This window comes from Lepisosteus platostomus, chromosome 7 (assembly GCF_059453375.1).
Source record: "Lepisosteus platostomus isolate fLepPlt1 chromosome 7, fLepPlt1.hap1, whole genome shotgun sequence".
NCBI lineage: Eukaryota > Metazoa > Chordata > Actinopteri > Semionotiformes > Lepisosteidae > Lepisosteus > Lepisosteus platostomus.
This window is the reverse complement of record NC_142617.1, coordinates 33373213-33654510: the sequence shown is the minus strand read 5'-3', so window position 1 is coordinate 33654510 and position 281298 is coordinate 33373213. Positions and strand designations below refer to the sequence as shown.

The 281298-nt window shown below is 44.1% G+C and overlaps 16 protein-coding genes, 1 long non-coding RNA gene and 1 other non-coding gene across 29 annotated transcripts; 12 read left to right on the top strand and 6 right to left on the bottom strand.

Annotated features, from left to right (window-relative positions):
• Positions 1–2072: 2072 nt before the first annotated feature.
• Positions 2073–3104, bottom strand: LOC148658579 (galanin receptor 2a-like). The gene has a single exon (XM_088641844.1). It carries the CDS (start codon positions 3102–3104, stop codon positions 2073–2075), a length of 1032 nt encoding a protein of 343 aa, XP_088497970.1.
• A 3746-nt stretch (positions 3105–6850) lies between these two features.
• Positions 6851–11501, top strand: tmem167b (transmembrane protein 167B). The gene is made up of 3 exons (XM_088639942.1): positions 6851–7004; positions 8043–8174; positions 9219–11501. The coding sequence occupies exons 1-3, from the start codon at positions 6995–6997 to the stop codon at positions 9299–9301; spliced, it is 225 nt and encodes a 74-aa protein (XP_088496068.1). The 5' UTR covers positions 6851–6994; the 3' UTR covers positions 9302–11501.
• A 2781-nt stretch (positions 11502–14282) lies between these two features.
• Positions 14283–14674, top strand: LOC148658577 (small Cajal body-specific RNA 2). The gene has a single exon (XR_015940666.1).
• Positions 14675–15729: 1055 nt separating this feature from the next.
• On the bottom strand, positions 15730–20387 carry cfap276 (cilia and flagella associated protein 276). 2 transcript variants are annotated; one of them, XM_088639939.1, is made up of 5 exons: positions 20235–20387; positions 19818–19934; positions 19139–19254; positions 17061–17179; positions 15910–16056 (listed from the first exon to the last, which is right to left on the bottom strand). In XM_088639939.1, the coding sequence occupies exons 1-5, from the start codon at positions 20313–20315 to the stop codon at positions 15986–15988; spliced, it is 504 nt and encodes a 167-aa protein (XP_088496065.1). In that variant the 5' UTR covers positions 20316–20387; the 3' UTR covers positions 15910–15985. The 2 variants fall into 2 exon arrangements, with proteins under 2 accessions (XP_088496066.1, XP_088496065.1); XM_088639940.1 differs by lacking the exon at positions 17061–17179 and having other exon boundaries at positions 15730–16056.
• A 2015-nt stretch (positions 20388–22402) lies between these two features.
• On the top strand, positions 22403–66944 carry elapor1 (endosome-lysosome associated apoptosis and autophagy regulator 1). The gene is made up of 22 exons (XM_088639938.1): positions 22403–22691; positions 40658–40778; positions 43692–43878; positions 44701–44848; positions 46329–46409; positions 47328–47433; positions 47689–47838; positions 48737–48825; positions 49607–49784; positions 50848–50976; positions 51772–51862; positions 54878–54983; positions 55580–55717; positions 56509–56772; positions 58234–58407; positions 58651–58804; positions 59914–60007; positions 60121–60222; positions 61087–61213; positions 62153–62331; positions 62942–63107; positions 64183–66944. The coding sequence occupies exons 1-22, from the start codon at positions 22557–22559 to the stop codon at positions 64252–64254; spliced, it is 2991 nt and encodes a 996-aa protein (XP_088496064.1). The 5' UTR covers positions 22403–22556; the 3' UTR covers positions 64255–66944.
• Positions 66945–80880: 13936 nt separating this feature from the next.
• LOC148658574 (CMRF35-like molecule 5) lies at positions 80881–94996 on the bottom strand. Of its 3 annotated transcripts, none has more exons than XM_088639934.1 (7): positions 94691–94996; positions 91797–92147; positions 90834–90932; positions 89101–89154; positions 86513–86599; positions 85960–86003; positions 80881–82072 (listed from the first exon to the last, which is right to left on the bottom strand). In XM_088639934.1, the coding sequence occupies exons 1-7, from the start codon at positions 94737–94739 to the stop codon at positions 81938–81940; spliced, it is 819 nt and encodes a 272-aa protein (XP_088496060.1). In that variant the 5' UTR covers positions 94740–94996; the 3' UTR covers positions 80881–81937. The 3 variants fall into 3 exon arrangements, with proteins under 3 accessions (XP_088496060.1, XP_088496058.1, XP_088496059.1); XM_088639932.1 differs by lacking the exon at positions 80881–82072 and adding an exon at positions 83934–85271; XM_088639933.1 differs by lacking the exon at positions 80881–82072 and adding an exon at positions 83934–84649.
• On the top strand, positions 94231–97686 carry LOC148658573 (uncharacterized). Its single transcript, XR_015940103.1, has 2 exons — positions 94231–94514; positions 96269–97686. It is a non-coding gene; the product is annotated as an uncharacterized LOC148658573 (long non-coding RNA).
• Positions 97687–97829: 143 nt separating this feature from the next.
• Positions 97830–112132, bottom strand: LOC148658572 (CMRF35-like molecule 8). 3 transcript variants are annotated; one of them, XM_088639930.1, is made up of 7 exons: positions 112003–112132; positions 107562–107912; positions 106580–106678; positions 105417–105470; positions 102494–102577; positions 100931–100974; positions 97830–100109 (listed from the first exon to the last, which is right to left on the bottom strand). In XM_088639930.1, exons 1-7 carry the CDS (start codon positions 112085–112087, stop codon positions 100047–100049), a joined length of 780 nt encoding a protein of 259 aa, XP_088496056.1. In that variant the 5' UTR covers positions 112088–112132; the 3' UTR covers positions 97830–100046. The 3 variants fall into 3 exon arrangements, with proteins under 3 accessions (XP_088496056.1, XP_088496055.1, XP_088496057.1); XM_088639929.1 differs by lacking the exon at positions 100931–100974 and having other exon boundaries at positions 97830–100871; XM_088639931.1 differs by lacking the exon at positions 112003–112132 and adding an exon at positions 109343–109398 and having other exon boundaries at positions 97830–100974.
• LOC148658571 (CMRF35-like molecule 8) lies at positions 111138–127604 on the bottom strand. Of its 2 annotated transcripts, XM_088639927.1 has the most exons (8): positions 122291–127603; positions 120482–120811; positions 118007–118117; positions 116697–116765; positions 115728–115835; positions 114692–114735; positions 113031–113250; positions 111138–112615 (listed from the first exon to the last, which is right to left on the bottom strand). In XM_088639927.1, the coding sequence occupies exons 1-7, from the start codon at positions 122325–122327 to the stop codon at positions 113065–113067; spliced, it is 885 nt and encodes a 294-aa protein (XP_088496053.1). In that variant the 5' UTR covers positions 122328–127603; the 3' UTR covers positions 111138–112615; positions 113031–113064. The 2 variants fall into 2 exon arrangements, with proteins under 2 accessions (XP_088496053.1, XP_088496054.1); XM_088639928.1 differs by lacking the exon at positions 116697–116765 and having other exon boundaries at positions 122291–127604.
• Positions 127605–145084: 17480 nt separating this feature from the next.
• On the bottom strand, positions 145085–151051 carry LOC148658570 (uncharacterized). Of its 2 annotated transcripts, XM_088639936.1 has the most exons (5): positions 150941–151051; positions 148376–148486; positions 148109–148177; positions 146404–146512; positions 145085–145486 (listed from the first exon to the last, which is right to left on the bottom strand). In XM_088639936.1, the coding sequence occupies exons 1-5, from the start codon at positions 150975–150977 to the stop codon at positions 145387–145389; spliced, it is 426 nt and encodes a 141-aa protein (XP_088496062.1). In that variant the 5' UTR covers positions 150978–151051; the 3' UTR covers positions 145085–145386. The 2 variants fall into 2 exon arrangements, with proteins under 2 accessions (XP_088496062.1, XP_088496063.1); XM_088639937.1 differs by lacking the exon at positions 148109–148177.
• A 9715-nt stretch (positions 151052–160766) lies between these two features.
• Positions 160767–171265, top strand: LOC148658569 (uncharacterized). The gene is made up of 6 exons (XM_088639926.1): positions 160767–160888; positions 162531–162599; positions 165188–165292; positions 166660–166703; positions 168912–169034; positions 170057–171265. Exons 1-5 carry the CDS (start codon positions 160777–160779, stop codon positions 169014–169016), a joined length of 435 nt encoding a protein of 144 aa, XP_088496052.1. The 5' UTR covers positions 160767–160776; the 3' UTR covers positions 169017–169034; positions 170057–171265.
• A 7329-nt stretch (positions 171266–178594) lies between these two features.
• Positions 178595–190858, top strand: LOC148658568 (uncharacterized). 2 transcript variants are annotated; one of them, XM_088639923.1, is made up of 6 exons: positions 178595–178707; positions 180857–181186; positions 182579–182638; positions 183717–183818; positions 184347–184390; positions 188127–190858. In XM_088639923.1, the coding sequence occupies exons 1-6, from the start codon at positions 178659–178661 to the stop codon at positions 188313–188315; spliced, it is 774 nt and encodes a 257-aa protein (XP_088496049.1). In that variant the 5' UTR covers positions 178595–178658; the 3' UTR covers positions 188316–190858. The 2 variants fall into 2 exon arrangements, with proteins under 2 accessions (XP_088496049.1, XP_088496050.1); XM_088639924.1 differs by having other exon boundaries at positions 178597–178707; positions 182582–182638.
• A 711-nt stretch (positions 190859–191569) lies between these two features.
• LOC148658567 (CMRF35-like molecule 1) lies at positions 191570–204567 on the top strand. Of its 2 annotated transcripts, XM_088639922.1 has the most exons (6): positions 191570–192122; positions 196030–196362; positions 198455–198565; positions 201066–201170; positions 203309–203352; positions 203472–204567. In XM_088639922.1, exons 1-6 carry the CDS (start codon positions 192086–192088, stop codon positions 203643–203645), a joined length of 804 nt encoding a protein of 267 aa, XP_088496048.1. In that variant the 5' UTR covers positions 191570–192085; the 3' UTR covers positions 203646–204567. The 2 variants fall into 2 exon arrangements, 1 of the variants encoding a protein (XP_088496048.1); XR_015940102.1 differs by lacking the exons at positions 191570–192122; positions 196030–196362; positions 198455–198565; positions 201066–201170 and adding an exon at positions 201632–202125 and having other exon boundaries at positions 203472–203565.
• Positions 204568–205937: 1370 nt separating this feature from the next.
• Positions 205938–218977, top strand: cyb5r1 (cytochrome b5 reductase 1). Its single transcript, XM_088639921.1, has 9 exons — positions 205938–206102; positions 211244–211393; positions 211870–211942; positions 212362–212468; positions 212617–212746; positions 213950–214033; positions 215019–215104; positions 215804–215903; positions 217138–218977. The coding sequence occupies exons 1-9, from the start codon at positions 206088–206090 to the stop codon at positions 217308–217310; spliced, it is 918 nt and encodes a 305-aa protein (XP_088496047.1). The 5' UTR covers positions 205938–206087; the 3' UTR covers positions 217311–218977.
• A 4676-nt stretch (positions 218978–223653) lies between these two features.
• Positions 223654–240200, top strand: LOC148658565 (adiponectin receptor protein 1-like). Its single transcript, XM_088639920.1, has 8 exons — positions 223654–224460; positions 227309–227517; positions 229733–229861; positions 231429–231600; positions 231805–231991; positions 233312–233499; positions 235890–236083; positions 237451–240200. Exons 2-8 carry the CDS (start codon positions 227371–227373, stop codon positions 237577–237579), a joined length of 1146 nt encoding a protein of 381 aa, XP_088496046.1. The 5' UTR covers positions 223654–224460; positions 227309–227370; the 3' UTR covers positions 237580–240200.
• A 1583-nt stretch (positions 240201–241783) lies between these two features.
• On the top strand, positions 241784–259645 carry klhl12 (kelch-like family member 12). Of its 2 annotated transcripts, XM_088639918.1 has the most exons (13): positions 241784–242109; positions 243349–243468; positions 245936–246142; positions 248487–248640; positions 249890–250107; positions 252349–252498; positions 253548–253662; positions 254270–254376; positions 255259–255454; positions 256264–256422; positions 256800–256898; positions 257211–257397; positions 258866–259645. In XM_088639918.1, the coding sequence occupies exons 2-13, from the start codon at positions 243388–243390 to the stop codon at positions 258990–258992; spliced, it is 1800 nt and encodes a 599-aa protein (XP_088496044.1). In that variant the 5' UTR covers positions 241784–242109; positions 243349–243387; the 3' UTR covers positions 258993–259645. The 2 variants fall into 2 exon arrangements, with proteins under 2 accessions (XP_088496044.1, XP_088496045.1); XM_088639919.1 differs by lacking the exon at positions 243349–243468 and having other exon boundaries at positions 241785–242109.
• A 2338-nt stretch (positions 259646–261983) lies between these two features.
• Positions 261984–265338, top strand: rabif (RAB interacting factor). The gene is made up of 2 exons (XM_088639916.1): positions 261984–262454; positions 263620–265338. Exons 1-2 carry the CDS (start codon positions 262317–262319, stop codon positions 263875–263877), a joined length of 396 nt encoding a protein of 131 aa, XP_088496042.1. The 5' UTR covers positions 261984–262316; the 3' UTR covers positions 263878–265338.
• A 6547-nt stretch (positions 265339–271885) lies between these two features.
• Positions 271886–280070, top strand: tuba5 (tubulin alpha 5). Of its 2 annotated transcripts, none has more exons than XM_088639914.1 (5): positions 271886–272073; positions 275465–275690; positions 277710–277858; positions 278380–279060; positions 279606–280070. In XM_088639914.1, the coding sequence occupies exons 1-5, from the start codon at positions 272071–272073 to the stop codon at positions 279897–279899; spliced, it is 1353 nt and encodes a 450-aa protein (XP_088496040.1). In that variant the 5' UTR covers positions 271886–272070; the 3' UTR covers positions 279900–280070. The 2 variants fall into 2 exon arrangements, with proteins under 2 accessions (XP_088496040.1, XP_088496041.1); XM_088639915.1 differs by lacking the exon at positions 275465–275690 and adding an exon at positions 275759–275981 and having other exon boundaries at positions 271887–272073.
• Positions 280071–281298: the final 1228 nt, after the last annotated feature.

Genomic DNA, 281298 nt, shown 5'->3' with positions numbered 1-281298 from the left:
TGTGTGTCAAATGAAAAGCCAGCTTTTAAAAGGAGTTGCAGTATATATTGTGAGTATAAGGAGATTCAACGTTCGCAAAGGGATTGACAAAATAAAGTCAGTGGACCTCTTTGGAATAAAAAGTGAAACACAGAACCAGAGGATACAAATGGAAACTTTGTGGAAATGCACTTGAAACCTAGGACGGGAAGAACATCTTTACCCAAAGGATGGTGGGAGTGTGGAACAAGCTGCCCGGTCATGTTGTTGAAGCTGATACCCTGAAACAACTGAGAGACATTTTTGGATCAATTGACTGTCAGCTACCAAATGGTCTCCTCTCATTCATAATCTTAAATTATCTATAAATGTTTTAAACTCCCACAAACAAAGCCCATTGGTTAGGGAAGTTACCGGATTTCTTCAATATTTTGTTTCCTGGTGGAGATGACAGCAGGTGTCAATGTGAAGCTGCTGAGTGGCCTCTTTCTTTTCTAGGAGACATATTTATTTGAAAAGTAATCCAAATAAACTATTTACAGATATTTCATAAATAAAGTCATCAGAAATCATTTAATAAACAATAGTTTAGACCAGGAGGCTTTGGGTCTCATCTTAATATACCAGTGTGACTTCTAGTTTTACAGTTCACACTATTGCGTCACATCCTTTGGGACCGACAGTAGGCTTGATTCTGAACTGGGAAGTCATCTGTGTGGAGTTTGCATGTTCTCCTCATGTTTGTGTGAGTTTTGCTGGTTGCTCCAGTTTTGCTTTCCTTCCAAAGCTATGCTGTTCTCTGAGTTGTAGCTCTTGTGCTTGTCTATGTGTATGTGCACATGGCCCGTGATGGACTGGTGTCCTGTGCAGGGGGTTGTCCTGCTTTGTGCCTCATGTTTCTGGAACATGATACTTACCAGAGATAAGCAATTCTCCGACAACAGATAATGTTTAATAGGCATCCAATTCATTAACTCTGGTCTTAGCTGTAATTAAAACTAGTTTGCACAATGCTACTCTGGCACTTGAGAGACAGCTAACCCATCTAGCCTACAAATGTCCAGTCAATACCCTAGCTAAAGTAGTAAAGTGTTTAATACTTAATTATTATAATTATTAATTAATTATAATACTTAATTATATGCCACCACCCTTAGGACAAAAAAACTAAAAAATAAGAAATTACACCACTACCTTTTCATTCAGTTTATTTTTTCACCTTTTTTTCATTTAAACATAATATTGATTAAACATGTGCCCTTTTAAACTAATTTGAAAAATAGGGGCAGAAAACAGTTGAAAAACAGTACTTTAATCTGCCCTTACCAGCTTGGTGTCACCTTACTGTTTAACACCCCAAGAAGATCTCACAATCTCACCAGGAAAATCCACTGTTAGCCCTGCGTGTGTCTGCTTGATGCTCAGAATATCTGGTCGGCCCTTGCTTTGTACAAAACTAGAAGCACAGTAAGGCGAATCGTTTCAAAGACGAGTAACCTGCTGTCACAAAACTAGGCTCCACACGGCTGTTAGATTCCTTTCATTCTTTCTATGATTTGCTTTTTGTATCTTTGACTGAGTAAGTCCATATCTGAGGCCTGTATCATCCATTTTGTAACCACTTCATCCAATACAGGGTCACAGGGGAGCCAGAGTCTGTCGGCAAGCAACTGGCACAAGGCTGGCTACACCCTGGATGGGATGCCAGTCCATCACAGGGCACACACAGACACAATCACACAAAAAAAACACACACTCGCACCAGGGTCAGTTTTCCCAAATGCTAACTAGCCAACCAGTATGCCTTTGGTCTGCGGGAGGAAAACCACCCAAACACAAGGAGAACATAAACGCCACACGGATGTCACCCCAGGACTACAAAGCAGCAGCACTGACCACTGTGCCACCGTGCCACCCAGGCCTGTTTCATGAATGGCTAAAAACAGCTGCCGAACGTGAGAATTAAGCTCAAACTGAGAGGTTTTGTGAAAGTGTGTTACGGATTTACTGTAAGTAATCCAGCAGTGAGACAAAGGTGCAAGACACAGAAGTGAGAACGAGGGGCGCGACAGTGGGAGGCACGTGGGCAGCTGTCAGGTGGTAGCCCCGGTGTCGGGGTTTGTCTCCAGCTGCGTGGTGGCGCCCAGCCTGTCTGCGAGCCGCCCGCAGCCGAACATGCGCGCCAGCCTCCTCCTGTAGTGCGGAGACAGGATGAGGTAGATGAGGGGGTTAACGAAGCAGTTGGAGGAAGCCAGCAGCGCGAGCACCCCCAAGGCGAAGATCAGGGTGGGGGAGCTCTGCAGCTCTTGGGCCGCCGCCACCACGAAAATGAGCACCCAGAAGGGGATCCACATGACGATGAAGGCCAGCAGCGCGGTGAGGATCATCACCGTGGCCCTCTTGTTCTGCCGCACGTTGCCACCCCCGCCCTTCCGGCTCCAGAGGATGTGGATCATCTTGCTGTACAGGGCCACCATGAGCAGGACAGCGGGGCAGAAAGCCACAGCTCCCAGGAGAATGGTGTAGAGAATGGCCTGAGCCTTGGTCATGACCTGCACGCAGCTTATCGTCCCGTTCACATCCGCCACACGGATATAGAAGCACACAGGCAGGGAGGTCAGGATGCTGGCCAGCCAGACGACCCCTAAACTGAGGCCCATGTGCCACCTGCGGAGCCCCCGGGAGCTCGTGGGGTGCGCCACGCCCAAGAAGCGGAACACGCAGTTGGCCACCATGCTGTAGAAGCTGACAAAGATCACCAGGCTGGTGACGGGTTGGCTGGAGATGCAGGCGGCCGTAATGAACCGCGGGTCCCTCCAGATGTTCTGGGCAAAGCTGAGAGGCACGTTGTAGAGCACAAAGATGGTGTCGGCCAGGACGCTGTTGAGGATGAGCAAGCTGGTCATGCTGTGCAGGGGGCTGGCGCCTCCCTCGCGCAGGCTGTGCAGCAGAGCCAGCAGGAGCAGCAGGTTGCTGGCCACCCCCAGCACGAAAATGACAACGTACCAAGTGGCCCTCACCACCTGACTCACGACCGCATAGGAGCTGGTCAAGCTGGGGCCGGGCGTGCTGTTCGATACCTGCAGAGTCTGGAGCAGCCCGGGGTTGAATGTGACATTCTCCATCTGGGAAACAAGGCACAGTAGTAAATTGGGGTACAGTACCTTAAAGTTATTAAAGGCTATTTTAAGCCTGCCTGCCTTTTAGGTTGGAGCTCGCCAATAATCTCAGTCCTCACTAACGGTGGTGTGCTTCCCTCTTGTGGTCTCACTGTTCAGCCCTGCAAGGCAGAGAACAAGTGAAGAGACAATTCATTCTGTTCTACCTAACACCTGTAAAACACCGCAGTGTCAGCTTTATTGCAGACATTACCTCCTGCACCCAATGACAGTCAAGATATAAAATTATACACAGTAGGGAGATAGCGTTGCCACAAATCTAAACAAATTAAACAAAAGTATTTTAAAATGCAGCAAAGCCAATGGACAAGCTCTGTTCTGACAGCAAAGAAAAAAAAGTTACTTATCCTCTTTAATTCTAGAACTATGTCGAAATGCGCGATACCACATAGGCACTCAAATAAGCTTAGTTTCACAAACCCTTAAACTGTGTCACTTCCAAAAGCTACTGCTACCAAATACTACAAATAATGTGCCATGCGCTGTACATCTTCAAGGCAGGTGAACAATGCTGCGTTCCTCACTGTAAATGCCAAAAAAAAAATGCTTTCATCCGACAACAAAGGGAAAGGTGAGACATTTCTGTTTGTCGAAAAAGGTTTTCATATGCACTAGCTCAAGCTGATTTCACAACCAAGATAAATACCCTGCTCTGTCATACAACGTTCAAAGTTAAGGCAAAGAAGACTCATTATAATGATGATGGAAGATGTGTTCTACAACAGTAAAGAAAACAGGTATTTAAATTAATTGATCTATTTAGCTATTTGCCTTTTTCCAACTAGTCATTTACCCCTGCAGGTGACACTACAGGAATATATCATGCAGCCCTCCCCCATTGCCCGGCACAGACTTACCGCTCACACACTGCTCTGCACCAGCTGCTCCTCTGTCAGTGTCTGCACTGCCTTATATATGACACCTGGCCAGCGGTGGCGCTCCTGGCAGGGAGGGGCACCCCGTTGCCCCCACCAGAGTCACACCAGGGTCTGTCCAGTACCAAGACTCCGCCACATCAGAACATTTATCTCTTTTTTAGCTTTTCCATTTCGTATATTGCCCAAACACTTTGGCCTCTTTCGGCGCAAGCACATATCCAATGGTTTAAGCAAATATCTTGGTTCTGTGGAACAGCTGAATGTTCATTCCCTGCTGAAGGGAAAGGTAAAGAGGCGCAATGTTTCGGCTGTGGAGCCTCCTGCGGGTGTGGACAATTCTATGTGTGCTAAAGGCAACGCTGGGAGGTCAGAGAGATGTTCTGAGAAGGGTCGTGACCAGGATAATGAAACAATCCCATTCATTAACTCTTCAACTGAACACTCAATTAAGCAATAAACATGACTAATTTCTTAATTTGGCAGTTGATTGTTTAAACTCAACTTTAATTCATTACTTATAGGTGCTTATAAAATACCTTGGCGCCTGGCTAGAAGTCTTACGAATATGCAGCTAATTAAATAGTCAGACCGACTAAATGATGAGAGCTCTGCTGAAATAAGTACCCGAAGGTTCTAGAAATTAAGTTTGAGAGCTCTGGGTTAAAGTCAGTTGCTGGCTAATGGCTTAGATCATCCTTTTTTTGATCATCTTCTATCATTTTTACCCATTACAAACTAACACATGCCAGGAGGTCTGCACAGCTCTGTTTTGGTCATTCTGCTTTGCCTCACATGGGACCTTTTGAAGATGAAACGTAACCTGACCCCACTGCTGTTGTTGCTGATGTTATTGTTGCTCTTACTCCATCTCACTTATCGATTCAGACAAGCCACTGTGGCCTTCAACTGGTTGGTCACTTTAAACAGTCAACTTCTGAATTCCCCTTTCGGCTCATTAGTGACCAAAGGTGTTATAACTATGGCTAATTACTAATTGTCTCAGGCTGCTGACTGATGAGAAACATGTACAGTCCTGCTGAGCTGAGCACAAAACAACCCTATCAAACTTTCTAATTAGCACCAAAGGACAACAAAATGGCTTATTGTTTATACACTTCCCTAGGCAGGCTTGCATGAAACTCGCCTGGGATATCAGGTTTATTTTGTCAGGAAGCCTATCGAAATTAACAAGGAAGGCTTTGGAGAGGAGAGCAGTGGAGTGCAGAATTTAAATGATTTTATAAACTGTTTTTTTTTGTGCCCAGTAAAGGGTTTTAACATAGCCCCAACTTGAGATAGTGGCCTCTGCGGTTCTGCTCTGCTTGGCTCTGATTTGTTGCACTTCTTTGGCACTGTGGTTAACAACCCTGCTCTTGAAAAAGAGCCGTAGTGATCTCTTAGGCCTGCCGCAAGAGGAAGGGGGATGGTTCAGGAGTACATGTGAAAAACGATACTGCCTCCAACAGGGGTTCTCAGTCTGCTGTCCCTCCAGTCCACTCCTTTTCAAAATTTTGCGATAACCAAGTCTTATTTATTGAACACATAATAGAATAATATTGTACTATTACTCGGGGTTCAGGCGGGCACCCTTGCCGTTGCCGCTTAAGTCGGCCCCCCACCGTCGGGGACTCGAACCCACGACCGCTAGCGTACCTCAACAGGGACCCAGCCGCTTGAGCTAAAGGAAGATCTCCCGTCAGCCCAGGGGCTGTGGGCCCTGCTATCACAGGGGAGGGCGGTGACATCACCGCTCTGGTAAGCCGGCTCTTACACACTCAATGGTGGCCGTATGCGTTACAATATTAACACCTGAGGTCTGATTACATTAAAATACTGAAGGGGAGCAGATTGAAAAGGGCCTCATATTGGTTAGTCCCACAATTCAGGTCTAGCGAAAAGATCACCACCTACAGGTCATCAACCACTTCTACCAGCAGCAACCTTGTTTTCTTCAACTGCCTTCCAGCCTTGTACTATCTAGGATTGTTTTTACAGAGATCCAGGTTTCCGAGAGATGGGTTTTATAACTAGGACTCCTGGACAGTCTACACATCTCATCGCAGAACTGCTTATTCCCCTGACTTAAAGAGCACAGCCCACAATTCCTAGATCATTCTTTTCTTGTTTGGTGTACTTTATTCTGTTAGATCACACTTCAAAACAATGCAAGATTCATGCTTTGCGGATTATTAATCTGGGACTTGAATTGGTTATTATCTGATCTGAGGAAGTGCCTGGGATATTCAGGTGTTTGATTTTGTGATGTTCATTGTGATCCAGCAGTCAAAACAAAGAGTCTCGACTTTACTCTGTGCAACTTTCTTCTTAGAAAGTCATGAGTGGGTTGCAGAACTTCGAGGTTCTGTGTCTGAATGCTGAATTTTAAAACTTGCTCAGATCATGCATGTGACATCACACTGGCAGTTGCAGATGAAGATTGTTTCCATCATGTTTTGTCTCACAAATGCATTCAGGGTGCATCTGCTACTTGTCTGGGGCGTTAACTGTGACAGAGTGCTCTGAGGTTGCATATGAGTGATACTCTTTAAATTAAAATTAAAAGTGTGACCGTGCTTCTGTTCTTATTCTTGCTCTTACAGGGATTCAACAATCAATAAAATACAGCTATTAATTACAACAAAAATAAACACAATTTATTGATGCAAAACAACGCAAACAATATGCAATAGTAAATATTAACAGCACACACACAGAGGCAAATTAACATCAGTCCTTTACTGCCGGCTTGACGATTACGTCATCCGAACTCAATCAATTTCTCTGTCCTACATTACTCCTCCCTGGCGTGGTGATTTAGTTCGGCTTTCGGCTGCTCCTTCCTGACTCTGTGTGTTTACTGGTCGAGACTGCGGGCGGAAAATGAAGAGATAGGAAAGAGCTGGGAATTGAACAGCTTCGGCAATATTGTATCTGAAGTCTCGGTAATACACGACCACCATGACGAACGGTAGGTTCGGCCCTTTCGCGTTTAAGACTAGGCAAAGTCACATAATGTTTGTTTACGTTGTTAGTTTTTGTGAAGCAGGAAGTAATTTAGGATATTTTGAGGACGTGGCTCCTGTGACAGCAGCGCCAGGCCTTGTCGATGTGTTCGGAGTTCAGAAATACTTTTTCTTGTCTTTCGAATGCTTCTCAGAACAATATCCATCCCGTCTCCGGGTTTTAAAACGATGCAGAGTCTCGTTTGTTGCTAGCTTGTGTCCATGTTTTAGGTTAGCAATATCCTTTAATTTCCCCGAGCAAGATTCCTTAGTTCTTACGCGATACACGCTGTGTTTAGGTGAGGATCATAAAACGTGTATTAATGGTAGTTGCACACAAAGTATATTGGTGTATATACAAAGTATATCCCTGTGTATACAAAGTACAGGTGTATAAAATGTGTGTTTAGTTATTGATACTAAATGATGTGCAGTTTAAGTTATGTAGTGTAAATTCTGCGTACACAACCTATTGCCTTTAATAGGTTAAATTGTCCTATTTGTGCTGTCTAGGTCGCTTTCTGTATCTTATAAGAATTAGGGCTCACGTCTAAATTGAATTGTCACATACGAGAAAAGCAGGATCCTCGCCCGGATCTTGCATAAAAACAATCCCAACTCTTAAAACCTTTAAGATGTCGACCCGCTGCGTCTGTCTCATCGCCTGAAATTCTAATATTTTCACTAGGAAACTGCTCTGAAAAATTCTGGATCGAGTGAGTGCCTCCGGTTTTCATCACATTTCAACAGAAAAACCTCTGCGTGGAATCTGACCTGTCTGAGTTTTACGCTGTAGGTTTTGTTATGTCAAAGATAGAGCTCATTCAGTGAATGAAGTACAACACTGTTGGATCAATGAAAAGAGTGTTACAAGCTTGCAAAGGCTTTGTCTCCATGAATTTAAACAGTGAGATGGTTGTGGTGTATCGTGGTGACATGCAGACCAGTCTTTCCTGGAATGCAACGCCAGTCTGAGTGTGTTTGTCTTGTCTCTGTCTGGGCAGTGTACTCATTCGATGGCATCCTGGTTTTCGGCCTGCTGTTCGTCTGCACGTGTGCGTACTTCAAGAAAGTGCCCAGGCTAAAGAACTGGCTGCTGTCGGAGAAGAGAGGCATCTGGGGCGTCTTCTACAAAGGTGGGTCTCAGCAGAGTTTCAACTGCACTCCAGTGTTGTACTGGGGGGTGCACAGAAAGAAAGGTCACACACCAACCCCCCTGGACACATTTCACAGGCAACGTGCTGTACTGATGCATTTTGACTAGCCGAATCCCTCTAGGTTAATTGTTTTAATGTTGCTTAGAGGCTGGAGGACAGAAATCTGCTTAAAAACTGTGCACAGTTACACGTCCATGATCACAGTGATCACAAAAGTGCAGTAACCCCAGAAATGCTAAAAGGGTTAGATTGGTGTTATTGGGGTGACTGCTGAAGAAAAGGACTTGATGAAAGTGTGAAGTATATGTCCTATGATCTGATGGAGGCAGCAAACAGTCTTCCGAGCCCTGCTGAGGAGCCAGCTAGGGTATGAGACATAAGGAGCATGTTGGGTTAGAGCTGGATAACTTACAGAGTGCTCCCCTGTATCCTTAGACTACCCCAGAAGAGGATGAGTTATAAAGCTCTATGATACTGGAGTGGATCAGAATAATAGCAGGGAAGAATGTTTAGGAATGCCTCGTAAAAAGAAAAAAAATGACATGAATGTTTTATACTACTGCCTGTGAGCAATCTGCTTTGTGTGTTGTTATTGTGTTTTGAGATGCATAACACCTCTCACAGCTCTTACACCAAGCAATAAGTGTTAGCCATTTCAGATTACAGCTTTCTGCCTCGGCCTGATCCAAGTTCTCTTGATGGGGTTTAACACGTACTTTATTCTGTTAGATCACATTTCACAACAGTCGGGTCATTTGTTACCCGACAGAGCCTGTCTTAGTCTTTGTTGAGTTATAAGAATACAAGTCAAAACTACTCAACATTCCAACAATGTAATGGATTTTGATATAGCCCTGCATTATTAAAGTTCCTGCACTGTTAGTAGCCCAGAGTCCTAACCTTTACTCTACACCGCCGCCCAGGGTAACTTTGTGACCCAGTTTCACACTTCGTTGTCTTCGTAGTTTGCATCCCCCGCCCGACTGCCAGCTCACAGTGCCTTCTTCTCTTCTCCTTCTCCAGCGGCAGTGATCGGGACGCGTCTGCACATCGCGGTGGCGCTCTCCTGTGTGGCCATGGCCTTCTACGTCTTGTTTATAAAGTGACACGGCTCGGCCTGCGCTCATGGACACGGGACAATCAGTGTGCTCATACCTCCTGGACCCCCCCACCCACCCTCCTCCTGCAGGGCGGGTGTGGCGTTCGGTTCATCGGGAGTCCCAGATGGGGCTCCGTCACCTGGTGCCGATCCTTTCAGCATCCACCAGCCACCCCCGGCATTTCCTGAACAGAAGGGCAACTTGGGTGTGCGTTTATTTCTCGGGTTCCTTTCTTCATTGTCTTTTTTGATTCTTCATCCGGGGGGGGGGCCACAATAGGAGAGCCTGTTTAGCATACATTGGGGCTGCAAGAGAAGAAAACATTGTTAGAAGAAAGAACTTTCTTTTTTTTTCCGGCCACGGGCCAAATGAAAGCTACGACTCCTCCGGGATTTTTTGGTAAATTTGCATCTGTGGGTCTGTATTAGATAGGGGGAAGCTCATTTTGCCTGGAGACTAAAGAAGCAAAATCTCATGGTACAGTAGTCACGTAGAAGCCACTTTCCTCTGTGTCGGCTGGGCTTTCTTGTGCGGAATCTGTGTGTGATACCGATCTCAATGCAGTGGAAATGGAATGTACATTTTAAAATGCTGGGGCAGAGATGGATAAAGAAGTGCAAGATTTCAGATTTGTTTATGAAATCCCCCTCTGATCCTTGCAAGTAGTAGTATGATGAATAGAAAACCATTTTCACTAAAAGATTTTAATATTCAAAACCCAGAGGTAGGGTGATGGTTTGCACAGTGTTTCTTCAGATGTTAAAAGGTTTGTTACTTATTGCCTTTCTTGCTCATTTTAGATTTTATGTTTTGTTTGTTACATGGAGCATTCAGATTCCAGGGAGATTTCATGCGTTGATGAAGTACTGTATGTAGCTCTGATCAGGTTGAGTACCCGGCCCCAGTAATTCTTATTCCAGATTTTTCAAGCTGTAAAAATGTAAACTTCCGGTTATTTTGCATGAACTGCATTTATGCTTGATCTTTTCAAATACAGCTGTCTATATGATTTGTGGAGAAGAGATTTTTGGAAATGCAGGACCTGAAGAATTAACACTTGTGTGGATTTTGAAAATGTGTTTTTTGCCAGTCAACGCTCAAGACACTAGACAGAAGTGATGGTTCACCTGCACCCTTCCCTGTTACTGTGTATATATATTTAACTGGTATTGTTAAGAGTCTTTTTTCGGGGGTGGAAAATGGTGATCTTTCGCGAGATAATTGCATTCACTTTGTTAGTGCACTACACAACCTTACTAAACAAATCAAGGCACAAAAAAAAGTGAATTATGTGGTGTAGGAGCCCAAAGCTACTACTGCAAAAACATTCTGTTCCTGTTGGCTTCATGTAGTGATGAGTCTCGAGGACAGACCCAGCAAGGATTTAATCATGTTAAGTGAGCAAATAGGCCAAAGTTTCATTTGATGTTTGGTTTATTAAATGACAAATTACAGCAAGATTTGGGAAGTTAGTCCCTTGAATCGTTTGCATTTACAAGTAGTGTGCCAGGTGTTCATGAGTTAGATCCTGGAAAAACTATCTATAAAAGGCTTTGCATTTTTCTGTGTCCTGTATTCCAGGTTCTTCATTTGTCCTCTCTTCTGACATTTAATTACAGTTTTTTTTTTAAATTAAACCAAACATGTTTCTTTGTCAAGGCAATTGAAATGAGAGACAGTATTGTCTTTATTACATTTGATTTTGAAGCAGCTATGCTCTGCTCTTCGGTCTTGCAGCAGGATGTGTGCACTCAAATTCCATCACTCATTATCCTGTGTTAAAGTGGAGAGGGAGTCCAGTGAAAATCGTGAGCCTTCGTTGTGCAGGCCAGACTACCTTCACCCTGTCCAAGTCGGTAAGCAGCAAGAAATTACAATAGAGATCTGCCAGGTTAATTAAAGGTTGTGGTAGCACACAGCTTTACATTTTTGCTTTGCACTGCAAATATTTTCCAAGGAACATCAAACAAAAACCGAAGAACCTGAAGACAATAGCCAGGGTAGGCTGGAGCCAATACTGTGTGTGTAAAAGTACAACAGTAATTCAGATCAAAAGTCTGTATGCTACACCTTCACACTTATTCCCACGGGGCTTAGACATTGTCGCTGGACAGCGTAGGACTTCTAGCTTGTAAATGTCTGTGTACTAAAAGGGAGGGGGCAGGTGTTTTCCATTTTATTAAACTTGAGAGAAACCATCATTAAAGCTGTGTTCTGGGCTCTTTTTTTCCACGCTTGCAGTATTCCTGAACGGGAGTTGTCTTGATCTTTTTGTTTTCCTCTGGGACAAAATCCAAAAATCATTTAAAATCTCTAGTGGTTTTCATCCTTCAGTTGCAACACTGGAGACCCTTACTGACCTCAGGAGTGTGACACACCCAGCTAGGATGGCAGTGTTGCCACTGTGTTCTTATGGACTTTATAGAAGAACAAGGTCTTTTTCTCATTTTGCACTCTGGGCAAAGTTGTGCCTTGGCAGGGCTCACTTATTGCTTTTGACTGCATATTTCCTTTATTTTCACTAGCCTCTATGCAACAGTTGACACATTAATATCGCACTTCATCAAAAGCCATGTTTGTAGTTTTTACAGTTTAACTGCTAGCGTTAAAATTGTACCTTTGGTATGAATTATTTGTATGTTTATAACTTATTGGTGTCTGTGAGACCCACCTCTTGTGAGATGTCAACAGGTTAGTTACACTACAATAAGAGAAGGGTTTGTGAAATGGATCTGCAGATATTAGCATTGACTAGTATTTGAACTTCAAAATGCCGGGCTTTGGGACTGGATTTCAAACCCATCCAAGCAAATAAAACGCTCACCTTGTGCCTACCATGAGTAAATCCATGTAAAACAACCTTCATTCGAATGCAAAAAGAGTATCCAAATTCTTTTAAATTGCCTTCATTTGCTGGGCACACCCATGTCTCGGTTTTGTAAGCCTGGATTTGTCATTTCTACGTTTCTAAATAAGTGAATTTCTAATCCTTTAGAAATTCATAACATCCCCAAATTAACATTACTTGCCTGCAATTATCAATGTGTTTTCTGAGCTGCTGTGTCAATGTAACTGTTGCTACAGATGAGATTTGATCATCCAATATCTTCTACAGTAATGCTATAGCCATTGGCCTACAAAACAAAAGAGAAAACTGCTCATTGTGTGCTGTTAACTAATTGGTTTTAGCTAAGTTTTCTCGCAAATAATAGACCTCTCTGCTGACTCCCAGGATGTGATTAGTTTTCAACAGGAAATCCATTCTGATCAGCTTGACCAGTTAAAATTGGCTGTATTCCATTGCTTGGGTGTGACTGCTACTCTGGAAGCCTCTCTGCTCCCTCTTTGTATCCGATGCAGTGTGGCTACAGTACAGCTGGCAGAAATCAGCAGGATCTCTTTCACGCATCACTTTAACAATGAAACCGAGACAAAACATCAAAGGAGATGGGTTTGATAAATCTCTTCAAAAAGCCCCCCAACCCCCCATTGTTCACAGAATAGCAAATCTAGTGGAATGTGTGAAATTTGCCAATGATATAGAACTCAAGATCAATGTTAACAGTTGAGAGCTTTGACAGATTATTAAAATGAGCCTGCTTTTTTTCCTCCTGTGGCTTATTTATGTAATAAATATATTCCAGTTCTATGGCCGCTGGTATGTGTGTAGCCATTTCTCTATGAATTATCCAGCTCTGGTTTAAGAATCCTTTTTAACTCCAGCACAGGATTTGATCCATTCACCCACCTCTGGGTGGAAAAAATGACAGTTCCCTGCCATCCGTTTTCTTTGTTCATCCACTTGAAGGGCGAGTGGAGCTGGAGCCTGTGCTGGCAAGTAATGGGTGATACACTGTGGACAGCATGCCAGCCTGTTACAAGGCACACACAGACACATTAGATCACTTTATTAGCCATATACAATTTCTTGTATTAGGAATTTGTCTTCGTATACCCCAACTTGCTCTCCATGAGACCCACAGACAGGGAGAGAGAAGCTTATGGTCAGAGCACAGGGTCAACCATTTATATGGCACCCCTGGAACAGTTGGGGTTAAGGGTCTTGCTCAGGAGCCCAACGGAGAAAGATTCCTCTGCCGGCCGCGGGATATGAACCGGCAGCCTTCCAGCCACAGCCGCAGATCCTTAGCCACAGAGCCACCGCACTGCCTTGAAAGGCAAAATCTGTCTGCAAAAATCTATTTTGTACACTCTTAAAACTAGAGCCTGTTTTCTCAGAACCAATTAACCTAATAGTTTGTCTTTGGATTGCGAGAGGCAACAAGTTATCAGAGGAAACCCCTGTGAAAGCAGGGAGAACATACAAACTCCACACAGACTGGAATTGAACACAGTGCCCCAGTGCTACAAGACAGCAATGCTAACCCGTTTGTTTACTTTTTCACAGGTAATTACATGCTATAAAGAGAGATGTTGTATCGCGTATTTCTTCGTCATTATTTATATGGAAAGGCCTGTTCCCAACTCACACAGGCAGGTAGCAAAATCGTTGTAAGAAAAATAACAGCTGTTGCTGTGGTTTAATACCGAGGAATATCTGGAGACGTAAGAGAAAAGGGAGGATTTCATTCATGTATTCAAAACTAGTGTCGCACAAAGTTAAATACTTGAGGGCCATCAATGAAATAAAGACACTACCGGGAGGAATTATAACGAAGTGCGTTAGGAAATGGGTATCTGGATACAGCCATAACGCACACTCGCAACAGGGAACCTCAGGAACTAATCCTGAGGCTTAAATCGATTTTATTGTATTGGAAATCGTTTTGCTTAAAAATAGATGAAGCGCGAAAAAGCTTTGAAGTTAAAGGGTCTTGTTTTTTAAAAAGAAGCATCTGCAATTTACTACACCTATTCCAGTCACTAGAGGGCGCTCCTCGGTATTGTCTTCAGTAGTTTGAAGCGGATGCAGTACCATGATGCATCGCAGTACAGTTTAAAACTCGGCGTGTGGGGGGTGGATTCATCATTGGGTTGGAAGAGAGGGGGTGAGTGTGTTGTGGATCTGGTTGCGTGGGTGAGTCGGCGAGTGGGTGAGCGTTTCAAAGTGTGTGTGAATGTTTGATGGTTGTGAGTGCGACTGTTTGAATTGGAAAAAAATATAAAAACTACACCGTGATCTTATTTGATCGAGTCGGGGTTCCGGTCCTGCTCCGACTTGAGATGATAATACCCGACATGCGAGCCGGTTCCTCCGGCGATGTGCATGAGGCATGATCGTTGCTTGCAGGGCCTTCACCACTACTTGTGGTTCAGAAATGATGAATTGATCAGATATACTAGAGCTGGGGATGTCTCGGGGGGTTTACCCCTCGGGCTTTTCCTCGGCCTGTGAGTATAGAGGCGATTCTGATCTGACCATAACCGCTTTGTCCTGCACAACTTGATTGGAAGCACGTCCTCTTCGTACGGAGACTGCTCGAGAGGCGGCAATATTAACAATGCGAAACCCGTCTTCGTCTACGTGCGTGTTTGTACGGGAAAATGTTCATCGTGCTATGAAATTAGGTGTTCAAGGTACAGAACATAAATCCAATTCGTTACGTCTGTCGCCGAAAACGTGTTAGCAGGATCTTTTCGTTCTCCTCGGTTCTTGTGAATGTTAATAAAACCTCATCACGTGATTCGTGCAGTTTCGGAAAGTATTTTGTGCCCCTACATTGGTTTTTAAAGTCATTTAGAATTGTACGCCTCTGACGCTTTAAAACGGTGACGCGTGTTGAGCGGCGTTTGTGTGATGTATTCTTCGGGTTTGTTGTTTTGCTTTAACATATCGGAAAGTTTCTTCCTTAAAAGACGAAACCAAAATTCAGGTACACATTTTTATAAAATGTAAAAAGACTGTTTACAATGGGCTTCAAAAATATCTTTGTAAAAGATATAATGCTTTAAATGTATCCAGGACTTTTTAATAAACTGAGCCGCTTGAGCACCAATGGGTTGTAGTCTCATTTTTTTAGTGGGGGGTTGTTTCTTTTGTTTCTAAAGTTCTGTTTCTGGTTGAGGCTCTGATTGATGGAACACGAAGGGAGAGCAACAGCTGATAAGCCTGTTCTGCCAGTCTCAGTGCCCTGTTGATATTAAGTCCTGAAAGCCCAAAAGCTTATTAAATTGTAAACCAAGTATATTGGTAACATTAAGGATTTCCTATGCATGGGTCTGGATTTCATGGATTGTGTAGTGATAAGTCTTACTTCTCTAATGGGACTGGGGCTCAGAACATTTCCCATTAAAAGAGCCGTACATGTGCACAGATCTGCTTTTGAAATATTGATGAAGGTTGCTGTGCTGGGTTTTGGAAATAGACTTAATACTGGAGTATTTGGGATCTTCCTAAAAAAAAGTGTTTCCTGTATTAGGTGCATTTTCTTACTCTGGGGTAAAAAAAAATAAGCAGACAGATGAGACACTAATGATTTTAAACCAGTTTATACACCACTGACCAGCTGCTGCTGCAGCCTATAAGCTTTTCCGAACAAACTGGCTCGAAAGGTTTCTCTGCTGCAACCCCCACCAGGACTATGCAGTCTGCTGGTAGAGAGTGCGGCTTGTGAAAGACCTGCGTCTGTGTGGTCTGCCATGTTCAGAGAGCGTTAACAGTGAGAAGTTGCTCATCTGCAGAAGCACATGAAGAGGGTTTATTGCAAGGTAAAGAACTGTTCAGAAGCATTAGGTAGAGTAGAATCCTCCATCCTGTTTCCTGGAGTAGCCTCGGTTTGTGGATGCATTGTGATGGCTCTCTGGGAAGACAAAGGGAGAGTTGGGTGAACATCTCACCCCTGGGGTGACACTTATTCGCAGCAGCACCCTGTCATTGTTGTCTTTTGAATACATGTCAAAGAACCATGAAGGGCGTTAAGGGTGCAACCACACAAGCAACATGGGTCAAAGTGTAATGTAAATTTAAACTAATGTCCCTGCCTTCAAGGTGTTCTCAAAGTACAGAGAAAGGCCTCTTTGCTCTCTTAATAGGTTGAAGTTTCCTGCTGTTGGTATAAATGGAAACATTCCTTGCCACCTTGCAAATGCAATAATAGCACAATGGAGGCAGAATGATCTCCTTTCATCCTTGTGGACCACTTCAAAGTTAAGTGGCATGGTAAACATAGTAACTTGTGGGAAACATTTGTGGTTGGGCAGATACAGTAGATGTGCATACCTCAGAAAAGTGCCAGTCTATTGCATTTGAATTACCTGAATATAGTGTTTTTCAGCTACTTAATCTATGGGTTACCTTACTTTAAAAGGGCTTTATTTAACAGAGTACCTGCATGAAAACAAGGGGAAAATCAAGAGTTGATAAATGTGACCAGCCCAGCAGTCATCAATCCTAGAGAGATGCACCTGTGTAAACTAATGTCCATCTATGTGAATCGGATATCGCACACTGAGCAATAATGAGATGGACACCCTTCTGGGCTTAGTAAATGGAAAAGTGCAAATTGAAAGCTGCAGTGTAGGTGGGGAACCTTATCTGGTTGAATAATGACAGTGCAATCTTGTCTCTTTAAAAAGGCTTTATGAATTCAGCCTCTGAGCCTTGTCCTTTTACAACAAAGCAAGTGAGCTGAACGAGCCTTCTCCCTTAATGTGCTGAGCTAATTTTATGACTAGCAAAATGTTCAGAGTTGTTTCTCTGGTTCCTGGATGTAATTTGTATCTGTGGATGAATCTGTGTGTAAAATGGAATGTTGTTGGTCTATGACGTTATTGCCAGACTGTGGCCTGGAGCCTCACTGCTCACCTATGGTTCCCTCTATGCTGTAGATGGAGGCTTTCTGGGGGCTGACCCAAAATTTGATGGGCAGTTTCTGGAGCTCAGGCTGTGGAGGCTTTTCTTTCACACGGTTCTTGAGAATCCTCCTGAAAAGGTCCAAATGTTTCCATCAGAACCTCTGATATCAACCTTGATATAATTATGAATTGCTGTGTCACTAGGAAAAAAGAGACTTGATCTATCCTTCCGTTTTCTAACCATTTTGTCCCATTCAGGGGGAGCTGAAGCCTGTCCTGGCAGGTAAGTGGAGCAAGGCAGGATACATCCTGGACAGGACGCCAGTCCATCACAGGGTACACACACAAGGCCCAAACACACTCACACCAGGGCCAGTTTTTCCAGAAGCCCGTTAACTTACCCGTGCGTTTTGGGGGCTGTGGAAGGCAACTAAAGCACCCGGAGGAAACCCACATGAACACAGAGAGAACATACAAACTCCACACAGACAACATCTCAGTTCAGGAATTGAATTGCTAGGCAGCAATGCTAATCACTCTACCATCGTTCTGTCCTGCTTCTGAACTAATTTCTCTTAAATGAGTTTTTCTTCACCCAGGAGGAAAAGGAAACTTGTGTATCATTCTTAAAAAAACAGAGGGGCTTCATACTGAAACGAGGGCTATTTTCCAAATCCTTAAATAGAGGCTCACACCAGGCACAGGTTCAGCCTCAGCTAAGAGAGGGGGAGTGGGATAGGAGGCACTCCTTCACTGTGAAAGAGCAAAGTGTTCATACCAAATAAGACTGTCTGCCACATCAATCATCAACTCACTTGCATCTCTGAAGAGTAGTTGTACTAAGACTTAAATTTGCAGGTTTAGTGCTCTGAATGTTGCTTTTCTCCCTCAGCTTTGTTCTTCACAGAACTGGTACAGCAGAAATGCAGTCTCACCTAAGAAGAAGGATGAGCACCTCCAGTCCTCAAACGTAGTGTTTTGGTTTTTGTTCCACCTCTCATCGGATTGAATTTAATTAATTATTTTGATTAAAGTCATGCCTTTCCAAGGCCCTAAATAATACATTTCCAATTAATAAGGACCCATAAAAGCTGCAGGGATCCTGCCTTTGGGGAATGGAATTGCACATCCCTGTCTCAGTTTAACACTCCTGTTTGGCTTAACATCCCGATGGGCTCTCAGTTTAATCATTTGCTCCGTCAGCCTTCCTTAATCAGTTTCAGCTCTTATAAAACTTGAAAGCAAAGATCTCATGTTTCTAGTAAGATGGTGAGAGATTGCTTGAAGCCTTCCAACACTGAAGAGCTGAAAATGAAAAGGTCAGGTTATAGAATGCACTACATTTGATTAAGCGGACAAGAATTCAGCTAGAATAAAAACGGATCATTAGAAGCCAGATTGATCTGCCCTGCCTCACAGAAAGCTATCTTATAGCATTTTTCAGGGCTGCCACTATGGCTTTTGGCACTAGTCTTTGACTTTATTATACCAACATTATAATAATAATAATAGCTTACATTATATAGCACTTTTCATGGACACTCCACTCAAAGAGCTTTACAGGTGGAGGGCTCCCCTCCACCACCACCAGTATGCAGCCCCACCTGAATGATGAGACAGCATTTATAGTGTGCCAGTACCCTCCCCACACACCAGCTATCAGTGGGGAGGAGAACAGAGTGCTGAAGCCAATTCATAGATGGGGATTAATAGGAGGCCAGTGGAAAATTTGGCCAGGACACCGGGATAACACCCCTACACTTTTTGAGAAATGCCCTGGGATTTTTAATGACCACATAGAGTCAGGACCTCTGTATTACATCTCATCCAAAGGACAACACCCTTTTTACAGTATGGGGTCTCCATCACTATACTGGAGATATTAAGATTCACACAGACTGGAGGGTGAGCGCCTTCTGCTGGCCCCACTTTCACCTCTTCCTGTCTCCTAGCTATAATTTATGATTAGACTCTAGAGGAGATGCACACAAGCATGTAAAAAATATAGATTTTAGTTATGTGCCACTTTTCTCACTTAAAACCTCGCAGTCGGTGGCTGATTGGATCTCCTGGCCACTGTGATCTCACCCGTGGTCTTCAGTGAATGTCTCTCTCTGGTACAGGGTCTCGTTCTTGTCCTTCAGGAACTCCTCGTGGTGGTCGTACAAGGATTTCAGCTGGAAGTCCAGCCTGTCCTGCGGGACCTAGGGGGCAAAGACAGAAAATGTATTTTCAGAGAAGCTGATCGCTGTGCTTGTGCAGCCCCATGGTTGAGCATTTTAGTAACCATGATAACCATCCATGATCAGAAAGTCTTGTTTTTCACCCTAGACAGGACATCAGTGCATTGCACTGTACATACACACAATTTATAGAGCACTTAACTGAAGGATCCAGCAGATATTATAGCCTTTAAATCATAAATGGATGAAGACCGGGAGCAATTTATGATCAATTAAAAAAGCAGTCAGTCAGAGATCATCAGGAACAGAACAATATCTCCCAGCCCTTGAGGACCAGTGTTCACCTCAAGTAAAGTCTCACTTGTTTAGTTCATCAGTAGCTCAAACGAGTGTTCCTGCTCTGTACAGACCCAAGAGTTAGTCTAGCCCACATGTCTTTAAAAACTGTAGCACCTGGAGGAAACCGCCATAGACATGAACATGCAGACTCCACACAGAAGGGTACACTAATCCGAGATGAAATCCTCTGATGCAAAATGCATTCATGTGACTATATTTTCAGACTGCACGTGTGTGATTCTTACCTCTGGATCGAAATACAGGACCTCTCTTCTGGCGCTGGACAGTGTAGCTCTGGCGTTCAGACGATTCCAGGGGTCTTCGTTCTGTGCCAGGTGAGTGGGTTTCGAGTAGGGCACCTTCTGGAGGAACGAGGTAGAGAGACCCTGTCAATACTTTATCTCCCACTGTATAGATTAGTCCTTTGGTAAAACAAGTTCAAATTTCAGATCCTTCTATGATTTTTTTTTTGGAAATAAGCTTTTCTATTAAATATACTTGTTTTTGTAGACATTTGTTATGAAAATTAAATTAAAAATGGATCATGTTTAGTTATTTTGTCAACAAGTACACTATCTTAATACAACGCATTTCATTGTTGTGCAGAGAACATATGGTTTTTATTATTAAAAAGCGAAAAACGTTTGCACATTGTGTTTTACCTGACAGTTCTTCGGTTTACCGGTAAAGGTGTCGTCGTTTTCATATTTTGGGTACGGAAAGGGGTCTCGAGATCGTGGCATCTCTAGATGCGGCAGAACTTTCTGTACTTTTCCTACAGGACACTCAGACTGTTTACACTGGCCACTGGGGTTGCTAGGAGACCCACTGTGACGTGCCCTTTGTCACTTTCATACGTCACTTGACCCGTCGAACGTCATCTCTTCTCGATGCGGAGGGGATTAATAAGAACTTTTATTTATTAAGCGACTTTCCAAACCCAAGGACGCTGTACATAATGATAGAGATAAAAAGAGAAAACAATACAATAAGAAGTAAATACAATGAAGCAGGAACATACATTTTTTGGATAAACTGTAAACCAATCAGATTTAGGTCCTAGTAAAAAGGTGAGTTTTAAGTTTAGATTTGAGAAAGAGTCAATGAATTTGCCTCTCGAAGAGTCGGAGGAAGGGCATTCCATAACAATGGAGCAGTGACAGAAACATGAAGGAATTCAGAGAAGTGTGATGGAGCCAGACTGTTCAGAGCCTTATGAACAGTAACAGGAGTTTACATTGTATAACTGACTATATAGGCCCGGGAAGATAAAAATACACAAATGAGCAATTAAGAAATAAATGCGTTGATAACTAAGTATTGAGATACGTGTATGTCGGTTTAGACATGGATTTTGTAATATACCTTTCGATATGTAATTCTATACACAGCAATGTATTTATTTACACATTAACTAATTTCTACATCTAAACCAATTTAAACTAACCAACCAGTTACATTTAAACCAGTAGCAGGATTAATGATGCAGTTTCTTGCTTATTAACAGGAGACCATCATTAATAAACGAGTAGGTAGCTGCGTCAACATATGTAAAACGCAAAGGAACAGGTAAAAGTTTATTCCATGCTATATTTAACAGGTAAAATATTTATTCCACACACACAGGGTCCCATCTGGGAGCTCTTGTGCTAACGAACCCGCTGGTGGAGGATGTTACAAACCCTAACCTTAATCTGTAATCCTGTCGTATTTTTTTAGACCGTGGATTTAAGAAACTAAAACTAACTACAAAATAGGCTGTCTTGGGTGGAGAACCTGCTGTAAACCCCGGGTATTGTGAAACGTATTTGAGATCTACACCTGTCCTTGTTAACACAAACACGAGTTTTGAATTGCAGTTAGCACAGAGTCTTCGGTTTATTTTGAATAGAGCTATTGATTCCGACGGGTGTGTGCTGTTAGCTCAGACAGGTCCTCAGTGGAGAATTTGAAGAGTGGGCGCCTGGAAGTCTGAAGCGGTTTTAAGTAGGACTTTGAGAGCGACTGCTTAATTTCTGTGTTTCTGCCCTGGGAGACCCCGAGAGCCCTGGGTCTATACTGTCAGGTGGTCGCTGTGGTTTGTGTCCCCAGTACACTGTCAGGATGGGCAGAATTTCAGGTCAATGTCCAATAGCGCAACACTGACCCATTAATAGCACATCAGAATCTGCTTAGGCATCGAGGAAATTACACTTGGGATTCTGACAAGCGAATTCATCCGCTTTTAGCTGCGGAACTGTAGCGCAGTGGTTAGTGTTCCGGCTGCAGCGCTGGGGCCCGGGGTTCAGTTCAGAAGATGGGGTGGTTTCTGTGTGACTTTTGTATGTTTCCTCCGGTGCTCTGGTTTCCACCCACGGTCCATTAAATACTGGAAGGTTGATTGGCTTCTGGGAAACTGGCCCTGGTGTGAGTGTCTGTGTGCCCCGAGATGGGCTGGCGTCCTGTCCAGGTTCTACCTGGCTCTGGCTCCCCCGTGACCTTTAATCGGTTAGAAAATGGAGGGACGGAAATTTATTAATGGATCATTTTAGTTACTTCTTGATTCGTGAAAATAAGATTGGCATTTTTAGAAACATAGCAAGCAAATGTATTGTAAAGTACAGTGGCAGACTGTAGCAACAGTCAGTTGGTAAAATTAAGTCTTACCAATTAAAATATGAGAGATTGACTACAAGGCGGGTTGCCTATTGTTATGTGGTAAATCCGGGCACAGTAGGTGGCGCGCCACAAAAGGTGGAAACGCCTCATTCCCACCTGTGCTGCCTGCGGCTTCGGCACTTCCCGTGTCCGCCGAGTGGCGGCGGAGAGCCGCAGTGCCGAGGTGTGTATATAATGAGCCATGATGGCTATTAAACAGGCGCTCAGTCAGTAGGAAGAGCATCCGGGAGCGCTGGGACATCAGTATCTTCCCATCGCTTTCATCGGCTGTCACTCTCACTAGAATCCCAGGCACAGCGCCTAGTACCTCAGTGAAGACAGACAGGATGGGCTTAAACGGTCTATTTTCAAAGACGTGGAGTCTTCCGACCTGCCTCCTGGTCTCCAGCTACCTCTCTGTGTGGATTGTGTCTGTCCCAGGGGGGACAGCGCAGGAGAGACAGCTGCCCATGTGTAAGGAGGTAAGGACCCATCCGAGACGAACGCTCTGAAGTGGGTTAGATATATAAAAACCGGCTCTGAAAGACGGGGTCTTTCGGGCTCAAACACTACCCCAGCTTTTACAGGGCTGTCGTTTTGTACGTGGAAAAAAAAAAACACCTGTTGAAATAGTCATTTTCCATATTCGTTTACTCAAGTGCCTGAGGAAATTGATGAGACACCTGGACAGGTGTATGCAGAGCCATATGCTGTCGCTGTGGTTTTGCGTTTATTTTAATCAAGTATAATAAACAGGTATAATCTTTAGGCAGCATGGATGTGCATCCTAGGTCTGAAAACACTGGCGGTACAGTAGTCTGTTTAACGAGCCCATGGAGTGTCTCGAAAGGCAGGCTGTCGACAAAGTTTAAAGCCTTACCGCTTTCAAACCTCCTGAGAAAAATAGTTCTTGTTTCACAATAGATTTCTCTTTGTGAGAAATGCTTTAAAGAATCTCTATTTCTTATTCGAGAAAAGGGGTACCACGATCTCTATTAAACCTTTATTAACTATATATTATTCATGATTAATTTTAGTAACCCACACAAAATCGAGGATTACAGTGAAATTGCCTTTAATGAATGTGTTCTCCAAAGAAACAGATGGTGCGAGGCAGGTGTACGCGCGTTGTCAGATGGCCCTTCAGTTGGAGTGCAGTTTGACATTAACCAGAGTGAAGTTAAAGATGTTATATTTTCCTTCCTTATTCTCGCATATATCCCCCCACAGGCTACTGGCACAGACGACCATTCTTTCAAAAAATGGAACAAAACACGTTTTCTGCAAATGAAAATTCTAAATTCTAAATCCTAAAACTCAGAGCATCTTTTGTGCAAAGCGCCTTTTCGAATAGGGCTCCCTAAGGGAAACACAATACAGCAAACGATCGGTTTCTATTTCTTTATAAAGTACCTGTGTAGTAGGTACCATCTCAAATTAGTTTGTAATAAGTAATGTAACAGTGGGGCAATTTAAAACTACAGTGGGACTGACAGATCTATAAATACATACAGTACTGTAAATCGGTTTGCACGCAGGGTATGTGAAAAACCGATTAATCTGCAAGAGGATCTAAACTACCCTTAAAACAATCTGAGTCATTGGATACATGAATTGGAATAGGTATTTTTTAAGTCTTTATAATTTACATATGTTTGATTTAGGAATTACCTTATAACCTTGGTTTGGATGTAGGGTGCCACATCTGTAACTGAAATTCTGAAGAGGTTACAGTGGGGTTCTGAGTTACCCTACAGCCTGCAAAATAACCAGCAGAGGTCAATTCCATACTGAAAAGTAGAAATAAAGAACCCAGATTTTTTGGCTGTTGTGCCTTCTTCATTAGAAGGCTGAGGAGCCATAGTTTCTCTTTCTATGTTTGAGCTCATCTTGTATTAATGCTTATGTGATAATGGTACTGCTGGGCTCAGTGGTTAGCATTGCTACCTTGCACTGTGTTTGCCCTGGGTTCAGTTCCTGAGGTGCTGTCTGTGTGGAGTTTGCATGTTCACCCTGTGTTTGTGTGAGCTTCCCCTCATCAAACCTCATCAAGTTTAATTAGGGTCTCTAAATCCTGCTTGTGTGGATGCATGCTCTGTGCTGGACTGGTCCCATCCAAAGTGTATTCCTGCCTTTTATCCTACATTTGTTGGATAAGATCCAGGTGGCTGTGGCCCTTATTAGTAACTTCCATCAGTGCATTTTCTAACTTCTTCTCCCAGTTCATGGTCGCGGTGGAACCAGAGCGTATCCCGGCAGGCTATTAGTAACGCATTTCTGTTAGATGTGTGAATAGTAGGAGCCACAGTGATGTGTCATGACGTGCTGGTTTCAGTCCTGGACTTGAGGGTCTATCTGTGTGGAGTTTGTATGTTCTCCCCGTGTTTGTATGAGTGTCCTCCGGGTGCTCCGGTCCAAAGGCACACTGGGAGGTTAAAACTTCTTGGAAAACTGGCCCAGGCGTGAGTGTGTGCTTGTCTGTGTGTCTCTCTGCCCTGTGACGGACTAGCGTCCCATTCAGGGTGTATCCTGCCTTGCTCCTGCGACCCCACGGCCCTAAATTGGAAGAAGCACTTTGAAAATGGATGGATGTTTGGATGGTAACCTCCTCTTGAACAGCAGGTAGTTCTTGATTTTCTTGACACATACTGATAAAGTTGGTCATCCTGTTCCAAACGTGTTGCGTAACCGCCAGTTCAGCACAGTCGTCATCGTGCTGCTGCCTGCCGCTGCACAGTGTCCATCCGCGAATGGCGTTGTAACTGTGAGTCCAGCCTGCGCAATCGGTTGATCAAATTTGATCTTAGACAGTGCCCACGTGTGTGCTCCGGTCCTTTGTTTCTTTGTCAAGCCTGTTGGGTTGACTTTGTCAGTACCCTTCAGAGTTTTGAGCACCTGTACAGTGTCTGCCCATTATCCATCTCTGCTCAAGATCGAAGAGATTTGTCTCTTTATGACTTGATGACTGTTGGATTAGGACTGTTTCTAGCTGGTCATTGTTCAGGCATTCCCTGGGCACCGATGTCCTGTCTGTTTTAAAGTGACAAAGACTGTATTCTCTTGTAGTACGTCCCTCAGTTTAAATTTTGCTCTCTTCACTATTCCTTTGTGTTTTGTTGTCTTGTTTTAATTAGTGTAACAGGCTCATGCTCCCTAGGGTGGGATTCATCTTGGTTGGAAAGGGGTGGTATAAGCAGGGCTGTGAGATACGGCAAGTGCTTTCTTCTTAGAGAGAGATCACTTTATAAGCCACGTAGGAATTAGCATATTAGCCATTTGTCTTTTCGCATACCCCAGCTTGCTCTCCATGAGACACACGGACAGGGAGAGAAGCTTGGGGTCAGAGCAGAGGGTGAGCCATTTATACGGTGCCCCTGGAGCAACTGGTTAAAGGCCTTGCTCAGGGGCCCAACGGAATTTAATCCGGCAACTTTCCAGCCACAGGTGCAGATCCTTAGCCACGGTGACACCGCTCCGCTTCGTGTTGGGGTGCTACTGGTCACTCCAGGTCCTCTTATCTGTGACGAGATACAGGACTTCAAATTGAGGACTGTCAGAGACTTTTCTCAGGTGTTTATGTAAATATGCAACAGCTATGAAAAGTGCTCTGTCAATGCAAAAGATATGTGTCCTTAATATGCTAATGTTTTAGCCTGGAGCTGCCTTAAATGTCACAACCTGGCCTGCAATGGGAAGAACACAAAACTGCAGTGTTCCTAGTGTGCTTCACAACTGATATAACTGGAAACAGCTCTTATTTGCATTTAGACAGGGGTGATTCATACTGCTTAGTGTGTTGTCCTGAAGTTTTCTTTGTGTAGGATTTTCATGCTGTTTGTGTGATGAATTGGCAGTGCATGGTGTACTTAGACACATCTAAGTCTCTGCATCTATTAAACAAAAATAGTGTTAAAAATGACACCCAGCTACACTAACCCTTCATCTGTCACTGCTGAAAAGATGGATTTAGACAGAAAAAGAACTGCTGACTCCGTCAGCTGATACTTCTTTGAGCAAAACGTGTGAAGGTACAGAAATCATATTTTCATATACCAAAGGATGCATGTCTCAACTGCTTGGCAGAACAGACTGCCAAAAGGGTAGTCAAGGCGGAAGCTTTTGATATGGCAATACTTCTGTAGAAATCTCAAGACTGTTACACTGATGGGTTCAATTTATTTTGAATAAAGTAGCATTGTTTTCCCCATTTAAAAAAAAACACAGCGGTTTTTGTTGCTGAAAATCTGAGGATGGTCTCACTTTGCACTATAGTTTTTTATCTGTTCATTTCATTTCAACCATCGTAAAAAGGGTGCCGATGTTAATCGCACCTGGTTTTTGAACACTTGTGAGTGTTCAGATAAGAGTCTAAATGAGAGGCTCAAAGGGACTCAGTTCAGGTTTGTGTAGAAGTGTCTGTATGGTGCTGGAGTTATAGATTCTCCTACTGATCTTTGTAAACAGATTAATTAAAACACATGGGTGAAATCTCACACTACATGGTCCACAATTATCATAGAACATCAGAAATATAGAGTCATACATTGGCTCAGTGGTTAGCATTGCTGCCTTGCAGTGTGGGGCCCCTGCGTTCAGTTCCTGGGGTGCTGTCTGTGTGGACATTGCATGTTTTCCTACTTGAATTCATATGTTCTCCCCATGTTTGAGTGGGATTCCTCTGGGTACTCTGGTTTCCACCCACAGTCAAAAGACATGCAAGGAAAAGTGTCCCCAGTGTGAGTGTGTATGTGTCCATATCTGTGTGTGTCCTAAGATGGACAGGCGTCATGTCTAGGGTGTATGGCTTGCTGGGATAGGGTTCGGCTCTCCTGTGACCCTGATTTGGATAAAGTGGTTGGAAAATGGATTGATGGATACAAATTTAAAAATAATCTGTTGAGGTGTCTTTTATTTGTAATATCGTGTTTTTCTGAAGATGTTTCCTTATTTATTCGGAATTGTCCAAATTACATTGTTTCCCCCGCTGTTTATAAACTGTTGCAGACTGTTAGGAAAATGTCATTAACCTGTTTGTGTAAGACACTTAATCTCGTCAGTTTAGAGCAAAGACAACTGAAGAAACAATCCTGATGTGTTAATGTCAACACAGGTACTGACTTTTCAACCATTAGCATGGGGACATCTGAAAGCTAAAAGGGAATACATTCTCAGACAGAGAATAGGAAAAACTTGTTTACCCAAACAGTGGTGGATGTCTGGAACAGGCTCTGTCAAGATGTGGCAGGATGAAATTGTAGATCCGCTTAGCTGCTAAGTGAGCAGGATGAAATTGCACCTTTTTTAAATTGCAACTTTTTCTATGTTGTCAAACACAAAAACTACAAACAGTTTGGGGTGAAGTGGTACCATATGGCACAAATAAAGTAATGAAGTGTTTATAGGTTTTGGTGACCAAGACATACAGTAATGTTACAGAACTTCTCTCTTTCAAAAGCTAAATCAGCCTTCTTTCCTGCTAACACAAGAGATCAAGCCTTCAGCAGGAGAATGTGTCTACTGAGCTGCACATGTGTATTAAGAACTTAAATCATAAGAACGGATGTATATGATTGTAACACTGGAATGTTATTCTAAATATTTTTGTTTACCGTATAAGCTGGTGTTTTAAGTGGTTCAATACCAAAAAGATAGTTTGGGGGTTAAATAACACAAATAATCAAACTGGAACACAGAGTAATTGTAAATAATCCAAGTATTTGGTTCATTTTGAAAAGCCTCCTTATCATTTGTTCTTTTGTCCTATAGTGAGGTATGGGGTATATTAAGCATAAGACTAGAAGCTGTGAATATTCTGAGTGCCCAGGAAACCGACACAAATAAAACATCTAGCTGATTTATAGATGAACAAATACATCTTCTGCCAGAGAAGGCCCAGAGAAAGCATCAGTGCTATAAAGTGAAAAGCTCTTATGTTCCATAAATACATGAAATAAACATTGATTTGTTGCAGCTGATGCATACCTCATCGTCATTTGTATTGGCAGAATAAGTGCGTCTGTGAGGCACGACTAGACCTGCTTTGCGCCTCTGGGGGCCACTGTATTGATCACTATCAGTTTAGATATCAATACTTCACAGAGGGCGAGAGAGTGTAACATTGTTGCTTCTCATGCTTGACTGGTCCAGCTTATTTCAGAGGCGCTAGCTGCGAGGTCGCGGTGAGAGAGAGGTGATGTTGCCCTCCGCGCATTAATGTTTCCTCACGCTGCCTGGAAAAGACTAATCAGGCCGCGATCTTCAGCAGGCCTAACTGGCATGGAAATCAGATGCAAAGCAGTCTTAGAAGGAAATCATCTGAAACTGTGGAATGCAAATTGCGATTTCGGTGGTGGCAGGGGCTGACGGAGAACACGGTCTGTAAATTGTCAGTCAGGCTGTAGCTTCTGCCTGTTCGCCCGAGGTGTTTGCTAAAGGCTGGAACAACTGCGGACGGTGGTCCAGCTGCAGAGTTTTAAATTCTGACTCGGTTTACAGTCTTCTTCATCCTAGCGTTAATCCCGCATCGGCGGGGTCCGCTTCTCGGGCAGCCCGTCTCCATTTTTTAGCGCGGTCACAAGTGTCTTCCGGGGCGACGTTCACTTTCCGAATGTCTTCAGTGATCCAATCCGATCTAATCTGACTCGGCTTACGGTGACCGGTGGCAAAATCATTTAAGGAGGCACACTTTACGGGGGGAGTTTTGAGGGTCTGGAACAAGTTACCAGCTGTGTTGTCGAAGCCAATAACTGGGTTTCGATTCAGTTCAATTTAAGCATTGATAATAAAAGTTGCTTACACACTTAAATAGCACTTTTCTGGACACTCCACTCAAAGCGCTTTACAGGTAATGGGGACTCCCCTCCACCACCACCAGTGTGCAGCCCCACCTGGATGATGTGACAGCAGCCACAGTGCACCAGTACTCTCACCACACATCAGCTATCAGTGGGGAGGAGAGCAGAGTAATGAAGCCAATTCATAGACGGGGATTATTAGGAGGCCATGATTGGTAAGGGCCAATGGGAAATTTGGCCAGGAAGCTGGGGTTACACCCCTTCTCTTTTCGAGAAACGCCCTGGGATTTTTAATGAGCGCAGAGAGTCAGGACCTCAGTTTTACATCTCATCCGAAGGACGGTGCCTGTCCCCATCACTATACTGGGGCATTAAGTCCCTCATGAACCGCAGGGTGTGCGCCCCCTGCTGACCCCACTAACACCTCTTCCAGCAGCAACCTTAGTTTTTCCCAGGTCTCCCATCCAGGTACGGACCAGGCTCACACCTGCTGAGCTTCAGTGTGCTGCCAGTTGTGGGTTGCAGAGTGATATGGCTGCTGGCTTTATTGCTTTATTGTCCTCTGGGGGAAAAAGGTTTTAGGGCACAGTCCCACACAACATTACAACAAGGAAGACAAACATTGCCAACAGAGAAGACAGTACTGCAGTGTTACAGATATTATTTCAATAAACAACTGAATGTGATCTTCAGACCATTTAGGTACGAACGGCAAAATGATCTAAATGGGCCAAATAGCCACCTCTTGTTTGCAGACTTTGTTCAGCTCTTGTATAACCCAACAGGCTAGGTACAGTTCGGGAGTGATTTGAATGGGTTCCCGTTATCAGACAACAGAGCCTCCCCGCCAGTTATCACAGAAAAGGTTCATCTAAGCACACAGAAAGCACAGTGCCTCGTGGAGCATTAAGAGGCCAAGCAGAGGTCATCTAGGTAGAACTCCCCCTTTATCTCATCTGTCGCTTGGTAACAAGAGCAGAGTGACCTGCTCAGGTGTGATGATTACTTTAGTGTTATAGGACACTGTGATTAATATATTTATATTGCTCTGCACATTGACAGATTGGTCTTGTTTTTAGATGCAATTTTGTGCTCTTCTTTGTGTTTGAATCCTCTTGATGTATAGTGGCATTGCTGTTTTTCGTTGCTTTAACTGTTCATGCAATACAAAATTAAATAATAATGCATCAGTTTAATCCCTTTTTATGTTTCACAAGCTGCTGTCACTTATGTACTGTATGTGCAGAATGTTTGATTTGGTTTTTAACTTTACGGCCTTGTTTAGGGTCATTTTATACAGACCGAAGTGTTAAATGTAGATTACATGAAATTATATGAAATCATGTGGGTGCTTTGTTGGTAGAATTAGTTTTATTTGTGCCCTGCAGCTCATGTAATGGATCAGCCTGTTATGCAGAGTTAGTCCTACCTGTCTGCTGCACTTCTGGAGGTTTTTAAGGCTCTTTCCCATGCGAAAACACAGCATTCAATATGTAGTGTGTGAAGGCGGATTTGACAGGGTTGAATTGCAAGTTATAAAGTAATAAACTAATAAAGTAATAAAATAATAATACACCAGCTAGATTCAAGCTTCATAGTAGGTGGGTAACCCCTTGGCAGTATAATGGCATGGTACTGCTGTCTTACGGCACTGGTTTCAGTTCCAGCCTGTGGCACCTTCTGTGTGGTGTTTGCAAGTTCTCCCTACACCATATGGTTTTCTCTGGGTGATCCAGTTTTCTCCAGCAGAGACATGTTGACTAAATTCATCTCTACGTTATAGTAAGAGGTCTGGCACAGTGATGCAGTGATTAGCATTGCTAAATCTAGGCCCTGGGTTCAGTTCCTGGGGTGCTGTGTGTGTGGAGATTGTGTGTTCCCTGTGTGTTTGTGTGGGGTTCCTCCAAAAGTGCAAAGACATACAGGTCTGGGAAAATTGGCCTCGGTGTGAGTGAGTGTTTGTGTCTGCCCTGTGATGGACTGGCGTACCATCCAGGGTGTAGCCTGCCTTGTGCTTGTTTGCCAGGATAGGCTCCAGCTCCTCGGTATCCCTGATACCACTCAGTGCTTCTAGGCTCCAGGTTGCTGTCACCCTCCTCAGGAATAAGTATCCTAATGGATGGAGTGGAACTGTTTTACCCCAGTGACAATAACAGGGAAAGTAGGTCAGTAACCCTCTGAAAGAGGACATGGCGATGGACGGCTCAATCCCCGCTGTTGCAATTTGCACTTAGTTTCCTGTGTGCTCTAATACCAGGATTATTGAAAACTGGGAACAGCAACAGAGAGATACTGTATATCATGTCTTACTGGAGGGTCAATAACTCTCCCATATGTCTAATTAAATAATTAACTCCGGCTTGATCAATAATTTGCTTACTTATGTTAATTTACTTATGTAAATATTAATATAATAATACATATTTTTTTCCCACACAATAGATGCTATTATTATACATTATTCAAATCCGTTAATGTTCTCTTTGTATTATGTATATATGTATATATACTGATGGAAAAAAGAAACGCAACACCTCCTCCTCCACACCCTGGCCTTCCCGTGTGCGTGGAACAGGCTGAAGAGTGACTCATCTGTGAAGAGGACCTGATGCCACTGCTGACGAGTTCATCGCAGCCTCTGTCTGGCCCAAGCCAGTCGGGTGTAACGTCTAGGAGGTGTGAGCAGGGGGCCTCTGACAGGTCGCCTTGCTCTAAGGCCAGCAGCATGCAGCCTCACTGTCCTGTCACTGATGCGGGCATTGTGTCAGCTGGAATCTAAAATGATCTCTCAGATGGACCAGTCTGATGTGTTGGTCCTGCTCTGGTGTGGTCACGCGAGGGCAACCGGATCTTGGATGGTCACTGTCCTGCCGGTCTGCTGAAACCTTCTCTGCAGTTGGGACACAGTGGAGCGGCTTACTCCATAGTGTCTGGCAACGCTGGCACATGACATGCCTGCCTGCAGCATGCCAATGGCCCTCTCCCTTGCTTCTGGTAACATTCGAGGCATTATGGAATGCACAGAAAACTAAGTGTGGCCTTTTTCTTGCATTGACCTAAACTTTGAATTAAGGCCTTTTTAAAGGTGACCTGATCAGGCATTGTTCCACCTGGACCTCATTGCGTGAAAAAGCACCTAACGAGCTTTCGTGTGATTGGTAAGTTGCAATGCCTCACTGCACAAGCTGTATTGCTGGTCAGAGGGGTTAAAACAAATTGACAACTTGTTGTGAAAGTACATACAGTGCCTTGCGAAAGTATTCGGCCCCCTTGAACTTTTCAACCTTTTGCCACATTTCAGGCTTCAAACATAAAGATATAAATTTTTTATTTTATGTGAAGAATCACCAACAAGTGGGACATAATTGTGAAGTGGAACGAAATCTATTGGATTTTTGAAACTTTTTTAACTAATAAAAAAATGAAAAGCTATAACTATAGTATTCTCATTCCAGAAAATGTTGTTTTTCTTTTTTCCATCAGTATATATAGTACTTGTATACTATATATACTTGTATATTGATTAATGTAGTTTAGTGGGTACTGTCATGCTGCATACACCGCCCAACATGTTTTGGGGTCATTGCGTTACGGCACTTACAGTAGGTAAGCACTTTGAGACTTAGAGAGAGATTTTAAAAGTTTATACATGGATAAATCATATACGTGGATCCGTTTGACACACAGCGTAAAGTATTCACAACTTCCTTTTGAAATTTTGAAAGTCAGTTATCTTAAATAATAAATAATAATATATTGAAAGTATTTAATTATTCAACTGAGATGCCCATCTCTTCGCTTAAGATCTTGGAGAATATTGTTTTTAAAGGTGTCTACAACCCTGGTCCTGGAGAGTTTCCGTTAATTAGGCTTATTTGTCACATTTTGTCATTGGTGGGGACATTTGTCTACATTGCGACAGATTGGCAACTCCCATGCAATATTGATCAATTCAGCAAGTGATTTGATCAATTGAGAGAACAGTGAAGTCTTGAGGGCTGGAGAGTACTTAGGTCTTGGGCCTAAATTATCTTTTAAATAATTAGATTAACACATGCCTAATTGCATTTCACCCGTTGAATTGATCCCAGTCTTTAGATATTGGTGATTTGACGGAGAACTCTTGGAGTGGAGCCTTGGGTGGAGACCCTGCACAGTATGAAATAAATTCACCAGCTCCTATTGTTTGAGCTTTTCTTCTGTTCAAGCTTTTGTGTCTAGACTTGTTGATTCATAGAGAGTTAAAAGCTGCTCCCTTATCAGCTCAGTTAAAACACACTGGTCAGCTTCACACACCATTTCCCTGATAGCTGTGTGAAAACCACATGTGTTTAAACAAGCACAAAGGAGTGTGACCGATTACACAATTACCTAGAGCTGTATTAAGGTGACCTTGTTCAAAGGCAAATCCGATTCTTTTATTTTCTCGTTTATTTGTGCCCGTTTGTTGGACGGTCTGTGGATCTCCATATTTGTATCCATTCCGTCTTGATCTTGAAGAATATGGAAGCTTTTGCCCTTGACTGTGCAATTGTAGGATTCTAGAATAGAAAGACTGGATCACAAGCGCAGCATGAAAATCTAGTCACGTGCCTTTGTAATCTTAATTACATCATTTTAACACACAGTTTGTTCTCTTACGCCATTCCATAAACACTGGCAAACCATTTCAAAGAGGTTTTCCACATAATAAGCAATTATTCAGATCTGGAATCACAGGTAAAGTTTCTGAACCATATTTAAACACCCCCCCCCCGCCACTGCCAGGACTCCATTCAATGTCTTGACCCAGCTCTGCTCTGCTGACTTTTTTTCACTTTGAATTCTTGTAAAAGTTCAGAACGTGCCACTCCAGTGCACAGCAGCCTGTGAACATTTTCTTGTTTTCCTATTTATCTAGAGACCAACATTTCTTTCCTTCTACTCCTTCGAAGTCATTACTTTCCCTGATTAGCTCTACACCCTACCCAGCATCCTTCTCTTCATCACATACATGGATTTTGGGTTGTGTAAATAAAGATATGCACATTAAATTGCTAACCTAGAGAAGCCTTGATCCAAGGAAATAAATCATACTCATGTTTGGATTCCCGTATATGTTGGGATGTCGTGTTGACTAATTTTTTATTTGTGTTTACCATTTCATACTCTGGTAGAATAAAACTCCATATGCAGAACTCCCCCAGACGCTTTCATGAATGTCTGTGCTACTGCCTTATCTTACTTGAGCCTTAGTTAGTCTTTTGGAATCCAGTTCAGTATTTCATGTGTCCATTGATGATCTTTCCTGCTTTCTGTGTCCAGCCCATTGCCATTTCAATCTATCAGCTCAAATCATGATGTCACATGCTGGCACACTCTCCAGTCTGTTCTGGAGCCTTCTGGAGCAAAGCAGGATACGCCCTGGACAGAATGCCAGTTCATCACAGGGCACACACAAACACAGAAATACACATACTCACACCAAGTAAAGTCAATTTACCTACCAGTGTCTTTGGACTGTGGGAGGAAGCCAGAGCTTGGATTCAACATTTTTATTTTTAATTTCCGGCACCCTGGAGAGTCCAAAGGCAGCCAATAGCATGGGCTATACAGGAATAGGATGTCTGCAATACTGGCTGCTTCTAGCCAGCACTTTCAGCAAGTCTCTGTGTACTACATACAGTATATGTCCTGAGCTGTGATTTGACAAGTACCTTCAATATGAGCCACTGGTAGCACTGTGTCGGGAAACAGAGGCTTGTGATATCCTGATCAGTCCCACAGTACAGCTTTTGTAGTGACGCTGTGGAGACCAGTACCATGCCCCCTATAGGTATTGGAACAAAACAGTCAAAATTGCTGTTTTTGATGTATACTCAAGCGATTCAAATTTGACATGAAGAAATGACTATCAGGCCAAAGTATAGAGTATTTTGTCCCAAATCCTTTGCACGCAATATCTCCATCAAGTCTGCAACACGTTGACATGACCAAACTCTTGGTTTGCTCTTTTGAGATGCTTTGCCAAGCCTTTGCTGCAGCCATTTTCAGCTGTTGTTTGTGGGGGTTTCGGACTTCAGTCTCCTTTTCAGCAAGTGCAATTGATCCTCCACAGGATTCAGATCAGGACATTGACTTCCCCAGTCTGAGACTTTCCACTTTCTTCCCTCTGCTGAACTCCTTGGTTCGTTGGCAGTGTGTTGTGGGTCATTGCCTTGCTGCATAATGAGGCTGGGGGCATTTTCTTGTACATTGGCAGACAAGATGCGCCTTTACACTTCTAAAGTCTTCCTGCTGCCAAAATCATTAGTCACATCATGAACAAAGATGAGTGAGCTAGTTCCGAAGGTGGCCATGCTGCCCAGACTGAGACTACCTCCATGTTTCACAAATGAGGTGGTGCTTTGGGCTCTCTGCTGTTTGTTCCTTTCTCCACACTTTCACGTTGCCATCTCTTTGGTAAAGGTTTATCTTTGTCTCATCTGCCCATGACACTTTTTTCCAGACTTCTACTGGCTTATCTCTGTACATTTTAGCAAATTGTAATCTGGTCTTATAATGAAAAAGCATAGGGAGAGTGCTGGTAATTTCCAGGCAGTTGCTTAAATCCAGGCAAAGGCTATTGTGCAGAGAGTGAACAAAGATGGAGATCACACTTCAAAGCGCAAGGGGTTTCCAAAAACATAGATTCAGACAGGCTCACAGCTGGGGAATCTGAGTGTAGACAAAGCCAGGGAGAATCTGGAATCACAGTCGGGAGACAAGCAGGAGGTTGGTGTACAGCACTGCACAACACAGCACAACACAGCACAACACAGCACCACACAACACAGCACAACACCGCACCGCACAGAACCGCACAGCACAGCACAACACAACACAGCACAACACTGCACAACACAGCTCAACACCGCACTGCACCGCACAACACAGCTCAACACCGCACTGCACCACACAACACTGCACAACACAGCTCAACACCGCACTGCACCGCACAACACAGCTCAACACCGCACTGCACCACACAACACTGCACCGCACAGAACCGCACTGCACTGCACAGCACAACACAGCACAACACTGTACTGCACAGCACAACAAAGAACTGCGCCGCACAGCACTGCTGACAGGACTCTCAAGGGGATAACTCATGATGACAGAGTGCTAGAGCAGGAGGAGGCAGGACTTTAAATACTACAGATATTAGTGCCAACTGCCCATTCCGTGTGCAGACAGTGACTTTATCAGACTGTGTGAAGCTGAGGGGGTGTGAGCCAACATTCACACGGTTTCTCTATTTTTGATGACGATGAGAGATTTGCATCTTGCAGTGCAGCCTTTATAATTCTGCTGTCAAAGTCTTCAGCGAGCAGTAGATTGCGATGCCTTCGCTCCTGATCGTTTTTCTATAATGAACTGCAGTTTTGCTCGGCCAGCGTGGTTGTTGCCGATTGCTAAGTATACCAGTGGCTTTGTTCCCATTTTAAGATATTCCACATTGTTGAATTTGCTGGGCCCAGCTTCTGTGCTATGGTACTGATGGAATTCTTCTTTTCATTCTGCATCCAAATTGCATAGATATCCAAACCTCGTTGACAGGTCTCTAGTCCTCATGCTGGTTTAAGCCTACTGACTCCAAAGGCAGACACCAAACAGAAGAGCAAAGTTCCTCACATTCACAGCTCTTTTATGTTGCCCTATCAATGCAACAGGAAACACCAGACTAATACGAAACACCTGCCAGCCAACGGTCCCAAAAACGTCTATTAATTCAAAACTGCACAGTGTACAGTATAAGCACAGAAATACCCAGAAATAAAAGGAGAGATTCTGTACTTTTGCCTCAAAATCATCTTTTCATCTGAAATGTGACTTGCTTGAGTATACAGCAAAAATAGCAATTTTGACTTCATTGTTACCATTACCTGTGGTGGCAAGTGTATATTTGCATATCTGTGATGACACATTCAAAACTGAGCTGCAGAATGCAAATATTTTCACACAAAGAACAAACAACAATTATACAAACTGGCTGCCTGATAAATCGTTTTCTATTTTATTTCAAGATGACCACAAGACCTTGAATTAATACCAAATTCTATTTGAAACTATGGTCTATTACCTGAGTCTTCAAACAGATCATAGGAAAATTCACTGTGTAGATATGTGTTTTTGTAATTGTTCCAGGGGGATCATTAGCTTGGCTCACTGAGGTGGGGAGAAGGCCTGGTTTCTTGGAAATGAAAAAAGAACATTGTGTCTGCCTGACCTGTTGCCACGGTTTCACCTCATAAATACAGGGATCAGAGGACAGATGTGTTACAGAGTGTATTGTTTATGTACTATATCTCGTAAGCCTAGCAAGGCTGGGATGTTGTTGTCTACAGGTAAGCCCTGTACCAGGTTGAAGGATTATCTGACCTGCATGAAAACAAAATTAGAAGGTTGCGTCATCCAGCTTTTTCAGTAGAACAAAGCATGTTTCATCCCGTGGGATATTGCTTCTGATGGGATTTTCTCCGCAGTGATAAGGACCTTGATTAAATCCAACCTTCGACATTACTGCAAGCTGTGGCCCAGCAGCTGCTTGTGGCTTTTTCGATTTGCTGGAGCCTCTTGCTTCTCCCTGGTGGGAACCTGCATCAGGTCAATACTCTATAAACATATTCATTGGCCCAGATCAGCATTTCTTAAGCTTCTGAAGGTTTAATGTGATGATATAAAATAAATGGAGAAAATGAACATGTGCGCAGTATAGTCTGGTAAATGTGGGTACGGTACTGTGACGCAGACATGGCTGAGGAGATGTGTGGTGTAAAGACAATAGAGCTGTAAGACACAGTGCGGATCTCTCAGTGGTAAACGTTTATGGGTGTCAATTTGACGACATCCCTGGGACATACAGTTGCACACCAACCAGGAATCTGGGAAAGGTCTTGATGAATGCCCCACATGACTGCAGAGCTGGTGTGTCTCCAGCCTAAAGTCCCAAAAGCGTAGAGAGCAACTTAACCACTTTGATTCTAAAGTTACCTTAAAGTCACATTTTTGCAACGTGCCTTGCAGAACACTGTGACTGATTCCCATGAATGACTGGCGTTGAATAGAATTATGTTTGGCTTCTCGTTGGGATCATTTTATATGCATATTCGATTTCATTTTTAGAAATTGTTTTTCTCTTTCTAAGTTGCTGATTGGTTTTCATTTCTGTTGGGTGCATTGTGATGATTGCTCATGAAGAGAGTATCAGAATACAGACTGACTGACAGTTGCATGGAGATCTAACTGTGACTGCGGGTTACTGTACGCAGCACCTGGTGATGTACTGCGCATTCACACAGGACATCTTTGGAACTCAAGCCCTGAACCTCTACACAAAGCTCCAGTGATTGTGTGTCAACTCAATAAAAACTAATAGCAAGCCCTTAAAAAGTAATGTTTGCCAGTTACCTTTCTCAAAAAGGTCCTAGCCTACTGTCTTACATTGTGATATTTCTCAAATATTTGCTCTGCATTTCTTTTTAAATCGGTGCCAGTAAGTATGTGATTTTATTTCTTCATCATAGCATCTATATTTCTCTCTTGCTAAAACTAGAAATGCAGAATTTCAGGTGAATGTTTTTCAAAGGATTATATGACCCCATCATTTTGGTTACTACCTCCTGAAGTGACATCATAATAGGTTAAAGGGATTAGTCACTCTGAACACACAATGATCTCAAAGACTAGACTGCAATCAGAACTGTTTTTCTGTGTTTTTGAGCTAGGTCTTCCCCATTATTGAAGGTGCTAGAAATGAATTTTGCTGCAGGCATAGTTAAAGGACATCGGTTGTGTAAACAGTTACATTAACGTTACATGCTCAACAAACACACTGTGCCAAATGGCTCTTTTGGTCTACGTTTCTGTGGTAAAGTATTTCTAAGAATTACTACTCTGTTGTTTTTCTTCCAAAATAGCAGCAGTTTACTTCAGCTGTTTTAAGTAATGCATTTTTTTCAATACTTGCCACCCTTAGGTTGACACTGACCCTGGTGTGAGTGTGGGTATGAATATGTCTGCGATTTGGCTTTCTGTCTTGGCTGTGTTGGTGCTGTGATGGACTGGTATCCTGTCTAAGGTGTATCCTGCTGTGCGCCCATTGCTTGCTGTGATAGATTCTGGCTCCCCGAACGACCCTAGATTGTATGAAGTGGTTAGAAAATGGATGAATGGATGGAAAATTTGTGGCACTTAAAACAGTTTCAGAAAGGGACTTTGGCCTTTACCATCTTTAAGATACTGTACCTGCATTGGGAACAACAGTGGCTAACAAGCTGTTGTTTGTACCACAAACAGAAAACCCAAACCTGTGGAAAAACATGAAGAAGGGCAGCACTGTAAAGTCTGCAACAATATAACTCGTTCTTTAGAAATTATTGTCAGCTCTTGTATAGGTAAATTAGCCTTTCTGAGCCACTGCCTGTTCCTGAGAGAGCTTGGGTAACATACACAGCCCCTTTGCGGAGATTAGAGAGAAGGGTGAGGCAGGTTCCTGGACAAATATTTATTAAGTGCTTTATTTAAAGAGGGGGTTGGCCATTTTTACTAAGGGCAAACAGACATCTTCCCTGAGCAGGATCAGTGTTTGCAGGCAGATTTTTACTGGTGTAATAAAGTGTACAAGGAAATTGATTACATTCCCTTTAGTTTTCAATGCAGGATTTATACAGTCATACAGTTGTTCCACACTCTTTCCAAAATAAAATAAAAAGATGTCAGAACCTTGCCGCACAGTGTTGCCAAAATACCACAAAAGGTATGAGTAGAACAATATACAAAAGGCAATATACAGGCAATCCAGGCAACATTTCCAAACATATGAAATTTCCAAGTTAAACGTTTTTTCTAATATGACATAACATACAGTTTTTATTTTTTATTTTTCATTTCTAAGGTTCTTTTATTTTGAGGTTTCTTTTATTTCTAAGGTGAGCGAACATCTGTCAGTTTATGCTCTTTGTAATTATAGTCTAGTAATTTTGGCGAGGTTTCTAGCATAGCTTTCTGTAGAGTTGCATAGAAGGATTACTTAAGTAGAGTAAGAACTGTATTTGATTTGCACTTGATATTGGAGTAATGTGTATAAAACCTTTTGGAAACTTTCATGTTACAGATTGTTGGAGTATATTAGGAAAATTTAAAGATCTTTTTTATTGACAAACCGATCACTGGGTGAAGGTTAGCTCAGTTCCTTGTCCCTTGTGTTGCCGACTCTTGTCCGGTATTGTACAGCAGTATTATCAAACCTGCGGACGTTAGATTTTAATATTCTCTTCATTACTTTCTCTTTTAGTTAGTGCGCTTGTCTCTAATGGACGGTACAAAATGCAAATAGTTTTTTTGCTGTGCTGATGTCAGAAATGCATCATTTTGTGGAATATTGCCATTTATGATGAATCATCCCCACTAACACATGAACCAGACTCCTGTGGTGTTGTCTGTTTCAAGCAAGGACAGACTGCATGAGTTCTCACTAGTGTTTAAACCTGTGTTTAAAGTGAGTGACTTGGATTACACATTTATGGGGTTAAACTCCGTCAAATCCATTCTGACTGGGCTATGCTGGGATGGGTCACACAGTTGTGTTGTCATGCCATGCTGACAGTGTGTGCGTGTTGTGTGTCTTGCAGTCGGACTACCGCTTCGAGTACACGGAGTGCGACAGCCTGGGCTCGCGCTGGAGGGTGGCAGTGCCCCACACCCCTGGAATCTGCACCGGTCTTCCAGACCCCGTCAAGGGCACCCAGTGCTGTGAGTGACTGGCACCTGAGCACTGCCTTTCTCTGTGGCCGACAGGCAGGCTTCTGAGGTCACCCCAGAGCTTAGACGTCGCCAGATCATTTATTTTAAAGGCAATGTTTTATATAAAATATGTACACTCATTTCTTTCTGTAATAACCAAGGGCATATCTGTATAGTATCCCACAATGAGGGAAATGGAAGATGGAGGTTCCAACAGCAGAACACATGGCATCTCGGTCACGATGAGGATCGTTACTACAGGGGTGTGGTGTGGTAGATATCCAGGAAGAGCCATAGCAAATGGCCACTGCTGGGAATTCTGGGGCTTAAATAATAATAATAATAATAATTATAATAATTGCTTACACTTATATAGCGCTTTTCTGGACACTCCACTCAAAGCGCTTTACAGGTAATGGGGACTCCCCTCCACCACCACCAATGTGCAGCATCCACCTGGATGATGCGACGGCAGCCATAGTGCGCCAGAACGCTCACCACACATTAGCTATCAGTGGGGAGGAGAGCAGAGTAATGTAGCCAATTCATAGAGGGGGATTATTAGGAGGCCATGATTAGTAAGGGCCAATTGGAAATTTGGCCAGGACACCGGGGTTACACCCCTACTCTTTTCGAGAAGCACCCTGGGATTTTTAATGACCACAGAGAGTCAGGACCTCGGTTTTACGTCTCATCCGAAGGACGGCGCCTGTTTACAGTATAGTGTCCCCGTCACTATACTGGGGCATTAGGACCCACATGGACCGCAGGGTGAGCGCCCCCCGCTGGCCCCACTAACACCTCTTCCAGCAGCAACCTTAGTTTTTCCCAGGAGGTCTCCCATCCAGGTACTGACCAGGCTCACACCTGCTTAGCTTCAGTGGGTTGCCAGTTGTGAGTTGCAGGGTGATATGGCTGCTGGCTTAAATGAAACCTTATTGCCTGTATTACTGCTTTTGGCTAATAAGTCCATTTCCACGGTGCCACAGCACAGTGGTGGCACTGTTGTGAAAGCATGTCACATTGTTTCCTTGAATTTTTCTAAATGCTGTGCTCATGTTGACCTCTAATTTACTCTATGACATATCATGCTGTTGCACCTACTGTTGTATTTACCTCAGCACTGTATTCAGGTAAGATGATGACTTTACTCTATCACACCATGTGTACATCATAATGACTTCCTGTCATTTTTAGTGCTTTGAAAGTCTGCCCCAGCCCAGGGCTCACATTTTGGAACATCCTACAGCTTAAAATAACTCAATCTTTTTAGCTTTGAGCAAAGATGACTATAGGTACTGGCAATGTGCAAAATGTCAAACAGGAACTAAAGAACACAAGCAGAAACTATGGTGAAGCGTAATTAGACCTGAGAACAGAAGGCGTTACACAAAGGCTATGGGTGTCTGGAACAAGCTGCTCTGCAAAATGTTTTAGACCAATAATTTGGCTTCCTTTAAGAATACAGCTGAATTAGATCCTCTGATCAATTAGTTACTAGGAACCAAACTAGCTTAATGGTCTGAAGTGCCTCGTTTTGTTTGTAACCATTCTTATGTTCTTATGTACTTAATTAAGATTCTAAAAGGGTGGTGACACTGTTTCTTTATTTCACTCTATATGAGGGTGTTGCCTGCAGTCTGTTCGTGTTTATCTTGCAAACCTTTTCCTTTTTCTGCCAATGAGATTAAACAGGGATTTCCTCAGTTTTGGGTCCACCTAATCCCCATGAACAAAAAGCTTTGCTTTAATTCCAAATGTTAAAAAGAAAATGTTAAGCTCATTTTCCACAGCTACACCATGCTTTTCTTGTCTGGTACGATGAGCAAAGGTCACATGTTTATGTGTCTTTCAAATTTTACTCTCTAAACTTTTAGACTTTTTCACAACACTGTGTATCGTTGCTTTGATGAAAGTAGAAGCCTTCTTGAAACTTCTTGGTGTAGTGTATAATATTAACCGATTTGACTGTATATTAGCCATGTGAAAAGAAACAGGTAATTAATTCTGTCAAAAAGTACAAAGGAAGAATAAAAAAAAAACATTTTAGGTATGGAGCCCTCCTTTCTGCTTTTCAGTGTGGAATTAACCTCGACTTGTTCCTTTGCAACCCACAAGCTCAAACGTTTTTCAACAATATGGGCTATCAAGACTCCCCACTCAAACCTCTATTAACAATATGAGCTATTAGGGCTCCCCACTCGAACCTCTATTAACAATATGGGCTATCAGCACTCCCAACTCAAACCTCTATTAACAATATGAGCTATCAGGACTCCCCACTCGAACCTCTATTAACTATATGGACTATCAGGACTCTCCACTTGAAGCTCTTTCAACAATATGGGCTATCAGTGCTCTCAACTTGAATCTCTATTAACAATATGGGCTATCAGGGCTCCACACTCAAACCTCTATTAACAATAAGGGCTATCTAAAGAAAGAAGTATGTCGATTAAATAACACATTGATTAAGTACTTTTCATAAAGATGATTTTGTTAAAGCATTTTCAGTATCAAACATTTCCTGTTTAAGAATGAGGACAGAGTCAACTGAGTGCATAACTACTGTCCTGGAGCCCCTGCACTGGCTACCTGTAAAATTCTGCATTGACTATGACATTCTATTGTTGATGCACATTATTATATACAGTATATATTACCATACCTACAGTATGTCTTGTCTATCTGCCCAATTTAACCTCCCCAGATACCTGTCAATTTGGCTTAAAGCTCTTTGTTCAAGAGCCTTTAACTCTTCAGTGCAGTTACTGAAATACAGTTTGTGCAGAGGTGCTTTGTCATGTTAGAGATTTAGTTTGCTTGGTTTATGTGCAGCGCTTTGCAATGTGCAGACATACTGGGTGCTGAATAATTCGATAGACGCTGAATGAATGTGACTGCGTTTTCTGCTTGCCTCAGCATTCTCCTGCAAGGCGGGGGAGTTCCTGGAGATGAAGACCCAGTCGTGCGTGTCGTGTGCCGCTGGAACGTACTCCCTGGGGACGGGGGTCCGAGTGGACGAGTGGGATGCCGTGCCCCCGGGCTTCGTCACTCTGGGAAGCGACCTGGATGCAAACCCCTCCTCTTCCTACAGTAACTGCTCCCAGTGCGTGTTCTCCGGACTGGGGTTCAGAATTCCCCACCCTTTGTTTTTTTTTCAAATGATGAACTTGTGAACTTCTATTGTTCTGCTTCTGTTTGGAAATAACTTTCCAATACATTGATGAAGGTGTCTGACGAATTATCAAAGCGTATTGTATAATTTTATCATTATGTTGTGTTGTGCAAAATAGGACACATATGCAGCTCACTTAAGATCAAGATTGTATTCTCATGGTAGACTAGAGTGAGTGTCATCCTCACTGCCTACAAGTGGTAAGGGAGATGTTAATAGACTGATGCCTGGAACAAGTGCGTCTTCCCTGTGCGCCCCTGATCAGGTTATAAATAAACCGATACCGGAAGTCGGTCTCATCCTGCAAGGCTGTAACAAACAGATCCATGGAGCCAGTGTCATCCTCCCTGTGTTCCAGCGATCATGTAGATTGTAATAGACTGATTCCTGGAACCCGTGCATCCTCATTGTGTGCGCAAATCTGGCTTGGGAGACTATGAATGGACATCGCTGAAACCCATGTTGCATTTCAGCCTTTGTCAGTGGGCTTATAGAAAAAACACATTTTTTATGAAAGTCAAAACACTGAATAAGGTTCATTAAAGATTTCACATCAAAACATCATCATAGCCGGTACTCACCAGAACCCGACCTTGCCAAAAATGGTGTGCCAATTAGTCAAGGGGCACTGTAATAGATTGATTTGTGGAGCCTGTATTACATTTTAGGCATTGCAGGCTGGTACCTACCATGACATAACCTTGACAAAGGCTGCAACCAATAAATATCTGAAAAGAATGTGTGTGTTTACAGGTCAGCCTGGACTCCCAAGGGTGAATACATTGCATCCAACACGGACGAGTGCACGTCCACGCTGTCATACGCCGTCAACCTCAAACAGGCCGGCTTTGTCTCCTTCGAGTACCTCTACCCCGACAACAACATCCTGTTCGAGTTCTACGTATGCATTCTTATTGCGTTTTACCAGATATCCTTAATATTCCAGTAAAATGTTTAGACCCCATTTGCTGGATCGACCGGCTTGACTGACCTGTAAAAAATGTCTTGAAAGATCTAAAAGCTCACAGCACAGCTGAAGGCAACGATGAGACATGACAGCTACTGTATAATTTTTGCATAAAAAATGCATTATTATCAATAAAGCTATGCACTGTTTTGTCCAGTACAAATTTGGAGCAATTTGCTTGGTCCTGTTATGAGCTTGATTGGCAAATCGAGAATTTTTTTCTTTTACCTTATATCAGCAGCCTCAACAGCATGAAATACTAAGAACGTCTCTAAAGAATTTTACCTGTGAATGGAAGAAGCAGCTGTACAAATTATTTGTTTCTAAATTTTTTATTTTGTGTGTTACAATATAAGTTGTTCATCTGCGCTGGTTAGCTGCAGGAGTAAGGTTTTTGGGAGAGGGAACACAATCCTGCTTGAATAATTTAGAAAACAGGGGAGGAACAGAGGCAACTTGAGCACCGTCTTATTCAGTCTTGCATTTGCCCAAATGGTAAAGACGTCAGCCCTTACCTGCCTGCTGTTCTAGGAGCAAATATTGTGGTGATAACAAAAATCAGGGCTAGTTCCTAAAAGCTAAAACAACAATAGAAAGAACTGATCTCTGTTACTGGATTATACAGTGGGACCGGAAACATTAGGGTTAATTTGACCTTTTCTGATTGTTAAAAGCAGTACAGCTACAGTGCCAGATGCCGTTTTTTTAAATCAAGATTTCTGTAGCCTGACTATGAACATGAAACAGCACTACTGTTTCCTGAGCCCGGACAGCTACAGAGTCTTGTGGTTTAAAGGACACAATATTGAAACCCTTCAATCCTGATTGCTTCGTAAGTGTTATAGCACCTATACTGTCTATTTTAAATAGGGGCCCTAATTTCTTAACGGCTTCTTTGTTTCTATTAGTGATGTAGTTGGTCTGAATTCCCCTCTGTTTCCAGCGCTTAGGCCATTGGAAATTTTCAAAGAGAAAGTGTATGCGATCTGGAAAAATATTATGTGTTAGCACATGCTGCAGCAAATGCTTTAGAAACCTGTCTTTTTCTTCCAATTTTACTGTTTTTTAAACATGTACTTTAGGTGCCCTTGCTTTGAATCAGAGATGTGTCCTGAAGGGTTTGTCACTCACAGCTTAAGTCCTTTCGATGTCTCTGGGTCTGATGTTCTTGCATTTGTTGCAGACGCGTAATAGAATTTCCAAGGTTTAAAAAACGAAATAGCACATATTCCCCTCCAAGTCTCAAAAAGACTAGAGATGAACTCCAAGGCAATTTGCCCTGTTTAAAAAGAATTCATGAATTCTGAGTGGTAGTTATCATGTGAACATCCATATACTGTAGATACTAATCTCCAGCGATTCTGCAACAGCAGCAGAACAGAATCAGTAAATCTCTATGGTGTCTTTCTCCCAGGTTCAGAATGACCAATGTCAGGCCACTGAGACCCAGACCAGGTGGATGCAGACCACAGAAGGAGACTGGGATACACACAGTGTAGGTCTTCTCTTTATGTTTCTTCTATACTTCTCTTCAGTGTCTTTAACGTTCTTCTTTTGTAACTGCATTCTTAGGTAATCTCTTAAAAGGCAGGCAGATAAGAGAAAAAAATAAAGGGTCTTCCTTATAATCACAGATCTAAAACAAGACTCTTAAGAACAAAGAAAAGGGTTATGAATGCGAGGACAATCTAGAACAACAAATCAAGGAAGCTTGTTGCAGACTCCCACCACCCTTTGTGTAGGAGCTGGACCTTGGCCTTTTATATAGATTGCTTGTTTTGTACAGTGCATTTAATATTTATACATGTACACTAATATATTTATTTGCTATTGGTCTTGGATTTCACCATACTTCTATTTTTATGCCATTGTGTAGGTGGATAGATTTGCTCAAATACTGTCTGTGCCATTTGTTTAATTTAAATAAATGTCAAGATTAGAGTTCACCGAGAAGAAGGAGCCATGTTCCACTTTGGTTCCTAGTGGAACATGGCTTCCTTAGTGGAATCTACAAATCTTGCCCAGCTGTTTTTTTCACAGATCCCAATCATAAATGTTTTTTTTTTGCATGCACGAATACACCCATGAGCCTGCTATTTCCACCACCAAAATCCATCTTGCTGTCACTGCAGCAATTACTCCTGTGTTGTTGTTACGCTTCTAAGCTTCAGGAGTTTATAAGATATTGAAAAACCTATCTATGATATCTTAAAACTATTATATCTCCTCTAGATTTCTTCTTACTGTCTGTAGTGCTACTGTTTTTTTTTAAAAAAACTGCGTTTCCTGCAGTATATATCTGTCTGGTCTGTTGGTATGTTCCTGATTTAGAAATCATACCTCTTTTGCAAAGAAGGATGTATTTCTTCTTAAAATGGCAGATACTGACTTCTGGACCTTCCTGTCCCTGCAGGTTTCACTGAGTCGGGGTAATAATGTCCTGTACTGGAGAACTACTGGATTCTTAATATCTAAGACGGTGGCAAAGCCCGTGCTGGTCAGGAACGTCGCCATCACGGGTAATTCTTTCTCACACGTGTTCATAATGTCCTATGCTCAATTTAAACATTAATTCTCCTCCATAACCATTCTCCAGTCCAAAGGTCCTATCCAGAGCACCTTGTAATGTAAACACTTGCTTGGACTGTTAAAACACATGTTGGTAGCTATAGATCTGTGGTCAGGAATGAGCTACACATGCACATCTTTGAATTCGTCCTTGGTAGCACGAGGTGTCCTGTACACATGCACTTGACTTGTTTCCCTTTTCCAAGGGGTTGCCTACACCTCGGAGTGTTTTCTCTGCAAGCCTGGCACCTACAGCTCCAAACCAGGCTCTGCCCTCTGCGCTCCCTGCCCCATCAACACCTACTCCAATAAGGGTGCCACAGTGTGCCAGCAGTGCGACAGTGAGAAATATGCAGGTATGCATTGGGTTCTCTCGTGCTGATTGTGCTCAGGGGATGACAAGGACAGCTGCTCTTCATGACCCAGGATCACAGGACAGACACACAGACAGAAACACAGATGCCCTCACACCAGGGCCAATTTCCCAGAAGCCAATTAACCCACACAAACGCGGAGGGAACATACAAACTCCACACAGATAGCACCCCAGCTCCAAAATTGAACCCAGGCCCCCAGCACTGTGAGGCAGCTATGCTAAACCTCTGTACCACTGTGCTGCACTCATACAAAACCAATCAAAAGAAAGCAACAGATGAATAAACAATGAAAATGCAACTGATTACAGGGGGTTTACTGATCACAATGTAATTGAAGAAGTGGTGTCTGACCACACTGTCACAGTTGTTGAATCTCCAATTGCAACAGTTTGCACTTCCTTCCATGGGAATAATTTGGCAGAATAACAGCGACTGAGTGCAATGAGATGGTATCCCAGACTGCCCAACCTTGAAAGAATTGTAAGATGCTGTTTCAGCTGAAATTGTGCTGGAGGGTCAAGCCTCTGTGCCTGAAGATTAATGGTTACTGGGAAAGAGCCATTCCCCATTCAGTCCCACCTAAAGCACATCAGTCACAACTCAAAGCCCATTGATCACATTACCCAGAAGTGCTCAGGACACTCCCTGGACACCTTTGGTAGGTACCAGGTCCACCTCAAGCACTCTGTGTGTGGCTGCTGCGAATGTTTCTAGAGGGAGAGACACTCTTGTCCCAGGTCCCCCCCCCCAAGTCAGGACCCCCAGCTGGCTGGTCCAGCTCTTTCTCCCCTATAGAAGCCAGTGGGAAGTGTGGGATCTGCGCTCTCCTTTCCCTCCTGCGTGTTGACGTCTGCTGCACTTTGCCTCCGTGTCTCAGACATCGGGTCAGGGACCTGCAAGGAGCGGCCTGCGTGCACAGCCAGCGACTACTTCTACACACACACGCCCTGTGACTCCAGCGGGCAGGTGAGCACCCAGGACCCCGAGGCCAGAGGAATTCCACCGCGTGACGCAGTAGTCCGTTCGTTCTGGTTTATTCACCTGAGCAAAGGACACTCCTGCTAAGTCACATTTTCTAAGTGCGAAGCAGTTCAAATCAAATTTGTTTATTTATCAAAGTTTATTTATCAAATGCACAACAATACAGCATGCAGCAGTAGTTGCTGGCAATGAAATGTCTTATTTGCGAGCTCACAAAAATCACAAGAATCACAAAAATCACAAAATTAAGGTTACGAAAATAAGGTCACATAATAGTAGATGTAAGAGAAATGGAATAAAACTCAATATGAATAGAGTTGCGACAGCTAGCAGTGTCTCTCTGGTAGCTTGAGTTGATCGTATGTGTAAGTCATATAGAGGCTACCATCAGCTATAATGCTCTTCATATCTTTAGACTACTGTGTTAAGTGTTGCTTTTTATCATTTTAATAATATTTATTAACGAGAGTTACATTAACGAGAGACCCTCCTCTCATTTGTAGCTGTCGGCGTGGTCAGAAAACGCTGAAATGAAACAGAAATTTAATTACACCTAACAGTGCTTGACTCAATTTGTGATGTGACAAGAGGACACATCTGTTGTGCCCCATTTAGCTGCTATCGAAATACACAGGAAAATGCCAATGCGAATCTGTGTTACTTGAAAGGTAACAGTGTAGTCTGTACTCGGCATGCAATGTACTTTAAGTGTTACGTAAAAGGAGAGAGCGTAATCTGTGCTCGGCATGTGATGTCTATATTACAGACCCAGTTGATGTACAAGTGGATTGAGCCAAAGGTCTGCAGTGAGAATGCTGAAGGAGCGGTGAAGCTGCCTGCCTCTGGAGAAAAAATCAACTGCCCTCCCTGTAACCCGGGTTTCTTCAAGAACAACGCCTCTGCCTGCGAGCCCTGTCCTTATGGCTCCTATTCCAATGGCACAGGTACTGTCTCTATAGAGCATCCATCTTCTTGCCATAGACATACCTGGAATCCATGCATCTGGCAGGAAACACCATCAATACAATAACTGCTTTAGCAATGAGGGACAGTCACCTTGTCCGGTTTAGTTGATAGTTTCTTATCAGTCCCAGTATCACATCACCTGTGCCACAGACAGGAATCTACAACAGCAGATCCCTGTCAGCTTTTTCAAAGAATGTCTTCATGTCCTGTGATGGTCCTAAATGAATGGCTGTTATACAGTTAATAACACCGGTAGAATTTTCCATTAATCTCAAGTGCTATCAGAAAGATCTCTTTGCCATTCATTTGGATCTCCATGTAATTTCCAAAACTATATCCGAGAAGAAATAGTTGCAATGCAAATGCATCAATGAATTCTTGCAGGTTGCCATAATAGATTATCGTTTATTATTGACAACAATCTGCAGTCCCATTGAGATGCATTATTCCAGTATCACACTTTATATACCAATAATCTGAACACCTAGGATCATGTAAAACAGATTGAAAGAATCTCTGTGCATTGTTAACTAGAAGTGTTTTAAATGAAGCAGAACAATACCCCAGTTGCTGGCACTTTAAACTGCTTAACATATAAGAGTTTAATGCTGAATAGGTCACTGTTACCCAGCACGGGCTAACACAATTTCCTGAGCATTACATGTGAAAACCCTATTCATTTGCACTGCGATAGAGCTGGCTGTTTGGCAACATCACCTTCACAGCCCTACTTTAAAGGAAGGTATACCTGAGGCACACATCATGCACATCAGATCACACTGATATAAAGGGATGACTGTGAACTGGTAGTGCACATGCTTCTTGGATGTCTTAATATTATTACTTATATTACCCTGATTCTCAATTGAACAAAAAGCACTGCACTGTTTAAGAGCGCTGGGACTGTGTCACTTTAAAAAGCTATCTGAGCTTGGCAATGGGACAAGAGACCTCTGGCTTGCCTGACCCCTCTGTCCTGCAGAAAGACAGAGTCAAGCATGTGAAGTAAGAGTGACATGTCACGGTCCTGCCTGTCTGCAGAGTGTGTCCCGTGCCCAGCTGGAACAGAGCCGATGATGGCCTTTGAGTACAAGTGGTGGAACAGCCTGCCCAGCAACATGAAGACGTCGGTGTTCAGCAGAGAGTACAGCGACTCGGGCAGGCACACTGGTGAGAGAGACTCTTCTCTGCAGGCTGGAGGGAACCCTTCATGCACAAGTTTTTCTGTTGGAGTTTCCTGAGCTCTGCGCATCTGCTAGTACGAATTTGGAACATCTCCAGTGAGCTTTTTTCAAATAAGCCTTAGCTAATAGAAAAATACATTTTAAAAGGGTGAGGCTTTTTTTTACACATGGATTTCAATTACCCCTCAGAATAACCCTCCTTGAGGTGTATATGTTATGAGCAAAGCAGTCACGTCCACTTCAGTGCCCAATATTAACTGTCGTTGCTGCTCTGACTGGTTCAATAATACTGTTCTATTAAATCAGTAGAAACAGTGCCTGTGTGATGCAGAGTAGTGAGATCTGGGGTAGAGTCACGCAGGCTGTAGATCTTAATATACTGATACTGCTGTTAGCGGTTCAGTACTCATCCACATGGTTCTGGAGTGTGTTTTGTTGGGCTGAAACTGGGGTGCTGTTACCCATAACCCTGCCACATCAAGATCATCCAATAGGTATGAATTTATTTAAAATAGAAAGGAGGTTTGAAGCACAATGAAATCGATATTCCCAGGTTGTTATCCCGCGTGGAGTGATTGGATATTGGAAATATTAATTTAGATCGTATATTATAGTTAGATATTAATATGATTTTAGATTATTTTAGATATCTTTCATAATAGGACTGTGGCTGTTGAGTGTGCGTCTGGCCTGACTGGTCAACACAGAGAGCTCGGGGCCCTTGTCTGGCTCGCCCCTGCCTGTCCCGTGAGCTCAGCAGGCACTGTGACTCTCTCCACAGCCTGGGAGGTCGCTGGGGAGTACATTTACACCACGGCAGGCGACTCGGACACCGACTACCTGATGCTCATCCTGACCGTTCCAGGGTACAGGTGAGCCACTCATTTTACCATTATTCAGCATAACAAACCCAAGTCTCAATTGCTCTCCCCCCGGGGACGTGCTCAGTGTGTGCCCTCGGGTAATGTACCGGATGGAATAAAATAATATTGGTGCAGCATCCTTATTGGCTCTTTTTATAGTCTGCCCTGCTGTTTGGTCCAGTGTTATTGTACTGTTACACCACATCTTGCCATGAAAGGTCATGTACTACACCCAGGAAGGTTTGACACTTGGCCAAGCTAGGGGAATAGTTCAGGAACATTTCCAGACCTGAGAATTAGGTATTGCTCAGTACTCTCTCAGGTGCACAGCGATGTGTCAGAGATCTGTGATCTACGCTCCCCAGCTTACATTTTCTAACAGGCTGGGACAGTGCTAGTGTTCAACCTGGGGCAGGTTTTGAGCTGTCATTTATATTCCTGGTTGTATCAGATCTTCCTTAATTCACACTAACCTCCCAAGCTACAGGGAATCTTGGAGATGAAGCCGTGGCTGGCATCCCTAGGGAAGGAAAGGAAATCTCTGTCCCTCACTGATATAGTCTGAAAGGATTCCTTCAGCGTGATCCAGAGATGGAAGTCACTCACTCCTGTCAAAAGAGACTCCCATCTCCTTTCCCAACAGAGCAAACTGGCTTCTCAAAGAGTGAGCTCACCAGTGAAAGATAAACCTAAATTTGTTGGGAAACCAAACCATGTTTCTTCCTTCACTCATCTCCAAGTAACCTGTTCCCTAAGAGCTGGAAAATACTCTATACAGGCACTGTAAACCCTGAGTCAGTAGCACGCACTCAACTCTGGTGCTCATTTAAGTGCCAACTCTTTAAAACTATCCTAGCAAACAGACTCACAGTCTTTCACCATGACACTGGTCTGATCTTGCTGAGAGACTAGACACTTTGTCTTGTGTTCTATACCGCTTAACAGAGAACCCTAATGGAAACCAACTCTTGGTGGTGGAGGGGAGTCCCCATCACCTGTAAAGCGCTTTGAGTGGAGTGCCCAGAAAAGCGCTATATAAGTGTAAGCAATGATACATTATTAATTATTATTATTAATTATTATTATTATTATTAGACTTCTCTCTTGGAACCTGCTGCAAAAGCCTGCACTTCCTCTCTAGATTCTCCCTAGGTCGCCCTCTGGTGGCCTAAACCAACAGGTACAGCTTAGGAAGACGGCTGCTCTGATGTTTCAGTTGGAAAAGGCAGCACTTCCTTCTTAACCTTTTATATAGCCTGTCAGGCTATTTTTCAAAATGGAAAAAGGGAAGAATTTCAGTGAGCAATAACATTAGACTGCAGAACTGAGGTGGACGTTGGGCAGAGTTAGTCTCCCAAAGAGAATGAATGGTTATGAGTATAACCTACATAATACGAGCTCTTTAAGACAAGCTCTAATAAGACTTTTTTTAGATAAAACCAAAAATCCAGGACTTAAAGTGTTAAAGGCCATAATCTTGAAAAAGTTCCTCAGTTCCACACCTTGTGAAGGTTTGTGCTGGAGCTCAATTTATATCAGTGGATCTGAACCCAGCTGCTGGGGTCTTTGTGTGTTTGCACCAAATCAGCTGTTAATCAATTGATCTGTATTGATTAAGGCTTTTTTGGCTCCTCAGATGTTGGATAGAAACAATAATTAATAACTCTTGCTACCACGACTTATCAATCCTACCTGTGTCTGCACATCACCTATTGGTCACCTATTAAGAGCTGTTTAAAGGAAAATAAGGCAGCAACCACTTAATAGGCAAGCTGAGAAGAGAAAGAGCAGGATGTTGCTTCACAACAACACACCTGCAGCAGAGCTTTGACGAATCTAATGTCTGAGTAGAGAAACAAGTTATGAAGCATCTAATCATGCAAGAAGTTCAGTTAAGGGGATCAATTAGTTTCAATGTTAATAATAATAATTCCTTATACTTATATAGTGCTTTTCTGGACACTCCACTCAAAGCACTTTACAGATAATGGGGAGTCAGGACCTCAGTTTTACATCTCATCCAAAGGACAATGCCTCTCTACAGTACAGTGTCCCCATCACTATACTGGGGCATTAGGGGCCACATAGACCACAGAGTGAGCACCCCCTGCTAGCCCCACTAGCACCTCTTCCAGCAGCAACCTTAGTTTTTCCCAGGAGGTCTCCCATCCAGGTACAGACCAGGCTCACACCTGCTGAGCTTCAGTGGGCTGCCAGTTGTGAGTTGCAGGGTGGTATGGCTGCTGGCTTTGTTGAATATCTCAGCTGGAACAGAAACAGAGGTAAGAATACTCCAGGACCTGGACTAAGGACCACTGATTCAGAGGGATTTCTGAGTATTAATATATTATTACTGAGGCTGGTGCAGTTGTTAACATTCCTGCCACACAGCACTGGGGCCCTGGGTTCCATTCCAGACCTGGAGTGCTGTCTGTGTGGAGTCTGTGTGTTCTCCCCATGTTCATGTGGGTTTCCTCCCACAATCCAAAAACATACTGATAGGTTAATTGGCTTCTGGGAAAACTGGCTCTGGTGTGAATAGGCGTCTTGTCTGCCCTGCGATGGACTAGCATCCCATCCAGGGTGTATCCTGCCTTGTGCCTGTTGCTTGGTTGGATAGGCTCTGGCTCCCCTGCGACCCTGAATTGGAAGAAGTGGCCACAAAATGGGTGAATGGATGCTTTTGACTTAGTTTTATCAACTAAAATTAAAAAGTTATCAACAAACACTTAAAAAAAAGTGAATAGCCTTGAATCAGATCAAGGCTGGTCATATGTATGTTTGCAAACGGCACTTTTTGGGGTAACATAAACTAGTTTCTTTATAGGGGTTTCCCAATGGCTCCTAAGCTGAGATCATCCTAGTTTTGAGGCGTATTATTAGTCTGGCCGGATACCGAAACAACAGTGAAATCTGTCCAAGTTTGTTACGTGCTGAAGTTATTTCTGACCACTGAAACACATTTGGCATTCCCACCGATTCCCACGAATTTTCGAGTTTCCTGACCAAGCCTGTTTTCCCCAGAGAGCCGCAGTCGGTCGCCAAGGACTCGGGGAATAAGGAGCTGTCCCGGGTCACGTTCGTCTTCGAGACCAAGTGCACGGCTGACTGCACGCTGTATTTCATGGCGGTGAGATTCCTTCCCATGCTTCTCAGGGGAACAAGGAAGTGTTTTCAGAAACAGAAAAGCAGTGAATACACCAATTTGTTTGTGATTGGCTTCCAAACTCCTTCACACAGCCTTGTTCTTTCAAAAGCTCTAGTTGTGTGCGAATGCATGGGCTTTCAGTGGGAGGGCACTTATGGGAGTGGGAGGAATTATGAATGGATTTCGTAAATACTTTTTCTGGGGGTGGGGGGATCTCACCAGTGTCCCTTATCATAAGCAGCTCCCCCAATAAGAAAGAAAAGTGCTTTACAAATAAAAACGCATGCCCTTCAACTTGTGAGCTAATGCGCATTATCCTCCGTCCTCCATAACTTATTAGCACTGTACTGTAGTGAGAGTCTAATATTGTTGGGGAGGCGGGCTGAATCCAGACTAACTAAATGGGCTCATCAGCAGGCAATTGCTAAGTCAAGCCCCAGCTGGCCACTTTCTGGCTGAGCAATTTCTCAAAGCGTTCTGTGCTCTTTCCCATGCACAGTTGAAAGCACAGTAGAAAGCGTCTGCTCGGTGGCTCTAATAATGAGTGTTGTAAAGGAGCTGACGGACTTTCTCCGCAGGGCTACAACGAAAGGGCAAACACCATGGTGGAGCATTGGACCGGCTCCAAGGAGAGGCAGTCCTACTCTTACATCGTGAGCAGCAACTACACCGTCAGCTTCACCTGGGCCTTCCAGCGCACTGAGGACTACTCCACAGTACGAGCCTGGGCACCGCTCTCGGGGGGAGGGAGAAAAGGCTTTCAGCTCCCAGCGGTTACCTGGGTGTTCTGTTACTGTGGAGGCTCCCGTGTGAAAATGCTTTTTCCATCGCGAGCCCAGTGTATGCAGCCACTCTGCAGAATTAAAGACAAGCAGAGGCAGAGCACTAGGGGCACAGAGGACTCTATTAGCCTCACACAGGAGCAACCCTCCTGTTTTGTAGATTCAGCTTTTCAATAGTTAAAGAAGTTTTACAGGAGCAACACAGAATGCACCCATGGGAACTGTCATGTAAGAATTCATGTGCAGCAGCTGTCATTGGGCAGCCACCTGACCTTTAAGTGGAAAATGTAAATTGACACCAGGTGTCACTGCCTTTTGAGGGAGAAATCCAGCAGTGCAGGAAAAACAGACACGCCGATTATATCGCCGTAAGTGATTTAAATAACTTTTTCAACCTTCTTTTTTTCCCAGCTCAAATGTATGTGTGCATGCTGTTAGGTACAGGCTTATGGGGAGTTACAATGAAGAAAAATAAGAATGGGTGGTAAAAATAGATTATAAAGCATACAACGTATATAAATATATCAACAATAGTGATAAAAAATAAACCATAGAAGCTAGTGTCTATTCAAAGAAATGAAATTCAAAGACCCATTTCTGGATTCAGTTGTAGCAAACATGGATATTGGGAAGAGCTACGGTTTTTGAAAGCGAGTTTAAATGTGGAATTTGAGATTGCTTGCACAGAGTTATGACACAAAGCTGTCATCGCCTCCCTCTTGCAGGACAGACAATACAGCAGCGATTTTGCCAAGATCTTCTCCATCCGCATCACCAATGTCATCAGCGGGGTGGCCTCCCACTGTCGGCGCTGCGCCCTGGGCTCCTCGGAGCTCGGCTCCTCCTGCGTGCCCTGCCCCCCCGGGCACTACATCGAGAACGGGAGCAGCACGTGCCAGCCATGCCCACCAAATACATTCCTCAGGCCAGACCAGCCTGTTGGCAAGGGGGCGTGTGTTCCCTGTGGCCCCAACACCTACAGCAATGAGGTTCGACCAACACGAGTCTCTCACATTACGCTTCCTTCAGTAGTAGGAGACCCCCAGTTTTAGATCGAAGCCCAATGGAAGGGGAGCACCCAAATTCTGAGGTTTGTTTTAAGTTTCTCCTGAAGTGAGCAGCTATAGAAGGGAGATTAAAACATGAATAATAATAATTGCTTACACTTAAATAACACGTTTCTGGATACTCCACTCAAAGCGCTCTACAGGTAATAGGGACTCTCCTCCACCACCACCAATGTGCAGCATCCACCTGGATGATGCAACAGCAGCCACATTGCACCAGTACACTCACCACACATCAGCTATCAGTGGGGAGGAGAGCAGAGTGATGAAGCCAGTTCATAGATGGGGATTATAAGGAGGCCACGATTGGTAAGGGCCAATGGGAAATCTGGCCAGGACACTGGAGTAACACACCTACTCCTTTCGAGAAACGCTCTGGGATTTTTAATGACCACAGAAAGTTTTATGTCTCATCTGAAGGACTATACTGGGCACTATACTATACTGGGGCATTAGGACCCACAAAGACTGTAGGGTGAGAGCCCTCTACTGGCCCCACTAACCCCTCAATCAATAGATCTGGCTTCTCTGCATTTAAGCCCTTTTGCCTGTGTCTAGAAAGCAAAGCCACCTGCTCTGAAGTGTTCTGCTTTTTTCCAGGTATTTTGCAGATAATTGCCTTGTTGAGTCTCAACAAGTAGAGCTCAGGGTGGTTTGAATGATGTTTTGCATATTATTAGCCGAAATATTTCCACGGTTCCACCCCAGAAATCTTCTAAATGTCCGTCATTGCAAGAGGACTGGTTCCTCACATCGGCCTACAGCCAGATGCTTTAAATTGCAAAGCAGGGTGTCCAGAGAGCAGCACTGGCTGCAGCACAAAACAATCATAAAAAGTAATTTTCAATTTTTGCAAGCACATTTTAGTATAACTTTCCTTCCATTTTTAATGGACTCTATATATTCCCAATAGATGTGGTTTAATAATTATCGGTTCAAGGGGGCATGGTGGCACAGTGGTTAGCACTGCTGCCTCGCAGCACTGGGGCCCTGGGTTCAATTCCTGAGGTTCTATCTGTGTGGAGTTTGTATGTTCTCCTCATGTTCACATGGGTTTCCTGCAGGTGCCCTGGTTTCCTCCCACAGTCCAAAGGCATACTGGTAGGTTAATGAGCTTCTGGCAGAACTGGCCCTGGTGTGTGTGTCTGTGTGTGCCCTGTGATGGACTGGTGTCCTGTCCAAGGTGTACCCACCCTGCCTTGTGCCCATTGCTTGATGGGATTGGCTCTGGCTCTCCCACAGCCCTGAATTAGACGAAGCAGATACAAAGTGGATGGATGCATTGGAGTTATAGGTTCATTTCTATTTGCCTCCTGAACAGCATTGCTCCGAGACTCTGTTAGTGTGGACATATTTGGATAATCCATCTCTGCTTCCTTCCAGCTGAAGTCGACGTGCTTCAGTGACTGCAGGCTGACTCTGGCGCACAAGCAGGTGAAAGTGCAGTACGACTTCGGCCCTCTGTCCAACACCACCAGCTTCCAGAGTGGACCCCGTTTCACCCCCAAAGGGCTCAAGTACTTCCATCATTTCAGCATCAGCCTGTGTGGAAACGAGGTGACTGTCCGAGACGGGGTTGCTTGTATTCCCCCAAGCGGGTGCAGGAATTCCTTCCATGGCTCTGAAACCTCTTTGTATTGTGATGGAAATGCATGACTGTGAGTGCTACTGGGGTTCCCTATGTCCAGTCTTGCATGTGGCCATAACAATGAATGACCCCTAGTTTCTCAGATCATAAAATAGAAACTAGACTGTATTGGACTAAATACATGTTTAAGCTTTGCTTTTTTTTCCCCTCAGGGGCGGAAGCTGGCATCTTGTGTCGACAATATCACAGACCACAGACAAGAGCTCTCTGCATATGCCTGCCAGTCTACCCTCGTACCCTCAGATGTCAGGGCCCAGAAGACTGTGGTTTCCTCGCAGCCATTCAGCATTGCAGACAGATTAATAGGTAGAGACACTCCTGCCTGGGTGTGAGCAGACGAACGCATATTCCTCTCACACTGAATAACAGTGTGAATAACCTTGCTGCTTGTCAAACATCCTCATGTTGAACATAAGACTTCCCAGCAGATGTGTTTCAGCTGATTTCTTTCTGCTCCTCAAACAAGACAGTAGTTGACGACAGAAAGAACAAATTAATTTTATTTTCCATTTTTATCTTTCCTAAAGTCCCTTTTGGGGGGGCAGGAAAGCAGATGTTTTGTTAATTTTCCCCAATTTTCTTGAGTCGTATTAAACTGGAATTTGTTACAGACTTGGTTAGTGACCTTGAGCTACAGTTGGTGTTTAGCGTCACACAGATAGCAAAATCCATTGGAAGGAGGACAGCCACCTTCTGATCTCCCAACACTACCTTAAGAAGAAAAAAACGTTCCTTAGAGGTTCCCTGCGCCAGTACTGGTGACTGTCCGAGACGGGGTTGCTTGTATTCCCCCAAGCGGGTGCAGGAATTCCAGTACTGGCGCAGGGAAAATCAGCTTACAAAATCAGAGCTGCTAACTTTAACCTATTCCACATTAGTCCAGTATAAAGAAACACTGAGCAAATATAGAATGTTCAGAGAAAGCTGTCTTGCCATTTCCAGAATAATACACAGTGTAAACCTCAGCAGTCATGGTTTTGATGTTTCCCGTTGAGCAAGTAGCCCCCTTCCTTGATTTCAGGGCTGTCCAGTCCTGGTCCTGGATGGTTAGGGAAACCTATAGGTTATTTCAGCGACACATAGGAGAAGCTATTAATTTATTCAATTAAGCTAATAATGAGCTCATGTAAGAACTGAGCTTGAATGGTAACCCGCAGGCACGCTAGCACTCCTGGATCACGATTGGACACCCCTGCTTTGTATCACTTTTTAAAGCAAGCATTACTTTGCATAATATTTCTCATGACAGCAAAATTCATCTCAAGTCAAAGTGGTCTGCCCGCCAGGCCAGATGAATACTGAAGAGCTTTGTGCTCGCACAGATCAGGTTTTTGCAAAGTGGTGCCAGAGCTCGTTAGTGTACAATGACTCAGCTACCATGTGATGGCTGTTCCTCCTGTCTCTCTCGCTCTCAGGGGTTACTACTGACACCGAGCTCGATAACATCACCTCACCCGAGGAGCTGTTCCCTGGCAGAGGCAAATCGCCTGATGTCATCTTCTACTACAGGTGAGGACTGCCCCCTGCTGGACTCCAGTTGTACCGATAATGATGCACAAATCATTCATTCCTTGCCTTCAATGAAAAACTGCATTTGTGTATTTTGGTGATAATTCTTGCAGGTCAGTTGAAGTGACCAAGGCCTGTAAAAATGGGAGAGCCACCACAATCAGACTGAGGTGTGACCCAACCGAGTCCGAGACCAATGTGCTCACTCTGCCAAGGTATTGTAACAACACATGCATTCTTCCCTTCATCCACTTTATCCAGTTTAGAGTCACAGGGAGGCTGGAGACCATCCAGCAAGCAACAGGAGCAAAGATTGATACACTCTGGGCGGGATGCCAGTCCATTGCAGGGCACACACAAACGCCAACCGGCACACACTCACAACAAGGCCAATTTTCCCAGAAGCCAATTAACCTACCAGCATGCCTAAGAGCAGCTGCATTCATACCATCACCTCATATCATTCGCAAGACCAAAACCTGGAACTGAAGCACAAGCACGGTAAAGCTGTATCTACAAACAGTTTACAAAAATTGGTACCTGATAAATTTATGTTGCACATAAATACAGTGCCTTGCGAAAGCATTGCCCCCTTCCAATGATGTAGCATTTTGCAAAATTGTAAATGTATTTTTTAAAGAGAAAATATTTTTATCAAAACTTGAACGTTTGTTAAACTGCCCAAAAAATACAATATGTTGATAGTAAAGGAGGAATGCAGTGGAAAACCTAAATTAGTTCAGGTGTGCAAAAATTACTTGAATCAGTCACAAAATTTAGTTGAATTTGCAATAATAGGGGTCCCCATGATTTCGGAACAAACACACCCACATCTCTGGAAGATCCCTCAGTCAGGGGCTGAATTTCAAGATTTAATCATGAAGAGCCAGGTACTTTTGAAAGTAAATTAATGTCAAAGCTAAAGGAGGTTTATGAAAGGGGAGCATGTGTAGGCTCACTATAGAAAAATCTTTTGGTTCCACAGAGTTTCATTCGGTGCTATAAGATAACTAAGAATGCTTACTTATCTCATTTATCTTTATGAAGCTGACATCATCACTTTCTCCTGCTCTCTCCAGTAAATGCCCAGAGGGCACCTGCGATGGCTGCACATTCCACTTCCTGTGGCGATCAAGGCACGCTTGCCCGCTGTGCTCTGAGAACGACTACAAAGAGATCGTGAGTGCCTGTGTCAAGGGAATCCAGGTACGACCCGGCTGCCTCCTCGCTGTGCCCAAATCCAGTACAAGGATCTCCTATCTTTGAGTTTCCAACCCCTTGCACTTTCAGTGTTGGCCAGCAGGGGGCTAGCGCTCTGCTTGTCCATGAGATGAGATCTACAGGAAATGCAATCACTCCTCTTGTATCCCTTGTTGATCACATGGCAGCTTTCATTTCATTCCGCTTGGAATTGAACAGTTGCCTAGTTGTTGCTTCTCTTCCTTCCGGGTTTAGAGAAACATGTTTCTGGAAATACGGCGGTTTGACAACATATTCCTGCTCCCCTGGCTAAAACAATGAAAGAATCACACCAGACTTAGTGAAATAGCGTTGGTTATCCATCCATCCTGGATATGGATGCTGAAAATCCAGCATTTTCAAACCAGTGCTTCCAATTCAGGGTCTTGGAGGAGCTAGAACCCATCCGAGCAAGCAAGGGGGACATGGCACAGTACACCCTGGACGGGATGCCAGTCATATGTAGAGATATGCGGACAATAAAACAGAAACATTACAGATACTGTAGGAGCACATATAACAAGATATTTGAGAAGGATATTTTAGAAGCCAAGCTATGCCCTCTTCCTAACTGTCCATCTTTAAACTTCAATTCAATTCAATTTATTTTTATATAGCGCCTTTCACGGCAAGGTTGCCCCAAGGCCCTTAACAAAGCTGTGTGACAATACATGGCATTACCATACAGAAAGAGAAAAAGCCAGAAGACAACGGAGGAGAGGAACCAAAAAAAAACCTCTAGGGGTTCAAGGTCAACTGGCTGCCCAACCCCTCTGGTCGTGCTAACATTATACAATTCTAAACAAAAGTACTACAAACCTGGCTTCTTACATGTGAACAAAAGGAAGGTGTTTGGTACACGTGTTGCTGTGAACATCAGGTGACTCAGTGTGACTGTTTCTGTAGAAAACCACCTACGTGTGGCAGGAACCCAGGTTGTGCACTGGAGGGGTGACTGTGCCAGAGCAGAAGGTCAGCGTCTGCGTCACCCTGGACTTCTGGCTGAAGTTCGGAGTGTCCACCGGCACTGTGGCGGCCCTGCTGCTGGTGGCCGTCACCTGCTATTTCTGGAAGAGGACCCGCAGGTCAGTGTCTGGACCGTGCGCTGTCAGGAAAGGCAGGCGGGTTTTTTATTGTTGATGCAAGGGGATTTCCTGGGGGCTGCTGTCTGTTGGAATTCTGCAGTGTGAAGGAACAGCCCTCATCAGACACATGGCTTTGACAACAAGCCCCTGCTACACACATACAGGCTACGCTCTTTAAAGTAAAAGAAAGTAGCACAGATCGTCTTAGTTAAAATTTGTAAGGATTAATTTGTTCTAGGTTCTGATAGGAATAATAAAGGTAACATGTATTACGTTATGAATCAGAATTAGTACAGGGTCAAAGCTGTGTTGTGAAGTGAGTTTTGAGGAAGGTCATTTGTCTACAAGCTTTACAGATCTTTCTGCTACATTTCCAAACAGAATTCTCTGTGTGATCTACATGACCCCTGAAGAGAATTCAGAAATAACTGTGGGATCTTTGCAAAGCATGGTGTATGGGAATTTGCCCACCTTTTCACCCCAAATTACCCCCCAAATTATTCTCCCAGATGCGAGTTAAAAGAGATGGGTGCGACAGTGCCCCTTTGTGGCAGAGACTGGTAGGCTTGGCCATGGCGCACGTGTGCTGATGAAGGGGTTGGCTGTGCAGGTTGGAGTATAAGTACTCGAAGCTGGTGATGAACTCCAGCGCGAAGGATTGTGAGCTCCCTGCGGCGGACAGCTGCGCCATCATGGAAGGAGAAGATGCAGAGGACGACCTGATCTACCTCACCAAGAGGTCCATCTTTGGCAAGATCAAGTCCTTCACCTCCAAGGTGAGTGCTGTTCTGTGCAGTGGAGCCCTTGTTAAACTTGGCGGACCAGGATGGAAATACAGGCAAAGTTGTCAGATCGCAGTCTGAGAGCAAAACACGAACAAAGAAGTAGGCTCGTCTTAGCATGGCAGAAGGCACTGTTGGTAAGAGTGCCATGAGATCTTTTGCAATGATATCATTACACTGTATTGGCTACTAATACCCTGGTGTCCAGGAAAAATTCTACTCGTGTTTGCGCAGTCTGGCTTCCCTAAAATTCAGCTGGTTAAGCAATTTGTCACTTCTATACCTGATCTGTTTCATAGTGGGACCACAGGTGTAGAATGTCTGCTGTGTATTAGTCAGGTGGAACTACACTTCATTGGTAGGGGATGCGGGTTCCCTCCTACATGTGAATTGCTATGCAAAAAAGTTGTTTTACTGATGTGCAGGCAGCAGTTTGTCACCTTTGACTTTTTAATGACCTTTATGCGTCAGCTAAAATGGACACCATGGGGTTAAAATACAGACAGATTCTGCAGCTGCATAAGAATACTTTTTCAGTCATCATTTACCAACATAACATGCAAAAAAATCAAGACCCCCTTGAACCTAATAGCAAATACAGTACTTCAAAACTTTACTAAAGAGTACAACAATTGCTAGACAAGGAGAATCTTTGTCCCTGTCTCTAACTGTAGAGCTGGAATCAAGGAGGAATTACTGACAGACATGTACAGAGGTTGTGAGATGCTTTAGGTTTTGCCCTTTTCTCTCTTTTAAAAAGTGATGAGAAAGTGGTCTCACACAGATGCACCGACAAAAACAGGCAAAGTACAGGCATCAGTCCCTGGGTTCACATTTGGCTATTGAAAGGCAGAGAGATCCAAGTTTTCTTCCTCGAGAATGAAAAAATATGATCTTAAGCTTGGTAATTGTTATTTTGAAATGTAATCTTCAAGACATCTGAGCTTGCCTCCTCCATCCAGTGTTGGGGCCTAGCCCACACACTGAGACCCACTGCTCTGCCAGAGGAGCTCTACGGACTTTAAATACCAAGGTGACCAAATATTAATTGACACATCCCTCTCCGCAGAGAACATCTGATGGGTTTGATTCGGTTCCACTGAAGTCATCGTCGGGAATCAACGACGTGGAAATAAGCTAGAAACCAGCTCTGGGATCCATAGTGGCCTTTCTGCCACACTGTCTGTGACAGTGTCGCAGGTCAATCGTCATGTCTGTGTGAAGACACCACGTTCAGGAAACATTTGAAGGCTATATCAAGCCAACATAGGATGTACATTCCTCCCTCCTTGATTAATGTGAGATATAGTAATTCCAATATTTTTAGCAGAAACGCTTTTAATCTTTTTTTTGTACGTTTCTGGACTTTTTAAACAACCTGTTTTTCATGACGGCTACAGAATTTATCCAGTTTGCTAGCTTCTTTTTTTTTTCTTTACCGGCTAAATTTTATACTGTTGCCAAATGAAAACATCTTTTTTAAGTTTTATTTTTTATGTTAAAAGCAGCTCTAGCCCGTGTGGTCCTCATGCACTGAGGTCAGGAATGTAGAAAGGAAAGCCTTTTAACGTAGGACGGAAACAAATGTAAGGGAAAGAAACTCCCAGGACTCACTTGCCTGCGTTGCCTGCCTGTACAAACCGTGTTTCCCAGATCCTTGTTTGCTCAGCTCCTTTTCAACCATCTCTGCTCTTACAGCAGCTCATCGGTTCTTCCTTACGGTGAGAGAGGATTCTGACCACCTACTCCTCGTTGCCTTGCCCGCCCCCGTGTCCGAAAACAATCATTTTTAATGACTTGCTCTGCTGTGAGTGTGTCTGTGTTTGCCCTGTGATGGACTGGCAAGGCTGACACACACACATCATGCCTAGTGTGTAACCTGCCTTGTGTCCGTTGCTTATCAGGATAGGCCCTGCTGATTCCCTGCGATCCTCTACTGGAAGAAGTGTTTAGAAAACAGATGGATGGAAGGGAGCATCTGAAGTTCCAAACTTATAGACAAGGGAAGCAGAACTCTTTATAGCCTGAGCAATAGTGGCTTATTCACCAGTTTCTGTTTACTTTTTACCAAAGCTAACTGCATTTTGTCATTTTTATATGTTCCATAAGAACAATAAACAGAACATAGAAGTCCCAAAAACACAAGAAAGTGTGAACAGATAGAGATTTTTCACTTTGCTTACATTCTCATACTGGGGTGTGGGAAGACCGCCAAAATACACTGGTATGGAATTATGGGATTGTGCAAAATTGTGATATTTTACTGGGAACCAAGGTTCTTAATGAAGGAGTGAATTTTAAAAAATCAAAATACACAGTCTTTTCATAGGCAAAATGAATTTCTGAAAATGAAAAAATTGAATTTTGTGTTAAAATATTACAATATATGTTAAATAATGCCTTTGGGTGCCTTATTGTTTTTAAATGGTCTGGCTGTTGTATTTTTAAAACCTACAGTCAATATAAATATAAGCTCTTTGCAGTGTGTCCTTCATCTGGATGCCCTGCTGCCCATTCTGCAGTGCTCTGGCTTTCCTCCATATGAATTTAATGTATTTTCTGATATATGTTTAAGGATGCCCATATTTATGTCTGGTATATATTTCAGAACTGACTTCTGCTATCGGTGGAGTACAGTCATGGTGTAGAAACATGTGACAAGTATGGCTCTTTTGGCTCAAAAAGAGCCAGAACAGGGCTCAACAGAGCTGCCTGGAGAAGGTGCCTTCACAGATCAGTCAGACAGAACAGACCCATTTTGGTACTTTCCAAAGCCGAATTGTCCAGCTCCTGTATTCACAAAAACAGACTTTCTTTCACTGAGGGCTGAATCAACACATGCCTAGAGTCTGAAACAACTTGAAAGTTAGAGTTTGATTCTCACTAAATAGGATTCCCCAATAAACGCAGCACCCCTAGTGGATGGGCTGGGATATTTCAGCCAGGGCTCTCTTGGCTGCAGGTGAAGCACCAACGCCTGTGGCTTCCTGTGCACCATCAGACTGGCGGCGATGTCATTGAGGGATGCGTCTCTCCTCCAATCAGCACTGATTCACCTGCATGTGGCTGCAGAGCCCGTGGTGTGTAAAAAGCCAAATGGCTGGATAAATGGGCAAGCAGGAGGAGACTGTTTACCCTTCTTCATTCTCATCTGTGTGAGCTCAGAGCTGGCTGCTGTTTGCCACTTCCACATTGGCTGGGTATATAATAATTGGCAATTTTAAATTTTAGAAGAAGTAAAGAAATGTGACCATGAAGTGCTTGAAAGTGTTCTTAAAAACTTTTTGATGCAGATGCATGTCAAAAAATGAGAAATTGTTTGGCCTGCAAAACATGGTCTGGTTGTCACTGTGCTTGGTCCTCTCTCATTGAAAGAGATCACTGGAATTCTGTATGAAATTCCATGCTGCTGGAAATACATAAAGTCTGAGTGCCTTTACAAACGTATTTCTAGAACAAGAACAGCCATGAAGACAAGACCCTCTAATTAAAGAGGTTTAGTCAATATTTTAAAACATGATCAGTTTAATTTTATCTTATGACTTTAGTTATTTAGTCTAATTAATAAACTGTTACATTTTATGTTCTAGAATGTTCTTTTTACTTCAATTCATTATTCAAAACTATTTTCACACTTTGGCCTCTCCTGTCAGTAATGCAGGACAGATTCTGTAAAACACTACTGATTTTTAAGACTTATTTTTATTTTTGAGTTCTTTTTTTGTATGTTTTACTTACCCTGATAGTGCCAAACGATTTGTGTTATGAAGTCATAGCAAAGCTTACACAGAACCATCAGAAAATAAATAAAGAGTAATGTTTGTGCTTTTATTGAGTTTCTGTGATTTATTTTCCTAACTGTAGCTCAGTTGCTGAGCTCCTGGTGTGACCTCTTAGAGTATGAGCAGAAACAACCAAGAACCATATTGTAGTAACAGCTAAACCATGTGGTCGCAGCCATATCCCCCTGCAACTCACACCTGGCAGTCCACTGAAGCTAAACAGGTGTGACCTTGTTAGTATCTGGATGGGAGACCTCCTGGGAAAAACTGGTTGCTGCTGGAAGTGGTGTTACTGGGACCAGTAGGGGGCGCTCACCCTGCAATCTGTGTGGGTCCTTATCCCCAGTATAGTGACGGGGACACTATACTGTAAAAAGGCACCATCCTTCAGATGAGACATAAAACCGAGGCCCTGACTCTCTGTAGTCATTAAAAATTCCAGGGTGCTTCTTGAAAAGAGGTCAATCATGGCCTCCTAATAATCCCCATCTCTGAACTGGCTTCATCACTCTGTTCTCCTCCCCACTGATAGCTGGTGTGTGGTGAGTGTACTGTGGTTGCTGTCACATCATCCAGGTGGGGCTGCACACTGGTGGTGGTGGAGGAGAGTCCCCATTACCCGTAAAGCGCTTTGAGCGGAGTGTACATAAAAGCGCAATATAAGTGTAAAGAATTATTTTGTTTCATTTATTTTGAATGGGGAACAATGTACAGCCCCACACAGATCACAAGAAGAGCTCCCCCTACTGATCAAACTAACACCTCTTCCAAAGCAGGTCATCACACCTGTTTAGCTTGAAGGGGTTGCTAGTTGGGAGTTACAGGGTTATATAGCTGCTGAAGAAGTAGTAGCTCGTAGAAAGAAAATACGTTTTTTTTAATTGGGATCAGACAACTGACCAACTAAGAGAAAAGGGTGGGAGAAGCTTCTATTTTTGTGTATTTGTAGAAAAAGCCTGTGATCTGTAAGCCACTTAAACACCTCCTATAAGGAAAAAGATAAGATCCTCAAGTCAGGATATAGCAGTTGAAAGCCAGCTTGTCACAAACATGCACAGCACACCAGCAGGAGTAATAATGTGAATGAATGAGCCTTGACACACGACTGATGATTCACTTAGAGACTGCAAAGATATTAATAACATCAGGCTCAAATACATTAACTATAACACTGGTAATTTAAATAGGTCACCTACAGTTAAGAAACACCTGTATTCTTGAAGACAAATTAACATGGACTTAGGGTCATTAGCTGAACTTTATCAAATGTCAAATTTGAATAATGGTTAAATTCTTGAGATGTTTTAATGTGATTATTTAACTAATCCAAAGCAACATGCTGGCCAGCCTGTTCCATGGAGAGTTGATAGCCCCATGGAGACAGAGAGAGAGAGAGAGAGAAGAGCTGAGCCCAAAACAGAGCCCCCTGAGCCAGCTGGTCCTGAGGCTCACCGACCTGAGCCACACCAACACTAACCAGCCTCAGGACAGCACTGCTAGAGCACCACAACCCAGACTCAACCACATCACAGCACAGATCAAACAGCAATATCTCACACACTGGGACACACACACACAAACACAACATAAACTGGAATGCTACAGAACCTTAAACAGACAATACACACTAGCTGAATATTTGACCAAAATAAAAAATAACAAACAGAAACAGACCCTGACGAAGTACAGGCTCAGTGACCACAACCTGGCCATAGAAACTGGGCGACACAGGCAGACCTGGCTGCCCAGAGAGGACAGGCTGTGCTCCCACTGCCAGCAGGGAGAAATAGAGACAGAGGTGCACTTCCTACTGCACTGTGACAGATACTCTGGGATTAGAGAAACATTCTTCCCGAAATTCAGAAATCTAATCCCAGATTTCCCACACCTGCCAAAACCACAACAGGTCCCAATCCTACTGGGAGAGGGAGGAGGGAACTCAGTTGATCTGGCAGCCCAGTATGTGATCTCCTGTCACAGCCTGAGGAACAGTGAGTCCGTCTCCCAATAATGCTCCAGCTGCCTACAGTATGTCAATATTATATAATATGTCTTTGTTGTAAATGTCTGTAACATGTCTGTAGATTTTATTTTACTTCTATTTTTTGTTTTGTTCTATGTTAATTTTATTATTTTTATTTGCTTTGGCAACACTGATTGTACCCATCGGTCATGCTAATAAAGCACCTTGAATTGAATTGAATTGAGAGAGAGAGAGAGAGAGAGAGTCAGAGAGTCAGTGTCACAGTCAGAGTGTCAGAGAGTCACAGAGTCAGAGAGTCAGAGAGTCAGTGTCACAGTCAGAGTGTCAGAGAGTCAGAGAGTCAGAGTGTCAGAGAGTCAGAGAGTCAGTGTCACAGTCAGAGTGTCAGAGAGTCAGAGTGTCAGAGAGTCAGAGTGTCAGAGAGTCAGAGAGTCAGTGTCACAGTCAGAGTGTCAGAGAGTCAGAGAGTCAGTGTCACAGTCAGAGTGTCAGAGAGTCAGAGAGTCAGTGTCACTGTCTGAGTGTCAGAGAGTCAGAGAGTCAGAGAGTCAGTGTCACAGTCAGAGTGTCAGAGAGTCAGAGAGTCAGTGTCACAGTCAGAGTGTCAGAGAGTCAGAGTGTCAGAGAGTCAGAGATTCAGTGTCACAGTCAGAGTGTCAGAGAGTCAGAGAGTCTCTGACTGAGAATCGTATTGTCACCGATTATCGAGAGAGAGAATTGAATTGAATTGAGAGGCAACACAGAAGATGAGCTCCTAATTTCTTTGAGATTTTATTGTTTTCTGGAACTGAACAAATAGTCTAGGAATAAGGCAACATCTAACAAAACTAAAGAAAACTACAGAAGTAAAGAAATAATTTGCCATTGGAAAACAAAATCAACAAAGCAAACATCTAAAAAACTGAAGATCAACTATAAGACACAGCTACACCTGAGGATAAAGGACCTGAGGAAAAACTCCAAAAAGAAAAATCCCCAAGAGATGAAGAGGAACAAACAGAAAAGGAATCATTAAAACAAGGATATAAGAATAAGAAGACAAGAAAGAAAGAAAGAAAGAAAGAAAGAAAGAAAGAAAGAAAGAAAGAAAGAAAGAAAGAGAAAAAGTACACCAAAGGAAACAAGAAGGAAAGGGAAAATACAAGCAGCATCAAGAGAAGCCAAGAACTCAGCCATCAACACGAAAAACACCTGGTAAGCCCTGTTCTTTCTTCTCCTTTCTTGAAGAGGCCTCTAAAAAATTGAACTGCTTTGCTAGATAAAAGTTTAAAAAGTCTTTAGAAAAAGTTACCTTAAAGTTTAAATTAAACAAAATACCACTTGGGCCCACTACACTCAAAAGGCCAAAGTTGAAGAACCTGTTCCCAAGCAACAGGGGGCTGATTGTATTCAAAACGCCCGAGCCAGGCCGTCTGTTTGCTCTTCTCACCTGGGCCCATTGTATTTAAAAGAGCAAGATGAGTACAGAGCAGAACACAGCCCCACTGGACCAGCCCTGCCCCCTCAGCACAGTACTCCAGTACCCTGAGGACGTGAAAACCGTTAAGACCAGGAAACAGTACAAAGACTCCTGGATGAAAGAAAACCCAGAGACCCTCATTGCTGACTACTGCCAGGCAGGAGAAAAACACATAAAAACCAACCTGCTCTTTTTTACTGAGCATCCGAATGCCTGGCACACAGCTGTGTGTAAGAATTATACAAACACCACCAGAAGGGGCATCAGCAAAGGCAGGCAAATCTCCATAGGGGGCGACAGCGAGGTAGAAGACACTGTCCTGACTGTCAACACCTACCACAATGGTACAGTGATGATACAGGGCAGTGAGGCCGCTCTGGAGCTTTTCGAGGAAAAGTTCACAGACCTTAAAACACAGGCCGACCTGGAGAAACCTCCCCCAGAAACAGGAGAGAGACCCAACAGCCTGATGCCCGCCACACCGGAGAGTTCAGCTCCACCTGACTCGGAGCCCACAAACACAGCCTCAGCCACAGAACAGCCCAGCAAGAGTGTAGCCCTCGGCAACACGGAAACACACCACCTGGACACACACAGCCCACACCAACCCCCCTGTGACCACAGCACAGTGCGCCTCCTGAGAGAGAAACTCTCTGCTCTGGAGCTGGACTTCACTGAGTTCAAGGAGCTGATGCTGGGGAGACTCACAGAGGGGCAGACAGCACAACAGCTAAGAGACGAGGTTAACAAACACAGGAACGAATGTAAAACTCCAACAAACAGCTCAGGGCACAGATGGAAGAGCTGCTGCGGGACAACAGTAAGCTGCAGTCGGAAGTAGCAGAGCTGAGAGAGGAGCTGCAGCTCGCGGAGAGGACAAGCAAGACTCTCAAAGACCAGCTGAGGAAACTCACTACTTCCCACTGCAGCCCTGACTGCAACAGAACAGCCCTGAGACCCAGAACACACAACACACAACACCCACCACCAACCTGCAAAGACACACCCACCTCCACACAACCTGACACCCCTACAACCCCCACCACCAACTTCCACTTACCCAGTACCGCCACCGTAGCAAACACCATACCCACTGCACCCCCCGGCACCCCAAATCCCCTCACAACTCTACTGCCCAAAAGCACATCCACCTTGCCGAACACTCAGGGTGACCCACACACACACCCGGCCCCACCCAACTCCTCCACCTCACACACTGCACCCCCCCAAGCAGCCCCCCGCCCGGCAGCACAGCGCCCCTCCAGCAGACTGGACACCAGAGGCAGACGCATGGAAGTAGCCCTTCTCATCGACTCCAACGGGAGGTACATCGATGAGCACAGGCTCTTCCCGGGATTACAAACAGCAAAGCTCTGGTGTCCGACGACAGAGAAGGGCCTGCAGCTGCTGTCCAGGTTGGTACTGGGAGCCCCTCAGCACATCATCATCCACACCGGCACCAACGACTTGAGGACCCAGAGGGAGCAGGTGGCCCAGTCCATCAGGAGAGTGGCAGAGAGGGCCATACAGGAGTTCCCTCGCGCCCGAATTGTCATCTCCACCCTGCTGCCGAGACAGGACGAGCAGCACCACACCATCCAGAGAATCAATGCAGAGATCTCACGGTGCTGCACCCTGCTCCCAAACGTCTATCTGGCCCATCACTCACCCTTGGACCACAGCATCTACACGACCATAAACACCTCAAAAAACAGACCATTGGACTCTTCACAAAAACTCTGAAAGACACCACACTGGGCAGACACCCAAACAGCATCCCAGAGAGAAACAGGAGGACTACCAGAGGAACGCCCCAGCACCCACACCCCCAACCCAGACCAGCTCAACCCACAAAGAACAGAACCAGCACCACCCTACAGCCCTCCAACCCAGACCAACGACCGAACAGGACCAGAACCAGTGCCCCACCCAATGCCCCTCACCCAGACCAGCAGCTGAACCGGACCAGAACCACAACCCCTCCCCACCCAGCACAACAGCAGAGCCGGACCGAGCCCCTCCTGCACAGCTACGCCGCAGCCCTGGCCAGACCAGCAGTCCCGAGCGGTTTGGAGCTGGGAGAAATCCGACAGCTCCTGAACCTCATCTGCACCTGGCTTATGAGCTGAACTTCCATCACCCACAGCGACAGACAAAAACCCAGCACAATACTTGTTTCTGTTGATGATGTAAATGTCCGACACAAATTTGATACAGTTCCAGAAAACAATAACAAATTGCAAAGATAATTCAAATGATAACAATGAGATCTCTAAAGATAAGTATGTGGAACATTCAGGGTCTGGGCTCGTCAGCATTTGGGCTGAAGAGCACTGATCCTGAATTTATCAAGGATGTAAAGGAGACAGACATCATGATCCTACAGGAGACATGGTGTCGGGGAGACTTGGCTACCCACTGTCCCCCAGGCTACAAGGAGATCATGGTGCCCTCTGTCAAAAAAACCCAAATCACCCGGGGCAGAGACTCTGGGGGGATCATTGTGTGGTACAGAGCGGAGCTCAGTCACTCCATACAATTAGTAAAGAAAGAAGAGTCACGAGTTTGGCTTAAAATCAAAAGAAATACCATCTGTACAGAAAACGAGGTTTTCCTGTGTGCTGTCTACATCCCGCCCTCAGAATCCCCCTACTACAGTGAGGGAATTCTCCCCAGTCTCCACATGGAGATCGGTCACTTCCAGGGCCAGGGAAACGTGCTGCTCTGTGGTGACCTCAACGCACGAACAGGCACACTGGCAGACTTCACCAGCACACAGGGAAATACTCACATATTCGGACAATCCCCTCTGTACCACACACCGGTCACCTCACACAGGTGCAGCCATGACACCACGGTCAACAGCACCGGGCGTGAGCTGCTGCAGCTCTGTCAAGGGCTGGGCCTGTACATCATCAACGGCAGGACTAGAGGGGACTCTCTAGGCAGGTTCACCTACAGCTCAGCTCTGGGCAGCAGTGTGGTCGCCATCACCGACCTGGACCCCTCCTGTATCAGTGCCTTCACTGTCAGGCCACAAACTCCCCTCTCCGACCACAGCCAGATCACACTCTACATGAAGAGAGCACACCAGCACAGAGACACACTGACACAGCCCAGCCAGCTGTATGACCTCAACCAGGCATACAGATGGGACACAGACAGCCTAGACAGATACCAAACTGCACTGGGCCACGACGAAATTCAGACACTGATGGACACATTCCTAAACACTCCATATCAAACCAACAAATTAGGCATAAACTTGGCCACACAAAAACTAAATCACCTATTCCACAAACTAGCATCAAAATCGAAGCTAAAAACAACTAAATCAAAAAACTACCAAAAAACAAAAGCAAAAGAAAAGTGGTTTGATACGGAGTGCAAAAACATCAGAAATGCACTACGAAAAGTCTCAAATGAAAAACACAGACAACCACACAACACAGATCTGCGACTCAGGTACTGTGACATGGTAAAACTTTACAAACACACGCTGAAAAAGAAAAGAAACACATACATAGACAAACAACTTGCAGAAATTGAGGAGTCACTAAATCAGAACTGTTTCTGGGAGAAGTGGAACAACTTAAACAAATCAAAACCAGAAGAATTGGCCATCCAAAATGGAACAATCTGGCAAACATACTTTGAAAATCTCTATGAAAAGCTCCCAAATACAAATCAATCAGACCAAAACACCATTTATGAAAAACTCAAAATTTTGGAATTGGCTATCAAAGACAACCAAAACCCCTTAGACTCCCCAATCACTGAGCAGGAGCTACTGGACAAACTCCAGGCCCTCAGACCACGCAAAGCCTGTGGCCATGATGGTGTCATAAATGAGATGCTGAGACACAGCAGCCCAAAGTTGCAACAAGCCCTGCTCAAACTCCTCAATCTCATCATGACAGCTGGATGTTTCCCAGAGGCCTGGAACCAAGGACTGATCACGCCCATCTATAAGAGTGGAGATAAACTCGATCCCAACAACTACCGGGGCATCTGTGTGAACAGTAACCTGGGGAAGGTATTCTGCAGTATCCTAAATACACGAATACTGGCCTTCCTTACCGAACACAATGTCCTGAGTAAAAGTCAGATTGGCTTCTTGCCAGATCACCGCACATCTGATCACATTTACACCCTACACACACTGATAGACAAACACGTCCACCAAAAACACAAAGGAAAAATGTTTGCCTGCTTTGTCGATTTCAAAAAAGCATTTGACTCGATTTGGCATGAGAGATTGTTTTATAAACTACTCCAAAGTGGCATAGGGGGCAAAGTGTACGACATAATTAAATCAATGTATTCAGAGAGCAAATGTGCAGTGAAAATTGGAAACAAAAGGACTAAATTCTTCACCCAAGGCCGCGGGGTGAGACAGGGCTGCAGCCTGAGCCCAACACTGTTCAATATCTATATCAATGAATTAGCAGGAATGTTGGAGCAGTCTGCAGCTCCTGGTCTTACACTACACGACACAGAAATCAAGTTCCTGCTCTACGCAGATGACCTGGTCCTGCTGTCGCCCACAGAACAGGGGCTGCAGCAGAACCTGGCACTGCTGGAGCAGTACTGTCAGACCTGGGCACTGACAGTCAATCTGGACAAGACCAGAGTTATGGTTTTCCAGAAGAAAGCCAGACCTCAGGGAAACAGGTACAAATTCACACTGAACAACAACACATTGGAGCACACATCCAGCTACACATATCTCGGTCTCACCATCAGCTCTTCCGGGAGTTTTGACCTGGCAGTGAAGGCACTGAGGGAGAGGGCACTCAGGGCTTTCTACGCAATAAGAAGGAGGCTCTTCAACATCAACCCACCAACAAGAATCTGGCTCCAAATATTTGAAAGTGTAATCCAACCCATTGCCCTATACGGCAGTGAAGTGTGGGGTCCCCTCACAGACCAGGATTACACCCAATGGGACAAACACCCCACAGAAACTCTGCACATGGAGATCTGTAGAATCATCCTCCGTGTGCAGAGAAAAACTCCTAACAACGGGTGCAGGGCCGAATTAGGCCAGTACCCACTATTGATAAACATACAGAAAAGAATATTAAAGTATTGGCTACACCTAAAAAACAGTGACCAAAATTCCTACCACCACAAAGCCCTGCTGAGCCAAGAGCTGAGCCCAAAACAGAGCCCCCTGAGCCAGCTGGTACTGAGGCTCACCGACCTGAGCCACACCAACACTAACCAGCCTCAGGACAGCACTGCTAGAGCACCACAACCCAGACTCAACCACATCACAGCACAGATCAAACAGCAATATCTCACACACTGGGACACACACACACAAACACAACATAAACTGGAATGCTACAGAACCTTAAACAGACAATACACACTAGCTGAATATTTGACCAAAATAAAAAATAACAAACAGAAACAGACCCTGACGAAGTACAGGCTCAGTGACCACAACCTGGCCATAGAAACTGGGCGACACAGGCAGACCTGGCTGCCCAGAGAGGACAGGCTGTGCTCCCACTGCCAGCAGGGAGAAATAGAGACAGAGGTGCACTTCCTACTGCACTGTGACAGATACTCTGGGATTAGAGAAACATTCTTCCCGAAATTCAGAAATCTAATCCCAGAGTCCCCACACCTGCCAAAACCACAACAGGTCCCAATCCTACTGGGAGAGGGAGGAGGGAACTCATTTGATCTGGCAGCCCAGTATGTGATCTCCTGTCACAGCCTGAGGAACAGTGAGTCCGTCTCCCAATAATGCTCCAGCCGCCTACAGTATATGTCAATATTATATAATATGTCTTTGTTGTAAATGTCTGTAACATGTCTGTAGATTTTATTTTACTTCTATTTTTTGTTTTGTTCTATGTTAATTTTATTATTTTTATTTGCTTTGGCAACACTGATTGTACCCATCGGTCATGCTAATAAAGCACCTTGAATTGAATTGAATTGAGAGAGAGAGAGAGAGAATAGACTGACTGATCCTCTTCCACTGGCTTGGCACCAAAGGAAGTCCTGTCTGTGAGTGAGATGGATGTGGGGTTAATTTAGTTAACTCACCCTGAGTTTAGCTGCTGCTACTGAACAAACAAAAATCCAACTGTTGTGAGAGTACAGAATGAGACATCTTCGCATTTTCGAAACCTTGCACTCAAATGTTGCATTTTAAACAGTGCGTAAATTAGTATTATACTATTATTTTAAAAATAAAGGATCCTAACATGTTATGCAGACCCAGCCTGTATCAATCACAATGAGTATTTCTTTCTGTAATCAATTTGTTCACTATAAATGTCATACCTGTTTTTTGTATTAATACAGAAAGCACAGCACTGTGAATACTATTTAAAAATGAACCAATATAACGAATTTATTTTTTTAATTCTTAATTTTCATTTTTACACCATATTAGCTTTTTGAGAAACGGTGGTTAGTATTGGCAAAGTGGCACAGTGGTGGGACCCTGGGATCAGTTCCAGACCTGGGGTGCTATCTGTGTGGAGTTTGCATGTTCTCCTTGTGTTTGCTTGGTTCTGGTTTCCTCCCACAGTCCAAATACATGCTGGTAAGTTAATTGGCTTCTGGAAAAATTGGACCTGGTGTGTGTGTGTGTGCCTGTATCCAGTGTCCCATGTGTGTCCAGTGTCCAGTGTCTTTACCCAGCATCCCATCCAGTGTGTGTCCCACCTTGCTCCTGTTGCTTACCGGATAGGCTCTGGCCTGAACCCTGGACCCCCTGGACCCTGAACTGGTTAGAAGATGGATGGATATTTGTATCTAGGTTAAGGGTTAAATGAGTGATGCATGGCTTTTGAGCACCGACTCCGGGTCCTCAGTGCAGCGATGACTCCCAGGTAGATCAGAGAACTGAGCAGATGAACCCAGGTCACAGTGTGACGGGTGTGGTCCTGTACCTTTGCTGTCCTGGCTGATCTGGACCTCCGGTACAAGTGATGTGACATTAGAGCCTGCAATACAGGATGGAGAGTTTTACAATGTCAGAAATAAAACCGATGAACTGTTGTAAGCAGATCTGAAGCTCACATCAGGATGCACATCAGCACACATCCAATTCCTGTGGCTGCATTATTTAGAAAGCACTGAGTTCAATTTCTTCACACTCAAGAGGAACTAAGTAATATTTTAGGTTTCCAGAGTATTAATTTACATCTCGGAACCTGAATTATCATGTTGGATTATGCCTTGAAAATGTGTACACAACTATCATGAAAACCACAGAGCCAATATTGCTCTGAAACAAAAAAAAAAAGCTTTGAGAAATCACCCTGCTTGCGCACAACAATGGCTCTGAAGGAAGAATAACAAACAACTAATAATTAGGAACAAGTAAAGGTTTATTCCATGCTGAAAAGAGAAGAAAGTAAACACAACGTTTCGGTTGTGGAGCCTGCTTCGGGTGTGAGAAAGACAGGGCAGAAAGCAAAGATTAAATAGCAAAGGAGCTGAGGGATCTAATGAGGTTAGTTATGAAGGGAAGATGATGGGGAGCTGTTAGCTGTAAAAATTCCTTAGCTTTTTTAATCAGAAAGGATGATCTGTTGTTTGAGGGAGAAAATTGTAGAAAGCATTAGTTTCCACGAAAATTGTTGTAGAAGTCTCTGAGTGTTACTCTGGGTGGTGTCAGTCAAAGGAAAAAGTTGAATTTCAGGCAAAATCCTTTAGGAATTAAATTATAGCACTGGCTGGAAGGTTGCTGGTTCAAATCCCGTGGCTGGCAGAGAAATCCTACTCTGTTGGACCCCTGAGAAAGGTTGCTCAGCTGCCCCAGGGGTGCTGTATAAGTAGCTGACCCTGCGCTCTGACCCCAAGCTTCTCTCCCTGTCTGTGTGTCTCATGGAGAGCAAGTTGGGGTATGTGAAAAGACAAATTCAAGAAATTGTATATGGCCAATAAAGTGGTCTTATCTTATAAGGACAACATCTGTAAGGGAATAGGAAGTGGTTAGAAAGCCTGGTGTTGGAACAGATCGCTGTGAAGAGATGGAAGGCTGGTTTAGTGAGAGAAGGGGGCAAGTAGCCCAGGGAGGAAGAGAAGGAACGAAGAAGAGATCTAGTAATAGATTTAGAGGAAGGCATAGTGGGTCGCAGCAGGAGTAGGCTGAAGTAATTCAGGTGGGTAGCTGCATCATGACAGGAAAAGAAAAGGAATGCTGTTTGATCACCCTGATTTCCTGTTTGTGAAGGAGAAATGTTAATAAAGAAGAGTAAAGAACAGAATTTTCAATTTTTACGCCAATAGATGCAATATGTTGTTTCCATCTTCTCATAAGAGACGTTAATGTGTGTTGTCCAGAGCTGGAAATGTTACAGTACTAAAACCCTTCTGTTCATTTTCAGGAACAGCTGTATCCTTAGACAGCTGCAATGAGCTCAAGACTAATCCAGCGGTAACGAAGTACAGCTGCATACTGGAAAGAAAGAAAAAAAGGTTTTGTGGATGACAGAGAACTGTAGAGCTCCTGAGATGAGACCCCCTGCTATAAACCAGCAATGGGTTTTCAGAATCTGCAGCGACGTCGGCATCTGCACGCAGTCTGTCATGTGTTGTGAAAGGTTTAGGAGTAGATGTACTGTAGGTGGCAGTGTTACCCAGGAAATCTGCTTATTACGCCCCTGCTTAGCTCCTTCTGGATGGGGTTGGCTACAGCGTGAGGCAAACCCAGAAGCTGAGTCTTCCTTCTCACTGCAGCAGGCCCTAACCAAAGCGTTTTACAGAACTTCAGATACCTCCGCTTCTCCTTGCCATTTTCCTTCAACTGATTCGTGTCAACACGGAGTTTCTTAAAGATGTCCTCATGCACACCTATTCCGTCCCATCGTATACAGAGTACTGGTCCTTTTCCCTCTAGTGGATGGATTCTAGCATGACAGCTATCCTGAAATTTTGGACGTTCCGCTGATCGATGCAACGTTACGCACCGTGTAAAGAGAAATAGAAAAAAAAACTGAAGTTTTGAGTCACTTAGAAAACAGGTATAAAGTCTTAGAAATGTAATAACTTCAGCTTTGATATATTGCAGCAGTGTAATTTATTTTCTATCACCCGCTTGTGGTGGCCCAGAAGTGCAAAACACAAACAAATGAGTACGCAAACAAAAATCTGTTCAAAACGGTTCTGTCAACGGAGGTGACAACTGTTGTTAGGTGAGATGGTGGCGCTGAGTGGAATGCACGTGTTAAGTTCTTGATGAGAACTTTTCATTTTTTTTAAATGTTAAAAAAAAACACTACGACCGTAGGATGTTCTGTCCTATTTGCGAAGAACAGTTTGGTGGAAACCATTCATTTTACCCACATTGCAGCACTTCATGGAGCGGTTTCAGATCGTTGAGCAAGTGTGGTACTGTCTGGAGCGTTATCGATCGACATACCGTACACTAAGCAGTGTGGAAGAAGTGTTTCACAACCTTTCTTATTTATGCAAGGTGAAGGAAAAATCTTTGCACTTTCCCAGTTCATGCATTTCAGAGCACAAAGAGACGGAAAAAATGTCTGGCAAAATATTTTTCTACCATGTTTGCAATGCATACAGTGTATTTTTGCCGTGTGTATTATATAGCGCAGGTATTTAGAACCATGACGTGTTAGTTTTTGTTGCTGAATTTCAATTTCTTGCGTCCCAGTGAGCGACTCGAAATGAAGTAAAAAAATAAATGAAGTAATGGTATGTGTGTGTCTATAGTATTGTGAAACCGTTTGCATCATGTTGTATTTTTAATCGGGTGTTTTTATGCTTTTAATTTATGCGTATTTTATGCTTGTATTTTAGATGTAGATTAATGTCGCCATAATGAGAAACAGACGGGGCGTTTTAAACGGGAAGACTTCCCCGGTGGTTCTAAAACAATGTGCTGAGAACCTTCCACCGCATCCCCAACGTTATATACCGAACTATCTTTTACATCCCCATGGAATGATTGTTGATAAAATCCCTGGAACTGATAAAGACTTCACTCTATAAGCTTTTAAAGACGCAGTAATAAAAAGGTGTGGCCGACGACAGATAAAGGTTCTTTATCTGCTCAGAGGAATATTGCAATTCAGTTTGTAAGTACTTTTTGGCCTTTCTGTTTTTCAGGAACAAATGTTGATTTCCATTCTAAGTAGGTCAACAGTTCTGATAAACCCTTATCTTTTTCTTAGCTTACAGATAAAACAGTAGTATGACAATTTAAATACTGCAAAAGCTTTGGTTAAATTCAAAGAATTCTTAATTTGTACTGTTTGTACAATTAAGGATTAAAATGTGATATTTAATAACACACACTTTATGTTCTAAAACAAAAAGACACTTGTAAACATTTGTAGCCTTTTTTTGTCCACTTTCAAGGCAGTGAAGACAGTGACCACAAGGTTGTCCATTCAAGGAGTTATACAGAAGGAAACTTGGAGGACACTTTGATATTTACTATTGAATTACTTTCCTGAAGTATTCATATGAAAAATTAAAACAAATCAGACCACTATTATAATTAGTTCTAATTAATATGCCCAAAACATGAAATGAAACCTCCAACCAATATATGGCATCTAATTCTTTATTTATTCCTGAACATGGTTTTTGAAAAGCAGCAAAAACTATGTCATATTTACAATCTTTCCTTCCTGTTAGCTATTCTGAACAGTTGGGCCCTATGGATGAAATTCTTTCAAACCAGGCTCACAACCACAGGGTAACAAAGTGTCAAGGTTCAAAATTAACCTTGGAGACATCTGGGAAATAAACCTGGGACATCTACATGGTTATTTTAGGGATGCTCCAGTGACCCAGCTCACACTATGATGGCAAAATCTACGGATGAATCTGATAATACAGAAGATGGAATAGACACCGGAGGGTCAAAGAGGGATTTTTCTGCAGCTCCACTTAAGAAGACAGATTTGTTACCTGAGGTGTGATATTTGAGGTAAGTAAATTAAGTGTGAAAATTGATATTACAAACATTTTCAATTTATCAATAAAAGTTTGACATAATATTAAATGAGATCTCATTTACTATAGGTATGTTTAAACAGACATTTATTTTGTGAATATTATGTCTTACAATATTCTAAAACATACAAATATTGTCCTTGTACACTAGGTAATGTAGTGCCAGTTATTGTTGTTGTAATACCTCAAAATAAAGTGCTTAGGCCCATTGATTATTCGTGGAAGTGGTTCTCAAATATTACAGGTATGTCAAATTAATATCAGCTATAACGTTTTCAGCTACTGCCAAAACTTCACTGGCAGAATGATAGCCGTCTTCCTTGTGCACAGTGGTCCTGGCCTACAGCTCCTAAGAACCTCCTCCACTACATCATGGGACAAGATGTTTAACCAATAATAGAGGATGTCTCGGACCACGATATTTGGAAGATGCTCAGTGAAATGTAAAATTCCTGTAGAATCACTTATTTTCATTGGTGTTATGTATGTTTAACCACATTCATATTTCTAAATGTTTTTTTTTTTCGTTCTGTACAGAATGCAACAGACAGCAGAAATGACAGCAAAACATTGAGGCACAGATCAACAAAAAAATATTTAGCATGTCAATGAATGTCCAGAGCTCCAGTTGGAACATCACTTATGCCACTTCCTTGTCTCCCTCCTCCTCCTCCTCCTCAAACCCACCCTCCTCTTCCATGGTAGCATCCTGGTACTCGGACATCAGGTTGTTCATGTTGCTCTCTGCCAATGTTTTGTTTCCTCCAGTTTCTCCCTTCAGTCCAAAGACATACTGGTAGGTTAGATAAGATTACTTTATGGGCTATATACAACTTCTTGCATTAGGAATCCTTGAATGCAAAATTTGTATTTTCACATACCCCAGCTTGCTCTCCATGAGACACACAGGCAGGGAGAGAGAAGCTTGGAGTCTGAGCACAGCGCCCCTGGATAATGGGCCCAAGGGCATAGGATTCCTCTGCCAGCCATGGGATTTGAACCAGCAACCTTCCAGCTACACATCCTTAGCCACAGTGCCACTGAATTAGCTTATTTAGCACACCAATGTACACATGCTGACACAGCTATCTACTTGAACTACTTAAATACAAAATACTTTAATAAAACATTTTCACAATTAATATAACATTAACTATATTATTATTATTATATAATTAATATGTATATTTATTATTATAAATATAATAATTCCTTACACTTATATAGCACTTTTGTTGATTTTTCAGTATTGAATTCAGTATGAATATGAATACAGTACTGAACTGGAATTTTCAGTATTGACTTCTCCTATCGGTGGATTACTGTCCTGGTGTAGAAACATGTGACAAATATGGTTCGTTTGGCTCAAGACAGCCACTTCTCCAGAGCAGGGCTCCACAGAGCTGTTCAGAGAAGGTGCCTTCACAGATCAGTCAGACAGAACAGACCCATTCCGGTACTTTCTTAAGCCGTATTGTTCAGTTCTTTGTATTTAAAACAATGGGCATTCTTTTACTGAGGGCTGAATCAGCGCACTATGCAGGCCTGGAGTTTGAAATAGTTTGTAAGTTAGAGTTTGATTCTCTCTAATCGGGATTCCTATTACTATTAAATAAAAAAAACACTTCCCTAATTGACATAAGCTCTTCACTAAGAACCACTGAAATTCACGTTTAAACTTTACAGAACTCTTAAGTTGCAACAAAGGTGCAAATATTGTCAAAACATAATATAATATGAGAAAATGTTACTTTCTCCCTACTTCAAAGTGACATTGTTTGTTTCAAGTAACCAACACATAAAACAATGAAGACAATTGAAACTCTGACCAAAGCAAAACAATCAAGTTGCCTTTTCCTTAAACAATGCTGGGAATATTTGTTTGTCCATTGTCTCCACTGAGTAGGCTCTGTTCTAAAACACTGATTAACTTCAACATTACTGCTCTGTGTAAACAGTATATAATTCTAAAACAAAGACATTATAAACATAACATGTTTTAAAACTAAAATAAACTAGTAAGAAAAGCAAACAACCCTTAGCCATGGCCTTAACTAAAGATTAACAATAATGGGGCAACATAAACTATAGCTAAGGACATGAAGCAAGAAAACAAACGTCAAAAGGACATAAAAAGAAGAAAAAATCAAACAGTCCCAATATGTGTAAAATGAAACAAAACAACAATAACAAAACTGTAGTGCATCACACTACACCTCACACCTCACACCCTCACACCTGAAGAAGGCTCCGAAATGTTGTTTTCTTTCTTCTTTTTTTTCACCATGGAATAAACTTATTACTTGTTCCTTTACACTACAACAAATACGGCTAAATAACATAATAAAATAAGTGTTAAAACACCACCAAACTTAACTCACATTAGGAAATCAACAGAATCACCATTAAGCACAAATCAGAACCCATTTTCAGTGCAGTTTCTTTTCCTGAGGGTTCATCCCAGTCAATGGTTTTATGCTTAACCAGGCTCCATGAACAGTACCCTTGAGAAAGGCCCAATCACTGCTTTGGTCTGCCCAGCACAAGGGCAGGCCCATTTCTTTTCAGCAATGCTGAGTTACCAGGAATAATAATAATAATAATAATAATAATAATAATAATAATAATAATAATAATAATAATAATAAACTTTATTTTATATAGCCCCTTTAAAGGGTGGCTTCTCAAAGTGCTTTACAGAATGCAACAACAATAAATGAGAAGAATACACAAGATAAAACACAATTACCATACACAGAGGAGACCGTGGATGGTGGTACTTAGTATAGCAGGAGCAGAGGGGTAAAGAATGGAACCAGTTAAGTAAAGGCTCTTCTAAACAAGAAGGTTTTGAATTTGGATTTGAAGGAGGTTAGAGAAGGTGACTCTCTGATGTCCTTGGGAAGATGGTTCCAGAGAGTGGGGGCATAAGAGGAGAAGGCCCTGTCACCCATAGAATGTAGATGGGCTTGGGGGACAGTTAGGAGACCAGAATTAAAAGAGCGAAGGTTGCGAGGTGGGGAGTAGGGTGATAATAGTTCAGACAGGTACTGAGGTGCCAAGCCATGCAGAACCTTATAGGTGAGTAACACTGCCCCTGACCAAATCAGTGCCCACTGTGTTGGTACTGCAGTGTAAACTCCCAGACGAGTTCAAAATGGCGCCATCCAATCTTGTAGCCGGGAATGGGAGAAATGGCTGTCCGGCTGATATCGTCTGGAGACAAGATGGATTCAGTGTCTTGTCTGTGTTCCTGCTGCTGTGAGGGGGACGGTTCAGTGCTGACATCCTGGATCTCCGATACCTGTCCTTGTCCAGAGAAGCTGAATGACCCTCCATGCTACCTGTGGCGCTGATGCACACTGATGTATGGGGTGGAAAGACAGGTCGTCAGTGCTGACACAGGCCAGCAGCCGTATCACCTTGCCACTCAGTAGATGTGAGCCTGGTCAGTACCTGGATGGGAGACCTCCTGCCCAAAATTCCAATCTGCCTTTACCGATCATGGCTTCCTTATAATCCCCATCTATGAACTGGTTTCATCACTCTGTTCTGTGTATAGAGAATACTGTGAGCACTATGGCTACCATTACATCATCCAGGTGGGGCTGCATATTGGTGGTTGTGGAGGGGAGTCCCCATTACCTGTAAAGCACTTTGAGTGGAGTATGTCGGAGTCAGGACTTGCTGCTTATTAGAGAGGCCCATCACAGACACAGTTCTACAGGCTTGCATCCGCAGAGAGAGGCTGTGGCTTGGGTGACTGTCCATTCAAGGCAATAGTAAAAGCTTATCACTAAACACTAAACTCTAAGAGGAATAAAAAGCTTTGCTGCTACAGCTTATTTAGACTTCAACAGCTGCTGTGCGGAAGGACCCCAGTACACTGGTCAGTTTACATTGGTGTAAACTGCAAACAAAGAGCTGTGTGGATCCATGCTGGCAACTGCACTCCGAGCTCTGGGATCACCAACCTTATAAAAGAGAAAACCAGGGCTGAACCAAGCTGCAGAGCATACCCCCCCCCCCCCCCAACACACACACACACACACACACACACAACCTCTCACATTGCTGGGATTGCATGGGAGCACTGAAACCATGTCTAAACATGCAGTGAAAAAATCCGCATTTCTTCTGCTAAAAATTCACAACAGATATGATGAGTACATCTAAGATTCAAATTGAAGTCCATTATTGCAAACTTCATTGGCTTGCTTGTTTTCAAAATGGGTCTCTCCTCACTGAAATTCGCCTGGGGCTCTAGGATCGCTAAAAACACCCCTGTGTCAGGCTGACAGCAGCCTCAGGCATGCTCATCGCGTCCTCCACTGAGTGTAATGTAACAGCTTGAGTTATAGTGCTGTGGTTTCTACAAACTTGTCAGGCACATTGAAAATGAGATGCCTTCAATGCAAGATGTGGAAGTGGATAATGTTTCTGTAAGCCCTGCTACTGGCTTCAGCAGGGATAGCAAAAGTGAAGTTGCTGCTTTTCCAATTTGAACTTAAAATGTTGACCTTTAACCTGGACCAGAACCACTGTCAAATATCATCTGGAACACAGATTTGTTTCCTGGTCAGTAAAATATCTCAGCCCCACCGTTGTTGCTACAGCCCATGCGTTACAGTAAGAGTCTGGGTTAGCTGTTGCTTAGTTTACCTGTTTTCTGCTTCTGTTCTCAGCCAGAGGAGCCAACGTCTTTCCTAGAAAGCAAAGTGAAAGCCGGTATAATTTAGAATGATATATCGGTCAAAGGGTGTACAGTGTTTAACTGAACACGCAACATTCAAGATCATTCAAGATATTATCAAGGCTGTGTGTCTTCTATAGTGATCGAGGCCAGAAATTCCTCATTCCAGTTCTCAGGTTTGAGAATTCAGCTGGTTTTAAGTTCTCAGCAGTTGAAGGCTGAAGAAAATCTTTTTAATTTAACCCTTCTCACAGGTGAAGAACTGTTTCTAGTGTCACTATACTGGGACATTAGGACATTAGGTCCCACATGGACCACAGGGTGAGTGCCCCCTGTTGGCCCCACTAACACCTCTTCCAGCAGCAGTTTTTCAAACTCTGTCCTAATGTTTAAGAGGGAGACTCTTAGGGCACGACAGATGGAAGTCAGGCTGAAGGCAGGTTTGCATTCAATGAGATGGAGGTCAGCGTCTCTGAAGGATCTGGTCCATCTCCTGCTCTTTAGGTTTGTTAAGTTTCTTACCTGGCCTTCTGATGCAGAGAACAACAGCTGCCAGCACAAAGATGCACACAACCACCGCAAGGCTTACTCCCAACACAATAAACTGTCCTGTAATAGTACAAGAAAGGGATTTTGTTTATTTATTTGGTATTTTTAAATTGTTTGCTGCTGTTTCGAGAATCCTGGCACTGGTATAGCTTAAGCCACACCTGGACAACAGGACTGAAACCACTCACTGCGAGCGCTGCTACTGGCTGAGACACTGAGTCAGCAGCATTCCGTAAGGTTCGAATATATTTCACTCCTCGTACTGATGGGCAGCATTTCAACAACCCAGATTAGAGGAACTGAATCTCTTTAGTCATGGACAGAAGAGATCACAAGACAAAATATTTAAAAGTCCTAAAATATACTTGCAGGAGCATCTCAACAGATCCAATAGGAAACACAGACCTAATGATATATTGAGAGCAGGAGTATTTGTCTTTACACAAAGCATTGTGGGAGTATGGAACAAGACATTTATTTGCATTGAGTCATTTTCTAAACCTTGCATTCAAATACTGCATTTTAAAGAGTGCATGATTAAGAATTATGCTGTTGCCGTTATATTTCTCTGTCTCCAGGTGTCAGATTTACCACAGAAGTGTCACTCTTGGATGAGAGGATCTGAGAACGTTCACTGTGGGCATATTTAACCTGAATGGATTTTTTTTTATGGGTTACTGATTTTTTTTTGTTGTCTTTAGTCACACTGTTCCCATTGTGAGCCAATCCTAGCCTTAGGGTAATCACACAACGAGTAATAATAATATATTAAGTAATATAAATTATATATTCATTTATTATATAATATAACAATATAATACACACACACATATATATATATATAAGCACTTATACTGCTTACACTTATATTGCACTTTTCTGGGCAATTCACTCAAAGCGCTTTATAGGTAATGGGGACTCCCCTCCACCACCAGTGTGCAGCCCCACCTGGATGATGCAACGGCAGCCATGGTGCACCAGTACACTCACCACACATAAGCTATCAGTGGGGAGGAAAACAGAGTGATGAAGCCAGTTCAGAGATGGGGATTATTAGGCCATGACTGGTAAAGGCCAGGGGGAAATTTGGCCAGGACGCTGGGATTACACCCCTACTCTTTTCAAGAAACACCCTGGGATTTTTAATGACCACAGTGAGTCAGGACCTCAGTTTTACATCTCTTCCGAAGGACAACACCTCTCTACAGTACAGTGTCCCCGTCACTATACTGGGGCATTAGGACCCACATAGACCGCAGGGTGAGTGCCCCCCGCTGCCCCCACTAATGCCTCTTCCAGCAGCAACCTTAGTTTTTCCCAGGAGGTCTCCCATCCAGGTACTGGCCAGGCTCACACCTGCTGAGCTTCAGTGGGCTGCCAGTTGTGAGTTGCAGAGTGTTATGGCTGCTGGCTTGATGATACATGGAGAGATTGTTGGTGTTTCTGGCTGATACAGGTGGTACTGGCTGGAAGAAAAATTATTCATACCATCACTCTCAAGACACTGGAGATGCAGAACTAATGACACTGATTACTATTAAATATAGTGCCAGTCAGGTACCCTCAGCGATGTGGAATGATGCCTTGGGACCTGATGTAATTAACAGTTCCTCCTAACACTTCCTTTTTTCTGCTGTGTTTTTAATCTTTGCTCTGAAGGCTGCACTTGCCATGCTTCATTAGTTTCAGTGTGAGTTGCGTTGCAGGGTGATACGGCTGCTGAGTAGGTGGATGTATGAACTTTACTAACAGATACACCCAGGAGTGTTAAATGCAAGCTTTATTTCCGCTGTCAGAGGGACCCTTGAAAACAACTGAATACTCTGTTTCCAGGAAGTGGTAATCAAGTGTTTGTTGTAAGTGGCAGCATTTACCTTCAGCTGCTATTGTCCAAAAGATCTTTAACCTGATTCAACTATATGAGTAAGTATACTAGCTCTAAGTAAAAGTGAAGGATCCTTAGAAATTATGGTGACCCAGCCTGCCATTGATGAGTATGAGTAGTTCTTTCTTTAACCAATTGATATCTTCATTACAGATGTGATAATTGACCTGTAAATGCTATTTACGAAATGAGCCAAAGTCTATCTTCATTTGTTTTTCTGTTCTTAATTTTCATTTTTACACAATAAAAGCTTTTTGATATATAGAGCTTAGTGACCACTCAATAGCACATTGGTGGGACCCTGGGTTCAATTCCTGCTATCTGTGTGGAGTTTGTATGTTCTTCCCATATCTGCATAGGATTCCTCTGGATGCTCTAGTTTCCTCCCGCAATCCAAAGACATAATGGAAGGTTAACCGGCTTCTGGGAAAACTGGCCCTGGTGTGAGTTTGTCTGTGTGAGTCCTGTCCTGGGTGTACCCTGTCTTGTACCCATTGCTTGCCAGGATAGGCTCTTGCTCCCCTACAACACTGAATTGGATAGAAAATGGATGGATATTTGTAACTAGGAAAAGGGTTAAATGAGCGATGATTTATTGAGCACTGACTCCATGTCTCAGTGCAGCAATGACTCCCAGATGAACCCAGGTCACAGTGTGACAGGTGTGGTCCTGTACCTTTGCTGTCCTGGTTGATCTGGTCCCCCGGTACAAGTGATGTGGCATTAGAGCCTGCAATACAGGATGGAGAGTTGGACAATGTCAGAAATAAGACCCAGGAACTGTTGTAAGCAGAACTAAAACTCACATCCGGCTGCACATCAGCACACGTGTATTTCCTTTGGATGCATTATTCTGAAAAAGTGTTTCCATAGGTTACAGGAATTCCCTGTTCTTAGATTTCAGAAATAACCAAAATACACATGACTTCAAATATTGATCTACTTCATAGGGTACAATTGTGTTTTTCACCAAAGGGGCAAAAACATGGTATTACTCCTTCTGTTGGTATCACTCCTCTGTAGAACTGTTCTAGCAGGCTCATGATTGCAGATGTCAGATCAAATGACACATCACTAGCAAGATGTTAAGATGCCATAAGGCATCTGTGCTAACCAAGTCGTTGCACTAATTTAAATTAGATTAAGCCACTTGTTGAAGGCTCTCATGCTATGAAAGTTCACATTGTGATGCGAGAACCCTCATGTGAGTCTCAGCACGTGACAGGACAGATGTGACTATTCCAGGTTACTTTTGGGGTGAGAAAGTGTTCCTCAGGGTGAGCTGTAGGAGTCGAGCTGAGGTGTACAATCACACACTCCCTGTGTCCATTTCAGGCAGAAAACCCAGTGCTGTCACTCAAGATGGCAGAGAAGAAAAAAGAAAATCAGTATTTCTGTCCAGCTGGGATGAAACAGTTTTTGTCTACTTTTCCAGAGCAATCCTGCATTTTGTTGTAACAATATAGACAGAGTCTAGACATTAGGTGGAGCTGTGGTAGCTCAGACAGTAAGGGCGTCTAGCTCTTGGGTGAAAGGTCCCGCGTTCAATCCCAGGTAGGGGCAAGTGATGTAGCTTGCTCTAATTCCTTCCAGATGGCTCCCAGATCCACTCAACCTGCTTTCCAAATGAGTACCAGGGATTAATCCTTTTGGGGGTAACAGGCCAGCCGGAGCGTGATGCTAACCACATCACCTCCACCTCTAGTGTCAGATGGCCCATTCCCCCATGGGCCTTAATGGCCTGAAAAGGGACTTTCCTAGACATTAGGTAAGGGAGTGTAGTGAAGAAGTCTGGAGAGTTTAAGGTTCCCTGAAGGGGGTGAATTTACTGTTTGCCAGTTACAAATCAGTGTTAAAGGAACAGCTGTCAATTTTTGTCTTTTTGCTTCTACATAAGAATGTGCAACAAAATAAAAAATGCATAAAAATATTCATAGGAAGCAGAAGACACATTGATGTACACTTTGTAGAGCTGACAGAAATGTGGTTAGCAGTGTCTGCCTGCTTCCTTGTGCCTGGCAGAAAAGTTTTAAACATGACAGATATTCTCTCTCTCTTCCTTGTTTCCCCTTTGTGCTTTCGCTGATACCTCCCTGCAGCTGAAGTATTGTGCTTCTCAGACTGTTTGTTTTTCCCCAGAAAGAGCCCTGCCCTTGTGGAGTCTGTCAGTAAAGTCTTAAATCTGGATTCTCTCTCTTTCATTTCTGAGGCTGAATCTAGACTTTATCTTCTCTACTGGACTGGATCCAGACAGTAAGATCAACAGGAGTTTTATGAGAGTAAAGCTCCACAGTGTGTCTTGGGCTGGTGTACAATACACCCACAACACAGAGAAGGAACTGTGGGCCTGTACCTCTGACAAACTCCCCTCTCTTCTGCAGATCCTCACAGACGCCTCTTTCCACTCACCTCCAGCTGACTGGGTGGAACTGTCCATGGCTGCTGTCTTAGTAATGTCCATCAGTACAGTCACAGGCATGGAGGTGGACAAAGTGGATACGGTCATTGCTGGACAGACAAAGACACATCAGTATTGAGGTCTGAGCCGGGATGCAAGTCACAGAACAATTCAGTGACGTTTTGAATCAAGTTTATGACGAAAGGCCTTCCTGAGAAACATTAACATTGTCTCCTTCCCTGAGCTCTAAAACACAGGAAAGTCTCGAGTGCTGTTACACTCAGCAGTGTCATGTTAGGAAGAAGCACACACTGGAGTGAATGCATTTAAACTGCAACACAGAATGGAAATCCCACATTGACTGTCCCTGGTCAGCCTACATAAAGACTCTTCACTACCACAGAGCCACACAGTAGGCAGACTGTCTGCTTTCTGAAACATGAAAGGAAGCAAATTTATGCTGATCTACATCTCAACAAGAGCATCTGTTTCACTGCGGAAGTGTGTAACAACTACAGTAGCTTCTCTAAACTGTTGAAATCATTCTTATTGTTTCTTCCCGAATCAAAGTCCTACTTTAGAATGGATCCAAACATCTAATTAGGTGTCTTTGAAAAGAAAGGACTGCCTGCAGAAACCATGAGGCAGTGATGTCATCTGACTTGTTCCGCAAGACATTTTGACTGTGATATACTGTACTGTGATGCTGGAAGACAATTATATTTATATTAAAACTATGCACAACTAAGTTTCAAAAGCTAATAACATATACAATAAAGTTCTCAATATACTGCAGTAACTGATATGACATTTTGAATTTCTTGATCCCCTTAAATCCTGAGCCTGAGGACCAATAATTGCTGTGAATCACAGACAGCAGTGGGTCTGTGTATTCATATTCCTCATATGGTTTTACATTCAATCCACACATCAAATCACAAACTGGTCATTTAAAAGACAATGCAAAATCTTACATTGATTTATACCTTGTGTATGTTTCCTGACCCTCAGATGTATTTCTGAGAGTCTGTCAGTCCCCCATTGCTCCAGTCCACAGTAATACACCCCAGTGTCCTGCAGGGTCAGTCTGCTCATGGTCACAGTGAAGGTCCTGAATGAGACATTGTCATAGAGAGAGAATCTCCCCACAGAGACCACAGTGTCCGTCTTGCCAGTTTTAATGAGAACGTCCTTATTCCCACAGGGATGCCGACACCAGTACTTCTCCTTGTACTGATACCCATCTGGATAGTTGCACTCAATCTCTACACTTCCTCCTTCAGATCCACTCACTCTCCTCTCTGCTGACATCACACAGCCTAGAACTTCAGAGAAAGAAAGTGTCAGGAAAAGACAACAGCAGACCAGAGCCACAGTCTCCCAGGAGAGAGTCAGATTGTCTGAGTTCAACTCAGATTCAAAAGGACCAGGAGGACAGCAAGTAGCCGATATATAAAATATCCAGCCATCTTCGAACTGTTTCTTCCACTACAGGGTCGTGGGGCAGCCAGAGCGTATCCTGGCATTCAACAGGCGCAAGGCGGGATACACCCTGGACAGGATGCCAGTCCATCACATGGCCAACTTATACAAACACTGAAACGCACAACCCACACCTCGGCCACTTTTTCTCAAAATCCAATTCACCTACAAGAATGTTTTTGGACTGTAGGAGGAAACCGGAGCACTCAGAAACGCACACAAGTATTGGCAGAACATACAAACTCCACAGGGATAACACCCCAGCTCCAGAACTGAACCCAGGACAATGCTAACCACTGGGTGAACGTGCTGCCATCTACATACCGTAAAAATAAGAATATATACATTTCTCTAGTTTATTTCTTTTCCATTATGCTTCTTATAGAATCAACATTCATTCTAATATTCCCTTTAATATCTAATTTTAACTGTACCACTCTCTATGTTTAACTGTAGTTAAACGTTTTTAACTAAACGTTTTTGTCTCACGTTTCTAGACAATATACCCTTGTTAGACCCAAGCTGTTCAAGGCAGTGGCAGAGAAGACAAAGGCTGCTGATGATTTCATGCACTCAAGAACTGGAGATGCCCACCACTCATATACAGAAGTATGTGCACGTTTGAAATGAAAACTTGGTTTAGAAAAAAAGAATCATATTTCAGTATTAACGCTTTATTGAGTTCTTTCACGAGTTCATGTACTGTGTCATATTTTAATTATACAAAACTGAATTGTGGTTTATATTTTAGGATCCATCATCCACCCATGAGTGGGTTCTGAACTGCATTCAGAATATTACAGCTGGACCGCAGCTGCACTGTCCCGTCGAACCCACATCAGTTCAGTTCAGTTCATCGGTTCATTCTGCACTTATACAGTGTGCTGGCACTGTGGCTAAGGATCTGCGCCTGTGGCTGGAAGGTTGCCGGTTCAGATTCAATGACCGGCAGAGGAATCCTACTCCGCTGGGCCCCTGAGCAAGGCCCTTAACCCCAGCTTCTCAAGGGGTGCTGTGTAAATGGCTGACCCTGTGCTCTGACCCCAAGCTTCTCTCCCTGTCTGTGTGTCTCATGGAAAGCAAGCTGGGGTATGCGAAAAGACAAATTCCTAATACAAGAAATTGTATATGGCTAATAAAGAGAACTAAATATAGTTTCTCCTGGCCCAAGGTGCACAATACACTAGAAACAATGAGCATAATGTCACAGTACAACACAGAAGAACACACACGAGGGGGTATTGAGAATCATTAGCAGCTATTGAGGTAGTATTGGTATATAAGTAAAAATTAAACAATGTAAAGAGTAGATAAACAGATACAGTAAATAAATGGGTATTTAAAGTAGTGTAAGTAGTAATATGCAAATCAGGTTGAGAGGTTGGCTGTGAAAAGAGGCAGAAGAGATACAGAGCTCAGGAAATTCACTGCGCACACAGATCAGGCTAAAGGTCACCTAGCAGACATGGTTTTGAAGAGTACTTTCTGTAAAATAACCTCTAAGGGCTTTGGGTGGTCAGGTGCTCGATCTTCTTTTTCGCTTTCAGCCGAAATTGCTTGCGTCTTTATGAAGGTGTGAACAAGTAAAAAAACATTTCTCGCCACACCATGAAATGAGGATCTTTTTAGTTTTTAAATCTTTTAGTCTGTTGCACAAACTACTTGATTTCACAGTTAAACTCTTTCACCAGGTCTGGAGCAGGAGCTTCTTGAAGGAGCCCCATTAACAACCCCTGGACTGGGGCGCTGGGGCATCAGAGTGGAGGAACAGGGGCGCAGATCTACAGTGGCAGGAGAGAGCAGCACGTGGAACAAGGACACAGACATGGCACTTCTCTTCTTGACAATGAGTTAGAAGAGTTACAGTAGTTGTTCATTTGAAGCTCATCCTGTTTTTGAAGATCTTAAATTAACGTTTTGAGTTTTGCATTAAGTATTCAAGGTTATTACAGACTGAGGTCTGTAAAATAATTTTAGAAGGGTGTTGTTTTACAACAGAATGGCATTGAGACTGTACTAGCTAAAAAAAAGTTTACACTATTGTTTGTGTATTAAAATAGGAAAAGGATTGTTTTACAAATGTACTGTATATAAAATATGACACTCTTTGCACAATTGAAGAGCAGCGCCTACCTGGGTGACACACAGCAGATCAGGCAGAAGAGTAAGACACTCCTTCACCAACTGAAGCAAGACTGGAATTTAACCAGGTGAGCGCTCCAGCTCCTACTGACCTTGACCTTACCGATGCTCACATTAAGAAAGTGTTTTGGTGCCTCGGTTAGACACTTCTGCCATTTACTTTGAGCTCTTGCGGAGGGGTCGGTGACGATATAGCGGAAAAATAAACCTTAAAAAATAAAACCAAAGAAACAAACCCTCTCACCTGTCAGGAGACAGACCGTAGAAACCGTAGCCCTCATTTCCCACTGCATTTGAAATCTTACATTTCCACCGAGTCTCGTCCCAGTCAGACTTCTTCCTTTGTGAAAGCAAGTGACGCTGCAGCTTTTTATAAATTGAGCTGTGGCATAATTGCCGCACCGAGATGAATTAGAGAAACGAACATACTGTATGCAATCTGTACCTCGCCATGCTTAGATCAGCCCACCCAATAATGTTTTCACTTCTTTGAACTCAAGAGGAACTAAATCATGTTTTAGGTTTCAAGATTATTAATTTATGTCTCGTAACCCGTTTTGTTAGATTATGTCTTGAACAACCACCATTAAAAACACAGAGCCAATGTTCCTCTGAAACAAAAAAAAAAAAGTTTTGGAAAATTCTGCTTGTGCGCAGCAATGGGTCTGAAGGAAGAATAAATAATTATATTTATTGATAATTATATTTTTATACTCTAACCTTGTTTACGAAAACTGGGGGCATTGAGATTGCACATTTTTGCACACATACAGTTTATGTTGTACATTTCTAATGAGAATAAGAACTGGCGCACAGCATGCTGGCGCTTTGGGTGGTGTCTAGAAAATCGCTCTTCTAATTAAGGAAACGATGAAAACCGGACTGGAGATGAGAACCCCGGGTTTATAGGAATATTAAAATTCTCAGTGGTTAAAGTTGGATAATGTCTTTTTTACATTTCCACATCCAATGAGGAATGAGGGTGAGTGTATTACCATAGCTCTACTGTGTCGCCTACACGTCCCTGTTTTCTGACTCCTTCACCCTGACAATCACTGAAACCAATGGAGACCCCCAAACATATCGCCCGTAATTCAATTTACAATTATGTATGAGTCGAATCCTTTTCTGGCATTTTTACGTACTGTGTTTTCCCCTTTAGCAACCCTTTGTTCTTCTAATGCTGCCAATTGCAACGACTTTTACACAGATCGCTTGCTCGCCACAGTTCGATTTTCAACGTGGCGAAAGCCGAAACGGGTATCAGTTGTTTCCATTTCAAATATGGGTTAGGTTTTAACTTGAGGTAACTTGGAAAACCATTTTGTCGGAATGTGGTGACTTTAGTTTTCAAGTTATCGGCAATTTTAAAGATGCCTTAGCAAAAATACTCCGGTATTGTAGGTATAGGTTTTGTTTCTCGTAAGCACATTTCATTCACTCCTTCAATTCGTCTCCATGGGTGGCACCTGATCCGCATGTCCGTGGTGTTTAAGAGCCTTTCTTTCTTAATGTGTGCGGGATGGTATCAGGTGGACTGGCTGGTGATTCGAGCTGCCGAGTGCGAAACTGTGCCACCGGCTGGACTCCGCTCATGTGGTCACTGGAGACCCGGGGCAGCGCCGGCCGTCAGTCACTGATCTCAGTGGAGCGCTGTCGCCCCCTAGTGGTCATTGACCAGACTGAGGTCTTCCGCCTGTGGTGGCAGAGGGAGAGTTCAGTACAATTCTCTAGACACGACAGACTTTACAAGTAAAACTGATGCTTCTAATGGCAAGGACCATTGTAAAAGTATAATGAAATCTGTTTTTAAAACTTCAAGTGCATTGGGATTTTGGAAGTGGGCTAAGACAGGCAGGGACGAGATGGATGCTGGAGTTACCTCTGCTGGTAGGAAGAGGAACCGCACCTACGAGAACTGTAAAGCTGAATAAGCAAGACGCAACTTCTCAGTCACAACTGGCGAATTGTCACAAAAGGCTTTAATTGAAGACTACAGAGATCCATTCTCAAAGCCCTCATCTTAACCTTTAAAGCTGCTCAAGAGTTAACTCAAAAGTCTCTTTCACCTGTGGACTGTAGCAGTTGTCATTCTCTGTACTGTAAAATGGCAGAAATCCATGTCTTTGTGTTGTGATCCTATCCATCCTATCCCAGCACCTCCTCTGCCTCTACACCTGTGGGGCTCCTAGATGTAAATCAACATGTTGACTCACAGTTCTCAGCTCACCTGATCCCAGCAGGTGTCCTGTCAGTCCAGTAACAGCTTCACTGCAGCAGCTCACAGTCACAGAGGAGGGGTCAGTCACAGGCTACTGAGTCTGGAGAGAGCAGCTCTGCTGCAGCTCTGTCCAGCACAGGCCGGCCCTGGGCAGCAGTGCTCTGCTGAGCTTCACCGCTGGGCCAGCTGGAGGAGACTTACCCAGGGAACGTGTGGCATCCTCCGTCTCTGTCTCACAAGAATGAAAATGGCCACCAGGAGCAAAAGTCCCATTACTCCAAGTGTTGCTTCTAAAACAGCATGAGCAAACTGGGTTGCTGTCTTCCTGCTACAGATCATCCATTGTTTATGAACTTATTTTAAATATAAAGGAGGTTGAAACAAAACAAGGAAGAATTTGAGCATTTACCTTTTTTAAAGTGTATAAGATAGTGACAAGTTGGCTTTGAAAAATGCCTTTTACCTAGCAACAGTATGAAAGAACAATTGGAAGTATATTAGTTGATGTTTTGATGCTAATGCTAGGAATGCAGAATGTCTAGCTAAATTTCACAGCTTTTATTTATATACTTCCTTTTGTCTGTAGACAAGGTGAAATGGCTTCTTAAGAATATTGTGGTCAATTACAAAGAAATGTTTGTAGAGGGAAAAATAAGTCCTGATTTAGAATGAGCTTTCCTGTGTGAATTTGCTGTATAAACCTCTTTGCATTTTATGAAGAATGTGCATGTTCTCCCGTGGTCATGGGATTTTTCAGTGCTCAGGTCTTCTTCCACATCCAAAGTGAGGCAGGTTGAGGACTAACTTTGTGTGTCTGTCTGTGTGTGTGCGTGCGTGCACTCCCAGCAGTGAACTGGCATCTACCATGCAAAACACTACTAACTTAAAAAAATAAAAGCCTTTTTATTTATTTCTTTTTTAAATGTTATACTTATACTGATAGTGCCAAATCATTTATGTTATGAAGTCATGGCAAAGCCAATACCAGCAGAAAATAAAGAGTGATGTTTGTGCTTTCATTGAGTCTATGTTTTTTATTTTTCTATCTGCAGCCCAGTTAAGCTCCTGTAGATGGTTTCATTAGCATGAAGGAGCCAAATCCCTGGTGTGGCGCCTTAGAATATGAGCAGAAACTATCAAGAGATACAGTTACAGCAAAACATTGTTTCATTTTCTTTTATTTTGAAAAGGTATCAAACACAGTATTTTGACAGGTGTATTCAAATCCAACATGACAAAAACTTAATTAATCCATTTTCCACATTATACAAAAAGACACCTTATTCAAAACACTTAAGTGTGTTATTGATTCCTATAGGTATTTACTGTAAGTGCCCAACTGATATGAACAGATGGTCCAGTGGTTAATTATAAATGTAATGATGAAATGTATCATGTTAAATAGAAAGAGGATATGATGCCTCATACCTCTAACTATTTTGATTGTCTTTGCACCACACTGGTACTTTTTATTTTAATCACAGCATCACAATGCAAATGTAAAAATGGTGCAATATAAGAGATAAGATAAGATCAGATCACTTTATTGGCCATATACAATTTCTGGTATTAGGAATTTATCTTTTTCAAATACCCCAACTTGCTCTCCATGACACACACAGAAAGGGAGAGTAGCCTGGGGTCAGAGCGCAAGGTCAGCCATTTATACGGCACCCCAATATCATCTGGTTACAAAAAACACTTCTGTTCTGTAATCAGTCAAAAGAAAGGAGAGTGACAAGGTGTACTCTCAGGTTAAATTAGTGTCTCCTGCTGAGAAATAGGAAAAAAAACACATCTCATGAGAACAAAAAAAGAAAAGATTAGGAAAATCCCCAAAGGTATAGCCAAAGACAGCCCAGTGGGTCTCTTAGCGATGTGATGGTTTGGATTTATTAGAACAATCAGAACTCAGAACAGTGGAATGTGAGAGTATGTTTATTACTGATAGGACTCAATTAGAGAATTTAAAAACCAGCATCTGCACAGTGATTCAAAATAAACAATACACAACTTATTAACAGAACAATGTTGCGACGAGGTGGACCGCTACTTTCACCAGAAGCCACAAGAGAGAGCCCATGTCCTCTTAATTCCAACCTTAAATCCTTTACCTTTATAGAATCCGTGAGTGTTAGAGGGAAGGACTCACATGGATATTCTAAGCTGATCTCTATTTTCTAACGAACGAAAAAGGACAGCTGTAGAGCAGAAGGCGAGTTACTTTTGAGACTTTAGCAGAAGCAGTTGTATTGCTTAAAAACAGAGGAGAAGAGCATATAGAGTAAATCATTTCTGACTTGTTGTTTTGGATCAGGCATCTGAACAACCAAGAGAAAAGAGTGGGAGGGTGGGACCTTTTGTATGTTGTGGGTACAGTATGTGTGTAAGCCAGTTAAAAGGTCTTTCATAATGTCTTGTAAGATCCTCAAGTCAGGATATAGCAGCTGAGTGCCAGCTTGTTAAACATGCGCAGCAAAGCAGCAGGAGTAATAATGTGAGTGAATGAGCCTTGACACACATGACTGATGATTCACTTAGAGACTGCAAATATATTAATAACATCAGGCTCAAACACATTAACTGCAACACTTGTAATTTAAATAGATCTCCTATTATTAAGTAATATCAGTTACTGGTCTTCTTGAAAACTAGTAAATATGGACATATGGGCATGAGCTGAACTTTATCAATAATAGTTTATTAATTCTTGAGACTTCTAACATGAACAATGAATTAATCTAAAGCAACACACTGGCCAGGCTGTTCCATGGAGAGTTGATAACCCCATGGAGAGAGAGAGAGAATAGATCCTCAAGTCACACTCTCATCCTGGTGGTTCTTAAACTGACGTTTAAGAAGCTCAGACAGAGTGGCCGCAGTCAGGAGGTTGATTATCTCGTCCGAGTGCCAGGGTTCGACTGAGAGAGAGCAAGCCAGTTGTGCTTTACCTTTCAAGTCCAATAATCGCACTTAATTAATAATAATAATTGCTTACATTTATGTAGTGCTTTTTTTCTGGACACTCCACTCAAAGCGCTTTACAGGTAATGGGGACTCCCCTCCACCACCACCAATGTGCAGCCCCACCTGGATGATGTGACAGCAGCCATAGTGCGCCAGAACGCTCACCACACATCAGCTATTAGTGGGGAGGACTTGCTGCTTATTGGAGCGGCCCATCTCAATCACATTCCTCAGGCGAGTACAGCAGAAATAACCTGTACCAGGGTGATTGTCTATTCAAGGCAGCAGTAAGAGATTCCTGAAAAAGTATTTCACTAAACACTAAACTCTAAGAGGAATAATAGTTTTGCAGCTACAGCCTTTATGAACTACAGTACAACAGCTGCTGTGTGGAAGGACCCCAGTACACTGGTCAGTTTATATTGGCGTAAACTGCAAACAAGGAGCTGGGTGGATCCATGAAACTGTGTACTCTCTGTGGGGAAAAAAGTAATATTAATATTGGTCAACAGCACAACCTGCCACAGTACTCATGTTCTAGATTTCAGTTTGCACCTGCGCTGTGGAGAGTTTTTTTAAGGTCTCTGTCAGACTGACGCCACTGCCAGTTAGTTTGTGGGCAGCACTTCTCGCCAACAGGGCTGTGGTGCAGGTCACAGCTAGAGCTGATATCTTCACCACTGGGCAACCCAGGCACCGAGAAGTATTGATAACCTACTGATTGATCAGCTCATCACATTGCTGGGATTGCATGGAAGCACCAAAACAGTGTCTAAATATGCGGATAACCGATCCACATTTCCGATGCTAAAAAGTCACCACAATGAAGAGCGAAAGTCCTAGAAAGTCCTAGATTCCAATAGAGTCCACTGTTGTAATGTTCACTGGGGGGCTTGTTATCAATATGGCTGGCTTCTCGTGGAACTTCACCCGGGGCTCAAGGATCACTAAAAACACACCTGGGTCAGGTAGAGAGCAGCCTGAGACATGTCCAGTATGTCCTGCGCTGACTGCAAGCTGACTAGCTTGAGTTTGAGGGCTTTGGACTCTCCAGAAGTGTCAGGACATAAAATGAGATGCCTTCATTACAAGATGTGGACGTCGATATTCTGTTTCTGGAAACCACTACTACTGGCTCCAGCATGGATAACAAAAGTGAAATTGGTGCTTCCCCAAACAGAACTTTGAACTTGGACCTTTGACCTGTTCCAGAACTCCTTTCGAATGTCTTTGTAGTCTGAAACACAGATATTTTATTGACCACAAAACAATTTTTCCACAGTTGACATAGCTTACCTGTGCTGTGCCTGTGTTCCCAGCCAGAGAACTCAAATTCTTACCTAGGAATCAAAGTGAGTACTTGTATAATTCAGAAAGATATATTAGTCACAAGGGGTTAATTTCAATGGCCTTTTGGATTTAGCATGTACCTGCACACTAAGTTGTGGACTAGTTGATATGGTGCTATTTGGAGAGCATCTCCAGCTTTGAGCTCAATTGCAACAAAAAAAACATGCTGAACAAAGTTGGAGAACAGCTGAACTTGTGCTTAGTGCTCAGTTGAGCTCAGTGCTGAGGGCTCAGAAATGCTGTTGTTCTAATTAGAACAAACTGAAGGATCTCCCTCAATTTTAGAGGCCACATTTGCTGCAGCTGGTCTTCGGGTAGCGCCCTAGTTTAGCACAGGGCTGTGTGCTAACCATAGGTTGAGCTCCAGATAGTACCCTGCTTTCAGTTTGTTGCAATTGACTCAAGGTGTTCAGTTCAAAATCATACAAAATATAAGAAACACTGTTTCTTCTACAATGATCCAGACCAGGATTCCAGTTCTCAGTTTCTAGAACCCAGCTGGCTTTCTGGGCTTTTTAAGTCCTCAGCAGCTGAAGACTGTAGAGAATTAGTTCAGTTGAACCCTTCTCACAGGTGAAGAGTTGTTTGTAACTGAGGAGACACAGAAAGCCTGGCATCTGAATCGTGAGTACCGGTGCTGGGAACCTCCGCCACAAACACAAGACACCTTCTGTCTGAACAGAAATGCACTTCATATACAGAGTTGAAAGACTTGGGCTGTACTGACTGAGCACCTAACCTTGAACTTGCAGAAGCTCAGGACACTAACAAGCAAGGGACTGACTTACTAACAAGGAGCACATGAGATCCACAGGAAGGGAAAAACAAAGGAGTATAATCAGGAGGTAGAGTACAGAATGTAATTGACTAGGTTCCTGATATAAAGGATAGGAAACACATCTATTGGAATTAACAGTCTTTTGGAAAATGAAGAGCTTTGTGATGCACATAAGGTGTACATAAGCAGCTGTGTCTGCACCAGATTTTCGAGATTGTTCATATGATGGCGGACTTTGTCACTGTACAATCTCCCTTCCTGCAGATCCAATAAAGGCAGATCTATTGAACTCCTTCTCTCACGTTGCTGATTCTTAGTTTGGATTCAAACAGAGCAAATATATTTCAAATGAGCAACAACTATTTCTTATCTTGTACAGGTCTAAGGGTTACGGGTGCTGTACACCAAATGCATGAGCAAACGTAATTTTGGGGGAAAATGTAAATATGAAATACATAAATATAATATTTTATATTCAAATATTTTCATAATTATTCGGATATTTTCTACCACAACAGAATATTAAATATTCATTCAACTTTGAAATTACATTCTAATGTTTCATTTTTCCATCCTCCACAGTTCAAAATATTTTTTTTTTCAGTTTCTGTCCTAATGTTTAAGAGGGAAGAAGTCAGGCTGAAGGCAGGTTTGCATTCAATGAGAAGGAGGTCAGTGTCCCTGAAGGATCTGGTCCATCTCCTGCTCTTTAGGTTTGTTAAGTCTCTTACCTGGCCTTTTGATCCAAAGAATGACAGCTGCCAGCACAAAGACACACAAAACCACTGCAAGGCTTACTCCAAACACAACCTGTCCTGCAACAGAACAAGATATTATATAAGATATATTTTATATATAAGATATATAAAAAGAGATTATTTGTTTTTATTTATTTGGTATGGTTGCAGCTATGGTGACATTTGCAGTGTCTTGAGGAATCTAGACACAATGTGTAACACCTGGCCTGTGTAGACATTTCCAGTTCTCTGGAGCTTCAAAGTTTGCTGAGAATCAGTGATCAAAGATTACCCTTGGTTTACCCTTGGTAGTAGTTAATTAAGATCTAGGTAAATGATGAAGAGAGTCATCAACAGTCTAGGACGCTGCAAAAAATCTCTCCAAAGCAGGTAAAAGAAAAACAGACAGAAATGCACAGAGGAGATGGGAGGACACAGAAAATAAAACGTCTGCCAGGTAAGAGGTCCTTGTCACGTTCATCTAGAAAGACCAGAAAGGAGTTATATACAGTATTTGAACCTCATTGAGAGAGCTTGCCATTCATACGTTTTTATTAAACTCGGGTTCCTGTTTATACAATCTCTTGGTTAAAAATAGCCTCTCCTCTCTCCATCTTGATTTATAGAGAAATTTAAAAGTAGGTTTTTCTGTTGGTTTAGAAGGCAGCTTTACATTAATTTGGCCTTCGCAGGTGTAATGGAGCATTTGAACACTCGGGAGCAGTCTAGGGCTTTCCTAGGTGTGTTCAGGACATAGACCTCTGAGATGCCCTGTCTGTAGGTTTGTACATTGTGTAGCTTGTATGTTGTATGTTTATGTTATGTGTTGTTTAGTGTGTGCATTGTCATTATTAAAAAATATTTGTTTAACCCAGCGTGCCTAAATTATTCCTCTTTTCACCAAAGCTGTGCCAGAGAACAAAGAATTCAGGTGCCTCCAATTATACCAACCACTTGGGTACACTCATGACATACAGTATCTTTACATGGTTATTTAATTGACTTATTGACTAACCCACTTGGCCTACTGTATTTCTGATATTCTCTATTTTTGCAACTCTATCTGTAACTATTTTGAAATTGTGTGCTTTTGTTTGGAGAATCCTGGCCCGTCTATAGTTTAAGCCACACCTGGACAACAGGACTGAAATCATTCACTGTGAGAGCTGCTACTGGCTGCGACACTGAGCCAGAAGCCTTCCGTAACGTTCAAATATATTTCAATTATTGTGCTGCTGATCAGCATTTCAACAGCCCAGATTAGAGGAACTGAATCTCTTTAATAATGGATAGAAGAGATCACAAGACAACATATTTAAAAGAATTTGCAGGGGCATCCCAATAGATCTAATAGGAAACACAGACCTAAGGAACTGTTGAGACTGAGAGCAGGAGGATTTGTCTTAACCGAAGAACTGTATGAGTAGAGAAACAAGACTTTTCTTTGGATTGAGGCATTGAGTCAATTTCTAAACCTTGCATTCAATTATTGCACTTTAGAGAGTACATTAATAACTATTCATGGGGCAGAGCAGTGGCACTGTGGCTAAGGATCTGCGCCTGTGGCTGGAAGGTTGCCGGTACAAATCCTGTGGCCAGCAGAGGAATCCTACTCCGTTGGACGCCTGAGAAAGGCTCTTAACCCCAACTGCTGCAGGGGTGCCATATAAATGGCTGACCCTGTGCTCTGACCCCAAGCTTCTCTCCCTGTCTGTGTGTCTCATGGACAGCAAGCTGGGGTATGTGAAAAGACAAATTCCTAAGGAATGAAATTGTATATGGCCAATAAAGTAATCTTATTATGCTTTTGCTATTACTGTATGTCTGTCTCAAGGTGTCAGATTTGCCACAGAAGTGTCACACACTTGAGTGAGAGGATCTGAGAACATCTTCTGTAACCATCTTATTACACTTTAGATCAGTTACTAAAGGGAGTGTTTTTTGTGGTTATTGTTTTTGTGTTTAATTGCACTGTTTCCATTGTGTGCCAATCCTAGCCTTAGGGTAAGCACACGATGGGTAAGTGGATGTATGACCTTTACTAATACAAATATTCAGATACGCCCATGAGTGTTATACGCAAGCTTTATTTCCATTGTCAGAGGGACCCTTGAAAACAACTGAATACTCTGTAACCAGGATGTGGTTATTGAGTGTTTGTTGTAAATGGCACTGTCTTCTTTCAGCTTCTGTTTTACAAAAGATCTTTAACCTGATTAAACTACATGAGTAAGTCTTCTAGCTCTAAGTAAAAGTTAAGGATCCTTAAAAGTTATGGCGACCCAGCCTGCTATTGATGAGTATGAGTAGTTCTTTCTTTATTCAATTGATTTATTCACTATAGAAATATTAGTTGTTATTTTTTTATTAATACAGAAATCACAGTACTGTAAATGCAGTTCAAAAATGTTCCAAAATCAGAAATCATTTGTTTTCCTGTTCTTCATTTTCACACCATATTAGCTCTTTGATATTTAATGGTAGGTAGCAGAATGTTGGCACTGTGGTGGCACCCTGGGTTCAATGCCTGGGGTGCTGTCTGTGTGAGGTTTGTATGTTCTCCCCAAGTTCACATGGGTTTCCTCTGGGTGCTCTGATTTCCTCCCACAGTCCAAAGACATACTGGGAGGTTAATTGGCTTCTGGGAGAACTGGCCCTTATGGGAATGTGTGCTTAATTGTGTCTGCGTGTGCCCTGCCATGGACTAGTGCACCAGGATAGGCTCTGGGCCCCCTGAGACCTTGAACTGGTTAGAAGGTGGATGGATATTTGAAACTAGGTTAAGGGTTACAGTAAATGAGTGATGCATGGCTTTTGAGCACCGACTCCGGGTCCTCAGTGCAGCGATGACTCCCAGGTAGATCAGAGAACTGAGCAGATGAACCCAGGTCACAGTGTGACAGGTGTGGTCCTGTACCTTTGCTGTCCTGGTTGATCTGGTCCCCCGCTACAAGTGATGTGGCATTAGAGCCTGCAATACAGGATGAAGAGTTGGACAATGTCAGAAATAAAACCGATGAACTGCTGATGGCACAGCATGCACTGAATATACTGTTCTTAGATTTTAGTCTCACAAGACTGAAAACACCAAAATACACATGATTTCCCATAAGCGTCTCTCCATTTTATGGGGTATAATTGTGTTTATCACAAGGGGGCAAAAACAGCATAAATCACTCACAATGGCAGAGAAAAAAAACACGAAAATCCTTATTTCTTTCCAGCAAGGATGAAATAGTTTTTGTCTCCATTTCCAGATTCTAGTCATTAGGTTAATTTGGTAAAATAAGATGAGATGAGATCACTTTATTGGCCATATACAATTTCTTGCATTAGAAATTTGTCTTTTCACATACCCCAACTTGCTCTTCATGTGACACACAGACAGGGATAGAAGCTGGGGTCAGAGCGCAGGGTCAGCCATTTATAGGGCGCCCCTGGAGCAGTTGGGGTTAAGGGCCTTGCCCAGGGGCCCAACGGAGTATGTAAACCTATTCTTTAGTGAAGACGTCTGGAGAGTTTAAGGTTTCCTAAAGGGAATGAAATTGCAGTTTGCAAGCTGCAATATGTGAGAGCTGTTAAGGAAACAGCTGTCAAATTTTTCTGTCTCTTCTATGCATAAATGTGTACAGGAAGCAGAAGACACATTGAGATGGACTTTGATGAACTGTCAGTAATGTATTTAGAAGCAGTGTCTGCTTGCTGCCTTGTGGCTGATAAAACAATTTTAAAAATGACAGAGACTTTCTGTTCTTTTTATTCTTTTGTGCTTTCGCTGATACTTCCCTGCAGCTGAAGTATTGTGCTTCTCAGGTTGTTTGTTTTTCTGCCATCTGTTAGTAAAGTCTTAAATCTGGATTCTCTTTCTTTCATTTCTGAGGCTGAATCTAGACTTTATCTTCTCTACTGGGCTGGATCCAGACAGTAAGATCAACAGCAGTTTTATGAGAGTGAAGCCCCACAGCGTGTCTTGGGCTGGTGTACAATACACCCACAACACAGAGAAGGAACTGTGGGCCTGTACCTCTGACAAACTCCCCTCTCTTCTGCAGATCCTCACAGACGCCTCTTTCCACTCACCTCCAGCTGACTGGGTGGAACTGTCCATGGCTGCTGTCTTAGTAATGTCCATCAGTACAGTCACAGGCATGGAGGTGGACAAGATGGACACTGTCATTGCTGGACAGACAAAGACACATCAGTATTGAGGTCTGATCCGGGATGCAAGTCAGAGAACAATTCAGTGTAGTTTTGAATCAAGTTTATGATGAAAGGCCTTCCTGAGAGACCAGCATGCTCCCCTTCCCTGAACTCTAAACCACAGGAATGTCTGAGTGCTGTTACACCTCAGACACAGCCTGAAGAGCCTCCTGAGATGGCATGAGTGTCATGTTAGGTAGAAGAACACACTGGAGTGAATGTATTTAAACCTCAACACAGAGTGGAAATCCCACACAATGACTGTCCCTGGTAGCGTACATAAAGACTCTTCACTACCACAGAGCCACACAGTAGGCAGACTGTCTGCTTTCTGAAACATGAAAGGAAGCAAATTTATACTGATCTACATCTCAACAAGAGCATCTGTTTCACTGCTGAAGTGTGTAACAACTACAGTAGCTTCTCTAAACTGTTGAAATCATTCTTTTTGTTTCTGGCGGAATCAAAGTCCTACTTTAGAATGGATCCAAACATCTAATTAGGTGTCTTTGAAAAGAAAGGACTGCCTGCAGAAACCATGAGGCAGTGATGTCATCTGACTTGTTCCGCAAGACATTTTGATTGAATATGCTGAGAGTCTTATTTTCATCATGTTTAACTCTGCAGAACTGAGTATCAGAAAGCTAATAAAAATTACAATCAAGTTTTTAACATACTGCATTAACTGATATGACATGTCGAATGCCTTCTATGGCATGAGAAATCTACTGCATGAGGAGCCCTAATGGCTGGAAATCACAAACAGCAGTGTGTCAGTTTATCCAAATTCCTCATACGGCTTTTCCTTCAATCCAAGCATCAAATCACAAACTGGTATTTAAAATGCAAAGTGAAATCTTACATTGGTTTTTACCTTGTGTATGTTCTGTGACCCTCAGAAGTATTTCTTTGTATTTATCAGGTCCCCATTGCTCCAGTCCACAGTAATACACCCCAGTGTCCTGCAGGGTCAGTCTGCTCATGGTCACAGTGAAGGTCCTGACTGAAGTGTTGTCATAGAGAGAGAATCTCCCCACAGAGACCACAGTGTTCGTCTTCCCAGTTTTAATGAGAACATCCTTATTCCAACAGGGATCCCGACACCAGTACTTCTCCTTGTACAGATACCCATCTGGATAGTCGCACCGAATCTCTACACTTCCTCCTTCAGATCCACTCACTCTCCTCTCTGCTGACGTCACACAGCCTAGACCTTCAGAGAAAGAAAGTGTCAGGAAAAGACAGCAGCAGTCCAGGGCCCAAGACTGCAAGAAATTGTCAGTCATATAGTGCAGACTCAAAAGGACAATGAGGACAGCAACCTACGAAGGAAAACCTGTTGATTGTTTCTTTAACAATGCCACATTACAGGTAATAAGCTACTGCAATACTGTCATCATACTCCAAAGAGATGTGATCCCTTTTGACATGTCATAAACTGTATATGTATTACACTGTGAAAGGTCTTTGTCATATTTATTCCTGCTATATTTCTCTACTTTTCTGTATTTTGGTTCAGTGGAGCATTTCTTAGAGGCAAAAGTTGATTGGCTTCTGGGAAAAAACAATTATTTTTGCCTCTAGTCTTTGGAATATGGCAGGACACCGGAGCACCCACAGTAAACCCACATAAACACAGGGTGAACAGACAAACTCCACACAGATAGCATGCTAGGTCAGGAATTGAACCCAGGGCTCCAGCGGAATGTAACGCTAACCACTGCATCAACATATATGGAAATAAGAATACACAGTATATACTAAATGGATGGAAGTATATATACACATTTAATCTCTCATTTTTCTAACTGTATCTAAATATTCCCATGTCCTTTGACAGCCATTCAAGGCAGAGAGGACGAAGTGTGCTGATGATTCAAGCGCTCAATATATACAGAAATCTGTGCACATTTGAAGTGATAACTTAGTTTGGAAAAAGGAAGCACATTTCAATATGAATGCTCATTTCAGACGTTATGCTAATTGCTTTAGGAGAATTCATTTGACATGAAATGAGGAAATGGCTTTGAAACTCATCCTGCTTTTGAACATCTTAATGTTTTAAGGCGAAATAATCCGTAAATTATCTGCAGGAGAGTTGAGTCTTCTGGTTTTTAATCCCAGATCTAAATTACTTTATCATGAAGACGGTTTACCTTAATTGATCAAGGTTATTACGATCTGAGTGAGGTCTGTAAAACCATTTTAGAAGGAGACTTTTTCACGACAGAATGGTATCGAGCCTGTTTGTACACTATTGCTTGTGGATTCAAACCAGAACACAAAATATTTTGAGCGTGATCTCAGCGTTCAAAATCGGAATTTATCGCATACTCGTCGAAGAGCAGCGCCTACCTGGGTGACACACAGCAGACATTCAGCGCCAGCAGCCCCACTACCCAGCAGATCAGGCGGAAGAGTAAGACACTCCTTCACCAACTGAAGCAAGACTGGAATTTAACCAGGTGAGCGCTCCAGCTCCTACTGACCTTGACCTTACCGATGCTCACATTAAGAAAGTGTTTTGGTGCGTCGGCGGTAGACACTTCTACCATTTACTTTGAGCTCTTGCGGAGAGGAAGGTGAAAACATCGCAGACAAGTAAACGTTAAAAAATGAAACTAAAAAAACAAACTTCCTCACCTGCCAGGAGACAGACTGTGGGAAGCGCAGCTCTCATTTTGCGCTGCACTTGGGAATGTACATTTCCACCGAGACGTGTCCCGTCTTAGGCACAGTCTTGCTTTGTGATAGGAAATGACGCGGCAGCTTTTTATAAATTGATCCTCGGTCGAGTTGACTCATTGAGATAAATGAGAGAAACGAGCAGATGCAATCTGTACCTCACCGTGCTTAGTTCCGCGCACTTCACTCTTCGAACTCAAGATGAGCTAAATCGTATATTAGGTTTCCAGAGCATTAATTTGTCTCGTTACACGAGTTGTTTTTATCAGATTATGTCTTGAAAATGTGCACAGCTATCATTAAAACCACAGAGCCAATATTGCTCTTAAACAAAAAAAAAATCTTCGGGAACTCAGAAGGAAGAATAACATGCCACGTTTAACTATAATTGTATTTATTAATAATTATATTGTTATGATATGATCAATTGCTTCAGAAAAGAAGGACATTGGGGTTGTATCTTTTATACGCCTGTGCCTAAATTTCTAATTGGTCCTGCAATACTACTCAAGTTTAAATCACAAGAACATGCGATTTTATTTTAGAAGCAAAGCGTTTAGTAAGGTTTGGTGTTTCTCAGATGCCTTCTTCGGGGTGTACACCTCGAAAAGAAGAACTTAGCATGATTTACAACATCGTATAATCTATCCAAAAGCCTACGGCAGAGGGCGAGGAAAGCAATTGGCGCTTATCAGCCTGATTCCCAAGTTTGTGAAAGAGAAATGTTAATAAAAAAGAGTGAAGGAATGAATTTTCCAGTTTTCCATGCAACATGTCATTTCCGTCTCTTCATTGAGACATTAATGCGTATTGTCCAGAGCTGGAAGTTTTGCAGTCCATCCGTTTATTTTCAGAAATAGCTGTATCCGTAGACAGCTGCAATGAGCTCAAGACTACTCCAGCAACAACAAAAATAATAATTTTGTGAAGAACAGAGAACTCTCCGCCAGAGGAATCCAGACTGAGAAAGAAAGAGCACCAGATTTCAAGCCTCTAATTCTGTCAAATATGTACTGGCAACGGATGATAGAAAATAAATCATACTGTTGCACTATATACAAACTGAAATTGTTAAATGTCTAAGATTTTATACCCGTTTTCTAGATGACTCAAGATTTCAATATTTTTCTTTTCTCTTTACACGATGTGTTAGGTTAAACAGAGGGGCGGAGAGGTGGCTCTGTGGCTAAGGATCTGCGCCTGTGACTGGAAAGTTACCGGTTCAAATCCCGCGGCCGGCAGAGGAATCCTACTCCGTTGGGCCCCTGAGCAAGGCCCTTAACCCCAACTGCTCCAGGGGCGCTGTACAATGGCAGACCCTGCGCTCTGACCCCAAGCTTCTCTCCCTGTCTGTGTCTCCATGGAGAAAAGCTGGGGTATGCGAAAAGACGAATTCCTAATGCAAGAAATTGTAGAAGGCTAATAAAGAAATATTATTATTATTATTATTATTACAGATCGGGGAGGTTCCGGCATTTCAGGATAGCTGTCATGCTTGATTCCACCCACACGAGGGCGCCAGTAACCATGAAATGGGCAGGTAATTAGCGCACAGGAAGAAATCCCTGAGAAACTGCGTGCAGAAAGAGTAGGGAAGCAGAGTCTGTTGAGGGAGAAGGGCAAGAAGACGACGCCGAGGTGTCTGAAGTCCTGTAAACGGCCTCATTTAGGGCCTGCTGCAGAGAGAAGCAGGACTCTGAAGATCAGTTAGTATTAGGCTAACCCATCCAGAAGGAGCAAAACGGGGACGGAATTTGCACAGGAATTTCCCAGTTCCGTTCAGTTTATTGTCATATGCACAAGTGGAATGAACCTCTAATTTGCAGGTATGTTCCCATACAAAGACATCATAGGAAAAAACAAACACAGAACAGCAGCAACAACAACAAGTTAAATAACATACAACTTAGAAAAACAACATCAGTGTGAGTCAGTGGTAGGGGTTCAGTAATCTGCTTGTGGGGAGAAACTGTCTCTGAATCTGGACGTTCGTGCCTTTATGCTCCTGTAATGCTTACCAGAGGGAAACCAGGATGACTGGTAACCTTAGCGATACTTCCACCCTTCCTGAGGCAGCGAGTTATAAAAATGTCTGAAACAGGGGAGCTGTACTGCAGTGTTGGACTGGGCTGACCTGATCACCCCCTGTAACGCCTTCCGATCAGACAACGAGCTGCTGCCAAACCACACTCTCAATACCGCACCTGGAAAATGTGGTAAGGACAGTTGAAGAAAGACCAATTTTTTTCACCCGTCCTGTTGAGGCGTAATTGGATCCGTTTATTAACCCTCCTCCCAAATGAAGAGGTGTTTTCAATTAAAACGGACAATGGAATCCAGGTTCATGGATGGATGTCCATGGTTTTCATGGACGGGATTTTAGAATCCCGGGTTTATAGGAACATAAAAATCCTCAGTGGTTAAAGAGTTGGAAAATTTGAATGTCCAAAATAAATAAAATCCAGAAATGAGGATCGTTGTATTATCATATCATTACTCACTTGTTTCGCCTACACTTAACTTTTCGTTACATACTTAACCCTGACAATCACTAAAACCAATGGGCGAACCACACAAAAAAGTGAATTTACAAGTATACAAGAGCCGAATGCTTTTACCTAGTCTGATCCTCCTTTGATGATGGTTGGTTATTAAATAACGCATCGAAGCCACACTTGAGCAACCTTTTTCTTCACTCTTCATTGCTGTAAAAAGAATTGCAACGACTTTCACAGTTCCACAGTTCGCTGCAAGGATTGTGGCTTTGCCGAGCGCGTCGATTTTCGACCTGCCGAAAGTAGATACATTAGCAGTTTCCTTTTCAGCTGTGTGGTTAGATTTTTGACTTCAGGTAACTTGGTAACCCCTTTCATCTGAGAATGTGGTGACTTTAGTTTTCAAAACCGATCAGCAATGTTTAAAGATGCCTTAGCAAAAATACTCCGGTTTTGTTTCTCGTAAGCACATTTCATTCACTCCTTCAATTCGTCTCCATGTGTGGCACCTGATCCGCATGTCCGTGGTGTTTAAGAGCCTTTCTTTCGAAATGTGTGCGGGATGGTATCAAGTGGACTGGCTGATGATTCGAGCTGCCGAGTGCGAAACTGTGCCACCGGCTGGACTCCGCTCATGTGGTCACTGGAGACCCGGGGCAGCGCCGGCCGTCAGTCACTGATCTCAGTGGAGCGCTGTCGCCCCCTAGTGGTCATTGACCAGACTGAGGTCTTCCGCCTGTGGTGGCAGAGGGAGAGTTCAGTACAATTCTCTAGACACGACAGACTTTACAAGTAAAACTGATGCTTCTAATGGCAAGGACGCTTTTCTCTACATCCCAGTTTTATACTACATTATATATATGCCTTGCCAGTATTTTATGTGCAAATCAATATCTGTTCATTTTCAATAACTGCTTCGTCTGGGACCAGGTGGCTGTGAGCCAGGGTCGAACCCAGGCAGGGTACACTCTGGAGGAGACACCAGTCCTTCACAGGGCTCACACACACATACAGGAGATAATCTAGACATGTCACGTAACCAGCTAACACAGAAAGTGTCGTGTTTGTATTCCTGGAGGGAGACACGCGGAGAAAACCCACATGCCTGCATAGAGAAGACACCTAGGGGACCCGGGACAGAGAGTCCTCACCTGTAGGAGTGTGTGTCCACAGTGCAGGCCCAGTTTAGTGGGCTGTGATGAAGGAGTAAACCTCACTGTCCTCGGGTTTGTCCACAGGCAGCTGTGCGAGGGAGTAGAGTCCCTGGCTGTCTTCCTCCTGATGGTACGACACGCTGTAGTACACTGAGGACAGGGGCCTGGTGCCTCCTGCGTCGATCTCTTCATACACTCCCGGGGCCACGTCTTCACTCTGCGTCAGAGGGGCACACTGTTGGTTTCCAGTGAGCGAGCGGACCCATGGGCTGCAGCTGTTGGGCCTCTGCTGCTTGTTTTGTGTGCGATGCTCTGTCGCCAGCAAGGAGGCCTGCAGCTGTTCCTGCTTCTTTTTCATGAACACATACTGCTAAATCCAGGAACAGGTTAAGGGTTATTCCACGCTCAAGGGAAATGAAAATGTTTGGGCTGTGGCGCCTTCTTCAGGAGTCCACATTGGTGTCCGGCTGAAACATTGTGTTCCTTTTCTGCTCTTTTCAGCATGGAATAAACCTTCACCTGTTCCTTTGCAGCCTCTGCATGCTGACGCAGCTCCCTACTTGAACTTCTGACAAACCCAGGCTGATAAGAGCTCTGCAATTCTTGTTTTTCATCCTATTCTTGTATTTTATTGGTTATTTGCTTGGTTTTTCCTAGTCCCTGCAAGTGGTACAGTATGCGGCTACTGTAATTTCCTGTTTGAAAAAGAATGGCCCTTCCTGTCACTGGCTTTGTGTGATGTTTCGCTGGTCAGCTTGAGTAAGTGAGAATACCATTGTTTACCATCATAAAATCATAATGGAATCAGTTTTTAAAACTTCAAGTGCATTGGGATTTTGGAAGTGTATCACAAAGCCAGGGCAAATTTTCTGCACTGTAGCAGGTAAAGTCAATAAGCCGTCCAGAGCTGGGCTAAGCCAGGCAGGGACGAGATGGATGTTGGAGTGACCTCTGCTGGGAGGAAGAGGAACTGCACCTACGAGAACTGTAATGCTGTGCAAGATGCAACTTCTCAGTCACAACTGGCGAATTGTCACCCAAGGCTTTAATTGAAGACTACAGGGATCCGTTCTCCAAGCCCTCATCTTTACCTTTATAGCTGCTCAGGAGTTCACTCAAAAGTCTCTTTTACCTGCAGACTATAGCAGCTGTCATTTTTTTGTATGGTATAGTGGCAGAAATCCATGTCTTTGTGTTGTTTTCCTGTGCTGTCTGTCCCAGCACCTCCTCTGCCTCTACACCTGTGGGGCTCCTAGATGTAAATCAACAGGTTGGCTCACAGTTCTCTGATCACCTGATCCCAGCAGGTTTCCTGTCAGTCCAGTGACAGCTTCACTGCAGCAGCTCACAGCCACAGAGGAGGGGTCAGTCACAGGCTCTGCTGCAGCTCCCTATCTGAACTTCTGACAAACCCAGGCTGATTTCATTGTTCATTTCACTGCTTTTTCCTAATACCTTTGAGTGGCCCTTTGAAAGGTACAATATGCAGCTGCTGTAATTTCCTGCTTGAGAAAGAAAATCTCTTCCTGTCACTGGCTTTGTGTGATGTTTCACTGGTCAGCCTGTGAGAAAACAGGAGCTCAGCTGCTGTCCTCACACGTTACAGAGCACAAGGGCCTAGCTTTGTGTGAGACAGGTGGAGGCAAGATTCTGCTTACCTGCTCTGTACCTGTAGCTCCATTCCTGACAGTGGGTTTCTTATCTAGTGAGAAAGAGGAGGCTCGTCATCAATAGGATCAAAGGCAATTGAGAATAGCCTTGCTTATTATCATCATAGTACGGTGAAATTAGTTTTTTTAATTCTTAAAGTATTAAATAATTAAAGTATTTAGGGACTTCAAAAATGATTTTCTGCAAAAGGTCTGTAAATATCTACTGGAAGCATTTTGGAGAACTCCAACAATATCAGTGGGGATTATGAACTCCACTGTAGTGAGCAGAGGCAATGTGCTTTCCACAGCTGAGCTAAGCCCGGCAGAGACGAGATGGAGCGTTAGAGTGACCTCTGCTGGTAGGAAGAGGAAGCGCACCTATGAGTAATGCTGTATAAGCAAGACGGAGCTTCTCAGTCACAACTGGCGAATTACTGAAGAAGCTTACACCTGAAGAAGGCTCCACGGCCGAAACGTTGTGTTTTTTTAATTCTTTTTTTCAGCATGGAATAAACCTATTACTTGTTCCTTTGCAGCCTACGCATGCTGACGCAGCTAACCACCTGAACTACTGGCGAATTGTGTCACCCAAGACTTTAATTAAGGACTTCAGAGATCCATTCTCCAAGCCCTCACCTTTACCCTTTACACTGCTCAGGAGTTCCCCCAAAAGTATCTCTTTCACCCGCGGGCTGTAGCAGTTGTCATTCTCTGTACTGTATAATGGCAGAAATCCATGTCTTTGATTGTCTTGTGATCTTATCCTGCCTGTCCCAGCACCTCCTCTACCTCTACACCTGTGGGGCTCCTAGATTTAAATCAACATGTTGACTCACAGTTCCCTGATCACCTGATCCCAGCAGGTGTCCTGTCAGTCCAGTAACAGCTTCACTGCAGCAGCTCACAGTCACAGAGGAGGGGTCAGTCACAGGCTACTGAGTCTGGAGAGAGCAGCTCTGCTGCAGCTCTGTCCAGCACAGCCTGGCCCTGGGCAGCAGTGCTCTGCTGAGCTTCACTGATGGGCCAGCTGGAGGAGACTTACCCAGGGAGCGTGTGGCTCTCTTCTGTCTCTGTCTCACAAGAATGAAAACAGCCACCAGGAGCAAAAGTGCCATTACTCCAAGAGCTGCTCCAATCAGAGACTTTGCATCTAAAAATAAATAAACAGGCCTTTTAAAAACCAGAATATGCATTTGCTGATACTGAATGTGTCCAAAATTCACTCCAGGTCACTGTGCCTTCCATTCATTGAAGAATATGGGAATCATTTTTAGGTGGTGCAGTGATATAGCAGTTTGCTATTGGTTCACGTTTCTATGGTCCTGGGTTCGATTCTAGACAGGGGAGCCTTTTGTAGGGAGTTTGCATGTTCTCATCGTGTTAATATGGTTTTTTTCTGGGTGCTCTGGTCTCCTCCCACATTCCAAAGACATGCTGGTGAGGTTAACTGGTGTCTCTCAGTTGTTCCTGTGTGTGTGTGTGCTCCTTATAATGGACTGACATCGCAACAAATGTGCAGTATGGGGATCGGCTACAGATTGGCATGACCCTTACTGGGGCTAAGCAGCTTTCAGATGATGGGTGACCTAGTTTTAAAGGAGAGTAACACTTTCTTTTAAGAACTCGTGCTCTCTTGTGGTACTAAGGCAGCAAAATCCAAGGTAGGAACGTTTCAGTTAAACTCAGTTTTTCATAGCCATTCAGTCTTATTTTGCCATTTCTCCCCAGGGTTAAAAAGAAGAAGGAAGTGGTTTTGTGTTTAAGTCCACAGGGGACAAATGACATCATATAGGCTGGAAATAAGACCGTTACTCCTGACGAGCAACAGGAAGTTCAGCTGAGGTCAGCACAGCCACTGAAGTGCTTATTATTCATGAGGCTTCTTTCTGTCCTGTGTGTCTGTTCCTGTTTTAGTTCAGAATCGGATTAGGAATCCAGAATGCGCTTGCTTTCAAGTTCTTACCAGAGCTTACAAAAGAAAAACAAAGAATTTGTGGCTCCAAAATATTACCGTTGTGGTCTTGCTTCGAGATGTCCATGTGGTTTGTAGCTGCCGTACTGAGAGAGTCATTTTTGCCACCTTAGAGAAATATGAGGAAAAATAAAAATGTTGCCCCAGACCAGTCTTTCTCATTTTTTAAGATATGTATACCTCAATAGCCACCTCCCATTTTATACTGGATGATGGTGAAGGCATTAAAATCATACACTTGGTCTTCTTTTGTCTGTGGAGTTGTTGATAAATGGCAGCACTTTATAAGCCACCTCTTCAATTTTCTAATGAAGAAGCAGCGGACCTCAGTCTGTTAAACAGCAGGTTTGTCAATGACAATAAAACTGAAACCAATCTACTCTTGTGCAGCTGAACAGTGCTGGAATTCCGAAAACAGGACTGAGGAGATATTGTTTTTTCAGTGTTCAAACACAGATCACACTCCATCTAAATTAGCTAAACTGTATTCACTATCATACAGGTACAGTAGGACTATTCTGGTTTCTGTTATCAGTAAAAGGTCATATTGAGGCATCATCTTTAAAAATAGCCCCTTCCTGTGGATGTCCTGGCTCTTGAGCTGAGTGCTGTAAGCAAGTATTTGTAGAAGTCTAAGGGGGAAGCACTGATTTTGGGCTAGATAGTAGAGCTCTTGTTTCAGTGATTTTGGTTGTGGTTTTAATATAATTTCTTAGGTTTTCTTTTAGAGACATCCATCAATCAATTTTCTAACTGCTTTCTAACTTGCAGGGGAGCCAGAACCTATCCCAGCAAGCAGTGGGTGCAAGTCAGAGTACACTCTGGACAGGACACTAGTCCATCGCAGACATGAATACACTCACACCAGGTTTTCCCCAGAAGCCAATTAACCTAACGATATGTCTTTGGACTATGGGAGGAAACCCACGCAAAATGCCAAGCAATTCTAAACACTGTTCTACCAAGCTGCTCAATGATATATATAAAATATTTATAAAACATCTACTGTAGTCCATGTTGTGGCAAAACTGGAAAATACTCTTAAGGAATACTTGGGAACCCTCAGGAACCTGCACATGTGTAATGAAGGTACTTAACATGCAATAGGAAGAATTAAGAAAAATCTATTAGAGTTCAATCCTTTTGTAAGACTATTACATGCTGCAGGACTGGTATCTGTATTGTCAGGGAGAGTCTGGCTATAAATAGGTCATGAACAGGAAATGATGTTAAGAGACCTATAGTTTGTCTCTTTACCAGCAGTGTGCTGTTGTGGATCAGAAGTACCGACTAAACCACAGACCTCAAAACACAGTTTCACACCTCTGCTTCCTATGTGTCAGACAGACCTGTGGTGCTGCTGGCTGTGTCCTGGCTGGAGCTGGCTGTCAGCGCTGTGGCAGTGACCTCCTCTGTCACACTCCCTGGAGCTGAGGGGGTCACTGTGGGGACTGTAGGAGCTGAGGAGACAGACAGAGGCATCAGAGTGGGAGTCCAGACCAGGTTTTCCCAGTCCTGGTCCTGGAGGCCCAGACACCTTAAATAAGTTGATTTTACTGCAACATTTCCATGTTTTTTTTTTCTCCTAAAAAGTTTGGAATTTTATTTAAATGCAATAGTTGAAAGGCACCAATTCAAATTAATCATGTTATTAAATCAGTGAAGGATTCAATTGTTTAACTGAGAGCTGGGCAGGAACAAAACCCAGGAGATGTGGGCCAGCACTGGGACCCCTGGACCAGAGAGACTCAACGAGACAGAATCAGAGGACTCCAGGAGATATTTTTAATGTAATGCTGTGAAAAGGTGGTACTTGGCTTCCTGATGTTCCCCCAAAATGCAACTGGGAATGACCAGTTGTCCAGTCACATGATCATATGGTGGAAGACAATTGGTCAAGTGGCATTTAAAACCAGGAAGCAAAGCCTTCCAGGGGCTTAGTGACCTCTACTAGCGGGGATGTTAGCAGAGATTCTGTTATGTGTTGCACCTGGTATAGAAATGAGCAGAGAAGGATGAGCTAGTGAAGATTTTTTTTTGGGAAGAGACCCAGAGAAAGACGACAAAAGCAGTTTAGCTGTCCAGCTGTCCAGCTGTGTTTTAAAGGGAGACTGAAGCAGTACAGTTAGAGCTCAAAAGACTTTCTCTAGTGCTATCCTGTGTGCATCAGATCATGAGGCTCTCTGGCAGGCACTGTTCAACTAATCAGAAAGTACACACAGTTATCAAAGAATGTAGACATTAGTCCATAGTTTTGACCTTGACCTACATAAAATGTGCAGATTGACATTTAACACAACATGAGAAAGGCTCAATCAGGGGGTTTAAAATGCTGGTTCCAGAGAACTGCAACCCAGCAGGTATGTAGATCGCTATTAAATCTGATTTATGAAGATTTGGAATAATTACAACATATTGCAATCAAACAGGAGATTTTTTTCAAATTAAGTGAGGTCATGTAGATCTAAAATCAACACACTCTTTAGCCTTCAATGACAGAGTACTCTTTGAACAGATTAATTGCTTGATTTGTCAATAGCTTACATTATTAACAGTTCCCTTTCCTAATTCTTCAAATGATTGCATCAATCACTCCAATACCTGGCTTGGACTCTGATCTAATGATAAACTACTCATTTCTATCTAAGGTTTTAGAACATGTGGTACCATGTCAGTAATAGGTTCCAATGATAGCTAATGATCTGTTTGAACCTTTCCCCTCTGTTTTTCATTCTAATCATGGCACCAACACTGCTCTTGTCAGGGTTTTGAATGATTTGCTTGTTGCGCCTGACTTGAGGAGCTAAAAGTAATCTTATGCTCTGTGCTCTTAGTCCTGTTTTTTTTTCTACAGCAAATCTTTTTAGTGTTGCCCAAGTGCTTATAGACACTCTCTTCAATTGCACTGTTTTTAACTGCTCATGCTCATTCAGACTGGCAGGCAGCATTTTTAAATTCTGAAATCCCCCCTTGGCCCCAGTCAGTCATGGTGTGCTGCAGGGTTCAGTCTTTGGCCCATTGCTTTTTATTTGCATTCTATCTCTGGGTCAGATTATACACAAACACGGTTTTCAGTTTTACATTGTTTTACGGCTGATACTCAGATATATGTTAAAACCTCTTCCCACCTCTGTCACTTATCTCTAAATCTGTGAACTATCAAGCTCTGGTTGACATCAAGCTCTGTGAAGCTAAATGGTGACAAAACCATTATTGGTGGGCAGAAAAGGTCAATTGGAAAAACTGGAGAGTTTCACAGTAATGGTGGATGGCTTCCCCATTCAAGAGTCAGCCATAGTCGGGAATCTGGGAGTCACCCTTGATCCTCTCCTGTCTTTTGACAGGAGATTCCACATGGAATTGGACCTACAGGACCAACTCTAATTGTTTTGCTCTTGATAAAACTTTGTGAAGGAACAGGAGTCAAAAACTCTAGGAAGCTGACAGCATCTAATCCAAAGATGTAAAACAAGATTGGGTGAAATAATTGCAACCAAAGAAATATGAAGTATTAATCCAATGTTGTTGATTATTTTTGTGCAAGTCATTTTTCTCTTCTAGTGCAATTACTAAATATTGTTTGAATTTTAATATGTATTTATACTTTTTTGGTTTTGGTGCTATGGGATAATCTGATATACTGTAAGAATATTATTATTTTATTATTAGGTTAAGACTGAAAATGTCACAGCACAGTAGATCTTGGATTTTACCATAGCTTTAGTTTAGTAGGTTTATGTTTTATTCAAATAATTTGTGAATAAAAATTAGATATGATTTAATTTCTGTTTTTAAAGTGTAATAGGTTGCAAATGAGGACCTACCTTTCCTGACTCTCAGATGTATTTTTGAGAGTCTGTCAGTCCCCCATTGCTCCAGTCCACAGTAATACACCCCAGTGTCCTGCAGGGTCAGTCTGCTCATGGTCACAGTGAAGGTCCTGGATGAGACGTTGTCAAAGAGAGAGAATCTCCCCACAGAGACCACAGTGTCCGTCTTGCCAGTTTTAATGAGAACGTCCTTATTCCAACAGGGATCCCGACACCAGTACTTCTCCTTGTACAGATACCCATCTGGATAGTCGCACCGAATCTCTACACTTCCTCCTTCAGATCCATTCACTCTCCTCTCTGCTGACATCACACAGCCTAGAACTTCAGAGAAAGAAAGTGTCAGAAAAAAAACAGCAGACCAGAGTCACAGTCTCCCAGGAGGCTGTCAGATTGTCAGAATAACCTCTAGGAATCTCATCCAAACAGTCAGCTACTTGACCCTCCCAATAAAATGTTCTCTGGATAATAAAATGATGGGAGTGTATTTGGAATCATGGGAACTTAGAAAACTAAGGATGCCCATTCATTTTTATAATGACGATTCTACCAGATACCGCAGTGTATAGGGGAGGTCAAATCAGAATTCATTTTTTAATGTAGTTGTGCTCTTTAAAGCACACTAATATTGTGTAAAGAGACCCAAATTGGTGCAGTATGTTACCAAGGAGACGTGTCAGAGAAACAGAACTAAAAATATAATTTCACTGTGATAGGACTGGAGGTAGCGATTGTGGAAATCTGTAAAGTTTAAGTACACACGGTCTGCATATTTACTGTTCTGTAATTATGATAATCATAAGTATAATATTTTACAATGGGAGCTTCCAGTTCTCCACATCATTTGCTTTAAAAAGGCATACAGTGCCTTGCAGACCCTTCCTATGGTGCCTCTTTTTGTGAAATTACAAAATAATGCAACATCTCTTAATGCACAAACTGAAGACCTCTAGGGGTAAGATGAGATCACAGTTAATATAGGCAAAATATATATACAGTATATTAATATAAAGAAAAAAATAATACATATGAAATGTATACAAAACATGAACAAATCCTAATTTAAAGTGTCATGACTGCAAGCATTGAAGCTTCTTCAAGGAACTGTAAGTCACTTTAAAGCCAATTGACAAACTGTATAGATTCTGGCAAGTGACACTCAGATAGTTCCCTCCTTACTTTTCTATTTGTAAATGTATGTCATTTTAAAAGTGAAAATAAAATCCATTTCAGTAGGTACACAGCTTTTTAGATACACCTGACAATGAGACATGCCAGCCTCAGAAACCTAAAATTACATGTATTTGATACTATACACCTCTGACTGTTCTTCTCAGATTGCTTTCCTCCGTTTATATATGAATTAAGTATGCATTTGTCCTTACTTATATAAATCATTTTGATGTATAATTCAGTTGCTTAAAGCTTTAAACTGAAGATTTTAGTGTCCCTGAGATCATCCAGCACTTGCTTTGTTCTCCAGATTTCTGCAAACATAATCGTATACTTCTTCGACCTTTTTGTTAATACGATTTAAAAGGAGCACTGCACACCACACTGTGAGCTGCTGTTCTGATTAGTGTTGGATTTAGTGCTTATCAAAAAACCCCACAATATTTAACAAGCTACCACAGCAGGCTGCAGCTGCGATCAGAGCGTCGCATCCAGAAACTACAAGAGTTGCATCAGTAAGCCTCAGTTGCTATTTTCTACTTGTCCCTTTTTTCAATCAGTGGAAAAAAATGAGGTCAGTTAGCTATGGAAATCTGTGCTGATGTAGGAGGACAGTGAAGTTGGACTCACCAGTGACGAGAGTGAGAGTATGCACAGAAGATTTCATGTTCAGCTTTTCGGTAACAGAGTCTCCTCAGCTGTTCTCTGTCGGAGTGAAGCTTCCTTTCAGTTCAGACTAGGAAACGAGCTCACGCTTTTTTAAGAGACTCCGCACTGGTGTGTCTCACACTGTCTCACTCAGAGAAGCTGCTCAACGTAATGAACCAGCCACATGGAGGCGGAAAACACTCCAAATCTGACTCGATCTGCTGTTTGACCTGTACTGCCCTCAATACCATTAAACCACCCAAAACACTTTTTAAAATTTCTTCTGGGATAAACAATATCTTGCAAGATCTTTTCCCACCTCTTTTTCCAGTGATGCTCACAGCACAAGACTAAACTGTCCTTCTGATTGATTGAGTGTAAAGTGTTATTTTAAACATTTGACTGGCATTTCTCTTTCATTTTTAATTCTCTACCATCCTTTCATCTAGACATTTCAAAAACAATCTACATTTGAGCCCAAATTGCCCCTAGGTCTGCTAGCCTCATTCTGAAATGTCCCCTTGTTGAATTTCTTCAGTATAGATCCTCATGATAGAAACTCATCTACTGAACAGCCTTTGTTATTCCTCAGACTTTACCCTCTCGGTCTCCAGTATGCTGCCTCTGTTCACCACAAGAGAGATCCACTTCCTTTTTGCAAAAGGCTTGCAGAAGAAGCCAGCTCTCTTTCAGCATGCAGTGTAAGATGATATGCATGAATATAGTTCCTAAAACTTTAAATGAGGGAACATATTACATTGTGTAATTTTTTTAATAGATAGCTCTTGCCTTACTAATACGCACCATTTGTCACTATCATATTTTGCCCAATCATGAGCTTTTACAGTACTTACACCCAGTGCTGAGCACCAATCTACATGATTCTGGTGTTTGTGCCTCCTCTGTTGTATGCTTGGTGTTGTACAGTATGGCTTTTACTTTGCAGTGTCAAAGAGGTGCATTGCACTGAAGCTGGGTTCTGCATGTATAACCTACAGTACATAACAGAATAGACCACAGGAAAAAGTACAAGACTAAATCTCCTTTATTATGTATTTTATGTATTGATTACTTTTTTAGTGCTGAAGCATATTATATTCTCCCCGTGATTTTATATGTGGACAGCAGAAACTGCAGGGTGGCTTGAGTACAAAAAAAAGAGGGGGAAACTAAAACTCCGGTCGGGAATTCAAGGAAGGAAGGAAGGAAACTGATCAGACAATGGAGACACAGTCTGGAAACAGCCTTGCCCTCGAGATGAAGTGGAAGAAATCTAAATGCCACAGCCGCACAAAAGACAGACCATAGGCTCCGCATCAGCTCATCAATTAAGGTTGTAGGATTTTGACAGCCCAGACATCTTCTTTAAAATCAAATGTATAAAGATTCCTCTTGCTGGATGGTGCTTTTGTATGGGAGTGAGGATGCCATGGGCTTTGTTTTTTAGTCTTAGATCCTGGAAGCACATACTGTACATGTGAATATGAGAAGAATATGAGCGACAAAAGCTCTCCAGCTGTAGAACACTGACCATTTCTGAGGGGGTGGGGGAATTATTTCTGTGCCTTTGTATCTGGGTTTCCTTTTTGAATCTTCAAAGTTTATTTTGCTGGCTTTGGAAAACAGGAACAGGAAAAAAGCCCTGTAGGTTTTCTTCTGGTATTTTGGGGGGTTTGTACTCGGCAGAGGGGCAGGGCAGGGCTGGTTAGTCCTACTGCCTCACAGACCTGGGTACTCCACTTTCCCCCCTCCTATGAAAGACATGCTGGATATATTAACTGGTCTCTCTCCATTGACCCTGTGTGTGAGCTCTCTGCAGAGGAGCAGTATCCTGTACAGAGTCTAGTCCTGGCTTGCTGTAACCCTCAGCAGGAATAAACAAGAAAGAAAGAATATTTTTTTTAAACCCCAGCATGCTTTATCCAAGATGGACTTGCCATTTAACAGCGTGGGTGCAGGGACACTGCAGAATCTTGTTTTCTCAAAAGAAATGAAAAGAAGTCAGGAGATACATATTGTAATGCTCCAGGGTTCACATGGGTACAGTATGTACCATCGTCTCTGCCACCTCAGGTCGGCCCCCCACCGTCAGGCACTAGAACCCAGGACTCCGGCATCACTCAACAGGGACCCAGCCACTTAAGCCAAAGGGAAATCTCCCATCAGCCCAGCGGCTGTGGTCCCTGCTATTCACAGGGAAGGGCGGTGACGTCACCGCTCTGGTAAGCTGGCTCTCACAACCAATGGAGGCCTTATGCGTTACAATATGTAATGATTTCTACGGAATCACTGGGTTAAGGGGAATTGGCCAAATACCCTTTCGGGTATTTTGACAGTATCTTCGAGTATCTTTTTTCAAGTATCGTTTTGAGAATCATTCGAGGATACTAAGGTCAGGAAGTTCACAGGACAGATGAGCAGTTTATTGTCCTGCTGTCTATGTTAGCTTTCTCTTTTTTTTTAACAGACCTGAACTAATCTGTATTTGCAGGTACAGTATCATTATCCAGTGCACAGTGCGGCTCTGATTTACTCTCCACTTCCAGAGCAGCACAGATTGGAACAAGGATACATTTGGAACAAGGATTATTTGTTTGGACAAGGCATTGTAGGGCTGGGCAAAATTTTCATTGGTAATGGAAATTTACTCACAGATTTACCCACTTCTACTTTAAAACATTATTTTCTTGGAATTTTCAACAATCTTAGTTGTCTTGGAAACATTTTTGTATTTTGTTTTATTTATGTGCAGCTTTTTGTTTAGTTTAGAGGATCTAACTCTCCATTACTGAAGCAATACTCGTTTCTAAATACATTTCCTACCTCTTCCTTCTTTATCCACATTTCTACTTCTCAATTTCAGTTCGCCCTCTATAATTTTAGCTTTTGATTTTCCATCTCTTCCTACAAAAATCTATTTGAAAAAAAGATTAAAATCGAGAATCTCTGATCTTCCTGTCTTCCTGTGTGAGAAGAGGGAGAGGGCGTGCTGCTTTCATACAAGGAATAAATTGAGAATTATTTCAGGGACTGATGTTTGTTACAGTAGTGGGTAATGGAAATTCTGCCCTTTTAAGGGAGTCCCATTGCCCCACTTAACCCAAGGGTGCCCAGTTCTCGTCTTGGAGGGTCTGTGTATCTAACGGCTGTTAATCTGTTAACCATGTCGAATTAAGTCAATAGTGAGCTGATTCAGGTTATTAATTGCCTGCATGGACAGAAAACGTATAGACACAATGTCTCTCCTTGACCAGTTTTGGGGACTTTTGCTTGGTCCATTTAGTAATATAGCTTAGTTTGTAGTTTGTAGACTTACACGGATACAGCATTTTCAAAAAGAGTACATTTTTATCTTCCACCCTTTATCATGCTGGTTTAATCAAAGCTGTGACAAAATACTAAGATAAGTAAACCACGGGAACATTCTGAACATTCAGAATGCAATATGGCATATTTAATACACTCCAGCGATACGGTTGTATAAAAGAGAATGACGTGCAAAGACCTGGTAGTCTGGTCTACCCTGCCGATACTGTTACCACCACAACGCTCACCAGGAGTAAGCGGTTAGAAGATGATGATGGTGGTGTTGGTGGTGTGACGATGGAGGATGAGTCTTTCACATTGCACATAATTGTGTCATTTGTGGCTCTGAAATGAAGCGGCGAGGTGAAAAAGCTGCGTTTGACTGAGAGCTCACAAGCAGGTCTCGGGCAACAGCGACAACAAAAGGGGAGGGAAGGGAGCCAAAAAGAAAAAGAAAGATAAAAAATAACCCAACACTAAGGGCTGCAGAGCGGCAGTCACAAAGAACAAAGAAAGCGCTGAATATGATTAAGCGCAAAACTGTAGAGGAAAAAAGAGAAGTGGCGAAAAGAAGCTACAAAGTAGCAATGGCGCAGTGGCTCAGGTGAGGACAGGACCTGAGTGAACGGCGAGGGACGTATTTAAAGAAAATTGGAACTAATAAATAAGAAATTAATTAACTGCCTGCTGGGAAAGTCTGCCCCAGCGTGTTCTAACAGCGCCGGGGGGGGTCCTGCGTGTGTGTGCGGGACCGATCACCTGCGCTTGCTCCGGCATGTCAGGGTCTTGTTGCCTTGACATTGTGTGTCTGCCCAGAGAACACTATTACTTTTTAAAGGGGTCGTCAAACTGACATTCCAAAACTACATTTCATTTGAAAAACAATGTTTCCCTAATCGTTCCACTTTGTTTGGATTTGCAACTTAAAAATGAAATTCAAACACAGCATTTTGAAATCCAAATCCTGATCCAAATCCAAATCCAAATTTCAAGAAACAGCTGAATGAAATCCTGGGATCAATTAACTACTGTCTATCTAACTGGCTAGATGGGCCAAATGGGCTTTTCTCATCTGTAACCTTTTTTAGGTTCTTGAAGGTCCAGGGCACAGTTTGTCTGGACACAAATGCTGCTCTTAATTCTTTAAGATGAGATAAGAGCCATTTATTGGCCATATACAATTTCTTGTATTAGGAATTTGTCTTTTCACATACCCCAACTTGCACTCCATGAGACACACAGACAGGAGAGAGGAGAGAGGAGAGGAGAGAAGCTTGGGGTCAGAGCTCAGGGTCAGCCATTTACACAGCACCCCTGGAGCAGTTATTGTTAAGGGCCTTGCTCAGGGGCCCAACAGAGTAGGATTTCTCTGACGGCCACGGGATTTGAGCAAGCAACCCTCCAGCCACAGGCGCAGATCCTTAGCCACAGAGCCACCGCACCACCCCGGTAAAGATATGCTCTTCATTGTCCTATTGTATAATCTAATTCTGAGTTAACTCGTGTTTGATTAAATGATTAGGGACAACTACACTTAACAAGGGTGTTTTTTTTAAATATTTAAAACAGTTTTCAGCCTCTTTTTAAATTAAGTTACACCTCAGTTTTCGTTTTACCTTCTCTTGCAGTTATCAGACATGGGGGTCACCTCAACCGCCAAGCCTGAAAACATTGTGGTTGCTTGTGCTTTTAAGGTGTTCGCACGTTTGACGAAACACTTAAAAATTTGAACGTGTCTCACAAATGAGAGGAGGCCATTTGGCATTGAAAATGCAATAAAATGTGTCATTTACTGAGCCCAAACAGGTTTAATTACTGTACTTTGAACTTCCTGTAGGCCGAATGTGTGCTTTGAGGATATATGAAACACAAAACAGAGGACCGGAGGGGGGGGCTATGTGGAAGGCTGAGGACAGGAGACACTTGTTTGCACAAAAGAAAGATTGTGTGAGTCTGGAGCAAGCTACCCAGCCATGATTTTGAAGTCTATGCCATGAGTGTAACGATGCTCTGTAGAGGTGAAAAGGATCCGATGCAGATGCAGGAGTCGCAGGGAGGTAAGTAAACGTACCGAGCAAATCCAGGAGCTGAGCCGTAGTCCGAAGGCGAAGGTAAGTCGAGATCCGGTAAAGGCACTGGTGGCGAACAATCCAAAACGTGAGACAGAATCGTAGTCGAAAGGAGAGCTTCAGGGTCAAATCCAAAACAGGCAATGATAGCAAACAATCCAAAGGGCGAGACGAGATCCGAAGTCCGAAGGCAAAAGGTGCAGGCAGAATTCCAGGAAGGCAAAAGAGGGGTGAGAATGCTAGGCTGAGCAACAAGAAGAGAACTCAATACCGAGCAACGGGAATCAGGTGCGAATGGTATAAATAACCCGGCGTGCCGCACGGTAGAGCAATTGCAGGTGTGTTAACTCGTGCGGCGGCGCTTGTTAGTAGTAATCCGCTGCTGGTGCCGATTGGCTCGCTTACGTGTTGATCTCCGCTGGCTGGTGGTCGTGACAGTACCCCCCCCTTCACGGGCGGCTCCCGACGCCCGAGACGGCCGATTAGGATAGTCCCTGTGAAAGTCACTGATTAGTGTAGGGTCCAAAATATCCTTCTCTGGAACCCAAGATCTCTCCTCGGCACCAAAACCTTCCCAGTCGACAAAATACTGCAGGGTACCGCGGTTCCACCTGGAGTCAATGATCTTGTGGACCGTATAAGCCGGGCGCCCCTGAATGCGACGAGGAGGTGGCGGGCGATGTTGGGGAGCCGCAAGGGGCGAGCGGTAAACAGGTTTCAGGAGGGAGACATGAAATGAGGGGTGGATTCTGAGGGTAGGGGGGAGAGCAAGACGGAAGGTAACCGGGGTGATCCGGGAACGAATCCGGAAGGGACCAATATATCTAGGCCCAAGCTTTTTGGAAGGCTGATGTATAGGTAGGTTCCGTGTCGATAACCAAACAAACTGTCCTTTCCGAAAACGAGGGGCTGGTCTGCGGTGTCGGTTGGCGAATTTGGCGTGGCGCTGGGTTGACTTAATAAGAGCTGTCCTCGCCATTTTCCAGGTCCTTCGCAGTTTGGCAATATATTGTTGCACGGACGGCACTGCCGTGAGTGGAGGTGTGACAGGGATGAGAGTGGGCTGATAACCTAAAGAACAAAGGAAGGGAGAGAGACCTGTGGAGGAGGAGGTAAGAGAATTGTGGGCATATTCTGCCCAGGGAAGTAGTGATGACCAATCATCCTGTGAGCTGGAGGTGAAGGCTCTCAAAAAGGTCAGGAGGCTTTGATTGGTCCTTTCCACCTGACCATTGGCCTCAGGATGATAACCAGAAGTCAAAGATACATGAGTCCCTAGAGTTTGACAGAAAGCCTTCCAAAAGGCCGAGATAAATTGCGGTCCCCTGTCCGAGACAACGTCATCAGGCAAACCATGTATCCTAAAGACCTGTTGTACAAACAAAGATGCCATTTCCTGGGCTGTGGGCAATGCTGGGAGGGGGACAAAATGGGCTGCTTTGGAAAAACGATCGGAGACCACCATGATTACCGTATGACCCTGACTGTTAGGAAGGTCCGTAATGAAGTCAACAGCTATGTGGGACCAAGGGCGGTGTGGGATTGGAAGGGGGTGAAGGAGGCCAGCCTTCCTAGAGCGCGGAGTCTTGCTCCTGGCACAGACCGGGCAAGCCCGGACGTACTCTGCTGCATCAGATCGCATGGAAGGCCACCAAAAGTCCCTGGTGAGGAGGTCCAGGGTGCGTCTGCATCCCGGGTGGCCGGCAAACCGGGAATCATGTCCCCACTGCAAAACCGCAGAACGTAAGTTGTTCGGGACGAAAAGCTTATCCGGGGGGCAGCACAGAGGAACTGTAGTTCCGTTGAGGGCACGCCTGACCTGATCTTCAATGGAGCAATGAATCGCTGCCACGATTCTGTTAGGAGAGATGATTGGTTCAGGTGTGTCGTCCAGGTCTGGGGGGTCATGGAGCCGAGAGAGTGCATCAGCCCTCCCATTCTTCGAGCCAGGAGTGTAAGTGATAACAAAATTGAAACGAGAAAAGAAAAGTGACCAACGGGCCCGACGCGAGTTGAGGCGCTTGGCAGATTGAATATAGGACAGGTTCTTATGGTCCGTAATAATGACAAGGGGGTGCTGAGCCCCCTCCAGCCAGTGTCTCCATTCCTCGAGGGCCAGCTTGATAGCTAGGAGTTCCCGATTGCCCACATCATAGTTAACCTCAGCAGGAGAGAGCTTCTTGGAAAAGAAAGCACATGGATGAGGGAGGCGATCCTCTTCGAGGCGCTGGGAGAGGACTGCACCAACCCCATGGGCAGAGGCGTCAACTTCAACAATGAAAGGCCGGGAGGGATCCGGATGCCGTAGGAGAGGAGCGGAGCTGAAGAGACGTTTCAAGCGCAGGAATGCCTGGTTAGCCTCCGGATTCCATTTACCCCGACTAGGACGGTTGCGGGTCAGAGCCGTAATGGGCGCCACCACGGAGCTAAAGTTCCGGATGAATCGCCTGTAGAAGTTGGCAAAACCTAGAAAGCGTTGGATTTGCTTCAAATTACGTGGCACAGGCCAATCATTGATAGCTGCCACCTTGGCTGAGTCCATCTCGACTCCAAGAGGAGAAATAATGTAGCCCAGAAAGTGAATCTTAGAAGCATGAAAAATGCATTTCTCAAGCTTGGCGTAGAGCTGGTTGTCGATGAGTCTGGACAAGACCTCCTGGACGTGATGGACATGTTCCTGAGGGTCGGTGGAAAAAAATGAGGATGTCATCCAAGTATACCAAGACAAATTTTCCAATAATGTCCCTGAAGATGTCATTTATGAAGGATTGGAAGACTGCCGGGGCATTAGCGAGTCCAAAAGGCATCACCTGATATTCATAGTGGCCGTGCGTGGTCATAAAGGCTGTCTTCCACTCATCCCCTTCACGGATCCTGATTAAATTATAAGCCCCTCGTAGATCTAGTTTTGAGAAAATGGAGGCTCCACGTAGGGACTCCAGAGCGGCTGGGATTAAAGGCAAGGGGTAGGGATGTTTGACTGTAATGGAGTTCAGGCCTCTGTAATCAATACACGGCCTCAAGGAGCCGTCCTTCTTCCCTATGAAGAAGAACCCAGCACAGGCTGGGGACGAGGAGGGACGAATAAAACCAGAATTCAGGGCCTCCTTGATATAATCCTGCAGGGCTTCATTCTCCGTCTGAGTGAGCGGGTAGATCCGTCCTTTGGGTGGGAGTGCTCCTGGAAGCAAATCTATTGCACAGTCATAGGTGCGGTGAGGGGGGAGCGATAGAGCTTTCTGTTTGTCAAAGGCTTGCTTCAAATGTGCATATTGGGGGGGAATAATAGAGTGTTCTTCCAAGAGGTTTACTGAAGCAGCAACCTTGAGTGGAGGACGACAACAGTTGTCACGACAGGCCTGGCTCCAGGCAATGATCTCATTCTTGGCCCAGGAGATGTGGGGATCATGCTTTTTGAGCCAGGGAAGGCCCAGGATCACAGGGTAAGCAGGGGAGTCCAGGAGAAGGAGTGAAATGTCCTCCACGTGAGTGGCACCAACAGTAAGGGATAGGGGAATGGTCTGCCAGGAAATACGTCCAGGAGCGATCGGTGACCCATCCAACGTTTGAATGCAGATAGGGGGTGAAAGCGGAGCAAGAGGAATATCCCACTTCTTAGCAAAAGAGGCATCCATAAAATTCCCAGCTGCCCCTGAATCCACCAAAACCGAAAGGGGAAGGTGCGTGTCCATCCAGGAAATCTCAGCTGGGAATAAAGGCCCTGAAGAGGATTGTGAAAAAACAGCACTACTGACACTAACAGTAGGCAGTGGGGGAGCTCGAGGTGGATGTGGGGGTCTCAAAGGACAAGTAGCGAGCAGGTGACCCGACGCAGAGCAGTACAGACACAGCCCCTCCTGACGGCGCCTTTCCTTTTCCTCCAAGGACAGGGGTGCATGTGGCAGGGTGGGCGCCATGAGGGGAGGACCCATGGGCCGCACAGGTCTGCTTCCTGGGTGTCTCTCCGCTCTCCGCAGCCGAATGCGAGTGTCCAATTCAACTACCGCAGCGATAGCCGCCTCTAGAGACCAGGTTGGTAAGGACATGAGCACCAGGTGGTCCTTTAGATCCTCCGAGAGACCCTTAGCGAAGAGGCAAACCAAAGCTTCTGGGTTCCAGGCAGACTCCGTGGCGAGGGCTTGGAATTCAGCCACATAATCTTGCAGTGGTCTGTCGCCCTGGCGAAGAGAGGAAAGCCGAAGGCAAGTCAAATCCGGGTTGCTTTGAGAAAAACGCGCCTGGAGACGGTCAGCGAAAAGCTGAAAGTCAGAGAACAGCTGCTCTCCTCTAGCAAGCAATACTGCAGCCCAATCCAATGCTTTGCCTGTGAGCAAGGAAAGTGCGAATCCGATCCTCTGTCGAGAAGTAGAAAAACGCTCAGGCTGCAGCTGAAAAGCCAGGGAGCACTGGGCAATAAAGCCCCTGCAGCCTGCAGGATTGCCGTCATACTTCTCCAGGAGAACAAATGGTAAAGTTGAGGGAGTGGTGGGCGGGGCCGCGGTGGTTGGAGCAGGTGTTTGTAAAAAAGGCGTTGTAGGAATCGGTGCGGGAGCCGGCGAAACAGGGGAAGAAAAAAGCCAGGCGACTTGGTTAGTGAGCAGTTGGAGAGAAGATTGAAGCTGGGCGATGGTCTGGGATTGCTGCGGAAGAAGGGAACGAAGGGTCTGTGCGTCTGCGGGATCCATAATCTGGCTCGGTATTCTGTAACGATGCTCTGTAGAGGTGAAAAGGATCCGATGCAGATGCAGGAGTCGCAGGGAGGTAAGTAAACGTACCGAGCAAATCCAGGAGCTGAGCCGTAGTCCGAAGGCGAAGGTAAGTCGAGATCCGGTAAAGGCACTGGTGGCGAACAATCCAAAACGTGAGACAGAATCGTAGTCGAAAGGAGAGCTTCAGGGTCAAATCCAAAACAGGCAATGATAGCAAACAATCCAAAGGGCGAGACGAGATCCGAAGTCCGAAGGCAAAAGGTGCAGGCAGAATTCCAGGAAGGCAAAAGAGGGGTGAGAATGCTAGGCTGAGCAACAAGAAGAGAACTCAATACCGAGCAACGGGAATCAGGTGCGAATGGTATAAATAACCCGGCGTGCCGCACGGTAGAGCAATTGCAGGTGTGTTAACTCGTGCGGCGGCGCTTGTTAGTAGTAATCCGCTGCTGGTGCTGATTGGCTCGCTTACGTGTTGATCTCCGCTGGCTGGTGGTCGTGACAATGAGCTTCTTTCAAATGACTGGATGAGATCTAACAAACAAACAGGCTAGGTGGGCCCATTAGCTGCCTCTTGTTTGTAGCTTTATGTTGTTATTTTTACAATGTTGAGAACTAGCTCCTGTATTCCAGATGTGGTCTAACTGGGACATTGCAGTCTCAAGGGGATGTTTGTTGAAACAGTGTTCTTCCTGGATTAATGGCTGCCAGGTGTGTTTCCTCTTCATCAGGATCTTGACAGTGGGCAGCGACTGCATTGAGCACAACACAGTGCCTGAAGCGTTTTCCCCACCCCTTTACTGGAGATTTTAGAATTCGGTTAAAATGAAAATTATTTCAAGACGATAATCCTTTGGTAATTGTTTTAGTTTCAGGCACAAAGTTTTCCCTCTCATCCTGAATTATAAAAAAAGTGAAGAATTAGACAGGCAGCCTTCCTACGATTTAATCTGTTTTTGAACTGGTGCACCATTCCTGTCTTCCTTGAAAAATATTGGTAATGGTAACTCCTTCAGCAGCTGGAAAGAGGTAGAGATGTTCTACCTACTTCTGTGGCCTCTCACCTCATTCCTAGGTACTCCCTGTGAGCCCGAACATCCGAAAAACAAGCCCAGTGGATTCCAGCTGACTCTCACATGTCTATCTGAGCATATCACCCCAGTCCTTACACCCCTACAACCTGGGACATCTGTTGGGTAACTGGTTTCTAATAGGTTGCTTATGGCCAACCTGCAGTGTGTGTCTTTTGGTTTTGTGTTTTATGTATGCGCTTTAGGTATTGAGTGGACAGTGTTTAATGCTTTTAACCACTATAAAATAAAAAAGGAATTTAGTCATACTAGTGTCTGTTGCTCGTTTGTGCAGACACTGGTGTTCTGGGAGATAGAAAAAACAAGAATAAATGTTGTCTTAAGAGGTCACTGTAAAACACTGCAAAGCACATTACACTGCTTGCTTGGAAACAACATCTGTAGTACAACCCTACTGAACACTGGAACCCCCCAGGGCTGTGTACTCATCCGGCTCCTGTTCATGCTGATGAGTCAGGACTGCACAGCTAAGCACAGTGCAAATTACATCGTCAACTTTACTGATGACACAACAGTGGTGGGCCTCATTAGTAACAACGATGAGGCACCATTCAGAGCAGAGGTGGAGCAATTAGCGGATTGGTGCTTAAACAATAATCTGTCTCTGAATGTAGATAAGACAAAAGAGATGATAATTGACTTCAGGAGGGCCCATGCTGATCACTCCCCACTGCACATCATCAGCTCCCCTGTGGAGACAGTTAGAAATACTAAGTTTCTTGGTGTGGATATCACAGATGACCTCACTTGGACCATCAACACCACCTCCCTAGCTCAAAAAGCACAACAATGTCTCCACTTCCTTCGGTGACTGAGAGGGGCAAACCTCCCCCCCCCATACTATCCACATTCTATAGAGGCACCATCGAGAGCATCTTGACAAACTACATCATTTTTTGGTTTGGGAATTGTAAGGTCTCAGACCGCAAGTCCCTGCAACGAATTGTCAATCCAGCAGGAAACATCATTGGAGCCTCCCTTCCGTCCATTCAGGACATCTACCACAAACGCTGAACATACAAAGCCTCCAGTATTGTGGACAATCCCTCCCACCCCTCCTGCAACCTCTTTGCGCTCCTACCATCTGGTAAAAGGTATTGCAGTATATGGTCCAGCTCCACCAGACTCCGTATCAGCTTTTTTCCACAGGCTGTCAGGCTCCTCATCAAGCTCCTGGTAACTTCTGCACCTATTCCAAATCTAGAAATGTAGTTATTTTTTTGCCTAATGTCAGCCATACTCTCTGATGTATTCTTTGCAAAATCCTGTAAAGTAAATTGCACTGTGCACATTGCACATGTACCCTGTTCTCTGTCAGCAATGTCTGTGTCTGTATTGTCTATAGCATTGTCTTGTCAGTGTATGTCTGTATTCTCGCTGTAGACCTGGGGAACGACATCTTGGTCCTCTGTATACTTGAATATGACTGGAATGATAAATAAACTTGAACTTGAACTTATAATAGGCTGCTCCAGGCCAAAAAACATACAGCTGTAAGATTTAAACACCCTAGTGTATTTTATCTTTACAGTACATGGAACTCACAACACCACAACCATAACAAAAGCTTAAGGTCTCCTTTGAGCTTCTACCTGAACTTCTTCAGAAAAGTCCCTCTCTACAGCATCATGGCCCAGCAGATACCCTGTTTACTGGCCACCAAAAAAAAACAACAAAGACCCTGCCAGACTTTCCTCAAAACTCTTCACATTTCACAAAATGTTGCCAAACTCACAGTCCCTTATCCTCGGCCAGTCCTTCTCCCTCCAGTGGACAACACAGTAACCACTTGGCTTCCTGCAATTAGTCAGGTGACAGAGCAGCAGCTCGTTCACACTATTAACTTGAACTTCTATCTAAAAAAAGATTATTTATGCCGGCAGAATTTTGATTTCCCCTCTCTTTTAAACAGGTCTCACTGCACTGTTTTCTCCTAGCAAAAGTACACACACATACGCAGGTAAGGTTTGCTTTGATTTATTTTTCATTTGGCTTTATCTGAAGCCTTGTCTATGAGTGTCTCAATTCTTTTTTCAAATGTAGAATAAATTGACCTTTGTCCTGGTTTCTATTGAATTTCATTTTAAGTTAATTTGCTTTCAGTAGGTATTTAACCCAAATACAGTACACAACACTGTATAAAAAGGTCACATCTTGAGTATCTCTTCCCCCATTCCAAGACCAAGAACAGTCTTTGGATGGGACCAAACTGAACATGAGTGCATCATGGGACAGTGAAACTGTTATACCGTAGACCTGGGTTCCTGCTGCTCATTCTCTGAAAACATTTAGACTGTACTGTTTTGCTCATCTCCAGCATGCATCACTCATACCATGTCTTATCACAGTTTCCCTGTTATGCAGACGTAGGTTTATTTAAAATAGTTTAAATTAAGCAATGTCAAATCAAATTCCTGTACTGCAGTAATTACTGATCACATTTTCCTGTGCTGCACAGTGATGCGTAACTGAGGGATGACATATTGATCGGTGTTTAATCTGAGAACAGACCCTGGAGGGACAGTACAGGGCTGCCATGTCTTTGGGAGGTTGGAAGAAACCAGAGCAGCCAGAGAACAGTCACACAAACATAGACATTACATGCAGACTCCTCACAGAAGGTGCTCCAGAGCAGAATGGAACCCAGGACCCAAGAGTTGAGAGACACCAGTCATACCAACTGCATCATCCTGTCTGTTGCTGTGTCCTAAATTAGTCTACAGTTCTATTTTTATGTATTGTATTATATTTATTTGATTATGGTGTGACTTTCAGAAAAGCTGTAATCAGTGGTGAATTAGCCAGACATAATGTTTTGGGTTATTCTTTTCTAGCATTACCTTAATTCTGACTGTGTATAAAGTGCAAGACTGACCTGATGCCAATTGTCCACAGTGGACTTGAATAGATGCAGCATTGTCCTCAGACTGTCCATCGGGCTACCCTGTGTCTTCATTCTGACCTCCATTGTCATTGCTGTGGAAATCGTCTCAAGACTGGACAGGTCAGCTGAACATCACTGTTGCAGATCGATAGAGATCTAAGCCATCCGTGTGAAGTAGTCAGCCTAGGAATCCACCTATACCTAAGTAATTCAGGTGTTTTCCAATCTGCAGTTTGCCGATTGTTTTTGCAAAGAAAGTACAAAATTAATTCTTTGTAAATGCTAAAGTTTTTTTAGATTTTTTTCAAGAGTTTGATATAAATCAATACCGTAGTCATGACCATGGCAATCAGGTAGAAGGGTGATATTGCTCATTACAGTAATTTATTATCTACGCTAAAAGCTCGGCACATTGTTGTCATAGTCTGCTGAGATTTCTAAGCATGTTATATCAGCTTTGCACTGAAGTCTGTCAAAAAACTCTAAACCTGTGTCAGTGTGTCTGGGACTCCCATCCTCAGATCTCTGGATGTCAGTGCTCCTGTGTTCAATATTGGGCTCAGGGATGGAGAGAATCAGGGTTTATCAGCCTTGGTTGTAGTGTCTCAATGGGGTTGCAGTGAGACATTAGGAGCTGACTGTATCTGAAGCCTGTGTCTTCTCCCTGTAGCTGTAGAGGGAAGCGCTCTGCTGCACAGTCTGATGGCCAGAGAGAAGTTACTGGAGACACAGCCATGAAGATGGCAGAGGCTGCAGGCGGCAGGGCTTGAATATAATGGACCTCATCTTCAACCATCTGACCAGGGCTGTCCATTCCAGGTCCCGAAGTCTTCTTCTGTGTCTATCCATCCTTCATCCATTTTCTAATCGCTTTATCTGATACAGGGTCATGGGGGAACGAGATCCTATTCCAGCAAGCAACGGGCACAAGTCAGGATACACACTGGACGGGGCACCAGTCGATCACAGAGCAAGCAGACACACAGGTACACACTCACACCAGCAGGGCTGGCCCATACACTACTATTATCAGCTCCCACCCCAAACGTATTGTTTTGAACACTTAAATAAATGAATTATATAACTAGAAAACTTTGATTAAGCAAATTTAAAGAACGCATACTGTAATACATAACTTAAATACAAAAACAAGAAGTACCCATTTTACAAAGATAATATATATTTTAACATAGAAAGTAATAAAGTGAAATTTGAACTAGCTTCTAGCAAAACACCTGAAATAGTCTATGTGTCTAGCTAGAAAATGTGGCTTGTTTACCATTTGCTAGCTACAGTACATGGATCTGACAGACTCAAAACCAAATGAAATACAAGTGCATTATTACAGCGACTGGATTTGGTGAACCCCTGGTGTGAGATTGCTTATCCTGCTCTTCTTTATTGTGCTTTGTTTTCTCAGCACCTGATAGGTACGTCCTTTTGGAAGACAGTGTGTGTTTCTACCAGTTTGAACTACATGATTTCAATTTTATACAATTACAACATAGTTTGCAACGCAAGTAAAAGCTCACTTGTAATTATGCATTATTTGGTAGATGCAATGAAAGCAATGAAATTTCAACATCACAACATTTACTACTTTCTCAAATTAAACAGCATTTGGTGTAGCAGCAGCTAAAAAGTCTGCACTGGTATTCTCATCTCACAGTGATGATGAAAGTCATTTACTACATCAACAGTGAAATAAACCACTATACTTACTTTCACAACTAATAATATTATATTTTAGAACTAAACAACTTTTATAGCCTAGATTAGCACCGCGGCAACAGAAACAGCCACTAGAGGGAACCTTCACTCACATTTGTCGATTAAAAAATATGTTTCATTGCACATTGAGGGCATTGAGGGGTCCCCTGGTAGCCTCAGGGCCCTCAGAAGTCTCCTAGTTAGCCTAAACCAAGGACCGGCCCTGCACACCACGGCCAGTTTTCCCAGGAGCCAACTAACCTACCAGTAGGACTGTGGGAGGAAACCGAAGCACCTGGAGGAAACTGAACCCAGGGCCACAGTGCTGTGAGGCAGCATGATAATCATTGCATTGCTGTGTCTCTTTTAACCTAATAATTAGCTCATTTATACTGATAAGAGCTGAGTTAGCGTGGTAGACTGCTAATAATGATGTAGATAATGATTAATTGTTTTTGATTGTTTTTGTGTTATGTTGATTAATTGATCTTAGTGAACTCAAGTGATTTTGTTGCATAAATATTAAATGACCTTATTAAATAGCTGATTGTGTCCAAATGGTGAAGCAATTTAACCTTTTGAATGTAAATATCAAGGAAGAAAATCAACATGTACTGTATACATCTTCCTCACTGGCACCCTTCACCAAGACTGGTAAAAGCACCATCACAGTAACAGTGCAGTACATCTTGTGTTTATTAGATTGTGGTAATATACAGTACAATATGGTGGAAGGCTGGAAAATGTGTATCCACAAGACAGCATAAAATGCTGCCACAGCACAGGGCACTTCTGGCACGGCGGAGATATCTGCTGTCTAGGGAGTGGCGCTGTAAACTCTTTTAGCCCACAAGTAATTGGAATCGAATCCTGGCAGGAACAGTGAGAGCTGCACTTGTCACTAGTGCACACAAGGTACCAGACAGACCATTATACTGTCGAACAGGTAGCAATATTTATAGCATTCAATGAAAGGAGGGTGTGAGAGCACAGCCTTGGTAGGAAAGACTGTCCCCCAGATTCCTCTGGGGGAATGAGCTGCTGCTCAGTCACCTGACCAGCTACAGGAAGCCAATTGGTCAGGTGACTCTTTAAAAGAGCAGGAAGATGAAGCTTCCAGTGTCAGTGTGTGTGAGTGGATGGCTGCTGTCTGAGGAGATGAGTCCAGAACCCTCTGTTTTTACCACTGACCAGAGGTTGGACTGACCAGTGTTTTTTAATAAAAAAAAATCTTTTATTTATAATGTGCCTTTCAAAACCCAAGGACAATAAAAGTAAATGAGGAGGTTAAATACAGGTTGTTACAAATTGACTATAGGCAATCAAATGTAAACATTGGTAAAAAAGGTAAGTTTTAAGTTTAGATTTGAAGAGTGTTAAAGAAGGTCTCTCGTAAAGTCATCCCACAACACCGGAGCAGCGACGGAGGAGGCACGGTCACCAAAATCTGTGACTTTATCCTGGGAACGATGAGTAGAGAACTGGTGTCAACTGAATGGAGCTTACAGGACGGAGTGTAAACATGGAGGAGTCCAGAGATGTATGATGGAGCCAGGTTGTGCAGATATCAGCAACAAGATCTTGTATTGAATACATGACTTTATAAGAAACTGATGTAGAGACTTAAGTACAGGAGTGATATGTTGCCAGGGTCTGGTGTGAGTAAATACTCTAGCTGTGGAGTTTTTAACACATCGCATCTTGTTGAGAAGAGCGTTTGGGAGCCCATACAGTAAACAGTTGGAGAAATCAAGCCGTGATGTTATAAACGTATGAATCAGGCAGTTGGCATCGGACATTGATAAAACCTGCCAAATGAGGGCAAGATCTCTAAGGTGAAAGAAAGATGTCTTGATTAATTTTTCACATTGCTCAAAAGGCAGGAGAGGATCGGGGTGACTCCAAGATTCCTGATGATGGCTGACGTGTGAATGGGGAAGCCAACCACTGAAGTGAAACCCTTGAATTTATCCAGCTGAGATTTGCTGCCCACCGGTAAAATTCTGTTTTGTCACTATTTAGTTTCAGGGAATGTGACGACAACCAGAGTTTGATGTCACACAAGCAAGGGATAAGTGATGGACAGGGGAGACCTGATGGGGAATAGGTTTCAACATAAATCTCAGTATCCTCTGGATAGCAGTGTAACTGAAGACCATGTTTGCAGATAATTTCCCTGGGAGGTAGCATACAAATAATAAAAAGTAAAGGGCCCATGACTGAACCCTGAGGCACACCATGATTGACTGGGTCCATGGGGGATTTATGAGGACCAAAATGCTACCTACCAGTCAGATAAGAAGAAAACCAGTTATAGACAGTACAACTGATAGACAAGAATGTCTGCAAGTGACTGAGCAACACTGCAACTGAGCAATGATTTACGTATCACAAACAGCACTAAAATTGAGGAGTCAGAGGCAATAAGTAAATCATTCACAACCATGACAAGAGCAGTCTCAGTGTTACGATTTGAGTGGAAGCCAGACTGAAATGGCTCAAACAAGTCATTAACTGTCATATGTGCCTGTAAATGATGTGCAACTACACTTTCAATAGAAAGGTAAATTAGAGATTGGTATGTAGTTCATTATATCGGAGTCCAAGCCAGATTTCTTCAGTACAGGAGTGACAGATGCAGCTCTAAGGCAGACATGGGATGGGATCCAGGCAACAAGAAGCTGTTTTACAGGTGGTAATAATGTTTGTAAATTGATCGGAGTTAAGCTAAATTCAGAAAAATCTGGTACAATGGGAAGGTCAATGGAAAAACTAGGGCTAAAGTAGTTGAATTGTTGTCTGATTCATTGCAAGGCTGTAGCTTGATTCAGATAACTGCATTTGTATTAGTGTCAATCTTAGATTGAAAAATTGCAAATATTTAAGACCGAGGTCGGGGTGGCAGAGAGAGCAGAGTTGTCAGGGAGTTTAATGAGCTTGTAGATGACAGAGAAGAATTGTATCAGAGATATAGGAGGATCTGGCAGAAGCTACAGCAGTTCTGTAGACTTGTAGGTGTTCGTTATAAGCCAGAGTGTGAACCACTAGAATAGATTTTTTTGCTCAAGAATTCCAGGCACCATCCAGCTAGTTTCAGGTTCCGGAGTTCAGGTATGCACCATACAGAGGAGTGCGTGAAGGAAATCGAGTGATTTTTAAGAAGTGTGAGATTATCCAAAGTACTGGTAAACACAGTGCTTAGATTACAGACTAGGTCAGCTGTTGTAGATAACCAGTTTTGTAAAAGTGGAGAACAAAGAATTGGCATTGGAGAAATCAGAGTGGTTCAGAGATTTTGGATTTCTAGAAAAAACTGTTTACATCTCACTGAAGAAAGAGGGACGCCAACATCAAATAATTCAGCTTTGTATACAGTTAATGTCATGAATGTTGGACATTTTAGAGGCATTTGGGGCTTCTGGTGGGAAAATTCACCTACTGAGAGAGGTCAAAGCAGTCCAGGGTGGATAAAAAAAACCCTGAAGCAAATTTACAGTTTAAGGAGTCAACATGAACGTTAAAGTCGACAAGCTGAGACTGGACAGGTCATAGTGCTTAGTGCTGTCAGTGGTTCAGATAGTTCAGAGAGAAAGACTGGGCAGGACTTAGGAGGACGATAAACAAGTAGAATCAACAATGGAGTGGGGCCGCAGAGTTCAAGGGCAAGGTATTCAAAGGATGTGACAGAGTAAATAGAGAGCTCCTTGATAATTACATCTTGCCTCTAAGCCACCACGACCACCAGGGTGTGGTTTGCCTACATAATTAAATCATGGTGGGACAGTTTGATTTACTAAAAGAAACTAATTTGGATTCTGCCAGGTCTCAGTTATGCACAGAATGTCAACGCATCTATCAGTGATGAAATCATTTAGCGTTTCAGTCTTTCGATTTAGAGAGCGGGTGTTTACAAGTGCAAATTTGATGTCCCTTTGATTTACCGGAGCGAAGGAGGATTCCGAAGATGTAACAGCCATAGGTACTGGTGTTTATTCCGGGATGAAAGGGCAGCTTGTCATTTCTGTGGTTACGACAATCCAATCACATGCTATCTATGCGAGTAGCATGAAGTGAAGCTAGTGACATTGAACAACCCGCATGATCCGCAAGTGTTTAATAGCCGAATTTCTATCAAAGTAAAAGACCATCATCCACTACAGTAATGCATGAAGAGAGTATAGCAACATTATGCGAAATTACAAGAAACTAAAGCACCTCCTTTGGTTTCTTATTTCTTCATGGTAACTTGTAATTGCTTGAACATTCTGCTGTATTTTTTATTGGCATTTTTTTAATTGTAGATCACCACTCATTTTTATTAAATATTTATTAATTTTACAGCACATTTCCTCCATTGGTACTCCTGTAGATTATTATTCCTATAATTGTTTTCTTATAAATGTTTTTCCCATTCAATGAAAAGAAACATTCAATGAAACATTTTGAGATGGAAGCTTTTAAGGGGGCTGTATCAAATATTTGTTTATTGTAATTAAAAACAAATCATTTTTTGATTTGTACAAAAGTGGCATATGACATACTGTTGAGACACTAAGTCAATAGCAAATCACCTTTCTTCATTCACTTTTAAATCTTTACTAATATTGTTGGTCTGTGTGGATCACCTCTAGAAAAACTGCAGTGCAGAATTGGACAAGGAAAGGTCTAACTCCCAACCCAACCAAAATTTGTGCCTCTCCGAAAGTAGCTGAAATCTATCATACAGACCCACAGCTCATAGTAAATAACCATGATTTGGTCAGATAAGTGTATTTGCCAATGTTAGTGGGCTTTATAGAACACTTCTTTGGAGTAGGACAATGCAGTGCTGAACGGTCTTACAGTCTCACTCCTGACTAAACAATTTGTGCATCTCCAAAAGTAAATCTTTCATACAGACCCACAGCTAATAGAAAATCACCATGGTTTTGTCAGATAAGTGTCTTTGTCAATTTTGCTGGGGTTTAAAGACCATCCACTGAGTAAGCGTATGATGTACTCCCATATCCTAAGGCTTCCCTACCAACCTGTTTGCCTGAACAGTGTTAAATGCCGAAAAAAAAGTATGCATACAGTACATAGGCTGATGGAGTTTTAAGTGCTTGTTTACTGTACTATACTGCATTTAATTGTTCTAAGTAGCAAAATAAGGTTGCATTGGGAACTTACAATAGTCATATGTGCAAATCATGAGCTTGAGGGGTCCCTTTCCAAGATCTTGCATTGTGCCCTCTAAAAAGGTAGAGGGCTGGCCCTGTCTGCAGTCTTCCATAACTCACTCTCTTATACAGTGCCTTGCGAAAGTATTCGGCCCCCTTGAACTTTTCAACTTTTTGCCACATTTCAGGCTTCAAACATAAAGATATAAATTTTTTATTTTATGTGAAGAATCACCAACAAGTGGGACACAATTGTGAAGTGGAACGAAATCTATTGGATTTTTGAAACTTTTTTAACTAATAAAAAAATGAAAAGTGGGGCGTGCAAAATTTTTCGGCCCCTTTACTTTCAGTGCAGCAAACTCACTCCAGAAGTTCAGCGAGGATCTCTGAATGATCCAATGTTGTCCTAAATGACTGATGGTGATAAATAGAATCCACCTGTGTGTAATCAAGTCTCTGTATAAATGCACCTGCTCTGTGATAGTCTCAAGGTTCTGTTGAAAGCGCAGAGAGCATCATGAAGACCAAGGAACACACCAGGCAGGTCCGTAATACTGTTGTGGAGAAGTTTAAAGCCGGATTTGGATACAAAAAGATTTCCCAAGCTTCAAACATCCCAAGGAGCACTGTGCAAGCGATCATCTTGAAATGGAAGGAGTATCAGACCACTGTAAATCTACCAAGACCTGGCCGTCCCTCTAAACTTTCAGCTCAGACAAGGAGAAGACTGATCAGAGATGCAGCCAAGAGGCCCATGATCACTCTGGATGAACTGCAGAGAACTACAGCTGAGGTGGGAGAGTCTGTCCATAGGACAACAATCAGTCTTACACTGCACAAATCTGGCCTTTATGGAAGAGTGGCAAGAAGAAAGCCATTTCTCAAAGATATCCATAAAAAGTCTCGTCTAAAGTTTGCCACAAGCCACCTGGGAGACACCCCAAACATGTGGAAGAAGGTGCTCTGGTCAGATGAAACCAAAATCGAACTTTGTGGCCACAATGCAAAACGATATGTTTGGCGTAAAAGCAACACAGCTCATCACCCTCAACACACCATCCCCACTGTCAAACATGGTGGTGGCAGCATCATGGTTTGGGCCTGCTTTTCTTCAGCAGGGACAGGGAAGATGGTTAAAATTGAGGGGAAGATGGATGCAGCCAAATACAGGACCATTCTGGATGAAAACCTGTTGGAGTCTGCAAAAGACCTGAAACTGGGACGGAGATTTATCTTCCAACAAGACAATGATCCCAAACATACAGCAAAATCTACAAAGGAATGGTTCACAAATAAACGTATCCAGGTGTTTGAATGGCCAAGTCAAAGTCCAGACCTGAATCCAATCGAGAATCTGTGGAAAGAGCTGAAAACTGCTGTTCACAAACGCTCTCCATCCAACCTCACTGATCTCGAGCTGTTTTGCAAGGAAGAATGGGCAAGAATTTCAGTCTCTCGATGTGCAAAACTGATAGAGACATACCCCAAGCGACTTGCAGCTGTAATCGCAGCAAAAGGTGGCTCTACAAAGTATTAATGCAAGGGGGCCGAATAATTTTGCACGCCCCACTTTTCATTTTTTTATTAGTTAAAAAAGTTTCAAAAATCCAATAGATTTCGTTCCACTTCACAATTGTGTCCCACTTGTTGGTGATTCTTCACATAAAATAAAAAATTTATATCTTTATGTTTGAAGCCTGAAATGTGGCAAAAGGTTGAAAAGTTCAAGGGGGCCGAATACTTTCGCAAGGCACTGTAAATGAGCTAATTATTGTATTAATTGAGATGTACCCTGCAGGCATTCTGGCCAGGCAGCACATTTCCACAGTGCTTAGCTTTCCTGCCTCGTTGTGCTGCTATCATTGGATCAATGTGCACCGGTTTCCTCCCACAGTCCAAAGACATACTGTAGGTTAATAGACTTCTGGGGAGAATTGCCCTGGTGTGAGTATGTGTCCGTCTGGCCTGGGATGGACTGGTGTCCTGTCCGGGGTGTATCGTGTCTTGAGTCTGTTGGGAGAGCCTCCACTTCCCCTGTGATCTTGTACTGATAAAGCAATTGAAAAAAGGAAGAAGGATGGTCACAGTGGCCCTTCAGGACCTGGACTGGACAGCCCTGGTCAAGTGGTTGAAGATGAGGTCCATTATATTCAAGCCCTGCCGCCTGCAGCCTCTGCCATCTTCATGGCTGTGTCTCCAGTAACTTCTCTCTGGCCATCAGACTGTGCAGCAGAGCGCTTCCCTATACAGCTACAGGGAGAAGACACAGGCTTCAGATACAGTCAGCTCCTAATGTCTCACTGCAACCCCATTGAGACACTACAACCAAGGCTGATAAACCCTGATTCTCTCCATCCCTGAGCAAACAAACACAGGAGCACTGACACCCAGAGAGCTGAGGATGGGAGTCCCAGACACACCGACACAGGTTTAGACTTTCTTGACAGACCTCAGTGCAAAGCTGATATAACCTGCTCAGAAATATCAGCAGCCAATGACAATGTGCCGAACTTTTTGAGAAGATATAAGCAAATACCGAACATGTCTACCTGATGGCCATGGTCATGACCATGGTATTGACCTTTTCACAGATTGTAACAAAAGAGGTCGGTTGGGTGACCATAATGTGGGTTATTTTCATACACTGGACTCCCTTGTCTCACTTACAATTGAATTTAGCTTTGTATATGGTGAATATGGTGATTAATAACATTTTCACTTCATTCTTGCTTTAAGTGTTCTCCTTCTTCAGCATAGAATTTAATCACAAAACAATGTTGTAGCTCATTCACACCAATTGAATGAGCTCCAATACTTATACTGGTCATGGTATATACTGAACCATGACTGAGCATCATGGTGACACTCAAAGCTTGCAGTTGGCTGACAGATTACTGGATGTGAAGTCGGCTAAGATTTCTCAATATTCTAGATGAGCAGATTCATATTTCCTCTCCCTTATAACATGGTATGATGCAATGATACTTCAGTATCTTACATCCTCATAACTGATGCCAGAACAGATGAACCTTCTATCCAAAAATAATTGACAATCTACATTTGGAAGATGCCATTCAGGACTGAATTGCTTCGGCTTTATAGATGGACACCCAGTCTGAGTACTTCACATGAATGGCTTAGATCTGCAACAGTGATGTTCAGATGACCTGTTCAGTCTTGTGATGATTTCCACAGCGATGACAATGGAGGTCAGAATGAAGACACAGGGCAACCCAATGGACAGTCTGAAGACACTTCTCCATCTGTCCAAGTCCACTGTGGACAATTGACATCAGATCAGTGCTGCACTTTATACACAGTCAGAATTAAGGTAATGTTAGAAAAAAAAAATATATATATATTTGTGTTTTGCTAATCCACCACTGCTTACAGTTTTCCCCAAAGTCACACCACAGTCATTTTAATGGATGGTTCATGCATTCATGTGCTTCACGCATTCATATGCTTTATAAATAAAATACAAGATCTAAAAACAGAATTGGAGAGTAATGTTAAACACAGCAAGAGACAAGATGATATCACTTTCTGTGTGGAGTTTGCATGCAACGCCTATGTTCGTGCGGCTGTTCTGGTTTCTTCTAACCTAACAAAGACGTGACGACCCAGTCCTGTCCCTCTATTCTCAGATCTCCTTCAGCTGACCAAACACTGAAGGATATGCTTTCTCTTATTCATGCATCAGTGTACTGCATAAGAAAATGTGATAAATTATTACAGCCATACAAAAAGATTTGACAATGCTAACTTTAAACCATTTAAATTAATCAGTTTTGAAATGGCAAGGAAACTGTGCTAAGGCATGTTATGACTGGAGCACACTGGAGATAAGCAAAACAATGTGGAAATACTCAGAGGATGAGCACCAGGAACCCCGGTCTGTGATATTACGGTATATCTGTCCTATGATGCATTCTGCAGACACTCATGTTCAGTTTGGTCCTTTCCAAAGACCATTCTTATTGCAATTTGGAAACCCAGAGAAGCTTTCATGACCTTTCTATACCATGTTTTTGTGTTCTGGGTTGAATGAGCAGACACTTGAAATGGGATTTACAGAAACCAGGACAAGGGAAAAAATAATTTATATTGAAAGTTAGACAGAATTGAGACCCCCAGAGGAAAACTTTGTATAAAGTTAAATCAAGCTAAAAATACATTAAAGTGACACTTAGCTGCATTTGTGTGAAATTGTGCTGGGAGCTTCTGAATGCACATGAAGCTTTTCTCTAAAGAAAAGGTTGTTAAAATTGAATTTTTGAGCATGCAGTGTAATGTGAATTGTAGTATTTTTGCCCATCATGAGACTGAGTTCAAATTATTTTTTAAAGCTAAAATTATGCAATTTGTTTGAATAAGCAGTATGCTGTCATTTCTATGAAGTGTAACACAACAGGGGCTCAGGCAGGCACCCTTGCCGCATTAGGTCAGCCCCCCACCATCGGGGGCTTGAACCTGGGACTCCCGTGTCTCTCTGCAGCAACCCAGCCCGGTGAGCCAAAGAGAGATCCCTTTACAGCCCAGTAGCTGTAGTCCTGCTATCACAGGGAAGGGTGGTGACGTCACCTGCTCTGGTACGCCGGCTCTTACACAGTGCCTGTCGGCCGTAAGCGTTACAGAAGAAAACAGGACACTAAAGACTCTTTTCAGAGTATTTGTAGAGTAACTGAACTGCTTCAAAATAGTCAAATTTCAAAGTTTTTATTTATGCTGGAAATACATCACTCTCATGAGAGTATTACTCTCTGGATAAGTTTTGTGTGACAGAGCTTTAGCTCAGACATAAGCCAGCCAGTGTCATGAGGTTCCAGAACTAGGGAAATGGGAAATGAAAAACCCAGTTGAAAATTGTACCCTTGTGGTCTTGCATCAGCGTGGCTGTTTGGTCCGGTAGTGACCTGCTAAGGGACTCGTTTCCATCTCCTTAAAAATGATTAAAAACCAAGACTGAGCTTTCCTCGTTTGTGCGATTAACTCATTAACTCTAAAAAAAAAACATAATTGAACAGTAAACAAAATTATCTTCAACATGATTTGGACAATAGATTCCAGTATCTGATTACATACCCCCAGACTTTAAAGCAGAGAGCAGTGGGAAATGATCAGATGTGTCAGACAGACCTGTGGTGCTGCTGGCTGTGTCCTGGCTGGAGCTGGCTGTCAGCGCTGTGGCAGTGACCTCCTCTGTCACAGTCCCTGGAGCTGAGGGGGTCACTGTGGGGACTGTGGGGACTGTAGGAGCTGAGGAGACAGACAGAGGCATCAGAGTGGGAGTCAAGACCACGGTTTCCCAGTCTTGGTCCTGGAGGCCCAGATACCTTGAATAAGATTAATTACTTAATTGAAGCCTTGATTGAACTAACAAGTTACTTGATTAAAATATTTGCAAGTTCTTTTGAACTAAAAAGATTTGTTACTTGTGAAATACAACAGTTAAAAGTTAACCTTTAACATGTTAAAGGGCGGAAAACCGTTCAAATTAATCCTACATTCAGGTCAGTTGAAAGTTCAATTGTGTAACGGAGCTTTAGCTGGAGTAAAACACAGCTGATAGGTACAGGTAGGTGAGCATGAGAGCCTGAGTGCTCTAGAGATGAGAGCAGAGGTCCCATTGCTCCTGAACTCCCAATCGGCATAATGCTTCAGTTCCATAATTAATTGTACGTGCTTATGGCTCCATTCCAGAGCTCCTTAAGCAGAAGCATGCAGGGATATTTTAGTTTTGTACTTTTAATAGTAATAATTCTTTACATTTATATATAGCATCTTTCTGGACACTCAGTAAAGTGCTTTACAAGTAATGGGGGCTCCCCTCCACCACCACCAGTGTGCAGCCTCACCTGGATGATGCAACAGCAGTCAGTGCACCAGTACGCTCACCACACACCAGCTATTGGGCCCCACTAACACCTCTTCCAGCATCAACCTCAGATCCCCCAGGAGGTATCCCATCCAGGTACCAGCAAGGCTTACATCTGCTCAGTTTCAGTGGGTTGACAGGTGCGAATTGCAAAGTTCTCGCAGTTTGTGCTGATGTTTAAATCCTCCCTCAGTCATCAGTGTTCAGTCTTATGAAGTCTAACGTGTTATACTGTGATGCACTCCGAGTCCTTCACTTTCAGATCAATGACCAACTGGCAACCAAATGTGCGAGATAAGCCAAAAGGCCTCCTCTCATTCGGAACCTTTATTTAGATCTTGATTGAAGCACTTTTGTGAAAAATTTAAGTGCTTAAATCTCCTCTTATGACTGTGGTCTCCAGCTAAGCCTTCTTCACTAAGCATCCAGAGTACGGTAATAACCCTATAGTGTGTTTATTACACAACGTAGGATGGAATTAAGGAGCCTTATATTAACAAGAAAAATCAAAGCAGAAGGTACTTCATTTTCTTCTGCAGACAGAGTGCAGCATAAACAGTTAGTCAATAGATATTAAGTGAAATACAACAACTGCTGTTGCAAACAGAGAAAGCAAAAGAGTCTGCACATGATGACTTGCCTTTCCTGACTCTCAGATGGATTTCTGAGAGTCTGTCAGTCCCCCATTGCTCCAGTCCACAGTAATACACCCCAGTGTCCTGCAGGGTCAGTCTGCTCATGGTCACAGTGAAGGTCCTGAATGAGACGTTGTCATAGAGAGAGAATCTCCCCACAGTGACCACAGTGTCCGTCTTGCCAGTTTTAATGAGAACATCCTTATTCCCACAGGGATGCCGACACCAGTACTTCTCCTTGTACCGATACCCATCTGGATAGCTGCACTCAATCTCTACACTTTCTCCTTCAGATCCACTCACTCTCCTCTCTGCTGACGTCACACACCCTAGACCTTGACAAGGAAAAAATAATCAGTCAGGTCCTCTTGTCACAGAAGAACACATTCATTTTGATCAATGCAAAAAGCAATACAGTACCTGTCATCTGTGCCTTTTCCTCATAAGAACATAAAATACATCCATCGCAATTGGAAATATTGAACAACTTTGAAAGCAAATACTGAGATTCAAAATCTTGAATAACTTTTTCAAAGACTGGATTTCTAAATATATCCAGAGCTCAGAACAGAAATGTGGGACAGTATACCATTTTCATACGGTTTTTAAGAAAGGTTGCAAAAGGCAGGTTAAAAATCTCTTAAAATCTATTTCAACAACTTTTTTTTTTTAAAGACGCATCTCTTGTTCTCTGTCACAGCCTGTATTGAATGATCTCTCTGTCTAGTCCATCTTGGGGAGCCTTGATGTTAACCAAGTCCAGCATTTCCAAAATTAAGGATTCTTGTTTTAAATTGTTGCACATACAGTAAGTTCATTGATGTAGTCAGGTAGATATGTCACTGACTTTTTATAACTTAAGTTTTAGATATAGAAATTACCCAAGTTGATTTTTTTTTAACCTGTCATAATCCATTTATAAGAAGTACCCACTAAGAGATAATGAAGAGGTATCTACTGTAGCTCTTGTGTGGTGCAGTGTTTCTTACGTGTTGGAAGAGCTATACATCATTACTGAACAAGCAAGCACTATTGCTTATTGCTGTCAGAAATTTGTTTTGAAGTCTGTTTCAGGCCAACAGTAGCTTAACTCTTTCTTCATTGGTTCTACATTTTTCTTATGTGCAAGTCTTTATTGGACAGTTGAGTCACAACATTTGTCTACCAATACAACAGAGCAATGAGACTCACCTGTGAAGAGAGTGAGTACGTGAAGAGAGGATTTCATGTTCAGCTGTCCAGCAGAAACTCTTCAGCTCTGCTGTCGAAGTAGAGCTTCCTTTCAGTTCCGACTAGGAAATGACCTCACATGGTCTCACTCACAGAAGCTGGCCAAGGAGGTCGCAGCCAGAGCTAGTGAACAGGCAGACAGTTGTGCACACAGGCACTGCTTCTCCATATTCTGTTTCCAATGTCATGTAGTTTACAAATTGCTAACAATAAGCACATGGTATCTTTGTAATTCATTAAAATTAGTGTTCTTTTAACGGTGTGTAGTTATATTAGTTCTCATATCTATTCTTTAATATCCAATTACTCAAATTATTTTAAGAACAAAAAGTTTCTTAAAACCAAGACCATATACTTCTCATTAGAACTGCACCATCTAACCAAAACTAAGCAAAATATAAATATGTATGCAGCCTTTAGACCAAGACAAATTCTTCATTTTCCCTCTTGTGACATACCTAAGGGGGTGTCATAACAGGATCTTTAAAAGAAGACAGGTGCAGGTCAACAGATACACCAAACATACAGCTGTAAAGTAGAAAACACCAGTGTAGTTTATTTCTACACTGCAAGGATCTAAAACTACAAACCAAGCACCAAAACAAAAAGCCTATGCTTCTCTCAGAGATACTAACTAAGCTTCTTCTTGAAGTCCCTCATTAAAGTGGCCAAGCAGCTCAACTGCTTACCAGCTTCCAAAACCTCTTCCAGTCTCTTCAAAAGAAAACAGTCTCTTAAGATTCTTCACAAAGGTTCCAAAAACTCAGTTCCTTTGTCTTGAGTCACAGGTCAGTTTACCTTCTGCTGAGTGGTGACCGCAGAGACTCTGTACTCAACCCCTCAGACAGCAGCCATCCAGTCACACACACCAACACTGGAAGCTTCGTCTTCAAGCTCTTTTAAAGAGTCACCTGACCAATTGGCTTCCTGTAACTGGTCAGGTGACTGGGCAGCAGCTCATTCCCCCAGAGGAATCTGGGGACAGTCTTCCCTACCAAGGCTGTGCTCCCAAACCCTCCGTTCATTGAAAAGTGGAAACAGCGATGCATGTCCTGGGACTGGGGATCTGATCTCAATTTCCCTTCTGGATCAATAAGGTCTTATCTTATCTCTCTCATCTCTTGGTGTAATATCGCTGCACAAACAGCCCTTGTACCTATTTGACATCATTTACAGCCGTCACTCCTGCCACTGGCTTAGTGCACTCAGCCCTGTTACACACACATATAAAAAGCACAAGTTACCACCACACTAGGGGGCGCAGGCCTTTCAGCCTTCCACCATATTGTACTGTATAATACGACAATAATAAGTACAATGCTGTAGAGATGTACTGTACTGTTACTTTGACTGTGATGGTGCTTTTACTGCTGCTGTGGCGTTTCTGTGACAAGTCTTAGAGAAGGATGCCAGTGAGGCAGTTGTGTTCCTATCTGAGTTTTTCTTTCTTGATTTTGATATTCAACAAGTTAAATTGCCTCATCACTCAGACCCAATTGACTCTTTTAAAAGGTCATTTAGTATTTATACAACAAAGCCACTTGAGTGCATCACGGTGAAGGAGGTGGGACTTTTAAATATATCTGTAACTATCCGAAATTGCAGTATATTGCGAGAGTACATGACAATTTTTAGTATGCAATCAAACATAATAATCCATAGTCTCACACACAGATCCTAAATACACAACATACAATTTATTGAAAAGAAAACATGCATTACAAGCAACAAATGTAATAGAATATATTTGTGGAAATGATCTGCTGTGATATGAATGGCTGATCAATCACTCAGGGAATACTAAGATCCGAATTAATAATTGCAGGGTTAAAATGTGCATCAGCTATAACATTACAGTCTAGCACAGACAGTAACGTTACAGTCTACAGTCAGGAAGAATGTCTTGGGCCGAATTAAATTTCTGTAATATCATACAAAAAGCACAAGCCTGCTTGGGGAAGGCACACAAAGATTATTAGAAATCTTTAATAACACTTAATTCTGAGTGAAATAACAGGCTTTGTCATAGATGATCAATTAATCAAAATGACACAAAAAGACACTCAAAAATCAATATCTTACATAAGAATACTTTATTTTTACATAGAATCTTGCACAAAGAGATACATTTTTGGATAAGGGCAAGTGTGTCTGCAGTCTTCCATTCTAATGCAGCTCTTAGTAGTGTAAATGAGCTTATTATTGGCTTAAAAAACCCCACAAACCCTGCAGGGACTCTGGGTGGGTGGCACATTTCCACAGTGCTTAGCTTTGCTTCCTTGTTCTATTGTGGCTGGGCAGCAGATTGATTCAGTGGTTAGCAGTGCTGCTTCACAATACACAATACTAGGGCCCTGTGGTTTCCTCCCACAGTTCAAAGGCTTACTGGTAGGTTAATTGACTTCAGGGACAATTGGCCCTGGTGTGAGTGTGTCTGCCCTGTGATGGACTTGTGCACTGTCCAGGGTGTATCCTACCTTGTGCTCGTTGCTTGCTGGGATTGGCTCCAGCTCAAATGCAACCCTGTAGTGAATAGAGTGGTTAGAAAATGGATGAGATGGACACAGTGGCCCTTCAGGACCTGGACAGTCCCTTCAGCACTTCACTGGTATAGTGGAAGATGAGGTCCATTATATTCAAGCCCTGCTGCCTGCAGCCTCTGCCATCTTCACTGCTGTGTCTCCAGCAGTGAAGATGCTGGAGACACAGCTTCTCTCTGGCCATCAGACTCGGGGACCTACCACAGAGCACTTCCTTCTAGAGCTACAGGGAGAAAACATGGGCATCAGACACTGTCAGCTCCTGATGTATACAATTTTAATTTAGTCTGTTTCGGTAATTAATACCATATTTACATCCTACTTTTAGATCTTTTAACCAGTGATTTATGAATCTCTAGTGAAGTCAAAGTTTGGAGTCATCAATTGTAAAAGACCTAAGGAAACTCTTATATGTCTAAGCAGTTAGGTCTTTTTAATTAAACAATTAACCACTCAGTTTGGAAAAATCACCAGAAGACACTAGGCCTACCAGGAATTGAACCAGAGACCTACTGTATGCTTTAGTCATAGTGTAATGCATTCAATAACATAGTATAAAATAACTACAAAATAGGTTTTGAAAATTACGCAAAAATGAATAAATGACCTACTGTACAGTTGTCAAAAATGCCACACCTTTCCTGACCCTCAGATGTATTTTTGTGTTTTTATTAGGTCCCTTTTCCTCCAGTCCACAGTAATACACCCAGTGTCCCACAGGGTCAGTCTGTTCATGGTCACAGTGAAGGTCCTGAATGAGACATGGTCATAGAGAGAGAATTTCCCCCCAGTGACTACAGTGTCCGTCTTGCCATTTGTAATGAGCACGTCCTTTTCCTTACATGAATCCCAACAAAAGTACTTTGTGCCCTGATTGCCCCTATCCAAATGAGTCTCAGTCCTTATACTTCTCCCCACTACTCCGTTCACATCTCTAGCATCAGAATGCACACAGCGTTTGACAAGGAAGTTAAAAATCAGTCAATTCTTTTGTCCGAGATCAATATTGATCAAAACAAAAATCAATACATGTCATCTGAGCTGTTTCCTCATGAGAACACAAAATAACATCCATCCTGAGTCCCAGTGTTAAAATAGCCTTTCAAAAATACCAGATTTCTAAATGTACCCAGAGGTAAGTAATGGCCTTTCTTCATTAGTTATAGATTTGTTTCTTATGCACAAGTTGTTATTGAACAATTAAGTTATGTGTCTACTGATGCAACAGAGCAATGAGACTCCCCTGAGAAGAGAATAAGGATTTCATGTTCAGCTGCTCAGCATCAGAGTGTCCTCAAGTCTGGTGGGTCAGAGAAGAGTTTCCTTTCAGTTCAGACTAGGAAATGACCTTTTAATAGACTTCACACTATCAGACACTCTCACAGTGTCTCACCCAGAGCAGCTGCCAAAGGAGCTCAACCAGCTCCATGCAGTGAGCAATGAAAACAAAGGTAGATTTTGCACCAGAAACTTCCAGTTTCAAAGTTGGGGGGAGCATTTCAATGCATATTATGTATAATTGCTGAACAGTCTTTTCTACTGTACATTGCTTTCACTCTTGTTTGGCAGGGCAGCGCTGATTTTTAGCAGGTGACCCCCACGGCATATATACAATTGTGGGAAAAGTGAATCAGTTAACATCTAATAAAACACCTCCAGTAGTCTACTTTAGTTGAAAATATGGCTTGTCTACCATTTGATAGTTACATGGATCTGACAGACCCAAAACCAAATGAAATCTAAGTGCATTACAGGGACTTGATTTGGCATACTTCGCTTATCCATATTGTGGTTTCTGTTTCTAGTGTTAGTACAGTAAACTATAAACTACATGACAACAAGCAACTGGTATCTATATTTGAAATATCATCTATTAAATCAGTGTTCTTTTAATGGGATTGTTACAGTTATTGGAAGTGTCTATTGAGGCATCTCAAGAAGCAAGAGACAATAATTAACACCTGGTGTAAACATTTGAAGTTGAAGGCGACTTCGAAACAAGAATGTTGAGGGGAAGAACTTGTGAGATGCACTGATTAACCTTGTTTAATCAGGTTCTGGGTAAATGAATCATAATGAGTCATAAACAGGCAAGATAGAAGGGCCAGAGAGAGGAGAAGAGACAGTGGAGGCAGAAGGTTCTTGTTGCGATCAGTCTCCATGACCAGATTTGAGAAGTGTTAAAACCTTGTTAAGAGAGCTTGGCACTTGGTTGTTTTTAGGAAACTAATGTCCTGTACAGAGAATCCCTAGATTAAAAATGGCCTCTCCTGGTTTGGTGATGCATTTTTGGAATAGAAAGATTGGTCTCCTTTCTTTTTGTAGCATCACAATTTGAAGAGAGAGAGGTTTAACTGTAGGTTGTATTGTGCTTGGTGGAGAAGGCAGGTTTTTCTCTATTTGTAGGCCTGTTCAGCATGTCTTGCCCTGGCTTTTTGAAGGTCCTAAGCAAGATCTTAGTACGTAGACCCTCCAAATCATGATTCACCCATACCGTACATACTATTATTTTCAGCTCCCTCACCATCCTTATTTTGCTAGTTAGAACAATTAAATAAATTAATTATATAACTAGAAAATGTATTAAATAGCTTTGAAGAAAACATAATAAATAGGTTACAAAGAAGAACAAGAAGCACAGATTTTACAAGGATAACATTTTAACATTGAAAGTAATAAACAGGAACATTAAATCATAATAAATAGAATGTCTATTACTTCCATATTACAGCAAATCATAACTTACAAATTGCTGCACTGAAACCTTTATAGAAAGGAATTGTAGAAAAATATGGAATTAAGTAAGAAATAAGTGCGCTCAACAAGGGAGGTGAGATCAGTAAGGCTGAACAGATGGCAACGTTTTCTAAAAAATGTTCTATATATATATATCTCAATTCACCTAGATTTTCAGGAGGCAAAATCATCAATTACATCTTCATAGGAGAGTAATCGACCCAATCCATGATTGATGCACATGATGACCAGTCCACTGAGACGGTCCTGTGCCGTGGTTGACCTCAGGTATGTTTTAATGAACTAGAGCTTCAAAAGATCCTCTCTGCTCCTGCCACTGTCACTGGGAGTGCAACTGCAAAACCAATGAACTATAGGTTAAAGTCACAATTGTTGGGGAACCTATAGTTAGAATTGGAGGATCCTTCTGCATGATAGTGAATCCTGCAGAATGTAGAGTAGCACAGGGACAATCCAAAACACATAATCCAGGGGCTTGGTCAAATGGAGAAGCAATGAGTCCAGTGAGCAGGGAAATCCAAGAAAGACCATCCAAAACACAAAATCCAAAGCATGTGGTCAAAATGCAAGCGCATGCACCAGGAGGCTTGTCGATAGTGAGCATGTGTTGGTGTGAGAGGGAACTTCAAATATTGAAGGGAAAGGGACGTGGTTGGATAATTGATCCAGGAGTGAGAATTTGTGGAATCTGGTGCCTGTGAAAATGTGATTTTGTTCAATTAGGAATGAAATTGTGAAACTGGGGGTTTGGGAATGTAACAGCATTTGCGAGGGAGAGTGTGGGGCATGATAACAATACCCCCCATTTAATAAAATGCAGGAGAAATGGGGTGGTGGGAAGCACTTCAATCCATATTATGTATAATTGCTTTCATTCTTGTTTGGCAGGGGAGTGCTGATTTCTAGCAGGTGACCCCAACAGCATGTATACAACTGTGGGAAAAGTGAATCAGTTAACGTCTAATAAAACACCTCCAGTAGTCTACTTTAGTTGAAAATATGGCTTGTCTATCATTTGATAGTTACATGGATCTGACAGACCCAAAACCAAATGAAATTTAAGTGCATTACAGGGACTTGATTTGTCATACCTCGCTTATCCCGCTTTTGTTTTCAGAAACATTACGTACAGTACTTGATTATAACGTGTCGTTTTTTGTCCAGGCTTCCATTAGGATAATCCACAGCAGCAACAGAAAGAGCCGCTTCAGGGAATTTTTCTATAACGTATTACGAAGTAAAAAGGTAAGGAAAAAGACCCTGTGCGGAATCAGAGATAGAAACTGAACTCCAAGGCGAACGTGATCCAAGTCGTGAGCCTAGAGCGAGGTTGGAGATCAGAAGCGTTAGGTCAGAAATGCATGGAGTCACAAGAACGGACGAGAAGTCGGAGTAACTACAGTAGATACGTAGCTCGGGTTGAAGAAACTTCAATAGTGAGCGAGGAGACGTTGCAGTGGAAGTTTAAATAGACAAGGTGAGTGACGTTAATTAGTGGGTACTCGAGGGAATGCAACGGTGTCTGCGTGCCTGCGTGCGGTTTGTGACATTTTCGCTCAGATTTGAACAGGCTGATTAAATATACGCTGTGTCACACATTGAGGGGCCCCCTGGTGGCCTCGGGGACACTTGGCAGTCGTCTATTTCGCCTATGCCCAGGGACTGCCCTGGGCAAAAACATCAATTACATCTTCGTACAACAGCATGAAGAAAACCAGAAATGACTGAGTGGGACAATCAGTAATACAACTAATCATAACCCCCAAATTGTCAAGATTTTTCCAAGAATATACCCAAGTGGTTGGTATATTTAGAAGCACCTGGGCTCTTTGTTTTCTGGCATAGCTTTGGTGAAAAAAACAATAAACATGGCACACTGAGTTAATCAAATATTTATTAATAATGAGATAACAGTAACTAAACAACACGACACATTAAACATACACCATACAAGTTACACTATTTACAACAAGGTCTCAAAGATCTCAAAACCCTGTTCTGACCAACCAGAACAACCCCAGACAGCTACAAAGGACATACAGGAAATCAAAATTTCCTAAAAATAAACAAATGGCAAGCTCTTTCAAAAAGTTTAAATACTCCAAACTGTCTCTTCTTCTTTCTCCTGGCTCTTTGTATCCTATGTTCCTCAACTGTTTGACTCTTAATCATTGACCCTGAACTTTAGTAACCAACTTAACATTGATTTAACAAAATATATTTCTGATAAAGATACCAGGTCCTAATTGTTAGCAAATTGTAAATTACATGACATTGGAAACAGAAACCAGAATATGGACAAGCAGTGCCTGTGTGCACAACTGTCTGCCTGTTCAGTAGCTCTGTCTGTAAACTCCTTGGCCAGCTTCTCTGAGTGAGACAGCGTGAGACACATCAGTGTCAAGTCTATTAAAAAAAGACTGAGGTCATTTCCTAGCCTTGAACTGAAAGGAAGCTTTACTCTGACCCAGCAGACCTGAGGAGACTCTGATCCTGAACAGCTGAACATGAAATCCTCTCTTCACGTACTCACTCTCTTCACAGGTGAGTCTTATTGCTCTGTTGCATCAGTAGACGCATGTAATGACTCAACTGTCCCATAAAGATTTAAAAAGAAATAATAGAACTAATGAAGAAAAGTCAACAATAGCTTAACTCTGAAACAGTCTTGAAAACCGTAAATTACTGGCAGCAGTAAGATGAGCTTTCCTCTGCCTGCAGTGCTTATTTGTTCAGTAATGATGTATAACTCTGCCAACATGTAGGAAACACTCAACACACGAGAGCATTCTACCTTCTCCTTTATCTTTTAGTGGGTACAGTTTAGAAATGGATATGACAGGACAAAAAGAAACCCAAAAAGTTAGGGGATTTAAGTATTTAATTTATAATTTATCTAAAATGTAAGTTATAAAATGATAGATTGCTGAAAAGTGAATGGCTTATTACCTACTTGACTAGACATCAGTGAACTATGTGCAACCCTTTCAAAGAAATCTCACAGAGATGGAACAGACAGAGAGAGATCATTCCATACAGGCTGTGAAAGAGAACAGGAAATAGATTCCATTTGATCTGTAGCCTCTTGTATACACGCTTTATTAAAAACTGTGCAACAGTACACTGTCCCACAACGATTCTGTTCTGAACTCTGGGTATATTTACGAATTCAGCATTTGTTGTTCTATATTTGGAATCGGGATGGATGTATTTTATGTCATTATGAGGAAAAGGCACAGATGACAGGTATTGCTTTTTGCGTTGATCAAAATGAATGTGTTCTTCTGTGACAAGAGGACCTGACTGATTATTTTTTCCTTGTCAAGTTCTAGGCTGTGTAACGTCAGCAGAGAGAGAAGTGAATGGATCTGAAGGAGGAAGTGTAGCGATTGAGTGCCTCTATCCAGATGGGTATCAGTACAAGGAGAAGTACTGGTGTCGGTTTCCCTGTGGGAATAAGGATGTTCTCATTAAAACTGGCAAGACAGACACTGTGGTCTCTGTGGGGAGATTATCTCTGTTTGACAACATTTCAGTCAAGACCTTCACTGTGACCATGAGCAGACTGACCCTGAAGGACACTGGGGTGTATTACTGTGGAGTAGAGCAATGGGGACCTGATAAATACACAAAAATATGTCTGAGAGTCAGGAAAGGCAAGTCATCATGTGCAGTCTCAAGCGATTTCTTTATTTGTAAAGTCAGTTGTTGTGTTTCTGTCATGTAATAAACACACAATAGGGTTCTTACTGTACTGTTGACTCCTAGTGAAGAGAGCTCAGCTGGAGACCACAGTCACAGGACAAGATTTAAGCACTTTTCCAAGTTTTCACAAATGTGCTTCAATGTCTTTTGCTTTCAGGAGTTAACACTGCATTAAAAAAGTCAAGATGATTTTACACAGTTTACAACTGATCTGAAAGCACATAAACAGGCACACTACAAATGAACTCAAGGTCTAAATAAAGGTTATGAATAGGTGGGGAGGCCTTTCGGCTTATCTTGCTCATTTCCTCGCTAGTGGGTCATTAATCCGAAACTGCAGGACACACAACAGTGCCTGGCCTTCCAGGAAATCCCCATGTTGTTGAATTACAAATGAGGTATGCATGTTTAAGTAAATATTTTAATTAGAACTTGAATGTATCAGAATGAAAGGATGATCGAATTTAAATATCAGCACATAACTGCAAGGAACAGACCAAAATATCCCAGGTTCCACGTCCTGGTTATATAGGCCACCCATCCCCTTGAAAGCTCTGTTACACAATTGAACCCTTAATTGATTTAATTAAATGCTTACTTTGAGCTGATTTCAACTCAGACATTGTGATGGTTACCTTTTAACTGTTGTATTTCACCAGTAACAAAAGTCTAAGCTTCTGAGTTAGCAAAAAAAATCTTGCAAATGTTCCAAACATGCAGCTTTAGATAATTGAAGGCTTGAATGAACTAAATATTTTGGGGGATGGGGAATCGCTGGTCTGGACTCCCACTCTGATGCCTCAGTCTGTCTCCTCAGCTCCTACAGTCCCCACAGTGACCCCCTCAGCTCCAGGGACTGTGACAGAGGAGGTCACTGCCACAGCGCTGACAGTCAGCAGCACCACAGGTCTGTCTGACACATCTGACTATTTCCTGTTCCTCTTTGCTTTAAATTCTTGAGTTTAGGCAAACTTAATCAGATATTGGAATCTAATTCATGTCCAAAACATGTTGAATAAATTTTGTTTGCTGCTCAATTTTTTTTCCAGAAGACAACGCTTTCATGAAACCCACTTTTTACAGTTTTTCAGAATCATTTACATTATTATCTGAAATTGTACTCAAAACTATAAACGCAAAAGGCAAAACCCACACGCAGCTGGGCAAATCAGAGAAGTCTCACACAAAATGAATATTTTTTTGTATTTTATACAAAAGGCAAACACACCCCATCAAATAAATAGACCCTACAGAGTACTTACTAAACTAGTGAAATCAATTGTAGAGGTAGCAGTATACTACTGTAATGTGTAAACCATATTATATACAAAACACACAGAAACAGATGACATTCACAAACAAACAAAGGCAGCACAAGCTGCACCAGTTCTGTACAGTACACAACACTACTTGTATGGCAATCTTTACTGTAAGAATTATACAGAAACAAACAAAAAGAAAGTTTATACTGCCCCAACCTCCTGCTTCTGACCTGGGTTAGGCCAGAGGTTTTTGTTAACTTGTCAGGCAGTAGGTGAAGTGAGTCCTGATATGGCTCATCCAGGCCTGGTCATTCTCATCCAGCGCTGGCAGGACTCTTCAGTCATGTCCTCACAAGCCACATGGCCTGTAAAAGATATACATGCTCGTAGGGATTTCAGTCATATACCTTCCACCTCCATGCCAAGAAAATTCCTGTATGGGCTTTAATAATGGGGAATATGGGGGAAAACTGTGGGTTATCAAGAAACCAGTTGCGGACTAGAACAGCTCAGTTGAGGCTGACATTGATTACAATGTACACAAGCTGCTCTGGCTTACCTGGCTGTTGGAGTAGAGTGTTCCAGAGCTTATGCAGAAAAGGGATTAGATGGGCAGTGTTGTAGGGGACTGGGGTGGCATGACAGTGGAGCCCCCCATGTGGACTGACTGCTGCACACAGTGGGCTGTTTCCCCTGCGCTGGCCAGGATCCTGCACAAAGGCCTGCTGGCCAATGATATTTCTTCTGCCTCTCCTCTGTTTTATCAGGATGAACCCAGCCTCATCATTGGAGATGAATTCTCCAGGGGTTTCACTTGCATCAAGTTCAAATAGTCTCTAAAAATACAATAGAGGTATCAGATTGATTGATTACTGTGCTTTACAGTATACAGTATATCACAGACTGCTGAAAATTGTACAGTAATGTTATAGTATAAAATAAGTTGCACAGATCTCAATGAACAATTAAGGATTTCTGTGTTTTCATATGCAGGATTGAGTGCTGTTGATTGATGATCAAAGATCATTGTTTTGAATGACAGTGCTTTCCACATGGTTTCTTTGATGACAATTGTGCTCAATGAGAGAACATGCACTCAGTGTTTTGCAAAAAGGTCCTAAAATGTAATTTGTGTATAAAACAAGTGAACTGCGCTGAGAATTTTCTTGGAAAAGTATTTCTTTTGAGACGTGTACTTTCAGTTTTGTCAGCTTGGTTTCAGTTTGTAAATGATTGTACAAAACATGTTAAAAGGTCACACCAAACTTATTTCTCATCATTTTTAAGGCAAAGGAAACGAGTCCCTTAGTACATCACCACCAGACCACACAACCAGCCTGAAAGATGACCACAAAGGTGAGTTTTTAGTTTAGTTTTATTCCCATTAAGTTCTGACAAACAGAGACATGTTTTATTTTGTATACAATAAGAAGTACTGGGGGCAAGGAAGTGGTTAGAATTCCCACCTTGCTTGGCTGGAGCCCTGGGTTCAATTCCTGGGGTGCCGTCTGTGTGGAGTTTGCATGTTCTCCCTGTGTTTGCGGGTGTTTCCTCCGGGTGCTCCAGCTTCTTCCCACAGTCTAAAGACATGTTGGTAGTTAAATGGCTTCTGGGAAATTTGGCCCTGGTGTGAGTGTGTGCATGTTTGTGTCTGTGTGTGTCCTATGATGGACTGGTGTCCCATCTGTGTGTGTCCTATGATGGACTGGTGTCCCATCCAGGGTGTGTCCTTCCTTTTGCCCGTTGGGACAGGATTAGGCTTCCCTGGGACACTGAGTTGGATAAAACAATGAATGTATGGAATAGTCTTGCACTGCTATGACACATCACAAAAAGATAATGACTCTTGATTTGATTCCCTAATATATGTATTAAACTATTAAACCATTGTATCATCCTGACAATAATACAACTTTAATAATACTTTCCTACCTGAAACAAATTGGAATGATTATCATGCTGAGGGCTGGTTGTTTCTGCAGTCATTTTCAAACTGGAAACTGAGTATCAATTCAGTTAAACTCCCACTGTCTGTGCCTTCCCCCTTCTTTCAATAAACAAAAAATATCCAAGTAGAGTCCTTCTTTTATTGGGTAAGACTTCAACCTCTTGTGGAAGATAAGTCGGCCTCATCTTTTATTGCCGCACTACATTTATTTCTGTGTTTTTCTAAGAAAGAGATTTGGTGGTCAGAAACACACAAATATTGACACATGCTAAAGCTGAGGGTTTATATGCCACATCTGAACAACAGGAAATGTAGTCCAGGTCAGCCCAGCCACTGTGGTGATATGTTTTTAACCGAGTGGGTTTTCAAATATGACATTTCTGCCTCTCTGCCTTTTTGCTTCCGTTTCTACCCATATCAATATGCCTTTGTTCTTATTCAGTATCTAGCTTGGCAACAAAGGTTGATAAAAATATAATTAAAGAGCAATTTGTACTATTCTCCTCTTGAAAGGTAGGAGAAGGGAGAAGACAGCCTGAATGAGAGGAGACTAGCACTGAGAACAGTTACTTTTACAAAGCAACCCATTACAGTTACATGTTACTTGTGTAAGCGATTACTTTTTTAAATCAACAAGGGAGACCAGAATTGTAAAAGCACATCACTTACTGTGGAGTGCGTGTTACCATGTAAACCAAACCTTGAGCTTTTAAAAGCATCCATCACTCCAGACACACCCCTCACAGCCTGTTGGGAAACTTTGTCACTCTCTTTTTTCTCCTTTACATGCACTCTCCTCCAAGAGTGATGATGAACATGGCCTCCTCGTTAGAGTGACAGGGACAGGTGGCGTGCACATTTGGGGATCATCTACAGCACTGTCCTACTGTATATGATCTCCTCCAAGATCATTCCTTAGGTCCCTCGCAGCACAGAGCCCACGCTCGACAACTTCTCCCACAACTCTTGCCCTGTGGGAGTAGCAGAGGAAAGCCCTCGACTGGTTCGATCCACTTTAGCTGGACGTGTTCTACTGCCTTCGCCTTAACAGCAGGTTGACATGGCATTGACCGGGGCTGCTTCTCTTCCCGACCTTCCCTGCAGATCAATGACACTGTCACTCTACAATGACTACTGGTTTCCACCCTGCACCAGTCAAGCCCCAGCCCCAGTGCAGTTCCACCTCCAGCTCTCCCTGACGTCTCACACCCTCGTTACACAGCTGAGCCTCCACCGCCTCACATTCACACTCAGACTCCAATACACTCTCACCTTAAACCCACACAGCCTCTCTCGTGTTCTGGCTTAGCGCTCACAGCTTCCGGCGTACCTTTTCTGCTCTCTCACTAGGAGCTGCCAACTCCTTCACTAGCACAACCGCCAGGCGAGCTCTTTCCTTAACTCAACGCTTCAACATCTCTGTGGGTGAGGGCTCCTCTACTGCGCCCTGCTCTCTGGCAACCTCACTAACAATTGACACTGCGCTATTGCCCACACTAATCTCACAGAAACTCTAACTCCCACTGGGCAGCCCTGGTCTCACTCTCAAAACAGGCCTCCAGCCCTTTCACTCTCCCCTCTCTCATTTGCACAGTCACCTCTGGAGCTTCTGGGATTCCTGCACTGTTCCTAACACACAGTTTTTCCCATAACTCCACAGTCATTCACATAGCTCTCTCCCCTTATCAGGGTTTTCTACAGCTGTAGCCATTAGTCTGCTCTCTCTGTCTCTCCCTCACGCTAGCAGTGTCTCAGAGTCATTGCTAACTGTACTTCAGCCCAGCCCTCTCACCACTGGGCCTCAGGAAATTGGAGAGATCCCGTCTGTTCTTGTCAGCTGCTAGCGCAGGAGTGAGGTCCTAGCTTGGTCACCTCTCTGGAAGTAGCCCGCTTATTCTTGAAGGCTGAGTCTCAGTCAGGTAAATAGAGTTTACACATGCCAGCAATCATATTTTTGCAAACCATGCGATTTATAAGCACAGTGTGTGTTTTTCAGTAGACACCCATATCATGACTGGGGCAGTCCTTGCAGTGATAGTCTGTGTGTTCCTGGTGGCAGCTGTCATTCTCTTCACACAGAGGAGAGCCATACGCTCCCTGGGTAAGTCTCCTCCAGCTGGCCCATCAGTGAAGCTCAGCAGAGCACTGCTGCCCAGGGCCGGGCTGTGCTGGACAGAGCTGCAGCAGAGCTGCTCTCTCCAGACTCGGTAGCCTGTGACTGACCCCTCCTCTGTGACTGTGAGCTGCTGCAGTGAAGCTGTCACTGGACTGACAGGAAACCTGCTGATGCTGATGACTGGATCGGGTGTGTTGAAACACATTCTGCAGTGGAGAGGGCCAGTCACGCCACAACACGGGCAGGGTTGGGGACATTCTTATATTACGATTTGTACTAAAGAATTGAAAATTACCATCCATTCATCTGTTGCAATTTACAAATCCAGTTTGAGATTTGATTAGATAATTATGTGATAATATGTTAATGATCAGCCTCCTGTCCACTGGGACACTAATTAAATGCAGACTTGCCATTACAGTATATTTTGACCTAAATGCATTTCCTAATTATCCAGATGTGTCCCTGTGATTATTTGATTAACTTTGCCAGTATCTGTCAGCATTTTGCATCACATTCCCTTGTGAGTAAAGAGTTTGAGTTCCTTTAGATCAAGACATACATATATACATTATATATTTCAGCATAACTGCCCCTTAAGCAGTTAAATCAGTTTAACAAACACACTGTTATTTCCGTAAATGCTGAAGTAGTTTCTCAAGAGGATATTTGCAATGGGCACTCTACAGAGCTTTGTGGTTAGCCACATGCCTCACAGACCTGAAAGGCAACAGCACTGCCAATATCCTATCGATGTTCAATCAGGTGCGTCTGCAGAAACCTAATCCTCACTGACTGATGCTTGTTCACAAGAGTCTCAGACAGTCTGGGTGAGAGGAGGAATTTTACAGACACAAAATAAAATGTCAAAAATGGCTACAGGCTGTGGTGTGGACAGTCTATCACTCCGCTCAAAAAACTTTCCCCTGCTGTTTATTACAGAGTTGAAAAATAGGGTCTGGTGAATTTGATATTCATATGACATTTCGAGAGTCAACACCCATCATATTAGTTCCAAGCATAACTGTTGCACTTACAGAAGAACTTAACAGGGTATGCTGACTCTGGTTAGATGTTTAGAATCCTAAGTGATTGTCAGCCAGAGTAAAAGTGTTGCTGTCTGCTGTTGAATTAATGTTCTGTCGGTCCCGGTCATCTGTGGATCACAGACATAGCCCAGCTGCACGTACTAATGCAAAACAACTCTAGTAATTCCGCCTCTTGTGTATTTTTTTTATAGAATCTGCAGTACAAGCATTTATATCCCAGCCGCAAATTCATTTCTTGAAACCAAGCTACATTATTTAAAACTTTGCTTTTGAACATTAACTACCAACTTTGTTTTGCACTAGATAAGAAACCCACTGTTGGGAACGGACCTACAGGCACAGAACAGGTAAACTGAATCTCCTCTCCATATGTCTTAAACAGCGCTGGGCACGTATTGCCTTATAGCCTGATGTGACAGGGCAGAGCCCCTGCTTTCCCTCGAGCTGAGTGGCTACATCCTGCGCACAGCTCATTCTAGAGTGAGCGGTTGTAAAAACAGGAAGAGATGCCTCTGTTTCTATGGAAACTGCCATAATGTTGTCAACACTGTTGGTAGTGTTGATCAAAAGATAGAAATAATAATAATAATAATAAACTTTATTTTATATAGCGCCTTTAAAGGTGGCTTCTCAAAGCGCTTTACATGATGACAATAACAATAAATAAGAAGACTACAACAATAAATAAGAAAATTTCACAAGACAGGACACAATTATAATTACAACAATACAACAATAACAATAGAGGAGACCGTGGAAGATGGTATTAAGAAGAGCAGAGGGGTGAAGAATGGAACCAGTTAAGTAAAGGCTTTTCTGAAAAGGAGGGTTTTGAGTCTGGATTTGAAGGAGTTTAGAGAAGGTGACTCTCTAATATCCTTGGGCAAGGAGTTCCAGAGCTTGGGGGCATAGCAGGAGAAGGCCCTGTCGCCCATACAATGTAAACGGGCTTGGGGGACAGTAAGGAGGGCAGAATTTGAAGAGCGGAGGTTGCGAGGTGGGGAGTAGGGCGATAAAAGTTCAGACAGGTATTGAGGTGCCAAGCCATGTAAAGCCTTGTAGGTGAGCATGAGGATTTTAAAGTCTACGCGGAATTTGACCGGAAGCCAGTGCAAGGACTCCAGGATAGGAGTAATGTGAACACTTGCACTAGATCTGGTCAGGATTCTGGCTGCTGAATTTTGGACATACTGCAGCTTGTTCAGAGTAGATTTAGATACCCCAGGGAGCAGAGCATTGCAGTAGTCAATTCGAGAGAATACAAATATGTTGATCAGCTTTTCAGCCACAGTTAATGATAGCATAGGGCGTAGTCTTGCGATATTTCTAAGGTGAAAAAAAGATGTTTTGACAGTATGCTGTACATGTGGGTCGAATGTTAAGCCAGAATCGAATATAACCCCAAGGTTTTTCAATTTTGATTGGAGCTCAAGTACAGAGCCATCTACAGACAGGGTTACAGGACTGGCTTTACGAAGTTGATGGGGGGTACCAATAAGCATGACTTCAGTCTTGTCACAGTTAAGATGAAGGAAGTTTTGAGTCATCCAAATTTTTATGTCAGAGATGCAATTAGATAGAATAGAGACAGCCACATCAGTGTCGGGTTTGGTATGAATGTATATTTGAGTATCGTCAGCGTAAAAATGAAAGCTGAGGCCATGTGATCTTAAAAGCTGACCAAGTGGGAACATGTAAATGCTGAAGAGCAAGGGGCCCAGTATTGAGCCCTGAGGGACACCAGACTTGACAAGACCAATTTCAGACCTGTACCCATTGAGAGAGACAAAGTGACAGCGATCAGTGAGGTAAGACTTAAACCATTTGAGGGCAGTGTCAGAGACTCCAAACACAGTCTCGAGACGAGAAAGCAAGATGTTATGGTCAACAGTGTCAAAGGCAGCACTGAGATCAAGAAGGATGAGTATGGAAAGGGAACCAGAATCAGAAGCTATTAGGAGATCGTTGGTGACTTTGACTAGGGCGGTTTCTGTGCTGTGAAGTTGACGGAAGCCAGATTGGAGGGGTTCGAAAAGGTTGTTTGTCATGAGGTGGTTATGTAACTGAAGTGTGACAGCACGTTCTAGAATTTTAGAGAGAAAGGGTAAGTTGGAGATGGGGCGAAAGTTGTTAAGATTGTCGAGAGCCATGTTAGGCTTCTTTGGCACTGGGGTAATAGCAGCAGTTTTGAGGACCGTTGGTACAATGCCGGTGCTCAAGGATTCATGTAATCCCTGAAATAAAGTGAAAGGAGGACACAGGTGTAGACTAATAAACCAAATAGGAGGAAGAATGTTAGCTGCTCACAACTACGAACCTAAAATGCGCAAGAATGACTGTGGACTGCAGTTGTCCTTTGTTTCTCTAAATCTAGAAATGTCTGTTCCAAGTTTAGCCTAAGGCCCAAGTTTGGCCTGTCTAGGGTCTGGACTGTTACTATAAGTTAACAGTATCCTCTTCTGACGCAGGCTGAAGATGTTGCGCCAGGAGTTTGTTACGAGGAGATTGGTGCAGGAGTTCCCAGGCTCAATGTGTTCAGTGTTTATTGCCTTCAGGAGCAGGAGAACCAGCAGGTGTACTCCATAGCACAGCTCCCTGGGCCTCTGTCCACACCAGAGTCCTGTGGGGTCTACTCTCTGGCAGCCAGCCCCCTGAGCTGAGTACGCACTTGCTTAGAGGTGAGTACAGTGATCTCACTTTGAAATCCCAGACACTACTGCTGCCCGTCAGACTGGGTTCATTCTCTAAAGTGTACAGTGGCCGCACACATTACTAGCCTGTGACTTTCACAGGAAACAATAGTCTGTACTGGGATGTGTTTGAATCCATATCTTAAAGAGATGATGACCATCTTGGTGCAGCATGCAGGTGAAACAGACTGTAAGACATAAAATAACAACCCAAGATGGAGTGCACTGAGATACGATGATTCATTTTCCATATAAATTTTAGCCATGGAAATTCGAAGCTTATTTATACCCCGTATATGTTATAGGTTATTTGCTTGTTACAGTCGTTTACTCATCTAATAATGGCAACCATATTAAAACAAAGACAAAGAACAGGGTGGTATTCTGGGATGTAAGTACAACTGCAAAGATATATCCATATTTAAGGCTATAAAAAGCTTAAAGTTGCAAATGAGAGGCCATGCGGCCCATCTCGTTAGTTTGGTTTTTCAGTAGCTGATTAATCCAAGGATCTCACTCAGGCAGTTCTTTAAAGAAGCCAGGGGATTGGCTTCAACAACATGGCTGGGCAGCTTGTTCCACACTCTCACATCCCTCTGAGTAAAGATCTGCCTCTTGTTCTTTGATTTAATTTAGACTCTCAGTGTAGGACATTCCTTCAAGCACAGGATTGTGTCTGCCTGTTGTTTGTTAACATGGTGACCAAATTTTGTACACAGTTTTCTAAATTAGGTATTACCAGTGTATTGTACAACTTAAACCTAACACTTCTTGATTTAAGTTTAATGAATACTTATTAAGGCCATATAGGCTTTGTGTACTTTATTTCTCTATGGTAATGGTTGTTAACTGGGTTTGTATATCCACAGCATCGTCTGGTATTCCTGGGTTCTGAATGATTTAATTGAATCCATTGTTCACTTATTCAGAAGTTAACTGGTTGACCTGGTTGTGCTCATTGAGTTGTAGACACCTGCGCACTGCTAACTGCTCTTCCTTTGCTACCACAGATCGCGGCCAGTTCACAAAATGACCACAAGAGGAAGATCCGCAAAAAAGCCACTATTAAAAATGGACCGGGCTGCGGTGACAGGGTCCAGACTGAAGTACTGAAGCACAGTTACCCGGTCAGCAGCCTAAAACACCAGCCATTACCAGCTGATACCATCTGGTGGAGATTGTAAAAGCAAGAAACTTAAATTGGACATCAGCGAGACTCTCCGCTCCGCCTGACCTGAAGTTCTGTGCTTTAATATACGGATGGCATGTGAATGTGTAAGCTGCGGTGTGCAGAGTGTTAGGAATTGAGATTTCAATTTCTTGGAAGAAAGCTTGTAACTATAGAAATCTCAAACACCTGTAACCAAGTAATGCTGGAAATCATAGAGATTCTTTAGCAAACCACAGTCACAGCGGTAATAAGGGCAGGAAAACCGTCTTGTATATTTAACCCCACATCAGTGGTTTTCAAAGCTTCCACATATACTGGTGCTGATAAAACAGCAATCTTCAGAATGAAAGAAAAGGGAGTTATGTCAAAACCCTTTCGATCTTTTTTACATTAAAGGTTAATGACTTTTTTCTCTCGGACATTAAACTGTGAAAGCAGCTTCTGCACTTGGATGAACTGCAGCATGAGTTGATCAGCACCCATACCAACACCCAGATACAATATGTTGGAAATCAATGTGAATCCTTCTACGTGGAGTTTGCATGTTTTCTTTCTGTTCACAATGGTTTTCACTTGATGCTCCTTTTTCCTCTCCCCCCCCCCAAATTAATCACTGAGATTAAATGTCTGTGGGGTTGTGTGTATGCACCAAGGTTACAATGACACCCTAATCACGTAGTAGTCTCACCTTGTGCCCTGTGCGTCCAGGATAGGTTTTAGTTAGCTGCAGCCTCAGCAGGAATAAATGGCTTTCTAATATTGTGTAAATAAAACCAACTGTGTGACCACAACGGACCATCGTGCCATAGAAAGCCACTATTAGCATCAACCATCTGTCTGTTAAATGCCTGTGTTAGGAGAGAATTAGCCACTGGGTCAATGTACAGTAGCAAGTAGCAAGTGCTGTGCTAACAGTTCATGTGCTTTTGTCCACTCCCAACTTGCGTATAAAAAATATCTAAAATATATGTACAAGTTTTGTTTTTGTAAAGTGAAACACATCAGTTTTTCACGAAAAATTAAAAGCATTCTTGCAAACAGTGCAAAACAGTTTCAGAAGTATTTATTTCCAGTGCTCCAATAATAATTCCTTACAGTAATAGAAACCTCTCAGATGATTAAGTCAATGAAAATAGTTTTTTAAATGATCTGTGGAAAATGCAGAGTTTATCTGAACATACTTTTTTCTATTGGAGAGGAGAAAATGTTGGTCATTTATTTCAGGATTGTAACAATCCAGTGTTTTTTATCCATGCATTATTTATTTTATTATTATTTTAAAAAGATCATAATGATTGACTTTATTTTATATAACAGCTTTAGAAGTAGCATCTAAAAGAGGTTTACAGCACCACTTTTAGAGTGTAAGTGAAAAAGTGTTAAAGAGATAATTTTAGTTATTGTTTATTTTCAGATGCTTATTTTCTTGTGCGATGGTTTCTACCGTCAAACCTCAAGCACTCAGTAGTCATTCTGCTAGTCTGCTCAACCACAGCCTGTCTTTAAACCACAGTTTTCACAACACTTCATCAAAGCCTGTTGGAAGTACACATGTTGTGATGTCATGCCTCATTCTAAGTATGGGACAGCAGTGGGGAGTCCAGGCTCCAGCCCAAGGGGCTCATGGGTTCTAACCCCAGAGGAATTCAACTGTCCATGTCTTAAACTCAATTTGGTCCAGTCAGATTGTCTCTACATACTGTATACACTCAATGTTGTTCTGTGTGAATGGGGACAATATATTTTAAATGTTCTTGATTGACTCATGTGCTTAAATTTAATATCTGTTTGCTACTGGACTGCCAGGGGCAGCATAACTGACCTTGATTATGTACCCATGTCAGACACTTCCTATGTTTAGATCAACAAAAGCTCACCAGGACTGGTCATCGACATTACAGTCAAAGTATTCTTCACAAGTAAATTTTGTAACTCACTCTGCAGTTGCAGTTGAAACACATTTTAAGAAGCTAGTATAACAGCACTCAGACTTTCCCGTGTTTTAGAGACATGCTGGTGTCTCTCAGGAAGGCCTTTCATCATAAACTTGATTTAAAACGTCACTGAATTGTTCTGTGACTTGCATCCCGGATCAGACCTCAATACTGATGTGTCTTTATCTGTCCAGCAATGACAGTGTCCACCTTGTCCACCTCCATGCCTGTGACTGTACTGATGGACATTACTGAGACAGCAGCCATGAACAGTTCCACCCAGTTGGCCAGAGGTGAGTGGAATGAGGTGTCTGTGAGGATCTGCAGAAGAGAGGGGAGTTTGTCAGAGGTACAGGCCCACAGTTCCTTCTCTGTGCTGTGCGTGTCTTGTGCACCAGCCCAAGACACGCTGCAACACTTCACTCTCATAAAACTGCTGTTGATCTTACTGTCTGGATCCAGCCCAGTAGAGAAGATAAAGTCTAGATTCAGCCTCAGAAATGAAAGAGAGAGAATACAGATATAAGACTTTACTGACAGACTCCACAAGGGCAGGGCTCCTTCTGGGGAAAAACAAACAGTCTGAGAAGCACAATACTTCAGCTGCAGGGAGGTATCAGACAAAGCACAAAGGGGAAACAAGGAAGAGAGAGAGTCTCTGTCATGTTTAATACTGTTCAAATAGCCTCACGAAAGAAAACAATGTTAACTACTTTGCTGACAGTTCACGAAAGAGTACAGTTTGTCTGCATCCTACCATCCTGCTTGCTGTGCACACTTCTACAAGAACAGACAAAAAAATGACAGCAGTTCCTTTGATACATCTTACTCAGAGTCATCAGGTCTTTGACTCTCAAAACCACATACAGCTGAGATGGTAAAATTATCATTAATCAGCTACTTATAGCTTTTACAGACACTGTCATCCTCTACTGTAAATGAGTTTCTCAGTTCGGATGAACAGTCGTACATTGATTTTACTCAGACACACCTGAAGTTTAACAGTCACTGAAGTTTAACAACCAATGATCATCCCTCTTAACAAATTAGCAAATAACATTTTCAGCCACAGGCAGAGTGTAGGGTTTTTAACCTGGTATTCTGGTTTACTTTCTGTCTTTGTGTAGTTCTGGTTGTGGGCTTAGCCTATCCTTTTCTGCGTGTTGTTTCAAAACTCCCAGTAGAGAATTTTCTGTACAGTTTATTAATACTTTTTGTTTTCCTTTTCTTTTGTGAAAAGTACTGAGTCACGGACGTTTGTTTTGCACTTCATTTTGGTTTCCTGTGCAGTTTTAATGCCTTCTGACCCAGGAATGACCCCCGACTTACAGAAAGCTGATTCAGTCACAGAAGAAGTGATGACAAAAGACAACATATTTTAGGGTGAGTGTCATTGACTAATGTGGAAATCACACCCATAGGGATCAAGTGAACTTGACCAGCAGCAGCGAATGCTGGGTTATTTGCAGGCCAGAATCTTCGCAGTCCGCATGGAATTGTTGGCTCAGCTGTGACAAAAGCATGACCAAATGGCATTTAAACACAGAACTCCACAACTCTGACTACAATACGTTCTGCTGCGTGTTCTTTCCTTTCCTCTGACACGTGCCATTTCTATGGTTAGTGATGTAGATTCAGTGAACAGCTTTTTGTTATAACTTGTATATTTATTTATTGATGACATTTTCTTCTCTATGATAGGGTAAAAGATTGGGAGTTGCACTTAAGTGGTGCCATGCTGAGGCTGTAAAGTACACTAGCGCACAGGGTGTGATTGGGCGTGATTGGTCAGAATCAATCCGGAACCGGAGAGTCACAGAGAAGCCCGTAGAGACCTGAATGTATGGGGATCGAGCACTCCAGAACAACCGAGGAAACAACCGAGGGAAAAACCAAAGGGAAAAAGGTGATTAATAAATAGGTTCTTGCCGACAGCAAGGGAAAAAAGAGCCTAGATCACGACAGTCCAGGGAGAGGCAGGCTCACTGCACTCTTGGAGGAGAATGGAGGGTGACACAGTGCAGCTCCAGCCTTAAGCAAATCTGTCTGCCAAAGTCCGCCGACTGGACTGAGGGAGCTTGGGCCACCAGGTGTAACTCTATTGGCTTCCGAGCAGATCGCTATGTTGGGCTGGGCTGGGCAACCCAGGGAAAAGGAGACTGCCCAGACCTGCATGCTAGAGTCGCCCAGGTAAACCGGCAGACTGAAGCACTTCTGACCCATTTCGAATACTGGGATCCTCCGGACAGCGCAGCCGCGGGCAGAGATTCCCAGACGGAGCTCAGGAGAACCGAAAGCCAGCAATCCAGCTGGTAGGGGGCTGTGGAGTGAAGAGAAAAAAAGAAAAAAAAAAGAAATGAAGGCGCAAGAGCCCTCCAGACTAGAACTGGGCTGAGCCCCTGGTCGCAGTTCAGGGTGGAAAGGTCTGCCCAGGAGGCCCGGCGGGACACTAATGCCAGGATGGTCCAAGTGAGGCACGTCAATGCCATACAGAACAGGACGCACGCTCTCAGGGGGGTCTGCCCCCCAGACCAGGCCAGCGCGCCATACAGGCTCCGCAGTTTAAGACCGAGCCGGGAGTGTCAACCCGCTGAGGCCAGGACCGAACCGGGGTCCCAACCCGATCTCCGCTCCTCTCGCGAGAGCCCAAGAGCTCCCTGGACAGCACAGTCACGGACGGAGCTCCCCGACGGAGCCTGGGGCAGGGGACCCCCGGAATCAGGGAAGGCTCCACTGGAAGGCAGCCCTGGAAAGAACAAGAAACAAACGGGAAAAGACAGGGTAAGCGGTGCTCAGGAAGTTGGTAAGGCTGACGTAAGCCGGAGGTGAGATCCGGAATACAGATGCAGTAAGCGCCAGGAAGGACTGCTTGCAGTGAAGGCTTACTTGAGTGGCAGGGCAGAGACAGTCTGAGTTGAGCCCCGGATGCCAGGTGGGAACAGCAGGTGGAGTGAAAGAAGTCCGCATTGAGCGCTGGGAAGGACTGCTTGGAGCACTCCAGAGGCAGGGCAGAGACAGTCCGAGACGAGCTCTGGATATCCGGGTGCAGAAAGCTGCTCAGGAGTGGTGCCTGGTGGACAGCAAGAGGCAAGAAAGAGGTCGGAGGTTCTAGGCGGGAGTGGAGTGCGGCAGGAAAAAAACACTTTGGCAGCGGAGTGAGGGCAGTGAAGCCAGATTCACCGAGAGAGTGAGACAGCTGAAGAAACATCTGGGGTTTTGGGGAAAAGTGGATAGCTCAGGAAAAAGCCACTGAAAAGTCTGCAGAGAGAAACAAAAGGGTGGTTTTGGCAGTACTGCTGGTGAATAGTAATGACGAAACGCCGCTGGAGAGACACGTCTGGAGAATAATGGGAAAAGAGATAACAGCTTAACTGGTGTTCTGATTAGTGCTTAAGGAGGCCCAGTCACAGCCATGGAAACAAACAATGAGCCCTCATGAGAGTGATCTGGTTTCCCTGGGCAACCGTGGGCCTGGGGCCTGGGGCCTGGGACCGAGAGACACCACAGGAAGGCAGGAGTAACTGAAGGTGGATGATATGGATCCCCTCCTTGATGTACGGAGCTTAGGGATCCTTAGGGGTGAAAAGTTTTATATAAATGCAAGTAATTGTTATTTCCATCCAACCATTTTCTAACCTCTTCTTCTAGTACAGGGCAACAGGGGATCCAAGGAGCAACAGGCTACACCTGTATCGGTTCGCTTGTAGTATCCTTTTGCTCCAAACTGAAAAGGTTCTGTTCCTCCAGCCTGTCAGTGTGGCACACTCCTTTAAGACCCAGAATATATGTTGCTCTTCTCTCAACCGATTTCAGAGCTGCAATACCCTTTCTATAATGTGGTGGCAACAATTGTACAATATCACAAATCAAGCCTTACTGGTGTATTATACAATTTTAACAAGATCCCTTGATTTCAATTCTATACTGGAAATCAAGGACACAAAACTGCAAAAAAAATGCAAGCTTCTTACATTCTTTCTGCTTTTCTGGTTTCTTGCAACTCCTTCTTGAGCTTCTCAATGGCTTCCGATCCCGGCTTGTGTCCAGCTCATGTTCCTTATCACTTTCTTCATTGCCTTACAGCCTCCTGCGCCCAGTGTCTCGTCTCTCCTCTCACCCTCTTCTCGTGTCCTGTTGACTAACCATGCTTTCACCCCAGACATCTAGAACCACTAATTCTCCTTTGATGCCCCCTGGTGGCCACACTCCAGGACTGCACGGTCTCCCACCGCTGTCCTGCACCTCCATCACAGCTCAGTTCATTGCAACATATCTGTAGACTCCTTTCCTTTATTGGGCAATGTTCTGTAGCCGTTCCACTTTACCACACTTTGTATTGTGTTGATATATTACACATTCATGAATTACAACACCGCACAAGGAACCACATGATAAGTGGCCTGATCACAAATGTCATAAAACAAGGAGTTATGACCAATCATCACGTCAGAGAGACACTAAGTTTCCCTGAGTCTGACTGTTCTAAACTGAATTGTTTGATGTGACAAAAGGATCTTTACACACTGGATTCTTCATAGCAAATCGGAAAACGTATTGCACTTATTGCACTTGGTGTGGGAGTACAGAGGTAGGTGAGTGCTTTTGCAGGTGTAGGAGGACAAGGCCTTGAAGGAAATGATGTGTGCTCCACCTGAGCTCTCAGTTAAACACTTGGTTTCATTCTTTAAATCATTGGTGACGCTTCTAACCAGGCTTGAAGGTGTTTTGGACTGAGAGAGGGGGAACTGCTGGCTTAGACAGATCGTTGATCCACAGTGTGACAGTCACGGTTCCGCGTGGGGTCGTGCCCCCTGCCGCCCCTTCTGCCCCCACACCTGGGGTGCGAACTTGGGTCTCCAGCGTAACGCAACAGGGCACCAACCGCGTGAGCTAAAGGAGACCTCCCTCAGCCCAGGCAGCTGAGGACCCTGCTACGCGCAGTGAGGGCGCTGACCTCACCACACTAGCTCCACTACACCAGCAGTATGGCATGTTTTCTGAAACAGTCAGCCAGTCTTCTTCCTGTCTCGCCAATGTAAATGGTGAGGTATTTCCTGCAAGACTAATAGTAAATAAGAGAAATCAGGCCAGTGGTACAGTGGTTAGCATTGGTGCCTTGCACCGTTGGGGTCCTGGGTTCAATTCTGTACCTGGGGTACTGTCTGTGTGGAGTTTGCATGTGCCCCTCCCACAGTCCAAAGACTTTCTGGTAGGTAAATTGGCTTCTGAAAAAACTGACCCTGATGTGAGTGTGCATGGCTGTGTGTCTGCCCTGCGATGGACTGGGGTCCTACCCAGGGTGTCCACTGCCTTGTGCCTGTTGCTGACTGGGATAGGCTCTGACTCCCCCACAACCCAGTATTAGACAGAGCAGTGAGAAAATGGAAGAGAAATTAGATTACTCGTGTTCTCTGTGTGATTCTGATGGCCAAGAGCCCATGTGTACGTGTGTAACTAGATAGATATGTGCAGCTGATGCAGTGGCTTCTGTGACAGGCAAAGATGCCTGATGTGGATGGTTTCTGTGAGTGGTAACAGGATCTGTGGACGAGAAGGTTGTGCTGTTTAGGTGGTGGGCACAGTGGGATGATACAAATATCTGGGAAAAAAGTTTCTATGGGCCACCCTGTAAAATGAATGTCACGGATGTCGGAAGGGACAGACTGTGGAATGGCAGGAGAGCGGAAAAAGACCCATATGCGTAGCGGCGGAAGGAAGGATTACCCCGGGCTCAGCAGTTCAGGAGTCATATAGAAGCCAATGCCCTCAGGCAGCGGACGTGGGGCGACCTGGTGCTAGGCAGGTCTCAGGACATCAATGCTGAACGAAGGTGAATGAGAGACCCGGAAATATATTGCCCCAGAGAGGGAGACACCGGAAGGACAGCAAAGCACAGGAAACTAGGGACAGGACAGAGTAGGAGCGCCCTCTGGCTGAAGAGGGCATGACAATGAAGAGGATATCTCTGATGATCATAGGATCCCAGCGAGGATCATTTCCATACTTAATTCTTCTACACACAGCTTTAAACATATGAGGGACCATATTTCCACGTTACAAATTTGACCCTCCACACTGATGTCATTCATTAAACTGAAATAAACTGTAAAAATTGTCGATGGTGGGACATTGCTCTAAAGAAGAAGCAAATATCGATTATAAGATTGTTTGTATTTCATTTGGTTAGTTGTAACCACAAGATGAAAGTTCTGCATCATCTAGATCCTAGTCATCTTACCTTTTACTCAGTTATGCATGCATGTTGCTGGTTTGTAAAGTTCCTGTTAGGACTACAGCACACTTCCAGTAAAATTAAGAAAGACACGAGGTCATTGTTTTCCAGACATGAGTGAACTGCCTGTGTGCTTGTGTGTGCTTTTGTGCGGTCTCTTGTGCAATTGTGGGCAAGTCTGTCCTGTGCATGTACGATTCTTGAAAGCTACTGTAGTTCAGTCATTTTCACTGGCTCAGGCTCAAGTACCACCAGGAAGGAGAAACCGACGGGGAATGCATCAGAAAATAAGATCCTGCGTGTCAATTCTATTTCTCCTCGGAGGTAAGTCTTCAGATATTGTAACTGATAGATTAGGCCAGATATACTCATTCCTAGTCCTGGGGGACACACGCTTCAGCTTTAGTATGGACATTAGAAACAATGAGTACTGACCTGGAAACAGTGGTAATATAGCCAAGTCAGTGGTTCTCAAACTGTGGTATGCATACCACTGATGGTACATGGAGTGCCCCCAGGTGGTACGCCAGATTACCCTGGAAATTAGTTTTTGTGTGCACTGAAAAATTGGGAATTAAAAATTGTGTGATTTACTTAATCGGTTTCAGAAAGCTTGAGATGGGTTTTCGTATCTTCTATTTTAATAAAATTAGTTTTATGTGTCAAATACGCAGCCCACGTACTTCGCTACGTCGATACAGCACGCGCTAAGGCTTGAGTGTTCGTACTCCTCTCGAGCTTTCAGAGACCCAGTTTAGCCCCACATTCGCCAACAGAACAAGTGATCAAAAAAGAATACCTCGCAAAAATCAAGTATTATGTCATGGCTGAAAGGAATAGATGCCAAGAGTACTGATGCAAGCTCTGATAGATCACACACCCGTTGAGAATGAGGAGGATAATACATCGTCCACTGGGGTTTGACCATATTTAATTTGACCACATAAAAAAAAGAGAGCACCCTGAGGAACTTTCTTATTGCCTTATCTGGGAAGGGGGTTGGGATGAACAAGTTTTATGTTCATTGGTAAAGTAACTGTGATGATGTTTAACTGTGTGAAATGCATAAGTCCCCTCTGCTGCAATAACAGTATCTTCAGATTTAATGCCAGATTTTACAAAATAATCTGTTAATTTGGTTGACAAACTCTCTCCTCGAACTGCCTTTTTGTGTTTGTGTCAACATGAGCTTGCAAGTCAAATACACCTTTATGTGCCATGGAGACAAAAGTACCAGGCTTACACACCAAACATTCAGCTTCCCAGTCTTTTCTGCCTCTTCAAAAACACGGAAATTTATTTATTAGTTCTGCTGTGTATTTACACTTTCACTTTGGCATTGTGTTTGAGGGTAGGAAAACAAGAAACAAAATAGGTTTCTCGTTGAGAAACGAAATAGTCACACCCCTGAGTCCGCTTGTGTCAGGGATGTCGGAAAGGACGAACCGTGGAATGGCAGGAGAGCGAAAATAGACCCTATGCGTAGCGGCGAGACGGGGGTAAGCCTGGGCTCAGCTGTTCTGGAAATGCCGTATAGAAACATATGCCCTCAGGCCATGGACAGGAGTGACCTGGTGCTATGCAGGTCTCAGGACATCTGAACCTCAATGCTGAGTGAAGAGCAGAGCAGAAACAGGAAGTAAATAGGCTACACAACAAGACACACCAGAAAGATATGAATAATCACAGGGAACTAGGAACAGGAGAGAAGTAGAGCGCCCTCTAGGTATACTGAGCATGACAGCTGGGTTGTGCTCCACCCTGTGCTCAATCACAGGCTAAGCTGAATGAGGTTTGTAATTGGGATGACCCTTGTGCTAATGAAGATAAGATAAGATCACTTTATTGGCTATATACAATTTTCTTGTAATAGGAATCTGTCTTTTCGCATACCCCCAACTGGCTCTCCATGAGACACACAGACAGGGAGAGAAGCTTGGGGTCAGAAATGATTAATTCACAGAACTGTCCTCAGTTCGGCCAGTTCGGCCTTAAGCAGAAGGAAAATGTGGGAGTATCGGATGTAGTGTCACTCCCTCCAGTGTCTTTTCACCATCACTTGCTACCTTTTCAAGAGCTGTTGAGTCAGAAATAAGGGAACAAATTCCTAATTGGCGTGTTCAGGAGAGAGTGCGTCTGTGTGTTGACATTGTTGAAATAACGAATCCAGGGCCTGAGTGCAGAAAAAACATCGAAACCAGCACGTGGATCAATTAGCACTGGTGATTAAGGTTTTAGTAGGAACAAAAAAAAACGGCAGATACATGGTTCCTGGGACCAAAAGTGAGAAGCATTGAAGTAGAGTGCTGGACTCTGGTTTTGGCAGTAAATGCCCCCAGGTGACTTCTGCTCTGCTTCAGCTCATGTATACTGACAGCCTGTTCCTGTACACTGACAGCCTGGTCAGTCTGTACACAGTTCTGAAAATCTTTACTTTCTGATTCTAATGCATTTTTTCTTCCTCACACTCTAGGCTTTGTGAAAGCCAAAGAAATATTTGGAGCACATGGCGTAAGAGGTGGACTCGTAGAGATTGAGTTCAGCTATCCAGATGGGTATCGGAACAATGAGAAGTACTGGTGTCGGCATCCCTGTTGGAATACGAAGGATGTTCTCATTAAAACTGGCAAGAGGGACACTATGGTCACTGTAGGGAGATTCTCTCTGTTTGACAACCAGAAAGTTAGGACCTTCACTGTGACCATGAATAATCTCACACTGCAGGACACTGGGGTGTATTACTGTGGACTGGAGCGATGGGGGCCTGATAAATACACAGAAATAAAAGTGAGCGTCAGTCCAGGTAAATAATCATCACTCAATTTCTTTTAATTTAAGAGTCGATTATTTGTATTTTTACTGTATTTAATTGTTTAGAATGGAATTCAATTGAATTCAGGGTTCAGCAATAGTCTGAAATACTGTACACACTGAATGAGCCAGTGACAGTGAACAGCCTGAGAATCATCATCCAAAGTCGGATTTGTTTTATTGTTATTTTTCTGCTTGTAGGGACGATATGTTTGACCAATGCCTGCATATGGAGTAGTAAATTTGTGCTTCAAAATAAGGGATGTTCTAGTTCCTTCACTGTTCTTGTGTGACACAGTGGCCTTGATGAGGGAAATCAGTGAGTTCTTTAGAGCTCACATTCTAGATGTGTGAACATTATAGCACAGACCATGTGACTAAAAGAGTCTTCAATACCCATGGTGGGATGACCCTCCTATAACCATGGCTTCCTGTTCATACATTGCCCTGTTTATAATGTGCAAATATCTCCCATAGCATCATTAGATGGCTGAAATGATCTTCTGCTGCTAGGGCTTCCTGCCATCTGTAGAGCAACCTCTTATTGCGCTTCCTGCAGAAAGAGCTCTGCTGTTTACATTGGAGAAACAGGAAGAACACTGGTCGACGATTTCAAGAAACTTGTCAGAGCAGAGAGGATCAAAGATCCCTCCACGTTGACAAACCGTCAGTTCTCATTCCACTTCTTCCAGCCATGATTACACGGGCTTTTCTGTCTGCATCCTTTTACAGGGCTTCCGAGACTCTTATTCCAGAGGGACATCAGAAGCCATGATTTTCCTAGATCCCGGATCACTTTTTTCCCCCAGCTCTCGGTGATCAACACGTTTCTAGAACCTCTCCATTCATTGACTTCACAAAATCCTTACAGATTTCAGCTTTTCACACCTCGGCCCCAGATCTCACTCCGTCTGGACAACTCTCTCTCACCTGTGTGCCCGTTCGCACCTGCGCCCTGTCTCTCTCTCTTCACACCTGGAGAAGGCTCCACAGTCAACAAGTTCCGTTCCTTCTTTCCACTTTTCTGCAGCCTTGAACTCCCCTCTACTTGTTCCTGTGCTCCTCTCTCAGATCTGTGGTGGAGACGGTGCAGAAGCTTGGGGGAGTTGGTGGGGGGGGGGGGGTGGACATAGACCTGAGCTCTGCCAGCCAACTCCAGGATTTGAAAAGCAGTCTTGATTTCAGAGTATGAGAGAGTCACTTCAGCAGGGCTGTCTGACAGTACTTTACCACAAGCGTCATGAGTGCTCAGTGAGGATTGCACGGTGTAAGGAGGAATTGAATGGCAGTGCTGTATTGCAGTGGATTCAGAGATTAGCTGACTGACTGGTCATCCCTTGTTTTGTCTCCCTTACTGATGCCTCTACTTGCTCTCCATGCCCAGCAGGGAAGGAACCTCCTGGACTTGACTCCGGCGCACAGACCAATGGCAGTGCCCTGGCAGGTGAGCTCGTTTACCTGTACAGTAACCTCTTGTGATTGGTGGAAAGCAGGTCTTCAAGAGGTGATGGAGATCTCTGGGGGTCTTCAAGAAACCTAAAGCTTTAAATTTGGGGTAGTACCAAATGATCAACATGTGCTGAATATCCATTACAATATATCATGTCATGTCATTTGTCAAACCGCTTTATACCACACGGTGTCGCGGGAAGCCGGAGCCTACCCGTCAAGCAACGAGCGCAAGGCAGGGTACACCCTGGACAGGGCGCCAGTCCATCACAGGGCAAGTGCAAGGGGACAATTTAGAGGCCACGGTAAAGGCTGAATGGTGACATTTGGTCCAGACAAAGGGAATGATAACTCCCTACTCTTATTGAGAAATGCCCGGGCATCTTTAATGACCACTGAGAGTCAGGACCTCGGTTTAACGTCTCATCCGAAAGATGGCGCCCATTACAGTATAGTGTCCCCGCCACTATACTGGGGCATCAGGACCCAGACAAACCGCCCCCCCGCTGGTCCATTACAATATATTGGGTAGTTAATCCCAAGGGCAATAAGAAACTATAAAAAAAAAGGAGGCATCCTTTGTATTCTTCTAGACATAAAGTGCACCTCTGCTGGAGATAGGGTGGATATGATTCCGGGACATCTTGTCAAAGATAATGGCCTCCGACATTCCATACGTTCTGTGTTAGTGAAAAGAAATCATGGACAAACCATGTAAATTAAGATGAATCATGACTGCTGCTTGCTCACTTACCAGCTGGAAACAGAAAGACCAGAGTAGCCTCACCAGATTGAGAACTATGTTGAAATGAGACGGGTGCAGTTTGTACTCCTCTGGGTTCAAAATCTTTCTTAAAATCTGGAATTATTCCAGTCTTTTCCAGGGATTACAGGGATTGTGGACAGGATAGGCATCATTGAGATGTTTCCAGTATCTATCAACTATTGTATCAGTATATTCTGCTTTGTGAGTGTGGTTGCCTTCATTTATAGTCAGGTAAATAGAGTTTACCCATAAAAACAATCCCATTAGTGCAAACCATGCAATTTATGAGCGCTGTGTGTGTTTTTAGACGCCCATGTTGTGATTCTGGCAGTCCTTGCAGTGATAGTCTGTGGGCTCCTGGTGGCAGCTGTCATTCTCTTCACACAGAGGAGAGCCACACGTTCCCTGGGTAAGTCTCCTCCAGCTGGCCCATCAGTGAAGCTCAGCAGAGCACTGCTGCCCAGGGCCGGGCTGTGCTGGACAGAGCTGCAGCAGAGCTGCTCTCTCCAGACTCAGTAGCCTGTGACTGACCCCTCCTCTGTGACTGTGAGCTGCTGCAGTGAAGCTGTTACTGGACTGACAGGACACCTGCTGATGCTGATGACTGGATCAGGTGTGTTGAAACAGGGGCTCTAGTTCAGAGGGCCAGTCACTCCACAACACGGGCAAGCAGGAGGACCTTCCAAAATGAACAGTGAAAGGTTAGAAACACATGAGAAAATATAGACATTGAAAATAAGAACATTTTATTTTCTGTTTGTATATCTGTTTGGGAGACAGCATGTGAAGAAAGAAAAACAGCACACACAGTTTGCAAAGTAGCAACAAGCTTTTATTTGTCTATTTGTTTATTTTATTTATTTATAAGATCCTAGCTGTAGCTTTCTGCATTCTGCCAATAATCAGAAAAACATGTTTCTTTGTTTTGTTTTACCAGTTATGAATCTCGCCATCATGGAACTTCCCAAGGCAAACGTGCAGGTAATGACATCCTTCAACCACAGCTTATGCACAATTCTTTGACTGTGCTAATAAGGCCTGAATAAGGAGTGAGAAAATGTTATAGTATAGTATTATTCAGCTTTGTTCTGAAAGTGACGTATTTCTCTTTTCAAGTTGTGCTTCTTGTGTATAATGTACATTAATATTTAAGGTGGTAAAGGAAAATTATCGGCATTTTGGTCGGATCAAGTTCTGCAGATCGCAGTGAAGTGCACAGTTAGAGAAGTCAGAGAGACACAACCACTTACGATGCATCTGCACTGGCCAGAGCAATGTGAGCTACGATGCCAAACGCCACATCAGACACAACTCCGAAATAATCCGAAACACTTCAAGTAAACACATAGCCCTACCCATACTTTTTTATTTGATGTAATCTACAGTAAAGGCTGCAACCATTGGTATGTTTTCACAAAGAGGCTTGCTGTTGCTAGACGTGATGTCATCCCTTTGGAATTGATATGGCTGGAGGCCTGGCCCTTTGGAGTAGGGAAATTCTCTGCTGCTTGGGAGTGATGCTCTGTGGCTCTGTAGCAGGAGGTACCCACGATTTCCAATGTGTGAACCCCAGTGGAGGCAGATGCAAACTGGTTACAAACATATTTTTCTGTGTTGACCAGCTTTTCAGCAGCTATCAGTGACAACATAGGATGTAGTCTGGCAATATTTCTAAGATGGAAGAATGATGCACATGTGGATCAAATTTCAAGCTTGGACCAAATACCACCCCCCAAGTTCATCAATTTAGATTCAAACACAGTGCCATCCACAGTTAAGTGTACTGCATTGCCTTTACATAGTTGTTGGAAGGTGCTTGGGAGCATGATTTCAGACTTGTTGCAGTTTAAATAAAGGAAAATGATGTCAATGATGATTATGTCACTGATGCAATTTGATAGAGCAGAGACAGCCAGTTCAATGTCAGGTTTAGTATGGACGTAAATTTGAGTACCAGACGTAACGAGTCCAACTTCAGAACTGAAACCGCCAAGAGAGAGACAAAGTGTCAGCACCCAGAAACATGTCAGAAGCTCCAAATAAAGTGTCAAGGCAAAAAAGTAAGACACAGAAGTAACAGTGTCAAAAGGAGCACAGATGTCAGTCAATTGCTCCTTCCAAGACTGAAAATGAATGTTCAGGCCAGAAAGACAAAACCTACTTTATAGTCTGTGGGCCACTGCCTTCCTTGAGTACAACTGGTCAGTATACCATAGGGCAGAGCCAGTAAAGTATACCATAGGGATACTTTAGTCTCAGTCTCACCTATTAGGCTCTGAATGACTTGGCACCTCAGTACCTGTCTGAACTATTATCGCCCTACTCCCCACCTCGCAACCTTCGCTCTTCTAATTCTGCTCTCCTTACTGTCCCCCAAGCCCGTCTACATTCTATGGGTGAGAGGGCTTTCTCTTCTTATGCCCCCAAGCTCTGGAACTCTCTCCCCAAGGATATCAGAGAGTCACCTTCTCTAACCTCCTTCAAATCCAGACTCAAAACCCTCTTCTTCAGAAATCCCTTTACTTAACTGGTTCCATTCTTCTAACACGGTCTCCTCTATATATTGTAATTGTGTTTTATCTTGTGTATTCTTCTTATTTATTGTTGTTGTCATCCTGTAAAGTGCTTTGAGACGCCACCTTTAAAGGCGCTATATAAAATAAAGTTTATTATTACTATTATTAAAGGAGAAAGTTTGATTTTTAAGAGGAACTATGGTGTCAAGAGTAATAAAAAAAAGCTATTAAACACTTGTACCCTGTCTTCAAGAGTAACAGAGTCTAGAGTAGCAAAACTAAGTCTGGTCAACTGACCACAGAGTGTGAGGGTGAAAAGTATGAAACGGGAAATTGTGTGATAAGTGAGAAACAAAAGAGGCATTTGCAGTTACTAAATCCAACGTGTGACCTTTGTCATGACGTGGGCTGAGAACGAACTGGTTGAAAGGAACGCATTCCAGCAAAGCTATGAAATCCTCAGCTAAACTGGAAGACCTTGAATCAAGATTGATGTTAAAATCACCAAGAATAAGGATCCTCTGAAACCTGAAACATAAAATAGAAAGTAAATCAGTAAACTCACCTAAAAAGGCATCATTAAGCTTTGGGGTCTATAGACAGTGACAATAATAGTAGAGTGTGGAACAGGACAGTCAAAAGGGGTGGTGTGGTAGCTCTGTGGCTAAGGATCTGAGCCTGTGGCTGGAAGGTTGCCGGTTTGTATTCCACGGCCAGCAGAGGAATCCTACTCTGTTGGGCCCCTTAGCAAGGCCCCTACTCCCAGCTGCTCCAGGGGTGCTGTATAAATGGCTGACCTTGCGCTCTGACACCCAGCTTCTCATTCCCTGTCTGTGTGTCTCATGGAGAGCAAGTGGGGGTATGTGAAAAGACAAATTCCCAATACAAGAAATTGTATATGGCTAATAAAGTGATCTTATAAAAAGAAGACCTATACATGAATGCAGGCTGATTCTGATCGTGATTGTGTGTAGTTCCTGACCAGGCTGACACAATGGCCTGACAAACCCACAAGAGGTTTCACTTATAGCTTATGTTCCTTTGATAAGCATAGATTAAGCCTGGTTATCCATTTTCACCAAACAGAGATGTTACTAACCTGTTGTTTATGCAGCAGAAAAACAACAGAAATGCAGCAATACGATATCTGGTCTACATAACAGCAGCATAAAGCATGAAAGACAATCAATCCTACATTCTATGTCATAACCTTCTCTGATCAGATTGTACACCCAGTCAAACGTTTATATAGTTAATCATCAAAATTCACCATGCTTATTATGGCATTTGTTATGATGTGAGTGGCACAACACCAGTGCTATTAACTGAAATGTGCTATTTGCAGAAGAGGTAAGATTTTGAAAATTATTGTATGGTGTCTCAAGGGTGCCATGTGAATAAAATTGTGTCGATTCAAATAAACTCACCAGGAATGCATCTACTTATTTAAGTATATAGATTATAGTGCCTTGCAAAATGGGATCCTTCCTATAATGTCCCATTTTGTGAAATGACAAAATAATGCATACATATTTTTAATCTGAATATTTCATTTGAAACCTGAATTCTCCTTGGTCTTCATGGTTGAATCCTTTCTTGAAATTCACTACCTGACTGAGGAACCTTACAGAGACAGATGTATTTATTCTAAAATCATAAGAAATACTATTATTACACACAGACAGGGGACACTTAACTAATTACGTGGCTCATTATGATACATTTATGACCTTAAATTAATTTATGTATGCCACCATAAAGGGTTTGAATATTTAAAGCAATCATGACTTTTATTTCTTTTAACTCTCTATTTACTTCTTTCTTTTGCTTTGAGTGTGTGGAGAAGATCATGTATATGAAAAATATTAGTTGATACTTCTACGTTTCTTGACTGTAAGCTTTAAAGCAACAAATGTTAAAAATGTCTGAATACTTTTTGCAAGGCACTGTAGGGATGCAGGATAATGAGTAATGAACCCCGATCTCTTTCCTTCTGCGCAGTAACTTGATCTCTGCTTTCCCAGTTTTGCTAACTGTAAGGATACAACATCACAAATGTAAATATCAGTTGGGACAGATCCTGATGCAAGATGAACAACTAAGCAACTATTGCATCACACCTATGGCATTCTTTAGCTGCATGATACCTGAAGGCTTCTAGGCCAGCTCCAGTTAATTCATTTTTACTCTCTCCTGTTTAGAATGATGATGTTCCTCTGGCTGTGTATGAAGAGATCGATGCAGGAGGCGCCAGGCCTCTGTCCTCTGTGTACTCCAGCGTGTCGAACCTTCAGGAGAAGAGCCAGGGACTGTATTCCTTCGCACAGCTGCCTGGACCCCAGCTCACACCCGAAGACAGGGGTGTTTACTCTTTGGTGACAGCCCGCTGAGCATTGCCTGCACTGTGGGCACACACTCCTACAGGTGACAGTGTAAGGGCACGAGGAAATGTCTGCTTGTCCTTTGTTTCAAATGAAACGTGTTTCCATCCTTCATCCAAAACAAGGGGTGGGGCAGTCCCGGACCTGGAGGGCCAGTGTGTCTGCAGGTTTTCCGGGTCTCTTCAAAGCAGAAGGAGCTTTCAGAGACACCAGTTAACCTAGCAACAATATCCAAGGAAAGTGAGAGAGAACATTTGGAGAAGGCCCATACAGACATTATAGGGAACATGCAAACTCCACAGAGAAGGACCTCCACCTCAGAATCGAAGCCCGGGACCCAGGACTTGTGTGGCAACAGCATTTAACTACAAAGACACTGAAAAAGATCCTGTCATTCCTGAAAGTGTTTTACCACATCTTTTTCCTCCCATTTGCAGAAATAATAGTTTGTAAAAGAAGGCTGACCTACAATGTGTGGAGTTTTCATTGTTTTCACTGTTCATTGTTCACAATCTATTTTTTGAAATTAACAAAAATAACTTAATGTGAGTTCAGTAATGAGGAAGTTTTTCACCTGCTGGTCATTCAGTTCTCAGAGTACACAGAACACTTCTCTATCTTCTCTTCCTCGCTGTACAGCCTTGCACTCAGACAGACCACGGCTGCTTCTGCTTCTGGACAGAGCTGAATTGCTGCACTTGGCAATTTTGATTTCGACGTGCAAAAAAATATATGATCACGTGGCAAGACTGCAACAGTCTTTTTGCTTTATTCGTTTACTGTCTTTGTCTTTACTTGTTTATATATCCATTTTTTACCCACTTTATCCTATTCAGGGTCGCAGGGGAGCCAGAGCCTGTTCTGTCAAGGAACAAGTGCAGAGCAGGATGCACCCTTGACAGAAAACCAGTCCATCACAGGGCAGATAGACACAGACACGCACCAGGGCCAATTTTCCCAGAGGCCACTTGTCACGCCCTCTGCAGCCAGAGGGCGCTCCTACTCTGTCCTGTCCCTAGTTTCCTGTGCTTTGCTGTCCTTCCGGTGTCTCCCTCTCTGGGGCTATATATTTCCGGGTCACTCATTCTCCTTCGCTCAGCATTGACGTTCGAATGTCCTGAGACCTGCCTAGCACCAGGTCGCCACTCTGTCCGTAGCCCGAGGGCTTTGGTTTCTATACGGCAATTCCAGAACTCTTGCACTGCTGAGCCTGGGCTAACCCCCCGTTCCGCCGCTAAGCACACTCCTGCCATTCCACGGATCGTCCCTTCCGACATCCGTGACAGAATGCTGAGCCTCCTACTGACCCTGTGAGCAGCGCCTTTTGTCTTTCCACAGCTTTTTCCTTTTTTTGCTGGGCTTTTTTTCAGTTCTTCTATTCTAATAGCGGGATGCTACTCCTGACTTCCATGCCTGTGAGCGGGTCATTCTGTGTTATGCTGTCCCGACATCCGCTTACGAATACCTGGCTTTCCTCGGGTTGCCTCTCCCGGCATCTGTGATTGAATGTTGAGCTGGCTTTCCTATTCTTATTGCTGGATATCACTCTGGACATCCGTGCCTGTGAGTGGGGTTCTTGCCCGGCTCTCCTCGGGTTGTTCATTCCGATATCAGTGATAGAGTGGTAAGCTTTTTTTTCCGTTTCTCTATTCTCATTGCTGGATATCACTCTGGACATCCGTGCCTGTGATTGGGTCTAGTGCCTGGCTCTCCTTGGGTTGTTCATTCCGATATCAGTGATAGAATGTTGAATGTGTCTTGCCCAGTCTGTAGTATTTTTCCCAGGTTTTTATTTTTATTTTTGGCTTGGTGTTTTGATTTTTCACTTCCTGGTTTCCCCTTCTCTATGGTCCCCCTGTCCCGTGTGTCTTGGAACTTTTGATTCCTATCTGGTTTTTGTGGTTTGTTTCCCTGGTCTCCCAGATTTATGTTTGTTGTGGTTTGTGCTTGTGTACTTGTCGTTTTTGTTTTAGTCTCTGGAGCTCTACCTGACCCCCCCTTCCTCTACCCAATAAAGGTTTATACCCTGGAGGAGGGGGAAACTCTCCGCTGTTGACTCCCGGAGGTTTCCTTTCAGTTAAATTAGGTTTTTCCTCCCCCCAGAGCTGTGCAGCTCACTTATTTGTATGGGTGTCAGGAGCTGCCCATGAAGGGGGGGGGGGGTACTGTCATGCCCTCCAGAGGGCGCTCCTACTCTGTCCTGTCCCTAGTTTCCTGTGCTTTTCTTAGGTCACCGCTCTGCTGTATATAACCCCCCGAAAGCTAGCATTGGGAGAATGCTGGAGATGTTTCTAAAGACATCACTTGCACTCAATTGAAAGGCGTAGTTAGCATGGTGTGTTTTTTTGTTATTGCGTTTTCTAGCTGTTGTAAATGTGATTGTAGATTTGCTTTGTTCTTTTACTTCAAAGAGTGGTGAATGTCCCCTAATGAACACTGGTATTCACTCTCACCACCGAGAGTCTCTATTTGTTCCGGGTTTCATATCACCCTGGACTCTGAATTACTTCATTTGAATCAATTGTTCATTAAATTGATCGGTTTCTGTATTACCACCTTTTCCTGGACTTCTCTGGTGGAGAGTTGGAAATTGTCTATCAATCCTGGTATGGCGATGTGAGAGGTGGGGAATGAGATTGGGGTTGTGAAATGACTCCTTTACATTAGATCAAATTTAGTTTTCTCTTTTGTTTCTTAAAGGCTTTTTGGGTAGCATGATCGAGAAGACGCCCATAGGCATGAGGCCAAGTTCTGCTGCTGCGTTTTTTGTGTTTCATGTGTGGCAAGTTTTACTTTCACAAACAGCATACTAATCTATCAGAGCACATCTATGTAGTAATGGTAATGTTTTTGATGTGGTTACACAGGTATTTAGGTCAATATACTGGGTCAATATACCAGAAACGATTTAATTTTTTGATACCTTAATTGTAGATTCACGGATAATGTTGATATGAGGGTCGGAAAGTTAACTTAACTTAAATGTATAGTTGTATGCTAAAGTTTTGGCACCCCTGGTCAAATTGCATGTTTCATAATCTCTAAGTGAAAAGAAGTTAACATAACCTCTGCAGGGAACATCCTTAAGCTTGACATATTTCTGCACATTGTAATGCACAATTGCTATTTATTTGCTAAACTTAACAGATTGAAAAAATAAAACAGTGAGTGGGGCATTTAAACATTCATGCTGGATGGGTGCAGACCCAAAAACCGATTGCCCAAAGCTGACTAAAATAGACAGCATGTTTTCTTGGGGTGGGGGGGGGGGGAGAGGAAACCGGTGCAAATGGAAGAAATGCCTGGAAATGAGTGGAACATGCAAACTTCACACAGAATGCACATCCATCCAAAGTCAGACACCTCACACATAACAGCTGGCTTGTTGCATCATAAGGCTGAGCGTGCTTTTTGGAGACCATGAGCACAACTTCCTCCTGTTGTCTAGTGCTTGTCTGACCTCACATCCCCTTTGGCCAAAACTACGAGACTCTATGGTTGCCTTAATTTAGATTATATTGAGCCTGTTCAGGCTGTACAAACCATATCTCTGAGTCTTTAAACATCAGTGGTCTGTCTTGTGCTACAGTGGAAAGCTCATTATTGATTATTTGATCTTTTTTAAAAAAAATCGGAAGGGCTGCACTGATGCTTAGTTCCTTTCTGTCCTTCTGTTCCACAGCTAGACTCATGAAAGAGCTTTTTGCTCATTTCCTTTTATAAGGTAGCAGGAAGCTTGACAAGTAAGCACAGAAACCTTTACACTCTATCGGAGAAATATGAGACCGTCTGTGCAGATCCCTTCTTTCCTCGCGGGTAAGTCGAGGTATTTTAATTCATAACAGTGACCAATTTTGTTGAGGAAAAAATCTGCTATTTTCTGGGTCTTTTTGTGGACCTTCACAAGATAAGCTGGGACCTAAGGCACTGAGCTTCGCATACCGACTCTTCTGAGCAATTCAATTGGGGGGGGGACAGTACACTTCCAGACAGCGGCACAGCCTCCTAGCTCACGGGTTTTACCCTGGACTGTGGCACCTTCTGCGTGGAGTTTGCATGCTTTACTTAACAGTATGTGCATGTGTGCCCAGTGAACTGCTTTTGCTACGGTCAAGACAAGCTTCCTCTCGCCTTGACCAAGCTCCTCCAGAATCTTCACTCTTGCTTCCGATGCAGAGTGTCTCAATCTAATCGGTTTCCACCAACTGATATTAATACTTCAATTAGCACTGAATGTCCAGTGATTTCACTATAAAACTGGGGCTGGATGTTGTCTTACAACCCATTGAGTACAGTGCTCAGGTGTAGCGGTCAAATCCCAAGAAAAAGGCAATGATTAAAGGCTTGTGCAGTAATAACCTTATAAACTTTAGTAACTGTACTACTAACTTATTCTACAAATTGATATAATACATTGGAACCATGAGAGGTTTTAAAAAATATTACTAACATTTTTCTTAGTAATAAGATTTCTTTTAATCCTGACAGTCCGCTCACCCTGAGAAAGGTGTGTACGGGACAGGAAATGTTGTTTCAAATGATAATTTGACGATTTGTTAGAAAAGAATGAGTGCAATATTTTGTGTTTTTATAAAAAACTTTTTTAACAAATTAAACATTTGTCATAAAAATTACTAAACATATTTCCTGTGTATTTTCAGTAATAAGTCTTTAAATCAAAAGATGTGGTTTGCAAGATGTGGTTTTGTCTTCGCGGTTTAACAGAGCCGACTGAACTTGAGCTGTGTTTGTTTGTTTTGCAGTGTAGGGCTGTCTTGAGCTCTGTGGCTGTCCTGAGCCGTATGTATCAGTACTCCAGTGTAGATGACTGTTCTGAGCTGTGTGTGTCTGCACTCCAGTTTAGATGACTGCACTGAGCTTTGTGTCTGTCCTGAGCTGTGTGTGTCTGTCCAGTAGTGTAGGTTTCTGTATTGAGCTGTGTGTCTGTACTGCAGTGTTGGTGTCTGTTCTGAGCTGTGTGTGTCTGTACTGAAGTGTCAGTGTCTGTACTGAGCCGTGTGTCTCTGTACTGCAGTGTTGGTGTCTGTACTGAGCTGTGTGTGTCTGTACTCCACTGTAGATATCTGTTCTGAGCTGTGTGTGTCTGTACTGCAGTGTTGGTGTCTTTATTGAGTTATGTGAGTCTGTACTGCAATCTAGGTGTCTGTCCTGAGCTGTGTGTGTCTGTACTGCAGTGTAGGTGTCTGTCCCGAGCTGTGTATCTGTGCTGAGATGTGTGTGTCTGTATTGCAGTGTAGGTGTCTGTCCTGAGCTGTGTGTCTGTGCTGAGATGTGTGTGTCTGTATTGCAGTGTAGGTGTCTGTCCTGAGCTGTGTGTCTGTGCTGAGATGTGTGTCTCTGTACTGCAGTGTAGGTGTCTGTCCTGAGCTGTGTGTGTCTGTATTGCAGTGTAGGTGTCTGTCCTGAGCTGTGTGTGTCTGTACTGCAGTGTAGGTGTCTGTCCTGAGCTGTGTGTCTGTGCTGAGATGTGTGTGTCTGTATTGCAGTGTAGGTGTCTGTCCTGAGCTGTGTGTGACGTTACTGCAGTGTAGGTCTCTGTCCTGAGCTGTGTGTCTGTGCTGAGATGTGTGTGTCTGTATTGCAGTGTAGGTGTCTTTCCTGAGCTGTGTGTGACTATACTGCAGTGTAGGTTTCTGTCCCGAGCTGTGTGTCTGTGCTGAGATGTGTGTGTCTGTATTGCAGTGTAGGTGTCTGTCCTGAGCTGTGTGTGTGTGTCTGTACTGCAGTGTAGGTGTCTGTCCTGAGCTGTGTGTGTGTGTCTGTACTACAGTGTAGGTGTCTGTCTTGAGCTGTGTGTGACTTTACTGCAGTGTAGGTGTCTGTCCTGAGCTGTGTGTCTGTGCTGAGATGTGTGTGTCTGTATTGCAGTGTAGGTGTCTGTCCTGAGCTGTGTGTGTGTGTCTGTACTGCAGTGTAGGTGTCTGTCCTGAGCTGTGTGTGTGTGTCTGTACTGCAGTGTAGGTGTCTGTCCCGAGCTGTGTGTCTGTGCTGAGATGTGTGTGTCTGTATTGCAGTGTAGGTGTCTGTCCTGAGCTGTGTGTGTGTGTCTGTACTGCAGTGTAGGTGTCTGTCCTGAGCTGTGTGTGTGTGTCTGTACTACAGTGTAGGTGTCTGTCTTGAGCTGTGTGTGACTTTACTGCAGTGTAGGTGTCTGTCCTGAGCTGTGTGTCTGTGCTGAGATGTGTGTGTCTGTATTGCAGTGTAGGTGTCTGTCCTGAGCTGTGTGTGTGTGTCTGTACTGCAGTGTAGGTGTCTGTCCTGAGCTGTGTGTGTGTGTCTGTACTGCAGTGTAGGTGTCTGTCCCGAGCTGTGTGTCTGTGCTGAGATGTGTGTGTCTGTATTGCAGTGTAGGTGTCTGTCCTGAGCTGTGTGTGACTTTACTGCAGTGTAGGTGTCTATCTCAAGCTGTGTGTCTGTGCTGAGATGTGTGTCTCTGTATTGCAGTGTAGGTGTCTGTCCTGAGCTGTGTGTGACGTTACCGCAGTGTAGGTGTCTGTCCAAAGCTGTGTGTCTGTGCTGAGATGTGTGTGTCTGTATTGCAGTGTAGGTGTCTGTCCTGAGCTGTGTGTGACTATACTGCAGTGTAGGTTTCTGTCCTGAGCTGTGTGTCTGTGCTGAGATGTGTGTCTCTGTACTGCAGTGTAGGTGTCTGTCCTGAGCTGTGTGTGTCTGTATTGCAGTGTAGGTGTCTGTCCTGAGCTGTGTGTGACTTTACTGCAGTGTAGGTGTCTGTCCTGAGCTGTGTGTCTGTGCTGAGATGTGTGTGTCTGTACTGCAGTGTAGGTGTCTGTCCTGAGCTGTGTGTGACTTTACTGCAGTGGAGGTGTCTGGTCTGTGCTGAGATGTGTGTCTGTATTGCAGTGTAGGTGTCTGTCCTGAGATGTGTGTGTCTGTATTGCAGTGTAGGTGTCTGTCCTGAGCTGTGTGTGACTTTACTGCAGTGTAGGTGTCTGTCCTGAGCTGTGTGTGACTTTACTGCAGTGTAGGTGTCTGGTCTGTGGTGAGATGTGTGTCTGTATTGCAGTGTAGGTGTCTGTCCTGAGATGTGTGTGTCTGTATTGCAGTGTAGTAAACAAAACCTGGAGCTTGAAAGAACAAGGAACATTATTCATCACACAATACAGTGCTGGCCTCCTAGTAGACATCTGGGAAGAGATCCTTTAAACCAGCAGTTCTCAATGCTAGATCTAGAGCAACACTGTCTTCTGGTATTTGCTCCTACCAAGGTCTTAATAGAGGCTCATCAATTTCAATTTTCAGTGTGTTTTTTAACAAAACAATTTTTACCAGTTAAAATGATTTATGGGGTTTGAAAGTGGTATCAACCATGTTTCAGAACTCTGTTCATTCAGATGTGTTAGCTGAAATGTAACCAATTGGACTTGAGAGAATTAGGTACATTGTCATGCCCTACGATCTCTCTTCATCTTGAACAGACTGCCAATTAAGTGTCTGTGTCAGAATAAGGGATTAAAGTTATGGAGAGGTTGCATGACGTTCCATGTGCTGAAGCGAAGAGCTGAGTGCGCAAAAAAGCAAGCAGTTTCATTACCTGCATCAATTAACACAAGAGATTAAGGGTCCAATTGGACCTACCTACAGCAGTTCCTGGTTAAACACTTAGATTTCTCTCAAAGGCACAAAGTTCTTTGTTTCTTTTTAAGAATCATTCCATCCCGATTGTTTTTTTGTCTTTTCCCAGTTCTCAGCTGTGTGATGTCAGCAGAGAGGAGAGTGAATGGATCTGAAGGAGGACGTGTAGAGATTGAGTGCGACTATCCAGATGGGTATCAGCACAAGGAGAAGTACTGGTGTCGGGATCCCTGTTGGAATAAGGATGTCTTCATTAAAACTGGCAAGATGGACATTGAGGTCACTGTGGGGAGATTCTCTCTGTTTGTCAACACTTCAGTCAAGGCCTTCACTGTGACCATGAATAATCTCACCCTGCAGGACACTGCGGTGTATTACTGTGGACTGGAGCAATGGGGATTTGATAAATACACAAAAATAATAGTGAGCATTGATACACGAGGTACACAGTCAATTTAATGTCAAATTTGACTTCGATAGATAATACAAATAGTTGAAGTACTTCAGGCGGGTAGCTGCTCCAGCATGCGTAGTCTGCAAAGGAACAAGTAATAGGTTTATGCCATGCTGAAAAGAGAAGAGAGAAAACACAACGTTTTGGCTGTGAAGCCTTCTGCAGGTGTGAGATAGACAGGGCAGACAGAAAAGATTAAATAGCGCAGAAGAACGAAAGCTGGGAGAGGGGAGGAGGCAGGAGGGGCAGAGAGGCAGAGAGGTCACTCAGGAAGTGCAGTGAAGAAGGGTGAAGAAAGGTGTGAAGTCAAAACCTGCATGAGAATGAAGAAAATTACACCAAAATAAGTCGGTCATTGAGAGAAGGGGGATGGTGTGAACGTAGTTTCAGGGTGAGTTTTGTTTCTGTTTTTTTTTTCTGCGATGGGAGTTGAGAAACCCTTCTTTGAGAACAGAGACAGAGAGATCAGTGTGCTCATGGCCGTCTGAGGTGAAATGAGAAACTATGGGCTTGGAGAAATCTTTAATCTTCACAGCCCTAACATGTTTTCTGAAGCGGTCTCCTAGTCTGGTTTCCCCAACGTGCATTTTCTGTTCAGGGGACACAGTAAATGAGGTTGCTGGAGGTACAGGATGTTGTCTGGGTGATCCGGAATTGTCCTGAGGGGCCCTGAATGAGCGTGTTGTTAGATATGTATTTGCTTGGGGATGATTGCCGAGTGCGGTCAAGGGAACTGTGAACCAGAAGTTTACGTAGATTGGGTGGTCGGCGGTATGAGATGAGATGAGATGATGGAGGGACCGCCCTGTAAAATGGACCAGTTGTTAATAACGGTCTGAAGCCTGAAGAAGGCTTCACAGCCGAAACGTTGTGTTTTTTCTCTTCTCTTTTCAGCATGGAATAAACCCATTACTTGTTCCATTGAAATAGTTGTATTTACAGTATTTATATGGAATATATAAGTTACATTTATAATACATACAATAATTAGCATGTAATTTTGTTAATTGAAATAAAAAGATGTACATTTGTCAGTTTACAATATTATGGGCAGGTTTGATATGATGTAAACTAGTGAGCCCATTATTAATACTTACTGTGCTGTCATCACCTGGGCAGGTTACTGTAGACTAGAAATTGTTTCACACAAAGACCACGGGCGCTAATCCAACTCCCTCTGCTCGTGGTGTGCTGACTTCCCATTCCTCATGTCGTCCTGTTTAAACATTGTCCTACTTAAAAGGTGTAACTATTTTGCACAGCTTCTGTTGGGAGTAAACGTGTGACACAACTGATAGCTGAAAACACTTATTGAGGTATTGAGGAGTTTGTAGCTGGAACCCACCAAGTCTGGAATCTCCAGCTGTGTCTTTACATCTTGGCTCATAGCCAAGAGGAGCTGTTTTTCCCTCTAAAGGCCTAACTGGTATACCAGGCCTGTAGGTCTGTGGCAAATACCAAGAGGTTTGGCAAAGCAGCACTCCTTATACCCACAATGGCATAACAAGGAGGGGCTCAAGGAGACAGGTTCTCCCACTGAGTCATTCATCTTATGTCACTCGACAAGCTCTGCAGCGGGGTACAGGAGGGACAGCTCTGATTGGACAAGTGGTGTGTCCCTCACTGGCAGCACCGTGTCCTAATTTACTACTCTCTTCCATACAGTGTGAGCAAAAAAATAAATAAAAGGGAAAATAGTCCTGAACCCTGTGGCCCAGGTCCGTGATGACAATATTAATGCAGTCCTGCTCTCATATTTCCTAGATCAAGCAGGTTCATCAATCCCACCTCTCATTTAGCTCTACAGGGCTGTTTTAGGGTCATGTTAAGTTGTACTAATATTGAATTGACAGACAATTGCTTAATTACTTAAAAGTGAAATTAATAATTTAATTCCCTTGTTTACTGTTTTTACTAGTCTCACGATCGCATTGTCTCATGTCCTGGGATGTTATTTCAACATTCATTTCAACCTGCTGGATGTTGAAATAGGAATTTCCCGTAGGAGTGAATTAGAAGTTTGGCCTGGTAAGTCTCTCTGGCTTGTAGCTCTGTAGCTCCGTACTGTTTGTCTCCTCAGCTCCTACAGTCTCCATGCTGTCCCCCTCAAGTCCAGGGACTGTTACAGAGGAGGCCACTGCCACCCCACCAGGAGTCCACAACACCCAGACAGGAGGCAGGGAGTTCACAGGTGAGCTTGTTTGCTTGCACAGTCAGTTCCTCTCACTGGTGGTGATTTAGAGTGCAGGAATCTTCCAAACATTGTATTTTGTTGTGACGGATTTTTCTTTGAGCCGATACCCTGGAGATCCTTGTATCAGTTAACTACTAACTACCAAACAGGCTAGATGGGCTAATGGCCTCTTCTCTTCAGCCACCTTTCTTCCGTTCAGACTGTTCTCACTTTCTTATGTCTTTTCAAGGTCATTACACAAACTCACTCAGACTGCAGAAGCTGAGAAGGATATTAAAATATATTTTTGCCTATTAAAATATATCCATAACATTCTATATATACAGTATATTATTAAGTGGGAACACTTGACAGAATTATAAGAGTCTATATTAAGCATACTTCTAAGTATTCTTAATTACTACCAGAATATGTATCATAAACTGTACACTGCTATTCAAAAGGCTTAGATATTACTAAGAGTAATAATATATGGAATAACACAATGCAATGCAACACAATGCAATGTGTCCACTAATGTTTTCTACTATTACAGCAACTGTTATTAATACTAAGTTTGGTTCGCAAACTTTAATTCACATTGGAAAAAGAACACAGACAGAGTGTTCTCAAAGACGGTTTTCCGAACTCATACATCAGAAAGACTACAGAAACCAAAATTATCCTGCAGCTACTGTAAGATCACACCTTCCCCCTTCTCTTAACGACAGACTACTTTTCTTCTAAATTCTCTCTATTCATTGTAGGTTTCATTTCACACCTCTCTACACCTATTCTGACTTCACCCCTCTTGATTGGCCTCTCTGTCTGTCCCCTGCTCCCGCCTCTCACTCCTCCTCTCTCCCAGCTTTTGTTCTCCTATGCTACATTACCTTTGCCTACTGCCCTGTCTTTCTCACACCTGAAGAAGGCTACACGGCTGAAAAGTTGTGTCTTCTTTCTTCTCTTTTCAGCATGGAATAAACCTTTACTTGTTCCTTTGCAGCCTACGCATGCGGACGCAGCTACCCACCTGAATTAATTCACATTGATCAGAATTTTCAAAAACTTGATCACACCAACACTATACAACTACACACGACTTCATCACACCAACACTATTCAACTATATAAACTTTGATCACACCAACACTATACAACTACACAAAACTTGATCACACCAACACTATACAACTACACACAACTTCATCACACCAACACTATTCAACTATATAAAATTTGATCACATCAACACTATACAACTATATAAAACTTGATCACACCAACACTATACAGAAGCGTGCAAGATGAAGTGCTGTAGTAGCTCATCCATTACAATCATCCATCAAATCTTCTTGACTCATCGGCAAGCGTCCCTCATCACTAACATCATTTGCTTCCCTCTACACATCCACACAAATAAAAGGCCCAAAAAATAAATAACGTAAATCCGTGGCACACAACAAAGGAAACAGCCATGCCTTCTATAACAGACAATGTGTAACATGACATTTTCTAGCTACAGACAAATGCTGTGGAAAATAACACAACCATGCTGATCAGATCTCCACTCTTATTAAGCCAAAGAATGCTAACCCCACATGGTTCTTTCTTTAAGATTGTCCAAGACATCACAACCACGAATGGACACCAAGCTCGGTGTGATGAAGCAATTATTTGTTCCAGTCTTTCGTCCTCAACAGTCAAAGATCATAAAGTAAAGTTTACAAATCCTGCTCCTGCTTTGCTAACTGCTGTCATGAAGTGATTTGTGGGTGGCTGGAGATCCCCCGGCAAACCCGTTTGCACAGATTGCATAACAGAAGGGCTTTTTCCTCTAAGCCACTAAATTCTGTGGCAAACAGCTAGAGTTTTGCAAAGCAGCAGCAGTCCACACCCCCTGTGCCAGGTTATTTTAAAACGGCTTATTTAATTTCATGTCAAATTAGGAAAGCAGCCTTGTGATATCCTAACAAGGCATCCCCTCCTGTAAATCGTACGAATTTAGGCATTCCTTCTGTTTTACAGACTGTGACACAATGGCTGCAAGAGTTGACGAAAAGCATGATAGTGGAAGCCCAGGTTGTGTGCGGCTCTTACTTGAAGGTTGTGTTTGGATTGGGAGTGCGGTGCTCTTTGACATTTTCTGCCACTGTGGTACTGTACGTGCTGCCAGGGGAAGCCACAAATAGTCTGTCCTGTAACCTTTGTTCCCCCTTCAGCTTTAAGTGCCTCCCAGTTTCCACTTCGCTTCCTTATTTCAAGAGATAATTTTAGTCCTGGTGTGCTAGAACCACAATTTTCTAACTGCAAGCAGGAATGGCACTGGTTTATTCTGAAAAGTTCATTTTCATAAAGGCTGATAATCAGAGACAAGGACACTTTTTAATATAGCCTATATGCATTTCTAAAAATATTCTTTAGTGTTGAGTTTTGAGTGTTGGGTATGTTGAGCATGATAACAGCAATCACATTATTGAAAGCCATGCGATTTATGAGCACTGTGTGTGTTTTGCAGTAGACACCCACATTGTGACTGGGGCAGTCCTCTCAGTGATAGCCTGTGGGCTCCTGGTGGCAGCTGTCATTCTCTTCACACAGAGGAGAGCCAAACGCTCCCTGGGTAAGTCTCCTCCAGCTGGCCCATCAGTGAAGCTCAGCAGAGCACTGTTGCCCAGGGCCTGGCTGTGCTGAACAGAGCTGCAGCAGAGCTGCTCTCTCCAGACTCAGTAACCTGTGACTGACCCCTCCTCTGTGACTATGAGCTGCTGCAGTGAAGCTGTCAATGGCCTGATGGGACACGTGCTGATGCTGATGACTATACCTGTGCAGCAGGAGCTGCAGTGGCAGCTAGCTGTACAGTGAAAGTAATTGTAAGTGCCTGAATGTGCAACGTGGAACTGTCTAACAACTGTACCGTGCATACACTTGTTCACCGAAGCTACTAGGAACTTTCATGAAATACAATTAATGACAATGTATTTAACGGAATAGGACCATCCTTTAGCTTTTGTAATGGAAAGTTACTGAAGAAAAGTGTTTTATCCTAAAAATATCGTTTACGAGCAGAGCTTTGTTGTAAAAGCAGCTGGATTCTTTGAACAAAGTGTGATTGTACCCAGCGAGTCAAGGGCATGGGATGTTCTCAGAATATGTTTATCTCTGCCCCAGCAAAAAAGGCAGATACAAAACTGCACGTAGCTGTCTTCTCTGTCGTTCAAGGCTAAGACCTCTAAGGACTGGAAAATTACTGTCTTGCCTGTCTTTGTATTACTAACCAACCATAATGAAGTAAACAAGTTGAGGTGCTGCATCAGCTAAGTGTATAAAATAAGGGACTTTTCTCTATTTTACTTTGGAAATCAGCTCCCACTTGCTGCACAGACCGGTGGTTGCTGTCTTCCCCTATTGCGCAATATGAATAAATGCCTTACTGAGTGAATGAGAACACCTTTCCTGGCTCTTCTCTGATAAAGATTCCACAACACTTTGCAGAGGAATATTGTGCCTCCTGGATTGTAATTTGTAGCCCAGTTGGATTCTGCAGTCTTTTCCTGAACAGCTGCAGTTGATCCCAGGTGTGTTCTTTGGGATCAAGGTCAGGGCTCTGACCAGGTCAATTTTTAATGACCATTCTCCTTGAGTTACTCTAATTTCTCATTCCACTCTACACTGGCAGCACACGGTTGTTAATAAATGTGAAATATTTTTGTAATATGTTGTAGTTCATATGGATTTACATTTAGCTACAGTGGCATAAAATCTGCATCCAGGAAAGACATTGTGCTGGCGTATTAGTATCCCATTTAAGAGGGGTATTTTTTCCCCTACCATCTACTAGGTTGGATATAATTATGTTAACAGAGGATAAACACTGTTAATGAATAACAGTGTGAAACAAATCCCACTGTAAAAATCAGTGGCTTTTGAGTTAACAGTTTTACTAACGCAGGATTATACTGACAATGCTACAAGTTGCTTGATTGGCTGGTAACCCGTCGGAAAGTGTCACTCCTCCTCAAGGCCTACATAAGTGTAAGCAGAGAAAGCAGGGCACACTTTTCATGTTGAACAAAGTATTGCCACTAGTGGCCAGAAAATAAAGCAGAAGAAAAAGCCCCAAACTCTAACTCTGTTCCTTAGAGCACATTCTAGCTATGATAGGTAACAATGTTCTAGAGAGGGCTTGTGCATACAGCATCATTTTAGATTTTGATTTCTGTGTGCTTGTCATGCGAGACTTCCCAGGAGTAACAGCGTGTAAAAAAGAGGTAGGAGGACGCAAGATGGAAATTCTTCCTGATATGGTTCTGTGAATCCTTGGGACGAGCCAAACTTAGGAATGAAAGAGGGTTTTTGTTTTCGGAAAAGTGATTTGGGGATTTTGAAGCTGGCAGTTTAGTTGCCAATCTATTATTAGAGAGGGATTTTGTAAAAATAAAGTGCAGCTCAAAGCTTAAAGAGGAGTTTAGGTTTAGGTTTGGTTCACACTGCACATATAGGAACCCTGTGCATCTGTTTCACTGAGACCTGCCTGTTCAAATGCTCTTACGACACCTTGCCCTGGTATGCCAGCACTGGAACAAGTGGCCTTGTGTATCGTTCTGAAGGATAGCCTGATAACTAAGGACACTGTAATACATCAATATAATGCTACTGTACAGTTTTACACAAAAGCTGATTTGTATAATTTGCTCTCTTCACCCACTTTGTTGCTGTAATTATTATTATATGACCTACTGAATGTGGGCTTTTTTTCAGCCAAGGACCATCTAACCAGGAGAACTTTCACAGACGCTGCACAGGTAACTTTCATTTACCGTACAACAATCCTTCACTGTTACAGCGACTGAGCTGAACCCTAACAAGACGCTGCAAATTTTGACCGTTATCGATTGATTCAGTTTACCCCTGTCTTACTTAGGATGCTGAATATGCAAATGTTGGCACCGCCGCTGGGATCAAGCCCCTGTCCTCAGTGTACTACAGCGTGTCGTACCATCAGGAGGAGGACAGCCAGGGACTCTACTCCCTCGCACAGCTGCCCGTGGACACACCCAAGGACAGTGAGGTTTACTTTCTGGTGACAGCCCACTGAGCTGGGCCTGCACTGTGGACACACACTCCTACAGGTGACGACACAGGCGCAAGGGAAGCCAGTCTTGTCTTCCCTGATACCGAAACATTCTTCGCCCTTTTCAATGAAGTGGCAACATCCCAATACAAATGGATGCTGGAAGGATTTTAATGACATTTGTTTATAAATTCTTATAATTGCTCCGTGCATTTATACAAGCATTTGAGAAGACAATTACGTAGCAAATAACAGTAGCTCTAAATCAAAACTGAAATCTTTTAAACTATCAAGCACGCTGATGTTGTGAACAGAGCTATAGGGAACATTGTAAACGCACATACCGATGAACACGCAGAGCTTCATTCTACACTGATAATAGAAGTGTAGAAAGAAGACAAAACAGAAGATTTCAGCTATGCATTTTTTCTGCTCTTAAGCGTGGAAATAACTTCTCCTTATTCTTTTGTCATACCTACAGCAGCACAGCTTCCTACTCCAACTCACACAAAGTATTAGTATACTTTATAGTTTATACCATGATGGATAACCTATATATGACTGAGCTATATCTATAATCATATATGACTGAGCATGGATCTCCAAACCCCCAAACTAATCAGTTCCTAAAAATAGGAATTCTCTGCATATGTGCTATTAGTTTGTAGGAGCTCTTAAGGTCTGGTCATCTGTCAGGAGAAGGTTTGCCTCCGATTGGTTGATGAGAGATAGATTCCCTCTGATTGGCTGAGGAGAAAAGGATTGCCTCTGATTGGTTGATGTGAGAAACCTTGCCTCTAATTGGCTGGCTATCTTTGCTTTGTTGAGAAGCTCTGTATTATACCTCTATAAATTCCAGTAATTATGCTTATGATGCCAGTCTAAGTGCTCAAAGGGATGTATGTAAGTTCTTTTGCATAAAATAAAACACATAATTTTAATTCCTCCCTTGCCTGTTTTCTTGACTGTGATGTCTTTCAATCAGTCACAGAATTGCCATGATGTAGAAGGGTGGTTGGTCTTGTGCACAGACTTCAGGGACAGGCATGATGCCATCTCATGAGAGACTAAGATCCTTTCTGTGTTTTTATTTCTTAACATGTAACAGGTCACAAGGCATCACAATCAGACAAAGCTGAAACATCTTGAAGGATCATTAATGACCACTTTAAGCTCTTAACAGAAACACTGTCCAAAACAGAAACCTTCTAAAAACAAAACATATATTAAATATCTGGGTATTAATTGTCCCAACTGAGCAGTAGAGGAGGAGCTTTGTTTATTCTCCTGACGTGTGTAGATTGCGTTTTCCTTTAGCGTCTTCTGGGCATGTCACAGAGTGACAACACATCTTGCATATAGGGCCAGGACTGTGTCAGAGCAGGCGTGTTTGTCTTTCTCCTGTGTCTGTTTCCTCCTCCTCATCCAAATTTTAAAATGCAGTGAGGCAGGAAACAGTAAGCAGGGATTAAAGAACACACTGTTTGCCCAGACATAAGGGCCAGCAGCTATATCACTCTGCAACTCACACCTGGCAGCCCACTGAAGCTCAGCAGGTGTGAGCCTGGTCAGTACCTGGATGAAAAACTAAGGTTGCTGCTGGGAAAAACTAAGGTTGCTGCTGGAAGTGGTGTTAGTGTTACCAGTAGGTGGCACTCACCCTGCCGTCTATGTGGGTCCCAATGCCCCAGTATAGTGACGGGGACACTGTTCTGTAAAAAGGCACCATCCTTCAGATGAGATGTAAAACTGAGGTCCTGACTCTCTGTGGTCATTAAAAATCCCAGGGTGTTTCTCCAAAAGAGTACTGTGCTTCCCTGGTGTCCTGGCCACATTTTCCATTGGTCTTTACCAATCATGGCTTCCTAATAATCCTAGTCTCTGAACTGGCTTCATTACTCTGTTCTCCCCACTGATAGCTGATGTGTGGTGAGGAGACTTGCAAACTGTGGCTGCTGTTGCATCATCCAGGTGGATGCTGCACATTGGTGGTGGTGGAGGGGAGTCCCCATTACCTGTAAAGCACTTTGAGTGGACTGTCCAGAAAAGTGCTATATAAGTGTAAGGAATTGTTATTATAAATATGAATATATTACTTGGTGATGTTTGTGTTTGTAGTATTGCTGGGTTGAACTCTGCTGCAAAAAAAAAAGTCTCCTAGAGGGTAATATTAAAGCTTGAAAGTGTTTTAGGCTCATGTCAATGTTTTGAGCGAGGTACTGAAAAAAACAATGCCAACTGTATTTTTGGTTTATCGTGGCAGTACCCGGATCGATCTCAGCGCGGCGCTGTGAGATCGGCCTGTGGCGCATTGCCTGTTTTCCACCAGGAGCAGCGCGTCATCTCGCTGGATTGTGTGATCAAGGCGGGCTGTGTGGGAATGCTCGGGGTTTGACAGCTGAGTCACTTAGTCTCAGTACCCGGGCGGTGCCAGACAGACGTTGATCCAGGATCCACGGAGTAACGATGGGATACAGCGTGGTAAGAGATCTTTTTTTCTCAACGCTTGTAACGAGTTAATTGAAGATCTCCAGCCAGCGGGGCAATCACAGCCTTGCCAGAGATACATGACTAACCCCGATGTCTCAGTTCTTGCGTAATCTGGGGGGGAAATGCGTGAAACTGTAGGCGATAAACGGAGTTTCATCTTCTGCAACACAGGTTGCAACGCAGCGCGGCTGAAAATGTTAGTTTTTGCGAATTGTGCGCGTTTTTGTAGACGGTGGAGATTTTTGTGACATCACGAGCTCGGTTTTCCAGTCCGCCTTGAACTGCTCCGTGGAGGTTTAGGTCTTTTTTAAGATTTCGGAGACGTAGCTATTCTTGTGCTTAATCGCGTTTTCTAAAGTAAATGTGCCTCACAGTAACGGATATATTTTTTATTTTTTTTATTTGTTTCTAAGCTTTTTGCGAATTGCATGTCTAGATAACGCCCACAAATGCACAAATTATACAGTGAGTTGTTGGTTTTTTTTGGGGGGGGGCGCTAATATAATTAATGGATATGGGCATACACTCTCAGGGCGGTTTTTTTCTGAAATGTACACGCACGGTGTTGGATTCCTCTTTAACTTTCTTTAAAGCGGATCCTGTGTTATCAGTGTTGCCATGTATTCAAACGGATGTCTATGCGGAGACGTTTTCCGCAGACGGGCGCAGTGCGTCCAATTAACTCGAGTGAAGGAAACTTTTTCATTTGTTACAAAGAACAGGCGATATGATGCAATTAAACATATTGCTGTGTAAAAGTGTTAATAATTTAATTTTCAATTGCTGGAATTTTGCAAATTGCTTATTTTACTTTTCTATTGACGACAGCCCTGCATTATCCCTTTCTAGGATAAATTCGTTTTGATAAGGATGATTTTAAAGAGGTAAAGACACGGGTCTAATGAATTTTTAAGATTAAAGAAGGTCCTCACCTTCAGAGTTGGCCTCTGAAGGACAGAGAGAGCATGTCACAATAAAAAAAAAATTAGCTGTGCTGTTTTGTGTTTTTTTTAAAAACAAGTTGTGTGTATTTTCTTACACGCACCTTGCAGAGAATCTTCACATTAGCACTGAACGCTGACAGTGTCAGTTAGTGAGGAAATGTGTGTACAACAGGCTACTGTAATTGTTTAATACATAAGAAAATGAACCTCTCCCTGCATTGTTTCTAATCCTGGCTCAGGTTGTTGTAATAACAGTGTTAACCCATAAGAACTATAATGTTATTGCAACAACCGGCTCATGTCTTGCAAGATACAACACATTGTCTTAGTGCATTCAAAAACTAAAAAAATAATACTTGGGCAGTTATTTCCTGAGGAATTGGTTCTCTTTTGTCATCGAGTATTTTCCTTTTAGATATATACCAGTCAGTCACCTGTTATGGGTCAGTCAGCAAGGTATTGATGACTCAAACAAGTAATCTGATCAATCAAGAGAACTCAGGTCCTCATGGATTTAACAGTGGACTGCATTCATGGTTGGAAAAGTCTTGCCACAGATAGTAGCTGCTCTCTGCCCCCTTTTAACAGCTTCCAGTGTTCCTTAGGACAAGATATTTGGATGTCAGTTCCCTGGAGTCCAGCTTTAACCTTAGTGTCTCCATCGGTAGGTCAGTGCAGCTTTGTTTTATTTTTACATGCACTACAAGCATGCACCACGTTCTCAGATGGATCAGGATGTTTGCACATGACATAACGCGCACAAGAGCTCATGACATTTGATTTAGCATCGTCATTGTACCTAGCACTAAAAAACGATCCTCAGATATTCATGACCCCTTCTGCTTTGCTATGTCGTTTGCGGTCCTATAGAGCATGTGATTGTAACGCCTTGTGCTACAGTTGTGAAGGGATTATGAAGCCGTTACGCAGCACCATTCAAACGAGCTTTACCGATTCTGTCTGGGGAACTGGTTGCAGTCTCATCTGCATCGAGTGCAAATCCAGTCTGTCCTGAAATAAGGGAAATGATGCCACACAGTTTTCCACCAGCTTCTCTTTTGTGTGAGTGCCATATGCAAGGCATCCTCCAGGTTTAAACAAGCATTTCAATGAAAGCGTTCGAAACCACTGTGCAAGTCAGAACAGAAACTGGCGAATTTGTTGTTGAGAAGCAAGTACAGTTGGAGACAAAGCCATGCGTTTCCTCTTCCTATAAAGCAATATGCTGGCATATCAAGGGAAGCACCTTTAGAGAAAGAATTACTGCTTGTGTCGGCGTAGTGCAGCCCACCGAACTCTGAGATTCTGCACGTGCAGGGACGCTGGGTGTGGTCCTCAAAGGGAGCCAAGCTCCTGCCTGGGCGAAAGGGTGCTGTGGGCTGTGTGTTTGCTCATTGTAGCTGGGTGTGGTGCCTCTGCTGAGTGGAAGACATAAAGTCTGGGATACATTTCTTCTCCTGGATTTTTGCATAAAGCTTATGTCTTTACTGGATGTATAGCAGGGGTTTCAAAGAGTTTAGTGCCTTCTGTTTTTTGGGTCTGCCATTACTTGATTTTGAGACTGTGATTTAAAGGAACAGGCTATTTCCTGAGACTCTGTGAGAGCCTTTTTGACACTCAGTGTCTGTTACCAAGATAAAGGAATCCTGCGGCAGCCCTTGAGACCCACCTTCACGAAGCTTTACTGTACAGAGTTGTGCATCGATCCAATTTTAGGCTGTGCAGCCTGCTTTTTTTCTTGAAAAGAACCAACCTTTTCAAGAAGTCCCAAAAGGACAAGAGTTTGGAGATGTGGAATTTTTCTGTGCGTGTTTTTAAGGAGTCCACAGTTCCATAGGTGGAGCTGTACACCAGCACTAATGCATTGCTTTAACAGTGACACCCCTGTACCCAAAACATGCCTGATCATCTGCATCAGGCTCTGCAAAGATAAGATAAGATCACTTTTTTAGCCATATACAGATTATTGTATTAGGAATTTGTCTTTTCACATACCCCAGCTTGCTCTTCATGAGACACACAGACAGAGAGAAGCTTGGGGTCAGAGCACAGGGTCAGCCATTTATACAGTGCCTCTGGAGCAGTTGGGGTTAAGGGCCTTGCTCAGGGGCCCATCAGAGTAGGATTCCTCTGCCAACCGCAGGATACGAACTGGCAACCTTCCAGCCACAGGAGCAGATCCTTAGCCACAGAGCCACCGCACCACCAATGCACAAGACCAAGTTATGAGATACTGTGATGAAGGGTGCAGGGAGAGACTCAGTCCCTAGTTGTGCTTCACAACCTTTCGCTCGATTTCATCCCCTTCTGCTCTTCTTCCAGGAACCCCTTCGGCCAGACCAAATGTTTGTCAGCTCTGGTCTGTGCGTGGTGTTGTGTGGCATGCTTTTTGCCTCTGCCAGAGCCGTTACTTCTGCTGTGTATGGGTTCTAGACGGAACGGAAAGACACTGTGCACGAGCGCTGTAGAGAAGCAGAGAGCTGTAGTGAACTGAGCAGCCTGATGCCCTCACACGAGAAACAGAAATAGAGCTGCGACAGAGCCAGCCAGCAGCTCGCATGTGAGTCACCCTTGACTCACATTCACAGCTCGCCACCCTCCAAAATGACCATATATAGCTGCTGAGCGAGTCTGTTTACAGCCTCCTGGCTGCTCAAGACTGAGGCTCAACAGTGGGATTTTGGCAATCACACTTCAAGGTGAAGCACAACCATCTGGTCATGGTTCAGAAGCCAAGTGGGGCTTCTTTCGTGGTCCAAAGTTACACTCGCAAGCTGTAAGTGTTTCTGGCTTGTTTGACCACTACCTGCTCTTTCGTGTGTTTCCAGGCTAAAGCTGGGGTGCTCCCCCGAGTTTACCAGATGTGAAGTATATAAGAAGTGACGTTTAACAACACAGTACTTCGTTTGAAAGGTTATCCTGCATTCCTGTAGTGTTGCCTTCTCAGAACCACCCAAAACGTCCATGTTTTCTTTTTATTTTAATGGCTTTGAGTGCATTTGTGGTGGCACGATGGTGCAGTGGTTAGCATTAGTGCCCTGCAGTACTAGCCCTGGTGAGCTATCTGCAGAGAGTTTGTATGTTCCCCCCCAGTGTTTGAAAGGGTTTCCTCCAGGTGCTTCGATTTCCTCCCACAGTCCAAAGATATACTGGTGGGTTAATTGGCTTGTGTGTGAGTAGTTCAAGTAGGCAGTTGCATCAGCATGCGTAAGCTGCAAAGGAAGAAGTAAAAGATTTATTCCATGCTGAAAAGAGAAGAAAGGAAACACAACGTTTTGGGCGTGCAGCCTTCTTTAGTATGTGCGTGTCAGTGTTTGTGTCTGCGTGTGTCCCGTGACGGACTGTCATTCCTTCCAGGGTCTATCCTGCCTTGTACCCATTAGTTCCAGAGATAGGCTCCAGCTCCCTTGCCTGGATTGGATTAAGCAGTTTAAAAATGGTTGGATGTATTGGTATAAGTTAATTAAAATGACCCTGGTTAACTAAAACAAACAACAGTAATCACAAACCTATAGTAATCAGCTAAAATCATTACCGTCACTGTGGACAGAGAACCGGGGCAATCGTTACAGTACAAACACAAGACCACAGATGCTGGGTAGTAGGTACCTGGGCAGGGGGCAGGGAGAGACTCACTCACTAGTTGTGCTTGACAACCTTTGGCTCAATTTCATCCTCTTCTGCTTTTCTTCCAAGACCCCTTCAGCCAGCCCAAATCACCAGTAAACGAATTCCTGAATTTTAAATTTGCAAATGTCCAGACCCTACTATACTGAATCGTCTGTCTCTCCAACATGGACTTTGTGTGTTCTTTGGTACCTTGGTAACAATACTAGAATCCTCTCTCCTCCCGGACAGAAGTGTAGTCATTTATTTGTCAAAATTACACTGCTGAAGTATATGAGCATACTGTTAGTATTTAGTTGGATTTTAGCTTCATATCTGTTCATACAATTTTACTTTACTTGGAACAAAGTAACAACTCTGGAAAAATCCAGGACCAACTGTTGCCTTCTAGACAGATGGAGCCTTCAGCTGGCAAAACCTGAACAATACAATGTAGTCTGTTTTATTAATAGTAGGTAATATGAGCTCTGTTCTTGCTTGTGTTACGCTCATGGCTCCAGCGCAAACGTTTTCACTCCAGTCTCTGTATTTCTGCCTCCACTTCTCTCTCTCTTTGTCCAGACCACAGGGGTGCTGGTGGCAGTGGGGGTGGCCGTCCTCTCCACAGTGGGCTACTTCGTGGGCAGCTACCTGCTGGGCAGGAAGAAGAAGGCGCCGGTGACCCTGCTTGACCCCAACGTCAAGTACCAGCTGAGGCTCATTGACAAAGTGGTATTAGCCCGTACAGATGTCTTCAACCCTGACTTACAGGAAACTGACATGGAGGACTGGGAAATAATGGCACATGGTGTTTTGAAGGCTGTTGGCCTGTCGTTACGTATTAGAGTCAGGGCAGGGCACCCACCAAACTCGGCACACTCGACAAACTGACATGACTGTGTTTCTCAACAGTAAAACAGTACCACGAAGGTGAAACAATGTCGCATGATCTTTGGAGACCATGACTTAAGGTTCCCTCCTGGCAGTTTAAACTTTTTAATTCAATAATTCAATTCCATTACATCCAAAGTACTGTATTCCCGCAGGGGTGCATTTTCAGGAAATCTGCTTGAGGGGACTGGTGTTTGGTTCGCTGGGAGTCTGGTGCTGCCATGGGGGAAAGGCGCAGCGGGCTCAGTGCGACGGTCCGTGTTTGTTTTCCCAGGTGTCTGTGCTGCGGCTCCCCTCACTGTGGCTTTTCTCCGCAGGTGATCAGTCACGACACCAGGAAGTTCCGCTTCGCCCTGCCCACGCCGGACCACATCCTGGGCCTCCCCGTCGGTACGCCCTTCAGGCGCCTCGTGGCCCTGTTTCAGAGAGAGGCCCTAAGGGTCTGAAGCAAAACGGGGCTTGATGACGTAGCTCTGGAGCTTCACGTATATTCACTAAATACATACTCTACATACACAGGGCACTTGTGACGTCAGCTGGCCTAGTCAGACGAGAGTATTGTGGATGCAGTAATGAAATATGGTACACACATAAAAAGGAGAGTACCAGAATGCCACAGGGCACTAACACCACAAAGACAGGACACACTAGGTGGCATAGAGACGTGACGCCTGTATGAGCTTGTTGTGATTTGCATGTATCCTCTAGTGCCTACTCGTGTAGCATGAGCTGCCATTGTCTTTGCTTCGTGTTCCTCAACAGTCCGGCATATCGTGCGCTATGTGACGGTGTGCTGTTGCCTCTTCCAGGGAAGCATGTGTATCTATCCGCTCGAATTGATGGCAACCTGGTGGTGCGTCCTTACACCCCCGTGTCCAGCGATGATGACAAGGGCTTTGTGGACCTGGTGGTGAAGGTACTGACCGCACCTTCAACGGGGGGCGCCAGCTGCTCACCCGCCCCTTCCCGAAGTCCGGCGGCCAGCTCCGCGGCCGTGGCAGCTGAAGCAGAGCTCCTGTGAAAACGTCACGGCGCTCTTTTGATCAGACCCCTGTCCTCCACAGATCTACTTCAAGAATGTCAACCCCAAGTTCCCGGAAGGAGGCAAGATGTCTCAGTACCTGGAGAGCCTGCAGATCAGAGACGTGGTGGACTTCAGGGGGCCAGGGGGCCTGCTGGAATACAAGGGCCACGGTACTGAGACCTCAATATCTCCCTCTCAGTACACCCCCTGTCTGTGAGGAAACACACAAGACCCCCATGGGGTCATTACGCCCACAGTGGACCTCTTTCTGGTGTGTGTGAGGTGCGGTGTTTATCAGTCATCTCTGAGAAGTGCTCACAGAGTTCACAGCTGTGATCAAGAGCTTGTGATCCAGCAGGACAGAGAGTACTGCTCTCTGTACTGCTGGTGGGTGGGTGGAGATAACTACTGTAACTTGTAAATCCATAGATATTCTGTTAATCACCAGTGAAAAAATGGAGGTTCTGGCAAATTATAGTGCAGTAGTATTCATCTTGTCCCTAGCCTCATCACTACAGAAAGCATCAGTTGATACATTATCATTATCATTCCACAGTTTATCCCTAATTGATTTTTAGTAGAATATATATTATAACCTCATTTAGCGAACATAATCTAAAGCATTCTTCTCAGAGGTGAGTGCAAGACTTTATAACTACCTTGTAAGTAATTTCAGGCTCTTCATATTTCCTGTTTATTTTGTCACCCATGACTTTTAAATGGAGTTTTTAATGAATGTTCAGGAGGGATGTCAGCAACCGAGTTATTCTTCACTTCAACTGCTCTAGCTCCTAATCCTCTGTGACATCACTTCCTGTAAAGCTATAAAGACCACAGGAAGCCCTTCTCTCTTCTTTCCATTGTCTTTTTGGATCCCTCCTTTACTCCATCTCCACCTGTACAGCTGCCCCTGGTTAACTTCTCACTCTGTACAGGGGTCCCAGCCTCCACTTACAAGGTTTAATCCTTAGCCAAGCAAGTTAAGCCCAAGTTTGTTTTTTTTATGCCTGCCTTCTAAAAATAATTCCTAAACACACGTATAGTTACTGCTTGTGAAGGTGCAGTGCGAAAAAAAATACATTTGTGTTAGAAGACGTCTACTGCCCACATCTTGATTGAAAGTTTATAGACTAGGCTGACTTACTGCAAAAACAAATATTTTAAAAGCTACCACCCTCTTAGATCCTGTTTATATAAAAATAAACATTGTAGGCTACAATTCCAGACTCCAGCCGTTAAAATGAGAGTTCTGGAAAGGCAGTGGGAGTGTTTGCCTCTGGGGGGGGTTGTGTTACACACAGGGAATCTTTCTGGCTTTTACTGATGAGCACAGTCTCTGTGGCTCACAAATCTCCCCATTGTTCACTTCACAGGTCAGTTTGCAGTGCAGCCAGATAAGAAGTCCCAACCAGATATCAAGAACGCCAGCGCCGTGGGGCTGATTGCCGGGGGCACAGGTATTGTACCAGCATGCCTGACAACGTGATCAATCCAGCTGTCAACAGCTCCTGTGTAAAAATATGACATATTACAGATCAGATTCATTTACAGGGTACAAATCCTGGAAAGCTTTCAAAATAGGCAGGTTCTTGAAACTATGTTTTTGGAAACTTTGTTAGAAACTTTATAGCCCTGGGTGTAAATGCTGTGTTCTGTTCAGATGTCCGGTTTTGTGGTGCGGTATGTTTTAAGGAGTCCCGTCATTCTGATCTGGATATCACAGATTTTCTTATACAGTTACATGAAGCTCATGGCCTTCAAATATACTTCAGAAAAAACGTGGATCTTTGTTGTTTTTAATTAGGTTGATGTAATATAAACTTGAATTAAGATCTATTGCTTTTTTGTTTGCCAAGCTCAAGAAAGGATGAATGTGGAGGTCAGAGGTTCCCAGTCCTTGTCCTGGAGTTGGTTTTCATTCCAGCTGAGCTCAATTACCTAATTGAATGAATCAGCCAGTTGATTTCAACATTTGGAAGTACTTTTTCAACTGCACTTTGGGATTTGTTTTTAATTAAGAAATTCAATAGTTAAAAGGCTCCCTCTCATAGGTTTACAATCTGAAAACATTCAGATTAATCCTGCTATTTAATCAATTCCAAAATCAATGGCGTAACTCACAACTTGGCTGGAAAAAAACCTGGCAGGTGTCTGGGTATCCAAGACCAGGGTTGGGGAACACCTGGTGTAGGTGAGCAAATAGTAACTTAACAGCCTGTAATATTTGTATGTGCGCTAAGTGTTCACAGGGTTTGGTAGTGGGGCAGTATGTGATGCATTCTGGGGAGCACCGTTCAGCAGCAGGTGAACTTTGCCCTCTGACCCCTTTGGTCTCTGTCTTTGTCGGTGTTCTGTGTGTGCTTGCAGTCTGCATGAAGTACCGTATAGCAGTAAGCTGTTCTCTCAGATTGCTTTAATCTCAGATTTTTTTTCTCCGTGCAGGAATCACCCCGATGTTGCAGTTGATCCGCGCCATCATGAAGGACCCCACTGACAAAACTGTCTGCCACCTTCTCTTCGCCAACCAGGTCAGCACCCCCTGTCGCCCCCGTTACACCGTACCCCGCTTTAATGCACATCTCCGCCCACTCCTCCATGGCAGCACCCGCTGGCTTCCACAGAGACCCCCCCCCCCTCCTGCAGCCCCAGGGCTGTCTCGACACTGTGCAGAGGCACGGGCTCATGCTGAGCCAGGCAGTGCTCAGTGGAAGCCAACACCCCCATTGCCAGCACTTAGAGATTTCGAATGGCCATTTGGCAGGTGTCAGCAGCTCTCAAGATCGCTGGAGCTGACAAAGCACTGAGGAGGGGTTTGCCCTGAGCATTCAGACGTGTCTCAGACTGCCGTACAAGTGCGCTCCTAATGGTGCCGTGTCACATTCTGCAAACAGGTCTGAGGGAGACATTGAAATGGTCAGCAAGGAGGAGGACCCAACCTTAGTGAAGGTGTAGCTCACCTGGCTCATGTATTAAAACCCCCCACTGAGACTGTTAATAATTGCAGATTGGAGTCACCGATTATCTGTACTGCATGCATGAGCACAAGCTGTTAGATTTGTGGCGGGGGTGTGAGGGATATTGTCAGTTTTTTTGGGGGGGTTGGGAGCTGTGGGATTTGCAGTAGAACAGCAGCTTCCTGTCAGTAGCCTCCAGAGCACTGCAGGGGGCAGCATGGGGCACTGGGCACTTCTCGATGGCGTCTAACTGGTTGTGTGTCTGACCGGCAGACGGAGAAGGACGTTCTGCTTCAGGACGAGCTGGAGGAGATCCAGGTCCGACACCCAGAGCGCTTCAAGCTCTGGTTCACTGTGGACAGGGCTCCTGAAGGTAGGCTGACTGACAGTGCAGGCAGGGCAGCGGGTCAGTGTTTGGAGTGTGGCTCAGAGACCATGACTGATGTTTTACACTGCACTATTCAATACTAAATAATGAGTAATTAACATAATTTTCCCACACTGATAATGTTGGTGATATTGGAAATGATCACAATTTGCTGTTATGTATTTTTCCTGTTTATGTTTGTTTCAGGATCATTTGTGATTTAGTGTGCATTACAACAGGTGTTACTTTCCGGTATTGTTCCTAATTAATAATACTCTGCTGGCAGAGCAGCTAATATCTCTTACTGTCTCAGAGGCCTACAGCTCCCTCTGCTGTTCACTCCTGACATTGCTGTCCCATCATTTGAACAAAAAGACAGCAGGGCAGGACTCTGAAACAGTGAGAGTATGGCCTGCAATTCTCAAGAGGCTTTGAGATAAGATGGGATTGTAAAGTTGCAACAGGTAAATGACGTGCCCCACATTTGCTGAGATCAATGTTGATTCTACATCCCTGAGCAAACTGATCTAGTGTTCCTACAGCCAATGTGGGCAGGCAAACCGCTCACGAGCATTGCTGGTCTGAACCGTGAGGGTCAGTCATTTTACCATAATAGGGCACTGCAAAAAAATAAAACATTTAGGACATAAGATGCAAGATCTTGTTCACTAGAATCCTGTCATAAGCAGCATCAGGATCTGTGCGCTTAGCCTTTGATTGTATATGCTTTTTTAGAGCTCGGCATCACAGTACCACTGTGGCACTAGATCCTGCAAGATAACTTGATGACCCAACCAATCACAGCACACCAGTACAGTCAGCTGTGGATTTTGTCAAGTTCATTTCTTCAGTCTTGCCATTTTAATACAGTATTGTAAGTGCTCGCACTGGTTTTACACGTTTAGTTTACACTTTACATTTTAACAATATTCCGCACATGTTTTCATGGAGGGAGGCAGTGGCAGGAAACATAGCCCACTGATTTCTTCACATGCACAGACAATTTGCAGAAACGGGGTACGTGCTCCCTTCTGCAGTCACCAGGGACTTTCAGGAATTGTTGTAATCTTATGACGTGAAGGTCACTGCTATTAACAGTAAGCATCAATGGCTTAATCACTGTACTCGTTCCATTCAAATCCCATCCTTCCTCAAAGTGTCCTGAGGGCACGCTGATGCCACCAGGGGTCGTCTCTCCGCCCGCTGAGCCGTGTCTCTCTGCTCCTCCCCCTCCTCTCAGTCTGGGACTTCAGCCAGGGCTTTATCAGCGCCGACATGATCCAGCAGCACCTCCCCCCTCCCAGCGACGACACCCTGGTGCTGATATGCGGCCCGCCGCCCATGATCCAGTTCGCCTGCAACCCCAGCCTGGACAAGCTGGGTTACCGGCAAGCTCAGCGCTTCACCTACTAGACTCCGGACCTCGGGTCGGGCCCGATACGCATCCACTAACCACAGCAGGGCATTAATCACAACACATCTGTAATATTTACTGTTAAAAGGGCCTTTTTTTAAAGTCTGGAGAAATGTGCTGGGGGGGATTTTCACCTGTCGGATGTTCTGTGGATTTCCAAACTCTATTCTGTGTTTTAAGCTGCAGCCATCCTACCCATCCCACCCCACCCCCCACCATCTCTGCTAACTTTCTTCTGCTGTTCTGTCATCTGTTTAGCTGGATGGCGCCTGGCGTTAAGGGCAGCTCAAGCAGGGCGAAGCCTGCGCCTGTTGGTGATGGGTCATTTTTCTGTTTTATTGTTTTAATATTCCATAGTTCTGCGAAACCGCTCTGCTCTGGGGCTTGAACCCAAAGGTCCATGTGGTCATTCAAAACGGAGGTCGTTTTGGAGTTTCCCTGCATCCTCTGTAGTGTTGCACGGGGGGCAGCGCAGAGGAGAGACTGGAAGGTTGGGTACTCATTCACAAAATTCTGCTTTGGAACAAGACCACTTTCCGACGCGACACTAGATGTTGAAAGGCACATTTTAGGAATATGAGAAGAGTACTGGCACACAAGTGTTTCTAGATGGTGGGGCCCTCCTGTGGTGAAGTATGAGAGCATCACAGCCTCTTTCCTCTGAGTCAGAGCAGATTCTTCATCCCAGAGCTGTCGTGGTGTTTCCAGAAGCTTGTCTCAGTGATCTGGAGAGGGTTTCGTAGTAAAAGCTCTGCAAACATATATGCACCGGAATTAAATAATACTGCCCAGAAATGTGTGTCCTGCACTCAGGACACGGGTTTCTGCTTTAGTTAAAACTGGCACGGTGTCTTGGGCATGATGGACTGAAGGTCAGTAACGTCTGTCTGTACATGTCTGAACTGCGCTGTGCTTGAGCTCTTTTTTTTCTTAGCACTCCAGTGTGAGCAAGGGATCCTGTTGTGGATGTGGCTCATTAGAAGGTACAGAGGTCGTGCTTGGAGTCGTTTCTCAAGGAGCGCAAAAGCATGATAGGCTTCTCATCCTGCCAGCTGGACACTTTTTCTTAAATTGTTTGCCGCCGCTCACAAAACATGGGTCAGTACTAAGAATGAGTGAAAGGATGAGAAAATGACATGCGCACTGATGTTTTTTTGTTGCTCTGGGTGGATAATAGTAATCTACCTGCATAATTTACCTAATGTGTAAGCCTCTCACTGAGCTCAGTGCTTTGACTATCCCGTTTATCGATCGACTATGCACCTTCTCTTCAGTTCCTTAAAACTGCTGTGTTAATCCCACACATTTTCAAATCCTGGTGTTTCTGGATATTGGTTCTGTGCTGTCTGAGGTGTGGAGCTACAGAATAAATGTTGTAAGGATATTTTTTTTTTAAAGAAACCAGCAGTTTCATGAACACTGCGGTCACTAGTGATTGATCTGAGTGGCTCGCTGTCTTACTGGTAAAACTAGGTGGTATAGTGCTTTTGGAAATCTGTTTCAATAGTAGTCGTGGCTCTAATTTCTAAAACCGATTGAGATGGCAGCTTGGTGATTGATCTCAGTCTGGCAATGGAAGCTGCCGTCAAGGCTGTGCCTCAGTGATGACAAAGGTGCCTTTTGTTTTTCTGGCGTCATGCCATAATAAAATGTTTGAATGCTCAAATGTGGTTGGTTTTGTTGTGATTTCTTTGCACTGTTCAGTACTTTTCACATGTCTACGCTTGGAGCAGAACAGTAACATATAAGGACAGGGGACAGGAGAGTGTTTGGCTAGTTTAGCCTGATTGCTAGTTAGATCACAGGATTGATCTCCGGATCTCATTCAGACGTTGCTTGAAAGGGGTATCGGCGGTTCAGCCGATTCATACTCCCTCAACTCTCTGTGTAAAGACCACCCGTCGACTCATTCATAATGTTGACTCAGTAGAAAATTAATAACTCAGCCTAGACCTTAACCTGATCTCAACTCTGCTATATTTCCACAGATGCTTATTCTACAGAACTGTAATTTATTGCAAAACTGATCAATAAAATATGTATAAAGCCTTCATTATGCAACATAATCTGGAGAGCGACCAAATGCACACGTTTGTGCCCCATAGCTGTGAGCTTGGCATGATGGATCATATATCAGGATAAGTTCAAGCAGGGAGCTGCATCAGCATGCGTAGGCTGTAAAGGAACAAGTAAAGGTTTATTCTATGCTGAAAAGAGAAGATAACATTTTGGCTGTGGGGTCTTCCTCCCCTTCTTGTCTTCTCTTTTCAGCATGGAATAAACTTTTACATATATCAGGATAATTGTCAATTGCATTAGGCACAGTGAGGAATGGGCCAGTTCTGTTATTTTGGGAGCAGGTGTGATGTAGCATTGTAGAGCTGTCTGCTTAGAAGGTTTCCTAACCCTTGCTCTTGCACCTCGGCCTCTCAAACATAAGATCACCTTTCTAATACTACGGTCAGGCACTAAGGTTTATAGCTGTACAGTACGAGACTTACATTGTATCGTCTTGTTTAATTTACTGTGGACTGTCCAGAGGTTGGCTCAGTTAATAATGATCATAATCGTCATAATGAGCAAGCAGCCCTACACATAACCTATTATTCCACAACAGGAGGATGTGTGGTGGAATATGTCACTACTATTAACAGTTGTAGGCTAGTTGAAAATTTGAGCACAGCAGGGAAGTCCTATTAAAATGGAGCAGGAGGTACAACTTAACACAAAGAGTGATGGGAGAGTGGAACAAGCTACCCAGCCATACAGTTGACGGTGATACCTTTGCTTCTTTGAGAAAAAGACTGGATTAATTCTGGGTTCAATTAGGTTCAAGAATAAAACAAATGCTCCCCTTTATTTTTGTAGAATTGTTGATCTTATAATTGTAAATCTGACAACTACAGATACGTCTTTAACAAAATTAATTTAGGGCAAATAAAAAACAATTGCAGGACATGATTTTAAGCTTACAGTAACACCGGGACATTACATTTAACACCTTATAAACTCCATTAATAATCAAAATCTTTCAGAATAAATACATCCGTCTCTTTGAGGTCCCCCGGTCAGGTAGTGAATTTCAAGCAAAGGTTCAAACATTAAAACAAAGCAACTTTTTAGACCATCTCGGGGATAAAGTTTTAGAAAGGGAAAAGATTAGAAATATTTTGAATACTCTTCAAAAGGGTTTGCTGACGATACATCTGAGCACGGTTGAAGTTTGTTACTGAGTGAAAGTTGTATTGCACTACCTAGACACTGCCTAGATCAGATCGTCCCTCCTAACTGAGCAATTGGGCAAGAAGGAATCAGGGGAGGAAGAGTACTGTGAGGCCAACTTTGAAAGAGCTGCAGAGTTCTATGTCTCAGATGGCAATAAATATCCAAAAGCCAACAATATCCCCATCAGTAGACAAAACTAACCTCTGCTAGCCGGCAAACCCATCCATAACCCTGCATGGAGTTTGCAACAACATATTCAAGATGCTGCAAACATGTGGCTAAAGTTGTTGTGGTCAGATGAGACACAAATTGTTGTTTTTTATTTAATAATAATAATAATAATAATTGCTTACACTTATATAGCGCTTTTCTGGACACTCCACTCAAAGCGCTTTACAGGTAATGGGGACTCCCCTCCACCACCACCAATGTGCAGCATCCACCTGGATGATGCGACGGCAGAACGCTCACCACACATCAGCTATCAGTGGGGAGGAGAGCAGAGTAATGTAGCCAATTCATAGAGGGGGATTATTAGGAGGCCATGATTGGTAAGGGCCAATTGGAAATTTGGCCAGGACACCGGGGTTACACCCCTACTCTTTTCGAGAAGCGCCCTGGGATTTTTTTTTTTAATGACCACAGAGAGTCAGGACCTCGGTTTTACATCTCATCCGAAGGACGGCACCTGTTTTACAGTATAGTGTCCCCGTCACTATACTGGGGCATTAGGACCCACATGGACCACAGGGTGAGCGCCCCCTGCTGGCCCCACTAACACCTCTTCCAGCAGCAACCTTAGTTTTTCCCAGGAGGTCTCCCATCCAGGTACTGACCAGGCTCACACCTGCTGAGCTTCAGTGGGTTCCCAGTTGTGAGTTGCAGGGTGATATGGCTGCTGTGATAATAATAATTGCCTACACTTACATAGGGCTTTTCTGGACACTCCACTCAAAGCGTTTTACAGGTAATGGGGACTCCCCTCCAGCACAACAAATGTGCAGCATCCACCTGGATGCGATGGCAGCCATAGTGTGCCAACACGCTCACTACATACCAGCTATCAGTGGGGAGGAGAACAGAGTGATGATTCATAAATGGGGATTGTTAGGAGGCCAATGGGAAATTTGGCCAGGAAGCCAGGGTAACACCCCTAAGACCCTGGATTTTTAATCAGGGCCTCAGTTTTACATCTCATCCAAAGGACAGCGCCTTTCTACAGTATAGTGTCCCTGTCACTATACTGGGGCATTAGGACCCACACAGACTGCAGGGCGAGCACCCCCTACTGGCCCCACTAACACCTCTTCCAGCAGTAACCTTAGTTTTTCCCAGGAGGTCTACAATCCAGGTACTGACCAGGCTCACGCCTGCTGAGCTTCAGGGGACTGCCAATTGAGAGTTGCAGGCTGATATGGCTGCTGGCCTAAGGTATAAATGCAAAGCGTTGTCTTTGTTGCAAACTCAACACCATCCCTTCGGACAAGCATGGTGGAGGCAGCATTATGTTAACACTGTATTTTCTTCACTTGAAATGAACACACACGGGTTTGGGTCTCGCTCTCTTTGGGTGCAGAGAGGAACCGTTCTGTCATTTCCCCGGTCGTGATGTAGGTCTCGGTGATCCTGAGGAACTCCAGCAGGGCGCGCTCGAAGAAGCCAAGTCTGTCGGCTCTGAATGCGATCCGACCCGGATTCAAACTGAGTTTTTAAATATCTGTTTAGGTGGCTTTTATTTTTAAAGGTGCTGCCAAGCTAGTGTCGCTTAATGTAGCTAGCGTCACGCTACTTTGCGGGTCAGGGTGCGGGTGAAGGTGTTCGCGCGCCGGTCTCTTTGCAGTAGCGGATGAAGTTCATCGGGAAGATTTATTTTATCGCCCGGGTGCCCACGCGTAATTTCTGCTCCGGGCAGACAAAGCTGAGTAAATTAAACCTTCTGCCTCTGACAGGCGTACGGGGCAGCCAAAGAGAAATCCTTGAAAACGGTGCTGAGGCCGTAGCGCAGTGAAAACAGACGGGAAGCGCAGCTTCTCAAACTAGATTCTAAAACTATAACGCTCAGAAACAACACGATGCCCCTCCAGAAAACCACGTCCATAAACAGATGTAATTATGAGAACGGTAAATACGGGTTCCAGACTACAAAATTGCAAGTGTGTAGTCTCACTCTCTGTACTTCAACGTAAGTCTTCAGCTCAAATACAAGTGAAAGCTCCACGACAGTAATTAAAATGCATGTGTATTCACTCAGTAATCAACAAGACAAGCAATCAGATCATTCGGGCATATGCACTGATATCGGATACAATTAGTTACAGCCTATTACGGTAACGCTTAAAGAACTGTTCTTCGTGACGATTCCGTCCGAAATCCTCACCTTGCGTAATAAAAAGCTTAACATATATTTAAATCCGAAAGAAAATAAGACAATTATGGCATAATACCTAGCAATAAAGGTAACAGTCACACATTGTACAATTGGGATCGCCAGTTAATTCACTGTAATTTCACATACTATCTGTATATAAAAAGACAAGACGACCCGATAGAATAACATTAAATGTACAATTAAATTGTAGATGAATGCTAAACATGTCACATTTTTTCACATTGAAAATCTGTAAAATACCATTGTACATTATTAGTAAAAATAATTCAATTGCAGAACCGGTTGTCAAACCGGTTATACCCGTTACTGTGTGTCCCTTAAAACAGCCAGAAACAATTCAGTCACGTTCCTGTTTGAATTGGAACTAGAGCAGAGTGTGAGGAAACAGTTTTTATTAGATAATGTCGACGTGGAAAAGACAGATCTAGTATATGGGTACTGTTACACCGGTACCATACTCGTTGTTTACATTGTTATTGTTATTGTAATTGTATTTCCTGTCTATTGTCTTGTCTGCTCTATATAAACTGCACCTGAGAGACTAATGAGAAACACTTTATACTTTTATCCCTGTGTAAGTATAATGACAAATAAAATTGAATTGAATTGAGTCGAATCTAGTTTAACCTGTTATAGTTCTTTTGAACAAGCTACAACTGTATGATTACAAATAGAGCTGTAAATATATTTTTTATGGAGAAGGTAAGCAAAGTAAACGATGTCTTTGGACTGGTTAATGGAAAGAGGCCACTACAGATAAGGGGTTTCAGGAGATATTGCTACTTTAGAAGTCTTTCAGACCGGAGAAGAACAACCGGACACGCTCCCATTGTCACAGGACAGTTCTACTGCGACAGGCAAAATTATTTGTGCTAAAATAGTTTAAGTTGTTAACAGAGAAAACGACGAGGGGTACATGATTCAAGTGTTCAAAATCACCAGGGGCTTTGACAAAGGCATAAGACAAAAGAAAACTAAGCTAAAGTGCCTTTAAACAAAGAAAAGAAGGCACACATTTACACAAAGGGTAGTGGGGGTCTGGAACAAGCAGCTCAGCCCTTTTGTTGAAGCCGATATATTAGCTTCTGCGAGAAACGCCTGGATGAGCTCCTCGAAAAAATTAGCTACTAAACCCCTAAACGGGTTTTTATTTAGAGTTTTAACATTATTCAAAAAAAGTAATTTTCAAAACCAAATTTATGATGTGAGGATTCACTGGATGCTAATATTAACCTGCTGATTATAATGTGTGTGTTTTTTTTTCCGTTTCCGTTGAGCTCCCATCCGCTGAAGTTAGCTTGGTGAATCTGCGTGGCCACAAAGCACGTAGCAGGTCTTGAAAACAACCGAACGGGACGTTTGAAGCGTCGCCCTCCGCGTCGGGCAGCAGGTGGCGCTACTGGGCCTTCGGCGTTTCGGAGCCTGCGCAGAGAGAAGCCTCTTCGTTTCCTCGCCGGGCTTGTTGTTTTCCCAGGAAGCCGGAAGAAGCGACCTGTAGTTTGGGTCGGAATCGGCGTCCGATCGGGTAGAATCAGGTAAGACGGGACAGGGTTTTCCGAACTCTGCTGAGAAGCGGAGAAAACCGGCGGGTTCGCCGCCCGACGTTGGTTTCAGCCCCGGGCATTCAAGCGCGCACACGTCGGTCTGTTGTTCCTGAGTTACACAAGCGGCTGTCGTGGGTTCGGGTTCAGATCTTGACAGTTTGGAGTTGAGGTTGGCCGCCGGGGCATGTTCGGAAAGTGACGGGTTTCCAGGCACCGGGCGCGCGCAGAACTCGGTTCCGGTGTCAGGAGGTTCCGTTCTGGTGCCGAGACTCTCCGGCTCCCAGCCGAGCTGGTCTCCCTGGATCGGTGCGGGGCAGGCGGCCGGATCTCGCCGAGCCAACCCAAAAGCCACCATCCGGCCTTTCGGGTGGGAATATCCGTGGATCTGAGAAGGAAAATCGCCGTCGCATCTGCTGAGCGAAGTTGCCCTCGGAGTGTCAGGCATCTGCAGTTTGTGCAGCTGCGTGACACAAGTATAATAACATATAGTAGGCAGTCGCCGGCTTAATACTGCATTGGTGCCCTCTACAGACAGAGCGTTGTTCACTAATCCATGCCGTCGATTGAAGCATACCCATTGAGCAGTGATATGTTTTCGATGTGACTGATCCTAGCGCTGACTGTCCGGCATGTGACTAATACTGTACCCCCAGACCGAACCCAGTTATTCCCTTTGAAGTCTTTACTGGTCCTACTCGCTCAAGTCAGATTGATCATTTATTTTTGTATTATTTAGATGATAGCTCTTAAGGTCGTGACTGTGATCGACGGTGGAAATCAGAATAAGCATTGTTATTAAAACAGAAGCCTATTTCTGTGCTGTGTGAATGTTAATTCTGTGCTGGAAATATTGTCTGGTTTCCTGATTTTTGGATCAATCTGCAAATGCTCTCCAAGATGTTTGCTTCTTTGTCTTGTTCCTGAGCTGCACAGTGGCGCAGTGGTTAGTGTTGCTGACTCAGCTCTTGGGACCTGGGTTCAATTCTGGACCAGGGGGATTATCTGTGTGTATATTCTCCCTGTGGTTGTGTGGGTTTCCTCCAGGTGCTGTGGTATCTTCTTGCAGTCCAAAGACATACTGGTAGGGTTAATTGGCTTCAGGGGAAAGTGGCCCTGGTGTGAGTGTATGTCTGTCTGCCTGCCCTGCGATGGACTGGTGTCCTGTTCAGGGTGTATCCTGCCTTGAGCCCATTGCTTGCTGGGATAGACTACAGCTCCACAGTGACCCTGTATTGGACAAACCAGTTAGGAAATAGATGGATTTATTGTTCTTTATACACCATATTTACACTGTACAGTGTAATATGTAATAAACTTATAATATATCTGTACAGTATAATAAGCTGAGTTTTCTTTTACTCAGTACTGTCTGTATACACTCAGGAGGTGAGAGTAAAGATTAATTAGACACTTTAATAAAAACAAAGCGTCAACCTTAGAGGACTTCTATAGTCGAAGCACACTCTTTATTTACTGAGGTTGAATGCCCCATCCAAAGGTGATACATTTTCCAAATCTGGCTTTGTCCCTTAAAAGCCCAATGATGGAGTGCAGCTTCAGTCCAGACAGCGTATGCAGCCTCAGACAGGACAGTTTGGCAGTTGTGGGTGAATGTTTATGTGCTTGAAAAGAAGAATGGGAGCAAAGTACAACATGTGCAATTCCAGTATAAACAAAGCCCCCAGCTACGTCCGTCCTTCTTATTTCTGATGCGGAGACTTGCCCGTGTCAGCTGTCATCTTATCGCCCTGTACGTCATTGGCAGCGATGACCTTGATGGTTTGTGGGTCAAAAGAAGCTTTAAGCTTTGCTTTGTAGAATGACGTTAATGTGTGACGTTTGTTCTCTGACTGCTCACTTGCCACTTTGGCACTATAAATGCATTAGATGCCCACACAGCCCCGCCACTTTAGAATGAGCGCCGTGGAATTGTCTGGTTTTCCGTGTTCAGCTACACCAGGTACGTTGGCATGTTTGTTTCTGCTCCGTTTTGTGCTTGGTAGCTCTTTGGCAGCGTTTATTTGACAGCATCACACCTCTCTTTAAAAGGAATTATTGAGTCTTAGCTACATCTGTATATAGCTCTTTGTATTCATTGTGCTCTGGGTGTAGTACGTTTTTTTATCACCATTAACTGCAATTCAAAGTATTGGAGTTGTGAGTTGGGTTTTTTCAGGCTCAAGGGGTTTATGTTCTGTTCTGTTAGGAGCTTACCAATTACCGTTTCTTTTACAAAGTCAGTTCTTATTTTACTTTAACAGACCTTGAGGGAGTTTGGTCACCGATACAGAGCCGTATGGTTTACGTATCTGTTTAAATATTCCTTACATATTTAATACAAAGACTAGAACCTTGAATATGTGCTGATATACAGCACAGTAACAGTCAAAATAAAGAAAACGCCAATATAAAGTGTATTAACAGGGCGTTAGGCCACCATGACCCACCAGTGCAGCTTCAGTGCCCCTTGGCATAGATTCTACAAGCGTCTGGAACTGGACTGGAGGAGTCAGGAAACGAAACCTGTATTCGAAAAAATGCTTACTCTTGTTCCGAAATCCCAACATTCAAAGCACGGAGAAGAGAAGACACTGGTCACAAAGCCGTTTGAGACCATTCTGGGTGATTTTCTGCCCCATCACTAGTAGAGTAAATGGATACTCCCAGGAATGTGGGAATAAAACACCATGTTAGCTCCGGTTGATCAATTAAGTGTGGATGTGCAAGCAGTGCGTCTCATTGGCCAGCTGGGGTCCCTGTTGTGGCCGACCAGGGCTGATGTGTCAGTGGCGTGGCGGCGGGGGTTGTGATCTCGCTGTGTGTCTGTGTCTGTCCGCAGCAAGAAAGGGTGCCCTGCACGTGGGGCACAGCGGTCAGGCCAGGCAAGAGGGCGATCTCCCCATGTCGGCCAGGAACGGCTCGGCAAGCGATGAAGAGTGCCGTATCACCGAGGTGTGCCGCGCCCCCGAGGATGTGGAGCTGACAGAGCTGGGCCCCCTGCTGGAGGAGTCCGGGGGGCCAGGCAAGGCACAGGGGGCCACAGCTGGGGTGAGTCCTCCGGACCTGGGGGGGGGAGGGAGATGCAGAGGGTCTCAGACACTGGAGCTCCAGTCAGAGAAAGCTAGCGAAGCTAACTGTGTGTCTGAACACAACTTCCCAGTGCGTTTTATATACAGCTCCTCAGGTCTGCGGAAGCTTTTTTGCGCCACAGAGGAAAAAAAAAGTTTAAAACAGTCTTGCATTTAAACTAAAAACTTTTTTGAGTTTATACAAGTAAACATTGCCTGAAAACGGGATAATTAATTTGCGAACAATATCGCCTGCTATAATGATATGTTGCAATATATATATACAATAGTATTGTCCCATACACACTAGCATTGACTTTAAGAACAGAAGAATATGGTGACACTCCTTTTTGCACAAAAGAATTAAGCGACAGGAGCATGTGGAGTTCTTTTTGTATACATGAATTAGAACTCCCTGCTAGTGAGCATTCCTGGGTTAAACGAGTCTCGGTTTTGCCGTTTCTGTGAAAAGTAGAAATCACGTGGCTTTCCAAACATGTTATTCTACATGTGAAACTGCAGAAAAAAAGGAACTGTACATAGGTTTTTGCCTTCTCTGTAAACATTGAACGGAATACATTTATGATGACTTGACAGTAAGACGTATACCTATTGCTGGCTTACTGTAACTGGTATTATTGTTGGTAATCGTTGGTAGAGCAAGCCAACGATGTACTAACAACTGTATCATGGGTTGTGTGCTGTCCTGTTTTTGTTTTGGCATTCCCCTATCATTTTTACATTCATGTATATGCCAATGGACACAGAAATACTGTTTCTTCTTCCTTTAAATGACATGTTTCCTGCATTTTGCTGTGTTATTACAAATTCAAATGGATTCGTTATGAGCATAGTGTAGTCCAAAAACGTTTGAGGGCTTTATGCTTAAAGAGTCAACAATTAACCAACAATAACAGTATTGTTCACATATTAATCGCATTTGAACTATGTTAGCTCGTTTAAATGCAATACTGTCTCTTACAAATGCAAAAGGTTTCAAGTTTAAAAGCAGTACAATCTTATATGAACACAAAAAATATATTTTTATCCGTGGCGCTAATAAGCTTCCATACGGGTCTGGTGTTTTGCTTGTATTTTATTTGTGTTTTTAGTATAGACTGATAAGAATCAGAGTTTTATCATAGGGGGAGGTTCAATTCTGATCTTTTTTCTGATCCACGCCTCTCTGATTGAGGGGAACGTAAAAAACACAAAAGGCCTTTAGCAAAGATGTACTCCGCCCAGAAGTAGCTGAGCAGATTCAGACCATCACTTTACCAGTGACTGGTGTTGAAAGGTCCCTGACTCAACAGCTAAGCAGCACACATCTCTCTGCTTGCATATGACATGTCTAAACAGGTTTCTCCTCCTTCAGTACCAGATGGATAGAATTGTAATGCAAAGGGGATTGTGGGAAAACACAATACAACATAGACACGGGCACGCCTTTAGTGAGGACATCTGGCAAATAGTAAGGCAACTGAAATCAGGAGCAGAAAATTGGTGAGACCACACACGACGATGCAACATGAAAGAGGGAGGGGCGTAGTCGGCATCCAGAACAGGATGAACAACAAACCGCACCCAGTATCTCCTTGATATAAGCTTGAGGACTGTTACAGATGACAGGAGGCCAGCTAACTTTTGCTAGTTAACTAGTTAAGATGCTCTTAACTAATTAATGTGAGGATCTCATCTAGCTGTTTTGGGTATATCGGGTTGAACAGCATGACTGGGTAGCTTGTACCAGACTCCCACAACTCTTTGTGTACAGAGTTTTCTGTCTTAAATGAGCTTCCTTTTAGGTGACACACGTGTCCACCGGCTTGTACTATATTAATCCTACAGTCCGTGGGGTTGACAGTTCGGAGTGAGTGGATTATTACAAGAATGGTAAAAGGGGGAAGGTTGCGAAAATAGCAGTAATTGCTTGCATTCATCCCAAAGGATCTCAAAGTACTGTACATATAGGTGGGAGACAGAATCCCACCATTGAAGTATAGCATCCACCTGGGCCTGACTGCCATTTTGCTCCAGCAGCAGCTCCGCCACACAGCAGATCAAATGGAGGAGTGGGATCTGATCATATTACTAGTCGGATTAAGGGAGAGATAAGGCCCATATTTACCATAGTAAACTGTTGTAGGGATCACTTGCCTGCTTGCAGGGGCTAATGTGGCTTTATGCCTCTGCAGGGGCCAGCAGGGGCAGCAGCCTGCCCTGAGGAGGAAGAGGAGGAGGAGGAGGAGGAAGGAGTGAGAGTGATTACACTGCCGCTGCAGGCCCATCATGCCATGGAGAAGATGGAGGAGTTTGTGTACAAGGTAGGCAGTCAGTGCCGTGCTGGCACCAGGCTGGGTGTGCTTGAACCAGTGCCCACATGACAGGCACTGAGCTTTAATGAGAACAAGCAGTGCCAGAAGCCTCACACACGTGCTCTGATTTGTGCTCAAGCAACTTTTCCATTTCTCAAGCCTACATGCAGTATCTCAGAGAGCTTTGTGCCCAAGCTAAGCGTGTTGCCCAGCAAAGACTGAATGTTCCATAGATTCCCACCTGGGGAGTATACTATTCTGCCGCTTTTAAAAGTAAACACGTATCACGAGAGTTTTGGATGATCAGATTTTAAGTCAGTGTCATGATGGGCACATGCATAATGTTATTTAAATTTCAAACAGTGTGCAGACAGAGGTGTTGATTAAGTAATATTGTTCTTTGGTAGAACACAATACTGAACTCAAGTCATGAGATTTCATATAAAGCTTTCTACAGCTTTCACAAAGAGCTTTTGAAATTGCTGAAATTAATTGATTTAAGGACTTGTATGACTAGACGTTGAAAACATATTGTTTTAATGTATACAAGCACAGAAAAAGATCCCCTGCTTGAGTAATGGAGACCGCTAAATTGCGATCAGAATAATTGATAGTGGCCTGAGTTTGAGAGAAGCCGTCCAGAGAATGAGATGTTCGGCTTCAGCAATCAGCAGACTAGTCCAGAGGAACCAGAAATCACTGCTCTGACAGGGACAGGTCACATCCTAGAAGGCAAAGGAATCACTGCTCTTTCCTGAGACTGTCTACAGCACAGGCCAGGAAGAAATAGCCCTAACTTCAACTGAGGCTCTGTCTGCATTGAAAATGAACTGCATGTTTGGAGATTGTTCAGGGGTAGCATTAACAGATGAGAGACAAAAGTGACATTTGTGTGGGCCAGAGAACATTTATTGTCAGGACAGAGTTTTGAAGTGTTTAATTCGCTTATTCACCAGTGGATTCTGTTTGGCCCGTGCCCGTCCTGACTGAAGAACATATGTGTGAAAAGTGGTGAGAGTTGTGCTGACTGCTGTCTCAGCCAAATGGTGGGGCTATTGAAGTGTAAAGTGTGAAGAAATCTCCTTTAATTCAAACAAACTCCTCTAATGCAGGTTGAGGGCAGGCTTCCTTCTCCGCCACACATTAACAAAGGCCTTGAGCCAACGGTTTTTCCTTTCCTGCGGGCCTCTCTAGAAACGTCCATTTCCTGTGTGGCAATGCAAGAAGACACGGTACTAGGATTACAACGGCACAACATAAAGTCTTGTTTTTGTGAGGGCTTGCCCTTCAACGGGTGTCGGCCACTTCCAGCCAGCCTTTACCTGCTGACTACAGCTACGCAGCTTGAGTGGCAAAACATCCCACAGCAGCCTGTCCTGGGCTGCTCAAGTCTACATGCTGCATTGGGTATAACCCTAACGCAGGATTGGGTTAATGCTCAGTGAGGTTACCTTGACTTATGATTGTAATGTTTTCATTGCGCAATGTCATGTTTTGCACTGAAAGCTTACTGAGCGGGACTTCAGTGTAAGTGCAGTGTCCCAGTGTTCCTGCTAATAATGGCTGTGTTTTGCAGATGTGGGAAGGACGCTGGAGGGTGATCCCATACCATGTGCTGCCGGAGTGGCTGAAGGACAATGACTACCTGCTGCACGGGCACCGGCCGCCCATGCCTTCCTTCCGGGCCTGCTTCGGCAGCATCTTCAGGATCCACACCGAGACCGGCAACATCTGGACACACCTGCTTGGTGAGCCTCAAAGCACTGCCCCAGACACAGTCACGTAGCCCCATGCTCATCCACCTTGACCTTTCACCTCACGTTCTCAGTTTTCTCTGTTATCTTGCTATCCTCTCCTTCTCACTCCTCTCCCAGTCTCCCCTACGATCACCTTGATTTTCTCTGCCTCTGCCCATCCTTTAAGGCTAAACATAATTCAATCTGTTTCCTCAGGTCTGATCCTGTTCCTGTGCCTGGGTATCCTGACAATGCTGCGCCCCAATGTCTACTTCATGGCGCCCCTGCAGGAGAAGGTGGTGTTCGGGATGTTCTTTCTGGGTGCTGTGCTGTGCCTGTGTTTCTCCTGGCTCTTCCATACGGTGTACTGCCACTCCGAGAAAGTGTCCCGCACCTTTTCCAAGTAAGATTGTCTGCCTTGCCCACACCACAGTTTAGGAGTGACACCGCATCAGATCCGTTCATAGTGCAGGAGTGACACCGCATCAGAGCCGTTCACAGTGCGGGAGTGACACCGCATCAGATCCGTTCATAGTGCGGGAGTAACACCGCATCAGAGCCGTTCACAGTGCGGGAGTGACACCGCATCAGAGCCGTTCACAGTGCGGGAGTGACACCGCATCAGAGCCGTTCACAGTGCGGGAGTGACACCGCATCAGAGCCGTTCACAGTGCGGGAGTGACACCGCATCAGAGCCGTTCGCAGTGCGGGAGTGACACCGCATCAGAGCCGTTCGCAGTGCGGGAGTGACACCGCATCAGAGCCGTTCGCAGTGCGGGAGTGACACCGCATCAGAGCCGTTCGCAGTGCGGGAGTGACACCGCATCAGAGCCGTTCGCAGTGCGGGAGTGACACCGCATCAGAGCCGTTCGCAGTGCGGGAGTGACACCGCATCAGAGCCGTTCACAGTGCGGGAGTGACACCGCATCAGTTTAGCAACACATGCATCACTCACTAGTGCAAAGGTACTTTCAGTACTTCAGAAACATCATTATCCAGAGATGCTTCATCCTTTAGTGGGGTACACCAAGGCAATGCCTATCCCAGCAAACACAGAGAGCAAGGATAGATTGCACCCTCGACAGAACACTAGTCCCTGAAGCATTTGCCTCAGTCTAAATTCTCTTCCACTCATTTATTTTCGTGTCTCACAGTTGTGATCTCTTTTTTCATCTTTTTAGATCCTTTGTTCAGTCTGTTTCTGCCACACCACTCTAAATGGGCTTGGTACTGTTCAGTGTTTGTTTTTGCTGTATTTGAAATACTGTACTAAAACATTGTTTTTTTTTATCTAAAGAATTGCGTTACTTTTTTCAACTTAAGTATCTGTTACTATCCCTAGTAACATAAAGTGCTTAGCAATTTAAAAACGTACTTATTTTCTAAATCTGACAGCATAAATGCAAGGCATTAATGCTTTCTAATTAAAAACTTCATTTTTTAGGAAGTACAAGCATTTGGCCACCACCCCAAAGGCTAAAAATGTGCACCTCTCCACTGTGGTTATGGGATTCTAGGTCGCTTTTTCAATTAATTTTTCAATTAATCCTCACAAATGCAAAATGAACAGCTAATTCATGGCCAATTATCCCTTTTAATGGAGAAGTTCCTCCACGTCTAACCAGACTGCAATTAAAGTCATTAGCGAGTGTCTAAGCTGGCTTTAAAAGAAACAGTTGATTTCAAAAGGGAAAGGTTGATTGATTCTCTGTCCCCCTGGCAGGCTGGATTACTCCGGGATCGCCCTGCTGATCATGGGCTCCTTCGTGCCCTGGCTGTACTACTCCTTCTACTGCTCCCCTCAGCCACGCCTCATCTACCTCTCCATTGTCTGCGTGCTGGGCATCGCCGCCATCATCGTGTCGCAGTGGGACCGCTTCTCCACCCCACGCCACCGGCCCACGCGCGCAGGTAAGATCACGTCCCTGCCAGATGGGGGGCACTATAGTGCGAAAGGCTGAGCAGACACGGTAGCCCAACTACCCAAGGGCAGGGGACCTCACAAAACACAGTTCGAAACACACTCCTCAACGGGACCTTTGCTCAGACCAGAACAAACGAGCCCAGAAATACTGATCAACACGCAAACACATACTGCAAAAATAACTTCGTTTTTTTACCTATTTTGTGTTTTATCTAGAGGTTATCCTACATATTACTCATACCATCGTTTTTTCCTGTTTTATGTATTGAGCACAACTGAAATGTGGAGCAGTGGTCTGAATTCATCCTCAGCTGTTAATTTAACACAGTCATGGTTACAGTACTTAGTACTTGTGTGTACAAATGACTGAAAAATATTCCTAACCAGCAGTACACTTACAGTGGTGTGAAAAAGTAAGTACATCCCATGAAAAGGTTTGTCTTTTTTTACATTTTTGGACAAAAGGATATTTGATTGTCATTTCAAGAACAGTGATAAATAAAGGTGATCTAATTTTAAAAAATAACATTGAAAAGTCACATTGTGCACTCATTTGTACTATTTAAACCAAGAGGAATGCAAAAGACCAAAAGATGCTGCAGGAAGTCTCCAAGAACCTCAGGATAACATCAAGGGATTTACAGGCAAGTCTTGCCTCAGTCAGTGTCAAAGTGCATGAGTCAACCATCCCAAAGAGACTGCACAACGTTGCCCTACATGCGAGGTCTGGAAGGAAGAAGGCTCTGCTCTCAAAAAACAATATAGATGCACAACTGAAGTTTGCCAGACAACACCTAGGTGAAGATCAGGACTATTGGAACAATGTGCCCTGGACGCATGAGACAAAGATAGAGCTGCTTGGCCACAATGCCAGACGTCATGTTTGGCGCAAACCAGAAACTGCCTTTGACCAGAAGAACTTCATATCAACTGTAAAGCATGGTGGTGGAAGCAGTATGGTTTGGGGCTGTTTTTCTGCCTCAGGGCCTGGCCAGCTTGCCATTAGGAGTCAACTATGAATTCCACATTGTACCAGAGAGTACATGAGGAGAATGTGAGGCCATCTGTCAAAAAACTGAAGCTGAACCGTAAGTGGACCTTTCAGCAAGACAGTGACTCAAAACACTCAAGCAAATCCACAAAAGACTGGCTCAAAAAGTAGAAATGGAGGTTTATGAAATGGCCAAGTCAAAGCCCAGATCTTAACCCCACAGAAATGCTGTGGTGGGGCTTGAAGCGGGCAGAACATGCAAGAAAGCCCTCAAACATCACACAGTCGAAGGAGCTCTGTAAGGAGGAGTGGGCAAAAAGTTCTCCAAGTCGATGTAGGAGACTGATAGACAATTACAAGAAAGGCCTACAAGGAGTGATTTCTGCCAAAGGGGGCAACACCAGCTGTTGAAGCTAGGGGGTGGACTTATTTTTTCCACAGCAGACAATTGCATTTCTGACTTTTTTTTCTTGAATTAATGATTGCAAAGAATAATTTTCATTATCTTTTAATTAGATCACCTTTATCTATCAATATTGTTGAAATGAAGATCTAATATCCATATATGCAAATATGTTCTCATGGGATGTACTTACTATAGCATCGTATTTGTCATGGTCACTTTAATGTGAATAAATGAGCAAGTAGTATCTCCAGTATCTTGTTTCAGACACTTCCACAGTCTGTTATTGCTGTTCTGTACATTTTTTAAATGCAGCAGGATAGTAGGACATCATGCACATCCTAAAGATGAGTGTCTTTCTATTCCAGTCCAGACCAGGGCCACATCCCAGCAGGTTTGACACCTGTTTAAATCTTACCCTGCTTGGGACTCCTAAGTGGCTCAACCCCTCAAGGCTCTTACCTGAGCTCCACGGTCCAGGCATTGCAGGTTCACGAGCCTAGGCCAAGTTACTAGCCCACTGTGACTGTGATTTCCTGACAGCCAAACAGTGGTTTCTCAGATAGCAGTAACACAGAGATCCCCGTCACGTCCTGGGTGCTTGCAGACGTTCCTGTGCTGTCACGAGGGACGTGACTCTCCTCGGATAGGAGCTTAGTCTCTTGTTTAGGGCCACGTATCCTGTGGCGCGTCAAAGGAGAACGGGCTCAAAGGCAGGTAGTTCGAAGGAGCCTCGTCTTCCCTGATCTCCCCCATCAGTGCTTGAGAGGTCATAGCTGTGAGCCGAAACATGAAAAGCACACAAATGGCAGTTCCAGATTGGATGGATATATAACAATGCTAAAAACACTAGCCTGCTTCAACTAACTGGGTTGTAGACTGTACCCCTCAGGCCCCCCTGTCTACCCCCTGGCTTGGCGTGTCTGCTCCCTGTCCCGTGTCTGTCTTTCTGCCCTCTGCTTCAGCATGTGTTGTCCCCACAGGAGTGTTCATGGGCCTGGGCCTGAGTGGTATCGTGCCCACTATGCACTTCACTATCGCTGAGGGTTTCGTCAAGGCTACCACCGTGGGCCAGATGGGCTGGTTTTTCCTAATGGGCGCCATGTACATTACCGGCGCAGGGCTGTACGCCGCCAGGATCCCCGAGCGCTACTTCCCCGGCAAGTGTGACATCTGGGTAAGATGGCGCTTCTCTTTCCTGTGGAGCTGGAGGTCTGTGCCCCCTGCCCCCACAGGGATGTCCTGTGAGCCGGGTCCAGTCCAGGGAGAGCTCCTGACATACTCATAACATCTATCTGGCACATCACGCAGCAGAAAAAAAGCAAACACGAACACAGCAGCATCTGATGGCTTGGCCTTGCGCCCTTTCCAGGACCCGATCCATGCACTCTTTCAGTTTTATCCGGGACTGTGCTCGGGTCTCTTGGCTGGCCTGGCTTTCTTGCTTGCTGTCCAGTGTAAGCAGTTTCTCTGCTGTTTCCTTTGAAAAAACATTGTTGACGAGTATATGACTAGACACACTAGACATTTTATTCCTAGACTCTATAGCGGTGGCTCTGTGGCTAAGGATCTGCGCCTGTGGCTGGAAGGTTGCCAGTTCAAATCCCACAGCCGGCAGAGGAATCCTACTCCATTGGGCCCCTGAGCAAGGCCCTTAACCCCAGCTGCTCCAGGGGCGCTGTACAATGGCTGACCCTGCACTCTGACCCTAAGCTTCTCTCCCTGTCTGTGTGTCTCATAGAGAGCAAGCTGGGGTATGTGAAAAGATAAATTCCTAATGCAAGACATTGTATATGGTTAATAAAGTGATATTATTATTATATAAATGCATGTTGCAAAGTGGCTATTCAAGCCCTGAACATGTGGTGCGGACTTACTGGAAAATAAAATACACAGGTCTTTACAGCAGGAATAAGCGATTTCACTTAACATATATCCCCCTTTGTGATCTGTCACCCCTTGTACCTCTCTCTCTTGCTGCGCTGTTTTCTGTCCTGCTCTTCCTGAAATCCATCTTTTTCCCTCTGCATTCCACTTTTCCTACCTCTACCTCTCTTTCCTCTTTTTACTTCAGCTTTTTGCCGCCCAGCTCTTACAGTGTTGGCTTTTTTATTTATATCAGATCTGTTTTTTTTTTTATCAGTGTTGTGAAGGGAGATTTATATAATGGAAAAGCTCACCTTTTCTCTTGGGTTACAAGTAGAAAGGTTTAGTAAATCCTGGCAGGCCTGGAGTGGGTTTGTAGCTCAATTGAGACCTGATTCTGTTCTGTGAAAGAGGATGAGGCAGACTTTTGTCTGGATTGTTGGTTATTTGTTGTGTTTTTGCTGACTGTATTTATATATAACCTCCCATCTATACTGGCGTAAACAATCTCATCCAAAAATGAAAGATAAAAGCTGTAATTTTTATTTTTTCTTATGTAGTACTGGAAAACTTTCACCATTAAATACAAAGTTCAAAAAAAAAAACTCTGCTCTTGAAAGCAGGGCTTCAGCAGAGGGATTTCACAGTGTCTCATGATCTCACGCTCTGCTTCTTCAGTTTCAGTCTCACCAGATCTTCCACGTGCTGGTGGTGGCGGCTGCCTTCATCCACTTCTACGGCGTGTCCAACCTGCAGGAGTTCCGCTACGGCCTGGAAGGGGGCTGCACCGATGACTCGCTGCTCTGAGAGGACACCGTACCCCCCCCCACCACACACACACACACACACACACACACACACACACACACACACACACACACCCGGCAGCCTGCACCCACTGTTCCCAAGTGCCACTGGGGCTCGCAGGACCCCGTGTAGAATCAGCCTCTCCCTGCCGATATCCTTTCTGACCGGAGCGTGGGGGGGCCCCTGTGGCATTCTCCCTGGAGCTCCTGCTTGGATCCTCCAGCCTTCGAACGATACATTTCTGGCGGGGGGGGGGGGTGGGGCTGTGCTGAACAAAAGTACATGGCTCGCCGTGAGGGATCAAGAGATTCGGCGATGCTAAGAGGCGTCCCTTCCGACAGGCATTCCCGGAGGCTGCCGCGTTCCTGTAGGTGTAGCTAGGGAGGCGCGGTGTGATCCGAACCCAAAGGAAAAATTTAGAGAAGGCCTCGATGAGTCCTTCGCGGGGCGCACACCAAGTCGGAAAGGAAATCGGCAGAGAGCAAAGGTGCTGGACAAAGCGTTTTACAAGTCAGCTATGGACGTGCTGGTCTCTCTTGACTCCCTGGGCTCAGGTGTCGGTTTGAGTCTTGGCCGTTCATTCCTGCCTCTTCGTCCTTCAGGTTCGTTTGATCTAGGTATTGTAACGCCGCCCACAGGCTCACACAGAGCCTGCCTTTCAGATCCATACAGCTCTGAATCCCGGCGCGAAAATGCTTTGACGACGCCCTTCAATCCATGAATTCAAAGATCCCCAGTTGATCCTCGAGAGCTGTAATCCTGCAGACCTCTTGTCTGTTTAAATCGTCACTCTTTCTCCTCTGGAGAAAGGTGTTATAGTGTATCGGTCCAGCTGATTCCTAATGAGATCCTTCTCTTAAGCTGTTGGTGTGAGATTGTGATGGCAGAGGAAATTCGAGAAAGAAGGCGATCGCCTTCTGGAGCAGAAAAGTAGGGCTGAAGGGAGACAGGCTTTATATGAGAAAGGGAGAGTGCCATAGCTGTGGTAGTGAATGAGGTACAATGGGATTTTAGATTTTATTTGTAATTGAAGAGGCAGGAATGCGAATCAAGCTAACAGCCAAGAGATAATCAGTAGCGGAGAGGGGGGAATCAGTGGCCATTAAAAAGTTGTTCTTGACAAAAGTCTGTGAAATGGTGATGGACATTATTTTCTTGGGTTTTTACATTCATTTCCCGTTTTTTTTTTTAATGGAAATTCTGCAGGCCGGTTAAAAACGAAGAGGCAGTTGGTTCTTTGTTGTAACTTCATTAGCTCTGATCTTGTCTACGATCTCTGGACAGACTGATTAGTGAAGTGTACCCCTCTTTTCAAAACCTGAGTATTTGGCGGGGAACCTGGTGACCGAATTTGGCAGAATTTGTAACGTGAAGAACTCTGCTAACTGACGCTCTTCTTGAGCGCCATCATGTAAAAACCTGACTGGAAACACAAGCAGTCGACACTGTCTGTACCTTTCTGGGCTGTCTTAGGCATCTAACGGTTTTCTTCGAAACGCATACTCTGGAAATCACTTCCCCATTGTGGCTTGGGAGGAAATGGAGCAGGTAACTTATTGGCATTGCACAGACTTATAACGCACAAGGTCTTTTCGATGGGCTGTATGGTGCAACACTAATTTTCTTCCCCTGTCCATTTCCTCCCACATCATCAGATATTCATTTTCATAAACTGTATTTGCTAGAGTAGTGAAAATGGTCAATATCAGTCTAATATGCAACAATGTCAGCTGTGTTCGCACACAGCAACGTATTGAATAAGATGCGGGACAATTTAGATGATTTTACTTTAACTGCTGTACATTAGAATGAGATATTGATTTAAGATACAAGGATCCCAGTTAAAACACTGTTTGGAACTGCGAAGACTGATACTGAACTGCTACCTTTTACATCTCAAAACTAGTGCAGATCAAGACGAATGTGGGATGACTCCAGTTTGATGTACTCTAGGAGTTGTTCCCTTTATACATTTTGTCCAGGAAACACTGCATGTACTTTGCAAGATCTAAAGTGCGGTGGGCATCAGTGGAAATTGTAGACATAAACTCCCCTGGTCGCTTAACCCACTTTGTCAGCAAATGATTAACATTGTTACCTTTGATGGGGCAAAAAGAAACCATCTGGTGGATTTTAATCTAACTAGTTATTCTCCCAGATGCAGTGTGTTCCCTTAATATTTTCTGTGCCTTAAGCAAATGGAAATAAAAAAGGGACAAACTTTGTAAAGGTCTGGTGCACTTTAAACACCAGGAGCAGTCAGGGAGCAGCCGGTTCGGAATGTGTTGCAACTAAATCAGTTTGACCTGGATCTTGAGCGACTACATCATTTTTCTCTTTCTTCCATCTGTGGCTTTTTCATTTTGATCTGGCAGTTAGAGTTCATTGAAGCCCATCGATAAGCTTGTTCTGCTGCTGTGCTCGTAGACAGGGGTGTGCCTCTTTTAAGTCTCTTTAAAGCTGGGTGCTTAACAAAGACTTTTTAACACTGCGTTGAACACGCATGGCGTGTCCTTTCATTTAGGCCTGTGATCATCCATTTCTCCCTTCCAGCCACAACCTGTATATCTAGATGTAAGATGTTCTATTAAATATTTAATAAAGCTTACAGTTAGAAACCATTTCTCTTGTTGCCTTTGTTACCCATCCAAGAAGCCCCTCGCTTCTCTCCTTGATGATTAACCAGTTCAACACTGGACTCTAGTGGTTGTGATCAGTGGTTAATGTATAGGGGGCAGTACAGTGACACAGTGATTAGCATGGGGTTCCCTGGTCTCAATTCTGGGGTGCTATCCGTGTGGAGTTTGCATGTTCTCTATGTGTTTGTGTGAGTTTCCTTTGGGCACTCTAGTTTCTTCCCAGGGTCCAAAAAATATACGGGTAGGTTCATTGGCTTCTGGGAAAATTGGCCCTGGTGGGACTGTGTGTGTACTTGTCTCTGTGCGTGCCCTGTGATTGGCTGGTGTCTTGTCCAGGGTATATCCTGCCTTGCACCAGTTTTATGCCAGGTTAGGTTCTGGCTCCCCTGCAATCCCGAATTGTTAGAAGCCGTTAGAAAATGTATGGATTATCTTGTTACTCTTTCCATATTAAACTCCCAGCCTCTGCCTCCCAACCTCAGAGCATTGGGTTTTGGTCATATCCTTTTCCTTGTCAAAGACTTACAATTACAAATCATAATACAGCCTCATCCACTGAAAGGAAAGCATGATTCTGCTGCAAGATGAGCTGTGCCTCTTTTTATTTTTTGGCATCTCGTGTAGGTATGGCAAGTACTTAACAAGGTTCTGAAATAATTACACAGCCCAAAACTGCATTCTACTAGTGCTCTCCATCCTAAAGAATTCCAAGGTTCTTTATAAAGAAATAGGCCCCCTCTTCCTCCAGCACTGAAGCCCCCACCTGAGAGGCACCACTGGTCGGCACCAGCAGTCCCACTGCACATCTGGTCAAGGGGAGAAATGAGAAACTGCTTCGACTGAATTAAGGGAAGATACAGGGGAAGCTACATGGTACAAGCCCAGGGTAGAATTAAGCAGGACACCAGAACTGACACCTCTGCTAAACAAAGTCGTTACCTCAGATTAATGTATCACCCGAAGACCAGCACCTCCTGCAGCACGGTGTCCCCGATCATCATCCCAATCGTACTGGGACCTTGGTTTTTGAACAGTGTGGTCAGGATGGAAGAACACCACCTACTGGCCCAACAACACCACTTACAGCAGCACCTGGAGCTGTGATTCTCAGCCCCGGTTTGGGAACTACCCCTGTGTCCTTTGCTTTTTTGTTCCAGTAATGAACACGCTGTCTTTATTTAAATAAACCGGTGTAAACAAAAACACTGCAGTTAACCGTCTCCTCCTATTTTTTTTCCATGATCTGAAACATCTGTCTTAGTGTTTCAGCTAATTTCTAATTCCATACTACACAAGAACTGTGAAAGCGGCAGGAAGGGGGAGAGTCGAGTGCTTTTTGGGGTTATTGAAAAGCCAAAAAAAACAATAACGTCAAAACAAATTCTTAAATATGTAAATACTCGTACAAATAAATACCTGCTATCACGTAAATGTATTACACATTTTTGTTAACTGCAACATAACTGTTTTTATACACAGATTCTTTACATTAAATAGCAGTTTAAGCATTTTTAATATAGAAAAGAAGGCGCGTTCACGGCCGTGGGAATCCTCGGGCGTGTGCACCTTGTGTGTGACCATGACGTCATTGTGTTGTGTTTGCAACTGGTACCTGGGACTTTTATCTTCCTGGATAGCACAGTGCTTTTCATGAAAACTGTGTGACTGTGGGGATTTTGAATACAGTTATGAGCTAACCAAACGATCTTGTTTTGAGAGGATTAGAAACGTGGACGTTTGTTTCGGTAACACTTGATTTTAGTTAGAAAGATCCCAACAGACGCGGGCCGCGGAGAAGAACCGCGGTGTGGGAGTGACGGATACGCCGGAGTATGGAGCGTCTTTGCTGGGGGTTGTAACTGTGCAAATCACCGGAGCGTCTCATCTGCTGGTAAATAACGTTTTGTCCGCAATAAAGTACACTGCATTCAAATAACATTACATCTGAGCTTGTTGACCTCTAAAATCACATAACGGGCTGTTGCATTTGACCTCTTGAGGTGATCTGGTTGTTATAAACATGTCCACCGGCTAGGAAAATAAATATCATATACCTCAGTATTTTGCATCTTGTAAGCACTGGATTCATATTCTGTTCATAATGATACCTCGTGCTCGAATAGGATTCTCTTAGTAAATCATTCTTAAATCGTGCGGTCAGATACGGGTCTGTGCACAATACGTATTTGGCACACTCTAAAGTTAAACTGCAATGTTAACTGGTGCTTTTCGGACCAGCATTAGCAGCAAAGCTTTGTGAAATCGATCGGCCGTGAGCTGTAGGGTGACCCGGATGCCCGATTGTACGTGTCGTGGGGTACCCTGGGCTGAAGGGCGCCGTTTGTCGTATTACACTTCCAACATGAAATGTATTACATAATTGATTTTTTTTGGACAACACGAAATGAAAAACTAACAACTTTCATTGTACCCACAAAAGACAGTTGTGTTACTCTACCCATATAATGACATACAGACTTTCAATTTTCAGACAAAAACATTTTGTATACGAATATCGCAAATTGATATTCAAGTCGTGCGCTCGAAGCGGAATACCGTTTGTGTTTTGTCACTGCTCATTTCGTGAACTCAAGGACTTCGATGTTTATTTCGTTGAACGAAATTTTGTGACGTATCACTTTTGACCCCTGACATTTGTTGGCATGACAACCAAGGATCAGTGGCCATGGACGTACACAATGGTACTGCTCATGCGCTGGAGTAGTGCGCTTCCTTAGTTACAATTAGTTCCTTGGAAACAATGTACTGTAGTTTATACTGTAAACGGTTACTAGAGATAGCCAGTGGCTATTTTCTTAAGTGAATTTTTTATTGTTTTCAAATTATTTAAATAAAAAAATTCACCTAGATAACACAAAGTCTGACAGTACCAGCTAAGGCAAGAATGCTTTTCTTGAAAAACGTTCCTCCGTTCATCCGTTTTCTAATGGCTTCTTCCACTTCAAAGTCGTGGGGGAGCCAGAGTTTATCTCTGCAACAGGCACAAGGCAGGATTACACCCTGAATGGACACCTGTCCATCACAGGGCAAACAGACATACACTCACATTAGGGCCAGTTTTCTCAGAAGCCAATTAACCTACAAGTTAATTGTCTTTGGACTGTTGGAGGAAACCGGGAGGAAACGGAAGCACCCTGAGGAAACACACATGAACAGACGGAGAACATACAAATTCCACGCAGACAGCACCCCACGTCCAGAGCTGAACCCAGGGCCACAGCTCCACGAGGTAGCAATTCTTACCACTGACACTGTTTTTCACAAAACCTATCTTATGTCATTTGTATATACCTGTATGTTGTATTTAAAAAAGTATCAATAAAATTTCCTTGCATTTATATTGCACTTTTAATCCCAAAAGTCCCCTAAGCACTTTACATGTAGGAGGGAACCCCGTTTTTTCATCCATCATTAATGAGTAGTTCCCATCTGAGTGAGTGTGGCAGCTGTTCTCTCTCAGCGGTGCTGCTAAACAGTCGATGAGGTGGAAAATTGAGAAATTATTACTAGCTACATTCACAGGGAACTTTTGCAAAGCCACACTGTACAATCAAAGAGTGAAATGTAGCCAGGATACTGATACAACACCCTACTTTTTCAAAAAGTGCAGTAGGATCGTTAATGACCAGCTTAATGTCTCTTGTGAAGGATGCAGCCAGTGTACTACGCCTATTACTAATAATAATTCCATACACTTATATAGCGCTTTTCTGGACACTCCACTCAAAATGCAATACAGGTAAAGGGAACTCCCCTCCACCACCAATGTGTAGCACCACCTGGATGATGCAACAGCAGCTGTAGAGCGCTAGTATGCTCACCAGACACCAGCTATCAGTGGGGAGGAGAACAAAGTGATGAAGCCAGAGATGAGGATTATTAGGAGGCCATGATTGATAAAGGCCAGGGGGAAATTTGGCCAGGACACGGGGCCACTGCTAGTGGTTCTTGTTCTTGGAAATTCAAGTCCAGAAAAAAGGGTACCAGATTCTGGTCCACAAGTGCCACTTACAACAATGACCTGTTTATCCTGAAGATACAAGTACAGACCAGGCCCAACCTTGCTTATCCTCTGAGATCTCATGAGATTGAGCTACAGGGTGCTGACACTGCTGTCACACTGCTACACCAACCAGACTCATATGGGGCTAAAAAGTGCAGTTCACCCTAAAGGTTCCTAAAAAGGTTTCCATAATAGGAATTCAGTCATAGGCTATAGTGCATCCCTCACCTCGTTGACATACAGAAGCCATTCTGCACCAGGAGACCCCCTGCACAGCAGATCAGGTAGACAAGTGAGAATCTGCTTCATCAGGCTGTTGATGTATAAGTAATGTACATATTTACCAAATTTCCTACTCTCATTTGGAAGCTGTCTTATGCAACAGGTGTTTAGTAATTTATCAATAATTATTCCTTGTTCCAGATAGCTTTTGTATAAAGCAATATTCACAATTTTAAAAGTTCTTCATTAATATTCTTTGTTGTTCCCGGATCCTTATTTCCCAGTTGATCCTGCAGTAATCCATTGTGTTCAGTTTGTTGGTACTTTTCAAGATTTTCTAATGTTTCTGTAAGGTACTTTCTTAATCTTCGTTGCTGGAGACTGAAGAACTTTTTTTTTCTAACCTGTGTCTTTAATGGCCAGGAGTTACCCTAGTCACATTGCTTTGAATTTTGACCAGGACAGCAAAGTTCTTCTTATGTGTTTCTGAATGCCTTGTTTTTGGCTGAGAACTGACTTGACCCATGTGTACCACGCTATCTGCAAACTCCCAGGCTGTCTTCATTTCACTGCTTTTCAGGCGTCATCCATGTCACCCATCCTAAGCAGGACATAGGGACATAGCTTACGAACAAGATGAGGCCATAGTCTCCTCTTGCCTGTTTAGTAGTCAGTAGTTATTGTATTGTAGAAATTGATCTCAGGATCTCATTCACCTGTTTCTTGAAAGAAGCCAGGGTATCGGCTTTAACAGCATGATGGGGCAGTTATTTCCACACTCCCAGATCCATTCAGTTTATTTGTCATATGCACAGGTGCAATGACATGCTTATTTGCATGTATGCTCCAATACAAAGATGTTAAGGACAGACCAAAACAGAAACACAAAACAGCAGCAGCAACAACAAAGTTAAAAAAACACGCAACTTAAATACAAGTCAGCACAAGCAGTGTGGGAAAAAAACCCATCAGTGTGAGTCAGTGGTAGGGGTAGAGTTCAATAATCTGACAGCTTGCGGGATGAAATTGTCTCCGAATCTGGAGGTACTTGCCTTTATGTTTCAATAATGCTTACCAGAGGGAAGGGGAGAGAAAAGTGAGAAACCAGCATGATTGTTGTCCTTAACAATACCTCCAGCTTTCCGGAGGCAGCGAGTTGTAAAAATGTCCACAATAGAGGAGAGCTGTACTCCAATAATGGAGTGGGCTGACCTGATCACCCCCCGTAACGCCTTCCGAGCTGCAGCCAAACCACAGTGTAATATCACACGTGAGCAACAGCACACCTGTAAAATGTAATCAAGGATAACTGAAGTCTATCAAATAGTTGAAGTGAATAGTCCCCTAACCCCAATTCTATGTAGTTTCCACTTGTGCCCTCCGCTTCAGTATGTTTTCTGTAAATAGCTTCAGAGTAACCTGCAACTGTAGATGAGCTTACAATCAAAATGATCCTTATGGGTTCTTCCAGGTGAATGTCCCCATCCCTGTTGCCATGGCTCCCAAGGACATCATGACCAACTCCCACGCGAAGTCCATCCTTAACTCCATGAACGCTCTGCGCAAGAGCAACACACTGTGTGATATCACCCTTAAAGTGGAGAACACCAACTTCCCTGCCCACCGCATCGTCCTGGCTGCCTGCAGCGACTACTTCTGCGCCATGTTCACCAGCGAGGTAACACTTCCCTGCCAGAAGTGTGTTGTCACTGTCATTTTGCAGTTGTTCTGTGGGAGTTGGAGCAGTCTAGCTTAAACAGTTTGTGCATCAGAAAGTTCTTCACTGTTCGGGGACTGCGAGACAGCGTGGAACAGGGGTCGATAGCGGGAGAGGAGGAGTTTGTGACGGCAATATGTTTTTACTGTAAATGTTTGTTAACTAAATCTACTTTGGCAGAACTGTACTTCTTCGGTCATGCCATTAAGGATCTTTGAATTGAGTTTCTGAGGGCCTGACTGAAACAGAGTGATGTGTCAGTGGGAGAGGTAAGGCTAAACAGCACAGATCTGAGCCAAACTCAAGAGCTGAGGGACTGGAGGAACTTTGACTTCATTCAATCACTAGAAGGTGCTATTGAGCTGTTGCTCAGGGACCAGATTCAACTTCTGTTTCTAACAGGTGCCAGGCATTTTGTCCTTGTTACCTTCCTTTAAATGAGTGATTATTTTCAAATGCAACAGTCCTAAATAGTAATGACTTTCATTCAACCCACTGAAACAATCTGCATAGTTCTGCAACAGCAAACTGATGCTATTGTTAATGTCAATGATGACGACATCAGGATCAGACCAAATACCTTTTAATAATAATATTAATCCTTAAACTTATATAGTGCTTTTCAGACCACTCAAAGAGCTTTATGGGTAATGGGGACTTTCCTCCACCAGCACCAATGGGCAGCCCCACCTGGATGATACGACGGCAGCCATGGTGCACCAGTTTGCTCACCACAGACCAGCTATCAGTCGGGAGGAGAGCAGAGTGATGAAGCCAGTTCAGAGATGGGGATTATTAGGAGGCCATGATTGGTAAAGGCCAATGGGAAATTTGGCCAGGATGCCAGTAACACCCCTACACTTTCCAACAAATGTCCTGGGATTTTTAATGACCATAGAGGGTCAGGACTTCGATTTTACATCTCATCCGAAGGACAGCACCTTTTTACATTATAGTATCCCCATCACTATACTGGGGCATTAGGACTGCAGGGTGAGCGCCCCCTACTGGTCCCATTAACACCTCTTCCAGAGCAACCTTAACTTTCCCAGGAGGTCCCCCATGTAGGTACTGGCCAGTCTCACACCTGCTGAGCTTTAGTGAGTTACCAGTTGGGAGTTGCAGGGTTATGTAGCTTTTAACAATCCTTAAATGACATGGTACATTAAAACTGTATACCCCAGAAACATATGGTAAGGCAAGGTTCAGAGATCTATTAATTGTGACAGCAATAACAGATACCTGCCGGATTGCAGACATAAGTATTTCTACCCTTTTAATTAATTTATGTAATCCACTAGAATGTCACAGCCATCACATAAGTGACATGCAATGTACAAACATGATGGCAACGACAGTGTTTATGACATTTAATACATTACTGAGAGATGTAGTTCAGGTGGGTGGCTGCGTCAGCATGCGTAAGCTGCAAAGGAACAAGTAAAGGTTTATTCCATGCTGAAAAGGGAAGAAAGAAAACAACGTTTCAGCCGTGGAGCCTTCTTCAGGTGGGAGAAAGACAGGGCAGTAAGCAAAGGTAATGTAGCAGGAGGACAAAAGCTGGGAGAGGAGAGGCGGGAGGCGGGAGCAGGGGACAGACAGAGTGGCCAATCAGGTATTGTGAAGTCAGGACAGGTGAAGAGAGGTGTGAAATGAAACCAACAATGAATAGAGAGAATTTAGAAGAAAATGAGTGTCGTTGAGAGAAGGTGGCTCCACGGCCAAAACGTTGTGTTTTCGTTCTTCTCTTTTCAGCATGGAATAAACCTATTACTTGTTCCATTACTGAGCGATCTTGTGAGTGATGCAGAGCTACAGCGTGAAAACATTTAGAACAGATCCAGCAGCCTGGGAATTGCTGTAAGGCTGCATCCTCTTCAGCACCAGGATTTATCTGAACAGAAAAGCACCCTGGTTTGCACTGTCCAGCGTTGTTCCCCACTGCACTGGGCTTTTCCCTGAAGGTGCCCCATGCTGATGCTTCAGTCTTGACCTGAGCTCGATGCATCGATCTGGAGCAACGGGACATCTGCTTTGCACTCCAGCTGCATCGCTGTGGAAGGATCTGTGCATGGTTTGCTGCCGACACAGCTGGTTTGCTGGTGTTTCTGTCTGCGGCGCTGAGTTTTATTTTTATATTGGGTTGATACAAAATGAGATATAATGGCTGTTTCTTTGGGGGGGAAAAAAAGTGTACCTTGCAAGCAGTTGCCTGCAAATTGCCTCAAGTTGCATCAGCTGCCGCCGGTATGTGAGAGCGCGCAGCTGAACTCTTGAAGGCCCTGTCGCTGCTGTGTGCTTGCAGCTCTCGGAGAAGGGAAAGCCTTTCGTGGACATCCAGGGCCTGACGGCTTCCACCATGGAGATCCTGCTGGACTTTGTGTACACGGAGACGGTCCTGGTGACGGTGGAGAACGTGCAGGAGCTGCTGCCTGCTGCCTGTCTGCTGCAGCTGAAAGGTGAAGCGGGAGTGGGGCATGCTGGGATGTGCATGACTGTGTATAGGGTACTGTACATGTCCCAGACACGTGACAGGAAGTCAGTTCGGCATGGGCAAGAACCTGAAAGCAGTTGCATTCTGTAACCTCTTCCTGTTGTGCCGTCACACAATTGGTGCAAGCTGTTAGATCAGTGCAAGTGCATGATTTATTCCCTTTTCTTGTTTTGTGCCATTGCACTCATTCACAGTTATACCACAACCAGTGTACCCAATGTTGCATTAAATCTTAAAGTAAAAGCTAATTAATAGACAAGACACTTTTTGAGAGCTCAGAGAGAGAAAGGTGTGTTAATAAGGATGTTTCAGTAGAACCCAGATAGTGAAGGTTGCCAGTAAGTTGAGGCAATATACAGGTTACAGAAGAACCCACTGATGACTCAGTGCCTGCAGAATGACATACACCTAAAATAATTGAAACTGGACTGGGGTAGAAACCACCACCAAACAGGTTTATCTTGACCAAGAGATAAAGATGACTTTATCATGAGCCTGGTCAATACCTGGATGGGAGACCTCCTGGGAAGAACTCAAATAAGTTCGAGTTCAAAAGTTCAAGTTCAGTTGCTGCTGGAAGACGTGTTCGAGGGGCCAGTAGGGGGCACTCACCCTGCAGTCTGTGTGGGTCCTAATGCCCCAGTATAGTGACGGGGACACTATACTGTAAAAAGGTACCATCCTTCTGATGAGACGTAAGACCTCATCCTGACTCTCTGTGGTCATGAAAAATCCCAGGGCTTTTCTCAGAAAAAGTAGGGGTGTCCTGGCCAGATTTCTTCCTGGCCTTTACCAATCATGGCCTCCTAATAATCCCCATCTCTGAACTGGCTTCATCACTCTGTTCTCCTCCCTACTGATAGCTGGTGTGTAGTGAGGGTACTGGTCACAATGGCTGCTGTTGCATCATCCAGGTGGGGCTGCACATTGGTGGTGGTGGAGGGGAGTCCCCGTTACTTGTAAAGCACTTTGAGTGGAGTGTCCAGAAAAGATCTATATACTGTAGGTGTAAGGAATTTATTATTATTATTATTATTATTAAGGTGAACCTCTCAGTGTCCAACAGCCTGTCATGGAACAGCGAGGTTCTGTTCTGCAAGGGTTGTAGACATTTTCATTGGCGCCCCACTTGTCGGCGGAGCGGTTCCGAGAGAACAAACGCGCGCTCATGTGCACTTGCGTGCGTTTGTCCCCCCCCTCCCCCGGGGGCACAGGTGTGAAGCAGGCGTGCTGCGAGTTCCTGGAGAGCCAGCTGGACCCCTCCAACTGCCTGGGGATCCGGGACTTCGCCGAGACGCACAACTGCGTGGACCTCATGCAGGCGGCAGAGGTGTTCAGCCAGAAGAACTTCCCCGACGTGGTGCAGCACGAGGAGTTCATGCTGCTCAGCAAGGAGGAGGTGGAGAAGCTCATCAAGTGCGACGAGATCCAGGTGTGCAGCCCCACGCTCGCGGAGGGATGACCCCACCGCTGTGTGCGTGCCAGGGAAAGGCTGTGTAGACGTCCGATTCATTGCAGGTTTTAAGAGCAGCATGTGCCTCCATAAATTGCAGGAAGCTGAAAAACAACACAGTCAATGGTGTTTTAGTGCTGATTATGAGCCTATGCAGCCAACAGCCATATAACCCTGCAGCTCTCAACTGGCTACCCACCGAAGCAAAGCAGGGTTGAGCCTGGCCAGTACCTGGATGGGAGACCTCCTGGGAAGCTATGGTTGCTGCTGGAAGTGGTGTTATTGGGACCAGTTGGGGGCACCCACCCTGCGGTCTGTGTGGGTCCTAATGCCCCAGTATAGTGGCGGGGACACTATACTGTAGTGGGCGCCGTCTTTCGGGTGAGAGGTTACACCGAGGTCCCGACTCTCAGTGGTTATTAAAGATCCCTGGCCATTTCTCAATAAGAGTAGGGAGTTATCCTGGTGTTGAGGCCAAATTTCCCCTCTCAGCCTTTACCCGTGGCCTCCAAATTGTCCCCAAGTATGATTGGCTTGCACTTGCCCTGTGATGGACTGGCGCCCTGTCCAGGGTGTACCCTGCCTTGTGCTCGTTGCTTGACGGGTAGGCTCCGGCTTCTCGCGACACCGTGTGGTATAAAGCGGTTTGGCAAATGCCATGATATGAGTCTATGCATGCCTGCTCATGATCAATACTAAACCAACTTATTAATCTTATTGTTATCCAGCTTACCAGCAGGAACCATCTTATTATTGTTCACCAACAGCAGGCGCTTGATCAGAGATGGCAACTTGTAAAGCCTGAAAGCCTGATCACTGTGCTTTGCAATGAGAAGCATTCTTGTGAATCTGCTGCACACTGTCCACCAGTGTGGCTCCAGAAAGCCTCTTCAGCTCATCAATTTCAAGATGCAGTGTAGAGAGCAAAAGGGAAAATACAGAAAAGAGACAGTCCTACTGTTTGTTTTGTGTTCATTTCCATCTTGCAAGAACAGGCAACTTTCAACAGCCTCATTCCGGCATGGTGAAAGTTAACAATGAAATAAATGTGGAGTGACTCAGAAGACAACTGAACAAAAAGACAATTGGACAAAAAGATTGTGGCTTGGTGTAGGCGGTCTGTGGAAATTCTGTGGTAAGTGCAGTAGTGGGCGCTTCTCAGTGGGCTGAAATCTCTTTACCTCTTTATGTCGCTGGCTATTTGTACTGGTTTGTGCTAACCTGCTGGCGTGCAGTACTTATTTCCTGTGTAGTTTTGGCTGGTTTTGAAGTTGGGGCCCAAACGTTGTCTTACTAATCAGACTCTGTCCATCCATTCAGCTCTCTGTATTGCAGAGCTGATGTTCAGCTGCGACAGCAAAAGTAGTAATATACTGTAGCCTATATCTCTACTGCAATAGTGTGCAAGAATATCTTATCTTCTGTGATGAAAGTTGAGCAACAGTTAGAGTATACCTCAGAGAGATGCATGTTTCCAAATAATGTGTATTTGCCTTCCCAAATTAGTGAGTAGCCCCGTTTTAATATTTATTTGTATAAATGCACATATGAATGTTTTTGTTTTATCCACTTAGGACTGTGATTCCAATTTGAAGTGCAGGTTTATAAGTCGTGCTGTCAGAATGAATCATGGGGGAAGAGGCGGCCCAGTGGAATCTGAACCGGCAGCATGCCTATCTCTCCTGCCTCATGCATGTTTGTCGAGGACATTCCATTCTTTACACTTCGGTGCCTTCCCAGAGAAATCCAGGCATCTTTCATGTACAACATACTCAGTTCCTGGAAAACTTGCTGGCTTATATTCTCTGTTCTGGCTTGAGTAGTCAATTAAACAATTAACCACATTATTTTCTCATTTAGCGCAACATGGTGGCACAGTGGTTAGCATTGGTGCCTTGGAGCACTGGCACCCTTGGTTCAGTTCAGGACCTGGGGTGCTATCTGTGTGGAGTTTGGCTGCTGGTGTGAGTGTATGTGTCTGTGTGTCTGCCCTATGATGGACTGGAGTCCTGCCCTGTCCTGTATGCCTGCACGAGCCTGAGTTGGATGAAGCATTAGAAAACGGTCTGGTGGGTAGATCCCCGATGTAGAATGATGATCCTTCCACGCAGTTGATGTACCCTCAAGGTGCGACAGCTTGTCATTTCTTTGCTATTTGTCATTTCTTTGGTATGTCCCAGCACAGCAAGCTGCTTCTTTTTTTTTCGAAACACCTGCCAGGTGGACTCGGAGGAGCCGGTGTTTGAGGCCGTGCTGACCTGGGTGAAGCACTCGCGCAAAGAGAGGGAGCCCTTCCTGCCAGACATGCTGCAGTACGTCCGCATGCCCCTGCTCACCCCCCGCTACATCACCGACGTCATCGACACCGAGGTGGGGTCTCTGGGCGCGCCAGCGCGTGTTGTGACAAAACCGCCGGGCGTGTCGTGACGTGAGCTATCCAGTAGGCAGGTCCATGTCGACAGCCACACAGCTGCAAGGTTCAACGAAACCAAGTGCTCTTTTTATTTATGGTGTGGGGGGCGGGGGAATCAAACTACACCACAACCGAAAACAAAAGCCAAAGCTCTTTTGAGCTCTTGTCTACACTTCTTTTTTAATTCACGAACTAAAGTGGCAGAGCAGCTAAATTGCTTACCAGCCTTCAAATAAACAGTTCTTAGAACCCATCTCTTCTTAAAATTCTTCCATCTGAACAAAGTCTGTCTCTCTGAGACTCTTCACCAAATTTCCAAAACTCAGTTCTTTTATTCGTCATTCAGTCCTCCTCCCTCTGCCAAGTGGTGCACGCAGGGGTTCTAAGTTCTGCCCCTTCGGACAACAGACATCCACTCCCCCTGACTGCGCGTGAAGTGTACTATTCCTGCTTTTTAAACAGTCAGCTGACCAGCTGGCCTCCTTCTGCTGGTCAGGTGACAGAGCAGCAGCTTGTTCCCCCAGAGGGTTCTGGGGAATGTCATCCTGGCAGGGCTGTGCTCTCATAGTGTTTAAACAGAGGACTGACTGCTCCTCCTGACTGCTCCTGCTTGGTCAGTCATCCAGAGCTCAGCCTGTGGGAAACACAGCAAAACAGATGGGTCCATTTCAGGTTTTCCCTTTCCCAGACTCCAGTATAGGTCAAAATGATGAAGGAGAAGGCTTATTATGATTTAACTCCTTGTGGCTATTTATGCAAATTCACTCTCTGTAAGGTAGTGAACCTCAGATGCCCAACACCTGTTTTCAGCGTTGGCATATAAATCCCAGAATGCAGTGCAGTGCAATAAGAGCCTTATTTCAATTTTTGAAGTTGATAGGAGGGATTCCTTGACAAGTAACACTTGCTTCTCTAGTGGTCTCCTTGGGCTGGGGCAGACTGCGATTGGGGGGGGGGAAGGGGTTTCTTCTCTGGACCCAGGCCAGCCACCCCTGTCCTGTCCCAGCCCTTGATTAGATGCAGTCTGCAGTGCAGAGACCTCGTCGACGAAGCCAAGAAGTTCCACTTGAGGCCAGAGCTGAGGAGCCAGATGCAGGGGCCTCGCACCCGTGCTCGACTAGGTACTGCACCGTTACGATTTAGAAAGTCAAGAACGAGAGGGCAGCCTTTTGGGAGTTTTTCAGGGTCACTCCTCTGTGGCCCCAGACTAGTTAACCGAGAGGCCCACTGTGGCCAGACTGACCAACTGTATTAACTGTAACTACAGGAAGAGAAAAGTAAGACTCATTTTAAAACTTCAAAGTTAAAAAATAAATGCTGTCTACTGCTTTTAAAGGGTCTTTGATGTTGTAGAAGTCTGGCTATGGATATGTGGCCTAATGATTGTGTAGCACAGACATAGGAAGTTGATTATTCAGTTTTTCCTACCCTGAGTTTGAACTCTGTGTCCCTGAGATTGCAGGTTTAGATCCTGGCTTTGCCACTCTGGGAGTGTAAGCCAACCACAGACTGGGGAAGCTAACCAAGGGATTGTCTTGATGTGACCATCTGAGTGTACTTGTGGGACCAACATGACACTGTTGTGACCCAAGGCTCTCTGCCATTTTCTCAGCTGATCAGTAACATTACAAAACAAATTGCCTCGTCTAGTGTCAGCTTGAGGCAAAACAAAGGCAGTGGAATCACATTAATCTGTGCCTGACAGCACACACTTCTGTGCTCTGACAGGAGCCAACGAGGTCCTGCTGGTGATTGGAGGCTTCGGAAGTCAGCAGTCTCCCATTGACATTGTAGAGAAATATGACCCCAAGACACAAGAGTGGAGCTTCTTGCCAGTAAGTACCTCCTGGTTTAGTTACTAGACTGCTCATGGGCTGGAGTCTCTTGCGTAATAGCGAACACTAAGTGCTAGACATTTCACACGTCTTGTAAATGTATTTAAAAAACCTAACAACAGATGTTTTCAAAAGGAGAAGGGAATAATTGCAGACATATTTTCGTTAGTGATTCGTGTCTTCTTGTGAGCAACAGTAATGTTTTTTTGTTTGTTTTTTTCTTTTTGCTGACGTAAAACAGTAGCATTTTGAATCTTTATTTGTAATCTTTTCAAGTAAAATAATTTAAAACAGGAAGAAGTATGCTAGTTCCTTCATTTTAAGAAAGCAAAAAACACCAGCAGAAAACCATTGGTTTGTAAGGTTAGGTTAGGGATTGGACCTAGTAGTAGGGTTAGTGTTGAACATCAAGGTTAGGCTACATGTCATCTGTGATCTCTCAGGTGGTCCAGGATTAGAGAAACACATTTGTATCATTAGTGAAACTGGATCTGATTGCCTGTAAAATCTGGAAGGGATCAAACTGGTCTGCAATAGGAACCTGATATTCTACCTTGAACGAGGAGTGAAGACCTGTAGGAAAAGGTGATTAGATACTTGAAGTCTTGTGCGTGTACTGGTTTCCAGAAAAATATTGAAAGCCATATTTTGTGCCCAGTAAAAATCCATCGAAAAAATCTTCCAATTTACCTTCCCCTCTCTCTTGCACACTGGGGAAGGGAAGAATCCAGCAAGTCATGGTTCGGTTTTAAAAACGTCCACAGTGGTTCCGAATGCTACCTCTCCCTGACGACACCCAGCTGAGCAGCGTGCGGTTCTCTCTCCTGCGGCCCTTCTGCTCCCGATCGTTAGTGACGGGGCTGGTCTCGCTGATACCTGCAGAGCGTAACCCGGAAGAGGCGCTACGTGGCCACAGTGTCCCTGAACGACCGTGTGTATGTGATCGGAGGGTACGACGGGCGCTCGCGACTCAGCTCCGTGGAGTGTCTGGACTACACCGGCGATGAGGACGGGGTCTGGTACTCGGTGGCGCCCATGAACGTGCGCCGTGGCCTGGCAGGCGCCACGACGCTGGGAGGTGGGCCCACCCTCGCCTTAGTCGCTGAACACACGCGGCCAGGAGAGAAAAGCTTTGTGAGATTGTAATGCGCGCTGTTATGCTCTGAAGGCCCACAACTTCTTTACTAATGATTTTGTGAACACGACACAGAATGTCCCAGCTGTCTATTTCTAAATGGAATCTAGTTAAAAAGTACCACGATTTCCTCTTTGAGGGGAGAACTGGTAATTTGCTTATTATGGCTTTCAGGTCGGGCGGCATGGTTGCCAGTGTGATTACCAATACTCCCGCGCAGCACTGGGAGCCTAGGATAACTTTCTGGGGTCCTGTCTGAACAGCGTTTGTATGTTCTCTCCATGTTTGTGTGGGTTTCCTCTGGTTGCTTTGGTTTCTTCCCGCACAGTCCAAAGACATTGGCTCCTGGGAAGATTGGCCCTGGTATGAGTGTGTGTGTCTGTCTGTGCTCTGTGCTGGATTGGCATCCCGTCCAGGATATATGGATCCAGGTTGACCTTGTGCCAATTGATTGGCTCCCCCGCACCTGGTACTGGATAAAGCAGTTAGAAAATGGATGGATAGATGGATGGGTTTTCAGTCCATTATAATTGCAGATGAACAGATTCTCACAGTCAGCTGCAGGACAATACTCCATATTTACAGCATGGGCAGGGGCACGGGACAAGGCCTTTTTTCTCCCGTTAATGCCTGCAAGCAATCTTGTTCTGAAATTGGAACACCGCATAGCGTCTTCACGTGGACTTTTGTCAGAGCTGGACGTGGCTCGTCCGTACCCCAGCCCAGCGCTCATCTGCACTCTCTGCCGGCAGACATGATCTACGTGGCGGGGGGGTTCGACGGCAGCCGGCGGCACACCAGCATGGAGCGATACGACCCCAACATCGACCAGTGGAGCATGCTGGGAGACATGCAGACTGCCAGGGAGGGAGCTGGGCTGGTGGTGGCCAATGGGCTCATCTACTGTCTCGGTGCGTCTGACACTGCCTGGCTAGAACTGTATCTTCACTGCAGAAAATGAGCCATTATTAAGGAGATACTATTTATAGCATATCGACATATATATATATATCTTGACACGTTTCCTACTGGAAGATTTGTCAGGGTAAAGAAGGAGGTTTATGATGACTGCTCTTCAGTACACGCTAGGTTGTTAATTTGCTGTACTTGTTCTCTCGCTTAAAGCTCTCTGCCGTTTCTGCTTGTATAGTTAGTAATCGTGGCACACTGCCTGAAGAAAAGCAAAACAAAATATGGTCTGCATCTGCGGTGCTAAGAAATAGACTAAGAGTACGTTTAACCTTGAGAGGAGGTTGGTGTGAGGATGTGGTTGTTGCTGTGGTTTTAGGAGGGTACGATGGCCTGAATATCCTGAGCTCAGTGGAGAGGTATGACCCACACACAGGACACTGGACCAACGTCACCCCCATGGCCACCAAGCGCTCAGGTCAGTCAGCTGCTTCATTCAGTACTGCATGCAGAAGCCTTTTCTTTACAGTGCGCAGATTTCAGTTCTTCTTTGTTTTTGTTTTTGAAATAATCTTTTGAACTTAATACATTAAATGTGAACCTCAACTGCATACAAGTGGTGGACCACCGAAGAGCTTGAAGAGCTCAGTCTCTATATTCAAGAAATAAAGATCTCTGCAGGCAAGGTGGTTGGTGTTCTTGTCCTGGCTACTAACCATAGCACACCAGGAGGGTGTGCACACTCGTGCCTTGGACCACAGAGTGAAAGGCCCTTGTGTGTGTGTGGCAGGGGCTGGAGTGGCCTTGCTCAACGACCACATCTTCGTGGTGGGAGGTTTCGATGGTACAGCACACCTGGCGTCGGTGGAAGCTTACAACATCCGCACCGACTCCTGGACCACCGTCACCAGCATGACCACGCCGCGCTGCTACGTAGGCGCGACGGTCCTCCGGGGTAGACTCTACGCCATTGCTGGGTAAGGACTCGGGCTAATGAAGTTAAATGTCATTAATATGGCTAGACTGTATTGTCCAGCGGTGCATCCCAAACACTCGTGTATATCCCAGGTGTTTCAAATATTTGTCTTGCACACTATTAATCTAAGTGAAAGTCAAACATCCATGGGAATATATTATCTTGTATATGCATACAGTTGGACAACATAGTGGTACATTGGTTAGCATTGAAGCCTCACAGTGCTGCGGCTCTAGGTTGAATTCTGGACCAGGGGTGCCATCTGTGTAGAGTTTGGATGTGTTCCCTGTGTTCATGTGGGTTTCTTCTGGGTACTCCAGTTTGCAAAGACATACAGGTAGGTTAATTGGCTTCTGGAAAAACTGTCTCTGGTGTGAGTGTGATTGTTTGTGTCTGTACCCGATGGACTAGCGTCAGGTCCAGGGTGTCTCCTGTCTTGCAGCCGGTGCTTTTCGGGATAGACTCCAGCTCTCCTCCACCTTGAATTAAATGAAGCAGATAGAAAATGGATGAATTTGCCAAACAACTGCCGAGTTATCAAGTCCCTTTCTCTTCATAGTAATATTTTTCTTAAACCAATGCTGAGTCTTAACATTCTTCGATAATGGATCTGACTTGATGGTGAATTAAAGGATTAGAGAAACGTTCACATCTGCTACATTTTGAGCCCTGCAATTGTACAGCATTTACATACATCATTAGCAGGGCACATGAGGAATCCTCAGCATGGTGCTCTGTGGCATTGCTTTGCTCTTTGTAATCCATCCTTGAGCTGATGGGGTAACACATACTGTACCTGACATTTACTGTATGTGCCTGCTTCGTCTTGCTACTGGTCAGCCAATCCTTTTCAGCCGTTTCTGCCATGACTTTGTAAAATCTAGATTGCACTTGGCAAATGGTTTCAGTCTTAAAATTGCAGAACCACAGAAAACTCTGTACCTTATTCTGGATCTGTATGTGTCAGCAGATTGGATTTTTCTTTTGTTTCATGGAAGAAGCAATGATCTATGTTTATAACAGATGAAGATATTGGTAATCATGTGTTAGATCCAGCAGTCCCTTTTGTTTCCTTGTGCTGGATTTCAAGGAAATAAATCAAAATATTGCTAAGAACCATTAGGGCTTCAATAGTGTGGCTCCTGCCTTCATCAGTGAAATGTTAACTCCTTATACTCCACAGTGTACTTTTTGACCTTCTTTCAGTTTCCAGTACCAGCCTCCAAACAATGGGAGACCAGGTGTCTGTTGAATTTCTCCATAGCTCATTAATGATCTCCCACCCTATGTCAGATCATGCAAGATAGTTAACATTTAAAAATGATTCATTCTGGTTATTATATTGTATTAGTTTATATACTGTCTATTTGTTTTTGCCTCTACCTTGCTGCAATGTACAGACGTTTTGAGATGGTGTCATGAAAGGCTCTATATACAATAAAATGACTCCTTTCCTCCGGCTCTTCCAGGTATGATGGGAACTCTCTCCTCAGCAGTATTGAGTGCTATGACCCCGTCATCGACAGCTGGGAGGTGGTGACCTCAATGGCCACCCAGCGCTGCGACGCAGGCGTGTGTGTTCTGAGGGAGAAGTGAGCTGGCCTGGGCAGTGCCCACAGACTGGGCGACGCCAGGGGGAGAGAGACTGGCAGCGCCACAGCTGAGCAACTCGCATAGGAGACGGAGGAAACCCTGCCATCCCACACCAGTTGGGTTGTCACAGCCCCCTGCTCTGTTGGGTCATCAGCTTCCTTCGTACGGTTCTGTTGCCACTGTGAGACGCGCTCATCCTTCATCTGTGTACAGGGCCAGGATGGAAGTGTTCATATTTGCATTGTTTTTCATTTTCGAGTCAAAAGATGCAGCTTCTCATTGTCCTCCGTGCATGAATGCCATCGCTGTGATCCACCTGGTTCTCCTCTGTACGGACTTACATGATGTAAGGTTTGTTTAAAGTGCAATATTTTACTGCTAATCCACTGCTGGACTTCACACAGAGCCTTATACCTTCGCACACAGCTGCTCACAGCCCTGTGTTCTGGGTGAGTGGAGCACAGTGAGGCCCCCGTCTTCACATCATGGAGATTTTTCTCTCAATCATGTGGGCGACTTTGGTATCAATCGGATGCTGGCTTGTCTGTGAAAGAGAGTTCCACCTTACTTGAAGGATACCTGTCGATTGTCATTTCTGTTGTGTTTGTGTGGAAGAGAGTAGATCAAAAACAATAAACTGTTTTTGCTTAAATAAACTATATCCCTTCTTTCTGTGATTCAAGCTGTTGTTTTTCTTAGCTGCAATTAGTGAGATACACTTAGCTGGTGAAACTAGAAATGACCATTTCTAGACTAGCTTTGCAGTGAGGAATGGCATTTCTAAAGATGCCAACCAATTTAGATGTTATCAGATAAGCCGGTTATGTATTAAAGTAACTAATTTAGGAGAGTTTAAGATCAAATTCTGCGTGCTTAAGGATCAGACCAGTCTTAAACAGATTATTTTCCTAACTCAGGCTGATCTATAACAGTGGTTCCCTTTTCTGAATTGTGAGGTACAGCCGTGTCTATTAGATTTTGTCCAAGCTGTGCGTTGAGTTACCAGAACTAATTGATGCCTTTAACTGAATCGTTTGCTTCTGTAGACTCCAGCTGTTTACCTTTCACACTCCTAAAGGGGGGGATTCTGAAATTCAGAAAAGGGTACCAATTAAAAATACCATTCAGCATTTCTGAGAGAGGGCATTCCAGTGATCTGTCCCTGCTCCTGGAAATCCCAACTTGAGGGTCACTCCTAAATCGCCTATTTCTAAAGATTTGGAACACTTTAATTGGGAGCAGTTAAGTTGGTGGTATGCCAATTTAAGTAAATTACAGATTATTATAAATAATATATTGTTATAGCTTTAGGTGACTGAAAAGTATCTCATAGATTTTAAATAAAGTTTGTGACACCTGGAAGAGTAAACACTAGCTTCAAAGCAGAGAGGATGTTTACTGAAGTCTGGGGGGTCCCTTCAGCAAAAACAATTGTAAAGTTTATCTTGGTATACCTAGGTAAGTTGGGTGTTAATGATTATCAATGAGCAGTATAGAAACACACAATATAAGATCACATTAAGAGCACAGAGAACAAAGAAGAAACAAGAAGCAGGTAAGAAGGAGAGGCGAGACAAGAGTCCAGAGAAGTTGTGACTTAAAGTTGCCAGTTGAGAGCCCCTACTTCATAATCATCCAAACCAAACCTGACTGGATCTAGATATTAGAACCTTGCTAGAGAGAGCATGCTATTCTGTGTTTTTAGGGAACCTGGGTTTCCTGAATAAAAGATACCTCAGTTAGAAACATCTTTCCTGCTTAGGGTGCATGTTGTGGATAGGGATATAGGCTCCCATTTATTTTGTGGCATCCAGTGTGCAGAGAGAGAGATTTAACTGCAGGTTGTGTTGTATTTAGTAAGAAGGCAGCTCATCTCTTATGTGGCCTCTGTAGGCATTAAGAGTTTAATGCTTAGTAGCAGTCTGGGGTTTTCTGGGTGACCAGAATGTCAGGTCTCTGAAACACCTTGTTTGTAAATACTGTACATAGAGTAACTTGTGTGTTGTATGTTTTGTTGTGTGTAGTGTAGTTTGTCTTGTCATTGTAATAAATAGTTGTTTAACCAAATGTGCCTGGATTGTTACTCCTCTCGACAAAGCTGTACAAGAGAATAAAGAACTCGCGTGCTCGGGTATATTCTAAAGAAATCACATGTTGGGGGCTATGAATAATTATTTCACTCATTTACTAAACCACTCGGTCAATTCCTAATTTTCACCATTTTCGTAAGCAACCTATTTATAACTACGTACAATTCAGTTCTTAAGAACCATCCATCCATTTTCTAACTATTGTAGCTCACGGGGCAGGGGAGCAGATCTTATCTCAGCAAGCAAGGGTAGCAGGTAGGGTACACCCTGGATGGGCTGCCAGTCCATCACAGGACACATGCAGACATATACATACTCCAGGCCTAATTTTCCCAGAAGCCATTTAACCTACCAGTGTGTTTTTTATACTGTGGGAGGAAAGCCCTATAAAGGCATGGATAACATGCAAACTCCACACAGATAGTACCCAGGAATTGAACCCAGGGCCCCAGCACTACCAGGCTGCAATGCTAACCATTGCGCCACCATGCCATCACTCAAGACCCAGAATTCTGAATGAAATAAGAAAAATCACTTGCTTAATTTATGAATAATAATAAAAAATAGATTTCACCAGCCTTCAGAACATGGATGGACTGGGTATCTCCCTCTAGTTGTGACCCCTGCAGGCTTTTTATTGTCAACAATATATGATTATGTCAACATAGTTTTAAAAATAGTACGGTAGGATATATTCACTCCCATAACCAAACTTGCAGGTTCATGCAATTGAATGTGATCCCTTGTGTTTTGCTTTTGTTATGCAATTGCCGTTGAGTACGTCGTTATAAAAATGTCATGCTTTCCTCCATGCAGCCTCGATGTGGACGGTCATTCACCTAAACTTTTAATATTAACACAAAGAAATTGTATTCCTGTGCAAAGCGGAACGGTCAATCTTCTGTTTTTTGTTTCCAGTCGGAGGGAAGCCGAAATGGTCCGCCGTGTCTTGGTCTAGCTTCTCCTTAACAGCTGTGCCGATTCATTAGAATGGGGTCAGTTAGATGGGGGTGAAAAACTGTTATTAACAAGGAAAGAAACTGAGCTGCAGGGGAAACAAGACCTCTGAGCACTTAGGTGGGTGTCCAAGAAAAGATATATTGGGGCCTCCTCAGACGCTTGCCGGCTAGGTGTCTGAAGTGCTGTGGCTGTTTAACGAAACGAAACACCGCCCGAAGTGAGATCCAGGTGCTGAAACCGTGCCCTCGCAGGCGACGTCTCCAGTGCGGAGGAGCAGATGGAAAGCCGGGAGGCGGGCTCGCCGGATCGGTCCGGGCTGGTGTCGGAGGACGGGAAGAACACGAAGACGGTTCTGTGCCAGCGATGCGGCTCCAAGGTTTTGTGTCCGGGCATGGCGCTGTTCACAGAGAAAGAGGTCGGTTGCATTATTTTTTATAGTTATTGTAGGCATTGGAATTGTGTGTAGTACTGGAAGCTGTGACCACGACGTGGTTCATGGATGCGCTTTTAGCTTTTAATAAGACGGACAGTTAGAGACCTATAAGAGCCGCCGGGCAGTGGCCCGTGGCTCCCCTGACGTCAGTGAACCCAAACTTTAACGGCACTCCGCTGTGGGCTGGTAGGAAAAAGGGATGAAACGACAAATTCACAAGATCATCTCATTTCGAAATTAGACACGACGGAGATGTTGCTTAATTTCACGGAAAGGTACGGCCTACAATAGCTTTAAATGAACAATGTCCGACAAGATGGGAGAATTAAGGAAGGGTCCGGACATGTTATAGATGTGAATGAAATGAAAGTGGAGATAAAGCTTTTCTAGGGGCTTCACACGGAAAGCGTGGTCTTCATCCAAGTGCAGGGAGTAAAAAAGGTGACAGCCAGCCTTAATGGCTGTTTATAAAAAATGACTGTCAATGAAGATATCTGTATAAGGGTATTTGAAAATAGTAATAGTTCATTTCTGGTAAAGTTCATTTGTTCTACTAGCAGTCCTGAGTACCCGTCACTCTGGCTGGGTGTCTCCTGACTGGGTACCCCTCTGTCTAGCTGGGGGACCCCTGACTGCCTGGCTCTCCTCTCTGACTGAGTACCTCTCTTTGAGGCTAGGTGTCTCCTGACTGGGTACCCCTCTGTCTAGCTGGGGGACTCCTGACTGGGTACCCCTCTGTCTAGCTGGGGGAGTCCTGGCTGCCTGGCTCCCCTCTCTGACTAAGTACCTCTCTTTGAGGCTAGGTGTCTCCTGACTGGGTACCCCTCTGTCTGGCTGGGGGAGTCCTGGCTGCCTGGCTCCCCTCTCTGACTGAGTACCTCTCTCTGAGGCTAGGTGTTTCCTCACTGGGTACCCCTCTGTCTAGCTGGGGAACTCCTGAGTGAGTAGCCTTCTGTCTTCCTGGGGGACTTGTGGCTGGGGACCCCTCTGTCTAGCTGGGTATCTGGTTGGGGACCCCTCTGTCTAGCTGGGTATCTCTCCTGACTGGGTACCTCCCTGTCTAGCTGGGTGTCTTCTGACAGGACACCCCTCTCTCTGGCTGGGAGCCCCTCTCTCTGACTGTGTGCCCCCCCTCCCTCTCTGGCAGCTGTTCCTGCCCTCCATGCGCAGGAAGCCCGGGGCTCCCAGCGGCTCCCAGGAGGAGGGCGCGATGGAGGGGGATGTGCTGCGAGCCCACTGGCTGGTGGATGACATGTACACCTTCGAGAACGTGGGCTTCACCAAGGAGGTGGGCAAGGTGAAGTACCTGATCTGCGCGGACTGCGAGATCGGGCCCATCGGCTGGCACAGCCTGGACGACAAGAAGAGCTTCTACGTGGCGCTGGAGCGGGTCACGCACGCGTGAGTGGCCTTGCCGCGGGACGCGGAGAGGGCAGCTGTGACGCCCGCTGCGCGTGTGCAGTCTGGGGGGAGTGCCTTCTCTCTCGGGTGACCTGGGGACCACGCTGGCCACACCATCGCACACAGCCGGAGTCGCTCCCAGTGTTCTGATTGGCTTTACAGTCGCTAAAAAGTCCCGATCTAGCGCGAAACAACACAGATCCGGGCAGGATGAGATCTTTTTTTTTTTCCTCCAATGGCGATTCAGTAAATGACTTTCTCGTGAGCTAGATGAGGAAACAAGGAGCTCATCTGGAGGGGGTGGAGCAAAATGTATGAAGCAATAGTTTTTCACACCTTTAGCTGCATTTTATTTGAACCTTCAATTACCAGGATGTCATGAGGTTAGTTAGAACTGTAAACTGAGGGTATTGTAGTATCTAATAAGATTAACTGTGTATATCAGAGAGCAGTGATTAATGTTGCATGCACTAACCACTTGTCGGGCTAACCGGTATTTGCTTTATCTGTTAGGCATCAATATCAAGGAGTCTTATTATAGAGGACATGAAATGCACCATTCTGTATTGTTTCATTATGTTCTTCTGTAAGTTCTTTTTTTATACGATTCTGTTGTGTCTAGTTTCTGGACAGGCTGTAGAAAATGAAAAAAACTGATGTGACTGGGGGACGGCCAGAAACCAGCTTTTTTGGGTGTGCGGTGCTCCGTCAGTGGGTTTCTAAGCTCGGCACAGCGCTGTTTTATTTACCCCAGCGCCCATAATAGAAGGAGAGCTACTATTAGCAGAATTTGATGTAGAATGGCCATCAAATGTAGGCATACATCACACCCAAGACCCTTGTGTCCAGTCCTGGAGGGCCGGCGTGTCTGTAGCGTTCCATTCCAGCTCGGCTCTTAACGACCTTGGCTTGATAATCAGACCCATTTAACTGCAGAGGTACTTTAAAGAGACCAAGAAGTCCTGCAAACACGCCGGTCCCCTCTCGACTGGACCAACCCTGGGTTTTGGAGCACCGCACACCCCATCGGACAAGTGATAAGGAAATTCTGTAGATAAATTCCAAGGTTATTGTCCACTTTCATTTTTATGAATTCCCATTTAAAGGTGCCTGTATTATGATTGCTTGTTATTCCTTTCGTACACCTTAAAGACCACAGCATGAATATGTAAAGGATGTACAGTAAGTGGTGGGGACGGTGCTGGCCTGCAGTGCTGATACTACTGGGAGCTCAGGACAGCCTCTGGATGATGACGCAAGCAGGGCGTGACTCCCTGAGACCAGGTCTGCGCCTGGCCCAGTCCAGCCCAGGCTCAACAGCAGATGGAACCAGGCTTCAGCAAATCTGGACCCACCTGCTTTCCACTTTCCCTCTGGACTCTGCCCTCTCCCACCCCCCGAAAACCAGCGTCGGTGTGTCGTACCCGTGTTGGAGAAGAAAATTAAAACTTTTTGTTTTGAGTAACATGTGTGATATTGTTTCTTTTTTTTCTGTTTGAGGAGAGTTCCTTCAGGTGTTTTCGTTTCTTTAAGAAAATAGGAAAGTGTGCAAATGATAGAAAATGGTATGATTCATCCTGGTCATTTGGTTGCTACTAGCTTATTAAGTGAGAATCATTGTCTAGTCATTTCTCGTAAAGTCTTTTAGATTAGCTGGGTTGCTGGTTCATACATTAGCACACACTAGTAGTTCAAGTAGGTCCAGCAAGACACCTGAAGAAGGCTCCATGGCCGAAACGTTGGGTTTTCTTTCTTCTTTTTTACAGCATGGAATAAACCTATTGTTCCGTTTGAGTAGATAGTTGCTTGAACATAATCTAGAATACACTGGTCACTTTGGTCGGTGCCCTTGCTTCAGTGTTGATCGTTAAATATTCCTATGGACGGTGTTTGTCAGTACACATCAGGATTTTTACTGGTACTGTAGTCCTTGTCATCTCCGGTGTCCATACTGAAGAGAGAAAGATCTTCTAAATGGCTTGTATGTGGTACGCCTTTTGAGCAGGAATTCATCTGATTGCTCTTGAGCTTTTTCTAGGCCAGCATTGTCCTTTTTGTAACCTGGAAAATTCAAAACTGAACGCAATATTTGAGATCTGAGCTGTGGGTTCTATGGTCGTACCATACCTTCAATTTGAATACCACACTCTTCACTATGTTTTAACTTTTGGTTTTTTTTTTTATTTAGCTAAAGACTGTAACAAGCCAACATAAACGCCTAATAGTTGATGTTGGCATCTCTGTAAGAGTTGTAATTTGTCATCTGTCAGCAAGTTGACAGCTGCCCCTACAGCATTATAGAGCAGCCTGTCCACAAAATATCCAAACGCTTCTGAATGCCTGCTGGACGGGAGTCTTTCAGAAGGTCTTGTTAGGTGGACAGAGTGCCCTTCTCTCCTCGTCCTTTGTTGCCAGTGAAACTCTAATAGCCTTCGTGCACAGTGGGGGGACTTGAGTCTGTTCTGTGTGGGATGTGTATTCTTCTGTTTCAGCTGGCTCTCCTTGGTTGATCTTGGATGTGTTGTTCCTGTGTTTTAATCGGACAGGCTGCTCTGCGCAGTGTCTCTAGCTAGCAGGTATGTACGTGTTTTTCCTTTGCTGTTTAAGTTACTGTCAAGGCGAGGGACTCAGCCAGGCTGATAAAGCACAGATGCGGCTCACATGCCCAGTGTCCCTCCCCGGCGTCGAACTCGCCGCCCCGCTCTCCTCTTGCTGTGCCTGTAGGGCACCCTTTGCCAGTTTTGCCGAGATTGTTTGCTGTGGCAGTTGTCTTCATCGGCACGGCCAACAGTTCCCAAAGCCCGAAGAGGAGTAACAGACCAGACTCTGGACCCGCTGCTCGTTGTTATACCCTGAGTTGGAATAAGACGTGTCACCATGTGCCATTCTTGAAACGGAACAGTCTTGTCTGCTGACTCGCTCATCACAGGCTAGTATTTACAAACCACATTTGTCTTTATAATCTCACCAGCTAGCTCAAAGCATGAACGGGACCCCAGTCTGACTCTTGTAAAAGCCACATACCATACTGTTATTTTAGGTTCTGAAAAGAGGTGTGTGCCTGTGGAAGGGGTGTTTCTATTCTAAAGACCTGTGATTAACAGCTGTGTCAGTATTGTGGCTGTAGTATTGTGTTAGGCTCAGACCATTGAAACAAAGGGTCTTTGTTGCAGGAGAGGCAGGAGAAAGAGCGTCCAGTCTGATGCCGGAGCTGACAGGCACAGCCGGGGGTAGGCTGAGTGTGCAGAAGTGTAAAATCACTTCTTGTTTGTACTTAGTGAGCCACCGTACGTACAGCAGCTCTTCACAATGTAAGCATACAGGTGTATATGATTGATGGGACAAATGCATGGCGTCCCAGTATACAGCCTGTTCGGTAAAAGTGTCATAAACTTTCTTTAAATGGTATAGCAGTGTCTGGACTGGTAGGAAAACCTGTGTCAAGACAGGGCAACTGGGGGCTGCAGTACAGGCTCTTGCTCCCAACACAAGTCGAGCTCAGGGATTTCTCTGCTGTCCAGCAAATAGCCAATGACTTCCTGAATTCCTGAGGACTCGACAAAAGATTCACCGCCTTCAGGCTGGGCCTAGAGCTCCTGTCAGTCTCTGTGGAGTTTACAACATCCATCAGTTTTCTAACCACTGTATCGAGGACAGGATCATAGGCAAGCTGGAGCCTATCCTGGCAAGCAACGGGTCCAAGGTGGGAAACACCCTGAATGGGACCCCAGTCCATTCGAGGGCACAGACAGACACTCACACCAGGGCCACTTTTCCCAGAAGACAACCTACCATTATGTCTTAAGACTGGGAGGAAACCAGATGTTAACCACTGTGCCGTCTGCAGGTCTCATTTCTCCTGGATTCTACTGGAGTTTCACCTGTTCACCTCCTATAGATAAAGTAGGAGATGAAAAAAACCTGTGCTTACGGTGTGTTCAATCCCTTTGTCTGAAATTCAATTTTTCTGAACGAGCAAACGCAGTCATCACACAGGCCTGGAAAATGCAGTAGGGAGCATGAGATTCCACATCTTTCTCAAAACCTGCAGCTGGATTGGTCTGTAAGTAAGATTTCAGACTGGCGAGCTGTCTGAGAGCCCCTTTTTCGAGGTGATCCCTTACTTATAAAAGACAATGAAACCGCTGTACTCCACAGCTGAAGATGGCAGGGAGTTGCATTTTTTCCATTCGGCTGAGCAACGGATACCATCCATTACCACCCAGGCTTTGTTTAGATATTCGTTCACACAGTGTATGTTAATTGATCCTAAGCAAAAGCAGGCTGGAGTACCAGTTTAAACACCACACACGCCAAGCCAAATAAAAGTTTCAGGGGCAGTAACAGACTGCTAAATAAACTCCATGGGTTGGGAAATATTTGCCTGAACTCTCTCCCAGGGTGCCAATCTCACATCCCTGCCTGTTCAGCAGCTGCTCTTGACAAGTAAACGTCTCTTCAGAGCAGAAGAGCAGGTGTAAACAAGACGAGTGCCTTTAGCTCATCTTGCGTTCATAGCTGCTGTGTGTTGATTTCTGAAGAATCCAAAGGAATCCTGTTCCAGAGCAGTACTGACAGAGGGTTCCAGACCAGGCACCAGGGTGCCACAGTGGTTGGCATTGCTGCCTTGCAATGCTGGGGCCCCGGGTTTAATTTCAGACCTGGGTATGTGTGTAGAGTTTGCATGTTCTCCCCGTGGTCCTCTGGGTGCTCTGGTTTCTTCCTGCAGTCCAAAGAAATACTGATAGGTTCATTAGCTTCTGGGAAGACTGGACCTGTTGTGAGTCTGTGTGTGTGTGTCTGTGTGTGCCCTGTGATGACCTGGCATCCTGTCTAAGGTGTATCCTGCCTTGTGCCAGTTGCTTGCCAGGATAGGCTCAGGCTCTCCCATGACCCTGTATTGGAAGAAGTGGTTGGAAAATGGATGGACGTTCCAGCCCCCCACAATATCCAACCATCCTCATCGGACAGCAAAACAAACAAGTTATTATGAAGTGCGTTGTATATACAAAGTTCCCTTTACTCCTGTTGATTGTATGGGTCTTGCCCTTGAATAAATCACATCTAATGTCTGTCTGTGTAAGAGATGCTACCATGTAGCACTACCTCAGACACCTGATCTGTTCTGGACTGAGGTCAGGCCACAGCTGGGGTATCTGAACTTGTGGGAAGAGAATAATGTCAAGGCCCAGACATTAGGGCCACTTCTTCTGGAATTGAAAGTTTTCTTGAGATTTTCTGTGAGTCAAAACGTGGACTGTTCTAATATTGAGGGCTGTCAGATTAGTTGTGAAATGGACAAAATGTGTATTGACATGTGTTGTTTCACAACAGCTTGCCTGACTAACCCTGGAGCCCATTCTTTTATATTTGCTGTGTATTTCATTAAGCAATTAATCAATGAACACATGCATTTCACAACTTTCTTTTTACACCCAGACAGGGATTACACCATCACGTTCATCCGTGTAAAAAAAGTCTGGCATATTTTTGTCCAGTCCCTTCATTGGATTTGGCGTTTTTCTAATCTTATTTCACCAAATAAAGTGACGGAACTTGATTCTGTTCCTTTATTTTCTTTTATCTTTTACTACCATCTCGGGTGCATGAGAATTGTTCAGCGCTGTCTTGATAGCTGCTTTGATAAGGGCGTTTTCACAGACTAGATAAGTGAATCTGCTGTCACTGACAACACTGCCAGATCACAGGCTCCCTGGACTGCAAGTGGACAGGCTGAGGACCCCCTGCCTTCTGGCCTACCCAGGCAATACTGGTACACTGGTTAACTCTGGTCATAACATAACTCATAGGGGGCAGCACAGGTTCAAATCTGGACCTGGAGTGCTATCGGTGTGGAGTTTGTATGTTCTGAGCTCTGTCCAGGATCTGTAAGAATAGCTGTGTTGACAGTGCTGTCCTGGTTAAATGTCCTCTGGGTCTGTACAATCTGGCTGTCCTGAAGTCACCTCTTAATTTCTCAGGTAAGGCAATGTCTCACCCCTCCATGTGGTCTGCTGTGGGGAATAAGTGTTGTATAAATATATACAACACTTAGGCCGGTGTGGTGGCTCTGTGGCTAAGGATCGGTGCCTGTGGCTGGAAGGTTGCTGGGTCATATCCTGCAGCTGGCAGAGATCCTACTCCATTGGACCTCTGAGCAAGGCCCTTAACCGCAGCTGCTCCAGGGGCGCCGTACAAACGGCTGTAATGTTATAATGCCGAAAACCAAAATTCCATATAAAAGTTCATATCGTTAGAATAATTCTCCTAGACTTAATGTGTGCAGTGGTATTATCATTGTATTACTTATAATTCATTAAGATAAGATCACTTTATTGGCCATTTACAATTTCTTGTATTCGGAATTTGTCTTTTCACATACCCCAAGCTTCTCTCCTTGTCTGTGTGTCTGATGGAGAGCAAGTTGGGGTATGTGAAAAGACAAATTCCGAAATATTTGAAATATCTGGCTGAATATTTGAAATATGGCTGGCAGCCATATCACCCTGCAACTCACAACTGGCAACCCACTGAAGCTAAGCAGGTGTGAGCCTGGTCAGTACCTGGATGGGAGACCTCCTGGGAAAAACTAAGGTTGCTGCTGGAAGAGGTGTTAGGGGGGCCAGCAGGGGGCGCTCACCCTGCGGTTCATGTGGGTCCTAATGCCCCAGTGTAGTGACGGGGACACTATACTGTAAACAGGCGCCGTCCTTCGGATGAGACGTAAAACCGAGGTCCTGACTCTCTGTGGTCATTAAAAATCCCAGGGTGTTTCTCGAAAAGAGTAGGGGTGTAACCCCGGCATCCTGGCCAAATTTCCCCATCGGCTGTTATCAATCATGGCCTCCTAACAATCCCCCTCTGTGAATTGGCTTCATTACTCTGCTCTCCTCCCCACTGATAGCTGATGTGTGGTGAGCGTTCTGGCGCACTATGGCTGCCGTCGCATCATCCAGGTGGATGCTGCACATTGGTGGTGGCGGAGGGGAGTCCCCATTACCTGTAAAGCGCTTTGAGTGGAGTGTCCAGAAAAAGCGCTATATAAGTGTAAGCAATTATTATTATTATTATTATTATTATCTGGTTGCCTGTATGCTGGTTAGTATCATGCCGTGATGAGGTAGTCCGCATTGAAGAACGGCCCTAAAATGATTTTGTGCAAATAATTTTCTCTACATCAAGTAAATATATATAGAGAAATCTAGAAATATAGTTTTTTATATACAATAGGAACAAGAAATAGGTTTATTCCATGCTGAAAAGAGAAGACAGGAAACGTTTCGGCTGTGGAGCTGAACTAGTTTTCTATATATCTGATTCACTAAAATGCACAGCTATTGTGGTATAAGCCTCTTATGATTGTCAGAGAGTCTGTGGATGGATTATATATAAGCAATGAAATGTGTTTTACTCCTAAAGTTGCATTTTCCATTTCTTTCCCAAATGCATTGACCGTATTTCCATCACATTTCCATTTCCACTTGATTTAGGAGAGGCAGAGCTGCATTTTTACATATCCATCTCCATCTCTGCGGCGACTTCAAGTTAGAACACATTACTGATCAAACCGGTTAGGGAAGTGTTATTTTAGAAAATACCTCATGGTGATTGGCGAACTCGAGCCCTACGTATTTCAAAAATAAGTTTGAATTGTTGAAAGTGCCCCCCCTCTTCCCGTCCATAAAAGCACAAAGTATCCCACCATTCAGAATTAAATTAAACCATTATAGGCTTCAGTGGAGTAGTCGACCCGGACTTTAATGTGCGCGAGTGCCGTTTAAAGAGGCTTTTAAAAGGAGTTTTAAATGCGTTTCTGCAAGGCGCTGCTCACCCCGGCTCTGGGATAGAGGTTACAGCACCGGTTTAACCAATACCGACACTGGTTCGCTGGTTGTACGGGTTCTTCACCCAATAAAACCCCCTAGCATGCGGAGATTGACTTGAGGACTCGCCAATGAAAACCCAGCGCTGTCGAGCCGCCGTGCTACACGCTCGGTATAAAATGAACATCCCCTCGATGCCCTGACATTGCTGTGTTGGCGGAGACCCGTAGCGCGTCTGTAGTCAACGGAGCTAAGAAAAAAACCTGCAGCCTCTAGACCTAAAAAAAGCGGTCTGTAAATAGTTTTTTTGGGAAAACCCGTGCACTTTTTTTATTTCCCACAACTTTTGCTTTTAAGACACAACCAAAGAAGCAATGGTAAGTAACTTTATTTGTATGTCTGTTTTTCGACCGCACACGTTTGATAGTTCTCGTTCCCGAAAGGCGCCAAAGTTGAACATGTTGCAGTTTGCGCTCCCAGAGTTACAATGCGAGACTGAAACGGGCAGAACTTGTTGCTGTTACGTTCGTCGGCAATAGCTGCCCGCTTTAGAGGGGGGAGATGTTTTTTTTCTTATTTTGATAAAATGAGCGTAGTTCAGCACGTCTCTGAAATGGAAAGGGACTAGCACGGTCGGGTCAGTGTTCCTTAGCGTTACGGATTATGCAATGATGATTCAGTCAAATTCGCGGAAGCGTTTTTTGGTGCGTCAAAAGAGCTTTTGTAACTTTTTTTTTTTAAGTACTGCAGGGAAGGATTGTTATAAGATCTCCATCGCTGGGGTGTGTGGGATCTGCCTAAGGAGCCAGCACTTGTCTCTTGTCTTGGGTGTAGTGGACGCGGGGGGCCTTAGGAGGGAGATCTGGGTGCAGCGAAGACGATTCCTGGGGGGGTAAAGATCTTTTCCGGGTGCGTTTCAAGTGCTCGATCAAAGTCCGTTCCCTGACACCAGGGTATATGGATTTTGCGTACAGCGATCTTTAGACGACGCTGTAACTTGTGGCCTGGTGAGGGTGGAGGATTCCCGCCACACGTTCTTTGTGAAACTGCACAGATTGGCCCGACTTTCTTGCTCTGAGCACTAAAAAGTGGCGGATTGTCGATGAGCGATCGTTAGGAAAGTGTTGTCGGAGATTTAGAGACTGGGGCGCTCCTTCTGCTGGAAGCGTGTCGCCCCTTTCTCCGGAACAGGCGAATAGCTGGCTCAGATGAGGCCGAAACGTGTCGCAAAGTGTCTTGATAAGTGGTTGCTGTTCCGAGCAAGTCGCAAGTCCAACATCGGGGGCTGGGATTTGTAGGAGCAGGACGCAGGATGGAACGGGACGTCTAATAAAATAAGACCCGTCCTACGCCGACCACCCATGTTGGAGCTGTGGGATCTCATTGCTTCACCTGCGAGTGATTGATGGCTCATCTGTGAGCGCAAACGCGACTTTGCTCTACGGTCTCTCTCCCTCCCCCCACGCCTTCTGTATAAGGCGGTGTCTGAACACAGACGTGTCGGGTTTCACAGATCTGGAGGCTGACTAGCACCGCCAGCTGCCTTCTCTAGGTGGGTTTTACCCGCCGGTCTGACGGCTTGGTGCATCAAAACGAACTTCCTTTAGTCGTTTTCCTGTAGATCTGGCCCAATTCTTCACGTTTCTAAAGCTACCTCCTTTGTTAAAAGGACGACGAGTACGTCCTCGGAGCTCTACAATGTCGGGTTTCTGTATACCTTCTCTCTAGCGACGCTTCTAAAATGTGGTAAACGGATTGTTTAGGCGGATATGAGGAAAGGTTTAGCAAGTAGAGGCTTTCCACGTAACCAAAATCTAATAATCCGTTGTTTGGAGATCAGAAGGTTGATTTCTACAAGATGGAGTTGATACTCTTAAGTCAGGTTTGGTGGAACAAGCACTTGTGTAGATGGTAGTAGTTGGTGCACAGCTGGTCAGAAGCTATCCCTTCTTATCCTCTCAAGATCATAGTAATCAGGTTTGATGTCCAAGTAGAAGGCACAGGTTGAATCTGCTGTACTGGAGCAGATTGGCTGGGCTGCTGGTTGATTCCCTCTGGAAGGAAAATCCGGAGTTCGGTGCCAGTTTTTCCTGAACGCCAGCGGACTCGCTCGCCTTGGCCAGCCCCCTCCGTTTGGCTGTTCCGCCGAGTGCTGGCAGCCCGTTGGAGAAGCTGGCCCCCAATGCACAAGTTAGTTTTAAATGACTTTTCAAGAGTCCACTTAACATGGAAGCCTGCTGGTGAGTTCGCATATAATGTCTGACATGACGCAGGGGGCTTTCTCATTGGAGACTGGTGTGGACGTCTGCGCACGCCACACTTCGCAGAACGCTTTCAGCTCGGCCTTATTTCCTGTCTGGAGGTGTACAGGAAACTGCACCACAGCCACCATTGTCTGTAGCCCTGTGACGGGAGACCTAACCTTGCTTTTCGGAGTAGGAAACGGGCTAGTGCTCTCTCGCTGGACTGCTGCCTGCGACTTCCCAGAAGCCCCGGTCCAGTTCAGCTTTGAAGGTTGTTGTTGGAGCTCGGAAACCGAAGGCCCCACTCCCCACTGACCTTGGCAACAGGCTGCCTCCCTCGTTAAGGAGCTGCCAGAAAAAACTTCACCTGAGCCATGTTCTCACACGGATTAAAGCAGTTTACCCAGACCTAACTTGCAACCCTGCAGCACTTTAATGTAAAACCAGTTGCCCATTAAGGTAGCCAGGCCTGTAAAGAGGACATTCATTCAGGGGTCGGGCGAAGAGAGAACTTGTAGTTTGACAGTCTCGGGCCAGGCCCTTCACCGACACTGTCCAGCGTCGTGTAGGAGTACAGGGCGCAAGCCTGCTTGATATTGGGGTGCAAAATCTCCCTTCCAGAAGCACACCTGTGCTGACACGCCCTATTTAGCATGAGGACAGGAATTTGGGGTATTCAAATTGCGAAAGGCCGTGCCTGCTTTCCAAATGGAAAAATTTTCAGCAAACCCATTTAAGTGTCGAAATCGGTGTTGGAGTGAGGAATTCTCTTGGCTTCCTGATCTGACTTGCAAGTGCGATTAGTGCACTTAATCCGATCATGGAGGAGAATACTTGGAGTTGTGGGTTAAGATTGGTCACAGCTCTGACTTACAAATTATTTTTTTTCTTTTTTTGGTGCTGCTTGTGGTCGTTGCCCTGCCTTTGGAGCTTCATTATAATAAATGACATCTACAGAGCACTTGCCATACAGCTCAGAGTAGAGAATCAACGAGCTTCAATGTAAACTGGTTTTTAATGTGGCTTTAGCCTTGTAGCAAAATCGTGCTCAAACAGATATTTGGTGTTACTCAATACTGTGCTTTCAGCATCCTGAACTTGTCAATATTGGCAAGAGCTCAGTCTGCGACTCCCACACTTCAGCCATTTGAAGCGGTTTTCTCCTCCTGGCTTTTTCTTTAAGGTGTGTTCTTGAATTTGGATTTTTTTTCCCCCCCCAATTTTAGTTCCTTGGCCTTTAGAATACCTCATAAATTATCCCTTTTAAACGCTGTTTTTGAGCTGAATTACTTATCAGTTTTCCCTAGTACTGGAAAGACTGAACTAAACTGCTCTTGAGATATAGACTTCAGCCGTGCAGGAAGTATGAAGTGTCTTTTATTTCCCACGGATTGATATTACGGCATCCAGCCACTCGCAGCCCCAGGGTGTGGAAGCCATAGGTGCACTTGCTGTTGCAGTGCTGTGGCTACGCCAGCTGGAGGCGCTGTGGCGGTGTTATGATGCTGTTGCTCTCGGCCCGCAGCGAGAGTGCATCTCCATCCACGTGGGCCAGGCGGGGGTGCAGATTGGCAATGCATGCTGGGAGCTGTACTGCCTGGAGCACGGGGTGGGGCCCGACGGCGTGGTGCAGGAGGGGGCCGAGATGGTCAGCTCCCGTCGGGACCCCTTCAACACCTTCTTCAACAACACCAGCTCGGGCCGCCACGTCCCCAGGGCCATATTCGTGGACCTGGAGCCGACAGTGGTTGGTAAGGACCCGGCCTAACGCCCCTGTCTTGTTTCTCTCTGTCCTGCGCCGCCGCGTGTGCTTGTGTAGCGCGAGTGCATCTCCATCCACGTGGGCCAGGCGGGCGTGCAGATTGGCAATGCATGCTGGGAGCTGTACTGCCTGGAGCATGGCATCCAGCCCGACGGCAATATGCCGAGCGACAAGACCATTGGTGGCGGGGATGACTCCTTTAACACTTTCTTCAGCGAGACGGGCTCGGGAAAGCATGTGCCCCGCGCTGTGTTTGTGGACCTGGAGCCTGCGGTCATTGGTGAGTCTGCTGGGGACAGGGAGGACTGGGGGGTGGGCGGGGGGGGGGGGAGGTCCCAGGAGTCCTGGGACGGTGTTGCTTGGGTGGTGGGCTCAGGCCTGGGTAGGGGGTGAGCAGGCTTGAGCGAGCATCGCTTTTTCCAGCTGAAAACTACTTTTATTTTAAAATAGCTGATTGGGGGTGACCATTTGGATTTGAAATTGCCCCCCCCCCCCCCCCCCCCCCAGCCCTGCTTAGCTGACTAATTACAGACTTGAAAGCAGAGCTGTGGTCTTTAAATTGAAATCCTACCCTGTTTTTTTAGGGGTCCTCCCTGTGTAGTGGCACACAAACAAAATGTGTTAATCAGTCTTAAAATGATTCAGATGCCTTTCTTGGTGACTAAACCAATACCTAATTGCCTAGTTAAATTATAAATGCATTTGGCTCCAATTGATTTGTGTTGCATTTTTTTTATTCAAGCTTGTATGGAGCTTGTTTGCGCATATTGTGCATTTACAGGCCTGTCCAGCGATTTGCCCTCCGTTCCACTGGAACAAAGAACAGTCTGTACAGTGACTCCTGAGGGCCGTCCCCGTCTCTGTACATTACTGTAACACGCAGCAGCTCAAAGAGCTTCATCTGACGCCTACAAACAGCAGCTAGTGGATGACTTGATAAAATCTCTCCCTGTAGATAAGACTTCTGCCCCCGCCCCCAAAGTCCTTCATGCTGGACTCGTAATCAAATATTCATTACTACTTTCGTGCTGTTTTCTGCTTACCTAAAATGTGGCTTGGAAGAAGCTGCCATGTTTTTTTTTAATAAAAGGTAGCAGCAATCCAGGCAGTGCATGTACTTAATTTCAGTATTGCCAATGGAAGGAGGGGTAACTGCATGAAATACTCTTACTTTGAGCAGCCCACCTCAGACCTCCAAGTGTGGGGTTAATAGACAGGTCCCTGTGGATTGGACTAAGGGGCTGGGACTCTTCTTGATGGGCTTGTTTCACCTCTGTAATGTTGCGGAACAAGGCTGGGGCAGTCATTTCTGGTTCTGAACCCCACTTGCATCTGCTTGGTCTCTTCTGATCAGCTCTCCTGAAAATCCAGCTCTTTGCATCAAATTCTCATTAGTATGCACATGCCTCATTTATAATGTAGCTTGCAGTGTGCTTTACTGCAGGACCTTAAAGTATTTATTTTGTTTCTCCAAATTAGGAGAAAGTACCAGCAAAAACTTTCAAGCAAAGCAGGATTTGGAGACCTGATGTTGGTTTAACCTCATGATTGCTAAACTGTCTGCCTATAGAACAGTCTGTAATCCTCAAACATTTACCGAAGTGCCTTTTAAACCTTGGCAGACACTGCCAAGACATGTTGTGTTTCCTGCTGAAAGCTTGCACTGTCTCCCACAAAGAACAGGTTTCCAAGTTCCGTGAATGACTGCCGTCTTTCCAGAGAGGATTTTGTCACGGATGACAAGTGTCCCTGTTGTGCAAGAGGAGGCAGCCCATGAGATCAGCCTCCACAGGCTGATTCAGTTAATAAACTTTTTTGACGTGCTGAGGGTTTGATCCTCTTTGCCACTGCCTAGAAGATTGGGGAAATGTACCTGTAATCCTGTTCTCCTGTGAAAAGACATTGCAGAGCAGTGGTGTCAGAGCAGTGCAGCATGGGATTGTGAAGATGCACTGAAGTTGCTGAGGAGGTTGTAACTTTTTTTTTTTTTTTTTCCCCCCCATCCTAGATGAGGTCAGGACTGGGACATACCGGCAACTTTTCCACCCTGAGCAGCTCATCTCTGGGAAGGAGGATGCTGCCAACAACTATGCCCGTGGGCACTACACTGTGGGGAAAGAGATCATCGACCTAGTGCTGGAGCGTGTCCGCAAGCTAGTGAGTAAAGCCCAGAGGAGTGGGGACAGACTGTTTTGCAAGTATGGGCAGGGGGATGTCAACTACAACACTCTTGGGGCATTGGCTCTCCCGGTGGAGTGTAACCCATGTTCTGGGACGGGCTAGCCACCTTCCACGTTAGCCTGTCCTGCAGCCAGAGCTAACTAAGCTTTGAGTTTAGGAATGTGGTTTGCTTCATTGACTAGTCAAGAGTGCACACATTCCACATGCAAGTGCTGTTTTTTTTGTGTAGAATTCTTGAGCCCCTCTCATACATGAGACTGGTTTCTGGTTCTTTGCATTGGGAGAGTTTCAGCAGAAGCGAGCCAAGCTGGGTTTGACTTTAATGGGCCTGGCAGGGCACGAGTCTCGACTGGCCCAGGGCTTGTCTTGGAGCTGCAGGCCAGGGGAAGGGAGCAGGAGGAAGAGGAGGAGGCCTGGGGCTCTTGTTACTCCACCACCATGCCTGAGGCAGGGCCGAAGCTCGGGCACGTTCACCCACACAGTCTCTTTCTCCCCAGTCGGACCAGTGCACCGGCCTGCAGGGCTTCCTCATCTTCCACAGCTTCGGCGGCGGCACCGGCTCGGGCTTCACCTCCCTGCTGATGGAGCGCCTCTCGGTGGACTACGGCAAGAAGTCCAAGCTGGAGTTCGCCATCTACCCGGCCCCCCAGGTGTCCACGGCTGTGGTGGAACCCTACAACTCCATCCTGACCACCCACACCACGCTGGAGCACTCGGACTGCGCCTTCATGGTGGACAACGAGGCCATCTACGACATCTGCCGCCGCAACCTGGACATCGAGCGGCCCACCTACACCAACCTCAACCGGCTCATCGGCCAGATCGTGTCCTCCATCACCGCCTCCCTGCGCTTCGACGGCGCCCTCAACGTGGACCTGACGGAGTTCCAGACCAATCTGGTGCCCTACCCCCGCATCCACTTCCCCCTGGTCACCTACTCGCCCATCATCTCGGCCGAGAAGGCCTACCACGAGCAGCTGTCCGTCTCCGAGATCACCAACGCCTGCTTTGAGCCCTCCAACCAGATGGTGAAGTGTGACCCCCGCCACGGCAAGTACATGGCCTGCTGCATGCTGTACCGGGGGGACGTGGTGCCCAAGGACGTCAACGCTGCCATTGCCGCCATCAAGACCAAGCGCAGCATCCAGTTTGTGGACTGGTGCCCCACCGGCTTCAAGGTAAGTGCTGCACCTGCTCTTCCTGATAAGTCTTCCAGCTGCCCCGAATAACCACTGCCAGGCACTGGGGTACTGTCTGTGGAGTTCGCATGGTTTCCTCTGGGTACACTGGTTTCCTCCCATAGTTCAAAGATGTACTGGCAGGCTGTCTGTGCCCCTGCCCTGCAGTGGACTGGCATCCCATCCGGAGTTTATTCCTTGTGCCCGTTGCTTGCCAAGGACAGTTTCCAGCCCCTCTGTGAGCCTGAATTGGAAGAAGTAGTTAGGACACGGATGGCTAAACCCCTCTCAGAAGTGTGTAGTCTTTGCTCCTCGGGTTTCAAAGCAAAGGCTGAACCCGTCCCTCACTTGCCATGGGTGATGCCCACCCATCCAAGCCTGTCTGGTACTTGGTAGTTAACTGATCTTCTCTAGTCTTGTGAAGCCAAGCTGTTGGCTTCCACATCGTGGCTGGGCAGCTTGCTCCACCCTCAAACCTCTCACGAGAGCGCGCTGCAGGTGTGAGTGATCAGATCCAAAGAGGCTCACCCCCTCTTGTCTCCTAGGTGGGCATCAACTACCAGCCCCCCACGGTGGTGCCCGGGGGCGACCTGGCCAAGGTGCAGAGGGCCGTGTGCATGCTGAGCAACACCACCGCCATCGCTGAGGCCTGGGCCCGCCTGGACCACAAGTTCGACCTGATGTACGCCAAGCGCGCCTTCGTGCACTGGTACGTGGGCGAGGGCATGGAGGAGGGCGAGTTCTCCGAGGCCAGGGAGGACCTGGCGGCGCTGGAGAAGGACTACGAGGAGGTGGGCACGGACTCGGTGGAGGGCGAGGAGGAGGGGGAGGAGTACTGAGCTGGCACAGCCCGAGAACCCCTCCCCGAGCGCAGGACCTCCAACATCACGACGAGCACTTCCTTCTCCCTGCTGTGTCCCCTCTCGAGCCTGTCTCCAGAGCGTCCTTTGACCGTTTCGTCCCGATATTTGTGTTTTTGCAGCTGCTGAATAAAGTCATCTTGTAACATCGATCTGAGCTGTTCCGTTTTTAATGCCAGAGTGAAGGGGGGCGAGTCTGGTTTGGGGTTTTGTATGTGGATAAGGGGTCTGTCCACTAGCCCCACTAGTGACCAGTATTCCAGCAGCCTGTATTCCACCAATTGTAAAACTTTTAAGTCTGGCAAACTGGAACTGATGCGATTTTCATTGCAATCAGTCCAGTGGTGACTGAGCTGGGCTTGGAGCACAGCAGTCTGGCTCATCTCCACAGGAAGGAGAATTTGTGCAGTTTCCGTTATTAAATCCTCTTTTAATTGATGCACAAGTCAACAGCTGAGTATCCACTCTTGAACTGACTGGATCGACTTTTGTTCATCACAAAGCTCGAAAAATCCTTAAACCGGGTGAATGGGGGGGGGGAGGTGGATATTGCCTCAACACTACAGTTCAGGGGACTGTGGCGTAGTTACTCTAAAAGTCTGTCCTGTTGAATTGCGGTGTGAACTACCCCCACGCTCTTGCAATGGGAAGGATGAGTTCCCGTTTTTTGAATGCGTTTTCTCCTGAGGAGAGGCCGTCAACCATCGGCTGTGTGGATTTACGTAATCGCTGTATGAAGGTCGTGTACAACCGTGAACTGCCTTTTTCCGGATTCTCGATGAGGTGGCAGGAGACTAACGGTGGGATTTTAAGTTGCGTTATCCACTACGGATGAATGTCTGGATACTGGCTGCACGGAACGTGCTTCGAGTGTCCCACTGACGCCTGAAACTCGCGACGACTTTGGATGCGAGATTAACAAGCTGTAAAGGTTGTTTTTTCTTTCCGCCGATAAAAGGTTTCAGAATACGAGAGCAGGGAGCAGAGCAAACATAATTCGAAGCTCGGCCCCCCTTTCCCAAACCGGAACTTACTATTCGCACCGGTGTACGTGGAGTGTGCAAACTTGCTAAACATTACAACCGCACCGCAGCAACAGGGCTTCGTCGGTAATGATAGTAGCATATTCTAGCGGAAAACGCTGCACAACTCCCTGGAGGCTCCTTTCCTGTGGTAAAGGTGACATTCGGTCAAATGCAACTGAGGCCTTGGCCTCAGGATGTGGTGATCACACACGGACCCGCAACATCGGGGTTCTGACAACTTGGACCGACAACGGAGAGCCCGCCACGTGATTGGGATCTCGGGATCTGAGACTCGTGGGTGCCATCTCTCTGACGTTTTCATGCAACAATTTCCTGGCATCGGCCATATGCAG

Bases quoted from the DNA above. Each gene is read 5' to 3' on its own strand.
- LOC148658572 (XM_088639931.1), bottom strand. From the start codon at position 109,379: ATGAGAGCTGCGCTTCCCACAGTCTGTCTCCTGGCAG. The intron at 105,471-106,579 runs GTGAGTGGAAAG...CCTGTATTGCAG, and splicing joins TTCCACCCAGTCAGCTGGAG to GCTCTAATGCCACATCACTT. The intron at 100,975-102,493 runs GTAAGAGACTTA...TTTGATTCCTAG, and splicing joins TCTTTGGATCAAAAGGCCAG to GTAAGAATTTGAGTTCTCTG.
- tmem167b (XM_088639942.1), top strand. The intron at 8,175-9,218 runs GTGGGTCTCAGC...CTCCTTCTCCAG, and splicing joins CTGGGGCGTCTTCTACAAAG to CGGCAGTGATCGGGACGCGT.
- klhl12 (XM_088639918.1), top strand. From the start codon at position 243,388: ATGAACAGACGGAGAACATACAAATTCCACGCAGACAGCACCCCACGT. The intron at 250,108-252,348 runs GTGTGCAGCCCC...AACACCTGCCAG, and splicing joins TCAAGTGCGACGAGATCCAG to GTGGACTCGGAGGAGCCGGT. The intron at 257,398-258,865 runs GTAAGGACTCGG...CGGCTCTTCCAG, and splicing joins AGACTCTACGCCATTGCTGG to GTATGATGGGAACTCTCTCC.
- LOC148658571 (XM_088639927.1), bottom strand. From the start codon at position 122,327: ATGAAATCTTCTGTGCATACTCTCACTCTCGTCACTG. The intron at 120,812-122,290 runs GTGAGTCCAACT...CTTTCTCTGAAG, and splicing joins TACTCTCACTCTCGTCACTG to TTCTAGGCTGTGTGATGTCA. The intron at 118,118-120,481 runs GTAGGTCCTCAT...CTGTCTCCTCAG, and splicing joins ACATCTGAGAGTCAGGAAAG to CTCCTACAGTCCCCACAGTG.
- LOC148658568 (XM_088639923.1), top strand. From the start codon at position 178,659: ATGCATCAGAAAATAAGATCCTGCGTGTCAATTCTATTTCTCCTCGGA. The intron at 178,708-180,856 runs GTAAGTCTTCAG...CTCACACTCTAG, and splicing joins AATTCTATTTCTCCTCGGAG to GCTTTGTGAAAGCCAAAGAA. The intron at 184,391-188,126 runs GTAATGACATCC...TCTCCTGTTTAG, and splicing joins TTCCCAAGGCAAACGTGCAG to AATGATGATGTTCCTCTGGC.
- cfap276 (XM_088639939.1), bottom strand. From the start codon at position 20,315: ATGCCACGATCTCGAGACCCCTTTCCGTACCCAAAATATGAAAACGAC. The intron at 17,180-19,138 runs GTGAGATCACAG...GGACCTTTTCAG, and splicing joins ACATTCACTGAAGACCACGG to GAGGATTCTCAAGAACCGTG. The intron at 16,057-17,060 runs GTGAGCAGTGAG...TTGTCTTCCCAG, and splicing joins CAGCATAGAGGGAACCATAG to AGAGCCATCACAATGCATCC.
- LOC148658570 (XM_088639936.1), bottom strand. From the start codon at position 150,977: ATGAAATCCTCTCTTCACGTACTCACTCTCTTCACAG. The intron at 146,513-148,108 runs GTACAATTTTCA...AATTGTCCACAG, and splicing joins GCTGATGCAAGACCACAAGG to TGGACTTGGACAGATGGAGA. The intron at 145,487-146,403 runs GTCATCTGAACA...TTCTCCCTGTAG, and splicing joins ATCATCACAAGACTGAACAG to CTGTATAGGGAAGCGCTCTG.
- tuba5 (XM_088639914.1), top strand. The intron at 277,859-278,379 runs GTGAGTAAAGCC...CTTTCTCCCCAG, and splicing joins TGGAGCGTGTCCGCAAGCTA to TCGGACCAGTGCACCGGCCT. The intron at 279,061-279,605 runs GTAAGTGCTGCA...CTTGTCTCCTAG, and splicing joins GGTGCCCCACCGGCTTCAAG to GTGGGCATCAACTACCAGCC.
- LOC148658569 (XM_088639926.1), top strand. From the start codon at position 160,777: ATGCCTCAGTCTGTCTCCTCAGCTCCTACAGTCCCCACAGTGACCCCC. The intron at 160,889-162,530 runs GTCTGTCTGACA...ATCATTTTTAAG, and splicing joins GACAGTCAGCAGCACCACAG to GCAAAGGAAACGAGTCCCTT. The intron at 165,293-166,659 runs GTAAGTCTCCTC...GTTTTGCACTAG, and splicing joins GAGAGCCATACGCTCCCTGG to ATAAGAAACCCACTGTTGGG.
- LOC148658579 (XM_088641844.1), bottom strand. From the start codon at position 3,104: ATGGAGAATGTCACATTCAACCCCGGGCTGCTCCAGACTCTGCAGGTA.
- LOC148658574 (XM_088639934.1), bottom strand. From the start codon at position 94,739: ATGCAGTGGGAAATGAGGGCTACGGTTTCTACGGTCTGTCTCCTGACA. The intron at 86,600-89,100 runs GTACAGGACCAC...GTACTATTACAG, and splicing joins GATCAACCAGGACAGCAAAG to GACAGTTTATTGTGTTGGGA. The intron at 82,073-85,959 runs GTAAACTAAGCA...TTTGGACTGAAG, and splicing joins AGAACAGAAGCAGAAAACAG to GGAGAAACTGGAGGAAACAA.
- elapor1 (XM_088639938.1), top strand. From the start codon at position 22,557: ATGGGCTTAAACGGTCTATTTTCAAAGACGTGGAGTCTTCCGACCTGC. The intron at 50,977-51,771 runs GTGAGAGAGACT...CTCTCTCCACAG, and splicing joins CGACTCGGGCAGGCACACTG to CCTGGGAGGTCGCTGGGGAG. The intron at 51,863-54,877 runs GTGAGCCACTCA...TGTTTTCCCCAG, and splicing joins CTGACCGTTCCAGGGTACAG to AGAGCCGCAGTCGGTCGCCA.
- cyb5r1 (XM_088639921.1), top strand. The intron at 211,394-211,869 runs GTATTAGCCCGT...TTTTCTCCGCAG, and splicing joins TGAGGCTCATTGACAAAGTG to GTGATCAGTCACGACACCAG. The intron at 215,105-215,803 runs GTCAGCACCCCC...TCTGACCGGCAG, and splicing joins ACCTTCTCTTCGCCAACCAG to ACGGAGAAGGACGTTCTGCT.
- LOC148658565 (XM_088639920.1), top strand. From the start codon at position 227,371: ATGTCGGCCAGGAACGGCTCGGCAAGCGATGAAGAGTGCCGTATCACC. The intron at 229,862-231,428 runs GTAGGCAGTCAG...TGTGTTTTGCAG, and splicing joins TGGAGGAGTTTGTGTACAAG to ATGTGGGAAGGACGCTGGAG. The intron at 231,992-233,311 runs GTAAGATTGTCT...TCCCCCTGGCAG, and splicing joins GTGTCCCGCACCTTTTCCAA to GCTGGATTACTCCGGGATCG.
- LOC148658567 (XM_088639922.1), top strand. From the start codon at position 192,086: ATGAGACCGTCTGTGCAGATCCCTTCTTTCCTCGCGG. The intron at 196,363-198,454 runs GTACACAGTCAA...TTGTCTCCTCAG, and splicing joins AGTGAGCATTGATACACGAG to CTCCTACAGTCTCCATGCTG. The intron at 203,353-203,471 runs GTAACTTTCATT...TGTCTTACTTAG, and splicing joins CTTTCACAGACGCTGCACAG to GATGCTGAATATGCAAATGT.
- rabif (XM_088639916.1), top strand. From the start codon at position 262,317: ATGGAAAGCCGGGAGGCGGGCTCGCCGGATCGGTCCGGGCTGGTGTCG. The intron at 262,455-263,619 runs GTCGGTTGCATT...CCTCTCTGGCAG, and splicing joins CGCTGTTCACAGAGAAAGAG to CTGTTCCTGCCCTCCATGCG.